At 47.7% G+C, this 284629-nt stretch overlaps 19 protein-coding genes, 3 long non-coding RNA genes and 1 pseudogene across 28 annotated transcripts; 13 read left to right on the forward strand and 10 right to left on the reverse strand.

The window, feature by feature from the left end:
* Positions 1-11599: 11599 nt before the first annotated feature.
* On the forward strand, positions 11600-42712 carry LOC6597739 (sex peptide receptor). The gene is made up of 5 exons (XM_002022923.2): positions 11600-11668; positions 30929-31656; positions 33644-33774; positions 36618-36679; positions 40807-42712. Exons 2-5 carry the CDS (start codon positions 31065-31067, stop codon positions 41534-41536), a joined length of 1515 nt encoding a protein of 504 aa, XP_002022959.2. The 5' UTR covers positions 11600-11668; positions 30929-31064; the 3' UTR covers positions 41537-42712.
* Positions 42713-43310: 598 nt separating this feature from the next.
* LOC6597737 (endothelin-converting enzyme-like 1) lies at positions 43311-45399 on the reverse strand. Its single transcript, XM_026991185.1, has one exon. The coding sequence runs from the start codon at positions 45382-45384 to the stop codon at positions 43534-43536; it is 1851 nt and encodes a 616-aa protein (XP_026846986.1). The 5' UTR covers positions 45385-45399; the 3' UTR covers positions 43311-43533.
* A 6085-nt stretch (positions 45400-51484) lies between these two features.
* On the reverse strand, positions 51485-52257 carry LOC6597736. Its single transcript, XM_026991245.1, has 3 exons — positions 52227-52257; positions 51704-52159; positions 51485-51624 (listed from the first exon to the last, which is right to left on the reverse strand). The coding sequence occupies exons 1-3, from the start codon at positions 52255-52257 to the stop codon at positions 51485-51487; spliced, it is 627 nt and encodes a 208-aa protein (XP_026847046.1).
* A 662-nt stretch (positions 52258-52919) lies between these two features.
* On the forward strand, positions 52920-53673 carry LOC6597823. Its single transcript, XM_002022919.2, has one exon. The coding sequence runs from the start codon at positions 52920-52922 to the stop codon at positions 53475-53477; it is 558 nt and encodes a 185-aa protein (XP_002022955.1). The 3' UTR covers positions 53478-53673.
* Positions 53674-70605: 16932 nt separating this feature from the next.
* LOC6597822 lies at positions 70606-72256 on the forward strand. The gene is made up of 3 exons (XM_002022918.2): positions 70606-70783; positions 70867-71139; positions 71293-72256. Exons 1-3 carry the CDS (start codon positions 70703-70705, stop codon positions 71386-71388), a joined length of 450 nt encoding a protein of 149 aa, XP_002022954.1. The 5' UTR covers positions 70606-70702; the 3' UTR covers positions 71389-72256.
* Positions 72257-88350: 16094 nt separating this feature from the next.
* LOC113566273 lies at positions 88351-89069 on the forward strand. Its single transcript, XR_003409033.1, has 5 exons — positions 88351-88379; positions 88432-88569; positions 88631-88677; positions 88740-88786; positions 88855-89069. It is a non-coding gene; the product is annotated as an uncharacterized LOC113566273 (long non-coding RNA).
* A 388-nt stretch (positions 89070-89457) lies between these two features.
* Positions 89458-90274, forward strand: LOC113566272. The gene is made up of 6 exons (XR_003409032.1): positions 89458-89477; positions 89530-89667; positions 89727-89773; positions 89836-89882; positions 89945-89991; positions 90060-90274. It is a non-coding gene; the product is annotated as an uncharacterized LOC113566272 (long non-coding RNA).
* Positions 90275-113402: 23128 nt separating this feature from the next.
* Positions 113403-134839, forward strand: LOC6597820 (dorsal-ventral patterning protein Sog). The gene is made up of 6 exons (XM_026991183.1): positions 113403-113619; positions 123839-123948; positions 125366-125498; positions 131281-131340; positions 131482-133877; positions 134007-134839. Exons 1-6 carry the CDS (start codon positions 113475-113477, stop codon positions 134217-134219), a joined length of 3057 nt encoding a protein of 1018 aa, XP_026846984.1. The 5' UTR covers positions 113403-113474; the 3' UTR covers positions 134220-134839.
* Positions 134840-146996: 12157 nt separating this feature from the next.
* LOC6597818 (chondroitin sulfate synthase 1) lies at positions 146997-155170 on the forward strand. Of its 3 annotated transcripts, none has more exons than XM_002022914.2 (6): positions 146997-147649; positions 149694-150537; positions 150607-150747; positions 150813-150978; positions 153268-153681; positions 153742-155170. In XM_002022914.2, the coding sequence occupies exons 2-6, from the start codon at positions 149773-149775 to the stop codon at positions 154749-154751; spliced, it is 2496 nt and encodes an 831-aa protein (XP_002022950.1). In that variant the 5' UTR covers positions 146997-147649; positions 149694-149772; the 3' UTR covers positions 154752-155170. The 3 variants fall into 3 exon arrangements, with proteins under 3 accessions (XP_002022950.1, XP_026846976.1, XP_026846975.1); XM_026991175.1 differs by lacking the exon at positions 146997-147649 and adding an exon at positions 148129-148628; XM_026991174.1 differs by lacking the exon at positions 146997-147649 and adding an exon at positions 149240-149317.
* On the reverse strand, positions 151390-153241 carry LOC6597819 (alkaline phosphatase, tissue-nonspecific isozyme). Its single transcript, XM_002022915.2, has 2 exons — positions 151724-153241; positions 151390-151651 (listed from the first exon to the last, which is right to left on the reverse strand). Exons 1-2 carry the CDS (start codon positions 152994-152996, stop codon positions 151449-151451), a joined length of 1476 nt encoding a protein of 491 aa, XP_002022951.1. The 5' UTR covers positions 152997-153241; the 3' UTR covers positions 151390-151448.
* A 179-nt stretch (positions 155171-155349) lies between the features above and the next one.
* LOC6597817 lies at positions 155350-157162 on the reverse strand. Its single transcript, XM_002022913.2, has 4 exons — positions 157149-157162; positions 156316-157074; positions 155929-156247; positions 155350-155855 (listed from the first exon to the last, which is right to left on the reverse strand). Exons 2-4 carry the CDS (start codon positions 157050-157052, stop codon positions 155568-155570), a joined length of 1344 nt encoding a protein of 447 aa, XP_002022949.1. The 5' UTR covers positions 157053-157074; positions 157149-157162; the 3' UTR covers positions 155350-155567.
* Positions 157163-159863: 2701 nt separating this feature from the next.
* Positions 159864-161674, reverse strand: LOC6597815. The gene is made up of 4 exons (XM_002022911.2): positions 161661-161674; positions 160828-161586; positions 160441-160759; positions 159864-160367 (listed from the first exon to the last, which is right to left on the reverse strand). Exons 2-4 carry the CDS (start codon positions 161562-161564, stop codon positions 160080-160082), a joined length of 1344 nt encoding a protein of 447 aa, XP_002022947.1. The 5' UTR covers positions 161565-161586; positions 161661-161674; the 3' UTR covers positions 159864-160079.
* Positions 161675-162688: 1014 nt separating this feature from the next.
* Positions 162689-164838, forward strand: LOC6597814 (neurotrophin receptor-interacting factor homolog). Its single transcript, XM_026991246.1, has one exon. It carries the CDS (start codon positions 162756-162758, stop codon positions 164574-164576), a length of 1821 nt encoding a protein of 606 aa, XP_026847047.1. The 5' UTR covers positions 162689-162755; the 3' UTR covers positions 164577-164838.
* A 65-nt stretch (positions 164839-164903) lies between these two features.
* LOC6597813 (dnaJ homolog subfamily C member 25 homolog) lies at positions 164904-166741 on the reverse strand. Its single transcript, XM_002022909.2, has one exon. The coding sequence runs from the start codon at positions 166483-166485 to the stop codon at positions 165484-165486; it is 1002 nt and encodes a 333-aa protein (XP_002022945.1). The 5' UTR covers positions 166486-166741; the 3' UTR covers positions 164904-165483.
* A 963-nt stretch (positions 166742-167704) lies between these two features.
* Positions 167705-169167, forward strand: LOC6597812 (UPF0454 protein C12orf49 homolog). Of its 2 annotated transcripts, none has more exons than XM_026991131.1 (2): positions 167705-168073; positions 168131-169167. In XM_026991131.1, the coding sequence occupies exons 1-2, from the start codon at positions 167969-167971 to the stop codon at positions 168677-168679; spliced, it is 654 nt and encodes a 217-aa protein (XP_026846932.1). In that variant the 5' UTR covers positions 167705-167968; the 3' UTR covers positions 168680-169167. The 2 variants fall into 2 exon arrangements, with proteins under 2 accessions (XP_026846932.1, XP_002022944.1); XM_002022908.2 differs by having other exon boundaries at positions 168134-169167.
* LOC6597811 (probable isoaspartyl peptidase/L-asparaginase GA20639) lies at positions 169004-170718 on the reverse strand. The gene has a single exon (XM_002022907.2). It carries the CDS (start codon positions 170139-170141, stop codon positions 169164-169166), a length of 978 nt encoding a protein of 325 aa, XP_002022943.1. The 5' UTR covers positions 170142-170718; the 3' UTR covers positions 169004-169163.
* A 553-nt stretch (positions 170719-171271) lies between these two features.
* Positions 171272-172008, reverse strand: LOC6597810. Its single transcript, XM_002022906.2, has 2 exons — positions 171948-172008; positions 171272-171884 (listed from the first exon to the last, which is right to left on the reverse strand). The coding sequence occupies exon 2, from the start codon at positions 171877-171879 to the stop codon at positions 171304-171306; it is 576 nt and encodes a 191-aa protein (XP_002022942.1). The 5' UTR covers positions 171880-171884; positions 171948-172008; the 3' UTR covers positions 171272-171303.
* An 11372-nt stretch (positions 172009-183380) lies between these two features.
* Positions 183381-226635, reverse strand: LOC6597808. Its single transcript, XM_026991247.1, has 8 exons — positions 226578-226635; positions 216279-216370; positions 216088-216199; positions 209554-209681; positions 203534-203676; positions 188154-188373; positions 186738-187123; positions 183381-184029 (listed from the first exon to the last, which is right to left on the reverse strand). The coding sequence occupies exons 1-8, from the start codon at positions 226633-226635 to the stop codon at positions 183699-183701; spliced, it is 1470 nt and encodes a 489-aa protein (XP_026847048.1). The 3' UTR covers positions 183381-183698.
* On the forward strand, positions 223008-225113 carry LOC6597807. Of its 4 annotated transcripts, none has more exons than XM_026991129.1 (3): positions 223008-223067; positions 223877-224031; positions 224092-225113. In XM_026991129.1, the coding sequence occupies exons 2-3, from the start codon at positions 223887-223889 to the stop codon at positions 224961-224963; spliced, it is 1017 nt and encodes a 338-aa protein (XP_026846930.1). In that variant the 5' UTR covers positions 223008-223067; positions 223877-223886; the 3' UTR covers positions 224964-225113. The 4 variants fall into 4 exon arrangements, with proteins under 4 accessions (XP_026846930.1, XP_026846928.1, XP_026846929.1 ...); XM_026991127.1 differs by having other exon boundaries at positions 223015-223145; XM_026991128.1 differs by lacking the exon at positions 223008-223067 and adding an exon at positions 223501-223806.
* Positions 226636-226884: 249 nt separating the features above from the next.
* On the forward strand, positions 226885-228351 carry LOC113566269. The gene is made up of 3 exons (XR_003409030.1): positions 226885-227042; positions 227121-227517; positions 227576-228351. It is a non-coding gene; the product is annotated as an uncharacterized LOC113566269 (long non-coding RNA).
* Positions 228352-229387: 1036 nt separating this feature from the next.
* On the forward strand, positions 229388-232108 carry LOC6597806. Its single transcript, XM_026991186.1, has 2 exons — positions 229388-230134; positions 230194-232108. The coding sequence occupies exon 2, from the start codon at positions 230299-230301 to the stop codon at positions 231967-231969; it is 1671 nt and encodes a 556-aa protein (XP_026846987.1). The 5' UTR covers positions 229388-230134; positions 230194-230298; the 3' UTR covers positions 231970-232108.
* A 7612-nt stretch (positions 232109-239720) lies between these two features.
* On the forward strand, positions 239721-240632 carry LOC6597803 (annotated as a pseudogene).
* A 2742-nt stretch (positions 240633-243374) lies between these two features.
* LOC6597802 lies at positions 243375-243952 on the reverse strand. The gene is made up of 3 exons (XM_026991248.1): positions 243834-243952; positions 243776-243788; positions 243375-243709 (listed from the first exon to the last, which is right to left on the reverse strand). The coding sequence occupies exons 1-3, from the start codon at positions 243939-243941 to the stop codon at positions 243375-243377; spliced, it is 456 nt and encodes a 151-aa protein (XP_026847049.1). The 5' UTR covers positions 243942-243952.
* Between the last annotated feature and the right edge of the window lie 40677 nt (positions 243953-284629).

Here is a 284629-nt window from a genome sequence, read left to right on the forward strand (position 1 = left end):
GCTGGTTGCTCTCTGGCTCTGGTCTGGAGTCTTGTATTTTGATGGTTGATGCACTGTAATTTTCAACAAATTTAAATTGAAAGCAATCTATATACTATATACGATTCGCATAAACAATCGACAATCGCCAATCTCCGTTCCCCTAGACAGCGTATCGGGTATAGCCACCTGATTTATGGGCATAAACATACGAGTATATATACATATGTCTATTTTTATGCATTTATTCAGACCATATTTCATATTTGTTGGAGGGCGTCTAATTAGCACATCGTTAGACTCTGAAACGCCTTTTGTATCTCCTTTTGTCTCCCCCCGTTAATTGTGCAAATTTATTTGTGGCGAAAATTCCATTTTAAGAGGTACAGAGAGAGAAGAGAACCAGGCACTGAGACAGCATTCGATTTTTGGTGGGTATATAAGCGCATTACGCATACGCACTGTGTCCATGACGGACAAATTAATTGAATCAACAATCGAATTAATCAATGTGCACCGCAACATACGCACACACACGAAACAAAATCTGCAAAAGAAATTAATGACAGAAAAAATGCAGGAGGAGGAGAAAAAAAGGTGCTTGCGGCTCGGCTGGTTCTGTGTGGGTCAATCAATCAATTTTATTTAATCATTTATTTAATCAAATTTACTGATTATACAACCGGCCACAGAAACGGTGTACGTATCCTCCAGATCCATTTATAGGCAGCACAGGCACCACTGGCAGGCGACGGCAAGTCAGCCTGACACGAACACAAATCAAATATAATAAAGTGCTTCGGTTTGGCTTTCTCCTGCCTTCTGCCTTCTGCCACCTTCCAATTTCGCAGTATTCTATGCTTCTTCCCTATCTGGTCCAACCCACCAACATTACCCGCTCCTCCTCCATCTGGTTAGCCCTATCCCTATCCCTATCCCTATCCCGGCCCCCGTTCAGGGCTGTGTTTTGTTTTATCGACAAGCTTGTCGTTTCGTCACCTAAAAATTGTCAATATTTCGCATTGGGGTTTCTCCCCCAAGCATTTGGCTGTTTTTGTGGGTTTACTGTGTGCCTTTGGCATATCAACTGTCCAGGGTATCTAAAAACAGAGGAAAGGGTTCAAGTTTACAGGGCCTTAAAATGATCTTTGATTTTACCAAGAAAGCAACGGGATGGAGCAATCGAAAAGGGAAGCAGATATATATTGAAATCAATAAACGAAAGCGAAGCTTTTCTGAAAAATCCCGGGGTATTCCTAACCTCTAGTGCATCAGCCTGCTGTTTCATTTCCCTTATTTATTTTCTTGTCACTCTTCCACTCTGATGATGATGTCTTTGGCTTGTAATATGAGTATTTATGTGGTGAAGGGGAAACAGATGTGCAACATATGTGGGTTGAAGCATCGTGAAGCGAAGTGTGAGCTGGAATTTCAATCGAACGCATTTTCGTTTCTTGTTTGTTGTCTTGCAAATAAATTTTCCTTGCTGTAAAATGGGAATTAATTGGCATTGTTTATGGCCTAGTCTCTACGCCGTTTTGTCGCCCGCCCTTTTCCCCCGGGCGATGGGAAACTAAATTACACAATTTGACATGACTGCAGGCAGCTCTGTCCAGTTGGCCCCAACGCAAGCATTCAGAGATTCATTCCGGTAGTTCGTGACTCGCGGGACTCGCATGTCCTGATGGCTTGTCAGCAGTTTTAGATTTATTGATATTGGGGTTTGATTCATGCGCTCGTGTGGTGTTTGCTCATAAATTGTATGGCGCTTTCCATCGAGTTTATCAAGCCCTCAAGTGTGTGTCCTCTGGCCAACGATTTGATCAGCTCGGAACATTCGGATTCCTGAGACGGAGCTCACACACAAGTATAATCGCTTCATTTCTCGAATTGCGATGACACAAATCTTATCATCAACGCAATTAAAACACCCAGTATCTGAGCATTTCTCTTCCTAAAATCCTTGAACCTTAAACATACTTTTCCTGGTCCCCTGTAAAAAAAGAGAGGAAGAAAGTAGAAAGAAAATGCAGTAAAGCTGTTAACATAAACAATATCCAGTTGAGATTGCTGACTGTGCGACAAAAAGCGACAACTATCAAACGGCGCTCCGCTCGCCCTGTTTATCCACCTCCCCTTCCCTTTGGGTCCAGGCCCTGGAACTGGCACACATGGCGTATGTGTAACATTTTGCGCTTCGCTTGCTGGTTTTTTCTAACAAGCTGCTGTTTACGGAATCTTCTTACTGCCTCGACCAGGCCATACCCTTTGCTTTGCATATTGGCGGGAAGACTGGGGAGCTTGAGCCATCCAGAATCGTTTAACTGCTGATGGAATCACGTAAGGATTTATGTGAACCTATCCTTTTGGGTGTCACACAGCTTTCGGCGGTATCAAATATGCCTTGAGGTTGCGGAGGGCAGGGCATATTTGTCTGGGAGCGTCGCATAATAGATGCTCATTAAAAATTGTCAGCCATCAGCCTCCCACTCAGCCCCAAGCCCCCCACTGCACAGGGACGCTAAATGAGAACGCCTTGGTGACCTTCCCGGGTGTTGATGATGTTGATGATGATGATGACGATGATGACGATGGTGTTGATGATGGTGCTGCTCTGTCAAGGTGTTAAGGTGGGCGTGTCCAGGCAACGGCATTGATTTTTTGCTGCTGCTGCTGCTGTTCCTCTGTCGGCTGCTGGTCCACAGGTGTCTTGACACTAATGTGATAATGCCATCTAGATAAACTGTGGGTAAACGGGACAAGATACAGATGTAAGCTGCGGTGTGTTCTTGTTTCGGTTAGGTCAGGGACAGGGTTTAGTGTGGCACTTTAATTCGCTTCAATTGAATCCAGGCATTGCGGTGGAAGTGCATTACCTGCCGCCTGCCTTCCTTCCGCCTCCTGCTCCTCATATCTGGCCGTAGCCAGAGACCGGGCACCCACTGACTGTTACTGAAATGCAGCAGAACATAAACATAACTTTGGCCAGGCCACGCTGAGTAGACAAGCAGACAAGTTTCGCTGCCAGATTCAGCTCCAGCTCCAGCTCCAGCTCCAGACCATCTCTTGGCTATTTCAAACAATGAACGCAAACTTTTCGGCTTGATTAAGGCTCAGTTGCTTCACTAATCATCATGCTGCAATCGACAAACTACGGATGCCATTTGGGCAAATAAGGAAAAAAGTTGCTGACGCTTTAAAGGAAACAAAACATCCAAGAAATTGCTTGAAAGTTTTCTATCTAAAGGGTATCGACAATCCGGAATAAGCATACAGAATTAACCTCGTTTTGGGGAACTATTATTGTACTTCCGATTATGCTTAAGGAGCTGATGGGATGTTATTGATTTAGTGATCTAATTTATGCGACACCAAGTTTGTTTGCTGAAAGACCTAACCTGAGCTAAGAAAACATTGACATGCCCTACGGTTCCCAAGAGCTGCCTACCCTCTCATACCTCTCATACCCCTCATACGACGATGTGGAAACAAATTTAGCTTTGAGATATAGACCGTCTGTCATTAAAAACCAACGAAACCACATCTAATAAAAAATTTCCACACGCTGGCGTACAAAATAGAGATGTGTCCGTATAGATATGAGCGAATAGTAGTTGCTGCGGTGCAAAGATTGGTGTATCCCGGACAGGGCACAGGGCACAGGACCACAGGAACTAAATTATGATTGTGGAGCAGTTTGGGGCCCAGGCGCACATAAACCGAGCATAAAATGTAACTCGAGTAAACAGAGATATACGCATGTACACACCACCAGAACCGCCAGAACCACCAGAACCTCAGCCACTCAGACAATGTATTAATTTGTGTACTGCGGAGGGCGTGGAGGGAGTGGCAAGTGCGGGAAAAGTGCCAAGTTTTATAGGGGGAACGCTTCAATTATTTTTTGAGGTTTGCCCAGGAAACACCATCCAAGAATGATGTAGAAGAACTTCCGACTATAAAGTACCGGCTACTGGGAGGTATCTAAGAGTTCGTCGAAGTAAAGCTTAAACATATCTGAAACTATATAAACTTTTTCGATATGTAGCTCAAGCTCTTGCAGCTTCAAAGATACAGATACTGTCGAAAGAATACAGATCAGGATACTCTTTATAGGTATAAGAACGTTTTGTTCTGTCTTCGAAATACACCAAAACACCCTTCAGCTCTACGAGTACGGGGTAGAAGTAGTTGGAGTCGCACCCCCCGACAATTATGTACGCCAATTAGTTGCCCCAAAAAGATATGTGTGTCTGTGTGTGTGTCTGTGTGTGGGTGTATGAAAATATATAGACTTGCCACAATTATTTAAGCTGAAGCATGTATAGGCCATGGGATAAGAATAACGTTCAATTGGGGCACAACTAAAGGCAGTCGGAGGCGAGGGCGTGGCGATGGCGATGGCAGGGTAGGCAATTGATTGCCATTGTTGCTGCTCTGCTTGTGGCTATGGCTGTGGCTGCGGCTGTGGCTGCTGGTGATGTTACGACCTCTTCATTGGCATATGCAGGCATTATAAAAAAGTTTATGTGCGGGTTTTATGAAAAGTAAAACTGAATTTGCATATGAGCTTGGCCTGAATGGTCCTGGTACTGGTACTGGTACTGGTGCTGCTGCTGGTTCTGCTGCTGGTGCTGCTGCTGGTACTGCTGCTGGTGCTGCTGGGCTTTCTGGCAAACAGCAAAATGAAGGCTGAAATGAATGGCAGCCTCGCCGTATGACATAACATGCCATTGTCGCAGACATCCATGCAAGCACACAAATATGTGTGCATACATATGTACATACACATGTATGAGAGTGCGGGTTACACGGGCCCACACGGCCGACAAACGTCAAACGACAGACGACGGACGACGGATAGACAGCTGGCCAGACAGACAGCCTTGGCTGTGATTTGGTTTTGTTAACGTTAACGTTGTGCCAGCCTCAATTTGGCCAGAGGCTGTTACTGTTACACTTACTGCTACCCGACGCCTCTATCTCTCGTGTCTAGCTGGTGTCACATGTTCATTATTGTTGCTTTCATTGTAATTGAACGACATTTGCTTCTCGGCTGTGACAGGTACCGAAACTACTAGGCACACACACAGTCTCCAGTTGGAGCCTCGGAGCCGGAGTTGGCCTTGGCAAAAAGTTGGCAGCGGAATCGAGCCATACTCCTTGGCATGGCTGGTGCCTAGTGCACTGGAATCGCAACTGGAATGAATCCAACTGCTTGTCAGTTGAATGTGATTGAGTGGCGATATTTTACGGCGACTGTTTATCGCTAGGGTAGGGATCGTTTCGATCGAGTTTTTTCTGCACAATCATTCTCTGCCCCTCTCGTCTGCATGACACCTTTTTCTGGGGTCGAATGGCACACATTGCGTATACGCGACGTGGCCGCGCTGGGGTACTGGCACTGACAAGGGCTGCCTGCCCAGCCGGCAACGTATATTTCTTATAATTTATTGCGCTTTGCAACAATTCCATGTCCGCCCTGCTTTACATTCCCATTTCAGCGGGCATTATGTATATGGCTGCAACAATTTTGAAGTGGCAACACGCGCCACAAGATTTTTCTTTTGCCCAGACTGAAGCAGGACCCAGAACCAGACTCAGAGATAGATCAAGTGCGGCGGGATGTAGTGGAATTGGAGGTGGAAGAGGCCACCGGCCATAAATATGAAAATTCTTTGAAATTATACTTTTTATTATCGCTCAAAATAACAAAAGCGACCTGAGATTTGCATTCGAGTGAGCATTCCCAACGCAAGTTTCATCCACTTGAATGCCAAGTTGTGGCATAAAAATTAATGAACTTCAAAAAGATTGCCCAGCGCCCCCGGGGAGGGAGCGACCCGACCCCGGTGCGATATGCGGGCCCGAGTGCCAGGGACAGCAATCACAGTTCGCCAGCCAGATGAGCACTGGAATTACGCTAATACCAGTCAACATCAGCCCCTCAGACAGAGCGCGGGAGGGGTGGGGATGCTACAGCACAATAAAACATTTACAAGGCGCCCAGTGGGGACGGGGGCGAGAGCTCATGAAAAACAATTGAAAAGAAACACTTGGGAGGGAAACACTCCGGAGAAAGCCAGCGACAGCCGGCAGCAGCGGAAGACGTGGCAAACCAGCTGAAAAATTACGCACATCGCCAAGTGGAAGGGCTGCTAAATGAGCGTGTGGCCCGCAGCAGAAGCAGCATCGTTGTTGCAACTGGCTGCACGCCGCATACTGCGTGCCGCATCCTCCAACTGGCAGCAGCCACTTAAGTGGCTACAAAAGCAATTCCGGCTGATTGCCAGCAGAGATAAGATACCGAAAATGAAAAAGCATCGCAACGAGCACAGAGCTCAAGGCAACGCATTGCAACGTGCCCGGCCACGGCTACCCAGCGCTCAAAGGTATGCTATAGTTTACAGCGGAATCTGTAAACTTCTCGGAAACGGAGTCCTGATTGCAAAGGAAAATGAGCTCACCAAGTCGGGTCATTTATTCTGCACCTACTCGAACAGATCCAAAGATATATTCCGGGAAAGAAAACCAATACCAAAACGGGGACCCTGGAACATCCAGACTGATGTCTCCTTCTGCATTATTCTTTGCTCTTGAATCATGCGCAAATAAAGTGGAACAGTTTCTCAAACAAAAGAAAAACAATAAGCTGATTTCCACAGAAAACCATTTCGTTTAGAAAGCGACTGCCGGCAGACGGGGGGGCGGGGAAGAGCAGCAAAATCAACAGCATAGCTGGTCGCCCATCCCCGACATGGTCTGTCCTTGTCTCCTCTAGGTGTAGGAGTATCTGTATCTTTGCGTTCCCTTACATGTGCCAGTATTATGGACAAATTTCAGCTGAATTGAACAACATAAATATGTAAATTTGTCTTTGCCTCTAACAAAAACACCAAAGAAAGGGAGAAGGCGGTGGAGGGGAGGTCCTGGGAACGAGGTAGAGAAACAAGTGGTGCGTAAAACTGATGACGAGACACGTTGACAATCGAGTATGGCTACAAAGACAACTTGGGGCCATTAAAATGTACTCAGAAAAGGAAGAAACATCCATAAGAAGAATATATGAATATATGGTCAAGGCCCGACTGTAGCATACCCGGTGCTGCATTTTGGTAGATATGCGATAGAGAAATACAATATACCCTCTGCATTCTCAACGAATACAGAGTGAGATCCAAGACACTGCCAGGCCACCGTCTGTCTGGGAATAAATTTTATACGAGTATGCGACTGTTTGGAGGAGTGAGATGATTTTTATGATTTTATCTTAACGATGCGCTTATTAAATGAACAGATTATTCTCGCATCTGCAGTGTGGATCGATTGAGGGAGAAAGGTGGGAAGTGGATCCTTGGCCCCCCATCACGCAGCTGAAAAAAGCCTGGAAAAAAGCCAAGTAGTGCGTCCCAGCAGATCCTCTGAAATACGAGGCGTTCCCTAGGCTCTCTCTCATAACATAATTCACATTTTGGTTGTCTCCTTGATAATTTCGGCGTCCGGCCCCCTTCTGGATGGTTTCGACCCATTGACAAATACAAAACTAGTACGGCCACGCCCTTGCATTGGCCGAGCAGCTGCTGGCCGAGAAACACGCCCCAAGACTTAATCAAAAGCAAGAATTGAACAGAACCGACAGCCAAGAGAAGGGAAGGGGAAAGGGAGGAAGAATGAAATGCCCAAGCGGCCATGACAGTAAGCACCTTCGGGGGCCAAGAACCCATTCCATTACAGTGGCCTCTTGCCTCTTGCCTCTTCCTACCCTTCAGCCCTTGTGGCACACTTGGCCATCTCATTTATCAAGTAGCAAGCAAACAAACACGCGCCCATTGTTATTATTGGCATTATTGCAAAACAAACGATGCCTCATCGGGCACTGGGCACTGGGGCACTGGGGCACCGGGGGACTGCGGCACCGGGGGACTGCGGCACTCGGGGACTAGCCAGATACAAATTGCTCAATTCAAAAATGTGTAATTTGGGGCTGTCACATTTGCCACACCTCGTCAGGCCACCCATTCGTTGTATCACCTCCGATTGCGTGACCAAAAACAAACGAAAGCCAAAAGAAGAAGCAAGGAAGAGTTAACAAAAGGATTCAGCGGAATCACGACTCTCGAATACCCCTGCCAGAAGTGATCCCTAGATGCTTCTGTTCCACACAATCGGACTGTACTCTACTGAAGATCCCGAGAAGGAAAAATAACTACAATACCCCCACAAATACCGAGTGTGTTAGAGCAGGACCTCAGTACAGGAATGAGCCACAAATGAGCTGGAAAGCGGGATCGAGTAAAAGGAGACACGTTCCGTGTATTCCGTTCTTGTACGCCACCTACTGCCCGGGCATGTATAGTTTTTTTTTGGTTGGTATTTCTTGCGGTTGAGAGAAGGCTCAGAGACATCATTAATAATGCCGGAGACAGGTCAAGTGGGCATCGGGGGGCCGTCTTAATATGAATAAATTAAATGTATTATTTGTGCCACTTGTTTTCGGCCCCCATCCCCATTCCCGTCTGTTCTGCATAAAACATTAAGCACATTAAGCACCAAACGAGTTCTCAACCTCATCCTTATCGCAGCACCAACGCCCCCAACCAGGGGCATACGGATCTGGCCCCCACTTTTGCATCAATTGAGACGTTTAACAAAAGGTCCAGCGCCGCCGTTTACCTTTTTCAGTGTGCCTGAGTATGTGTAATGAATGTATAACACGCTATGCATCTCCTCGACAGCTCCAAGCAGGCACAGTGGGCCACTCCCATTGGAAATGTCCAAGGAAATTGAGTTGCCTCTCTTTTCTTTTACTTGACGTTTCTGTTCGATCTTCTTGTCGATCGCTGAATGAGTCTTATGTCGGTGAAGGGTTGATATCGCAGTTGATTACAGCAGTTGAATCATAGAGCAAATATCACTAGCCTGCAGCCCTGATCAGTTATCGATACGGTGGTAACGTTTCTCACCCGCAAAAGCCTTTGAGCCACTGTGCTCGTATTTGCTGGGTCTCCCTTGTTTTTTATCTCCATCTGGTGCCGGGGAAAAGGTTTAGTTTGCGTTTTAGTACTCAATTTTGTCTATGCCATCGAGAGATGGTCGCTCATACACGGCACACACGCAGATATATACTGTGTGTGTATGTGTTTTAAGCACTGACCAGAGGAAGTAAGGCCCACTCCACTTCCGTGCGACCCTTCCACCCCTTTCCCGGGATACCCCATCTGCCCCCTCGTTGCGCCACCTTTTCTAACCCTGGCAGCGGAATTCGCCAGCTGTGCCTCTCTTTGAATGAAATTTTGTTTGATTTTTTTCTTCTAACGTTTTATTATATGTTTTTTGTAAATATATGCGAGTATTATTATTTTTGTACGAGCATTTCTTCGGCTCGTTCAGGGCTCGTTTAGACATCGTTTTGTCATTTTGTGTGCGTGTCTGCGTGTGTGCGTGTGTGTGTGTGGGTGGCCCTTAAATGTCAAACCCTTTTCAAAAATAGTCTGAAAAAGGCCACAGAATTTCGCTCGCCCGTTGCCCAGGACATTGGGGCAGTGGTGGCAACACGCATCGTAAATTTTCCGCTCATTTTTCCCTTGCGTCTTTGTGTGGGGAGAATACCGGTGGGTGGGTATGGCCGGAGCATTGGTCAGACGAACAACAAATAAAATTGTATTATTAACACATTTGAAATGCCAAAGTAATGTTTGGTCAAACGTTGCTAATATGCCTAGCTCCCCCTCCCTGTTCCCCCCTTTGTCCAAGACCCAAGAACCAAGAACCTAGAACCTTTCATGCAAATTGTTTACCTTACTCCAGCTTTTGATCCTCCGTTCTGTGACGGCCAGCCATGTCTGCACATTAGTCTCTCAGACACGCACAGATTTCTGGACAGCCATGGACAAGGACCCTCCTCCGGCCGCACAGCATTCCGGCTGACTGGCAACAGTCATTCGTTGTGTCTCTCGGCTTGTGTCAGTCCGGCTGCCACTTTCAATCCGAAACAATGTCACCCTTTGGCCAAGAAAGTGCAATTACTTTCGTGTTGGGGAATCGCTTAGCAAAATCAAACAAAGACGGCGGACGGCGGACGGCGGACGGCAGTCAGAAGACGGCAGACAATTGTCTTCTCGAGTCTCTGATTTCAGACAGCAATTAAAGGGGAGGCTGGGTTCTGGGTTCTGGGCTCTGGATTCTGGTGTCTTCTGTCTGCCATCTGAAAGGCAGAGTAATAGTTCTTAAAATGAAAAGTTGTCCGACAAATGAATGTCTAGAAGCTGCACAAAGGAACGAAAACATTCGTAACTTTACAGGAAAATTGTTTTCCTCCTCTCAGAATGGGGAATGCAGCATGGAATGTGCAGTGAAAGTTTTAAATTCATTACAAAGATTACTCTGTGAGAGCTGTGAGGTCCGATTTTCCATGGAGCTTACTATTATGCAAGGATTGGTTATGCATGGCGTGCGGGTAATCTGCTCTCAGGCAAATCTCCTTCCCTGGCTGTCAGACATGGCGTATGAGCAACTTGTTTTCAAGGCCTGTCACATCTCTGACAGCACATAAATAGCCATAAGTCCAACGTGTGTGCCTGTGTCCAACGGAAGGGCTAACCAAAATTTGTCTGACAATCTGACAAGAATTTTGAGCACTCTGCTCTGCTTTTACGAGTATATACCAGAGTGTATACATTTTTTGTGATTTTTCTTTGGATAGTTCGATTAACACTTTCGGCAACTGGCTTTTTGGCCAGCTCTGGCCATGTCGTTGCGTGCGACAGGCCACATGACAGCGGCCACAAAAAGACACAGAGCATTGCACTGCCACTCCGCAGCAAAGAGCCGAACAAAGAAGCAGCACTTACGGACCCAGCCAGATCCTTCTCCCCCTTCTCTTGGGCTACTCTTTGGCTGCTTGTTTTGCATGTTCACACATTGACCCGCATTTTCCGAAAAGGGATGCAGAATTGATGGCCATTTGAGTGGAGCCGGGCCGAGGTCTGAAGGTTGAGCACGCAGCTTGTGGCAATTAGCAGTACACCCCAACAGCAGCAACAGCAGCAACAGCAAAATAAAATATTATGTTGACCTTATTTAAAATTTAATGACTTGCCTGGGAATGGGGAGGAGGAGAAGGAACCGAGGTTTCAGCAATTTATTTGCTCTTGGCGAACCCGAAAATAAATTAGAAATTAACCCCTTGCAGCCCATTAGTCATCGACCCCGAGTTCTCGAATTCATCAAGCGGAGGAGAGACTGGCTGAGGTCCAGACGGAAAGTGAATCCGAATTTATGCACAAATTATTGGTGGGTGACGCCTGACAGGAGATCCCAGAGGTCGTTGCTGTTCCACTGGTTTCCAGCTGTCTCTAAACAGGACAGTGGCGAGAGGCTCTTATCAGCCGGCAAACAGACCGACCCGGACTGGCCACTGGACAACACCATACTCGTGGTGCTCGTCGAGGACAGAGTACCCACCGGGCGTATGAGTGATGTTTGAGCCCTCCAGTCCGCTGTCCAGTTAATTGCAGATCCCCCGTTTACTTCCCGCTTACTCTACTCTCAAATGCAGAAACAAGAAATGCGGAATCACAATTTTAATGCTTGTCCTCATCTCTCTCTCTCTCTCTTGATTGCAGCTCTAATTTTGTGGCAGCCAAAAAGGAAAAAACGCCAACAACTACAACAGAAAAAGCGGAAAGCGGTAAGCAGACGAAGGAACTAGACTAAAATTAAAAATTCAAGCTGAGTGGTTCAACGACTGCGAGCGAATTCACGTCCCTTTGCAAACTATCTGCATAAAATGGTTTCCATGTCGAAAGGAGATGGGGGGAAATGCATTTGGCAAGTACTTTCGGCAATCTACGAGTGGTTTATAGACAGAAAGAAAGTGTACAGAGAAACCTAATGGAAGCAGAAATTCGCATAAGAGTAATTATAAAAGGGAATGGGGCAATATGTGATGTGAGGAATGTCCGATTGATTGGAGTCAACCATGACATCAAATTGAACTTTTGTTAAACGCTTAAATATAATAAGTACTCAAAGAGTGATAGTTTTCTGTAAGAGTTTGCCCTGCTTCCAATGCAGGTCTCTTTAATTTCAACGTATCAAACGAATCGTTATGCCCAAACTCCACCATTGGCCGCCCACTCACTGAGTTCCAGCGAAAACTTGCGATGAAAGACAGATTAGTCCCCAATCGAAATTGAATCCAATTTTCATTCAATGGTTCATTCATTACTGAATAACAGATCCCGAGAGCTCTGCTGTGGCACGGGGGCAAATCAATTCAATCGAAACGATGCTCGCAATTCGTTTGCAACATTTGTGCGCCGCATAAAAGAAACGAAATATATTAAATATTAATGTGTATATATTCCAGAGTACATACACTTATGTAAAGTATGTTCTCACACATACACACACACATATACATACATATATAATAACAATAAAATGAGCAGATTAAAAAAATGTTTCAGTGCAGTCACTCCAGAGGTTGCCGGTTGCTGGTTTTGCTGGTTTTGCTGGTTCTGCTCAGCTCTGCTGGGTTCTGCTGGGTTCTGGTCAATCGTAAATCTTGGGGTCTCCCATCTTGATTGGCGTTTTGAATGCCAGCTCGCCTGTCTTCAACAATAGGCGACAGATGTGGGCGTTGCCTGGCAGTGGTACAGTGGGGGAGTGTAAGTGCGGCATGTGGCTGAACGATGGCAACAGTGTTGGACAATGAACGACCCGGCAGCGTCATGACCTCTGTTTGCTCGTCTGTCTGCTGACGAGCGGCGAGGCGAGTCTTTCTCGATTTTAAAATGCTCCACAAGCAAGTGGCAAGTGCTGCTCTCGCAGGCATCGAGAAATTTATTTGCAACACGCGCCAGTCTGGCCCAGATAGTCCATGCCCACAGATAATCCCGCAAAAAGGCATTTAGTTGACTCTAAATGCCAAATGGTCTAAACTTATATGGGATTCCCTCCCGCCTCAAACAGCTCCTCTCGCACATCGCACATCGCTCATCGCACATCCCCTCTGTGGATCTGCCATTAAAAAAGTTGCAAAACTGGGGACAAATCCCGAGCGAGTGCCAGTGCCACTGCGAGTGCCAGTGCGAGCGGCTGGGGGGGGGGGGGGGTGCTCTTAGCAATTAGCAAACGGTTTTACGAGTCCCACTAAAATTGTTCGGCATTTCGCACTGGTCATATGCTGGGTCCCCAAATCATTTCGGATTCATTCACGGAGAGTTTTCTGAAAGTTTTTGGAGTTGTTGTTGGAGCTGTCGGAGTATATGTTTGTCCTACAAAAATGAATCCATTCATTCCGTTGTCCTGTACATATAATAGATGGAGTGCAGACACAAATTTGCTTTTGTGGCTTGTAACATTAAATGCAACGTTGAAATTCGTGGAAGCCATATTATACTCGTATCCGGATTGAATGCCACACTGCACATATCTAGGAATTGTGGCGTAAACTCCCAGAGAAAAAAACACCCGAGTTTCGAGTTACATGTGATTTAAATATTTATGCCATTACATCCGAGACTCGAGAGTGGAAATATTAAAAAATAGTTTCACTTAAATATTTTGATATTCAAATTAAATATTTTCCCCACAAATTTGCAACAAATTACATTTTTTTTTTTAAATTTAATGCATATAATCTAGATACCCGTAGATTTTTTTTATATAGGATTATAGGAATATTTATTTAAAACATTTTCAATTTTAATCTCTCAGTGTACATACGCACAACATAATAACAAGCGCTTGGCTGGGTCATATTTGGATTAGTTCTTATGCTACTTACGCACAACTGATGTGGGTTCCCTCTATTAGCCAATTCTCCATTCGTTCCTAATCTCTGCGCTTCCTCTCGGCTCCCACTGGCCTGCACACACACAAAAGTTTACAACAATTATCAGAGTTTTGCCACAATGAAGCCATAAAGCATGGGGCCACGCCAGGCCGAAACATTGTTTCAGCCAGATGAAGGCGTTGATGTTTGCCATTTGATGAATTCCCAGCACGTGCCGCAGCGAGCTGTGGCATGGGAGGGGAGGGTCGTACCGTGCCCGTGCCCGTGCCCGTACCCGCACCCGCACCCGTCCCAGTATGCAGAGGATAGTGGGGCTCTGGTTCGGGTGGGCCAACCCAACCCCAAGGGCTGACGTGGCAGGACAGACTGGCAACAGACTATTAGGTGAACTTTTTAATGCGCAACTTTTGTGTGCTGTCAATTTGGGCCACGAACTGCGAGGGCATCTAGATGATTGCCAGCAGGCCGCGGAACAATGAAACTGCACCACTACCCGACGAAGCTGGTGCGGTGGTGCGGCGGTGCGGCGGTGCGGTGCGGTGGTGCAAGGCGTGGCTGTGCGCTATGCGGTAATTATACCCAGTTCTCCTGGCATATTGTGCTTGTGCAGCAACCCCTTTCGACCCAAAATATCATGAGGTTGAGGACGTACGTGGTATCTCATTGTCGAGGCTCAACTCTGGCACGTTGGAACTGAGCGCCAGTAACGAATGGGATAAAATTTCTTCCTCCTCGGGCTCCCTCTCATACATGCTCATACAATAGTGTCTATGTGTCATTAATAAGGAGAGAGGAGGTGAGTGGCTGGCTGACTGGGTGGCTGGGTGGCTGGGTGGCTACGGTTTGCCCTACCATTCTATTATTTATAGCCGTAATTAAAATCTATGCCGATGCCTCGGGGGCTGCTGCATGTGTCTCAAATAAGCCGCCAAGGCTTTTGTCAAAAGATACAAAGGCACTCGCTGCGGCTTTGGCAGGGATAGTGGTGCAGGGACAGCTTAAAGCCAGCTGGCCAAAAGGCAAATCCTTTTATGCCGGAATTTAATTAAGGCAAATCTCACTAAACACACTTCCACGTCCACATCCGCATCCGCATCCGCCGCACACACAGATCCGTTCGGGGAACACTGAAAGCGGCCACTGACAACACCGGGAGCGGGAGCGAGGAGGCTTGGGCGAGGCCTTATTGTTCTTGGCCTTTGGACAAACATCCAAGCCAGTCCCCCGCCTCCTACTGTGCTCCTGGGTCCTGGCTCCCGGGTCCTGGGCTGCTGCTATCTTTCGTGTACAGCCTGCATATTTGTTGAGTTGTTGAGTGCTCGGACCGGACACGGCAAAAAATAGCCCCAACACTAACAAATAAGATCAAGCCAATGGGTCGGGCAGTCGACCAGGGAATGCTCTGGCCTGGACTCTCCATCGATGGCCCACGTTACATGGGAAGTCATCGAGGAGCAGGACCAGGCTACCCGCACGGTGATGCCGTGCCACAGAAACAGTTTCCCAGTTAACAGCCATACACATTCACCCACCCAAGCACAAAGACACACACACTATGCGGACTGTTATATGGCCCAATAATAGAGAAATCTGTGCATATCATCGACAATAAATTGCTTGAAACTGACTGCTTTACTGCCTTTTAATATACTCCTGAAAGGGCTGCCCACACTAGTACTCTCTGCTGTTATTCCACTCTCCAGTTGGGGCCCACTCGGCGTATGGGTGATATTTATTGTCAAAGTGGAAGTCAAAAAGTGGAAGGTGTGGAGTTGCTCGAAATAAATGCGTACACTGATGACGGCTCCAGGCGACACTCGGGAAAAAGGTGATGATTAAATGGGGGACTTCTCCTTCTTCCTTTTATGGCCGTCATTTCATTAGGCAATGTCCAAAAAGGATGCACCTCAAAGGGAGATTTGTTCCGTGACTAACTAGAATGAGGGAAAATGAGAGTCGGAAGACTCCATGGACTCGATTCGATGGAGTCATTTTGAATGCAAATGGATCTGGACCCACTTGGGGGTCCCGCCCTGCAACGTCTGTCTGGCCTGACAACTGGGCTGCTTGCCAGTCAAGTTCCTAAATAGTTAATTACTTTGGCTTTTCAAACAACTTTTCAACAATAAGAACAACAACAACAACAACAACGACAGCAACAACAATATGAAGAATGTTGGCCAAGAAATGCTTTTGCGGCTGAGGCCTCTTGCGCCTTGGCATCTGTCAACGAACCCCGTCTCCGTCTCCGAACCGCCACTCAGGGTCAGAAACGGGGACTACTTGAAACTTCCAAAAAAGGTTTCTGGGGAGAACGACTCTGACTCTTACACTGGCCACGGCCTCGGCCTCAGCCTCGGCTTCTGCCCCGGCGCCGTAAATTACTTTTAGCTTTGTGGCGACATAAAAAATTAATAAATTTCATTTAATTGCCGCAAAAGTAACTAAAAAATCCATAGCACAGCATTGGGGAGGGGATGCACTGGTTCCAGTCGAGAGCGATAGCGATAGCGATAGCGAGAGACATCTAATTCAATTACCGTTAGCCCGGCTATGCCCCATGCCACAATCCCCAGCTTCTCAATATAAAAACTCAATTTAATGGGTGTCAAGTTTTCGCTATGTGTGAGTTTCGGTGTCTGTGTATTAGTGCGGGTGAGAGTGTTACGTTCGAGGTCCTCCCGAGTCCCCTGAAAGCCTGTCAACAGCATTCAACGATGCGGAGCGCGTGGCAGCAGGAAGAGGGGGAGCTGGATGACCACGAACAAGAAGGAGAAAACGGTGGCAGGAATCACAAAAACAATAAACGAGAAACAAGAACTTGAAGCTTGAAGGGGAACAAGGACATTTCCTTTTCAACAAGCGAGAAAAGCGCATTCCACAGCCATCGAGGAAGATCGGTGGGAGCTTGCACCACGAATCAGCCCGATCGAAGGTCGAACTAACAAAGTAACGAGCTCCCTCTACATGGAGCCAGTCCAGTGTTGCTCAGTTGGAACAGGCTCCAAATTAGTCAAGTGAACTCGAGAGGCAGGATTCAAAGTCAAGCGAAGAGGCGGCGACGAAGAAACAAAGGACCGAATGGCATTTCTATAGAAATTAACAGTTCATGGACCCACATAACGTATACGTATACGTATACGTGTACGTACGTCGTATAATTATACCCACTTGGCGACAATGGCGATGGCTATGGCTATGGCGATGGCGATGGCGATGACGACGGCGGCGCTTCAATGAAGTGGAAGTGGAATCTCTGTGCAGGAGATGTGTGCGCATCATTCAACGAAATTTGTCACGATTACCAAACTCGATATACATTTCAGGCGGTGCGACGACCTTCCTCAGGGAAGGCGAGAGACACTGAGACGAGAAGTGAAGGAGAAGGCCAAAGAGAGAGGGCGTAAGATGAGCAAGCCAAGAGAGCATTCAGTGCGGTGAATGGGAACGTGGGGGACGCAGGGAGGAGACACTGCCAAATGGCGTAATTGATTCACTTCGATTGATTTTGGTCAGCAGCTGCGTCTGCTGGTTAGTGACTTTTCCCACTTTCCTCCTCACTTCTGGCCATCGCACACAGCTTGCCACGTACTTCTGCGGCCTGCGACAAATGCTCATTATGAGGCATCAAACTAGTTAGGTAGTGAGGGCAACTCTGATGATGTGTCCGGCACAGGCGTGCACAGGGCGCCGCAAAAGGAGCAAAATGTTATGGAGAACGGATGGATGCCAGAACTGTCAGAACATAGACGTGCCAGAGCCAGTTCGTGTCTGACTGAAATGATTATCAGTGTGTGCAGTCTTGACATAGAAAGTCTTTGCTAATTGTGGAAAATTTAGAAGAAATCAAAAGCTAGAATGTATTCTCATCGCAGGGGGGCCATATCTACATCTCGTATATATTCCGAATCATGAAAGATAGAGTGTCCAGCGCTCAACTAAATGCCCCTGTTAGGCTGTGTGTGTGTGCTGGTACAGTAAACACTCCCATAGGAGGAATAAGCCAAGATTGTGGGCCAAATGATTGTCCAGCTGAGGCAGGTGTCCGTCCGTGCGACGTGTCCACCAATTTCGAGCTCCGATACGAGGCCCGTATTCATGAGAAGCAACAATTGACGCAGTCCAGGGCCACCTTTACATCGGGGTAGACCGACTTGAGCATAGAGTCTGCCTACACTAGATTCTCATTCGATTGAAAGAATCGAAAAGTTAGAGTGCTTTTCCTTGGGAAGATTATCTTCATTCCTCGCACATTTCTGTAAGGGAAACAAAGAATCGGAATTTCGGAAAATTCCTTCCATTTCTATTGAAGAGTATTTGGTAATCAGCAGAGGTTTTCTTTGGTTGGCTTGATGATTATTATTTTAGCTGGTTTCGCTGGCCGCCTTCGGTTTCCAGTTCATATTTATGTGGCCACTGGGAGCTGTTTACCGAGACCTAAGTGATTTCATTCGCCATAAGAAAGTGGCGGCTGCCAGACCCAGTCCCAGTGCCAGTCGTAGGTCCTTTTCCCTTCCCGTTCCCGTTCCAGATCCTGGATCGGTTCATGGTTGGTCAGTTGTTGGTCGGCTGCCATGATGTGGCTGTTCAATGGATTGTTTTTTGTTTTTTGTTGTGTTTTTTTTTTTGATTATCGTTATTATTATTCTCGTCAGTTTCACAGTTGATACTCTGCCACTCTCTCCCACCCGAATCTCCCTCTCTCCGTTTCTCTGTTCCGTTTTTTTTCTGTTTTTTTCTGTTTTGCTCTGTTCGTTGGCCAGGTATTTATGAACTGGGCCCAGAGCTGGAGACGAGACTGAAACAACATTTAGTTCATTGCTCGGTGCCTGCCATTTTGATTCGTTTCTACTTCGCTGACATCTTTTTCATGTTTACTTTTGACTTAATTAGGGAGCAGCCTCCTCCTTCTCCTTCTCCCACTCCCAATCTCTGTGTGCCCCCTGACTCGCCACTCCGACTGCCACGTGCCTCGTCTATGCCCAGGCCCTCTGGTTCATTTCGACCCACAATTCGTGACAATATTTAAGGGTCTTCCATCTTCTGGCTCTTTGTTCAGCCGCTGATGCTGTCTCTGTTCTGTTCTGTTGTGTTCTGTTCTGTTCTGTTCTGTTGTGCTCTGTTCTGCTGAAAACTTCCACGACTTATGAACTGTACCAGGAATAATAAATGAAGCGAGATATGAGAGTGTTCGACTGTGAAATACGCTTTAAACAATCCAAAAGAGCAAAGGAATAGGAACTGAAGAGTGAGAGGTAGAGGGAGAATATAATCGATGAGGAGAGGCCTGCTTTGAGGATTAATTGTTAATATTTTCATCTAGTTAGAGCATGTGTTGAAGCACATTTTCAGTCTTCTTGGTATGATAGACTCCGTCGTATGTGTCTGTCATATGTGTACAACTGTTTTTCCTGTACTTAACTAATTCGATACAAATGAAAAGTTCTTTGTTTTCTAAACTTTCCCGTTGAACTATTAAAGGCAATTTGGAGAAGTAATATCCAGCCAAAGTTTCCACTGGACTTGTGCCAGTATCTTAAAGATATCTTTCACTTCCATTCTCCTTTTTTCATTTCACACTGCCTGGGGCCAAGCGGGACACGAACAGCTACAGCTACAGCTACAGATAGATACATATCTTTGCATAATTAAATCCAATTGGGCACACAACTCGAAGCTGTTGTCCGTTGGCCGTTGTGGCAGAAGAAGGAGGAGGAGGAGCAACAGAGCCGCGATGAAGTCAATCAAAAGTTGGCCAAGAGGCAGAAAAAACGGGAAATATACGGCCGAAGGCAGACAGCAGACAGCAGAGAACAGAAAGAAGAGAGAGTCCAAAAGCGAATGAAGCGCCAACGAAGGAAGACTAATTGGAAGCCGGTGCGCCAGGCATAAACTAATTAAATCAAATTATATAGATCTGTTCTCCCCCTTCCTCCGACCCATCCTCCTCCTCCTCCTCTGCCTCCTCCGCCTCCTCCGCCTCTTAAATGAGCTCCATTTCGACTCGCATTCGAGTCCCAGTCGCAGTCGCATACCATATATCATTGACAAGATCGTAAATCGCTTGGCACTGCGGGCCCGCCTGCTGCTGCTCGATGCCAGCATATCTCTTCGATATACATAGGAATATATGTACATATGTATGTACATGTATGTGCACCGTCTCAGAGGTGGAGGTCGAGGTGGAGCATGTCTTTGTTTATCCAATTCCGATTCCAATTCGGTTGCCATTCGTATTAAAATTGATTTAGTAAACCCATTGACGCAATTCAATTAGGAGAAACACTTGGACTGTTGCCACACACATGCATGCCACACATATGCATATATGTATGCAGTGTAGAAGAGAGGGTGCCACAGTTGTCGCTCACCAGGGTCAGCATCGTCATCATCATCATCATCATCATCATCATCATCATCATCAGAATCCTTGAAAGCATCTCTCAAAATGCTGCAAGCTTTATATTCATATTTCGCAAAATGTTCATTCATTTTGCATATGCGTCGGATGGCGGGTTAGCGGTTACTTAAGGGCATGGCAGGGCAGGGCCAGAGGTTGGCAAGACAAACACCCCAATGGCAAGCGATTGTTTATAGTGCAGGAAACTAAAACATTTTGCTTTAAGCAAGCTTGCGGAATGTGCCAGTGGAAATCGGATAAGAAAATGGGAGCTAGCGAGCTATGAAAGTGTACAAAAGAAATAAATTAAAGCTTAGAGCCTGGCAAAGGAGAGGAATGAGCAAGGAATGCTGGGAAGGTAAATGTTATGATGATTAAAGGTCAGCAATGGACAATAGAATGGGAATTATGAGCAATCTTTGGAATGGAATGGACGGGGCACTAGGGCCCTTGGGCTTTGAAGGAGAATGCCGAGCTGCTGTTCAAAGAAACACATTTTACTCCCGTTCACAGAGGTAAATATGAAGTCCAATTAAATACTCGGAACTGCAATGTGTTGGCAGAGCCATAACTCCGGCCGTACAACGGCAGTGATTCACAGAACACCGGGCCCCCACTCACCCAAAGGGAGGGGACAATTTGAATAGTTGCAGGAGAAAAGAGTAAATAGCCATGAGGGCTCCAATTATTTTCCAGTTGAAAATTTGGAAATTAAATATTTTTGTCGGGGGAAAAAGGTGGTACTCGTTCGTTTTTTTTCCAGTGATTTTTGCCTCCAGTTATGCATCCGATTTCATATACTCAATTTCAATAAAACATTTTTTGCGGCTAAATTCAGGAATCACAAACCCCAAAAAGTCCCAAAAAACTTCCATTTTGAGTTATTTATTGCTTTTGCGGCTTTCCTTTTAAGTGCCTGCAGCACTTTCAGAGCGGAATGAGGAATGGAATGTTTTAATTGAGAGAAAAAAGATGCCGGGTATGAAAAAATATCGAAATATATTCAACAATTTGCTCGCCCATAAATCGGATCCATTCCACCGAAAAAGAGACCACCAGAGACCTCTCGCATAAAATGCCTGTCAAATTTGAGTGACGGACGGAGACGGACGGAGTGGGGGAAGGTGCCCTGCCCGTAATCTTTGCTGCTGTCTGCTGCTGATGGACACTATTTGTTATTAGATTTTGTGGCACGTTTGTACACACTCCTAATGACGTCATCAGTGCTAATCAGGCCACAGTGAGACATGTACAGATAGACAGATGGACAGATGGACAGATAGACAGATAGGGGGACAGATCCAGAGGAACGGCCAGAGCCAGGTGTACTCGTACTGGTAGTGTGATAAATGTCGGACAATCACATTTGATGGCTGGAGATCAGTTTTTCAATTTGGTTCGGCGGTAGCCCAGGAATGTTGGCAGATCATTAAACCAATTTCTGGCGCTTCTGCTCCTCCTTGGGGCTCATCCTTGTCTCCATCTGTCCACTGTCTACCGTCTACCGTCTACCGTCCACTGTCATTGTTTAATTTTGCGTAAAATCGAACAGGTAAACAACAAGGACCTGCAAGATGACCAGCGACCGCGACAGCAACGGCGACAGCGCCGCAGTCCTGTCATGCTGGAAACTATTTCAATTTGGTAGCCAAGTGGCTTTCCAGCACATTAAACCTGGTCCAGAGACGAGACGAGACGAGACTAGACCTGGCCCCCTCCCCAAGTGGCTGCAACAAAAGCGAACGAAATTTGTGTAACATTAGCGGATTTTTCGTTGGCGCAATTTTCGTGTTTTATTTTTTGTATCTTTTGACCGGCTTATAGTGCAAGCGAGAGGGGGCCCAAAGAGCGACAGAGGGAGTGGGGGAAAGGGATACATAAGCCCCGACCGGGGAAGGGCTGGGTGGGTTGGTGGCCTGCCTCTGGTCTAGGGCTTATCGCACAAGCTCCATAACAAGACCAGGGCCAAAAGTTTTCGGTACAAGTTTTCGGGGATTAGTTCGAGTTTGGTTATGTCCGCAGGCTTTGCCAACCTTCGAGATGTTTTCTGAAGATTAATTATGCGATCCTGCCATCAGTTTAAGCCCATGGCCCATGGCTCAATCGAAGCTCTTTCCCAAGATAATCAACGATCAAAGAGGGTCCTGGAGCAAGGGCGATCTCTCTACAGACGATGCCGCATCGCTTGGATAAAACTGAAACGAAATTTAATAAAAATTATTTGTGTTTTCTGCTCTCAACTTCGTTATGGCTTAAATTTGTATCTAACTTTTTCTCGTTTATTTGTGGTTTGTGGTCTGTGTATCTGTGTGTGTGTGTGTGTGTGTGTGTGTGTGTGTGGGGAAATGTGGAAAATATACTACATTCATTTTTCCTTACGCTTGTTTGCTGTTCGGCTCTGCACTCAGAGGGCCGAACACTTTAGCCACTTTTGAATGGAGGCGGCCCAAAAGATTTAGCCTGGCTTCTATCTCTCTCTCTCTCTCTCTCTCTCTCTCTCTTTCTCTCTGTCTCTCTCTGGCTGCCTCGCTTTCACTATCAGTACGGGTGTACAGATGTCTGTGTAGGTGGAAAAAACTCGTACATTTTCTACAAACATTTGGCAAATTGTTATAGAAAAAGCTCGCACACGCATGGGAATACACATAAACGAGTGTGTGTGTGTGTGTGTGTGTGTGTGTGTGTGTGTCTAGTAGATGGGCATGCATGTATGTGTTTGCGAGGATAAGTTTGGTTACGAAACTCGACTACAACATATGTTAACGACGCATTTGCCTTTGGATGTCTACTGGATGTGTACTTCCTCAGCTTCTTCTTCGTCTACTCAAAATACTGGCATACTGTACTGGCATATGGGGCATGATAGGCATCTCGATTTTCAGATTCGGTGGGATATTAAAAGTCTCCGATATAGGTCATGGCATCGTTGGATCTCTTCTACTGAGTATCCCTGAGTCGATCCGTTGCCAGCACCCAAAATCGTTGTTGTTTCATGGCATACCCAGCACGTGCCGCCAGCGTCTGCACAGACACACAGTGCCACAGGAGCATATCGTACTACTGGGTTCCCATTACAAACATCAAGAAGCACCGTCCCGAACTCGACGAAATTGAAATGCTCTCGAAAGGGATAGATTCTTGAAAGAGGCTCTTGCAAACATCAGAGACTTTCGCGATGTATATTATTGTCGTACTTATATTGGGTATGTATGCAGATATTGCAGCACTTACTCGTGCTCCTCTTACGGAGTGCAGGATTGGGCGCACTTTGATGGCGAATTTGACGAGCTCTTTGTAATGCCCCGCCCGAGAGGGGCATCCCTCCGGGCTTGAAGTCAGAACATGCCCGCAGCGAAGTCCCTCGGGCTGCCACTGCTTGTTCCGAGTTGGTAAATAGATTTATAAACCCACCAAATTGCGTTTAGCCTGCATTGGCCCTGCACCTCCCGCCGTGTTTCCCTTTTTGTGGCATTTTATAATTTCATTTTGCGGCCGAGCGAAAAGCATTTGGACCCTGCGCCGCGTCGCGTTAAATATTACGAGTACGACGAGCTCCATTCGTCTTTCCTTCACTCCGGCAATGGGACTGAATCAGTCAGATCTCGTTGAATCCGAATGAATGGGATAATTATGCGATGAAGTGCATTCAAGTGCAAAAGGGACCTAATGAAGCTGAATTGAATAATAAGTATTGAATGAGGAAGTGAATTTAAATGGAAAGCACTGCGCGTAGAATACAAAAATGAACTTGAACTGAGCTCAGTTCTGTTCGCTGTGGAAAAGTATACGAGATGTGTTTAAGTGAAATTTCAAAGAAAATGTAATGGGATTGTGGTACGAGCTTAAAGGGAAATGGGCCACAGCCCACATGAATTCGAATGGGAATGGGAATGGACTGCAAATTGGCGACAAGCGCGAATTAAATTGGGAAAAGACGTATTGAATTTAATTGGAAATAGGGAAACAAATCTGTGGCTGCCAAAAGGGCACAAAAGGTTAATTTAGAATACAAATATTAACCCATATTTTGTCAGCCTTTTCATATGCTCGTTCCACTGTACAGGTCTCCGTCTTTCCCTCTCACTCTCTCTATCACCTGCTCTGTCCATCGCTCACTATGTCGCTGGCTCCGGTTCTGGCTCCGGTTCTGGTTGTGGTTCTGTCTCCGTCTCCGTCTCGGCCTCTCTGGGTGATAGCCTGTCAGCGTGGCCATTTGCATATTTTGCAGTTGCTAACTGTGAGCGTAACGGTAACTTTAGCTGTAATGGCAACACGGCGAATACTTAACCTGGCCCGAGCGCCCGGCTTTGCGATGTAAATGCGTGCCATTCGGAATAACGAACTGCATTCCACACGCACTCCCACACCCCGATAATATATATATATATATATCCATCTGTCCTTGGCGCCTCCTTCGAGCTTTCTTTCACGCCCTGCAGTTCGTTGAACCGTGGCTGTCGGGGGGCAATTTTTGGTTTACCCGTACCTTCGTGGCCATCGCATTTGAGCGTTGGGCGTTGGGTGTTGAGCGTGGAGCGAGCTTTTCCAACTTCATTTCCGGCGCAATGCTCCAAGAAGGGGCTGCCTTTTTATGGCTTACTCGGTGGCATTCAAATTGAATTGCCAATAAAACGAAAGAGCTGAAAGTACAGACAGAGCTGTGAGAAGAGCGTAAGGAGGGCTGCCACTGCAGCAGCTGTTTAAATATAACCATTCACTCGGCTCCCAGTCCGGGCTCCGCAGCTCCAGAGCCAATCCAAGCTGTGAATGATTCATTTTGGACAATTGGCCAAGGATGTGGCAGGAAGCATACAGCTTAAATGTTATATGATGGCCCAGTGGAAGGATTCATGGGCACTGATATGCGCACTTAATCAGACAATCGCAGGATCGATCAGCAGTGGTATTTCGGCTAACTTTATTTGCATTAAGTGGGCTTCGATACAATTCAGTTGATATTCTGGGAAAAACACTTCGAATCACTTTTCTCTTGCCAATCTGTTGGAGTCCCCTACTGGCTGTACTGTGCTCTTAGCCAAACAGCTTTTGCCTGATGGCAAAGTGAAATTCGGCCGTAAAGAGGAGTCTGATACGAGTAGAGCTGCCACCTTTGGAGTTGTATAAATTTTCGATTGGGATTCATTTGCCAAAGGACTGTCAGGTCGTGGCAGACATCTAATCCTTTTTATATGTTCGGTTCTGTTCGGTTCTGTTCGGTGCTTGGTGTTCAGGTGCCCCCGAAATCTAGCCGGGGTTTTTTCGGGGGATTGGGGCCAATTTGTGTGCGGCGGCTTATCACTTATCTAGGCGGCTTTCACGTGGCTCCCAGCCTCAGAGAATGGAGCGTGGACTGTGGGCCGTGGGTGGTTACGCTCTGGCATCGCCCATTAAATCCGAAGAGAGTGGCAGTGGCAGGCTTCCAGCTATAGCTTTGGCTCCAGCGATGCGTGCAGAGTGGCTACCAAAAGTTTTGGGCTCTAGGATTGCCCCAGGAGGAGGTTGTTGGAGTGGGAGAGGGAGAGGCAGGCATATCTTAGCCAGAGGGCAGTTAGCCATTGTTGTTGATGCCTTTTTATTTTAATTCCCAAATCGAAAAAGTTTCGCTTTGGCGATTACACGAAAGCAAACTCTAAACGCTTTAAGCGATGCTCCACTTATTGCGGGCCGTGTGGCAAGGGGATCTGCCCTGGAGGGGGGCGGCTGGAAGCGTATGTGTACTCCCAATTCCACATGTCTGGGAAGTTTCTTTCTGGGTGCCGTGCTCTTGGAGCTCATGTCGCATGCCCCACTGTAGGCCCTGGGCTGGGGGTTGGGCGTGCAACCCTTAAGCGATTACAAGCGATTAAGTCTACAAGTTGGCGGCAGATTTGTCAAGCACCGTGTTGCCACAACATCTGAACAAGCCCCGCCATAACTGAGAAGAGGTGACATTAAATGCAATGCGCTCCACTATATCTTAAGCCATGGACCTGGAGGCGGTGTGGAGTGAGTGTCCGCCTCCAACCCCAATCTCAGCCATCTTGAGGGTGTGTCTGTGTGTGCGGAATGAAAATGAGCCGCATTAGATTTCCCCCAGCGAGCCGGCTAAATTTTCCACATTTTCATTTATTATTTTGGGGAATTAATTATGTGCCTGGGCCAAGGCACTGTCCTGCGTCCGCGAAGCCCCATATTAGGGGTATGCATGCCTGATATGGCCGCTGGCTGTGAAATTTATTCATTGCACCACAAGAAAAGCAAAGAAAACCGAGCAAAGGCGAGGAAAAGCGACGAAAAACCAGCACAAACAGCAGCCAAGAAAAACAAACGGAAACCATTAAAAAAAATGGTCCTTCTTGACAGAGCAATATTTAGTGGGGGCTGCAGGAAGAGAGAGTCACCAAAATGGAAAATTACTTAAGCCATTCGAAGGCACACACCACACACACACACACATAGACAGAGACAGAGCCAGAGCCAGGGCCGGAGCCGGAGGGCCTCCTACTGCTCATCATACCCTTCCAAAGGGGATCATGGTTTTAGAAGAAGGAACGATCGTGCTTGAATATTCCACGTATTAAACATAATTCCACCAAGTGTTTATCATAGCAAAGATGGATCTGCTTGCCTTATTTTCCTCTGCGTCTAGCCCTGGGGCATGCAGCACAGCCCCTAGTTGAGCTCCGTGTGTGTGTATGTGTGTGTGTGTGGGAGGAGCGGCCTTTAACAGCATTTTTCATATTATTTTTTGTTTTTTTACGCTGGCGCTGGTAAAAAGTACAATTAAGTGCCAGCCCTCTTGCCCGACGACGCCCCGTCTCTGGTCGTGTCCTCGAGGACATCGTTTTATTTGATCGACTTTTTCGCTGTTGTTCCTGAATGCCTGAATGCCCGGATGGATGTTGGCTTCGCCTGCAATGAAAACAAGCGCTCCACACAGGGCGTCAGCGTGTGAAAACGGGCGTGGCGTGTCCCGTCCATAGAGAGCTGTGCGAAAATAAAATCAGAATTGATGAAGAGCGAACCACCGAAGCGTAGACCACCGTTTTGCACCAGCAAATGAACATCCAATTCCTGTTTATGAGCTTCGCTTTTGATTGCTGGAGAAGTACTGAAAGTTTTCGAGGCAAATTATTTTTGTGACAGCTCCGAGAAATGGTGCAGATGAAATTTATAGGTAAAATACTTTTGCAACTTTGTCCTGGGATTCTCACGATAATAACAGACTCGTATAAATGGGTTGATTTTCATGAATCATTTACGAGTATATCCATGTAGATACCTTTTATCCGCACTCCCGCTCGCTCATATGAGAGTAATATTTTCAACAGGTAACAATGAAGTTGCTCTTTAATAAACGTAAATATCTGCCATTGACCATGTGTACCGATTTATGTATGCATCACGGCAGGTAATGCCTCATTGCTGCCCATTGGGGGGCGTTGGAGGGGAGGCTTGTCCATTGTGTGGCCTTTGGGTGCCGGCGCACTAAGGGGTGTCAAAGGGAACCATACGAGCATAAATTGAAAATTCATTTGGGCAGAGATGTCCTTGAGGCGGGACCAACATCAAGAACCACTGATGAAAGGACTTGGCGGAAGGAGGAGGACTTGGAGGAGGCTGATGCGGAAGCAGAGACGGAGACGGAGACGGAGAGGGAGAGGGAGGCCGAGACAGAGACTGAGAGAGAGGCCGAGGCATTTTAATGACAGTTTTAGTTCCACTAATCGCTTTATGATGATGACTCGACTATGCAAAAGTGCGAGCGCGTGCAAGAGTGTGCACGCGTGTTCCTCTTTCCCGAACAGAGACAGTACGTGTGTGTGCGAGACTGTACGTCTCCCGAGGCTGCTGTTTTGCTGGTGCTACTGTGGAGAGCAGTTGTTTGCAAGTAAGATTCCCATCTGGTTGTCCTAGTTAAAGTTTTCCATCATCGTCTTGCCTGCACGTGGTAATGGATCAAAGATGGCGGCTAATGGGTGGTCCCGGGACGGGGACCGGGAAGGCAAGAGGCAGGAGGCACGAGGCACGAGACTGAAGGCTGAATGCTGAATGCTGGCCAGATACAAAATAGATCAGAGCGTGTCAAGAGCAAAAAGCTGAAGCTAACATAATTAGTGCGAGACGAGGCAATCGATATGCCAGACTTAATAAAGCGAGCTCCATCCGGCGGCAATCTGGCATTTCTTTAATGCGGCATCTGCATAAAACTTGCCACGTTCAATCAAAGTTGCAGATTAGTTCACAGATGGCGATGCAGCCATGGATTATGTGTACTAGATTGGGTATTGGGTGCACCATGGAACTTGTAATGAGTTCTGTCGTCTGTTTGGCTAATGAGGATATCGTATCAGATCTGTATGTCCCCGCTGCCAAAGCCTCTTTCTCGACATTTCTCAAAGCCAAAGGTTCAGTGTGTTTGTTCACCGCCCAATTCAATTTCAGAAATGGCTTCCCTCTTAAGGGAAAAAGCTGTCAGATTGTACCCAACGCGCCACCCATTGAATCCATCAAATATTCAGGACTCTCCAATGCACACACAATGGCCAATTGCACCGAATATCGAAGCAAGAACGAAGAGAAAATACAGACATTGACTGGGATTTCCCTTCTCGAGAGAGGGGCCCCAAATGCTAATTGCGGCCCGGACTCTCAGACTGAAGAATATTAAAAAACCAAAAGATTTCCGCTTTGAAATGTTTCCGTTGTGGTCGTGTTGCGGCATTTGATGGATGGCGCACTGTTGCAGGCTACTGTGTTCGATTCCATACCATTCCGTTCCAGCCTTCAGTCCGCTTTGCAATCTTGACTGCACGTTGCATATTCGCTTCGTGGCATTTCACTCATAACTTGATTATACCGTTCCCACAATACCGTTTTTATTGGGCAATCGAATGCAAGTTGACGTTGAATCGGTTGCAGATAATTCGATAATTTATTCCATTGCTTCACCGTGCCTTTTTGCCTTTACCCTCTCACTCGCACAATCTATAATGAATGGAATGGAAATTTGTTATTTAAAGTGCAAAGTTCTCCATTTGCTACGTACTTCTCGCAATCGTTTCGATAAAATGTTGTTTATTTGCTTGATTATTTCACTTTTCAGTGAATCGGAATCACCTCCATCTGGTGTTCATCTGCGTTCAGCTGTGTTCATCATTTTCCGTTTTCGTTTCGATTCTTAATTCAAAATCACAATTATACTTCGATAATGGACCATTTCTCTCTGGCTTTCAGTCCCTTTTTTGTCTCCGTCGAGGCCCAAACTTTAATCGCATTAGGCATGTCGAACATGCTGCCACCATGAAATATGCCAATGAATGAGTTTTTCGGTCTCTGCCATATTCAATTTTATTTCCGACCACGAACCATGACCCAAACCCCAACCCCAGCCCCGGCGCCCCATTTTCTCGCTTTTCTATGTGGGTCAATGTGACCCAGAAGCACAGCAAAAAAAGCACAGCCCGAAGAAATGAAAATAGAAAATAGAAAAGAGAGGAGAGAGATCTAAAAAGTTGCCTGATTCCTTGCAAGATACTTATTCGTATGTGCGGTTGTGTGTCAGCTGTCGGTCTGCGAATGCGAATGCGAAAAATAAAACCATTAAAAAGGCAGCATAAACATGACATAAACATGCGAAATGCTCTGTTATTAGTTTGGCTCTGAGATCATGGTCGAAAGGGCCCTGTCCGACACAATGTTTACGGCCAAAGTTGCGGTCTCTTTGCGCAAAGGATGATGGCTCCCAGATAACTGGCAAATCGGTTACTAAAATAACACAATCATAATGATAACATAACGAGCATAGTTGATTCGAATGCTGCAAACGCAACGCAAATTAGCCAATTATTTAGAGACTAATATCTGAACTAATATTTGATGATGATTAGGGGAATCTCTGGGCCACTTTGCATACTAATTTGTAGGAGTATGCAGGAGGCATTGCTGCTTTGATGGAGGCACTTTGATGGTGGGAACCCAACATCCGCGTTTGTATGCGGTTTAAATGACAAATGCTTAAGAATTTATCAACTTTATCAACGATTATATATACTCGTATGTATTAGAAATATTCCTCATTTTCGACTTATGGCTTGGTTAATGGTAGAAGACTTAGCTTGGAACTGGAAAGATGCATCGGTAGCAGCTGCCTCCAATTCCAGAGCCTTCCAGTAAGTCATCAGAACCGTGGGGTAATATTTGGTTTGAGTTTCGACGCTTTTATCACTGAACGTTATGGCTCGCTTTTCTGTGTTTTGTGTGTTTGATTGAAGTGACAATTCTAGGATAGATTATATGGAAGGGATGTCCACTGCACTTTAATGCAGACAAAAAAGAAGCAATCGAAGCGGAGCGGATCAGCTATCGGAATAATCAAAATCACATAAACGATTCAAATTGTTTTGTTGTTAAGCCCAGACCTGACTTTGATTGCATTGCAATAAATTACTTACTTGGACTGTTCCGAACCTTTTAGCAAATCGAAATCGAAATCGAAATCGATGAAACAAATTGCAGCAGGACTGGCTCTCTATTTTCGGCTTGTCGTACTCGATGGCTCCTCGTTTGCCAAGTGGAAACGATTTTGGGCATATTTTTATAATGCCAAAGTTTGACCATTAAGCAAGTTGGCCGCCCCACCCCCACCCAACGCGGGGCAAGCAGGTCAATGGGAATACTTATCCGTAATACAGTCCATCCCCCAAGACGAAACTTTCCCGATGAACTTTTATTTGTGTGCAAAACTAAAAAATGTATTTCTCTTTCAGGCAAGCACAACGAATCGGGAGTGGAGCCCAACTCCGGCCGAGTGGGGGGCAGGACAAGTCCAGGAAGAGCCAATAACATAGCCATCCTCTAGCTCCGGCTCCACTGTCGCTCCATCAGAGTCATGTCCGAGTGGGCATGGGCGGCGATCAAGGGGTGCTAATTGAATTGCAGGAAATGTCAACGGCAGTCACGAAAACCGTCGCCGCCGCCGCTGCGGCCATGCTGGGGTCCAGCATGGACAATAACTCTGCCTATTCGTACGATATATCCGCAACGGACGTGCTCTATCAGTGGAGTGCCAATGCGGCGGCAGCCGCCGCCGGCGGGGCACGTATCGCCCACACCATGCCGCCCTCAGTGGCGACCCTGCCCCCAGCCACGAATCACGGCTCCATGCATCAGTCCATGCCGCTTCCCGGAATCGGACAACGCCTCGCTCCCAACGAGTCGCAGTTCGGACTGCTCGACTACGGGATGAGCAGCATGAACGACAGCCTGGACTACGCCTCCTACCAGCAGCAGATGGGCGAGGACGGGCAGTGCCGGCAGATGGACGCCAACGTGAGCTACTGGAACCTCACCTGCGACTCGCCCCTGGACTACGCCCTGCCCCTATACGGCTACTGCATGCCCTTCCTGCTGATAATCACCATCATATCGAACACCCTGATCGTCCTAGTCCTCAGCAAGAAGAGCATGGCCACGCCGACAAACTTTGTGCTCATGGGTAAGTAGGGGATCTGGAGATCCGGAGTGCTTAAAATGTAGTACAATTCCCTGTTCTCTTCGCATTGCAATCGTAGTTCAATCGTTCTACATGCAATCTGCATCTGCAACCAGCAATGCAACTTGGGCTTGGGCTCCCTTCAAGGCCACTTCGGTGAGATGTGGTGGGGCCTTGGCCTCTGCCTTGGCACTCGTTCCCTTACCATTGTCTTGGTGCTCCTCCTTCCCCTTCCCCTTCCGTTTGTTTCGCTTTCGCTTTTATGATTATTATTTATTTTTATTCCATGTCATTTCATGCCCACAGAGTCCCGGCACGTCGCCGCCCCCTTTTGGCGCTTAATGTGCCACAATGTTAAATCAGGCAGAAGTTTTGTGAGATTTCAAAATAGCTGGCAGTGTGCGTGCCTCGCCATCGGTTCCCCAAGCCCCCATTCGACACAGTCCCATTCCCAGTCCCAGTTCCAGTCCCACTCCCGACCCACATCGCGTAATGCTGAGATATTCTAATAGCGTGTGTAATGCTAATGGCTGCTGGCTGGCTGCTGGCTGGCTGGCTGTCTGGTATGGGTGGTGCTCTCTGTGTGTGGTATTTGCCACTGATTTATGAAAATTCGCTACTGGGGCGGCGCTACTCAAAGGCGGGAGGCGGGATGCGGGAAGCCGGGAAGCCTGGAAAGAGGCCTGCGAATGAGTGACTGTAAGTGGCTTACACGAGTACTCGAGAGTAAATCCCATCGAAACATTCGATCCGATTTGAGCCTGCAGAGTGTCAGGGCTGTCGGGAGTCTACATTTTAAATTATTCGTGCACCGGCAATGGGTTAGGCACGTTTAAGTGACACCAACACCAGCTTCCCCTGCTCCTCCTGCTCCTCCTACTGCTACTCGTTCCGGACTCGTGTCAGGAGCAGGCCAAGGCTAATCGCATTCGCTTGGGGTTCGTTCGGGTTCGTTCGGGTTCGACGTCAAATGACAGCAGTCCGAACATGAAATGAACTCTGCGCGTTCCAGCACTAAGAAGCGGTAGCCTCGAAGCCTTGGACACCCTAGAATATCCCTACTATATATGTACATATATGATAAAGTCCGACTATGGATCGAAATTCGATCCAGTTTAATGTGCTTCCTCCATAAAAGCTATGAGAGCTATTGTATGCTATAGTGACGAGTGGCCAATCCACAATAAATGTCAACTTTTATTCGCTGGGGAATATCCTTTTAAAGAGTAAATCACTGGCCTGGCTGCTTCTGGCTGTAACCAAAATGGAAACACAAATGAGCACAGACACTGTGACACAGAGAACACGACACAGTTCGTCCGTCTGGCAGTCGGTCCGTCCCGCCCCGTCCCTTCCCGTCAGTCCAGTCAGTGCACAAAGGTCAGGTCATCGGTGTGAAGTCAGTTAAATACTCCGGTTCAAATGTCACTGGGCCAGCATCCTGGCTAGGGCTACAGCAGCAGAACTGCCAGTACAGGCAGAACAGCCATGGCTGCCGATAGATCCAATGGATATTAAGACCGAGGCAGTTCTGTGGATGGATTGGGCCTACTCTGAGTGGAAGGAACGTACCTGAAAGTTCAATGAATTATCTTATTGGATTATTTATAAATATTTAATTGGAAAACCATTCTACCAGTCAACCAGTCAAATAATCAAAGCAAGTCGGCTTAAAAGTTGTAATTTCCAAATGAAAAATAATTATTTGCAAATTCAAATAGAACTCAAAATCATAGGCTGGGAGGTGCAGTACACAATAAATAATTGATTGACCTATCATGGCCAGCGGATCGATTAGGGGTCCCGAATGTCGGACTGCAGATGCGACCGGCATTTGCACAGACAAAATCAACATCAACATCAAAATCAAAAAATCAACATAAACATCAACGATGCTGTAATGACCAATCGCCGACAATCTGAAATGATTTGCATAGCCATTACCATAATTTCTAATTCCGATTTGAACTTTATTTCTCGCCCTGTTTAGGCATGGCTATATGCGATATGCTGACGGTTATATTCCCGGCACCGGGACTCTGGTATATGTACACATTTGGCAATCATTATAAGCCTCTGCATCCGGTCTCCATGTGTCTGGCCTACAGCATTTTCAACGAGGTGAGTAAACAATGTAGCTATCCTTCTCTCTCTATCTATCTTGGTCTCTGTCTGTTGCTTGGGTAGCATCTCCTTCTTTTTGTTTGCCAGAAACTAATTGCCAAGGCTGGCCACAGTGGAATGAGCGGAAACTGTTTGTTTTGGCTTCTGGCCACGTTTCATCCCACTCCATGCCACTTCTCACCACTCCATACCACTCTACTCTGCTCTGGTCTACTCTACTCTCTCTCTCTCCGATCCACTCCACTACACTCTGCAGCACACTTCATTCCAATGTTCCCCTGGCTTGGAGGCGACGCTCATTGACCTAAATAAAATGCTTCGCTGAAGCTTTTTGTGTCTCCATCTCGCTACACCTTGGTCTCGGTCTCCCTCCTGGTCCTTTGTCTCTGGCTGATGTATGAGGCAATGTTTTGTGCTTTGTAGTTCTGCTACCCCGCCCCATTCTGTTCCCGTTATCGTTATCGTTATCGTTATCACATTTGATGCTACGTTACTTTCGCAGCTCTCTCCCTTCTGTGTGCTTGTGTCATTTCTGTCAGCATAATGAAAGAATGAAAAACGCTGCTAGTGCCACTTGCCATTTGCCACCTGCTGCCCCCTTATCCGAACAGTCCATCTAGCCCCTTCCACCACCATCCCGCTGGCTCATTCATTCAGCCATTCACAACACTTATTCATTCGTGAGCTTTTTTCCACCATTACCATGCAGACTTCTGCCCCTTGCACGTTTTCCTTGATTAATCAACATTTTCAATTTATGGCACTCGCTGAGGGGGGTGCCGAGGGTTGGCAAAGGGGGGGTGGGGCAGCTGATGGGCTGAGGCGGGGTAGGAGAAAAGCAAAACTGTTTACTCACTTCAATGGAGTAGTGTCAAGCTGATAAAATGCCCTTACTTTCGCCCTTACCCCTAAGCCCCTCCCACCACACCCTAAGCCGCGTACCCTTGATCGCACTCTGCGGCACAGTGGGTCAATGGAGCCAGGAAGATGGTAAGAAAATAGTTGTATTTTTGAGCAGATTCAGAACAGAATGATAAATGTATGATTTCCTCGGGATCTGCCAGTAGCAGCTCCGTTTCTGATATGCCTTTATCTGGAAATATTCTGCAATTGCTTGCAACATTTTGTGGATCATTGCGAACCACTGTACCGGTCTGTTGTTGTTGCTGTAGTTGCTACGTGCTGTTGGTGGACTCTCAGGGGATTTGTAGCAGCTAAATTCCATGCTGTGCCCCTGCCATGCTCCAGAATGCTCTAGATGGATGGCTGAATGGGTGGATGATGGTGGTTGGGGTGGGCTGGTAGCTCATACGATTGTTGGGGATGAGATGGGGGGGAGCGTAAACGGGTAGAACAAAGTCGTTTGGCATTGCGACTAGGACTATCTCTGCGTATGACTGCCATAAAATTCAACTCACATCCAACGAAGCTCCACTCCTCGTTCGGTAATAACCGCCAGGCGGCCATTGCAGGCTGAGAGTTGAAGATTTCATTTCGTTTCTTCGGAAATTTATATGCTCCAGCTATCTCTCTTTCTCCATCGTTCTCTCTCTGTCCCTCTCTGTCCCTCTCTGGCTCTCTCTGTCTCCCTTTCGCTCGTCTCCGTTTGAGTGGCGCGCATAATGGCCATGTTAATGTAACGAGGCAGGACGGCGGATGGGGCTAAACCATTTCATTGTAAAATACTCGTACAACGCACACACACCCATAAAGAAAGAGAGGACCGCAGTCCGGAGTTTATCTGTCCGTGTCCGTGTCCGTGTCCGTGTGTGTCTGTGTATGTGTCTGTGTCCGTGTAATTGCAGTACAGTCAGACACATAAACCGGATTAGGCCACAGATTGTGCATTATATGGCTAAGCTCAATGTCAAACACACACACAGACACACACTCAGTGGCAGAGCACTGAATGCGGTTGAGGCAGATGGAATGTGGCAAAACACCTGACTGAGCGCCCGTCTGCCGCAGAGCCCCACTCATTATGGTCCATAAATGGAGCAGACACCTGTCCAAGTGGAGGCCGTGGCTGCCGAAATGGCCATCCAATGGTGGGGCAGGGATGCCAGGTGCCGGCTAATGCAACCAAATGCCACACGCAGAGATGCTCTCCTGGCAACTGGAAGTATCTGCTTGTGCAGAAAACGGTCTTTGGCCACACTCGAGACGAGAGCAGAGCTCCTCTGGCCAGGGAAAATTCGCGGTCAAGGCAATCGCTTCTGCTGTTTTTGTGTGCCCAAGAACAATCCTGTTGCCACCCTTTCCGGATCCTATGTGAACATACATACATACCTTGTGCATGCTCGTAAATCTGTTACATTATGTACAAGTTATCATTTAATAGGAAACCCATTTTATATTCCTCTGCCAAGCGATCTGTAAGGAGCAGAGAGTGAGATATAAGCCCCACCTCTTATGCAAGTTTTCTTCGATTCCGCTCCTGAAAGTATGCCATGAAAATGATCATATTTGGAACCTGAACTGATAATATCTTTAAAGGATATATCCCATGATTGATGAGGAAATTATTTGCGGCATCTACTTCAGTACAACCTCCCCCACTTTTCTTGTTCATCCTGTTCTAAATATGCATCTGTATTCAAAAAGCACTGACATGTTGATGGAAGAATGGGCTTTCTGCCTGTCTGGAAAAGTATCTCGTATCTTAAGTGCTGTATGCTCCCAAAAGTATGTTAATAAAATTACTGCTCCAACTAAATCCTAAATATTAACACATACCCACCTTAATGGATAGCCATATATTATATTGTATATTGATCTGATCCATGGAGCTTTCACCATTGACTAACGATTCGGTTTTTGTTCTTTTTGTGTGCTTACAGATTATGCCAGCCATGTGCCACACCATCTCCGTGTGGCTAACCCTGGCCCTGGCCGTGCAAAGGTAAATATGCAATTAGGCTAATAAAAGTGAAGCGACACGCCCACACCCCTACCGGATCATGGACATGGTTGTCCTGAATAACTGTAACTGAATAAATGCCTACTGACTGACTCACTGACTGCCTTCCTGACTGCCTTCCTGACTGCCTTCCAGACTGACTGACTGACTCGTTGACTTGTCAATGGTGGCAATAAATCAGTTTTTGTGTCGTCGTCGTCGTCGCATTCTGGGGAAAAATAAAATGTCAATGCCTCGTCGCCTTGGGCATACAAATTATGCCGAGTGGAAGTGAGTGCGCGGGAGAGCAGGCAAACAAACAAATGGCTTCACCTTGGCCTGGTCCTGCTCCCGCTCCTTATGTCGCAGGCTGATGCTTCCACAGGCAACGCTGCGTATGAGTAATGCGAGTTATACATTGAGCCGGCAGCTGACAGCCAAGACATCACACAGACATCCCGGACAGCTCGGAGAACAGACAATCAATCGATTGATGGGAAATTCCCTGCTCCCGCTGGCTCTGATACCAACTGTCACACAGAAGGAGGGTGGGGCTGCCGTATACCATATTGAAAGGGTCTTTAAAATCAAATTGGCCCGCTACTCAGGCTGACCCATTGGGCCATAAATAAGCCAACTAATGCACAAACAGACGACCGTCGCACAAGAGCCTCTAAATATTTTATGGAACAAAACAATATAGCCACCGAAAAAGAGATCCCATTCAACAGTGGGACAGCGCAGAAAAAAAAACAGTGAAGGGGAAACAATAAACTAATTTCAAATAGGCAACATAAATTTCAAGTCATCTCCAGGACCCGTCCCCCTTTTGTCCCCGCCAGTGTGTGTGTGTGTGTGTAAGAGTATAAAATATTCCTTTCAAGAGCCCGTCTCCCACACCAATAAAAGAAGGACAAAAATCCAACTTTCATTCGAGAACCGAAGCTTCGAATACCCTTTGAATACACATTTTGCATAAAATGCACATAAATTTAAGGTCAAGACGAACAACAGATCGTTCATTTGGATATAGTACTATTTGATATAGTACTCAAATTTCGATGTGGAGAATCCTCTAAGCACACTGCAAGGTCTCCCACGCTTCAATAGCTGTGAAACATAGCGATAGGATCGCAGAAAATATAACTTATGAGCTGTCTGCGCCAAAAAAGAGCTGTCAAAGTTTTTAGATATCCCACTTTTTAATGAAAGATGTCATGGGAGACTCGCTTACTATATGGGGAATTAATCCTCTAGCTCGCGACAGATGCTTTAAGGAAGGGTATGGCAAGGGGGCGAAACTGTGACACACAGGAAAGTCGGCCAACGCATTGTTCTATTAACTCATGTGTAGGATCATAAATTTTACAGCCTGGCAAATAAATTTGCCAACGGCAGGCCAACATTGTGGAGTGGAGCGCTGAAAAAATTCTATGAGAATAGTCATAAATATTTGCGCCATTATGCGACTTTGGGCCGCTTTCAAGTGGTCGCCAGTGAAGAGGGAACTATGGGTCGCCAAATAGCTAAATAATATACGAGTAGATCTCAAAGCGGTACGGGAGGTACAGCCATGGGTGTGGTTGTGAGCGGGGGGTGGGGGGGGACAGCATCGTCTCTCGCCAGGACGCTCTCTAAAATGCGTTGAAAATTGCCGGAGGACAAATATCGCGATGAAAACATTCAACATTTATTGTTATTACTGTTTTTGTTGTTGTCAACTTATTGTATTTCAAGTGTTTTTATGGCCTTTGTCGTGGGTATAGTAGGACAATGGGAGAGGCGATGGGTGCGAGTGTGGGTGAGTGTGGGTGAGTGTGTGGTGGGAACCGGGTACCGGGTACCGAGTACCCGAGTACCGGGTACCCGGTTGGATAATGCTTTCAAGTGCCTCGAATGAACTGACTGAGTGAGTGAGTGACGCTCTCCATAAAAATTTCATATTGCACACATTTTTATTATACACAAATTTTTTCCCTTCCCTTCCCTTCGTTTTGTTTTATTTTATTTTTGTTTTTGTTTTTTGTTTGTTGTACATAAACTCTCAGCATTGGCATACTTTTTGAGTGGTGGTGCTGGAAAATCCATTGAAGCAACTGTGCACTGGGGAAGGTCCTTCTCCTTCCCATCGATTGAACCCATTCAAGGGTTCAAGCATATACAATTTTAGCTATGAAACACGAGAATGCTGGAATGCGTTTGATAAGCCTAACGGGATAAATCAATCAACATTTCTAGTGGATTTGATTGAATCTGCTGTCTGATGAGGGAAGGGGTTTCATTGAAGAGGAACCAACCCTCAAGGAAGAAGTCATTATACCGTTTCCACAGATAGTTTTCCCAAATGCACCTTGTTGTTTCCTTAAGCCACTTTCCAATCGGAATTCCAACTTGATTTCACATCTCATTTAATCGCTCTCGAAGGCCCATTGAGGCTTCAACGGAAATTCCTCCACTTAGCATATCTTGTCCAACCCGGGGATCCCGGAAAGCGGATCCTGGACTCCGGATGCCGGATGCCGGATGCCGGATGCCGGATGCCGGACATTGACTGTCTAGAAAGATGTTCGCCTTGATTGATTTATTGTCTCGTTAATAGGAGGTGTAAGGGTTGAGAGAAGGGATTGCTTCGGCTCGGCTCGGTTTGGTTGGGGCAGCCTTTTTGGCCAAATTAACTAAATTGTTAAGAGAGAGAGCAACAACAAGGAAGAGCGGCAGAAAGAATAACATAAGCCGGCTCAATGTTATTCATTTATTAATATCAATTCCATTTAGGGCTAAACGCCTGGCAATCGTTTCGTCCTGCGTCCTTTGTTCGGATTTCCATTGCCGTTGCCGTTGTCGATGCCGTTGCCATTGCCATTGCTTTCAACTTTAATGAAATCCCCGCTTGACAAAGGTTCAATGAAAGATTGATTGAAAAACATTTTCAAGTGCCGGCGCAATGGGCGTGGCCATAATTATGCGCATAAATTAGGCCAAAGCCGAGGACCTTGAGCATCCTCCTTCTGCCCCCTCTGCCCCCATCTCTGAGCATCAAAGTTCGTTCGCTTCTCTGAGACTCTGATTCTGTAGTTGGGTGGAAGACGTGGGGCTAAGTATTCTGGCCTAGAGGGCTCGGTTCTGGCCAACTATAAAACGGCATAAAAGTCGCCAAGAAACTTTTCGCCGAATCTCCCACAGGGAACGACTTCAGGCTCTGCCGGAGATGGCTGCGAAATTGACACTGAGCGATGCGAAGCGATTGGGATGGAGACGGTGATGGTGATGGCGATGGCGATGGTGATGGGGGCCCTTGACAAATTACTCAAATTATGAAATTATAGGGCACCAACTTGATTAGCTTTTCAGATTGCCTTTGATTGCTTCTTTCCCCAATCGTAAATGGCTCTCCTCCTCCTCCTCGTCCTCATACTCCTCCACCCTGCCCCCTCCCGTCTAAAGGCTGTCGAGAATTTGACTAATTCGTTGTCACCACATTGCGATCGTAAATTCGCACCTGGGAAATTGGTTTATCCTCGGTTGACGTTGCCCTGGCTATAAAATTACATTAGGAAAATGCGCTCAGACGCACAGGCTCGTGCCCGTTGTCAGGCCTTAATGTCGCAATATGGCCAAAAGATGGAGCCCGATTGGAGGCTCGGATTGTATTGTATCTTTAAACAAGAGCGACAGTTAGGGCCTGCCAGATTAAGTCCAATGAATGGCGTTTGATGCTCGTATATTTCCGCTTTTGCAGCAATTCCATTTCGCAGATATCCAGTGGAGCACTCGACGCTTGGTCTCTGATTTGTGTTGGGTTTTTAATGGGTTTTCCAATGATTCGCCATTAAACACTCAAGGGAATCCATCATAGAGTCTGATGGCGGCTTAAACATGGTTGGTCACCCCGCAAAGTGCTTTGAAATGTTTGATGAAGTGCCTGCTCAAAGAGATGGAAGCCAACACTGCACTGTTGAATAAATGAAAACAATTTCGCAGAAAAACAGACTCTATGGAAACGTTTTTCAAAATGAAATATTAATGGACAGACACACACCCGACTGCACAGTACAATAAAATGCCTACGACCAAAGACTTCTCTGACACCTGCCCCTCTCTCTGTCTCCCTCTCTTTACCTATTTCGCAGATATATCTACGTGTGCCACGCCCCCATGGCCCGCACCTGGTGCACTATGCCGCGGGTGAAGCGCTGCACGGTGTACATCGCACTGCTGGCGTTCCTGCACCAGCTGCCACGATTCTTCGACCGCACCTTTCTGCCCCTTCAGATCGAGTGGAACGGAAACGAGACGGAGGTGTGTCACCTGGAGACGTCGATGTGGGTGCACGAGTACATCGGCATGGACCTGTACTACACGAGCTACTACCTGTTCCGGGTGCTGTTCGTGCACCTGCTGCCGTGCATCATCCTGGTGACGCTCAACATCCTGCTGTTCGCGGCGATGCGGCAGGCCCAGGAGAGGCGGAAGCTGCTGTTCCGCGAGAACCGCAAGAAGGAGTGCAAGAAGCTGCGCGAGTCCAACTGCACCACGCTGATGCTGATCGTGGTGGTGACCGTGTTCCTCATCGCCGAGATACCCATTGCCGTGGTCACGGCCATGCACATCGTGAGCTCGCTGATCATCGAGTTCCTCGACTACGGCATCGCCAACATCTTCATCATGCTGACCAACTTCTTTCTGGTGGTGAGCTACCCGATCAACTTTGGCATCTACTGCGGCATGTCGCGCCAGTTCCGCGAGACCTTCAAGGAGATATTCCTCGGCCGCATCATCGCCAAGAAGGACAGCTCCTCGAAGTACTCGATCGTCAATGGACCCCGCACCTGCACCAATACCAACGAGACGGTCCTATAGTAATTGGTGATGTTGGTGCCGCGGCGTGGCAGCAGCGATCAGCATCGCACCACCGCCGTCCGCACCGCCGGCCATGCCACAGACCGCCACAGTGGGCACTGTGGCGCGGGCGGGACGCCGCAGCACCAACATCTGCTCCAGCATTACCAGCAGCGACGAGTGAGCACAATGGACATCATAACCGAGGAGCGCAATGTCTAAACAGATGGCCATCGCATCCAAAGCCCTCGGCTTCACGACGAGAACGTATTACACACACATATGTAGTGGCCCTTCCAATAGTCTGGGAGATCTGGGTCTAGACGAGCCCGACGACACCGAACACTCACAAATCTCAAAGGCTAATCGAAAGAAAAGAACATTTTGTGGATCTTCAGATTTGCCGATTCACACCAAGACCCAATTACCCGAATACCCGAAAAAATATACAATGCATATAAAAATAATCGAATAGTCGAATAGGCGAATAGTCGATGTTATAACTCCAATTGCAGTTCCCCCAAATAGAGCCCCAATAGAGTCTCTCGACTTCAGATCTGTGTGTGTTTATTGTGTGTTGATGTTAATGTTGATCTTAATGTTGATGTCTCATACTCGTACTCTGCATTGATGTTCAGGTTAAGTCAATATATCGTTCTGTGCACGCGTTAGCGTTAACCAACCCAGTGTCTAGGTTTAAGGAGGAAGAGAAGGAAGGGACTACCGTACCGTATGGGAGATGGGAGGTGGTAGATGGAAGGGACTTGAGAGGTGATAGCTGAGATAGCCCAGAGCAGGCGTAACGTAATGATTACAATAAACTTAAGATCAAATAATTAGGCTACGTTCAGAATTATCTACAGGAAACCCACAGAGAACCCCAGAACTATCAGAAAACTGAAGAAAATCAAATAATCAGATTAACAAATAAAATCTAATTTAAGTGTCTACTGAATATTGAAACGAGGCTTAAGCGAAGTGAACCCTTTATTTTTGGCGCAACTTTTTGTGCGACATTTGTGTAACATAAGTATTTTTGTAATTTCGGATCATCCTTAGGTGAGAAGGCTAATCATAAGGACATGGACACAAATGGCACTCGTTTAAATCCGTAAACCTTTGAGCCCCAGAGTTTACCGATTTGAATGAAACCCAGAACATAACACTACACAACAAAACACAGAGCAGAACAGAACACAGAACACGGAACACAGAGCACGCGGAGCAAAGCAGAGCAGAGCAGAGCAGAGCCCCATCAGTCATAACGAATTTCCAGTTGGTCTACTCGTATATATTGCAGTAGGATCTAAGTTTTTTTTGCTAGGCTTAGGGAACCAGAATAAACCATAACGATTCAATGTTGATATGTGTACAAGTATTTTACAATTACAATTACAATTACAATTACAATTACGATTACAATTGCAGTTTCCAGTTTAAAAGTTTTTAGGTGTATGTTGAAAACTAGATGATTAAGCCAGCAGCAAAGCAAACCAACTAAAATTAAAAATTAAAACACAGAAGCATAAACAAACACTACGAGTTCTCGTGTAACCATAACTAAAAATCGTCTGTCTGAATGGAATGTGTTAACTACTTATACTACATAAATACATACTATATATTCTGTATAGGTACATCCTATATATATACTTTGTGACAGCAGCTGCGCTCGGGTTTCATTTCATCTGATTACTCGTACAGTTCTCGGACTCTTTTTTGTACATACACACGGGTACATGCATAATTTGTATATTTATTTTGATGGTGCATCCAATATTGAATGAATAAACGATTTAAATGTCACACAACCTCTATTGCTTTTCGGTTTTATTCCAGTTCTACGCCCAGTTACATTGAAACTTAAATACTCGCATCCCATACTCCAGAACCGTGTCTCATGGGCGGATTTAGGAACTAAAAGGGCATACTAAAAGGTATATTTTCACTATCAGTAGTGCTAGCAACAGGCTGGGAATCCCCAAATTACTTGGCTTTGCATTAGCACCGAATCGGGGTTAATACAACTGGCAGCGCGTCCTTGAACCACGCCGTACCGACTTACAGCCATAGGCCTGACGGAAGGGATCGAAGCTGGCCATGGCGTCGTTGACGCGCCTCCTGTCGCTGCCGTGCTCCTCGCTGTCCTCCAGGTTCCTGTCGTCCGAGCAGAAGAACTGGGCAAAGTTGAAGAAGAAGAGCTGCTTCTGGGCTGGAGTGCACCGGCCAGGCCCGCCCCCCGCCTCGAAGTAGGCACCGTAGGCCAGATCGAGGCCATTCAGATCTGCGAACTTCTCGTCGGCGATGAACATGCCGTGACGTCGATGCAGGCACAATACCTGCGACAAGAACCGCCGACTCGTGAGCATTGATAAGCTTTTCGACCTGTTGGGCTGACCGAAGGCATCGAAGTGTACATCGACGGGCGCAAAGCCGTGGGAGAGCTCGTGCCCCAGGATGAAGCCCAGGGAGCTGTAGGTGAGTACCTGGCGCTGCTCAGGCCGGTAGAGCGGCGCCTCCAACAATGAGAGCGGCACGAGCAGCGCATTTCCCATGGGCATAAAAAAGGGCGAGGCATAGCTCCCGTAGCCGTGCACTTTGACCGGGTGCAGGTCGTACTTGGTGGCTGGATTCTCCGCCTGCCCCCGGGAGTGCTCCATCACGGCCAGCAGGTTGCCAAAGTAGTCGGTGGCGTTGATCCGGAGCTGCTTGTAGTGCTGCTCCACGCGCTCCTCCACAGACTCCACGGCCTCCGTGCTTGGAAGGATACTCAGCCGCAGGCTCATCCTCTCCAGCTTCTCGAGCAAGAAGCGCTGTGTGGCCGCCGAGAACTTGTTGCGATTGGCCTTCAGCTTCAGGCCAAATCGCTGCTTCAGCTCTCCGAACAGGCCCTGCAGCGTGCCATTGGCCTGCAGGCGGGGGTGGTGCTGCTCCACCAGCCAGACGGCGGCGTGGGTAATGAACAGGCGGCCCTGGGCAGCGCACTCCAGGCGGGTGAAGCTCCACGGCACCCGCTCGCCATCGCGGTGCAGCGAACGAAGCAGCAGGTAGTGAAGGAGGAAGCGAGGGGGCTGGCTGGCCAGGTATTGGGACAGATGTGCAACGTAGGACAGGCCCGTCTCGAAGGTGGGCCACGGCAGCATCCAGTATGCCGGAACCGGAAACAGCGTACCCGCATTGTCGGTCGTCGTATCCGGTAGCCAACCCAGAGCGTCTTTTTCGACCTTGGCGGTGATCGCCTCCTCCAGTTCCTTCACCTTTGGCCACACCTCATCTGGGGTCTCCTCGGGGGCGGGAAGCCTGCGCCAGAGCTGGTCGAACTGCTCCCGGCTCAAGGGCTGGTGCAAGCTCGCGTTTCGGTCGCCCTCCGCCGAGGGCCGTAATATAAGCTGCGCCCAAACGGCGGCCAGATTGCTGTCGGCTATCTCTAGAAGGACGTCGGTCTGGAATAGAGCCGTCAGAGCGACGGCCAGCTCGTTGCCATCCACTTCGGCCATCCCGCAAAGCTTCAGCACAAACTCCGCCGAGGGCGTCGCCTCGAGTGGGGTCCGGCAGGCGGTGTAGTAGTCCCGCAGCATTCGCACAAAGCGGGGCTCCTTGGCTGCCTGGGGCGGTGGCTGGTCCAGAAGCTTGGCCAGCTTCCCGTGGTACACATGGTCCAGCTGTTCGAGGAGACTGCGGTACGGCCGACCCTGGTGCGTCCACATCCAGTTGCCGCAGGCATACTCATAGAAATCTTTACATGGATCGGCCAGACGGTTCATGTGTCGCCTCATAGAGCTGGGCAGCTGGGCCCGCCGGCACAAGCACGGGCTCGGGAAGGAGAGGATTGCCGTTGTCATCAGCAGCAGCTGCACATCGACTCGCATCTTGACCGAGACTCGCTCTCAAACTGAGCCGATTGTTTGCGCTACACTTTCGAGAGCCACTCCACGGAGAGGTCATGTTCGGGGTTATCTGTAGATCAAACAAACGTGCTGGGTCTGTGGGCCCGGGGAAGCCCTGCCCACATGGGAGAGACTGCTGTTTTGGCGAAATCAAGATCACTGATCGACCGAGTGGTCATCGTCAGAGAGGAATCTGATTATTGCCAGCTTCCAGCTCTTTCGAAGCATTTTTGAACACCAGACCAGACTGATTATGAATCGGGTAAAAATAATAACAACATTTATTACGCGTCGTATGAAGGTGATTCTTTAAGGTAAGGTACCCTAAGAATAGGGTACAGGTGTCGGGAATCGATATCGAAAGTGGGGAGAGGTACAAATAGAGATCCATCTAACCAGTAGATTTGGTTACAAAACGGTCAAGAGCTGTAATACTTCAAGAATTGATTAATTAGTATGTGTCTATATAAGTCATAAGTCATATAAGGCTGCAAATATTCTCCCCACAATAATTGGCAAACAGTTATGAATCGGCATGACTGGTATCAAAGCGTTGGCCTCGTATGTCGTACAGTTGTACAGACAGATGTACAAGGACTTGTATTTCCCGCCATGGTTCGAAAACTTTGAGCGGAACTACTTCTAAGCCGAGCTATGTGTACGAACATGAACAAAACAATCATGGCCGGTTCTTTTCCGCTTATTTTCGCATAGCCGTTTTGGAAAAGTTAGCTGCAGAAATTTGCAGCTGCAAAGTGGAAAAACACTTTGAATGCATTCTGCATTTGATAACTCGAAACTTTTCAGCGACACCAACATGTGGAATATGAAACTTTAGCTCTCAGGAAAAGTGTTGAAAATGGCCGGAGACGGCCGGAGATGTCTGGGGGGATGGCTGGGGCTGACTGCAATGGGAAATGTGGCGCAAATAAGGCTGCGACACTTTCTCATTTATTTTTAATGCATTTTGCCAAAATTGTTGCAGCTCCACTCCCATCCTCATCCCAGAAGAATAGAGGGGGGAATAGCGGGGTGACTGCACTTGAAAGTTTTCATCAAAGTTTCATCAAAAAACTCTCGCCATACGTGTGTGGCTTTTTGCCACAAATCTGGTACAGTTTTGGAGGCTGTTGAGTCTGGAGCACGGGACCCCGAGGGAGCCAGGTTTCTTGGCCTTGGCTTGGATGAGATGGCAGCAATTTATAATGCCTGCAGGAGAAAATGGCTGAGGGGAGGGGCGGGTCAAAATGAGTGTAATATGTGGGAGAAACAACACCAAAGAATGTACAATTTTAAGCCTTTTTTTGGGGGGGACAGGCTGTAGGCAGAAGAAAAGGCTGCACAAGCCTCATTTATTTCACTCAAAATTGATTGACGCCCTCCAACGCACTCACACACGCACACACACACACACACACACATACACGCATGAATAGATACACACACACACACTCGGAGGAGAAGAGGAGACAATGAGAGGGCAACAGATAATCAATCAGAATGCTGCTTATTGGCTTTTCAAAATGCGTCTAACAAAATAAATAAAAGTCAAAGCGACAATGTGGCATGTTATGCTATGCCCCAGTCCATCTCCCCGTCCCTGCCCCTGCCCCTGCCCCTGCCTCTGCCCTGGGCCCACATCAACCACGAATCATTCACTGGAATCCCCTCCCCAGCTGTTGTCTGGTCCAGGGCCCAGGGAGCAAGAACAACAACCAGTCAACTTCAATCCGATTGGGGGCCGATACCCACTTGGTCTGCTGGTCTCTTGGTCTCTTGGTCTCTTGGTCTGTTGGTCCACTGCCCGGCCCGTCCTAATGCCAATTTAATACTGTGTGTGGCTTATGCCTGTCTATATCTCTTGCTCCCCATCGTCGACCCCATTCTTCCCCCCGTGTGGATCCGTGCGTGCGGGTATGTGTTTGGGTTTGTGCTAAGCCCTCTCATAAGACCCAAATATCGGCAGATGGCAGATGTACTCGTATATCGCACTCGTAATCAAAGGAAATTAGGTATATCAGTTCCTTGGCTTTTGGCCGTCTTGATGTCGGCTGTTTTCAGCATTAGCTAATTTAATTTACATCCCATCGAAGAATTCAAAAGTGGCTTGAAGTCGATTCACCGACAAGGGAAAACCAAGCCACCCTTCACATTTCAACAAAGCAGTGCTGAATCATTGGCTTGTGAAGGGAGCCTTAGATTCCTGTCCATGAATCGAATATGCGATCATATGACTGAGGACCTGACCTGGTCGTTGACTGGAAGGGAGGCTCCACCTTTTCCGTTTATTCCGGGAAAAAGTTCTGTACCTGAACATTCCACAGATTCAGAGTCCTCCCCTCTGTCCCTCTGGAAACCACATCTGCTCTGCGGTCTCCTGATCGTCTGTTGATTTACAATTAATTGTCGCCATTCTTGCGTTGGCCTCACATTAAATATTTCACACGCTATGCAGAACTTAATTTGTTATAAATACAAACCGCATAACTGCGAAACACGGACCACTGGAACTAATGCCAAAACATTATAGCCAACACTTGTGCAAGCGAGTATATTTTTGTGAAAATTAAAAGCGAATCTGCCAAATAAAACTGTTCGAAATGGATCTTTGCAAAGTTTTTAAACGGAGCTTGAACGTGTTCAAAATACCATGTGGATCCGACCAAGATTCAGACGAGTTACGGGAGAGGCACCGACCAAGGGGCATGCTCCCCATTCCGGAATTGTTCATTTTTCATTTTTAATTTAAATAAATGCGGCCGGCTACTATTGCTGGTGTTGGTTCTACTGTGGGTGCCTTTATTAAGGCTCCACGTTCATTTGTCAGCGGTTTGTCTGAGCATTTTTGCGGGTAGTCGGTTGTCGGTGTCGGGTTTTATGTTTAATTGCGAAAGAAATGTGCCATTTGCCCGTCGTTTTAGGCATTCCGTTTTAGTTTATGTTTATGTTTATGGTTTGCCCATTTTGTAATTTAGTAATTTTCACCGAGGGCCAGCCAGGGCCAGCCAGGGCCGAACTAGCAAAATGGGGAATGTTTTCAAGGGCCAAAGTAGAGTGATGAGGATTGTCTGGTAGATTACGAGTAAGTCTCTTATTTTTTTCGCAATTAAGTTTTAAAAGTCTTTTCTACCAAAAAGCTACCAATCCCCCTCTGTCACCCATGCCGCTTATTGTGCTCCAGACTCGAATCAATTTTCCGCTTTTATTGTTAATGATTAATTTCGATTGGGGGAAAAGTGCAATCATGGTGGCGATAACTGCCCGTCATCCATCATTCTTAAATAGTCCAGCCATGACAATCGAGTATTCTGGCCGGGTGTCGGGCCGTGCAGTGACTATGCAGATTGCACCTCCCCTCCCTGTAACGGGTACGTGTACCACTCCAGAGCCACCCAACAACCACCTCTGTTGCCAAGTGGCAAATTATGAACTTGGGGCTTGAGGTTGGGGCTTGGGGTTTGGGCTTGGGGTTTGGGGTTTCATTTGTTCATAAATTAAGGACTCCATTCGCATGCATGGAGCTCGCGAGGGTGCGGACACCACCACCCCACCCAACCGCAGGGTTCCGACGCGGCGGCCATTAGCCTTAGCCTGGCCTGCCCCTTAACTGTAGCTGTAGCTGTAGCTGTAGCTGTCCCTATATGGCATACCGCACGCAACTCAGGAATGTCCAGCTGTCGAAATGGACACTCACGGACGGACACTCACACTGCCGGACATCTGTCACGAGCCCACAATCAAAGGTGTTCCTAATTTATGAATCAACGCAATTAGCTTTAATAACGTGCTGCTGCCGCTGCTGCTGTGCCTCGCCGCAGTCCAAAATTAGCTAAACATATGCGAATAGGGGCGTGGGAGTGGGAGTGGGAGGGGACGGTTGACTCAACATTTTGCCTTTATTCGCATTCATTAAGTTGGACCGAAATGACAAACGGTTTCGGGCAAGTGTCCAACAGTTGGAGATGATTGCCATACATTTGGAACCGCACGAAATCAAATCGAAGTGGTATCGGAATTGGGTTGCACTGAACCCCCCATACAAAAATGGTGGAGCGATGGGGAAGGGCACGGAAAATAAAGAAGAAAACAAAGGAGGAAAAAAAACATACATACATACATACATATGTACATAAATTAACAAACAAATCGGAACATACACATTTCTATGTAGAAACTAGGGATATTCCGGATCCTAATCTTATTCTCAGTGTATTCTGAGCTGCCCACTACGAGATTGTTCGCAGTGTTGGCTTCCGTTGCATTCCTTACGATTTACCGTTCGTTATTGTCCACTGCCCGTCCTATTGCTGTGCAGGTGTGAGGGAGGCAGACTACCCGTTCAGAGAGAATCAAAAGAGAGAAGAAGAAGAGAGCGCGCGCTGAGAGTGTTCCTCTGCGGCAATGTGTGTGTGCTAGAAAGAGAAGGATGAGGGATGGCTTGACAACGCTAGCTAGCTGATAGTAGTTCAGTGATTCGAGTTGTCGTACAGTTGCCTTGCGGAGTAACTCGCTGTTTGACGTGCTGCAATGGAAAAAGATCGGAATTCTAATAAAAACCAAACCAACCAAAGTGGTAGGAGTTAGACAACAATTAACAGCAATAAATCAATGGGAAACATAACCCACCTTCATACGTATGTGTGCAAAAGTGGAAGACATCTTGCGGTGAGACGACTACATAATTTGATGAGAACCCAGAAATAGCTTGGATACCCCTAACCACTTTCATACATTTCTTTGGCCCTGAAGACGCACCCCACACCGGAATGCCACTAGGGCGCTAGGGAGGAGCTACCGCCTGAGCACTTGGGTGTGAAGCTACCTTTAGCTGGCAAGTAATTGCAGTGTCTCGACCACAACCGGATTTGTTTGATTCGTATTTGGTTTGATTAAGAGGCCGGAGCGTTTTAATTAACGCAGCCATGGCAATGGCAAGTACAACAGAAACAAGAAGTTTCAGCATTTTCCGGCGACTTGTACAAGTTGCCAGGAAAGTTATTTGAGCCCGACCCCCTGCCACAGCCATGGCCACAGCTCCTCGCGACAAGTTCGTGCTGATGATGATTGTTGTTTCCAGTGTTCCAAAGATGTTGCAAGTAATTTGCAAAACTTTTGCCTGTTGCCCGGACACCGTGGCGTATGTGTAATGTGTTTAATTCAATAACTTTCTGCTCGAAATGAAAACCAAAACACAATGCCTCGAGGCTCGAGTGCTGTCTTAGGAGCAAACAATAAACATATACAAATACATTTTGCCCAGCGACTTGAATATGCAATTTCAGTCAATTTGCCCTGCCATCTATCAATTAGATTAGTGCTTCATGAAAAGTTAGGTCCGCTTTCCACGATTCAAGCATCTTGGCCAAATAGAAACGAACTCCCATCGACTGCGAGCTCCCACACAATTGTAATTTGAGTTGTTTTTACTTTCTGGGGCTCCATCTCCTACCACAGCCCCACAGTTCCACCCGTTGTCTGGGGCGATGCAAAGACCGGTGCAAACAAAAAAGCAACGGCGGTCATTAGTGGGGATTTCCATGGGGGCTCTCCGCATCTTGTCAGTCGGGACGGCGGGGACATTGTACAGTTAATGATACCTGGAACTCGACAGAAATAGAAACAGGGAATCGAGACAAATGTCCCACAGCCCCACAGTATCTATCGCCTGAAGAACATGAAGGAGAGCTTTAGACTCCCACCAGGTTCGTCGAACCGAGCAGCACTGAGTACCCACAAACGGCACTTGTGGCACACGGAGATGTGTAAACACAGAGATTGTTGTATTCAACAGTAGCACTCGAATAAGATCCGCAAGCCGGGACCTTTCAATCGAGGCTATTAGCGTTCGATTCGAGCAAGCTCTGAAGCTATTAACTAAGGGTATCGATCTAGTACGAGTATCGACTAGGGAACGAGACACTTGGAGACGTTTTTGTACAATTTGTCTTTCGGTTCAAGTTTGAAATGATTTCAGTTTATTACTCAAATTAAGGATATACCAAAAGATGTTTGGTGGTATGGATACACAAGGATATATATTGTCTGCATGGACCAGAGCTTATCAGGACCTGCGTGCGCGCCCTTAGGCGGCCAAGGTGGGGGGGCGGGGGCGAGGAGTGGTTATTCTGGGGCGTCTGGTGGTGGTCGGCAGGTTAATGCAGGGCCGCTGCTTGTCGCCCACCTGCATGTCTCCGCAGCGACGCTTCGCCGTGCGCAGCCAGTCTGAAAGGATAGTTCGTTCCTTTCGTTGTTTAATGGACTCTTAAGGATATAATAATATTGGGGGGCGTGGTGTACTCACTGTTGCGGGGCTGGCTGTGGCAGTTCTGGTTGCGGAGCTGACAGTTGTTGGCCAGGATCTTGCAGTCCCTATTGTTGCGACTCCGGACGCAGATCTCCTGCCTGGGCGGGGTCCTCCTGCAGACCACGGGGCGTGCGGGGCAGGGCGCCCAGCAGGGCCGCCTGTTGGCCTCGCCGACGGCGCGCACGGTCCTGCAGTCAATGTCGCGTGTGTGCCTGATATCGGCAGGCTTGGCCTCGCGATTCGCCTGGATCAATTCGCAGATGTTGTTGAAGCGCTGGCAGTCGCCCCGCGGTGTCCTGCCGCAGACCCTGGGGCTGGCGCGGGAGCAGACCGCAGGCGGGGAGCAGGGCCATGGACGACCGATGATCGGAGGAAGGGTGCTGATGGATCGTCTTGTGGTCGTCCTTGGTGTGACGCTAGTAAGGCCGCTAGCCAGGCAGACGAGGGCCACTCCTGTGAGGGGAGGAAAAGAGACTGTTAAATCATCCTGTGGTGGATCCTTGAGGCACTCTATCCTTACCAAAGATCAGAGTCAGTTGTTGGCTGTGCATTTTGCTTGTCTCTCGCGGATGGCTTGGCTGTGCTGAAGGAGCTGCTGGTTCTGATACTCTTTGGCCCAACCGCCCTGCCTATTTATACCAGCAGTAAGGGCAATGCCAACAATTACCTGGAAGAGAACTCCCAACAATTCTCTGCGGCACGCGGCAGCTCTTCTTTTGTTCAGCGTTCCAGCTCGTCAAGGCATTGACCCGATCGAAATGGCCAGAGAGACAGCTGTTGCATAACTGGAGCATCAGCATTCGGTCAGCGATACAGGGAAAAGTTCTGTTCCATGAGAGTCTAGAATGGTTGAAAAATGTATGATCCAGACAGCTCTTGGGAAAGAAATACTCCCGCTCTCCATTCGATTATGCTCCAGAGCTGTTTCCACTGGCACAAAAATGTAGGAGCTGCCACGAGAAACCCCCACCGAATCGTGTGATTGGGTGTCAGATTTCGCACGTTATAGGAATCTTATTTAACGCGTGCAACAACAGCCGGGGTGCAAACAACAAAACAGATGCCAGATGGCAGGTGACAGGTGGCAGGTGGCAGCAACGGGAGCAGGCGATCGATGGGGGGGCTATAAATAAGCAACTTCGCCAGCAAATAGGCATCAATCAGCATTTAGCAGTTGATTAAACAGAAGATCCGCTCATCAGTCAATCGCATCATGTCCAAGCTCAGCATTTGCCTCCTGCTCGTCGTCCTGGTGGTGGCCATTGAGGCCGATGGCGACGGTCGCCGCCCCTGCGAAGGCCGCTGCACCATCAGGGACCTGAGCAGCCCCAGGCTCCTCTGCGTACGGGATCGCCGCACCAACACCTGCACCAAGCTCCGGCCCTGCCGCCTTCGCGAGCTGAACTGCCGCCGCCGCGACTCTGGCCTGGCACCGCTCAAGGAGTCCTGCACGACCCGATGCCGCAATATCCTGGGCGGCAGCGGCGTCAGCGGCCAGTGCGCCAAGCGGCTCCGCACCCAGTCCGGCTCCACGGACTCCAAGAGGGTGCGCGATTGTCGCCAACGTCGTTGCATCGATGACAAGATCGCCGGCTGCTGGAAGGATGGTCAGGGAGCCTGCATCGTGCAGACCCGCTGCGAGGCAAGCCGCAAGAACTGCGTCAACCCGTCCAACCAATGGAGCCGCACTAGTCAGTGGCGTTGCCGTGGCAATGTCCAGGGTGGCGGAGCACGCAGGTGCCGCTCACGGCCCATCGTCATCAAGGATTAGACACTCACTCCAATCCAAAATGCAACTGGAACCGCAAGACCAACGAAAATCTCGAAAATCTCGAAAATAACTTATATTTCCCACTCCCTTCCCACTAATTGTCTTTGAATCTGAAAATACCCACAAATTTCGTCGAAAATCCATCAACTTTCCCGAACTATTCCAATTAGTTTTTGTTCGACGATGCCGAATCCTATTAGTGCAGTGATTAAAACTTTTTGAAATCTATAGGTGTCATTCGTTATTCTTAGCTATTCCAATTATAAATGCCCAAGCAGGCTCCTGTGTTGGTGCAGCTGGGCCTTTGGATGCTTAAAATTCTGTACAATACCCAAAACTGAACCCTGAATTCAATGGGGAATGTTTAATATTTGCATGCCATATCGCTGGAGGGGCCTGGTGCTGGCCTCTCTGACTAGTAAGTGCAACTACATATGTGCTAATCATAACCACCAATCTGCTGCTGTAGCTAAGACCTTTCGCCACTGCCGATGCTAAGTGGCTCCACGTCCCCATCCCCATCCTCCCACTGGATTACTCGCGACCTTTGCTCTGGCCTTTTCCAAATGCAGTTGTAAATATTTAAATGGAATTAGACATTTGCTGGATTGGCTGTGTCTGCAGTGGCCATGTGTGCCAGTGTGTGTGTGGCTGGCGTTATTTAATTTCACGCTCGGCGGGCACAACCCCCAACCCGTCGCCGCCACGGACCACCGCCTGGTGAGGGTGAGGGTGAGGGTGAGGGTGAAGGTTAGGTTGAGTGGCATGCGGCACTGCAGCATTTTGCAGTAATTCAGTTAGAGTCCAGTTAGCTGCTAATGTTTTCTAATTTGATTAAGCCCTCCACATACACGTGTACGGGCTGGCATAGCACTCTGTCTGTGGCAGCCACCGTGGCAGAATATAGCACAAAATTTGCATTTCAGCATAAAGTGGCAAGTGCAATTTTCATACTAACACCGGTGGCAGGACGAGGTGGCTCGTGCTGGAAGGGCTGGCAGGCTGGCAGGCTAATGGAACGGGTTGGGGCCGGGACAGTTGACAGCCCCAGACCGGGACTGAGGTTGCATCTCGCTGCCTGCTTCACAGCCGGCTGTCCTTCTTTATGGCCATTCCGCGGCCAGAGCAGCAGCAGGTGACACGACAACAAAGCTGCAGCAAAGCAAACTCCCACGGCAGCCAGCCGCCCCAGACACAAAGAATAACAATGTGTGGGTGTGGGTGTGGGTCTGTGCATCTGTGGATCTGTGGGCAACGCGTGGCGCTTGTACTTGAGCGAGGATAAGAGCCGGATCCGGGGCAACCACTGTGCCCTCCCCCGCCCTTGAGTGGTTAGCACAAAGCGGGACTTCTCGTGTTTCACGTAGCGTAAGCCGGCCAAATGTCGCTGCGGCACTTGCAACACAGTAGTGAGAAAAATAGGCAAAGCTGGGGCTGGGGCTGGGGCTGGGAACCGTGAAAGTGCCTGACACATTATGATGGCGATGGCGATGTGAGTCAAGTGGCAGTGTCAGGCGAGTCGCGTTTCCCATGGCTATACTCAGACGATACCCCGGTATCGGTGGGTAGCATTTAAGTTTGACTTTTTCGCACGCATAGGAGCCATGTAAACGCTTCGTTACTTGTAAATAAAATCCTTATCAGTGCCTTTAGTCACACAACATTTACTCGAAGCGCGAGTGTTGGATAAACCCAATATTTATTTTGAAAATCGATGGTATGTTCGCCATGGGATAAGAACCTGTAGAAGCTCGTAAAACTGTGCTATCCGTGGCCATTTATGGTGCACCTGTACTACGCCTTCGACACGCACTATGCGCAAATAACTCAATTAAAATGCTCTTTTCATGCCAGAGACCGACCTCCCATGACCTATAGCTGTCGGGGGAATCCCAAGCCCCATGCCTAAGGAAGGCTTTGGCATACATTTAACCCCATCGCCGGAGCAACTGCAAATTTGTTCACACAAAGCTGAAACGATGGCCAGAGGGCGCACATTACTGGGGGCCGGGGGCCGGGGGGCGTAGGGAAGACATCAGTGGAAAAGGGACACAGGAAGGACCCAGGCTAGAACTGCATACCAATGCCAGATAGCGACAGAAAGTGTCCCTCCGCATGTCTAGACGCCCCAGATGGAGGATATACGATACGATGCGATGCGATACAGTGTATCCCTCAGACATGCATGAACACACACTCGTACATGCACAATTATAAAGTGCTGCTGCGAACGGAAATTGGGGGCCCAACAAAGCAGTATCGTTGCCCAAAATGTGCCACCGAAGGAGAGGCAGGAGGCAGAGGAGAGATGGCGGCTCCGCTCCCGGATAGTGCTACAATTTAATTTCCTAGCGACAGAGACACTGCAAACGGACTGCAGGATGCTCGAAAACTACGTCCGCTGATTGCGCCACGGAAATGAAATTAGATGGGAGCGAAGAAGAAGGACCTGAGAAGTATGCCTAATCAGCAGGAGGATGCCGTTGCCGTCGCCGTCGCCGTCGCCGCTGCCCCTGCCCCTGCCGCTGTCGTTGTCCCTGCCAAGGCCACGTAATGAGTCGGTAATGAAAAGTTGTATGTGACCCGACTGGAGAAACTTGGCGCTGACAAATTGTTGTAAAATGTAATTACTTGCAAATGAGTTTTGGGGCAGCAGCCAAGATCATTAGGCAAATTAAGGACCTTCCCAATGGAGTCCCAACTATGCAATGCTGTCCCATGCATACATACATACATATATCAGGCAGTCAGAGACTGGCAACTTGCAGACACTTTTGATTCTGGCATCAGCCTGGCATTCAATCGAACTTAAACATTCCAATGCTGCACAAAAATCTGTAATAGTATATGGCGTGAATGAATCGAAGGTCGCAAGGTATTTGTATTTACGCATTGACTTAATCAGGCTCATCGAACTGGAAACTCTGGCGAAGTTGATCCGAGAGACCCTGAATAGTGAAAATCATTTGCATTAAATTCCAGTCCAGGATTAATTCAAGCGGCAATCAGCGCCCCCACAGTATCGGCCACACGTGGCACTGATGGCCCTTCGGCCATGGTTTCAGCCTCAAATGGCGGTGATCCGATCCATGGAATATACCCTAAATTACAACAGCAATTAGACCATTCAAGGGTACGCTGAGAGAGCTGTTCCCTACAATCGTGCAATCACTTGCGTTTTGTCAAGCAGTAGGGAAACTCCTTCCAGTCTGGTAACCAAATAACAGGATAGAAAGAGATAGTCTGCTAACCCTTTCAAATAGCTGCAGAACTCGCTTTGCATACAGGGTATCTGCAGTGCGATAGGCTTAGTATTCCTCTATATGTCGTAATTTTTTATTCAGGTGCCCGCCGCCTATCAAAATGTCAAATGTGGGCCGTAATACTCTCCGATAGTTCTCCCATTTGGTTCTCTTAATTGGATTTATTACGAATATTGGAGCATTCGCAGGCAACGGGAATGAAAATTGATGATGAAAAAACGTCGAGCTGTGTTGTGAAAACAAACAAAACTCATTTTCATATGCAAAGAGTGTCCCTTTCCCTTTCCATCTCCATCTCTATCTCCATCTCGATTTCCATTTCCCTGGGCGTCCGTACCCCTTCCCCGGCCCTTGGGCGTGCGTGCATCCGCATATATTTAAAACTTTTTTACACAATTCTTTGTTTATTTATTTAGTTGTGTTCGTGTTTGTCTTCTCTCTTTCTGCCTCAGAAAACCAAAACAAAGCAAAATAAAAAAAACAAAATCAAAAGACAAAAGACAAAACAAAGCAAAACAAAACGCCACGAAAACAGAAGAACAACACAATATTTTGCATAATTTTTTAATATACTTTTCGGGCTAAAAATAGCGTGTTAACAAAAAGAGACGACCTCAGAAATGCGGATCGGGATTGTTTTTATGCTTTTGAAATCGATGCTTAAATGGAAAGAGGGCAAGGCAGGGTGGGGCAAGGGAGGGGGTCTACGAAAACGAAGGAGGCCACTCCGTACACCGGGGGAAAAAAAGGAACCGAACACTTCAAGAACATGGAAGGTAGGAGAACCGAGCAGCACAGATCTCAAGTTCAGGATGTCATTGAATTTTTATGTGTAAGGATGCCTCTATGGCTCCTGTCCCTGGGATCCTTAGAAAGTAACGCATTTTCCAAGCATGTTCCGTTGTTCGAGTTTTGTTCATTGTAATACTACTACCTCTCTGGAATCTTTTACCATATATTTTCTATTACTCATCTACGGAGGCTTTCGTTTTCTTCCGTGTTCCGACTCCACCTCATTTCCCTGTCGTTTTTGGGCCAGGCTTTTTGTAAGCAAGACAAATGGTTGCCACTGCAGCAGAAAGGAACTGCAACCGGGCCAAAGACACAAATTGACATTAGCCCAGGAGCAGGAAGAACCCGTACAGCCCGAAGCGTGACTCAAAGCCAGAGCAGGGACGAGACCCGGAGCTGGAGATGGAAGCGAAGACGAAATAGGGGCAGACTAACAGATGGAGAGTGCTGGAGCTGGGGACGGGTACGGGGACGGGGCGATCCCTTAGTGGCAAGTCATAAATGTCAGGGGCTCCTTAGGCGTGGCCAGGACCCGGACCCGGACCCGGACCGATTCGGGTTCGGGTTCCCCAAGACATACGCACGGGTAAGGGTACGGCTACGGCTACGGCTACGAGTATATTCAGCTGACAAATAACTGAAAATGTGATTGATGACGGCCCTGACACGCTGACACATATAAATGCCCGCAAATGGAGCACGAGACGCTGCCGCTGACGTGTCGCACAGTCTCTCCCATATACTACTCGCAGGGCTACGGGATAGATCCGGATTCCGGAGCACATATCCTCCAGCCATCACTTTTGTTTTTGCACTGGGAGTGCGTGATTTTTGTGCCCGCATCATTACTCAACATTCTAAGTGCTTTTGGGAATAGGACTGGGGATTGGGGACTATGGACTATGGACTATGGACTACGGACTGGGACCTGCGATTCGTCCTGGGGCTGGGGCTCTCAGTTTAACCTACGATTATTGCCATTCATTGCCGAGACTAAAGTATGTCAACAATCTTCTTATCCACATCCCCGTCCACATCATCATCTCCATTCCCATTCCCATTCCCATTGCTGGTTAAACTGCTCCTTAGTGGAGTGGGGAGAATGGAGAGTGGAGAGTGGAGAGAGAGACAACTTTGTTGGATACCTTCGCTAAATGAATGCAATTTGTAGTCCAAGAACGTTGGGCCCCGGGCTTTCATTTACATTAAGTAATTACCTGGAAAGAGCGGGCGCTTTCAGTGGGGAAATGCGGCTGCCACTTTTTAACCCTGGTTGCGGCTCCGGCTCCGGCTCCGGCTCAGGCTCAGGCTCTGGCCCCATACCGCAGGCTGTTTCAACAGCTTGATGGGAGTTTGTAAAGATAATGTGAAGTGATTCAAGTGTCTATGCTTTAAAGGCAAATCTAGTTCACTTCTGAAGCTTGAAGCGGGCTCCCTCTAGAGGTCCCTCTATACAGCTCTTTTGCCATTTTGCCATCGGGTCATGGCTATAATTAGATACGTACAGATGTCGGTTGGAAGTCGAATTAGCTTGGAAGAAGTATGTAGTACGTGTGTGTATGTGTGATAGGTATTTCCCATTAAACTAAGTTGACTTATGTGTGTCATGGCATGGGCTTAAGGGGCTCTTTATCTCCCTCCCTCCTCGCGGCTCATCTTCATTCAGCTCAAGTAGTCCTCCCACCACCACCGTTTCGAAGCACTCCCAAAAAAACAACGTGTACAAATTGCCAGCAATTTTTGAAACATGACCGTACCAGCCCCCGCACCCGAGCCTCAACCCGAGCCCCACCCTCACTCACACATATCAACCCCTCTTGTAGTCCATCACCCCCTGGACCCCTCTCTCATCCATTCCGTGCCCCAGCCCTCCTACCAGACATCCCCAGAGCGATAGAAACACTTCAAAACTGATGACACTGTCAATTTAGATGGCAGCGGTCTTCTATGGCACATATGTGGCACGAGTATACTATCCCATCGTGATCACAGCGCTCCGCTTCCCACTCCCAGACAGATGATGAACCTCTCACTCTCGTAGGGCGCCTCCGCCTCCGAGCGCACCGCCCACTATGGCCCATCTACGCCCCCAAAGATGGTTGCTCTGTGATGCATTGCAATGACATTTTCATGCTTTATCTGCGGCATAAATTGATGTTTCCCCCGCCACGCCTGCTGTCGGCCAACCACCCACTTGGTGGGGTCTCCCCTACCCCATTCTTGCCATCCTCTGGCCACAGTGTTGTTGTTCGACATAAAAATGCAGTCAATTCTCTTGACAAATTTTACTTTTATTACACGCTTTGTTGATGGGACTTTGTGTACATGACATTTGCACATCATCGATGTCCGTGAATATATGTGTGTGTGTGTGTGTGTGTGTGTGAGTGTGTGAGTGAGTGTCAGTGAGTGGTGACAACATTGGGAAACAAGAGCCAAATCATGAAGACTTTCTGCATCGACATCCAAACTTTGCACATGACTTGGCCAGAGCTTGTTCATTCATTGAAATTGGTGAATTTTAGTGCTAGAAAAATGTTATTTAAGGAAACCATCACGGACTTTATGGCCATTCATGGGCTGTTGCCAAGCCCACAATGTGAGATAGCTCAAGTTACAAAATAGGGGATCGTAAAAGGATTTCCTCCTGTAAATAATTTGAATAGCTACTATAATTACAGATATCTTTGCAGATGATGCCTCTTAATTTTCAGATTAATAATTATAATAAGCTTCAACTATATACTCGTAGGAAAGCTCTCGGATTTCTATGTCATACTTTTATGCGCTGAAGATAATGATTTGAGACGAGACGTTCTGTTCGTTCGCTTTTGAATTCAATTCCATTTGCCGTGCGCTTTCCATTCGTCTCCGGCTGAAAGGCAATCGATTACGGCGTAGACGCGGCTCATTGTTGCTCGCTCGCTCGCGCCCACCCGCCCAATCGCCCAGTCGCCCAGTCGCCCAGTCGCTCAGTCGTCACCTGATTAGCATAATTTGATGTGTGAGCCAAGGACAGGAGTGCCAACAGCAGGCCCAAGGAACTGCTGGAGCGGGGGAGTGACTAGGGGGGGCCGCGTTTTCAATCTTGCCAGAAAATTGTTCGATTTTCAACACGAGAACATTTTTGAATCAGCGCCATTTCCATTGCCATTGCCATCGTCGTCGTCGTCGTCGTCGTCGTCGTCGTCGACGACATGTCATCATCAGCACAAGCGCCACGCGACAACTTCATTTTGTGGGGCCTCGGGCCTTCCTCCCGCCTCCCGCCCCACGCCTCACGCCTCCGGGAATAACGGCAAAGACAGCCCCGGGATCGACATCGACGTTGGCAAGTGACAGTTGAGAAGCCGCGCAGGAATAACTTTAAAACTGAAAAGATGTGCTATTGAACTCAGAGTTAAACAAAGACCTTCCCGGAGCAATTTCAGCAGAGATTCTCCATTGCAAGATACATATTTTAGCTTTTAAAATATTAAGTCCACAATGTAAATCTCTATCAACTCTTTTTTGGAATGCCCCCCTGCCGGGGACTCGATGCAATGTCCAATGAGTTTCTTAGCAATTGGAGGTGTCAATGTGAATGTTGATTGATGAACAGGCTCCAGCCCCACAGCCCCAATCGTGTTTTACCTAGCACCTCCAGCACCGCGACTCTGAACGACATATGGGCGCTGTCGTCTGCCCTGTCAACGCAATGCCAACGACCATCTTCCCAGTAAGAAAGCGTGACTGGATGAGGTCTGTGGATGACCCTTTAAACACACATTTAAGACATGCGAGCGCCATTAAAGCCGCTCAGGAAGTTGTCGGCGAGCAGAACCATTAAATTTGATATACGACAATAAGCGTGGATAATGCGTTAAAGGAGCTCAAGCAGAAGCCAGAAGGGGAGTCAGACACAGTCCCGCACGAAAGAAAATGAAGATGAAACCGGGCCAAGCAGCGTCGTACAGTCAAAGCCATAAATTAAGGGGCCCCACCAGCGACAGCAAACTAAATAGAATGAGCCAAGTCGGACAGTCAGACAAGATGGGCGGACCCGGTCTCAAAGTGAAATGAAGTGCAGGTAAAGTGCATTTCCAGCCAACGTGTAGGTCAGCGGTAATACCCCCTGCCGTGCACCGATAGCACAGTGGGGCAAAGCCATGTGAAACCAAGTAGATCTGCCAATGCCTGATGGTGAGAGAATCATGAGAATATACCTTGAATTGACTCCCTTCAGAATGGGTCCTTGTAGGACGAAACTCAAATCCCTCTCATTAGGAGTTGTTCTCAATCCTCTGCCGAGTAGCTCCCAAGTATCACCCAAAGAGCTTCCACTGTTCCACTGTTGCCTGATTATTCTGGTTCTTCTTGGCCTCCTCGTCCAACCCTCACTTAAGCTCCTTTCCGACTGCACTGCTTTAAGCCAGGAGCTGGAGCCAAAGCGAAAGCCAAACGGAATCGGGCAGTTCAATAATAGAAATAGCCACGGCTTAAGCCTTTAAGTTGCCAATTACAATGAAAATTGATTTTATTTCGCTCTTTCTCGCTGTTGGTATTTGGCATTTCTTTTCTCCCTCTGAATCTCTTCCACTTCTTTTTTATTTGGGCATTGTTTTGGTTCAGTCTGGCCCCCAGTCCCAGTCCTCTCTTGAGCCACTCCTGGACCTCCAACTCCCCCGTTACTGGGCTTTTATGAAAGACACAGATGGCTGGGCATCGTTCCAGGGCTCCCCCCGAGTGATGTTCTCGCTGCTGCTGATGCTTCTGCTGCTTCTACTGCTTCTGCTGCTGCTTTTGTTTCGATGTCTGCTGCTGCTGCTGTTGCTGCTGCTGGGTTGTCTGCTGGCAAAGTGCCGAATGTACATAATGCCAGTGGATTAGGGCTTAGTTTATCAGCGTTTCCACTGCCAATGTCAAGGTCAAGCTCGTAAGCGCGTATGACAACAGCATTAAGCTTTGCTCTGTTTGCGTGTCCCCGTCGGTGTCTGTATGCGTGTTCACTGTATAGTGTACACAGTACAGTGTCCGCGTCTGTGTGTGTGTGCCTGCTTTAGCATTGGAAATAAATTTGATATTAGCCACTTTAGTGGGCCGCTTGCAGTCGCCAGCTGTTGAGCTATTAACATACAATTATGCCAAAATGCCAATCAAGTGCAGACAGCACCGGACAGAGCCGAACGTGTTGCCAGCAGCCCCCGCAACGGCCCCCGGGGACTATCTGAGGACTACTACTGGCTGGCCTTGTCCTTGGCCCTGGCCATTTATCATGGTAATAGGCAAACGCGTGCTGGAATCGTTGTTTTGATTTAACGATCCCGTTTTGCTGCAATCAAAGTATCTCAGACGCACACTCAACCCCGCGTGAGGACACTGGACACTAGACTCTAGACAGTGGGCAGTGGACAGTGGACAGTGAATGGACTGCTCACTTGTCTGAGCAGCCAATAAAAAAGTAAAGATGCCCCAGACGGGAAAGAAATTGAAATGTTCTCATCGGCTAGCCGAAGCCTGCATATGCTTCAAGGATCTCCATCCTTAAGTGGGTGTTTTCCTGAGCTGGAATACTGGCTGTATACCCACGTAGCTTATTAGCAAAAGCTCGAACTTCATTGAGATTTGATCTAACTTTGCGAATCTATGGTTTATTCGCTTGTTGGAATATTACCCATAAAAGAAATCATTTTTATCCTTACCGTTACATCTTTAACCACATACAGATCTTCGGATCATTAGGGATTACCCAATTCGATGGCCAGCCACGCAGACTCTTTGGACTTTGAAAGGGTACACCCGCGTCGAGAGGCCGAAATCTTCTTATTTACTTAATGTGCAAGTGGCAATAAAACTTTCGCTTGCCGCGTGCAGGGTAGGGTCTGTGCCAGTGCCTGTGTCGGCCACAACGGCAGCGTCTGCGCCAGCGTCTGCGCCAGCGTCGCTGCAGATGCGGCAAATAAAGTGCTAAGCAGTTTTTTATGATTATGACGAAAGGCTTTTTGGGGGTAGCCGTGGCCGTAGTCGTAGCACGTGTCTGTGGGCTTGAATCTGTGCGCCAGTGTTTGTCCTCGCCTCTGAATGGCTGTTTGGGTTGCGGCTGTGGCTGCTGCTGCCGCTGCTGTTGCCGCTGCTGTTGCCGCTGCTGTTGCGGCGCCCTGAAGTATGCCACAATATGATGTGCCATGCGAGACACTTCGCCGACATTGTGTGTGGCTCAAAGCGCAGCATCGATTCATGGCTCATTCCGCGGTGACTGCACTTAATCGTAATGCCTTCTGGAGAATCCACAGCAGCAGCTTACTCGAGTTGATAGATGCAAGATAGATGCAGTTCTCACTACAGTGTGTCCCTTTGTAGCGACTTAAGGCAAAGTCCATTATAATGCAAACATTCAATGGCTTGGAAGGCGTGTGGGTGGGGGTGTGGCTGTGGCTGTGGCTATGGAGTGAGATATGGCGAAGGCCCAACATTAACTAATTGTGTGATTCGCGCTGTGGCTTTCCTGTTTGCACTCCGATGTGATGGAATTCCCTCAAAGATTGAGTTAATAGGGCTGGTGTTTTCCGAAGGAATTTGTTTAAAAGGAAAACTAATTACTTGAAAAATCTCAATTACAAATATCGAAGTCTGCTTTTTAACAGGGTTTTTCCCCTGGCGAAAGGCTTTAGCTCTTTAGCTTTTATTATCCAGAAATGTCAAGTAATTTGGAGAATTTAATCGTCCATCGACTGTAAAACGTAGCGCAAAATAAGAATAAAATCGCTCCGCAAGTGGGTAAAAACGAGCTATTAGGTAGCTCTGGGTAGGTTAGGTTTCACGCTATCCAGCATTGCATGGGGGGAGTGCAAATCCCCCCAAATTGAGAGAGTCTCCAGGACATCCCATACGCATCCAATCCGTTGGAATATCTGATTGCTTATCTGTGATGTGCTCTGGCAAATTGAAAACTCTTAATATAATTTGTAATTGGATCACAAAACATCGTTTGCCGGGTTGGTCGTGCAGAGACGGGGAGCAGGGAGCAGGGAGCAGGGGACAGGGACAGGGAGCAGGGGAAAACTGCCAGTTGGCATAACTGATAATTTGATTACTATATGCAGCAGGATGCTGCTGCAGTTTGTGCCTGGGGCAGGGGTGGGGCTTCTGTGTGGGTCTGAGTGGGAGGGCGAGGGTCGAATCATGAGCTTGGGTTTCCTCTGCTGCTTCCAACTTGTCTGCCTTGGGTGCCGTACTCGCAGATACTCGTATCTCGCTGCCAATTTTCCCCCGTCTGTGCATGTGTGCATCCATGTGATAACAGCCTTGTATGTATGCGAGTTTTGTACTTACTCTGTGACGAAAATTGTTACTCAAGTCATTTTTGCTCTTCTTATTTAGGAAATTGTGTAATTGCATTGCGAAAAGGGAGACAGATGCAGAGACAGAGAGAGAGAGAGAGAGAGAGAGAGAGAGAGAGAGAGAGAGAGAGAGTGACAGTTGCCAGCATGTTATGCGGGAGGTCTGAAGGATAGTTGGATTGATGATTCCGCCTCTTGTTGCATTATTCATTGAATTCATTAAGCAGCGGACTCCCCGCCAGCAAATCACACTCAAATCAAATTAATGACTCTGATGAAGCGCCTTTGACTGGATCTGCATTTGCGAATGCGAATCGCAACCCACTTCCCCTACCTTTTCCATTCCCATTCCCATTCGATTACCGCCAGCTCCACTTATCCATTCACATTCACATGCACTGCATATCCCCACATCCACTCCCACTTCAGCCCCCAGCCATTTTCGCAGAGAAAAGCGATCCAAGAGAACACCTGCCGAACAGACGGCAACGCCATCAAAATGGGAGCTCACTTTGCGGATTATCATTATAAATGGATGGTCATGTCGGCCCCAATAACGTTTAGTCATCAAAAAACTATCAAACTTCGCCGCCGATTCGTGACTGCGGATGGGGGGTATACGTTTTTATGGTAAAGACGTTCTGTAAGCTGCAAAATTCAAATTTGATAGCCTGACAAAGGGAACAAAGGGACCATCTTTAATGTGAAATGTGAAGTGTGAAGGAAAATCTGTGCGAGTTATTGCCAGTCGTTGGCTGCCAGATCGGATTCCGGAGAGCAGCGCACACATCTCTGCATCTCTGCATGTCGCATGGATATTACTTTTGCAATCCAATCCCAAAGCTGCCGCAGCTGGACCTGGCCGCCAAGAAGGATCCTTGCTGCAGCCAGTCAGAGCCGGAGGGTGCGACACCCTCGATCAATCGCAGCGCGTGACTTTCATTATCCCTCTTCAGCCAAACTCAAGGGGGGCGCCATCAGTCAGCCGGCTCTCCATTTAGCCTGAATAACATTTATCACCAGCACATATGACTCGTTTAATAACTGAAAATCCCCAAAACCAAAAAATCACAACGCAATCAAGGACATGCAAGCTGCATAGCAAGCAGGACAGATGTCTGCTGGGTCTCCGTTACTACATCATGCACTGAGAGAAAGCACACACTTCCACTGGAAGGCGCTTAAAATGCTTCCATCTGTCTAAGACCCCGTTTTCATTCGTTTATTAAAATCTATCATTTATTGGGAAATCGAGTTCTGATTCTTGGTGGCGTTTCCCCGAGTGCATCCCGAATAGATTCCGCATCTCACATGCAAACGTGAATTCCCCCTGGCTTTTTTGACTACGTGGCAGCGGTCTACGTGACCGTCCACTCCGCCACTCCGCCACTCCTCCTCCGACTTCCACTGTCAGATGGACTTGGCGTTGGACTTGGACGCAATCTATGCTGGCACGCTCTCAATTGAAAATATATTTTCTCGCTCGTTACCTGGCCCCTGGAGGAGCGCCCCGGGGGAGGGCATAACACTTCCTGGGCTCATGGCAGACAACTTTTCAGAGCAGGGCCAACTACAAGCTCACAGAGCACTTACATAAGTGCCAAATATCGCCTTGGAGTAACAACAGTCGTAAATCCTGGCGATGCAGCTTGCACCGGACGGCGGACGTGGCAGTTCCCAGTCAGTTCCCAGGCAGTTCATCAAAAATCACGCTGAGAAAATTGCTTGCTGCAAAATGTGCGAACGCAGCCGAATCAGCGAGGAAGAAGATACAGATTACAGAACCTGGAGGAGCAGTAGATAGAAGATAGCATGAGCGAAAGCGGAAGTACAGGAAGATGCCAGCAGTAGATACAAAAGGGAGAGGACGCTCGGAGTCAGTGGGTTGGGTGGACAGGGCCAATAAAATGCCAATTAAATTGATTTGAAACTCAACATTTTTGAAATTGATTGAGACAGGAGAGACCTATGTACCTATAGACGAGTACTGCATCGATCTATCGCGCCAATGCCATTAATGAGCTGTGCCCCCCCCTTGCAGCTCTCGACCTGGTGGGCCAGCAATTGATTGATTGATTGATTGATAGATTGATTGGCGGCGAAAGTAATCGGACAAAACGGGGAGCAATTCATTAGCATAAATAACACGAAGGCGGCGCAAGAGGAACCGAAGTTCGAATGCCCTTTCCTCAGACTTTCGATACGGGAAGACAATTATGAAACATTGCAACGAAAGGCATCTTCATATTTAAAAGATTTGAAAGTAATTTTTGTTATTCTCTGCTTTTCTCTATAAGAAATCATTTCAAAAGAGCGCAACCTCCTACTGCATGAAAATAATGACACTATGTATTTTATGTCACTATCAATGTGCTGAAGTACATTCTCGTTCATTGATGGAAGGAAGACGGATTTAACGAGAGTTATTATTCAGTTTTCATGCAATACTCGTATCCTTAAGAGATGCAAACAAGACCAGAGACAGATAGTCGTGCAAATACTCGTCGGGGATGGAAATGGAATGGCATCCTGTTGCAGTTGGTCCATTTGATTGATGACGATGGCACTTGAGTACACACGATAATCATTTATAAGGCGCATAAATGTTTGCTGCGACTTTGTTGTCATTCGTTCTTGATGGGGGTTTTCTGGGTCTGGGGTCTGGGGTCTGGGGTCTGGGGTCTGAGTTCTGGGCGGGACAGCCCTGGGCAGATGGCGGCTGTCGGCCACACCATGCGCACAATTCACAGAGGAATGAAAAAAATCACATAAAAAACAACATTAAGATGGAGCAGCCGAGGGAGAGGAAAAACTCAGATTCAAATTCACTTGGCAGATATGCTGAGGTCGTTGGAATTATGCTGAGAACTGTCTTACAGGGGTTTCTTCGAGGGCTGCTGTCTTACGGGGGTTTCTTCGGGGGCTGCTGGTCGTGTCAGCTGCAGAGTCTGGCCACTGGATCGTCCTGACTGTCAGTGCACGAAATTTGCATTCGAATGGAGTTTGGGGCGCGGTGCAGAATGGAGTGTGAAGTGCGTGTATTTGACAGATACCAAGCTGCCAGTTGCTTTGTTGTTTTATGTCTTCGATGCCCGTCTCTGGCAAAACTGACTCTCTCGTACTCTTCCTATCGCCTTGAGAAATGACTTCCACAGCTGGTCGAATAGTATAATTAATTATGTCCTCAGAGAAGGAGCCAGAGCCAGCGAAAGATCCCCAACTTTCTACTTTCTTTCGACACTATCTATCCACTAATTGGGCAAGCCAGAACCAGAGTTTATCCATTCTGCGGCAATGAGGAAGTTTGTCATCGCTTAAGCGCAGGGAAAACCCCATCATCATGGTCCTGGCCACGTCTCCTGGTTCCTGCCAAAGCAAACAAAAACACGCTGATGCAGCAGTTGCCAATTACTGCGACTGCTTTTCTGATTAGATGCACTCCCCCAGATCCCACCCACACCCCTACTGCGATGCGTGGCATGCGTGGAAAACGATAGTAGGGGCGGGGCATCACACTCAGGGTATTTCGAGTTGCATGCCAGCGAGAGCTCAGTCATGTGCATGAATCATGGACTGGAAAAAACTTCCATACATTATTCGAATTAGCAAAATCAAATTTCGGTTGTGTTTGGTTCGATTTTGAAAAAGACCCACCACTTGGCTCTCAAGATGGGATCGAAGGTTAATTGGGTCATGTTCCGAATGGTCCACGGTGATGTCCGCTTGAGGGACTGAAAGGAGAGCGCTCTCCCGGCTCTCACAATGGTACAGTCGATGTAATCAACATTGTTTCCATTCCAATTCCATTCCCTCTCCGATTCCCTCGCCCAATCCCAGTCACACGATTCCCTGGAGTGGACACCATTCGCATCAGCCCCACTGCGCATTCACGTTCTCGATTATGATTTCTTGTTTATCGCTGAGTGAATCGCGTTCCACTCCAAAAGCAATAAGAGGACTCACATCTATTTTTAGAATTCGCTTCGTTCAAACAAGCTTTTCATGGATTTCCATGCCGTTTTTTCTTTCATGTTCGTATTACCCGCGAGAGGCCGCTCTTCTCTGTGCAGTTCTCTGATAAATTGCTCAAGTGCATTTTGTTTGAGTCGGCATTAGACAATAATTCGCTTTGAGTCCGGCTCCAGCTCAATTTTCGCTGTGATTATGTTTTATGTTCACACTTTGCTTTCTGTCATTTCCTGTCTGTTGTTGTGCCTAGTTCCATTTCCGCCCAGAAGACCTCTGGTTACAGTGCAAATCTCTGGATTGGACCGGGTGTGGGTATGCCTCTCCTTCTCTAAGTATTTCTGACGTTTCTCTTCCCATTTGTCTCCTGCCATGCCGCATCTGAATTTGACGGCAAGCAATTGTCCCTGCGGCCTTGGGCGGAATGAGTGGACCACCCAGCCACCCAGCCACCCACCTCTCAACCCGTAATCTTTCCATTGAACCATCACGAACCGGGCACCCATTCCCCCCTCCCCATTCACCCATATGAATCAATTAATATAACTTGATTTTCTGTCACGTAGGAATGTGTTTCGATCTGCCCTACTTTCCTCGGGGTTATCAACGAACTGCGAGGAAGTTGAACATGTGCCAGAGACAGAAAAAGATGTACAGCTGCGGTCAAAGTAGTGGAACCCACCAGCAACTCTATAGATATATCTATATCTCTGCTGTGGTCAAACTACCCACGATATCAGAAGAATTGATTGCGGAATAAAATCATGTCTACGTATGTATCGTCGGGGAATGGAAATCTATTATGCATATGTGCTGTTTTCAGCCACAATGTACCCCATTAAATTGGTCAAGATTGAAGAAGGGTATGCACTGTTCGCTGCTTGCAACTCACATCTTCGGGGCCTGCCTCTCTGTTTGTGCTTTTGTGTGACGTGTGGCATGAATCACGCTGCAAGTGCATTTCATTTTGATTCTCTCATTTGCTTAAGCACTGTGGCCTCACATCACCAGATCCACCAACAGCGTTGCGGGGGATTACGTACTTGGTTTCTCAATCAATTAACGAACAGATACGATAACACTAAGCGATCGGACAGCGGCTCTCCCACCCACCCGCTCTCTCCCTCTTCTACTCACTCTCTCTCTACTTTAATGATAAGGTCGAACCCGCATATGAATCGAATTGGGTTGAAGAGATAGAGTTGAGTTCAGATATTATCGCTCAACAGAGCGAAACCGTCATTGCACAGTGGGACGATTATGCTTGGTGAGAGGGAGGCCTCCTCCAGTGAGTGAGTCACGCCCTTGCTGCTTACATCACCCAGAGGGAGACCAGCCAAGGAGTCGCAAAAACAGTAGCCATGCATTAAAAATTAATTAAATAATTACCCCACCCTATTATAATAAATTTCCTTTTTGATTGTAAAATGCATTGTACACAACTCTTAATACACAAACACAATGAGCGTCCGTTGATGGGGATCCAGTGGCAGAGCCACCAGTTGATTTTCGGTACCATTTCAGCTGAGATTGGCCCACTGTGCCATATGGTTTGGCTCTCAGTTGGGCTGGAGAGCGCTCTCCCGCCCGCTCAAGACCTTCATGGTGCTCTGCCTCTGGGCTCTCTCACTCAACGCTCTCCCTCTAGGCTCCCCCACTCGGGGCGCTCACTCTCTCTCGCTCTCGCTCACAATTGTAGTTTTTGTTATGGCCTTTTTTCCGACGTCGCGTCGTCCAGCACACAAAATCGTTCTGAGTGGCGTTCAGTGGCGTTCTGTGCGTGCCCGTGAGCGCGCAATGTGAAAATATTTTCGCCGGGCTGTCGTCGTTGAAACCTTATCGAGTTGCTATTTCGTTTCGTTGTCGATTTTGTGCCTTTGCTGGAATGTCCATTATGTCCGCCAGCCAGGACTACGATCGGAAGTATGTGCGCAGCATGGGGGGCATCTGCAAGATCGCCTGCATGGTAAGTTCCGTTCCACTTCCATCCAACAGATTGGCCCCACTCTAAAGCTCTCTCTCTCTGTGTCTCTCTCTCTCTCCCTCCAGCTGAGCAGCTTCATCGGCTTCCTGTTCATTCTGTGCGGCCCGGTGCGAGTGAGCAACTTTCGGGGCAGCTTCTACTTGGTCGTGGCGGCGCTGGGATTCACGGCCACTCTGGCGCTGCTGCTTGCCCGCTACCTGCGTCTGTGGCAACGTTATTTCAGTCGATGCGACTCAACGGTCTGGTCTCTCGGTGTCCACTCCACGCTGGCGGTGTCGTACTTTGTGGCCTCGGGGCTGGTGCTCTCTCTGGACATTGGGGCCTATACGGCAGCAGCGGTAAGCCCCCAGCACCCCAGTGCAAGGTGTATTTACAGTCTCTGTATGGGACTGCGGCTAGAGTGCCTCATCTGGCTCAAATACTCTTTGCCTTTGGCTTGATTTTCAAAGCCTATTCCGACGCTAAAGTCCACCTCCTTCTCTCTGTTGCAGTTCTTTGGATTGACGGCCTTCAGCATCAACGGCCTGGAGGCTTATGCCCACTATCTACGCAGCCGTCAACGGGATGTGGCCACCCAAACAGTATAGCCCCCCCGCTACCAAAAGCTTTGATCGCTCTTAGTACTTTAAGCCGCGAAAAAAAAAAATTAGAAAAAGCGCAAGGTGTGTTAGTGCAAGGTGGGGTTTTGGCAGTCTGCCTCCTCGAGACGTGCGCCACTCTCTCGTGCTGTCTGCAGGTGTGAGCACGCTCTGCGAATGCCTCACCTTATGCTCACACACTGTGAGAGCAAGAGTCAGTGCTAATTTGAGTGCCACACTGCTCTTTTGTTTGCATTCAAGTCTGTTAGTTAAGTGTACAAAAGTGAAGATACATGCTGTTGCCCGAACAGTTATTCGATTATGTTATCTAATAGTCGTTAGAATGTAGGTCAAGCATAGAAGATTAAGAAGAAAGAGGAGAAGAAAGAGAACGGAGCCAGAGTCGCAGCCAAAGTCTAACTTAAGCTTCAGATAAACGGACAAAGTGGAAAGAAAAGCAAAAGAATCAAAGAGAGGATGGAAGTACACGGTTAGAGAGCAGAGGTTAAGCGGATGATAGAGAGAGAGAGAGAGAGCAAATGCCAAAGAGATAAATCTTGTCATACCCTTGCAGAGGTTCCATTGATTTTGAAGAAATTCTTTCAATACCGGTATATTCGATATATTCTTGATCAGAATTAACAGCCAAATTGTTTCCGTCGGTTAACTGCCCCGAAGAGAGCCTTATTTTATTCTAGACGCTAAGATCGGAGCGCCCAACCATGTGTTTATCCAATATCATTCAACACTTCGCGTTGTTTTACATAATTCAACCCAATAACATACAATCTGATTAGTATTTCAAGTAGCCCCTATTGTAACCAACGAACTGAAAGGCTTCGGGCCCGAAGATTAAATTTTGTATTTATTTTTTGGCTTTGTGTCTGCATCTTGTCATCCTATACTTGTCCTCTTTCTTCTGATAACTGGTTCGCAAGGCAGAATAATATTTAATTTTTTTTTTATAATTCTAGACGTTGTTTGTAGCTAGTTCTTGTTTAAGTCAGTCACAAATACCGCTTACAGTACAAGCGAGTAGCACTACTTTTATCTCACAAAATAGCAAAGTATTTCTACCACGAAATATGTTCTTTTGTATATACTTATGTCTGACGCACCAAAACTCTTTATATTTTTATACAAATTTCACAAAACAAGCTTAAGATTTGTGAAAGAAATCCATACATATGTCTGTGAATAACTATATACAATAAACGCAATGACTTCTTCGAGTATGAATGTAATTTAAAGAATATTCCTTTTTAACGGTTCGCTAGTAGTGTAAGAACTTTATATACTTTGTGGCTTCAGACGGTAGACAGTAATGATCTAGCGACCGATTTGGCCATCTATACTATAATGACTGATTGGTGAGTAATTTACATAAACGGCATTTCCATCTCTCCCCTGCAGCGTGGGACCTATTTTATTATGGAAACTATTAATATTGTGTACATATGTATCTTATAGAAGATCAGAAGAAGCAAAGAAACCAAACAATTCTCTGTCTTTATTTATTTTCTATTTATTACTTCCTTTATTGCTAACAGTCTCAGATATATGTCTAGCCGTCATTGTACTTTAAAAGGGTATACCTACAAATAGAGAGTCCTATGATTAGCTCAACAGAATACGAGTATTGCCATCTGCCATTCACTCTCTATCACATCACACCTTGGTGGAACCTTTCTGGGGCATGCTGGGCGGGTGGGTAGTGTCCTGTCGCTGGGGCTGGCACTTCACTCGAGCGCGACTCTTATCTATTTCTGTTTTTGTTCGGTAAGCTGTTGCCATTGTTGGCTTTTAAAATCTTTCTGTGTGCTCTCGTGGCCCCGCCGACTCTCACCCAAAACCCACTCTGAAAACATAAATTCACCTTGGTGTTTTCTTTTGCAGCGGTGTTTTCTTTGTTAGTGTTATTATTATTGTTTACTCTGCGGCTGTGGCTGTGGCAGTGGTTGTGGCAGTGGTTGTGGTTGTGGTTGTGGTTGTGGCTGTGGCTGCCGGCACATTATTATTACTTTTGTTGCCAGTTTGATGAAGTTTTCGCCCCGATTCTTGTCTATTTTCGGGGCGATTTATTCATAAATTGCTGGTGCTCGCGCTGTTCGCTTTTGCTGATGGCCCTGGTGGAACATAAGCAAATTTTCGGCACTCTGCTGAGTATATTTAACAATCTAATGAAGTGCGCAATGTATTCATGAATCTGACACCCCAAGCTCATTCCAAAACTGGCAGCTTGCAAATCAAATTAGGACCAACGAATGCCAGCAACTTCGCACACGCCGGGCGGAGGCCCTGCGAATGGGGCCCACATGTCGTATGATTAATTTCAATCGATTTAACGCCAGAGTTGAGGCACGAACCCGTTTACTCATCGTACGTACTGAAACTGCATTAGGCAGCCCGGCAGTGCAGTGCAGTGCAGTGCATGGCCGTGGTCTGGCTGTAGGCCCTGTGTTGCCACGGCACTAACGGACTACTCCACATCTCGGACGCCCATCCGTCAGTCTTTGAGCTAAATGGTCATTTAATTATTTCTTTGCTGGAAGCTCTTAGCACTTCCAATACTCCGACATAATGTGCCATAATTCCATGGTACTCCTCCCCTCGGATCCCTGGCAGGGACTCCTTGGCCATGCAAGTCACGTAAAGTGAAATTAATTAGTCTTGTTTGCCGGCTAGTCGGCCTCCTCATGACGGAGTGGCAGTCCGCAGTCGACAGCTGGTAGTCGGCAGTCGGTAGTCGGTAGCCGGCTCCCGCAATGATTGAAGTGCAATCATGTGGGATAAGTAGGTATTGAATTGGCGGCAGTTCTGTGGCCTCTACTTTTGAAGCCTCTTCCTTGGAGATTCGTGCGCGCAGACTGGAGTTCCTGTTGTGGAATGATTTATGTAATTGGAAAAGGGTCTAGTCTGCCATCTACCATCATCAGCGCTTCTGAGTGTTGCTTAATATTAAGAAATGGAAACGTTTTCGATTCGTTAGCTCCCACCTGGCGGCAATTCATCTTCTGCTCAGATACCCAATGAATTCATTATCATTGGACCAAACATCTTAAAATTTAATCGACTTTCCGTTTATCTTCCCTCGATTTCGCCCATGGCTGCTTACTTTATTCGCTCAAGAGTTCGCTTAGGATTGCTTTCCACGGACATCTTTGCTTATTTATATTATTCTTATATCATTCCTATTTTGCCCCCGGCTTAATTAGCTGTCGACAGATCTGAGATACAACTTCAATGGAGACATGACAAAGCGGAAAACGAATAAAGTCCTCAAAGTCGGCGGCCATAATGGCGAAACGAGGTCAAATAGCTTTTAGCCAAAAATAATTTATAATTATGTGAGCCGCTGGCAGTGGGTGCTGCTGAAAGCTAAAATCGGAAAAGGTGGCGGCGCCTTTAATTAATGAAATCATTTTCAGATCGAACACGCATTTAATCAAAGTCAGTCCCAAAGAGAAGGGCAGCAGTGCCAAGGGTATATCGGAGCAAGCCGGTTGCCTATGCAATTTGTCTAGCCGTGCCCCCATCTCATTCCAGTCATCCTAACCCATCCCATTTCCTTCGATTTCATTCTGTTCCGGAGCAGATCCCTCGTGTTGCGGCTCCTGAAGTGACGCCCTGAAGTGTGGGTGGGGAAAACCCTGGCCACAGGAATGCAAATGCTTGGGAAACGAAGGAATCCTGGCTGTCTTTTTCTCTTCAGCATTCGGCATTTAATCTTGAGGAGCGGAGCCCGTAATTGTCGCATATCCCTTGGCCGTGCCCCTACTCTCGGATCCTCGTTCCCGGCTCCAGTCCGCCCTCGGGCCACTCTGCGCTAATTTGAAATGGAAAATTAATGGCACAAATTGCTTGCAATTTATATTTTTGCCACACAAAAGGTCCCCGCGCACTGCCCGCGACTCAGTTTTTGACGCTTTCGCTTATTATTGCTTAAATGGCCAATTGATGTTCCTAATTAGGGCAACGGCCCGAAAGCGAAGAGCAAAGAACGAATTGGGAACGAAAGAAAATCCCCGGAAAAACAATGAAGAGGAAGACCGCAGGCCCGAAGACACAGGGGAATATTTGTAAAGAGCTCTGGGAATCCTCGTAATGGCAGCTCCCCTCGAAATGGGTCTCGTTATGAATTGCTATCCCTGGCAATCATTTAAAGATACTCGTACAAGATGTTCCGCCAACAATAATGAACAACCTTAAACGGAGAAAATTTACATTGTGAATATACTCACTATAGATACAATTTCTTACCCTGATTTGAATGTGCTCTTATACTATATCAATTTGATTCTCATCAAGGTATCAATATATTCATTCCGAATCATTGATACACAGTCCAAGGATGGAAGGATGGTTCCAATCTGTTATAGTAAACACAGTAAAGTTCGGAACATTGGAAAACCTTTCTATCAATCATGTAACAAAATTGACTTCTTCATATTCATTTTTTTTCTTCATGCTTCATTTCGAGACCTGGAATGACGCTGCGAAAATATCCTAATGAAATAATTTTTTTCTTTGAAATCATTTCAGAACCAGAAACGATTTTGGAAGCTATGTATGTATGTTGGACGCTTTATAAATTTCAATTGAATAAAGGAATCTACTTGGAAAATTTTAAATTTGCGCAGTTCCTTTGAGCTTTAATAGTTTTAAATAGTTGTGCCACAAACCGAATCGTACCCGATTCCCCCCCGCCAGATGGAGTCCTGACCAAGAATTACTGAGGCAAATTCCAGACAGACCGAGACCTTTCTCAGAAGACAGAAGCGGTCCCCTTGCAAGATCCGAACCTAACCAGCCATCGTCTTCCTTCGACCTGGCCATTGAAAACAAGAACTTTGACTATGGCAGACCAGAGAAAGGCTACGCGGGCTTCAGATTAAAGATAGATATAGTTGTTGTTAGGCTTAAGATAGATACAAATGTTTTCCACTTATTTATTCATTAATACTAATCTAAGTTTTGATGAATAAAATGATGGAAAAATTATCCTTGCAAAGACTCTGGAAAATATGACTGGGTGGGGTGGTTTGAATCCATACCAAAGGATTTGTCCAATTACAGGAACATATGGAACGGCCAGATATATGACTTCAGAAAATATCCTTGATCTTTGGTGCAAGATAATGACTCCATCAGATCATGGATGTTATTCCAATCGCAGGTAGCCATCGCACGTTCCGATCGGACAAGAAATGGCGGATTTATGCCATAACAAACATATTACAACAACCACATCCGGTTATTACAACAACAACCACTTTCTATTTGGTGGCACTCGAAACCGATATTTTCAGATCTTCAGATTTTCTGGTACCAGGCCACTGTTTCTTTTTCATTTTTAAAGTTTTAACGCCCCTAAAAGTATGCAACGATTTTTAGCAGTCGCTAAAGTTGCTTGCTGTTGAATTCTCGTTTTTGACCATTTGACGTCAGATCTCTTTTGCATTATTTCGTTGGATATATTTATGGGCCGATCGGGGCGGGGCAAGTCTTTTCGTGATCTTCGCGATCGGGAGAGTCCTACAAATCGACCATAAAGAAGACAGAGATAAAGCGTACAGAAAAAAACAGTATTATAATGAAATGCAAATCCGAATCTTCGGGTGGCTATATCTCTGACATATAGGGCCAGATCGGTGAAGGACCTACTTTCCCAGGATCGCGAGGATCCAGACTGTCGATCGGCATCAAAATCTCGACTTTGAAAATGAGGCCGATTTTTTGAAAATTTAATGATGTAACCATCATGATTTTTTGCGAAAATCGTGAAAAAATGAATGTCCTTTTTTCTGAGGGCAGTCGATTGGCAGGACTCTGCCGATCACGAAACGGCATACCAAGCCCCGATCGGCTGCCGTATTGCAGAAATATAGCGTACAGAAAAACCCAGTATCTTAAAGATATGAATATCCGAGTCTTCGGAAGGCTATATCTCTGACAAATTGGGCCAGATCGGTGAAGGACAAACTCTCCCAGGACCGTGGGGATCCATACTGTCGATCGGCATCAAAATCTCGACTTCTAAAATGAGGCCGATTTTTTGAAAATTTAATGATGTAACCATCATGATTTTTTGCGAAAATCGTGAAAAAGTGAATGTCCTTTTTTCTGATGGCAGTCGATTGGCAGGACTCTGCCGATCACGAAACGGCATGCCACGCCCCGATCGGCTGCCGTATTGCAGAGATATAGCGTACAGAAAAACCCAGTATCTTAAAGATATGAATATCCGAGTCTTCGGAAGGCTATATCTCTGACAAATTGGGCCAGATCGGTGAAGGACAAACTCTCCCAGGACCGTGGGGATCCATACTGTCGATCGGCATCAAAATCTCGACTTCTAAAATGAGGCCGATTTTTTGAAAATTTAATGATGTAACCATCATGATTTTTTGCGAAAATCGTGAAAAAGTGAATGTCCTTTTTTCTGATGGCAGTCGATTGGCAGGACTCTGCCGATCACGAAACGGCATGCCACGCCCCGATCGGCTGCCGTATTGCACAGATATGGCGTACAGAAAAACCCAGTATCTTAAAGATATGAATATCCGAATCTTCGGAAGGCTATATCTCTGACAAATTGGGCCAGATCGGTGAGGGACCTACATTCCCAGGATCGCGAGGATCCATACTGTCGATCGGCATCAAAATCAGTCGATTGGCAGGACTCTGCCGATCACGAAACGGCATGCCACGCCCCGATCGGCTGCCGTATTGCAGAGATATAGCTTACAGAAAAACCCAGTATCTTAAAGATATGAATATCCGAATCTTCGGAAGGCTATATCTCTGACAAATTGGGCCAGATCGGTGAGGGACCTACATTCCCAGGATCGTGGGGATCCAGACTGTCGATCGGCATCAAAATCTCGACTTTGAAAATGAGTCCGATTTTTTGAAAATTTAATGATGTAACCATCATGATTTTTTGCGAAAATCGTGAAAAAATGAATGTCCTTTTTTCTGAGGGCAGTCGATTGGCAGGACTCTGCCGATCACGAAACGGCATACCAAGCCCCGATCGGCTGCCGTATTGCAGAAATATAGCGTACAGAAAAACCCAGTATCTTAAAGATATGAATATCCGAGTCTTCGGAAGGCTATATCTCTGACAAATTGGGCCAGATCGGTGAAGGACAAACTCTCCCAGGACCGTGGGGATCCAGACTGTCGATCGGCATCAAAATCTCGACTTTGAAAATGAGGCCGATTTTTTGAAAATTTAATGATGTAACCATCATGATTTTTTGCGAAAATCGTGAAAAAATGAATGTCCTTTTTTCTGAGGGCAGTCGATTGGCAGGACTCTGCCGATCACGAAACGGCATACCAAGCCCCGATCGGCTGCCGTATTGCAGAAATATAGCGTACAGAAAAACCCAGTATCTTAAAGATATGAATATCCGAGTCTTCGGAAGGCTATATCTCTGACAAATTGGGCCAGATCGGTGAAGGACAAACTCTCCCAGGACCGTGGGGATCCATACTGTCGATCGGCATCAAAATCTCGACTTCTAAAATGAGGCCGATTTTTTGAAAATTTAATGATGTAACCATCATGATTTTTTGCGAAAATCGTGAAAAAGTGAATGTCCTTTTTTCTGATGGCAGTCGATTGGCAGGACTCTGCCGATCACGAAACGGCATGCCACGCCCCGATCGGCTGCCGTATTGCAGAGATATAGCGTACAGAAAAACCCAGTATCTTAAAGATATGAATATCCGAGTCTTCGGAAGGCTATATCTCTGACAAATTGGGCCAGATCGGTGAAGGACAAACTCTCCCAGGACCGTGGGGATCCATACTGTCGATCGGCATCAAAATCTCGACTTCTAAAATGAGGCCGATTTTTTGAAAATTTAATGATGTAACCATCATGATTTTTTGCGAAAATCGTGAAAAAGTGAATGTCCTTTTTTCTGATGGCAGTCGATTGGCAGGACTCTGCCGATCACGAAACGGCATGCCACGCCCCGATCGGCTGCCGTATTGCACAGATATGGCGTACAGAAAAACCCAGTATCTTAAAGATATGAATATCCGAATCTTCGGAAGGCTATATCTCTGACAAATTGGGCCAGATCGGTGAGGGACCTACATTCCCAGGATCGCGAGGATCCATACTGTCGATCGGCATCAAAATCAGTCGATTGGCAGGACTCTGCCGATCACGAAACGGCATGCCACGCCCCGATCGGCTGCCGTATTGCAGAGATATAGCTTACAGAAAAACCCAGTATCTTAAAGATATGAATATCCGAATCTTCGGAAGGCTATATCTCTGACAAATTGGGCCAGATCGGTGAGGGACCTACATTCCCAGGATCGCGAGGATCCATACTGTCGATCGGCATCAAAATCAGTCGATTGGCAGGACTCTGCCGATCACGAAACGGCATGCCACGCCCCGATCGGCTGCCGTATTGCACAGATATGGCGTACAGAAAAACCCAGTATCTTAAAGATATGAATATCCGAATCTTCGGAAGGCTATATCTCTGACAAATTGGGCCAGATCGGTGAGGGACCTACATTCCCAGGATCGCGAGGATCCATACTGTCGATCGGCATCAAAATCAGTCGATTGGCAGGACTCTGCCGATCACGAAACGGCATGCCACGCCCCGATCGGCTGCCGTATTGCAGAGATATAGCTTACAGAAAAACCCAGTATCTTAAAGATATGAATATCCGAATCTTCGGAAGGCTATATCTCTGACAAATTGGGCCAGATCGGTGAGGGACCTACATTCCCAGGATCGTGGGGATCCAGACTGTCGATCGGCATCAAAATCTCGACTTTGAAAATGAGTCCGATTTTTTGAAAATTTAATGATGTAACCATCATGATTTTTTGCGAAAATCGTGAAAAAATGAATGTCCTTTTTTCTGAGGGCAGTCGATTGGCAGGACTCTGCCGATCACGAAACGGCATACCAAGCCCCGATCGGCTGCCGTATTGCAGAAATATAGCGTACAGAAAAACCCAGTATCTTAAAGATATGAATATCCGAGTCTTCGGAAGGCTATATCTCTGACAAATTGGGCCAGATCGGTGAAGGACAAACTCTCCCAGGACCGTGGGGATCCATACTGTCGATCGGCATCAAAATCTCGACTTCTAAAATGAGGCCGATTTTTTGAAAATTTAATGATGTAACCATCATGATTTTTTGCGAAAATCGTGAAAAAGTGAATGTCCTTTTTTCTGATGGCAGTCGATTGGCAGGACTCTGCCGATCACGAAACGGCATGCCACGCCCCGATCGGCTGCCGTATTGCAGAGATATAGCGTACAGAAAAACCCAGTATCTTAAAGATATGAATATCCGAGTCTTCGGAAGGCTATATCTCTGACAAATTGGGCCAGATCGGTGAAGGACAAACTCTCCCAGGACCGTGGGGATCCATACTGTCGATCGGCATCAAAATCTCGACTTCTAAAATGAGGCCGATTTTTTGAAAATTTAATGAGGTAACCATCATGATTTTTTGCGAAAATCGTGAAAAAGTGAATGTCCTTTTTTCTGATGGCAGTCGATTGGCAGGACTCTGCCGATCACGAAACGGCATGCCACGCCCCGATCGGCTGCCGTATTGCACAGATATGGCGTACAGAAAAACCCAGTATCTTAAAGATATGAATATCCGAATCTTCGGAAGGCTATATCTCTGACAAATTGGGCCAGATCGGTGAAGGACAAACTGGCCCAGGATCGCGAGGATCCATACTGTCGATCGGCATCAAAATCTCGACTTTGAAAATGAGGCCGATTTTTTGAAAATTTAATGATGGTTACATCATGATTTTTTGCGAAAATCGTGAAAAAATGAATGTCCTTTTTTCTGATGGCAGTCGATTGGCAGGACTCTGCCGATCACGAAAAGACGTGCCACGTCCCGATCGGCTGCCGCATTGCAGAGATATAGTGTACAGAAAAAACCAGTATTACAAAGAAATGCAAATCCGAATCTTCGGAAGGCTAGGGGCTCATACAATTTTTTAAAAAAACAGCGCCCTTCTTCTGCTTTCTGTTCGCCTGGTATCAGAAAATCTGAAGACCGAAAAATCTCGGATTCGAGTGCCACCAAATGGAAAGTGGTTGTTGTTGTAATAACCGGATTTGGTTGTTGTAATATGTTTGTTATGGCATAAATCCGCCATTTCTTGTCCGATCGGAACGTGCGATTGGATTGGCTACCTGCGATTGGAATAACATCCATGATGTGATGGAGTCCTTATCTTGCACCAATGACAAGGATATTTTCTCCAGTCATATATCTGGCCGTTCCATATGTTCCTGTAATTGCCAAAATATCCTATATCCTTTGGTATGGATTCAGGTGGGGGTGGGGAAAGGTTGCTTCGAGGGACTCCGTCCTGCGGGACCAATCGGACACGACTCCGTTTGTTGCAAAGCGTAAGGTACATAACTCCTCTGCGAAGGAAGATATCTTTTAAAATATGTATGTCCACAATTATATACTGATTCATTTACGCATCTCGAATGGGGGGGGTTGCCGACATTAGTTCAGGTGGGCGTCTATCACTGGTCCCTGCTGCAGTGGAAGGGACACAGCAGCGGCATCATGGCTATGGCCCGCAGCAGGACAGCCAGCGGCTGGCACAGTCCAGTCCTCCCGAGCGGCCATGGCAGTGGCTGGACCGAAAGGTCGACCAGGCCAAAGGCCACAGCCTCGCGCGACTGGAATCACGGACATCCTGGCTCCGAGTTTAGGAGCCGACGGGGAGTTTGCGATGTCAGCCGGTCAAGCGCCTGGAGTGAACAGCCGGCTTCGAGCACACACTCGCTCATATGAACCGGAAGACCAGAAGGGTGAAGCCGCGGTGTCCGCTGGCACGCAAGAGGTATTCCTGGCCTCCTGACGAGGCGACCTGCGAAAATGAAAGGATGAGTTAAATAAAGTAAATGAATAAATAATAACTTAATAACTTTTCCTGGCGGGGTAGCAGGAGGATATCGCGGCATAGCAGTTTGTAGCCTGAGAGGGTCTCGGCCAATCGAGCTGGAGGGAATAAAGGAAAACTTACCCTGTAAAAGCCGATGAGGTAAAGCGTGCTACAGGAGGGAAGACGATGCACCTGTGAGGCACGTACTTCGCTGAAGTGAATGCTTTGGAGAATCTGCGAATGGCCGAAGAAGATATACCCGTTGACATTCTTGATATTCCTGAGCCTTAAAGTTGTTTATGTACCTTCTGATAATAAGTGTTATTAACTGCCTCGTTGGCCTTAGTTCTAGCATAGTTATAGACAGTGCCATTTCCTATCAGAAACAGTTCGTTTGCTCCTGACCTGACCTCGGGTCGAGCGGTTTCTGTATCTGGTATAAAACTAACCAAATGAATTCTCCTGCAGTGCAGAATCAATTGATGTTGCAGGCACCCGGAGGCGCGGAGATAATTAAATCGAAACAACCAGTAAAATGTGGAATTTTATTATGCCCCAAACAAGTGCGCTTAAAGCACGTCCAGGTTGTGCGTGGGGTGGGGCAGTGCATATACGTAGCAGAGCAGACTTCTGTTGCATCCATAGCCCACGCGAGGACGGGCATACAGAAAAGTTTAATTCCATTTTCCCTTCGGTTTGTCCCTGGTCCATAACCAGCGGCTTTTGCGGGATTTTGACTGGCAAATACCCTGAATGGGTGGAGGTGGCGCCAGGCAAGCATCAAGGCCGACCACCTGTCATAGGCAACACAGGCTTTTATGGAGCCTATACCTAGAACAGTGAGTGAGAATAACGGTTCACCGGTTCACAAACTGAAATCGCCAGATGTTCGGTAAGCAAAGACTGTTTTCACATAATTAAATACTGTTAATATACATATTTTTCATATTGTTGGCTATTTTTTATGTATTTCTTTTGTACCTTGACTCTCAATAAATATATATTTGGTAATATATTTATTTTTCTGGCTTTGTGACTGCTTACAGGTCTTACAGGTCCAAAAAAAAACCAGGATGCCTTCATATGACTGCCGCGACAAAGACCACGTCGTTCGGAAAGACCTATTCCGGACTGAGAGTCAAGAACAGGGCCTTCCTCATGCAGGTGTGTGCCCCTTTGGAGCATCTTATCTCTGTTGATAGTATAGTAACCATAACTAGTGAACAATCTGTTCACTATGAAAGGTCACACATGACTCACTAACAGACGGCGAGGTAAGACTCGAGCAGCGCCATCTAGCCATCGTGCTTACTTTTTGCTGGTTGAAAAACTTGCTACTTGCACATGAAAGGTTCTTGTATAGACTATAAATACAAGTAAATTGCATGTAGAATACGCAGCAGAATGTAGAATTCATGTAAAGTTATTTCATTACCTATCGATAGATGCGTCGATAATTTAATTAAAATTGCATTGCCGTGTCGGAGAACTGCCACCACTAACGATCTGTTATCGCGCAGTGTATCGAAGAACATTCATCTCAATTTCGGAACAAAACACAAAAGCTGTGGAACCTAATCCTGAACCTTTCAGGACCTCTAGCTGCTGCTGAGTGCCTCCAACGGTGCCCCGTACATGTGGTTGGTGCTCCCCATCAAAGCCACTTCTCGTTGGGCCGCCAGGAAAGTCCGCCCAACAGGACCTCTCATTAAAAATAGCTGAGTTATGTTACCGAATTAAGAGCTGGGGCTCCTCGTAGCTTTTGCCCGCCCATTTAAAATAGCTGAATTATCTTACTAAATTAAGTAGTATACTAAATACAGAAAATCTGTACCTATCTTAATTATATTTCACTTTTATAGCCCCAACCACGAGGGAGAAAAAACGGATCGGCGCTGGTGTACGCATTGGTTAACTAGATAAACTGCAAGATGTCGGCCACATTTGGGGAAAGGAGCACTCCACGAAACTCGAAATACGAGTGGGGTTGAAGATTGGGCCAAATTCAACGCCAATAGCTTTCTCAGATGAAGGACTTCATTGTTATAGAACTCCCCCTGTTCTTTGGGACGCGTGCCCGTCGTTATCTGCGAAATATGGTGCTTCCATGTGTCCCTGTCGAAAGTGGTCTCGTACATTTTGGCCCATCTATTCGCCGAGTCCCTGTACATGGTGACCATGTTGTTTCGCATGTGGGCTACGTCCCACAGGACTGGGAAGTAGTTGGATACCTACTACAGGGGCCGCTAATTGGCCCTGCCCTGCGTGACGCCCACCACGTTCCGGGCTAAGCCGAAGTTGAGAATCGAAGTACGAGTAACACGAACGAGATTCAATTATTTCTGATACTAGAGCTTTTTATTTTCCATATTCTTCTTCGATTCATTTCAGCTGTTCAGTCAGCCATTGGTAACATTCGTCCAGCATCCACTTCCTCATATCTAAGAAAGCGATCATCCTTTACTTTATTTTACAGCATACTATTTATGGCATGGTATGCTGGTATGCTGGTATGCTCTCTACACCGTAGAGAGTTTTGAACCCCCTTAGATACAGTCTTCGATCAAGAGAACGGCTCCTAAGGGGTGCACGCTTTGGTGAAAATTATCACCACTCTTTTTTGTGCTCTGTATTTTCCAGCAAGGAAGCATCCTCGTACTTCTGGTGCTTATACTCAGAAGAAACAAAAGAGGAAAACCAACTTAATATTCTAGCAACATTCAATTACTTCCCTCCACGATCTCCACGCGGCAACCCAATCCAAGCCAATTCCATGGAAACTTGAAAGACGCAAGAAATGATAATGAGTAATTACGACTAAAGTGATTCATAATTCCCCAGTTTATGTTCATCAATCGCAGGTTGATGCTCTTTCCGGTCGATTTGCTACATTTTATGAGCTCCGACCATTCACACCCATTCATTTCAGACATACTGCTCGTTAGGTCTGCAATCAGCTCGTTTCGCCAGTGTTTGGATGCGATATTGATTGATTTTATGGTTTATGGGGTACTCAATGGTCCCTCAAACGGAGTGGGATGGCGAGCGGCTATCGGCTTTCGGGCCAACAAATTTGTGGAAAAACTATTGCTCATCTTATTTGAACGGATCCAGAGATTGGGAGATGGATCGGCATCGCCATCGGCATCGGCATCGGAATGACATCATCTTCCACGTCGGCATTGTGAATGAAATCAATCGCATGAATGACCTAATAAAATACAGCAATAAATTCCATGAATCAACTACAGTGGAAAATTGCAGTCTATAAAATTCCCAATGCACGGGCCCCCCGCTGCATAGCCCGCACCACATCACATGAGTGTCGCCGGGTGAAAGGGTGAGAGCACGGACTCGGACGCGGACTCGGACTCGGACTGGGGCACATGGCAACGCTGCATTTCATCAGAAACAGACGCGGTGTCGCCAGCCGCCAGCCTCCAGCGGAGGCACAATCGCCAACATCATCACCCCCAATCAAACCCTATCCGCAACCCAATCCCTATACCCATTCTCATCCCCATACTCCACACATTCTCAATTAGACGCTTAGCATCGGCAACGGCATCGGCATCGGCATCGAGTGACGTTGACGCTATGTTAATTAATCAATGGAAAATGCCGTTTCTCTCTTAATCACTCTTAAATGGTTTGACACCCACCCAACCCAACCACATAGACAAACACTCGCCCACCCAACACCCACCACCTAGCCAACAGCCAAACCATCGCTGATTGTCTGTGAGTTACGCATATTCGGAAATTGAAATTTGTTTAAATCATAAGACCCATGTGATCTTTGATCCGATCCGATCCGCAGCAAAAAAAACAGGTTCAATAATTATACTCTTCATTTTCAGACCAAGGACACAGAATGCAGAATGCTTCTGCATATTTGAAAACCACATTGCAGGAAATACTTACGTTGAACTCTCTTCATTGAATCAATCACCTCAGCCGTAGTGGATACGGTGGGTGGCCCCACCAATCCATCGATTACGCATCGGTTCCTGCGGTTTTAGTAGTTTTATTTTTGGCTTAATTCGCCAATGTTTGTTTGTTAATTGCCCGCGGCGTTGGCTTCCTCGGCAACGACGCTCTCGGCGGATAATTGGGGGGAATATAACAATTTCGGGCAGATTACTCATACGCCCGGTTGTCCACTTTGCTGTTACAAGCTTGTAAAGCGCCAGGGGCCAAACGAGTTTGGGTCTGGCTCACTACTTTTACGTACTCATACTCGTACCCTCCGACTCGATCGTTTCCTCCTGCCCATGCTTTTTTATGCGTTTTTGATGATGTGTGATATATGGACACGCAATGAAATGGCAAACGGCAGCAGAGCCACAATTATTATGCAAATGCGACGTTTTATTTTACGAGCCATAAAAAAAAGAGACATGGCAGAAACATTGTGTGTAGGCAAATAGAAATGGCAGGCAAATTAATTGAAGCTAATTACAAGACAGCATCCAGGAGGTAGAGGTGGAGGTGGAGGAGGAGGAGGGGGAGGCGGAGGCCAAGATTACGACCACTTGGACCACACGTGCTGCTGGAACTGATGACGGAGATGGAGATGGAGACGGAGATGAAGCCAAAGCTGTAGCTCGGTCTCTGGCTGGGGCTGTGGGCACCCGGAAGATGATGCGGCAGATTTGCTGCTGCCGACAGATAGTTGGCCCTGCGTTGATTAAAGCAAGTTGCAACAATAAATGCAGTTTCATTGAAGTTAATCAGCCAAGGCAGTCGCTGAACTCGCCTCCAGCCACCAGCCTCCAGTCGAACAAAAAAACTACACAAATTAAGACGAAGTGAAGGCTATCTGCGCAGCTTGAAGATACAGATACCCTTGCGGATCGATTGCTCAAAATATCGCCCAATATCATATGATTCAATTCTATATTAGGCTATAACTTTAAGGAGGAGAAGCTATATTCTCATTTTCCATACTTCAGAGTAATGCTATCTTTACAGGCAATAAATAGAAAGATCTTTCAGATATATTGAGATATGAGAAACTAATTTTTAACGAAAAATCATTATACTCTTTGAGAGGGTATTACAAATTGAATGAGGCGTGCGAATGAGATGCTTTGCGGGGCGAAGGGGGTTTGAAAGAGGGAAAGTAGGGGTACTCTTGCAGGGTCAATCTTTAGCATATCTTTTGTTCGAACTGTGAGCGGTTGTTTTTCATTTGATTGGAATTTATCGCTCGCCGCTTGCATATTTATGCTCTTGTCAAGCAAACCACATCTGCCTGGCCCCCACCGAACCACCAGCCAGCACCACCCAGCACCAGGCAGCACCACCCGAGGGAACTGCGACTGCATTAAGATGAGACAGACCGATAATGACATTTGTACCCGTCCTCCTCGCTGTGTTGTCTGCCATTTGAATTGGAATTGAAATGACTTTGCTGCAATGTCGTTGAACAGTCGAGCCCCGGATCGAGGGCCAATAAATAAAGTCACATTTGCAACTGGGCGCCGTCAAAGAGCAGAAGAAGATGATGGTGAGCAATGGGATCGATGGGGGCAAAAATCGATGGTGACAGCGAAAGAAGCTTTCCATAAATTCGCAGTAAGATCCAAACGGATCGTCTAGCTTGCAGCCTATGCCTATGAGAGGCCTTCTTCAGGTTTCCTGGAAAACCGAAACACCCAATTTGGCTGATGGCTGATGGGAAACCCATTGTTTTCCGAATGAATCAAGCTGAATAAAAATAACATAGTTAGCGAGCAGGCGAGAAAGGGAAAGCCCAGAGAAAGTCTAGAGGCTTTGAGTAGAATAGAGCCAATAGAGCCAAATCTTAGCTCAATTACAAGTGCAATGGATGGCTTAACTTTATTTTATATTCCAATAAGGCAATGCCTACTCTTTGCGTATGATTTGTAGCCGAAAAGGCGACAATTAGCAGGCTGTGGAATCGCTTAAAAGCAGACTTTTGAGCACCAAAAATGTGCTACAAAAATATTGTGTAAAATATTCAGTTCACATTTATTTTTCAGTGGGTCGAAAAGCAAATGAAAAATACACAAAATACAATTTTTTTTGTTTGACATTTTAAAATGGGTAAGTTTAAATATTCCAATGATATAAGTCCAATAATAATGTTTGCAAAAAGCTTCCCAGTTTGCTCACCTGGGAATGCCACTACCACCACAGTTAAATGATTTATAATAACGTTGGGTTTCCATAATGGAAAACCCTACCCTACACTCCTACTCATGGCCACATTTGTTTAATCGTTTCTTTAACATGGGTAAGTGAAAATATATTCCAATGAAATAAATATAATGATAATTATTGAAAAATTTCCTCAGCATCCCCTACTTATGGCGGAATTTGTTAAATCGTTTCTTAAACATGGGTAAGCGAAAATATATCCCGATGAAATAAATATAATGATAATTATAGCAAAAATTTTCTCAGCATCCCCTACTTATGGCGGAATTTGTTTAATCGTTTCTTAAACATGCGTAAGTGAAAATATATTCCAGTGAAATAAATATATGATATAATGATAATCATTGCAAAATTTCCTCAGAATACTCGCTTCCAATAGCCCGCTACCAAATGCTACACGGTATGGACACCTACTAAACTACCGCACCTATTGCGGTACCAGGTCTGGGATATTCGATGTCTTCCACAGAGACGACTACATCTTCATTTGCGGCTGGACCGCAATGATAGAGGATACAATACAACTTTTATGAAATTTTCCTGCGTTCTTGTTATTAATAAATAAAATAGCATTTACTTTGAAGTATTTCTCTATGGGTTTGAGGGATGAGATGTTCCGAAACTAAATGTCCTATGTCGATGACATATGTATGTTTCCATAGCTACTGAATCTAAGGCTATTCGTTATCCAACAGACATCGTTCTCAAGAAGCTTTCTCTGCGTTTGTGTTGTTGCTTGCGAGGGGTTCCCTCAGTGCTCGAGGGTTCATCGAAACACATAAAATTCTCACCCATCCGGTGGGACAAGCCGAAAAGGCGACAATTAGTAGGCTGTGGAATCGTTTAAAAGCAGATTTTTGAGCACCAAAAATGTGCTACAAAAATATTGTGTGAAATATTCAGTTCACATTTATTTTTCAGTGGGTCGAAAAGCAAATGAAAAATACACAAAATACAATTTTTTTGTTTGACATTTTAAAATGGGTAAGTGTAAATATTCCAATGATATAAGTCCAATAATAATGTTTGCAAAAAGCTTCCCAGTTTGCTCACCTGGGAATGCCACTACCACCACAGTTAAATGATTTATAATAACGTTGGGTTTCCATAATGGAAAACCCTACCCTACACTCCTACTCATGGCCACATTTGTTTAATCGTTTCTTAAACATGGGTAAGTGAAAATATATCCCAATGAAATAAATATGATAATTATTGCAAAAATTTCCTCAGCATCCCCTACTTATGGCGGAATTTGTTAAATCGTTTCTTAAACATGGGTAAGTGAAAATATATCCCGATGAAATAAATATAATGATAATTATTGCAAAAATTTCCTCAGCATCCCCTACTTATGGCGGAATTTGTTAAATCGTTTCTTAAACATGGGTAAGTGAAAATATATCCCGATGAAATAAATATAATGATAATTATTGCAAAAATTTCCTCAGCATCCCCTACTTATGGCGGAATTTGTTTAATCGATTCTTAAACATGCGTAAGTGAAAATATATTCCAGTGAAATAAATATATGATATAATGATAATCATTGCAAAATTTCCTCAGAATACTCGCTTCCAATAGCCCGCTACCAAATGCTACACGGTATGGACACCTACTAAACTACCGCACCTATTGCGGTACCAGGTCTGGGATATTCGATGTCTTCCACAGAGACGACTACATCTTCATTTGCGGCTGGACCGCAATGATAGAGGATACAATACAACTTTTATGAAATGTTCCTGCGTTCTTGTTATTAATAAATAAAATAGCATTTACTTTGAAGTATTTCTCTATGGGTTTGAGGGATGAGATGTTCCGAAACTAAATGTCCTATGTCGATGACATATGTATGTTTCCATAGCTACTGAATCTAAGGCTATTCGTTATCCAACAGACATCGTTCTCAAGAAGCTTTCTCTGCGTTTGTGTTGTTGTTAGCGAGGGGTTCGGTTCAGTGCTCGAGGGTTCATCGTAACTCATAGAATCCTCACCCATTCGGTGGGACATGCCTTTCTTGCACTTTTTGAACTTGTCCGATGGCATGAATGGAATTTCTTTGAGCCCCGTACAACCCATTAATGTTTTGTTGACCCCCAAAGTGGCAAAATGCATTCTAAAAATATGAAAATATGCAGAAGGAAAACGGTGCTAATGGCCTTAAGTGCACCACGATCTGTGGCCGATCGATCTTTGGCTTTCCGCACCGCCACATTTCCACTCTGCCACTTTTCCACCGGTGCAGCGCGCTCGCTGACGGCGACTGGCGGCGTACGTGCGCTCGTGCTTGGACAGAGCTGTCCCACTTGAGGCCACTGTACTTTGCTTTTTCCCATTGTGTCAATTAGAAAACTATCAGCGGCAAATCGGTGATTGGTGATCGGTGATCGTTGATCGGTGGTCCGTGGTCGGTGGGAGCCGGTGGGACGGCTGACAGCAGCATTTGGCCAAGTGCCGATTGGTCATAATTTATGCAGCGATGCAAATATTTTCACTAGGGGACGATCAATCCACTCCAAGCCGATCCGATCCGATCCGATCCATCCGTCCATCTATCTATCCATCCATCCCAGTCGGACTATCGATCACCCGGCCACAGGCGACCGAGGCGGACCAACCCCGAGAAATGTCAAATAAATAACCCAAACAGGCAATAAAAATACAAGACGGAGCGGAGCAGGAGGCCAAGGAGGAGCCCTCGAGTGGAGGTGCAAATGTGGGCACTTTAATGAAAACAATAAATCTTCATCACATCACATCTCAGCGAATCGATTCGAATCGAATTGAAACGGAGAACGGAGACGCAGAGCAATCAAGTGCCCAGAGGCGTGGGAGCGTGGGGGATTTTTGACTGACTCCATTTTCAAAATGAGAATATATGACAAGAAGCAAAGGGTAGAGGACATCACTGGTACACTCTTTGAGCGATTCTGTTTAGATCAGACTGTCTGATCGGTGGATAAATGATATGGATATATATATATATACACAGGGATTCGTACAGAAGAAGCGTGACTGAATCCGACACGACCTGAACTCCCCTCTGGTCCCTCATCCATTGCATTTTCTTTACACTACGCATCTGCAACAGTTGATTATTTATTGAGATAGAAGTGCACTTGTAAACTTACACAAAACGAAGCTCGTCAATTTATGGAGCTCTCGACACCCCGGATACCTACCCCACTCCCCCACTCCGCCGCTCCACCTTCACCGCCCCTCTGTCACCAGAGGGCAGGAAAATTGAAACGGAAGCACAAATTTTGATTAATTGAAATGGAAATACAAAACAAAAAAGAAAGAGATACAAAAAAAAAACAAAAGTAAAATCCAGAGAGCCAGAGGTGTGGGCGTTGGAGGGGCAGGCACTCACGTAATTGGTCCCAGGGTGGGTGTGTCCATCTCCGCCAGCGGAGCAGATCAGCAGAAGCTGCCAGAGGGGCAGCATTGGCGTCATCGCCCCGCCACTGACGCCAAAATAGCCGAGGGGGAGGGGGAGGGGGAGGAGGAGTAGGAGGAGGCTGTTGTCTGTGCGGCCGCTTCTGTTCGATTTTTGAGTTGTCAGCCAACGATTATGCAATTTATTTTCATAAGTACGGGGCCCCATTCCCATTCACATCCCCCATCCCCATCTCCCATCCGCATCCACCATCAATCCCCAGCGCCATCCCCAGAGCGATGAATGTGCCCGCCAAGGTCGCACAGTCGAATGCAAATCCATCGATATTCATTCCGGCATTCATCGCTGGGTCGTTTGTCAGTCGAGGGGCAGTAGAGAGTCTCTCTCTAATTGAAGAGACCTGAGTTATGTACCGACCATTATCGTCGCTTATCGATGAGATCACTTCCCTTCCCAATAGTGGCGGAGATAGCGATCTCCGCTGCGGACTTGCATCGGGGGCCTTATCGATACAAACCGATAGCCGCTAAGCGATCACACCTCACACCTCATGCAGGGTTTCGGGGTATCCAGTATCCACCACACACGTGATTTTCATGTTTTCGCTGACTTATTTATTGTTTGTTGATGGAAATGCGGGTGTGGTCACAGTCACAGTCACGGTCCCAGTCCCAGTCCCAGTCCCGCCCTAACCCCCCGGGCACGCGCCCACACATCCCAGATGGGAGGCGGTGGAGAGAGTGGGGAGGGGAACGGCGAGATGGCGACAATTGGCATTCACCGTCGCAATTAATCATCATCACCGTCCGATTGACAAACAAACCAGAAATAAATCAAAATCAAAATCAAGACCATAAACGACAAAGGCAGCAAATTGCATCGGCCGAGCCGCCATATACCCATATACCCGTACTCGTACTCGTACTCGCACTTAGAACCCATGCCACAACATCGAAACAATTCATCAAATATGCACACTGACATAAGTAAATCAATCAATGGTTATGGCTATGGCTATGGCTATGGCTATGGCTATGGTCCCCTCGGCCCTGGCTCTGGCTCTGGCTCTGGCTCCGGTCCCTGGCCGCTCTGGTATTCCACTTCCAGAGAACGTGGCTGGCCCGTCGTAATCCTGGACGGGGTGCAACGGGGCAAGCAAGTGCAAGAAGTCCTGACACCACCAGATGACGCACGTTTCACGGCACCGAGGAAAAACCCGACCCGGGTATGATTCCCGAAAAATAAGAAAAAGAGAGACCAACACAATAACCGATTGTTGTCCATTATTGTTGGAACATGATGATCTAGAAACGAGAGGTTCTCCTCGTATTATTCTCACGCATCCGCTGCGACCATATGGGTTGAATCTGGCGGAAATTCCCAGTGACAGGTAGAGCAGGTCGATGTCGATCCAGGTCCAGGTCCTGGTCCAGGTCCCGGCCTCGGATCCGAGCACGGACTCGGATTTGGCTATCGCGGCGGCTCGCAACGCCCGCCAAGAAGCCAATTTAAATAAGCAGCATAAACAAAAGCGACAACGTTTTATGACCACCTCACTCGTGGTCCTTTTTCGGTCCCTGGTTCGGGTCTATGTCCGTGGCCGTGTCCTTGCACAAGATCCCGATGTTGCGCCAAGCCAACCGCACAGGTTCGCCCGCCTGCCAGTGGCTGGGCTTTTCCCACGCCGACCGACGACTGACGACCGACATTGCCCATCGCTTATCTGCGCCCCTTTTATGAGGCTGCATCTGTTTTCGCACTTTCTGTTTCGCCTGATTCGGTTTTATGTGGTGGGAATTTCCGTATTCCCATCCTACCTGTTCGACTGTCTGTCTGTCTGTCCGTGTGTCTGTCCGTGTGTCCTGAACTCTGAACTCCCACCGAGCTTCAGAGAAGGTTTCCATATAACTGATTGAATACTTGATATAATAAGAATTCCAACGATCTGCGCGGAGATCATCTAGGTTTTTCTTGGTATGGATACAAAGCCACAAAATTCAACGGGTTCAATTCAATTCTTCCACAAGGGTTTGTTGCGGGATCAATTGGGATCTACGGTTAGAGATCATAAGAAATCAAGATCCCTTGGATTTGAATTGTATTTTGGGATGACTTCAACGCCTTTCTGTGCACAATGCACGGATCTCCTTATGATAGGAATAAACAAGGCATAAAAAAGTACATCTTATAGGTATATTACCACCGATCGATGCAATTCCATCAGCTCTCTCTATTTTGGGGATCACTTTATCCCACAACAAGGGACAATCTTTTCAAACACATGCTATTTGGCTTGGCTTTGCCTCTGATCCCCCAAACAGACGCAGATCTTGTCAAGTTTTTCGTTACCTGAACTATGGAAAATTCGATCTGGAATGCGTAGATGATTTGGCTGATCTACCGATTGATATAATCTCTTTTGTCTATAAAACAGCCCACACCAAGATTCAATCGAAATCCCCTTGTGAGAGACCGATCGGACTTTTATGATCGATACCAAGTCCATGTCCATGTCGATGTCAGTCATCCATTTGTGTTGTGTGTTGGCTTCTAATGCCTTAAACCCAAATCCATTTCAGCCTTTGACCATATAATCCAACAGCTACATCATACATATATGGCACTTGAAAGCACCCCGTCTGCATGCCAATCCCCATCCCCATCCCCATCCCCACCTCTGCGATCGCACTTGTCGCTGGCGCTGGCGCTGGCGCTGCCGATGGCGCCGGCGCCGTCAGGGTCGTCAATTTTGAGCGACATCTCGTATTGGTAGCGAAATACGAATACTCGTACGATACAGGCACACAAATGTACACATAGTATACAAAGCCCGAAAATCAAACAAGGGAATTATTTTGGTGGGGGGAGGGTCGAAACTATAGGCGCCAGACGGGCATTAAAAAAGAAACAAAACCGAAACGAAACGAAACGAAACCAAAGAAATAAGAGGAAGGAAGCCAGGGACAGAGACAGGAATTGGCAGAGGGAAGCGGGATCTGGAATGGGGATGGGAATGGGGATTGGTATGGGGAAAGGCGCATTTCCACATTTGTTTATTGTTGAGAACGATTCGGCTCCGGGTTCTTCGGGATTTAATGGTTTTTTTTTTGGCCAAAAGCAACAACAGCCACTGCCACTGTCTGGCAGCCTTAATGGCCGAGATATCCAATTAATGCGATTTACTGGATCCGTTTTTGCATTTCGCACTGACTTTACGACTGCGGATATTAATTAATTTGTCTATGCGGCTCTCCGAGATGGGAATGGGAATGGGAATGAGGATGGGAAATATCTGAGCAGAGCGATCGTGTTCTCCACCCAATCCACCGGGCAGTCCAATCCCAGTCAATGCCATTAATGTGGCCATAAACCAAATGCTTTAACGTCTATAATTTGTCTGCGCTTCGCTCCTGCCCACGCTCCCATGCGATCCCATCTCACCCACTCTGATCCACCTCCGTTCCGCTCCCCTTGCTGTTCGCCTTGCTGTTCCCCTTTCTTTTCCCCACTCGCAGCACGGCATGATTCATGAAAGTCTAAAGAGCTAACTAATAGTCGAAAATTTCATTAAATTTGCGCTTCTTTTTTTATACACACCCGTCTATTATTTATAAATGTTTGTTTCCAAATGCTGTTTATAAAGCAGAACAGAAATTTCTTCTTTGTCTTATCCGCTTAGCCGTTTTCAAGGAGAACAAGGGAGATCTGTTGGAGGGAGAGGACTACGACTAGGCGATACCCTATACCTATACCCTTCAGGCACTAGAACAGCTGGCACCCTATTAGGAAAGAGCGAGTAACGGAAAAGGCGAGCCATACCCTTCTCAAAAGAGCTTCTACGGGTCTCATGCTTGAGGCTTTGGATAAAAGGATGTACATACAATGTATTTCAGCGTTGATTGGGCGTACGAGTCGATCAACATTTTATACCCAATTGATGCTTTGATGTGGATCATTCCTCCCCAACGATATACCCCTTCTCCATTGAGAGAGAGCAACACTTGGTGGATCCCCGTTTCGGAGATGATTTTCTTCGCGCAGGCGGTTCCATGACACCCATTCTGAACCCTAATTGGTAATGGGTACTAAAAAAAGAGTTAAACACAAGCGAAATTGAAATGAATTGAAATTTCCTCCCATACCCAGACCCCGAGTGAGTGTGTGTTTGTTTATGGGTGTACGCTTACGAGTATGGATGGATGGATGGGTGGATGGGTGTGCGGGTGTCCGAGTGTGTTTGGATGTCGTTTCGCTTTCTTTGTGGGCTGATGCCTTTTGATTTCGCTAATCGTCTCTACAACAACCAACAGAGAGATGATCTAATTATTGACGCACGAATCCGCAATGGCCCCACAACAACAGCGGCCCCAGCAATCAGGGGGAAAATTGAAAACTGAAATATTGAAAAGGCTGAGTAGGACAGGCGGACAGCCAGCCCACAAAGAAAGCAATAATATTGCCCGCGAAACGAGCGAAATCAAAATCATTATCCCAGTCATTAGCTCTTTAGCGAGTTGTTGTTTGTCGCCTTGTTCTTTTTTTTATTGTTCGACGGCTATAAATCCGCTAATGTACTTATGCTCCGCACATCTGAACGGGCAGCAGCGCCAGCGGCAGCGGGGGCCACTGTGCGCGTTTTCCCAGCGCTTAAAAACGCCTCCAACTCGCGGCAACCTTCAACTGCTGAACTTGACGACCTCACACAACATAAACAGTCATCTCCAGATAGAACCACACCGCACACAGATACAGATACTCGTGCGAGTATGCCTGTTAACATATGTATCTACATATTTACGGGTATACACGCCATATGCATATACATATGTACCTAATATATTGTATCTATCGCCCGGAATTGGTTCATGGCCGAGGGTTGGCCTTGCCAGCCAGACAGACAGACAGATTCGACAGACTCGATCGATTATTTTGTGGCTCCGCCAAAGATTTGTGGTAAACAGTAAGGGGAAATAATGGGGAACAATGGGGAAGCTACAGCCATTTGAGGTTTGAAGGGGATAAGACATGAGGAAAATGCTTTCTTTCTGCTTTATCATCTTCTGAAGTACTCTTAAAAAGACTCACATCTCATCATTGCAGATTCGCAATAATACATATAGAATCAATCCCCATCCCATGATCGGCATTTATTAATTTCTCCCTCATATCCGAGATGTTTATATGTTTATTCGGCTATATAAAAGTGAGTCAAATTTTCAATAACTAGAAAACCTCTTAAATTGATTGGAACTCATTAATAGATTAATGTATCATTATTCCTAGAACGACACTCGCATCTTCAAAGGTATATTATTCCCATCGGGCTTGAGGTTCCGACCATCCACTCACAGACACGAAGATATAGTCACAATTTGGGATCGAACAGAATTAGGCATAACGGGAAATAAAGGGAAAATAAAGTCGCCATTGGGCGACGACCCAAAACCTTGAGAGGGATCAAGCAAGCGTTTTGTGGGTTTCAGGATAAATATTAAGGGTTATTAAAGACCGATGGTTATAAGCCAGTCTTAGACCACTGTCTCCTCCCAATTCACCTATATCCATCTATAAAATGGTATTTTTTAAATAATTAGAAATTAGAAACTATGGATGAATATTTGATCATTACCATTGCCATTGCCTTTCTCATTCCTGATCCCCGGTCGTGGAGTGCAGTTACATTTGCTGCCTATTTGTCTCTCCCACCTGGCTGGCTCCACCTCCATTCCCATTCCTATTCCCATTCCCAATCCCATCCCTCTCTTATCCACTCCCCCTTCTTAGCCCCACCCCCTCGTATTGGCCTTCTTTCACCTTGGCTACGTGATGCCATGGCGTGATCGTGTAACAATGCGAGTGATTAGTACGCGCCGGCGTTCAACATGCGCAATCCGCCGATGGCAGCGAACTTTACCTTTTTTTCGTACCTGGTACTCTTCCATAGAGTATATTTCGTTTGTGCAGAAGCTGAAGGATACGTTTCGGAACTTTTAAAGTGTCCAAATTGTTGGATACCTGAACTTTTGATGGGTATACTCTTACAATTTTGGAAATATGAAGACGATCGTCACAGACACAGAATGGGGAATATTATTTGTATTCAGTATTAAGGATGGTTCCCGGGTATCTGATAGTCGGCAGCTTATGTCGATTATTTCATTTCGATTCGTTGTTGTAGCTGCAGTTTTTTCAGATATTCTTTCCTTTTTTTGCAGCTTTTGCAGTGGCCTTTGTTATTGCTGTCTGACTGAATGTCTGTGGCTGGATGGTCGTTGGTCTGTTGCATTGCAGCATGCGCCGTGTACTGGAGGCAGAGTGAAATGATTTAGTGTGATTTATCTGCGAATTCCTTCTTTCAATCTCTTCTCACGCCACACCACGCCATGCCACGCCACGCCACGGCACCGCACGGCACGGCACAGCCCCGGCTCACAGGGGCCCAGCCAGGAAGGGCCTTTGGGCTCTGCTCTGCTCTGCTCTGCTCTGCTCAGCTCTGCTCTGCTCTGAAGAGGTTCAAAAGATCTGAAGCTGAGCCTGAGTCTGAAGTGGAGTCGGGGAACGGAAAGGGGAACGGGAACTGAGACAGAGGCAGAGGCAAAATGCCACGCCCCTTATGTCGACTCTTTGTTGGGGAAGGTGTTATAAAACTGATAATAAAAATTATAAGCTATGCCCCATAAATTGGCATTTAATAGTTGAAATTTACACTGAATTGACAGTGCCTCACAACAGTATGGAAATGGGAACTGGGAACCGGGAATGGGAATGGTAGAAATACTAAATTATCGTTCGTTCGTCCGTTCGGCTGTGGGGTACTCGTATGAAATATGCCTGGTCAGGTAGGTCTTGGTCTCGGTCTCGGTCTCCGTCTCCGTCTCGATCTCGATCTCAGCCATTCTCGATCCTTAATGCAGGAACCACCCGCTCCCGATGATCAGAGGAGGATCAGAGCCCAACCTCGATGCCGATGCCGAAGGCACTCGCCGCGATTTATGATGCATCATTATACGAATTTTTATTATGGTTATATTTTGATACGCACTTCAGACGAATCTCCTACATTAATATATGCACGTACAGTGCGTGTCGCAGCTGTAAGACTGGAAGAGATAATCCAGAAAATGATAAGAAATTAATGGTTGTTAATAGATAATTCTTATGGATAAAATGGAGATTCTACATAGCGGCTCCCTGGTCATCATTTTCAGGGCCAATCCATTTAATTCCAACCTTCCAAAGGGAAGCCTTAAAGTGCCACTCTGCACTGTGCTCTCTGAGTGGGGGAGATCTTATTAGCTGTTTCCGACTCTGAGGACGAGGACTCCATGCCGGTGCCTCGCTTTTGGCAATTTATGTAACCTGGCAGTGCAAGTGCCAGCCAGCCATTGCCCCCCTCACTCGTGTGGAGACTGCCAGTAACTAACTGCTGCCCCTGATCATCATAATCATCCTCATTACAACTGATAATGCCAACAACAACTTTATCTGATTCGTGTTGCAATTCCTGACCTCGTCGCTCGTCCCTCGTAGCACGTCGCTGTCTTCTCCATCTCCTACTCCTACTCCTCCCCTACTCCATCTTGGGTTCATTTTGGGTTGGCTCTCCTTCTCCGTTATCGAGACTGTTTCGTTTCGTTTCGTTTCTGTGGCTGTTTATCTTGTTTATGGCTGACCATCAAAGTCTTAACACATTTTCGGCTCTGTTTGTACTTGATTTGCTTTATTTGGGTTGGCTTGGCTTGGCTTGGCTTGGCTTGGTGTTGCTGTTGGTTTACTCTTGTTCTGGGTCTTTTCGTCGGGAGACCGTAAACGTAACCGTAACTGTTTCTGGTGGTATCTTTTTTTTGGGGGGGGGGGGGGGGGGGGGGACCGTAACTGTTTCTGGGAGCAAGTGTCAATTAGCAAGGCATCCGCTAATAGAGTACTTAGACTCAAGGGCCATCCAACGAAAATTGCAATTGGGCAAGCGCCTGGAGTTGGATCTGGACGTGGATGTGGACCTGGGTCTCCAGTTAATCGCAGTGGGGCTCAGTGACATGGCAGTCCCCTCCCAGATTCACTGTCAGACAGGCAGGCACACACGGAGTGGCGCAGAGCGGCGCAGAGTGGCGCAGAGTGGCTGTTGTTGGATGTATTAAAATTCCAACAATTAGGGAACATTTCACATGCCTTTCTAATAGCCAACAACGTGCTCGTCAGAGCCCCAGCCAGAGCCAGAGCCAGAGCAGCAGTAGCAGCAGCAGCTACAAGAGATGCAACAAGTTGATAGCCAAAGCTAGTCAAACCGCTTTGCTGGGCACTCACTATGCAATTTCATATGAGTTGTGCCGCAGAAAAGGAGCAACTTCTGCCACATCAGGAACAACAAAGGAACGGCAACAACAGCAACAGCATGTTGGCATGTCAATAATCTTGTACTAGTCAAGTTGAAGAAGTTGGAGCTGGGGCTGGAGCTGGAGCTGGGACTGGGACTAGAGCTATGGATGTTGATGTTGATGTGGATGCGGATGGAGCTGGTGCAAATGCAAAAGCAAAAGCAAAAGTGGCAACAGAAGCAGAACAAGTTGACAGTCAACGCAGATGTTGGGGTAGGGAGCGGCACAATCCGTGAGCCCTGACACTGGACAGATCTCACGGATCTGTAGGACTCATCCGACCCGGTTTCGGTCACTTGCCATCGGAGTTGAGCCTCATGCTCGGACGTGACTTTCCACTTCCGTTTCCAGAACGCAGAACGCATCGCCTTGAATCGAATCGAATCGAAAACGAAATCCGATTTGCGATAGTCCCATAAATTATTTTTGCACTCTCGCACAATCGGCTGCCAGTCAGCTGCTCCTACTTTCCCTCTCCTTGTTGTGTCACGAATTGGGCATCGGAGTCGGACCCCACCCACACACACACTGTACGCATGTACGTGCCGAGTACAGTGCGCACGCATTGCAGCGACAAAGACATGAGCAAATGGTAGATGCGTAAACTACAGCCGAGAGTTTTCCCTGGAAGGTAAACGAATCAGGAATGCGGCTTGCCTTGGCCACAGGGTGCTTAGAGCGCTGTCACAAGGTGCCCTGATCGGAAGGATGATTTATTTTTGTTTTCTTTATTCTTAATGAGGAATGGTTTAAGGTTTGCACTACATTCTTTTGGGAAGCTCTCTAGGAAGGACGATGACAATACCAGTACCTTTTAAAGTAGTATTTTGATGTCTCGCATTTCTTCGTGAAGTTCGTGCTGGCCCCCAAACGCGATCATGGATCTCATCCCTAGCACGAGACGGTCCGACAGCCGTCGCCGTCTCCGGGCTTCCATTCCGACAGCGAGACATTTTGGGACGCGGCCAGCGAAGTGACGTGAAGGTGGCAAAAGCCCGAGCACTGTGCCAACGGCCCTCGCACGTTCCACGCTCCATTGACAGAAAACAAATTTGCATTTGCCAGGAAAAAAGGCAGCGACATCAGGCCCGCATAGACTACAGATAGAGGCACATAACACCCATATAGTATACATACATATACATATGTATATATATGGTAAGTCACGGCTAAAGTTGGACCAGAGACTATTAAACAAGAAGGAAGATCGAGAGGGACTGGGTACTGGGGACTGCCGCTAGTGTGCGTAACATTTCCTGATTATTCATTCATGGAATTGTATACAGAAGTCACGATTCATGGGAAACACTTATGTTCGATTGATTGAACGTCAATTGCAGAGGCCAAGGAAGTGGAAAACAGGGGGGTAGAATATAGAATAGATAAAATAGCCCCCCCCCCCCCTCCAGAATCACGAATATCCCAAGTGATCTCAGCATTGCACTTATTTGCACTCAAATTCGACATTACATTACGTATACGGCACCGACACCGCTGACACAGTCAAACATTACGCATACGCCGCGTATGTCACCCAACACAGAACAGAGTGGGAGTGGGAGTGGGAGGGGGAAGGGGTCAGCGAAGAACTAGAATTTAGAAAACACATAAATAATTGCCCAACAATTTGCGCTGTCTGCGCACAGATTTTCACTGATTGGGCCTTCTCCCCGTGGCCAGTGCCAACAGCAGCCGTCCTTCCGCTCTCCCCTGGTCGTGTCTCGCTGTTATCTCAGCGATGTATCTGCGGTTTGGTATCTCGCAGATACCCCGAGGTGCTCCTCTGTCTGCCTGTCTGCCTCACTGCCGCACTGCCTGCCTGGCAGTGCTCGTGCTCGGGCATTGTCTTAATTATCTGCGGATTTCGTGCTCATGCCGTGACTATCTATCGCCGCCGTCGCCGACGCCGCCGTGGCTTGACTCGACTCGAGTCGACTACTCGATTTGATTTGACTTGACTCATCGCCATCATCACCTCGATTCGCATCTAGCTTTTTGGCTCTCCTCGTCCTCAGTTGGGTCCTCGTCCCTAGCATTCCTATTCCTCGTTCGCATTGCCATTCCCAGTCCCAGTCCCATCATCATCATCATCGGCACAATCAGCGTCAGCGTCGCTTCTATTTTTCTCTCGCAAGATCACGCGCCTCTACGCGATCGCTGATAAAATTCAATGTGCATGCCCTTTCAAAAGGTATTTGGGGATTTGCACTAGACACGCAGAAATATATTCAATATGTTCCTCTTTTTGGTGCAAGATCGGACTAGGACTGACTAAAGAGATCATTGCGAAATGATCGATCTGCAAGGGTATTAAAAGCTCCGTCCACCGAAGCTGACAATGGATCTGCAGTGTGTGTGGTGTTTGGTTTTTCGGGTCGGGTCTTTGGCTATAGTTATAAACATTTTCATTTGTTTAGATTGCAATAATTTATAGAATTTGCATTAGGCATCGGGGCCCTCGTGCGGTCTCTCGCTATTGCTCCCCGATTTATGGCGATCACGGGAGACGTTCACATCGATCGCTCCGCTTCGGATTCGGATTCGGATTCATATTCCGATTCCCCGCCCTGTCTCACGTGCCGGTATATTTATGATCGCGTGCTGTTTGTTTGCTCCCCCCAGCGGGCCCCTTCCCCCGTCCCACCATCCCCTCGATGTTTGTTTCCTTTTATTGGCGTGTGTTTTGCTTACGAGTACCTCGGGCATGCCTCTTGGCCAGGTCTCACCCACCCAAAGGCGATAATTGATTGGATTCCCTGCTGAAATCGCAGCTGAAATTGGCGCTAAGCGAACCCGTATCCGTATACGACTGCGAGCAGCTAAACAAATATTTATGGGGTCATTCACGTTTCTAGCGAGGCGCCCAAGAGAAAGAAGTCTGTTGCGATAATTAGTTCAACTAGCCTGGCAGAGGATATAATGCAATGATTGCTCATAAATGCTTAAAAAGAGCTCTTCAAATATCGATACCCTATCGCTATCTCAGCGTAATTCTCAATTCCAATCAAAGTTTATTTTGCAGCTCTTAGCCTAGCTTCTCCTTCTCTGGAATCACGTCGAACCCCGTCAAATTTTCCTCATTTGTTAAGCTCAAAAGTCGAGACTGGGACTGGGACTGGGACTGGGCCTGGGCCTGCCCTGGGCCTGGGACTGAGACAGCACCAACAACGACGTCGGATCGTGACAGAATATGAATTGAAAGGGAAACCAGATTGTTTGTATGCCGCAACGAGTGTGTCTGTGTACATTCCGGGCTGGGAAAATGTTCTACAACTTAAGCGGGAATTGCTATTTTTAGACCGCAGCACTTACAAAGTAACTCGAAATATATGTAAACAAAAAATACAAAATAAAGTAGCTTGGCCAACAGTTAAATGCCCCACACTCTCCTGCTCTCTCCGCCTTGATGGATCGATCATCGCTGGTTTGACTCTGACGTCAGCAATGGCTGCATCGATGGCAGAACCGATATCGAAATATGCCAAATATTTGTACGATTTCACGCACATGGAAAGCTCGAATTTCATCTATGAAACATCGAACATCGCACATCGAACACCGATCACCCAAGATGGCCCGGCCTGTCCTAGGTTAGTGCCTGCCCGGCGGCGAGTGGGTGAGGCCTCACGCCTCACTAAGCATATCAGCACATCGGATCGGATCTGGCACTGGAACTGGCACTGGGCACGGCTCTGGAGCCGATCTGGATGGGGTTCCACTGTCAAAGGTAGAAAAGAGCAACCAAAAATGGTAAGAGGCAACCTGTGGGGAGTCGAGTCTGAACATACCCTTGGAAGTTTATCAGCTAACGTATCACAAGCTCACAAGGTAAGAGGCTTTCCAAAGATAATTCCACTAGATGTGACATCAGGTGAGATAAGACCTCCGAGAGAAATAAAACCCACAGCAATGTGGCGGGATACCAGATTCCACTGGAGAGCTTACAGCAAGTGTTGTGCTTCTTCCTTCACCACATATGTACTTATTCACGCGTTTCTCGATTCAATGCTGTTGGAGGCTTTTTATGGATATATCGATATGTTTTTCTGGCAACACTGTCACCGCCGCAACAGCACAGCCTCCCTGCTTTCCGCTGACAGATCAGCTGTCCGCCGTCTATTTTGTGACACGATAGGGAGAGAGTGAGAGAGAGAAAGAGCGGTTGCGGGAGAGATCTGCTACTGTTGCTAACTGTCGCTGCCGCGGTCGCAGCCTCTGCCTCTGTCTCTGCCTCTGCCGTTGTCTAAGTCTATGCTCTAGCAGCGCGGGCCAAACTTCAGTTCGACCGAACGAACGCCGCTAGAGAGACGCGCGCGCGCTTCTCACACCCGACGCCGACGCCCGAACCGAGTCGAACCGAATCAACCCGAACCGAAACGGAACGGAAGTCGAGACCGAAACGAACCCGAACCGCAACGAAAACGAAAGGCCGAAGCGGAGCCGAAACCGCCATATTGTGTCCTGATCAGAAAATGCAATAGAACCGTAAAGAAATCGCTATCGATATCGATCGATAACGACAGAAACGCGCGCGTTCAGCGACGCAGCAGAGATCCCAAAACCGAGCGCACATTTTTAGAACATTTTCGAAAAAAACACTCTTCTCGTTTTTCCCATGTGACATAGTCGTGCCATTTGTGTATGTACCTGTATCTGTTTTTGTTTGTGTTTGTGTTTCTGTTCGTGTGTATGAGCAGTGTTTTTTCCGGCACTTACATCAACATTTATGGCTTTAATTCACTTCAAATTGCTCTTAAACGATATGTTAAGTGCCAGAAAAATATGACATACTCGTATGCCTATGATTATTAGATATGGAAATGGCAGAACATACGAGCATACGAACATACATGTGGGGTGCGGGCTTTCGCTCTTATTACTCAGCGCACACACTGCGTTTCGTAATATTGATTCCGACAAAAATTTAAACAAAGCTGAGCGATTGGGAATATCGTATAAGTAGGGCTCATTCATTAATGTATGCAATCTGGTAAATTATCAAAAAGGACAGATCTGTTTCATCATGAGAGATACAATTTCGTATCGCACTTTACTGCACCTCCCCCGTCCCCGTCCTCGCCCTCTCCCAACCCGCTTTGTTGGCACTGCCGCCACTTTCGGTTTTAATGATCGCATCGGAATGGAATGCCGCCAAGAGGCCAATTCCAGGCCAATTCCAATCCAATTCGAAACCGATCTTATCCGATCCGATCCCGTATCAGTTCAGTTCTGTTCAGTTCAGTTCGGTTCAGTTTGGAAAGAGCCCGAAGACACTTGCATGGGACACACACCCAAAACGGGACAATTACCCAGGAATGGGGCTTGATTTCTTCCCTCATTACTATGTTTAGACCCGACTCTGATGCTAAAAAGGGCGGACCACAAACAAAAAAAAAAAAACAAAAAACGAAACAAAAGCAAAAAAAAACAAAGAAAAAAAGATTGAAAAAAGAAAAATCAATCGGACGACGATCGATTCGGACCAGTTCCAGCGGGCGGTGAGGTGCTGAGGTGCTGAGGTGCTGAGGTGGTGAGGGGCCAAGGTATTGGTGGGGATAGATCGGTCTACTGTATGATGAAATTTCTGAGCGTTTGAAAAGCAACAACAGCAACCATTTACAATTCCAATCGAATGGCAATTGTTGGTGACTTGCAGCATGATTCAAATTGAGGGGAGGGCGTGGTAGGGCGTCAGGGGGTACTGGGGGTGGCAGTGGAGTAGGAGGTGGAGGTGGAGGTGGTGGCGGTGGAGTAAGTACATAAATTGTTAAAGCCGATGACGAGCCATCGGTATTTGCTATAAGCATTCTCTTGATCGATTGAAACTCGTAGACAGAAAGACAGAAAGAGAGAGAGAGAGAGAGAGAGAGAGAGGAAGAGACAAATACACACAGAGCTGACAGAGATCCGAGACAGACGAAGAGACGGAAAAAGACACTGAGAATAGTAAGAAAATGCAAGAAGGTGAGGAAGTGTATAGCAAATCATTCCAACAGAAAATATATCTCCTGATAAAACACTACAGAGACTTGACACCAAGAGAGTAAAGAAACACAGAGAGAAATGCACGGGAAGAAGAGGAAAGGAGAGTCAGAGAGATAGAGAGATCACTCCACACGTGTGGCTTAAAACAAAACAAAAAACCTCCCAAGCTGACGTCCAATCAATTGATCAAACAATCGAACTCGCTTTAAGCTGCCGGTCGGTCGGTGGGTCGATCGGTCGATCGATCGATCGATCGCTTGATCATGAAATGGAGACAACTAACAGCTAGTTGTGTAGCTATTAACTGCTTTGCGACTCTTGGCCAGTTAGTCCCCTGTCGCCGGCATTGCTACTTACTCGCACTACCGGCTCAACGGCCACTGACGCTTTTTATGGCACCAGACGACGCACACATGACGTATACGCGATATTTTTGGCCTACAGCAAAAGAGAGAGGAAACAACAGACAAACAGCAGTGAGAGACAGCGAAAGAGAGAGAGAGAGAGAGAGAGAGAGAGAGAGAGAGAGAGAGTGGTAGAGGGGTAGAGACAAAGACAGAGAGAGGAACTCTCTGTTGCTATGGAGGTTGAGAACCATTATGGGGTTACCATGTCTATAAATAATATACACTCGTGCTTATGCAGGGCTCTACAGGGAATAACAATGTGAACTTTCAATTCCAAGGCTTTCTTTCCAGAAGTATCATGGGATATTATAGGGGACAATATGTAACAGAATCCCAAATAAAGTACCGAACTGATCCAGATCCATTTCTAGCTCTAAGCCAGGCTCTCAAGTAGTCACCTTTAATCGTTCGCATACTCGTTCTATACCGTTCAATCATCTCTCTTTGTATCCTTCCACCTCTCCGTACGACCATCATCATTCATAATTGGACCTTTTGGCTTGGATGACCATCAACTCAATTGGAAATGCAATTCTAATACAACCAATGTGCTGTCTCTATGTGATGGACACTATGTTCTCTATCTATCTACATGCATATGTGTTGTATGTGTTGTGTGTGGTGTGTGTGTGTATTTTCTGTTTCACTTCGCCTCTTGGTGATATCTTTCTGTGTGCGTTTTACGTTTGCCATTGCCATTGCCTTTGCCATTTTCCGTTTTCCATTTTCCATTTGCCATTTAAATGGATGTGAGCAATTTGGTGCCGAGCTGATGTTTTTGTGATTCGCTTTGATTGGCATCTAATTTATGATTGACAGTTACAAACGTCTCGCAATGAGCCTACCGCAAAGCAGAGATGCTGGTACGGCGGAGACCAGCAGCCAGCAGCCATCAGGCATCAGGCAGACCTTATGGCTAGATATCGACTTAGCTTAGCCCGGGGCTTGTCAATCAAGCCATTAACTAAGGCCCCAAGCATCTTGATTTACGTAGTGGGACTCAGTGCTGGGTACTTCGCTGCTGCTGCTTCTGCTGCTGCTGCTGCTGAATGCGGTTTGGAAGCTCTGACACCTTGACGTTGCATTGTCAAAGAGTTTCACACTTGCTAGCACATATCCACCTACACATACAAATCCACATCCACGGACGTTACCTGGCTACTGTTCTATCGGATTACGCGGCGTATGCGCAATGCGTTTACATTATCTATCGAGTAGTGCACTCAATCGAAGCAACCCATGGCCTAACTGGTGAAGTGGGCTCTAAATAGAGCAATGACATGTACATACGGGTACGGTTACGGGTACGGAAACGGGTACGGATACTGGTACTCCAATACTATTTATGTAACCCACCAGAGTGTACGACTGAATCTGATAAGCGAGTCTATGCCATCCTCTCCCTTAACATTTGCTTGCCAATGACACTCGTTTGGGGGACAGAAGAGTAACGCATATAGCAGGGGCTGGGGGTAGGGGTGACTTCTAAAACGAGGTACTCCCAATCCTATATCATCTCAAGTCCCCCTGCCGATCTGTCCGTTCTGTCGGAGATCACAAAGGCCTTGCATATTCGTACTTTTCTCCGACATGGAAATCATATTTTCATTAACTATATGCTCGCACAGATCGTTCAAATATACATATCTACTATAGTACATACATATATACTATGTTGTGTGTGTCATGCTGCTGCTATGTTGGACGGCGTCGGCGTTGACGTCGGTGCTGGCAGTGCAGCCGCAGCCGCAGCCGCAGCTGCAGCAGCATCACCGTCAACGTCGACGGCACTCGCTAAAACTACATAAATCAAAGGAAAAGCAATTCTCTGTTTTCTGTTCGTCTAGAAAAGCGTTGCTTTTTTGGCTTTTTCCCTGCTTTCCCGCTGCTTTGCCGCTGCTTTTGTTGGTGATTGTTGATTGGTGTCGTTGGTGTTTTCTGCCTTGGCTTTTGCAATGGCATTTTGTACGCATGTTTCAGACATTTAACATTTATTTTTTTTTTTTTTTATGTAGAGACAAGCGACAGATATTGTTCATATACGAGATATACATACAATATATGTACATATGTGTATGCATACAATATTGTATTTTCTTGGTAGCACATCTGTGAATGGCGGGGGGAGTGGGCTGGGGTGGCGAGGGGAATATATATTTATTTGTTTGCGGCGGGGCCGTGAGGCCAAAACATTTATAGGAATATTTCGAATTGCAGACGACGACGATGACGACGACGTCGCTGGTGGCTGCTCTGCCAGCAGCGCATTAAATGAGGCTGAAGAAAAAAAGGAGCATTAAATAGGGAACACCTCATTCGGGGAACAGCATTGATGCAGGGTATACCCTGAAAATGATTTCTAAATATCAATTTAAGGGAATATTTTGTATTATGTTTTGATATTGGTATTTCTTCCAACAAAAACTCCACTCTGCTCTGTTCTGGACGATACTGATCGACTTCCACCTTGAATGACATATTAGCTGATACGAATATTGAGGCAGAATATACATAAAGCAGGTACAAGAAAAACTGTACCAGCAGATGGTTAAGTTTGGCAACAAAATGAAAAAAGTCTCCGAATCCATTTCCATCATCGAAAGTCTTTTGATGTCAGAAGTGCCCCAACAGAATTGCATTATTGTTGTTATATTATATATTATGTGATGCATAGAAAACCCCGTCAAAAGGGTGATCTAGATGGAAGCCAGTGAGTAGGGTATACAGAGCCCGATGGATTACTTTTGGGCCTGCTCGTAATTCCACAAACATTTGCACGAGTCGATGGGAAAATCAAATATGAAATATTCAGATGGAAATGGAAATGGAAATGGAAATGCGGCTGAAAGCCAAGGCATAATGTTGTCGCTGAGTTTGTTGTTTGTTTGCTGATGTTGTTGGGTGGCTCTCTAATGCTTTCGGTATTTCTGCACTCAGAGAAAATGCGAGCCATTGGATACAACGAAAGGTCCACGTGAATCCAAGCAGGCCATGGCAAAAGTGTCTCCTCCTTTCTCTTGGTGTATTGTGTGCTGCTCTTCTTGCTGCTGGTGGCATCTGTCTATTTTCATGCATATTATTTCATACGGGGCTTACATTTTGTTCGTATTTTATGCTTTTAATAAACCAGAAACTATTTTAATTTGTTTTATTTTTATTTCGAATGTGACAGAAATTATTGTTAACGATATCGCGCGATTGTTGTTGTCTACATATGGGATCGACTGGCGCTTCTTGTTGTTGTTGTTGTTGTTGCTGCTGCTGCCTTCGTGTTGATAATGAAATCGAAAACGAAAGCAAACAAATTAATTAACTAAACGCCCCTCCGCTCCCTGCCCCTGCCCCTGCCCCTCCGCCAAAGACCTCTCACAAAAAACCGCAAAAATTTGGTCATTTTGTTGGTTTTCTACAGGAGGGGGGGGGGGATTGAGTCCGCAGACATTCGCATTCGCATTTCCAATTCATATTTCGTATTTTTCAGCTTGTCATATTTTCTCACATTATTTATTAGCAATACTTAATATATAGTTCATTCTTTGTTGCTGTTGCTGTTGCTGTGGCTGTTGTCTGTTTGGTGCCTGTTCTGGTTTTTAATTGCGCTCACACGTGCCCCGACTCATCGCGAAGAACACGACTGTAGTATGCATACCATATATAATGATGTATGTACATATAGTGTGTATCGGCCATAAAGGGACTGACTGTCTTGTGTCTTGTGGCACTTGTGTCTCCGGCCAGCGGCCTCGAAGGCAAATACTCGTAAACTCTTTAAAATGGTCGGGAATGCCAAATACTCTTACCAATGGCCAAAACATCCACACACACACACACACACACACACAGACGATTTCCATCGTTTGATCAATCTTTGAGGGACCATGGAATGCAGTCGGTCAGTCGTTGGTTGGTTTTTTTTTTTTTTTTTTTTTTTTGGTCGGAATTCCAAGATCGATTCATGGGTCTCCTATGAATACTTCTATGAGAATTCCTGACCATCATCATCACATGCGTGTGCGGAATGCGTGTGCTCATGAGCGATGGGGATGGAGATGGTGATGATGGTGTATACTGGTAGCCGTATCCATGAGGAAAATGAGTCCCTAGTTTCTGAAATCTGATGGAATCTGACCGATTTTATTGCACTTTATTCGAATATGTCCCAGAATCTGGCGTATGGGCGCGAAAAGGATACGCGAGAGTAATGGATGGTTAAAAATGGAAATATCCACCAGATTTGTGTCCTTTTCTTGCTCCTCTGCTATAGAATGCACCCTTGATGCATGAGCACCCCTTGAAGGAAAAACCTTCTAGTGTTCAGATTTTTTCCCATTTCAACCATTTGCAATATCCTCCTTCCGTCTCATTGGACCTGAGCGTACGATTGGCGCAGACCCTGGCCCACACAAACAGTGAAAGAAAGAGAGAGGCAGAGACGAGAGACTGCGGGTAAAGGACGCCCAGGTGAGAAATTCACGCCCACGCCGCTGTCAGCAGAGAAATTTGCACAACCATCCGTGATTGGAGAGGGGTTGAAAGGGGACAGCGGCGAAGGTAGACGTTGAGGCAGCAGCAGGAGCTGCAGCAGCAACAGGGCGGGCAGAGGCAGAGGCAGAAGCAGAGGGCCAAGTGTGCCCAGCAACATTTAGCCTGGTATTGCAACATGTTGCGTGCGCCCCAAAAGTATGCGCAGCAGCGGCACGGCACGCATGCGCAGTGGGCAGCGCTGCGCTCATTCAACTTTGCATTCGACCGCACGGCGACGTCGGACCGTTCGTCATCGCCGAAGCATCTCTTCGACACGCGACTCATCCACGTAGAGAAACACACACACACACACACATACACACCGATAACGCAAAAAGTTTTAAGCCAACATTTTGTTATTTTGCGAAAACTGCAAACAATAGCAGCGACAGAGCAGCAACAGCAGCAGTATCAGCCATCAGAGTCCGACAACAGCGACGCTGACAGCAGCAGAGGAAAATTGCAAACAGCCGAAGGCAGGCGGCCCGAACGCCCGATCGGGCCCGAAACTTTGTTGCGCTCGCGCGCTCTCTGCAACATTTTTTGCCTGTTTTGGCTCTCGCGCTCTGGCCATCTATCCTGCTATCTCCCTCACACTCAGTTGAGTGCTGCCCGCTGCCTGCTGTCTGCTGCTCTGCCGGCGGCCTGCTGCTGCTCTGTCTCTGCTGCTGCTGCTGCTGCTGCTGCTGTCATCGTCGTGCGCGCTTGTTGGATTTTTAGTTTATTTATTCCAACGTCCGATACGTGTGGACATTATTTTACCAAACGTTCGCAACCGCACAACACACATACACAAGCACACAGACAGGCACACACGCGACAACAATCGTGAACAAACGCACCTCACACACATACAGACACACAGAGAGATAGATAGAGAGAGAGAGCGAGAGAGTGAGCTTGTAGCGAGCGCCGCCGCGCAGCAGCCGCCGCTCTGCCAGCAATATACACGGCAGTGCACACCGCGAGCTATCTAGTAGATAAAAAGTCGCCGACTTGCCGACAACTGAAACTGAAATAACGCCAGGCCCAAGCCAAAGCGCAAGCCAAAAGCGACGAAAAGCGATCCGCATCGTGCCAAAAACAGCACTTGGGGTAAACCACTCCAACCGCCAGCAACAGCAACAGTACCAGTAACACACAAAAGAGCTACCACCCAACCGATCCGATCCGATTTATTCGGATCTGATCCGCGCTTAGCTTTGGTACGTTCCGTTCCGTTTCGCTTACACTGTATAGAACTTGTACGTAGGGTACCCCTCAGATCTGAAATCTTCCATGGTCTGAAAAGTGAATGAAAGAGTATCTGAAGAAGTCTCGAAAGTATCTAACTTGAAACACACTGTGGAAAAAGTCTCGAATTATTGAAGACACAAAATCGAAGGAAAGAAAGAAAGAAACAACAACAAAAAAAACAACCAAAATTTATACAACAAATATAAAAAACAAAAAATCAAATAAATCCAAATCGGCGCGCGAAACTCGCATGTGTTATCTAATCGGCCAGAGAAATATATAGTAGGACAAAAACAAAAGCAAAAGCCAAACAACACAACAAAAAGCAGAAGGCAGAAAGTAAAGTAAAAGAAAAGAAGCGAAGGCAAAGAAAAAGAGAAAAGAAAATCGAGTAGAAGCGATCGATCGCGCTACGCAAAAAGTCTATATCAATACAGTTGTCGACTCACTCTCCGCGCCACACCGAACCGCAACGCAACGCACCGCACCGCACCGCACCGCACTATACCGTGCCGCAAGACGGCAACCCACACCGCAGAAAGCCCACCGCAAGGCCTCCTCCCATCGACCAATCCACCAATCTATCCCCCCCCTGAGAGCAGTACTCTCTGCTGTGTGTGTGTGCTCTGACCTTTGGTTTATTTATTTTTTTACTGTGTGTGGTTTTTATTAAAAAACGTGCTTAAATAACAACTGTATCCGAAAGAATACATACTAAGTAATACAAATACAAAACGATACACTATCCGCGAATAATCAACGAACGAATCCCAGCAAACGACAGACGACAGGAGAAATGGCCAACAAGCAGAGGCCAAGTGTTAGTGGCAGTGGCAGCATCAGTGGAGGCGTGGCCTGGGCCACAGCGACGGGCACAGTGCCGAATCTGGAAAGCAGCAACAGCCGGAAAAGCTGCACAGACTCCACCTCCACCTCCGCCTCCGCCTCCACATCCACCTCTCGCAACAGCAGCAACTCCAGCACCAGCACCAGCACCAGCAGCAGCACTACATCCGCATCTGCATCTGCATCCGCATCACAGAGCTGGCCCATGGGCCGGCTGAGCCATCAGTTGCGCCACCTGCTCATCGTGGGACTGTTGCTGTGCCTAACCGGCGGCCTGGTGGAGGGGCGACGTCATGCCCCGCTCATGTTCGAGGAGTCCGACACGGGCAGGCGATCCAATCGACCAGCGGGTAAGTCCACAGATCTATTTATTTATCCATGTACACATGAACATTGTAGAATCCCATCCCATCCCATCACCTTCCCCCGTTCGCCCTCCCCTCCCCCGCACCATACATATCACATTCCCACAACAGTCGTTGCATAAGTCTCTGCCTCCGCGTGCAGCCGCATTGCGCATACGCCGTGTCGCAAGCGGAAAGCGGGAAAGCGGGGCAGAGCCCGCGGTGTCAGGTAGAATTAGGTGTCTACGCCTAGGCGGGACCTGCTCGCACCCTAATCCCACCCTATGACCTGCCTCTTCCCTGCCATAGAGAGAGATTCCCTTTTTTTTATTATTATTTTATTTTATTGTTTTGTGTGTGTTTTCTGCTTGTCTGCTAATCCGGAAAACGGGAATTCCCTTCCGCTCGATGCTCGATGCTTGTTGCGCTGCCTGCGCAGACGCATAGGCGTCGGCGTTGGCGTCGGCGTCGCTATCGTGGTCGTTGTTTTTGCCGAACCGTAAGCTGCTTACAACACCGGCAACAAACCGTAGCAAGAGTCCAGGCAGCATAGGCACAGGCACAGATATCTGTGGCAGGCAGGCACCCAGGCCGTCAGGCAGCCAGGGACCCAATTGCAATTTGTTGCAACTCACACGCTTGATTAGCTGCATTTCCTGTTTGGAAGGCCCCGCATACTATACCTATACCTATACTACATATGTGTACATATATACATATCTCACTATTATATTCCCCAGTTACCATTTTACCATTTTCCGCCTGCTTGCCTCACTTTTATCTGGCCCTGTCTTTGCCCCTGCCTCTTCCTGAACCCCGTACACACATCTCGCTCTCTCTCTCTCTCTCTCCTCTCTCTGGTTGTTGGGCTCTGTGGTGCCTTTGTTGTTGCATTTTCAATTAAAAACAGATTGCGGTTTACGTTGCAACGACTTTGAAACGTTTCTCGTCTTACACACAGAAACTGCTGCTGCTGCTCCCTGCTGCTCCCTGCTGATCCCCCCCATCTGATGATTATAATGATGATGTACAGGTTCTGTTAGGCCATGCGCAAGTTCAACTTGGGCTTAGACCTATATACATACGAGTATAGTAAATCAAAATCCTTTCCCTTTCCCTTTCCCTTGGATTGCATCCTTTTGCCATCCTCTGCATGGCCATCGCCAGAACAGATTGCGGCCTGTAATTGGCTCGGGCCATGATCGGTAACCGGTAAATGGGCTAGCAGCTCTCATACAAGCTCATTGATGGCCCAGTCGGCGCAGTCATGGCACACTTTGGCGCCCACTCACATACTCGTATTGTACTGTGTCCGTATAGCCAGCCGTATGGGCCGTATGGGCCGTATGTAGGGGCCGGCTACAACCTATCTACCTACCCGAATCGGGCACCCACTTCTCGGGTTGTTTTTTCTGTTTATACAAAGTCTTAGCATAATTTAGTCGTTATATGGTTCCCCCACCGCACCGCACTTCTACCACTCCACCACTCTTCCCCTCTCTAGCAGACAGACACACTTCTGCGGTGGTTTGCGTTTTTTGTCTCTTCTTTTTGATGATTTTTTTTTGTTAATGAATGAAAAGCCAACGTAGCAGCAACGGCAGCAACGGCAGCAACAGCAGCCACAACAACCGTTCTCTTTGGCCACTTTGAGGGGTGGGCCAGAGGGGAGGAGTAGAGTCCCCAATCAAACGCCACAGACCACGCAGACCCAGAGACCAGGCCAGAGGCAAAGACGACGACTGGACGATCAAAACTAGCAACCAATTCGTTTTGTTCATTTCGCATTTAATTTAACTGATTAACAAGCAGGCCAATAGACCCCCCCCCCCCCCACACACACCACTTCCCCCACCCCTCTTACCATCTCTCAATCTCCGACAACCTACGTTGCCGCCATTCGTCAGCATAATTCATTTATTCAACTGTCTGCCGCCCAGTTAGGTGTTAAAAAGTTGTTAACTTATTTTTAATGAATGCGTGTAAAAAGACAACGACAAACAGCAGACACACAGCGCACAGCACACAGATACACATCCATACATCCATACATCCATACAGATGGAGAAACAAGCGGCGGCAGGCAGTGGGGCAGAGAGACCCAGAGAGCGGACGACCCATTCAATGAGCCGGCGGCAATTTCGTTTCGTTTCGTTTTTGTTTTTTGTTTCTTTTTTTTTTGGATCTCTGGGATCTCGCGGCAAACATATCATGATCTTTGGGGCCCGAAAACGAAAAGCGAAAAACGAGACAAACGAAGAAGATGGAAAACAAAGTAGGAGACGGGAGGGGTGGGGGGAGAACACGTTAAGTCGGTGAGAGAGTCAGACAGACAGAAAGACATTTGCTGTGGGGCCGTCGCGACAGCCTCCCAAAATGAGCCACCAACCGCCGCAGCAGCAGCAGCAGCAGCAGCAGCAGCAGCCACAGTCGCAGCCGCAGCCACAAACCGACGTCGGTTGTCAGTTGCATGTCAGCCAAGAAGTCGAAAGGGGGGTAGGGGGCAGGTGGACGGGGCAGACCAGAGCTATATAATACGAAATGCAACCAATTTGTTGCATTTGCCACACGAGACGAGGAGGAGACGAGGCGTCGCCATCCTCCAGCCTCCAGAGCCTCCTCCGAGAGCTGCGCACAGTACCAGGCCCCAGGCCCCAGTCCCCAGTCCCCAGTCCCCGCCGCACAGCGTGTGGGCAGAGGAAGCACTTAATGCCCACAAGGTGTCAAATTGCAGAAAACTCCGCTTCGCCCACCCCACAACCGAAACTGAGACAACATTTTCTCTGTCTCTCAGTCTCTGTGTCTGCATCCGTGTGTGTGAGTGTGTGTGTGTGTGTGTGTGTGTAAATTAATTTGGCCAAGAGCGTAGGCAAAATAAATGCGATACGATACGATCCCATTGACTCGAACTCCAATCGTTATCCGTAGGCTGTGTGTTCCCGCCGTTTCCGTTCGAATGAATGGGAAAACGGAAACGAGAGAGTGAGTGCTTTTGGGCCAGCTCTCGCCACAGCTGATAGTTGACAGCTAATAGCAGATCTCCCTCTCTCTCTCACTGTCTTTCGATGGATCCACCGATGATGGCGCCATCCATTGGCCAGCTCTCTCTCCTGGTTCTGGCCCGGTCCTGTCCTGGTCGTGTCCCGTGCTCTGTGGCATTCGCCATGCCTTTCATTAGCACATGCCGCATTCCTGCCATGCATTAATTATCAGGCCGCAATCAGCGCCCTCTGCCACCGCTTCTTGCCACAAATGAGCGATGCATTTGTACGCATCATCTAAATTGTAGATCGCTGATAGCCGGGGCGGCCTGTGCCTGGCTATGGCGGCAAAAGATAGATCTCGGATCCATCTGGGCATCAATTTGCAATGTTTATACAGATACAGAAACAGATACAGATACAGATACAGTGCACTTTTGCAATAGAAGCGAATATTCAGAGAGCATCGTCTTCAGCTCATGTTTCCAGCCTGGGGCGTGAGGCCTTAAGCTTCCTTGGCCGATCTTTGGCTCTTGCCATCATCAAAATCTGCTGAAATATATTCAAAAAATATTCGCAAATTGCTAAGAAAATTTCAAAGCAATGCCAATTTTCGGTCTCAGCAAACCATCTGCAATTGGGCATGGCATTTGCATAGCTTAACAATTAAATCTACCCTTTAATAGTCGCACATTGGGCAGATCTTTTTCCCACACCCACCAGCCACCATCCACCACCCACCACCCACCAGAGACAGAGACAGAGGCAGAAACCGAAAATCCCCGACAAATGCGCTTGCAAATCGCGTGTCGCGTGACGCGTTTTGCCGGCTGCTGCCCTGCCCATTCATTGCATCGATCCATCCCCATCGCATCCCCAAAAAAAGATACAGAATAAAAAGAAAGATACATCCCCAACATATTTGTGCAACTTATCAGCGCATTTAAAATTAGCAAAAATAAAAAATCAACAACAACAGCAACAAAAGTGAACAGCAAACGTATGAGGCATGAGGGATGAGTGGTTGTTGTTGTTCTCGTTATTGTCTGCTGTTTGTCGACATCTGTGTGGATGTGGCTGTGGCTGCGACTGTGGCTGCGACTGTGGCTGCGACTGTGGCGGTGGCAAGTGTGGGGCAAGTCGCAGTCACAGTCGCAGTCGGTCGCGTGATTTGCTTTTTACTCGCAAAACGGAACGGAAGGGGAGCAAAACAGAACCGAACGGAACGAAACGGAACGAAACGGGAACGGTTGGCAATGGAACGGCAAGGAAGAAACTAAAAGCTAAAAACCAACAAAATAAAAATAGTCATTGAAAATGTTTACGGCCAGGCCGGGACTCGGGTCCTCCTTCAGATCTTGTTGCCGCTGTGGCCGCTGTGGCCGCTGTTGCTCCAAAATCAGACAGAAGCAAAAGATACATACAGTGTGTGTGTGTGTGTATATGTATGTGCGAGATGCAGTACTGCATCCATAGATACATTCATGTTATAGCTTGTGGTTTCTGGGCATAGATCCTTGGCGAATCTTAAGCCGCTTTTTGGGCCAAGATTAATTCTCTGTAACATTTCTTGGCTGTCCGTCCTGCCCTGACGAAACGCACTGTACTTGCTCCACCTGCTCTTATTCAACAATAGAATTGTTTCGGTCTTTTTACATAAGCCAAATGCAGGCGTAAGCGAATTTTGCTTTCGTGGCGATTTTTCTTGGCTGCAGATCAGGCGGCGTGGCGAAAACCGCGAGGAACGAGCCCCCCTTTTTTGGGTTCTGCTGCTGCTGCTGCTGCTGCTGCTCGATTTGGGGGCGTTTCGCTGGCGACTTTCCACGCGTGGTGGTGCGGCTTTTTCACTTTTGAACTTTATTTATTTTTTATTTTTGTTAGGGGAGGGTAAGGGTAAGGGGTCCTGAGGCGTCCCAAGGGGTCCCAACGGGTATTGCTGCGAGTAGTATTTGTCCATCAGTTTTTGTTTGCTCTGTTGCCGCTTTGCACCGCCTTCGATCGGGTGGTGTTTGCTCTCCTCCTCAGCTGTCATAAATTATCACCGCCCTGGCGACCACAAGCGACGATGTGTGGTGCCCCATAGCCCCCTTGGCTGCCCTCTGTATGGGTGGGGCGGAGGGGAGAACGCACTTAATCAGCCATTAGAAATCTTCATTAGAACTGGCGTGTCCCCAAAAATGAAAGAAAACGCTGGCCGCAAACACATTTCTGGCTTTGTTTGCTTTGCACTTAAATAATTTAATTGCTTATAAAACAAATAACTGGCGGACCGAACTGGTTCGCAGTTCGTGAACCATTTGTACAAACACACAGATACAGAGATACCCAGATACACCTACATATGTATGTATGTATATCTGTTGGGTTTTTATCGGAGTTTGATTCGGTTTCGTTTTGTTTTGTTCTCTGTTGTGTGCCGCTGTGTTTTCATTTGAGGGCAGATTCGATTGATTGATGGACTGATTGACAGGCCAACACTCGTAGCTGTCAAATTTGAAGCAACTCACACCGAAAGGAGCAACGGAATCGGACCGAGTCATTCAAAGAGAGAAAGAAATCAGTCCACCCATTCCTCAAAGTAGTACCACAGATACAGATACAGATACAGATACAGATACAGATACAGATAGATACAGATAGATACATACTGTTCTTTGATTATATTCATATGTGTCTGTGTATCTGCAGGTTTTCTTTTCTTTTCATTGAATTTTATGATATCCCATGTTGAGCTTTAACATTTGCGCTAATTATTTTGCCACAATTAATTAAGGCGCAAAATAAAAATAACATTAAACAAGATCCAACCCACAAAAAGGCCAGATAAATAAATATGCACATATATATCTTATAGATACATCCAATATATATGCTATATATTGCATGATATACATACGTGTGTGTGTGTGTATAAATAAATAAAAACAGTTTCGGCCTGCCGGCCTGCCTGCCTGCCTGCCTGCCTGGCCTGCTCTATATACGATATATCCACTGATCTCCGCTGATCTTTTAACTCAATTAAAAGCGCGTACGAGCGCCAAAATTTTCAAAGGCACTCTGTCTGTCCCCCCGTCTCGCTGTCTCTCTCCATAGCCATAGTCTACCCTACCTATCTCATTCGGCGGCTGCTGCTGCTGCTGCTACAAAAAATAGCCGACAACTCGACGCTGTCGCTGGCGTTTTGGTTCTGGTTCTGCGTCATGTGAGTCACTGCAACAACAGCAACAACCACAGCAGTACAGTACTATAGAGTGTGGCAGCAGCATCAGCATCAGCATCAGCAGCACCAGCAGCAACGCATTTGGCAACAATCACAATTGCCAGGCGAAAATATCTGTGGTACGTTTTCCTTTTGGCCACAGCAACAGCCACAGCAACAACAACAGCCACAGCCTGGTGGCCACAGCAGCAGCAGAACCACCGATGACACATGTAGTACGAGTATCTGTATCTGCCCCTCTTCTGTCTTCTGTCTTCTGTCTTCCGTCCCACGTGTGTGTGGTTTGGTGTGGTGTGGTGGTGTGGCTGTTCTTTTGACTGTAATTAGCACATTGTAAAGCACAAAAAAGAGATACATATGTATATTTTGCTGTCTTTATGCAGAGCATACCGCACCACAATGGCACACCACACCAAAAAGTCCATGGTCCAAATTGACACGCTTCTCCTTTCAGCAAAGGAGTGTCCTTTCTCTTTTCCTCTTCCTTTAGTTTCGGCAACGAATGATCTCATCTTTGAAAACTTTTGTCGCCTGCCCAAAACTGCATGCGAGGGGGGCAGGGGGCCAGCGGGGGCCAGCGGGGGCATTATTATTTTTAACATTTGTTTGCTAATGATTCGTAGGCTGCAAATGTTTGCCCAGACACTTTCAAGTTGCGGTGGCTGCTGCTGCTGCAGTCCGTAAATTGTTGCAATTTTTGCTCCACTCTCACTCTCGCTCTCGCTCTCTCTGCCCCCACTGGCTGCCTCTCTGTCTCTCTCCTTTTTGCGTGCTTGAGTCCAATGCACTGCCAACAACAGCAACAACAGCAACAACAGAAAAAGATACAATTTATTTCTAGACATTTCGTCTTAAATTAAACTTAAAAATAAGCCCAAATACATGTGCAGATGCATCTGTGTGTGCGTGTGTGTGTGTGTGTGGAATGCACTTGTGTGTGGCAGGCTGTCCGCCCACGCTGCAGCCTCCTTCCCAGCCCCCTGCCCCCCGCCCCCTCCGCGTCCGCATCCGCATCCAGCCTTGTGGCAGATCAAAATGTGTGTAATTTATTTACAGGCATATTTCCCATTTCATTTCGTTGTTTCGTTGTTTCGTTGCTCCGCCGTTTCGTTCCGTCGTTCGTTGCACGTTCGGGTCTTTTTTCAATGAATGGGAATGCTGCGAATCGCAACAAAACGGCCATAAATCACAAATGGCCTGGAACGACAGCACCAACAGTGCAATCCGTCAAAAATGTTACTCTATTAAGAGCATAAACAAACAACAATTGAACTATTTTTCCAACAAATCAGCAAAAGCAAAAGCAGAAACAGAACCAGAAACAGAATTTTCCGGATTCCATGAGTATTTTCTGGCTATTGTTGTTTTTTTCGGCTAGACAAATTTTAGAAATGAAAACAGGAAGTGGATTCCGAAGGGTGAGAAAGAATTTAGTTTCCATTCCGATTTCTTATTAAGTTCTACGTGAAAACAAAGTCCTTCTCTTGTGGAATCGATATTTAATCGATAAGCTTCCACCAGAACATCGATCTTCAAGTGATTGCTTGGATCTTAGATCCTTAATGGGAGACCATTGTCTGCGCTGCTACCTTTTCCCCTGCCAAAATGCCACTTCTTCAGAAATCCTCTGGGGAGTGCACCGATCCGATCCGTGTACTATATGCGATCCATGCTGCAGATCGCGGGTCTCTTGGAATGCGATTAACGGACATTGCTGGGAGATTATCGCCTCCCACTGGAGCTGCTGCCTTGCACACAGACAAAAAAGTACTATACTATATGGGTTTTTTTCTGTTGCTGTTGTTGTTTTTGTTTTACTTATAAATCTATTGCGCGGGGATTATTCTCTCATTGTTTTGCTGCTTCTGCTGCTGCTGCTTCTGCTGCTGCTGCTGCTGATGTTGTTTTTGTAGTCGTATTTAAATTGTTTCGCACGCAAATAAAACTGGCGCCAATGACAAGAGCAGCAACAAAAACAGCTACAACAAAATTGATAAACGTCGCGCGTCGTTAGCGCCACTTATCACGTATACGCCACGGCGCCCCGACAGAGTGTCCGTCAGGGGTTCTGCTGCGGCTGCTGCTACTGCTGCTGCTGCTTCTGCCGCTTCTGCCGCTGGGTGGGTGGTTCGATTGCATCAAAATTTCTGGTTCAGCAAGGTAGCCCGCTATCGCAATCACGTGTATTTAGTTAATTAGGTTATTGTCAGCCCAGCCCTGCCTGCCCTTCATCTCCTCTTTTGCCGTTTCTCTGTTCCTTTTGGCGAGCACATGTGAAAACGCCAAAGAGATATGGAATTGTGAATGATGTGGAGTAATGGGCGCCGGTGATAAGCGGCTACGGGCTACGAGGGACAGACAGCACAGGTGTTTCATATCTTTGCTTGTACTCGCTTGTTTATGGATAGTGGGTTCTTCTCCAGGGTTCTTCTTTCAACATCATTCTCGGCTGAGATTTTCCTACAAATTTGTGCAAATTTCTGGGACTTGGACGCGTTTTCCTTGCGGCTTCCCAGCGCGCGTTTTCCCTGCGTTTCGAGCGCGCTTTTAGACGCTTCCGCTGGGCTTTTCGCATACTGTAATTAAATGAGTTTTCCTACCATTTCCTAATTGTTTTCCCCGTCGCCGCCGGCAGTCCCAAAAACCATTTCATTGCCAAAGCAACAGCACAAAATTGCCCAATTTTGGTCTTTTTGGCTGTGTCTAGTTTCGGCTTTCGGGTTTCGGGCTGGGGTTTGGGGGCTCTTTTGGGCTGCTTTTCGGTTTGTTTCATTTCGATGACTCGATTCGTTTACATTTTTTATGAGTGGCGCCAAGAGTTTTAGCATAATTTCGATGCGATGCGATGGGATGCCGCGAGTGTGTTGGTAATTAAAATATATTAATAATTTAACGCGTCTCGTCTCGCCGCTTCAGTCTTCGATTTGCATACGATTTGTGGCATTTTGTGCAAAGCTGTGCCTGTGACCGTGCCCGTGCCCGTGACTATGCCGCGCGCGCAGCCAATTAACGATCTGAAAAATCACAAAAATCACACACAGAAAAAAAAGAAGAGGCTGCTAATGAAATTGAGACTATCGAATCGGTTGCTGCTGCTGCTGCTGCTGCTTCTGTTGTTGATGTCCCCATGCCCCAGCCCCAGCCCCAGCCCCAGCCCCAGCCCCAGCCCCAGCCCCATTCCGCAGCTAATCCCGCCATTTGACACTTGTTGGCGCCCAGCAGAGCGTCCCAGTTGGTGGCGCTTCTTCATCGCCTTTGCCATCGCCTTTGGGTTTTTGCATTTGTAATTGAAAACGCTGCCGGAAGCGCTGCCTCAACGCCTCTCAACGAATGTGGCGCCACAGAATGCTGGTGCCGCAGCCGTCTCTGGCATGTGGCTGCTGCTGATGTTGCAGCTTTTGGCTGAAAACGTTCTCATGGCTGCAACGAGATGGCAATTTCGATTGCTGCCCACCCGAAACCGCATCGGAGTCTGGATATGAATCTGAATCAGAGTCCAGTCTCCTGTCTCCTGTCTCCTGTCTCCTGTCCCTCCTGTTTCTCCTGTCTCCATCTCTGTGATGTGGATCACTGGCCTGGGACCCCAATCAATTGAGAGTTGTTCGATTGAAGTTAATTAGTTGTTGATCGACTGACAATACTCTCGACTGGCCCCCTTCTGGCGCACTCGTTGTGGGCGTCTGTCGTTTGGTTTATGGATTTTCATTATTATTACATACTATATACGAGTATATTGTAAATACGAGTGCGAGTGCGAGTGCGAGTGCGAGTACTAGCCTCGCTTTGCATCATCATCAGTCCCCCAGTCGCGCCAGTCGGTGATATATAGGCATCGGCTGTTCCGTATATAAGCAATTGCAATCGACTGGCGCCAGAGCAACCTGAACACACACACACACACACACACACACCCATACACATATACATATACCATATATAGTACCATATAGTATACCATATACAGAGATCCGTACATGGCAATTGAGGAAATTAATTTTGGTTTTTATCTTTTTTGTTTTTTCAGTTACCGAATGTCAGTTTGGCAAAGTTCTCCGTGAGTTGGGCTCGACCTGGTATGCGGATCTGGGACCGCCCTTCGGGGTGATGTACTGCATCAAATGCGAATGCGTGGCGGTAAGTAAACGATCAGTTCGATAAGACTCTATAGAAGTACTAGTACTAGGACACAAAAGCAGAACTGGGCATCCCATGGCCCCGGCCGATATGCCTTTAGAGCCGATTGACTAATGACCGTCGACATTCGGTACAAGCCAAATGCCAAAAAAGAAATGACAGAGGAAAACAGCAAACAGAAAACAGCAAACAGCAAACCGAACAGCAAACTGCGAATGAAAATGATTGTGTTTTCATTTCGGTTTCGGGACGCGCCTAATTTATGGCATTTCCACGCATGATTAATATCGATTTGAAAGCCCGTTCTGGCGATATATTACGGATCAGAGCCAAATATTCTTTTGCCTGCAAATCGGCGAAAAACAATTTCTGGCATTTTGGCATTCTGGCATTCCTATGGCCGAATTCGATCGAGTTACGCAAAAAAATACGCAACCGCAAAGATGAATACTATAATGTTGCACCCTCTCTCTCTCTCGCTGTTGCCACACTCGTGTGTGGTGTCCTCGAGTGGGGATGGGATGGGACGGGATGGATAGAAGCTATAGGGACGTCGTCGGGAGACAGAAAAATTAATTGACGCCATCAGGTCTTCAGGCTGTTTGGCGTCGTGTTGTTGCTGTTGTTGTCTGCGAAAGGCCAGACAGGGGCCAGATATACATATGTACATACCGTATACCCGTATACGCACATATACACTATTCAAAGATACTATATCGGACTTACTTACATATATAGAAGTCTGTTTCTCTGCTTCCCTGCTTTTCTGTTTGTTTGTCTGTCTGTCTGGATGGATGGATACATGCGAGTTTGAGAATGAGTACGAGTATATTCAGGTATATATTTTTCGTTAATTTTTAATGTGCATTGCATAAAAGTCAGCTTGGAAATTAATTAATGATAATTTATGTTGGCTGCAAGCGTCGCAAATGAGCACATCATAAAATTATTTAAAACATGTTGCTGCCGCGGCCGCCGCTTGAACTTTAAGGCACAGCAAGCGGCAAGGCAGCGGCAGCAACAACCAATAAAAATTAATAATAAAAAGCCACCGAGAGGAACATCAAAAAGACAAACAGCAGCCACCAGAAAGCTACCAGCAAATTCATAAAAATATACAATAATTATAAAAAACGTGCATATACTCGTACGAGTATTCGTAGATTTCTATATTTATATAAACTTTATATTAAGCAGCGGCCGCCGCCTGACTTAGTTTAGATTTAGATTTAGATTTAGTTGCTGTTTCTGTTGCTAACAAGTGGCATAAATCACAGACAGGTGACAGGTGACAGGCCTGGGAATCTGCATTACGACCGGACTGGACCGAACCGAACCGAACCGAACACTAATTCCAATTAGCTGGTGGTTTCTTTATTTTAATCTCTCTCCCGGCTCTGCTTGCACCATCTTCCAGATACCCAAGAAGCGCCGCATCGTTGCACGCGTCCAGTGTCGCAACATTAAGAACGAGTGCCCGCCGGCCAAGTGCGACGATCCCATCTCGCTGCCCGGCAAGTGCTGCAAGACCTGTCCGGGGGATCGCAATGGTAAGTACATCATAGTTCGGGGGAAATACTACTGCCAATCAAATCAATCAATCCACCCTCATTACCACTGCTCTATTGAGATGTGATGGTAAATCATCGCATCGCAAAGCAACGCAACGCAACGCAACGCAACCTTTTTCCAAAAACTGATTCATGGCCATAAATTTCGGGGATATGTTTCAATATTTTGACACTTGCAATTGCCCCGTCGGAATGGCTGCTGCCCAGAGATCTGTTTGATCGTATAAATCTGGATTAGATGGAATCTGCCCACAGATCAGACATCTCTCGCTCTCTGTCTCTCTGTCTGTCTCGATATACATACGAGTATAGCCAATTCCATGCGTACATATGTATATCTGGGGGGATCTTCTTCTATATAGCCATGAATAATTAAGCGTAGCATCCACGGCAGCTGCCTGTGTGTGGACAGACGACGAGTGGGACACCACACAAACAAGATGATGCTATGATGCTCATCGGCGGTGTCCATCTCATCTCCCCCCCGCCCCATCTTTTCTCTCTCTCTGTCTGATACATGGCCGAGTTGGTGGCCGAAACGCGTAAATTGTTTATGAAAAATTACTTGGCCCGAAATGAAGGTCAACGCTACGCAATTTATATTTCGTTTTTATGTCTCAGTCAGCGTCTGTCCGAGTGTCTCCCGTCCCCCGTCGCCACCGTGTGTCCCCCTCCATTTGGTGGATGATGATGATTCCTCTTCCTTGGGTCCCCACTACTTAGCATACCATTATAGAGAGCATGGCATACATGCCATGCCATCGGCGCCCATCTTCAGCCCTCAGTTCCCCCACCCTCCTGCTTCTTTTTTTTTTTGTTTTTGCTTTTTGTTGGGGTTTTTTTTTTGGCGACTTTTGCATTTATTTATTTTGTATTCTCTTTGTTTTATTCTCAATTTATTTTATATCGCCCGAACGAACGGCGCCCCAACGTTGTTGCTGTATTATCGGAATACAGGCAATACCAGCGGCATATAGCCCCGAAAAGTATTTCAAGTATTCCATTTGGAAAGGGGTCCCAATGGGGGCGCACGTGCCGCATTTCGAGAGGCTTTAATAGATCAATTACTGTACTCTCCAATAACAGAGGGATACAAAGTCTGGACTACCTCTCTCTCTCTATATATATACATATGTATCTATATGTATATCTATATGTATCGGCTCTCTGAATTTAAAGCTAAACACTGGCCTACCCATCGCAGGGGGTGATGTGGAACGGGGCGGGGTGGGGCTCTTTTTTAGCAAAATATCGCACTCAGGCAGCTGTCAGACCTCTCTATATACTATATACAGATATATGTACATGTACATATATATAATTTATGATTGGGTATATGGAGGAGCATAGCCAGGCACTGAATCACTTTTGGCTTTGGCTAATTTTCTGCCTGAATTGAATTCACAATTAGAACGGCTTTTGGCCAGAGATCTCTGACTCTGTCTCTCTCTGCACTCTGCTCTCCGCTCTCTGCTCTGCTCTTCTCTCTTTCTCTTTCTCTACTCTTCTCTCTCTCCCTCTCTTTGTGACATTTTTCACATAATCAGGCACAAGTGCTGCCTGAATTCCAGTCCCCGTCCCCAAAGCTTCAGCCTGCGGTGGTTGCCTGTGTGGCATGGGGCAAACTGGTTGCCTGCCACCGAACGGGAATGGAAGTGGGTATGGGTATGGCTGTTGGACAGTGGTCGGTGGTCGGTGGTCGGTGGACAGTGGTCGGTGGTCAGGGGGACTGCCGGGTGGATCGGCTGGTGGCATCACATCATTAGTTTCCGTTTTGTGGCAATTTTTCATTTGCTTATGCAAAGAGCCGTTGACCCCGTCGGGGACCTTCTACTGCGATCACCCTTGCACCCTCCCCACCCCCACCCCCCACCGATCGCACAATTTCACTTTTCTTGAGTTATTTTGTAGCTTTTCTCTTCTCTTTTTGGCCAAAAGCCAGAGCCATAGCCAGAGCCATAGCCAGAGCCACGTCAAGAGGCAGCCACTGAAAAAGACTCGACTCCCAACTCCCCGAACTTGCAACTCGTTTGCCATAAATAGTTAGAAGGCACGGGCGCGGCTCCAGCTCCAGCTCCAGAGGAGACTCTTTGGCTCTCACGCAGTCAGCCAGTCAGCCAGTCAGCCAGTTGGCCATCCGATGGACATCCATTGGCCATCCATTGGCCATCCCATCCCATCCCATCCCATCCCAATCCCCTCCCCGGGTGCTAGCTATTGTACAAATATTTCGCAGCATCATCAGCAGCAGCAGTCGCAACCACTTGCAGCGATCGTTTTCCAAAGTTATTTTGTGCCTAACTTGGCTTTTTCTGCCTCATAGTTGACTTACAGTCAGGCCTCGCGAGTGGTGCAGCCCGGCGAGGGGCTCTAAGCAGCGGCCGTTGCTCTTAGTGCGACACCACTGTGGTTGTCAGGCCCTGGCCCGGAGCCGAAGTCGAAGCCGAAGCCGAGGCCAGAGCCGGAGCCGGAGCAGGGGCTGCTGCTTGAAGCCTGAAGCTCATGACATGGCCATATAATCAACATCAGCAATTGCCTTCCTTCGTTAAATGTCCATTTTGGGATCGAATCTTTTGGCTCTTCTCCCTCCCTCTCCCTCTCCCTCTCTCTCTTTCTTTTCCAGGCGATCCAATCCATCTGCTCCATCTCCGCTCTGTGGAGCATTAATTTATGCCAGGGCTCTGTGGTTTTTTTCGTTCTTCATTCGTTCATTTTTATAATGACATAACTCGAGCATTTTAACGCTTATTAAATTATCTCATTTGCCGCCACAAACGGCGGGCGGTCCCAAACGGACACAGGGGATGGAGTGGCAGGGGGGCAGGGGGCAGAGTAGCGGGGTATATCCCCAGGTAGACAATAAAAGTTAATGTTTTTCGATTCCAATCGATTCCAATCGCTGCTGCTGCTGCCGCTGCTGCCATTAAGCGAACCGAACTTGATGACATCTTTTGTGGTGAGGCTCTTGGCTCTTGGTTGGTGTCCCCACCCTTCCATTCCCTTCCCGCTGCCCTATGTACCATGTAGCACATTCCCTTCCAAGTTGGGATATGACGGTCGTCGGAGGATCGTCTTTCCCAGCAACTTTGTAGCAGGGTTCGGGATGGGCCACTCTCTCTCTCTCCGTCTGCCTGCCACCACAAAAGGATCGACTGAACCAAATTCATTTTTATGGCCGGGCGTGAGGTGCGCCATCGAACAATAAAATCTTCAACTTTATCTTTATCTTTATCGGTTCTGCATCGGCAACGGAACCGTCTATTATGTTGAGCACGTCTCTCCGCCGCACACCGCACCCCGCACCCCGCACTCTTCCTACCTCTTCAGAGCAGCGAGGCAGCGGGTAAAAACCTTCTTTCGGTCTCTTGTTTTTTTGTAGAGTGGAGATTTTCGGTTCGGTTCTGCGATAAGCCTCGAGAAATAGAGCTAACAAGGGGCTGGGGGTTCTATCTAAATCAAATGATCTACCAGATAGGGAAGAGAGTTAGAGAGAGCAGATTAGTGCAGATCGGGAGTGGGGGGGATCTCGGGCATCGAACTGCGGCAACGGTAAAAGAAAGAAAGAGTTGAATAACTATGGGATGAAATGCTCACTATTTCTAGCACTGCCAGGACTCTTAAACACTTTGGGCAGATTTCCAGGCCAAAGAATCCCAAGGAGCATGCCCATCCGCTCTTCTTGGCCATGGCCCTCACGTGCTTTTGGCCGTTCTTTCGAAACTCGAACTCGTTCCCTTGTCTCTGTCCATCTCTGTCCGAGTGGGTATGTGTATGTGTAACACACACACATTCTGCCCCCCATTTGAAGAGAAACACTTTCAAACGATTTTTGTTAATGAGCTGCCGCCGCCTGAGATTCTTTTGGGGCAGATGCAGGGACTGCGGAGGGGAGGTGGGGGGGCACCACATACCAAAGCGTTGAGTCAATGCCGAGGTGTCGTTTGTCTTTCGGTCTTGGCTTTGTCGGCTTCGCTGTCCGCTGTCCGCCGTCCGCTTACCCCTCCACTCCACTCCACTGCACTCCTCACCGTCCCCTTCGCCATCGCCATCGCCATCGCGTTCCCTTTACCATTTTACCTGTGTCATGGATGGGCAACGTGTCGTCGTCTTTGTGCCCGAACGAAACTCATTTATCTTGGCTTACAGCGGAGAAGAGACCACAAAAACGAAACTAAAAATTTCATTCATCTGCAAGCGCGATTCAAGGGCAGATGCCACTGTCCGTCCGACCACGGCCTGCGACCACTGGACCACTGGCCTGGCCCGGACCAATAAGCCCCAAGAATGTAGAGCCACAAATTGAAAAAGAAATAAAGAAAAGGCCAAAACCGACACCAAGAAGACCCAAACGCGGCTCCCCCAGTCAAGTCCAGGCCAGTAAAGCCCAGTACAGCCCAGTACAGCCCAGTCCAGAAGTGGCTCGTATTAAGATCAGGCGATAAGATCGGACAGCAGCCGCCGCCACCGTAGTCCAGGGCTAGGGTCCAGAGACAGAGACAGAGCCCACAGAGCCCACAGAGCCCACATAGCCAGGGCCTCGTCCGGGGCTCAATAAAATGCTATACAAGGTGTCAGATTTGTCGCCCTTCATTATGCGATGGCGGCAAGAAGTTCCCTTCCCGTCTGCTGTTCGAGTATTCTTTTTCACATTTTTTGCGGCTTACGAGCTGAGAGCTGAACGCTGAACGCTGAACGCTGAACGTTGGGTTCGGGCGAGGACGGGATTGAGCTTGGTCTTGGTGTTGGGGTTGGGGTTGTGGGTCTTCGAGAAGGAGCGAAGCAGCATAAAATAATCGAAATGCCAATGCAGCATCATCGACAGCAGCTAACGAAGGAGAGGATCGGATCGGTAAGGTACGGTTCGGATGGGATGGCATGGGATGGGATCGAATGGAATGGCACTGTTCGAATGCTAAATGATGTTGTATGAGAGACTGATAGAGAGAGAGAGAGAGAGAGAGAGAGGGAGAGACTGCTCCTCAAAGGGCATCCCAGGTTCGCTTTAATCAGCTTTTGTCGGAACCGTCAGCCGTCTGCCAGGCTGCTGCCACTTCTAACGAACTCAGAGACCTCGTCGAACCACCGAGATCCGAGACCCGAATGCCGAGTGCCGAATACTGAGTGCCGAATGCCGACTGCCGAATGCCGAATGCCGAGAGCCGCTGATGGCGATGGTTTTGAAGGTGATTTATGTGGCCTCTGGCTCTGGCTCTCGCTCTGGCCTGGGCCTCAGACCTCGCTGGGCTGGTGTCAATCAAGTCCCCTGCCGAGTGCCCCGGAAATGTGTCCACCTACTTTCACGCCAAGCAGCAAATGAGCGTGTCATGTGGATTCCAGGAATCTGGAAGCCAGGAATTCTCTGGCATTCTCTGGCATTCACTGGCCATACGAATATAGGGCTTCTACCTGGCCTCAATTTATGCACGATTAATGAATGCCACCTGGGTAGAGAGGCGACCCGACCCGACCTGGCCGCCTCTCTCTACCTGTGATCCCCGCCATTCATTGAGGATTGAGGATCTATGTGGCATCCGCTTTGCAGCCAGCCAGCCATTCACTCACCATTCACTCAGCCATTCACTCATTCATTCATTCGGATCGAGAGAGCAGTTGAGCAGCAGAGCAGCAGGAGGAGGAATTCCTAGGGGGCGGTGCATTGCTTTGAAGCATTTGTTTCCATCTAAATTCCATTTAAGGTCGTGTCGCTTATGGCTTATCTTGTATCTGACAGAATCTCGTTTTCTCTTCCTTCCATTTGCAGATACGGATGTGGCCTTGGATGTGCCAGTGCCCAACGAGGAGGAGGAGCGCAACATGAAACGTAAGTAGAGATTAAACAAACACCCAAACATACCATCCACCCTTCCACCCATCCTCCCATCCACCCTTCCACCCATCATCGTCTCCAAAAGCTAACCTCCGCATCTCGAAACCATCTCTCTCATCCCGTTCCTGCCTTTAGATTACGCTGCGCTACTGACGGGCCGGACATCGTACTTCCTCAAGGGAGAGGAAATGAAGTCCATGTACACCACCTACAATCCGCACAACATTGTGGCCACCGCCCGGTTCCTGTTCCACAAGAAGAACCTCTACTACTCGTTCTACACATCGTCGCGCATTGGGCGTCCGCGGGCCATCCAGTTCGTGGACGATGCCGGCGTCATACTCGAGGAGCACCAGCTGGAGACGACCCTCACGGGCACCCTCAGCGTCTACCAGAATGCCACTGGCAAGATCTGCGGCGTGTGGCGCCGCGTGCCCAGGGATTACAAGCGCATCCTGCGCGACGACCGCCTCCACGTGGTCCTGTTGTGGGGCAACAAGCACCAGTCGGAACTGGCCCTGGCCGGAAAGATAGCCAAGTACACGGCCCTGCAGACGGAGCTGTTCAGCTCGCTGCTGGAGCCGCCCCAGAGCCAGCCCGGCGGCAAGTTCGATCCGATGCTGACCGGAGCCGGTGGCACGGCCATCGTCTCGACCAGCAGTGGAGCTGCCTCCTCCATGCACCTGACCCTCGTGTTCAACGGCATCTTCGGGGCGGAGGAGTACGCGGACGCCGCTCTCAGCGTGAAGATCGAGCTGCCGGAGCGCAAGGAGATCATCTTCGATGAGGTGCCGCGCGTGCGCAAGCCCTCGGCCGAGATCAATGTCCTGGAGCTCTCCTCGCCCATCTCCATTCAGAACCTGCGGCTCATGTCCCGTGGCAAGCTGCTGCTCACCGTCGAGTCGAAGAAGTATCCCCAGCTGCGCATCCAGGGGCACATCGTGACCCGGGCCAGCTGCGAGATCTTCCAGACCCTGCTGGCGCCGCACAACGGCGAGTCGGCTACGCGCAGCAGCGGCCTGGCCTGGGTCTACCTCAACACGGACGGGTCGCTGGCCTACAACATCGAGACGGACCACGTCAACACCCGCGACCGGCCGAACATCAGCCTCGTGGAGGAACAGGGCAAACGCAAGGCCAAGCTGGAGGACCTGACGCCCAGCTTCAACTTCAACCAGGCCATCGGCAGCGTGGAGAAGCTCGGCCCCAAGGTGCTCGAGTCTCTCTACGCCGGGGAGTTGGGCGTCAACGTGGGCACCGAGCACGAGACGAGCCTCATCCGGGGCCGCCTGGTGCCGCGGCCCGTGGCCGATGCCCGCGACTCCGCCGAGCCCATTCTGCTGAAGCGGCAGGAGCACCTGGCAGCAAGTGGCAGCAACCAGTCCGGACATGCCATGGGCATGGCCTGGATGTCCATCGACAACGAGTGCAATCTCCACTACGAGCTGACGCTGAGCGGAGTGCCGCCGCAGGACCTGCAGCTGTATCTGGAGGAAAAGCCGATCGAGGCCATCGGCGCACCGGTGACCCGCAAGCTGCTCGAGGAGTTCAACGGCTCCTACCTCGAGGGCTTCTTCCTGAGCATGCCCTCCGCGGAGCTGATCAAGCTGGAGATGAGCGTCTGCTACCTGGAGCTGCACTCCAAGCACTCCAAGCAGCTGCTCCTGCGCGGCAAGCTCAAGAGCACCAAGGTGCCCGCCCACTGCTTCCCCGTCTACACCGACAACAATGTGCCCGTGCCCGGAGACCACAACGACAACCACCTGATCAACGCGGAGACCAAGTGCTTCCACTCCGGCCGCTTCTACAACGAGTCCGAGCAGTGGCGCAGCGCCCAGGATGCCTGCCAGATGTGCGCCTGCCTGCGGGGCCAGTCCAACTGTGAGGTGATCAAGTGTCCGCCCCTCAAGTGCCGCCTCTCGGAGCAGTTGCTGCAGCGCGACGGCGAATGCTGTCCGAGCTGCGTGCCCAAGCGAGAGGCGACCGCCGTCTCGGACTGGACACAGCCCCAGGGATCATCCGTTTCCGCATCCGCATCCGCATCCGCATCCTCATCCTTGCCGGCTGTTAATGGCAGCGACCTGCTCCTGCAACAGCAGCGACGGGGCTGCCGGCTGGGCGACCAGTTCCATGCCGCCGGCGCCAGCTGGCATCCGTTCCTGCCGCCCAATGGCTTCGATACCTGCACCACCTGCAGCTGCGACCCCCTGACGCTGGAGATCCGCTGCCCGCGGCTCGTGTGCCCGCCGCTGCAGTGCAGCGAGAAGCTGGCCTACCGACCGGACAAGAAGGCCTGCTGCAAGGTCTGTCCCGAGGGCAAGCAGAGCAGCCCGGCCGGCGGCAAGGCGGCCCCGAACAATCCCAACGTGCTGCAGGACCAGGCCATGCAGCGCTCCCCGCAGCACAGTGCCGAGGATGTCCTGGCCGCAGGTGGCTGCAAGGTGGTCAATAAGGTCTACGAGAACGGACAGGAGTGGCATCCCATTCTGATGTCGCACGGCGAACAGAAGTGCATCAAGTGCCGCTGCAAGGTAAGTTTCGATCCGAGGATACATACATATGTGCATATAGTCCCATAGTATGTCCCATGCCTCACCGCCTCATGCCTTATATTTGACAATGACTAATCCTTGACCATCGTTTTTATCTGATTCTTGTAGGACTCGAAGGTGAACTGCGATCGGAAGCGCTGCTCACGATCCACATGCCAGCAGCAGACAAGAGTTTCCAGCAAGCGGCGGATCTTCGAGAAGCCCGACTCAGCGCCGACTCTGGACGAGTGCTGTTCGACGCAGTGCCGCCGCTCGAGACGCCACCACAAGCGCCAGCCGCACCACCAGCAGCGCTCCAATGCCGCCGCCTCCAGCAGTTGAGCGCCGATTGAGCCGGGAAAGCAGCCGGGAAAGCAGAGGGAAGGCAGCGGGAAAGCAGCCGGGAAAGCGCCGGGAAAGCGAAGGATTCTTGGGCCACACAAGCACACACACACACTCAGTGCGGTGTGGGCCGAGCCAGAGGCACCTACATACACACATCACATATACCCTGATACACACCCCACACACACGTATACACACACACACACACACACACATACACACACTTATGCGGTGTTGCATAGATCGTTGTTGTTTTGTGGCAACAATGGAAACTTGTATTATATAAACGAATGAGAGCGGAAGAGCAGGAAAGAGCGAGATCGACCCCAGAGAGCTCCTCCAGAGATTAGCAGAGAGAGTAGAGAGAAAGAGGGAAACCCTTGGAGGAAAGCTCCCCAGAGGGGGCAGAGAATCCTCTCACCCACAAGGAGAGCTTGCAAGAGAGCGAGAGATTGAGAGATTGAGAGAGAGAGAGTAAGAAAAACCAGTGCAGTTTTGCTTTAAAATTCGCCAGAGCAGAATTTTTCTTTGAAAAGCATTTTCCGAATTTCTTTTACCAAATCCCACCCAGCCCACCTTTTCCCCCTCCCAAAAAATCAAACAAAAAAAAAACACAAAAAAAAAAACGATTAAAATACAATTTTAATTTTAATTTATTACCAAAACGATTCAAAAAAAAAGAGAGTTCGATCGAAAATTAAACTGTACTGAGTTTTAAAAAAACAAACAATTTGTTGAATGGAAAACCAAAAGGAAAACGGATAGTAGGAGAGCAGAATTTTCAATATTTCGATTGATTTAAATACAAATTTAAATTGCAATTTGAAATGCAGAAAGAGTAAAAAATACAACAGTTTGTGGGAATATTTAATGAAAACTAATTATTCTGATTATACATACACATATATATATATATATATATATATATACAATATTTTTTTATATATACAAAATAAATATATCGAAAAATATATACATATATTTATAACTTATGAGAAACAAAACACAGTGGGAAACGCATTTGGCGCATTATTTTAGAGCAACCCAAAAGTTTCAACTGATTGACTGAATGGCAAAAATAAAACTAGCTCTTAAGAATGTTTTTTTTTTATTTTACGAAAAACAAAAAAAAATTGAAAAAACGAACATTATTTGTTACTAATTGTTACTCACACCCACACACACACACACACATACATTTAGAAACATGCACACATACATTTTATGGAAATTCTTTCAAAAATTAATTTGTTAAAACAAAAACAAAGCGAAAATTATTCTACAAAATGCCATGTACACATATTTATACACACATACACATAAAAGAACACAAACACATAAAACACACACTTGAAAAATATAAGAAAAAAAATGAAAGATGAAAGATGTACCGCATACCGCAGAAAAAGAAAGAAATTGTATTAATTTTTATTCTATTAAATTATTCTTATTATTATTATTATTTTATGTTTATTATTATTATTATTAGTATGATCTTTTTTTTGTAGCTTGTATAGACATATACTCGTATATACAAATATTTTACATATAATAATAATTGATTGATTAATTTTAATTAATTAATTGCCAGCAAAAAACATATTTAAAACGAAAAACTTTTACTAATAACGTAAATTTAGTGTTGACAAAATGAAACAAAAATTGAAAATCAACAACAACAAAAAACACACACACACACAGAATAAAACAAAAAAACAAATTTATAAAAAAAGATTTCGTTGCGTTTTTTTCTGACGGGAATTAAATTGGGGAAAGTATTGGGATACACAGACCAGAATCCAGATCCACTCATCCACTCTGTCCTTTCATAGACTTGACCTTCTGAACGTTACCAAGAACTGTCCAAATGAATAGCACCCCATGGAAGGGTAAAATATCACTGATCTTCCTATTAGGCAACTCAATTTCAAAAGAGCAATTTAGCGCCAACATTTACAGACAGACGGAAAGACGGACGGACGGACGAACGGACGGACGGACGAACGGACGGACGGACGGATGGCTGGATGGATACTCGGCAGTATAGAGCAATTATCTCTCGGCTTTTATAACCGACACACATCAAATTATCCAAATGGCTTTTATGGCCCAGAATATGATGATTGCTAAATGCCTTATTTTGGTCTGTCCGACCGTTTCATTAGGCGAAGGCGAAGAAGATCTTCGCCATTTCGATGGCATTGTGGCATTCTGTTTGTACTCTCCAACTGCTGTACAACTGAGACTCTAGGATTCATTACACGCACTTCTTGCATAAGTAATTCACAATGATATACATACACTTATAATAGAGAATGGGTAAGAAAAGATTTGTGAGTATCATTTCTCATGTTTAACCAATAAATAGGCATTCGCTTGACTTTGGTTCTTGAGTTGAGTTCCCATTGATTCGGCATAGATCGGGAGTCAGTTTTTTCGAGACTTTTAGAAGCCTATTCAAATATCATCGTGCCGACCACAGCAGTCGGTGGCTGCTGTCGCTGCTGTCCCTGCTGTCCCTGCTGTCCCTGCTGTCCCTGCTGTCCGTGCTGTACGGGTACGAGTACTTGTAGTCGTATTCGAATGAAATCGAATAATTAAATATTGGCATAGTCACACCTTGTTGACAATTATTGACAGGCTGATTGGCAAACAAATGAATACTTTGGCATTGCCGTTCGGAGCTGTCTGTGGAGGGGCGCGGCCCCGTGGGCGCGTCCATGCTGCGGCACGACAATTCTCCAGGTGAGTGTATAGGACTGTGTGTGTATGTGTGTGTGTGTGTGTGTGTGGGTGGTAGGAGGTTGAAAGGTAGTTGGTGGGTGGGTGTGGCAGCTACCGAAAGCGTGCGCCACAGCCATATAGCCGCATAGCCGCAGCGGAGAAGAGATCCCAATCTCACATCATCCATCATGGGATACCCATCTGGCTAGGGTATCCAAGCACTCGGCGTCATTAGCGTTGGTGTGGCGTCGACAGTATCTCCGGGACAGTATCGCATGCCATCAGCATCAGCCATCAGCAATCACCCATCATCTTATAAGCAGAGTCTATTGCCATTTGCATTCGGATTCTCATTTGCAGTGAGTGCCATCAATTAATTGAGTTGGCCAAACCTTTGGCGAGGGGGCACCGGCACCCACATTCGACTCTAAGCCCACAAACCCCCACTATGAACTACCAACAACCAACTACCAACTGGGGCTATCAGCCAGATGATATCTATAGTGGCTTATTTATGTGTCACACCGAACACGCTCACGACATTTAAGCGGAGATGGAGATGGCGATGCAGACAGGGGCAGAGACAGAGACAGAGGCAGAGCCGCAGTCCCAGTCACAGTCATAGTCACAGTTCCAGTCAGCCAGCCACACTCATAATCATCAATTATCCGGAGCTGTCTTTGCTGCCTCCGGAGTCTAAGTCTGAGTCCCAGTCTAAGTCCGAGTCTAGCTCTGGGGCTAGGTCTGAAACTGAATCCAAGTCCAAGTTTAGCTCTGAGTCTGGCTCACTCTCTCTGGTAATTGCAGCAAATATGCAAAGCATGTGTAAACTTTATTGATATACAATGTGAATAAACGTTTGCCTAACTTTGTTGTGATTGCTGCTGTCACTGCAAGGCACTCACCGACATCAATTCCACTCCGAGTGCCAGACACGCGACTACGTGATACACTCTCAAAGCCCCAGCAACATTGATCTTAACATTGCTCAAGCACTTGGCTTAAATTAGATCATGAAATACCAATCGATTGGGCACCATTCGATTTACAGATTTACAGACCCAAGTCGGGGGATCACGCAAAGCTGAACTTCAGAACATGTATCTTGTAGATACTCAATACTTCTCAACTGTTTGACAGCGTCTGAGCTTGAACACAACTGTACGAGCAATAGAGCAACAGAGCAACAGAGCAACAGGGAAATGTAACAGAAAATGTACTTGCACATTAATTGTAATTCGTACCAGGTTGGGCGATGATTTCATCTTTCAACACTCGAATCGCTTAACAGCATGATCCATTTATCAGCTATAACCAAGTTGTGGGAACGGATTGAAACGAGCTCAGCGTTAAATGAACTAGGCCTTATCGACGGAATATCCCTCAAAGGGATGGCACATAACATATGTACCATCCTCGGAGAAGAGCCTTTCAAAGAGTAACAACTTCTTCTTCTTCTCAAGAAAACTCTGAGTAAAAATCTACAGATCCTGCCCTTGAGCGCACAATCTGCTGACTGTTTCGCCCACATGGAGGGTCTGCTTCACTTTGTATTTGTGTCACCCCCACTCCACTCCACTCCCCTCTTGGCTCCGTTGGGCTCTTCGCTGATTGTTAACTGATTGCATACAAATATGCCTGTGAAGGGGTCAAATCATGTTGACACTCGTGTCGCCGGCTAATTGCCACAACAAGTTCTCTACTGAATGGAGCACAGCGGTATCGCATTCGCCAATTGTTGATGATCAGCGCCCACAGAGGGATACTCGTACGGATACTCTGAAATGCTAAGGATTGGAGTCGGAGTCGGAGTTTATAACTTTCAAGTGGGTTTGAATATAAAAACATTATCCAGCACCGTTTCATATGGGTAAAACATGAACCTTAACCACAATATCTCAAAGGAGAAAAGTTCGGTTCTCGTCTTGATTTACACATCCAATCCGTTTACCCGCTAGAGGCCATTGAATACATCATTGATTGTGGAACTGAATCGTTTAGCATCCCACAGACTTCTACATAAAATTAACACAAAAACCCAAATACTCGATATTCCACGCTCCAATTTTATTATTATTTTTATTTATTTTTTTTTTTGTGGCTTTTTATTATGGGGCCACGCGATCTGACATAATAATACTCGTACTGTACTCGTAATCCAAGTAAGACAAAAGCAAAAGTAAACCAAAAACAATTTTGAAAAACCAGACCAAATTTCAGTTTTATGAATTAAAATCGAATATGGTGCTTGAATCTAGAGCTGGAATCCGGCGGGAGGGGAGGTGGGAGTTGGCAGGGGGAATGTCCAACCTGGACATGGACCGGGACCGGGACCTGGACCTGGTCCTAACCATATACTCGTGGCGTCGACAAATTTGGAACTAATTATAAATGCAGGCGGCACAGTCCAAAAGTGGAAACCGTCCGTTCCAGTTTCAGTTTCGGTTTCACTCCCAACTTGACTTCGGTGGGACTCAAGGGAGGCGGGGGAGTTACTGGTGGGCGGACAGTTCCAAATGCCGAACGAAGCGGAATAAAATGAACCGAACTGAACCGAACCGGCATGGAGTGGTCATGAATGAAATCTCAACAGACTGGAGGCTGGAGGCTGGATGCTGGATGGATGTCTAGTCGGTTTGGTTTTTTGTGGGACGGATGGTTGTTTGGATGGATGAATGGGTGAGTGGGTGTCTCTGGCTTCAGCTACAGCTTCAGCTTTAGCTTTGGTTTTGGGGCGTTGGCGTTGCCGGCAAAGTGTGAAACTAATTTGTCAGCATGACAATAACAGCCAAAAGCCATAAACATCATAATAATATTCAATAAACATCAGCAAAATGCGCCAATTAACATTAACCGCCACCGATTTGGCCATGGAACGCAGCATTCATAGAATGGCACGAAATGGAGTGAAACGGTGAAGAGGGTGTTTGTGTACCATTGGAGTACCATTGAAACGGAAGGGTGAAATGGAACGATGACGAATGGGAGGTGTATAATTTACTTTTATTGAATGGAAATTAAACGATACCTATTGATATTTATTCAGGGAACTTCATGAATTGGAAGAACGAGGGAATCGAGTAGATTAACCAGGAACAAACCGAATGGAATCAAAGGGTAAATCCGTTTAGGAGGAAGCATACATACAAGCATGGAATGGTTTGGATTGGAACGGAAATTGGTTTAAGCGCATAAGGTTGTTGGGCTGATCGGAACAAAAATATTCTCTCTTGAAGTGGAATGGAACCGCTCGGAGGAAGCGAAAGAAGTTATCGGACATATGTAAGTATGAAATGGCACTGAATGGAAGGAATATAATAGATTAGAATGGCGACAGAGGCCTGGAAATTGTATATTTTACTTAATTGAATTATAAACGTTGCGGGCTAATAAAATCGATGATGTAAATTACACTCACTTGCATTTAACACCTTCAACGATGGAATTTCATCTATTTCTATGCCCTCTCCAGCCATCCATCCATCAATTCATCATGCGGGAGTACATATATACATTTATAAGGGTATTGTGGGCTTCCGGAAAAGTAATATAATTACATACGTGATGGTCAATACTCGTAGATAATAATAATCATATCCATCAGAACTATTCAATCAGAGCATCACATCGTTCATATCCTACTGACTCCTCCTCCAGCATGGTACGATTTATAGACCTAATGATCCATATAACCATAGGCACTTCCATCCATCCATCGACAGAATATATAAGCCCATTTCTGAAGTCAAATCCAGGCTTTTTTAAGTGTATGTCTAGCTTCGGCTATTGGGTATATCAGCCAGACATCGATTCTTGATTTATTTATGATACCAGGGAAACATGTTTCACTGCCAATTGCATGCAAATCGTATGCGATTTAAGCCAATCCAAAGCACAAAGCCCCTGAACGGGGATCGAGTCCGATCCGATCTGGTCTGGCTGGGTCTCCATATGTCTCTGCTTCCATCTCTATTCCACAGCCGCTCTCCATCTCTATCTATCACTGTGTATCCGCCGCTGTCTCTGTCTCTGCCTGTGCCTCTGTGCCTCTGTGCCTCTGTTTCTGTGTCTGAACGATAGCCGCGGGGCTGTGTAATTGTAACGCAACAATCAAAATCAATTGCTATGTAAATAAAATTGCAAATTAAATTACAAATTGATTACCTCACTGAGTCATTAATTAAAAACTGAACAAAAAAAGATAGCAGCCGAAGGAGATGGAAATGTAATGCCATCTAATGTACCTACAAATGTGCATGTTCAAATGTACATATTCCAAAGTGAGGATCGATTCGTGGGTGGGTATTTTCTATTAAAATCGATTCATAGAAATTAAACTAAACTTATTAGAGATCTCGTCGTACCAGTCGTTCCAGAATCTTGTTGAGAAAACAACCTTCTTAAACGGAATGTTCGAGCGCCCTCAAAGGCTTTCCCATCCCCATCCCAAGCCTCTGCTCGGATATACTCGTATACTCGTAGCATAAAATGCCAATAAAGAAACAAAATGATTGGAACAGTTATTGGAAGAACTGCATTCGCAAGGGAACGGCGCGCCGGCTATTAGAAATGATAAAATATCAAGAAAAATGCTGCCAGTGGTCAGTGGTCACTGGCCAGTGGCCAGTGGCAATGGGCAAGCCAATCAATGGTAAAAAAATCCATTTAACAAATGCTCCAATTAGCATTGTGGGCGGCTATGAGGCTATAAGGTGGGGCCGGAGGGCAGGTGACCGGGTAGGGCAGGGCGGGTTGGTGTGGTGTGGTGTGGTGTTTGGCTCTGGGTAATGGATAATGGGTAATGGATTTCAGGGGCCACAGTGGACCAAGCCGAGAAAACAAATGTCGGGCGGGGCCCGGCCGCAGCAATATCAGGAAGGAAACTCTGATCTTTGGCCCAACGAAGTGTGGATTCTCTGAAATATAATACCTTCACATGTATGGAACATCTTAAATTATCTATACCTCCTACATCTTCCTTAAACAGAATGAAAACGCACACGTTGTATCCATTTCTTTTATGTTCATGTTTTATGGTGGATTTTCATTAAAACTTTCTAAGTTTCATGATTTTTTTCTCTCCGTAGTGCCTCTCACACAACCAATTGGCACTTGTGCCAAAGCTTATCCAGATCCATTCAGATCTAAAGGAACAATTCCGGAACAATCTTCAACGGCAGATGGGTGATGCCCTGCCTGCAAGGGTATCACTGATCGAAACGAAACAAGAGCGTGATCAGTTGACTGGCAATGTCGACGTCATTGTCGTTGGCACGACATTTGGTTAAATTATGGCCAGCGCCGGGTGACCAAACGGGGACAGTTGCTGGCTCTGTATCTGGCTCTGGCTCTGGCTCTGACTGTTGCTCTGGCTCTGGCTCCGACTTCGCTGGCTTTAGATCTGGGGCTGACTTTGGGGTCCAGATTGAAGCGGCTTCGATTGTGTTGTGGCCGTGCCCAGGCGCTCTGTCAATCACCAGATGTGGGGGCGGTCTCTCCCTCTCTTTCTCTCTCTATCTCTCTCTATCTCTCTCTCTCTCTCCATCTATCTCTCTCTATCTCTATCTCTCCCTCTCTGTACGTATGAGAAGGCGTGGTCGACCCCAAAAGCCATGCCGCATTTAGCTACTTGACGTTGTTGCTGTGGTTGTCTTTCATTAGTCGTGATTAGTTTTGAAAAGGAGCACAAAATGCACAAAAATTGGCAATTTGAGTCTGATGTTTGTTTTTCCAGTATCTACCCTGGACGGCTCGTTGCCCAAGGGGTGTATATGGATATGGAACCTTCATTACAGGATATAAGTTGTTAAGTTGTATCTGTTGTGGCGTCTGATCGATTCTACGTTGGGTGTGCGGTATTTGATGAAAAACATTATTTCGATCTTTTAAAGTCCAAGTCGATGCGAGCCACAATGATAGCTTGGAGCATTTTCTTAGCTTTTGGTTGGGTTTCGAATTGAAATATTTTTTAAAACTTGCCTAAAATCTGATGAAGATCTGACGATTTGAAGTTGGCCACCATTTTAAGCCAGCAGCCACTCAGTATCACATAGCCGAACCCCTTTGGCTTCTGCATTCTTGCATTTTTTTTTTTTTAATTCGAAGTCGCGCCACGCGCCACAAGCAACAACTGCAACACAAACACGCCACTTGGACTTGACAAATTGCGAGCAACGTTTACAATTGAAACAATTTAATCAAACAACAAGCCAGAGGAGCGGACAACGGTGGCAAATCAACTGAAATGCGACGCTGAGTTGCACATTTTGTTGCCCCATTGTACGGGTACGGATACGGAGTGGCAGCAGAGTGGAAAAGAGTGGAAAATGCTGACAAATGATGTGGATCGAAAAATATTTACCCAACTAAAGCAGCCACAATCTCTGCGTTAAGGCCAAGTACGAGTATATAAGATCTTCTGGACAGTCTGTAGGTTAGAGACATTGGAATCGGGCCAGAATAATGCATGCTGAAGAGCCACGAACCACGAAATATCATAAAATATGTAGGGGGGAAAAGAGAAAGATGCGGTTGGAAATGAAAAGCTGCGACTTGAGCAACGAACAGTGGATGTATATATACGTACATATATATCAGAGATAAGATAAATAACTCAAGAAGACAATGAAGATCTATGTACTTTCGAATAGCAAGAGTGGTCGATAGGCACGTGAATACAAACTTTAAACAAAGCCCACAGCTAAAGGGAAGAAACGGATCATTCTGCTAGATATTAGCAGATTCTGATAATTAGTTAAGTAGATAATTAAGCCATCAAGCGAACTAGTTCATGATAGAACTAGGAACTGGTTCGAGCGATAGAATTAATAGTGGGAAATGTTTATCCGACACCTGATGCTGTCTTGATCTCTGCTTCCATCTATTAGCATGTATTGCAAGCCCTTTACTACTCGTATTTCAGATCGTGAAATCATGACGCATGTCACTTGGATTGTCATCGTGTAAATGGAACTGCAGATAAGCTGTGGCTGTGGCCAGCCGATTGATCGAGGCACCTTCGCGGGGGGATCGGAGTACGATGGAGGGCATATTTGAAATGCCGATGGGCAAACACATGTCCACAGCCAGCTCCTGCCACAGGGAGAGGCAAAGAGCAGCTGAGCAGGTAAATGATTAATGTGCATTTAATTGGCGGTTCAACGAATGAGCTCAAGCGCGAGGGCGAGGGCGATGGCGAGAGGGAAGAGGCAAGAGGCAAGAGGTTGGCGCGATAAATTCGATAAACTAAACTGTGGGCTGCTAAATGTTCCCATTTATTAAAGATTAAATATATAATCAACCGCAGAGGCGACAACGGAATCGCAATGGAGCAAACCAGAAAGAAATGCCAGCCTCAAGGGCCGAAGCCTTAGATACCCTTGCAGATATGATAGTCGTACCATGTCTTAGGAAAAGTTCCTTTACAATCCTTCCTTTCTGTACAATAAATGTATCCAAATTTCATCAGCATTTTTGATTTAACTGTCCTTTCGAGCAGATAAAGGCAATCTCACATTCAACGATCTGTATGTGATGATCCCACTGTCTGTGATTCGGAATTTCATCGTTTCTGTGTTATAAAACTATTCTTTCCATGGTTGTAACCCTCTGAAAGGGTAGAACTAGCAAAACGACAGCAAAATAGATAGATAAATAAATAAATAATAAATAAAGTAAACAGCATCGCAGAGATCGCGGCTCATTTGCATATCAACTTTTCACATTAAATTCAATTGAAAGCTTTTCTCACTTTAGCATCATTTTGAAATTCAATGAGCCCCTGCCACCGTCACCGCCCCCAACCGAACCGAAACGCGAACCTCGAACCGCGAACCGGGGGCTAATGTATCTATTGCCATTCGATTCGAGCACAAAATTTATGATGGCATTAAGCTAATGTTATATGCAAAAATCGCTTAAATGTAAAATGCAAAAATATATAGTGTTAGTCGTAATTTACACGAAGCACAACATAACCCTGCCCCCAGTCCTTCCTTCCGTACGGCCATAATAGAATCCATGCATATTCCACCAGACATTTGCATGGATAATCGTATGGTATCGTATCGTATTTACTACGAAAACGATGTGCCACCGTCCGTTGAGGAGATGGTTGATTGAATTTCATGATTTTGTTTCAAGCTTAGAACAAAATAAGATTCGATAATTATAGTTTTAATATTTCGGGATAACTCTACTAAAACTTTCTCTTCTTTTTAACTAAGGGCCATACTGGCCTATGCGAGGCCCAGGTTAACCGAACCTAACCTTAATGCAGATTCTGGAATTTGAATTTCCGCACACTGTGACCTGTTCACGCTCACCATACTAACGATAAGACTGTGAAATAAAAAATACTTATTGATATCGAAATATTGCTACATAATTACTACGTTCTTTCTACATAGCGACACATCCATGTTACTTTTCTCAGTGGCGACCCCTGTCAGATGGGGCTTTGAATAGTCAACGATAGATGGCGGCTCTCTAAATCCAACGGCAGATTTCCAACTCAAATTTAAATTTTCCAACTAGCGATTTTTAATATCAAATAAAACTTAAATTTAGTTTCGGCTTAGTAATAATTTTCCTCGAATTTTAGTCTAACATCTATCTTTTCTGCATGTATGAGACCGGATCAGACAGGACGAAAATCTGTGGCATACATAGTTTTGAACGGACAAGAAAACCGAAAACGCAGAATCATAGAGAATGACTGCATATCTGCACCTGGATGGGATCATTTTTACAGCCAGAAGGAACAAATAAAACGCAGTGTTTACTCTCTTTTTCTCTCTCTCACACAGAAATTGGTCGTAAGGTGAAAATCAGATAAACGAAGTACAAGATTGAACATTAGAACATTGCTACTGGTCGTCCTTATTGCGAACATCCATACCAAAAGACCCAGAGAGAGAGTATGATGTATAGGTTACATTAATCATCAGACTATATATGTACATACATATATGCGGACCTGAGCCGTTTGACCTATTGTCTTCATCTCTAACTTTCATATTATCCAAAGCGCTTATAATATTCTTTGACTTTGAAGCACTAATTTGAAGGAAAAAAGAGACAGGTGGGCAGACTTGGCAATCGAATGCATTTTCCATAGAGTCGATCATTTTTTCTGCTGTGCTGAAAATTTGAAAATTAATATTTACTTATGCTGATGTTACCGAAACGGAGGCAGTCTTGGTGGTCTTGGCTAGTCGGATGCTGCCATAACTTTATTGGTTTTTTGCGAATTCCGCGAACTATCAACGGAGAGCAGAGAAACACACATTTTGGTGGAGACGACTCATCCAGCCGCAGACACATGTTGCCATGACCACGCCACCAGATGGGGCCACGCACATCTCTCTGGCACACACACAGACAGATACTCGCTGATAGTTCGGTAAACAGAAGACGAAACTGTGACTTCCATCTATAATACTCGTAATCATAATACAAAGATTCGCCGTTAAGTTACATTTGGAAGGATCATCGAGGGATTTAATTTTGATTTTGACGGTGCCTGGGCCAGGTCTTCCCCCTGGACTGTTACGGATTCCTTATTGTGTTCTCAAGATCTTTTGTGATTGTAATAGAGTGTAAAAACAAATACTCTTCTGGCTTCTAAGGAACCAATTTGTTTCCATATTTTCCTTGATGACTGAGATCCTTTAAATTTCCTATACTTGTCTATTTTTCCGTTCCCCTACTCAATCGATAGGTCTAGGTAGAAATTCTCTTGCCGCTTTACCAAAAATATCCCAATCGCTTGATGAAAATACTCACTGCGATCGTGAGTGGCGAAGAGATCACGTTTTGGCGTGTCATGGACGCATCTCTGACGCAAACAGAGCAGCTGGCTGCCAGCGACAGAAGAGAGCCGACGTGCGCGTGTATCTGAGAGCTACTTTCGCAGGCAAAGGCAAAGGTGGTCGTCGGCCGGCCCGGCTGGCTTGCTTCTCGCTCTCGCTCCGGCTCCACTCTCACTCTCTCGTGCTCTCTGCAGCAACAAGTTGAAGCGACTCTGGCCCATTCTTAATATTTTTTAAATTTATTTTTTGTCCGGCCGAGGTTTGTTCTTGTACTGTTTTTCCTGCGGTAAAAAGTGAAAAGTGAAATTGCAGAAGAGATGGAAATTGTTTAATAACAACTTGGCCTCTTTCTTGTCTGTTTTTGTTTGTTTATTTGTTGGCGAGTGTATGCTCTTTTATTATCTTTTTGTTTCGTAAATTGTGGTATTGCGTGAATCGTGGAATCGACCTTTGCGAACTTATCGTCGTAACAGCAGCAGCAGCAGCAGCAACAAAACCTAATAATAATTAAACCGCGTGTGCTCATTCGCCTACCAATGTATGCGTAATCGTATCTGTGTGCTTGTCTCTCTGTCGGTCTGAGTGCCTCTGTGTGTGTGTGTGTGTGTGTGTGTGTGTGTGTTTGTGTGTGCGGCGGGGCATTGCAAAGCCCCAGACGCCAAACGCCGAGACAGATACACGCAGCGCCGTCCAAGTGTCAACAGTCGAGTGCCTTGTGCCCAAGAGCAACCCTCTCCAACAAGTCTCCGATCCGATCCACCAGACAACCAAGAACCCAAGAACCACCCATCAACCAGGCCATCAGGCTTCACCCGATCCATGCATGACCATTGCATGAGGCAGAAGAAAGTGCAAACTGAGCAATCGGCGGAAACGTGATCGGTGGAACAGGTGAGCCGAAAAGAGCTTCCTCAGTTAATATCAGGGCCACTTGCAACCCATACTAGTCTCAATGTTGAGCTATGAGTGGACGGCCTACCATCATTAGTGTTTTGCTCCTAGGATAGGAACATTCGAAAGATGAAGTCTTTCAGTAGCCTTCATAGAGCCACTAACGCTGTCCCCTCATGGGATCTAGCGATCCCAAATGCCATGGCACAAAAATGTTAATGTGATACTCGACAGATGGATAAATGAAGAGATAAATTTGCATTATTTGCAACTCAATTATGGATGGAGCATTGAACTAGATTGAAATATGGGTACGCCTTTTGGGGGGCTCCTTCATTAATTCGGGTCCAAGTTAAAGCTGAAAATTCATGATTTTAATTTGAAGAGAGATCAATGAACGCAAGCTCAGATTAAAAGCAGAACCATAAAGAACGACCCATTATTGACGTCTCGAGCTGCTGTCAAGGTCCGTACAGGGACCCAAAATCGTACTTGTACAATCAAAAAATCTACGAGCTACTATTAAGCGACATCAGTGTCCAGTCGAGTCTGTCCGTCCAGTTCTCATAGCACGAGTGCGAATAGTACCCTTCCACGGGCAGCAGCAGCAGCGCAGATTAGTAATTCCCCAGAGATAAGCCTTAAACAAAAAAAAATTGCAATAAATCACAGTATTGCCCAGAACCTCTCCACGCGGCGGGAGACCTTATCTCTGGCAGAGACAAAGAGAGAGAGTGCGAGTGCGAGTGCGAGAATGACAGATATTGGGGGGAAACAGTGCGATAATCAAAATAGATATTGAGTAACTATCGAAGTATAAACAGTCCATCGAACTCGATCGATTGCATAATTGAGATACGCACGGCAGAGTCGTCCGAGTGGGAGAGAGAGGACTGGGTGGGTGCCTCTAACTAGCTGTTAAGGTCGAACACGCACACCCTCACAGACAAGAGCAGAGCAGAGCAGAGCACCTGGACAGGTGAGTCAGCCACTGAGAGCGGGAGAGGATCTCAGGTGAGGGACAGCGTCGGAGAGTAATGCAAAATGCTTGTGCGTCAAGACCCATCCAATCCGATCCGATCCGATCCCATCCAATCCAATCCAATATACGAAGAACCGATTCGATTCTAATGGCACATTCTGAGGCGTGTGTGTGTCTGCTCCAGTTTACGTTTTGCCGGCCTTTGATTTGTAAACCAAATAGTTTTCCGCGCTGTTTGTTTATTTAATTAGCATTTGGCTGTAGTCCGACCGTAAGACAACACCAGATCCACGATCCACATCCACAACCGAGACTCTAGCCGTAAGGTGGCTCTCAATTGCCCGCACGATCCAATTGTGCGATGTCCAATTTACAGCCGCAGCAACGCGATGCGATCGTCCAAATATACCCGTAATCGTACTCGTACTCGTACTCGTACTCGTACTCGTACTCGTATTCGTACTTATATAAGCAGACACCCAGCTCCCGCGCGCCGCTGAGTGCCGGACCCAGCGTTTATTTTAAGTCTCGACTCAAGTGTCCGAGGGTCTTGGAAGATCTGTGCGCCTCAGAAAACAATTCCAAGGAAATGCAAATATTTCCCAGTGTGTCTGTGTGTCCCAGAGTGTATGTGCACTCAACACTTGTTGGAATAAATCGGAGTTCGTGTTGACCTACGCATATATGTATGTACACATATGTATGTATATAGTAGAGTACAGGGGGGGAAATGGAAGCGAAATTATTAGAGTTGGCAAATGATTCTATTCCCAAAGATGATCCGTGGATTGCGGACCCTCTAATGATCCATCTGATCGATCTATTAGTAGGTACTTCAAGCGATTGTACGCCCACATGATAGCCTTTCTATGAAGTACAAGTCTTAAGTGATGCATTTTCCAGAAAAGCGCTCAGGGGAGAGCATTGTTGGGGGGAACACTGTACAGAGGCTGTCGGATGTTGGCATTAACGTCGGGGCACGCGCCACGGCGGCCACGAGCCATCAATTTGCCCTTCCATCCAAACGATCAAAATCAACGTTCTCCTCTTTCTCTGGCACAGAATCAGAATCCCATGTGCGTCGCTTGCTGAGGGTCCGAGGCTTGCCGAGTACACCCACACCGAAACCAGCGCCGCCACCATGCTGCAGCACACAATGACCAAGCGCAAAACGCTGATCATTGCCTGCTTTGGGATTGCGCTGGGCCTCTGCATCGGCACCGTGCTGAAGAACTACCGGGCCCTGGAGATCGTGAAGCGGTGCAACCTGCGGCCAACGAACTTGAAGACGCCCAACGAGATAATTGGTCTCGAGGACGAGGACACCATACAGAACTCGCAGCGGAATCTCGTGTTCGTGGGTGTGATGACGGCCAAGAGCTTTCTGGAGGGACGGGCGAGAGCCGTGTACGATACATGGGGCAAAGAGGTGCCCGGCCGCATTGCATTTTTCAGCTCGGAGGGCAGCTACTCGGAGGAGCTGCCGGTGGTGGGGCTCAAGAACGTCGACGACCGATACCCGCCGCAGAAGAAGTCCTTCATGATGCTGTACTATATGTACGAACACTACATCGACCGCTTCGAGTGGTTTATCCGTGCCGACGACGATGTGTACATGGAGCCGAACAAGCTGGAGCGCTTCCTGCGTTCCATCGACAGCTCGAAACCGCAGTTCATTGGACAGGCGGGCAAGGGCAACAGTGAGGAGTTCGGCCTGCTCTCCTTGGAGTTCGACGAGAACTTCTGCATGGGCGGGCCGGGCGTGATCCTCAGCAGCGAGACGCTGAGACGCGTGGCACCGCACATACCCACCTGCCTCAAGAATCTCTACAGCACGCACGAGGACGTGGAGGTGGGCCGCTGTGTCCAGAAGTTTGCCGGCATCCCGTGCACTTGGAACTATGAGGTAGCCGATCACAACCGTCTCTGTTTCCGTCACCTTCTCTTTCCCTGCTAAGCTTCACTCCTCCCTCAGATGCAGTACATCCTGCGGCACAACTCCAGCGGTCGCAACGCGTACACGGGCAAACTGAAGCGCAAGGAGATCCACAACGCTATCACTCTGCATCCCATCAAGCAGGCACCACTCATGTATCGCCTCCACTCCTACATACAGGTGCGTACGACACATTTTCACACTTCAGATTGCAGTTTCGATTCCGCTCTTTACCCACCAAGCAGGGCCTGAAAGCGGAGGAGATGCGCCAGGAGTCTCTGCTTCTGCATCGGGACATCAAGCGCATGGCCAAGTATCTGGATGTGCCCGACGAAAGCACTTACATGCTACCCAGCGTTTCGCCGGATAGCGATTCCGGGAAGAGACACTTTCAGGATCACAATATACTAGGTACGTCCCATACTTACGCACAATCGAATACATCGTTTTAGTCTTGGATTTCGCATGAAGTCAGTCAATATTCAATATTGATAGTAGCACAAATTATCATATAAACTGCAAGTCTGGTGGTCGCAACTATTTGAATTCTTTTGGCGCTCAATATCGAAATCACGAGGTATATCGATATGGAAGAGAAATACTGCAATACTGGTCGTATGACACTACATTTCAATTGAAAAGTGAGACCAGCAATAAGAACGCTATATTGAATTTGCGGTATATAAGATTTCATGCATCAGATGAAGCGTAAAAGTATATATAACCATATATGAAAATATCATGAAATTCGATATCGATAGCGTTCCAAATGCAGCCCTAAGCACAGCAACCGCGCAACAGGTGTTTGAAATACAAATCAAATTTTCTTCATTACAACATTTTATTTGAAAGAACGCTAAAACCAAAAGGTAAAACAAAACTTAGGATGTGTCGACTTTTCGCTGGACCTCGTATGCAGTGTCGCCGGAGTCCAGACCAGCCGCATAGCCCATAAGGTGGGGCAGGAGATTCTGCTCCATAATTCCGCCAAAAAGATGCGACTGCGGACCTATGGCAAAGATGGGCACATCCTCGCCTGAGTGGACTCCCTTACGTCCGTTGATGTAGCTGGGCGTGAAGGAAGCTGCAAGAGAGCGAAGAAGGAGAGCTCAGTTATGGGAATAACGTACTCAAGGAGGATTCAGGAGCTACGCACTTTGACTGAGGGTCTTGCCGGGACTTTCGCGCTGGCCGTTTTTTCCTTGACTCTGCCACTTGCCAATGGCGTAATTGAGGGTGCTGTACTGGATCCCGTTCACGTCCCGCTGGAGATCGTCCATGCCCAGGATGGGGGTGCCGCGCTTTGCATAGCCCGACATGGTAAGGGTGTGCGAGTGGTCGGCGGTGACCACGATGAGCGTCTCTTTGGGATCAGTCAGGCGGAGGGCCATCTCGATGGCCGCATCAAACTCGAGCATCTCGTCCAGGGCATACCCGACGCGCGTCTCATGGTGGCCGTGGTCGATGCGGCCGCCCTCGATGAACACAAAATAGCCGTCGGGATGCTCCGACAGGCGCTCAATGGCCACCGCTGTCATCTCGCTGAGCCTTGGCTGCTCCTTGTGTGCGGCCAGGTGATAGGCCATGTGGCTGTCGCTGAACAGCCCCAGCATGCTCCCATTGGAGCTGACGCAGCCGCGCAGCTCGCTGAGCGAGCGGGCGAGACAACTTTCCGGATGGGCAGACTGCCAATTCTGCACCAGATCCCGGCCATCGCGTCGCTCGAGACCGAACTTTCCGAATCCGCCGCCCAGGATCACCTTAAAGTGGCGGCCCGGCTCCTCGTCCACCAGCTGGCGGGCAATCTCCAGCTCGTCGCTGCGCCTGGCCACGTGAGCATATGCCGCCGCCGGGCTGGCATCGGTCACACGCGTCGTCGTCACCAGCCCCGTGGCCTTGCCCGAACGGTGGGCCCACATACTGAGGGAATCCACCTTCTCGCCGGCGGCGCTCTGGCCAACGGTGCCGCTGCTAGTCTTCACCCCGCCCAAGTAAGCGGTGGCCGTGCAGGCCGAGTCCGGGGCCTGCTCGTTGGTACAGTAGGTCTTGCACAAGCCGGAGTACGGGAACTCCTCGACAGCCAGCTTGGTCTCCTCGCCGCTGCGTCCCTGGCGCTGGCCCTTGAGTATGCGCGCCGCCGTCAGTGTGGTGATGGACAGGCCATCGCCCAGCATCATGATGATGTTCTTAGCCCTACGCCCGTCCGTGACCGTGTCCTGGGTGCGGTCCAGTCGAGCCGCCACCTGATCGCGCGCCTGCTTCAGCCAATAGCTGGCTGTCAGCTCCTCCACGGCTGAGCCTCCCGTCGACCTCGGCGTTGGCCCCTCCCTCCCGTGCTTCAACAGCGGAGGGACATTGGCACAGAAGGCCATGGGCAGTCCCAGGATCACCAGTAGCGACAGCAGCTGGCCCAACGTTTGTGGTGGCATCTTCCAATAATTTGACTCGTGTACTACACTGGGAATTCCGTTCTGACTGCCTTCCAAATATGCCAGTCAATCAATCATTCAATTTAAAGGCAGCCCCAAACACGCAAAGCCTACCTGCTGATTGCTGATTGCTGACTGCTGACTGCTGACCTCCTGGTATCCAGCGGAGACATGGAATACGGCGGCTAATTAGCATTCACCCAGTTCCCACCCGCCGCCACGAGCTATCATCGACTCGATCACTTAAGTGCGCTTTCGTTTCTCTCTGCAGGAATTAGCCCGGAACTGAACAAATTTGTACCCGGGAGCACGGAGGATCTGCTGGACTGGTCCTTCATAGCACGGAGCCTTTATTCGGCCAGCTCGGCGAATCCCAAGCAGAAGATAGACTCGTCGATGCGCGAGGGACTCGAGGATGTGATCACCGAAGTGATGGAGAACATCAATAACTATTCACGGCAGCGCGGCAGGGTGATTGAGTTCCGGGAGCTGCTGTATGGCTACCATCGACTGGATGCCCTCCATGGGCAGGACCTCATACTGGACCTGCTGCTCATCTACAAGAAGTATCGGGGCAAGAAGATGACAGTTCCCGTCCGCAGACACCTCTACGTGCAGCGTGCCTTCACGGGCATCTTTGTGAAGGAATTCGATGAGGACTTCTACAATGTCACCCTGCAGCAGAGTGAGTCCGCATCCGCATCCGCCAAGCAAATCACACTTACTTCCGCACCGTTCCTTTCAGGTCTGCTGGGCAGCATCCTACACAGTGGAATGGCGCGTTTGAGTAGCCACTTTACGATGGCCAGCGGCCTGCTACCTCAGGCAGAGGACAAGATTGTGTTGGTACTGCCGATCTCCGGACGACTGGGTACCTTTGAGCGCTTCCTGCGCATCTACGAGCACATATGCATCAAGGCGGAGCAGCACTGCGACCTGCTGGTGGTTATATTCGGAGCCCCAGATGAGCTGGGCGATCACCTGCATCTCTTGAGCGATTTGCGGGGCCGTCACGTCTACCAGCAGGTGAACTGGATCCAGCGCAGTGGATCCTTCTCCCGGGGTGTGGCCTTGGATGTGGCCGCCCGCTCCTCCTACATCCAGCCCGCGGACATCATCCTGTTCATCGATGTGGACATGGTCTTCGAGGTGGCCACGTTGCAGCGGGTGCGCATGCACACGCAGCGGGGGCGGCAGGTCTATCTGCCCATAGTGTTCAGCCAGTACGATCCGCAGCGTCGCTCGGATGGCGCCACAACCACAGCCGGAGGGGACTCTCCGCCGCCCATCGACGATGAGAACGGATACTTCCGGCAGTTCGGGTTCGGCATCTGCGCCATCTACAAATCGGACATACTGGACGAGGACATCAATGGCTTCGATAAGGATATCACCGGCTGGGGCCTCGAGGATGTCAAGTTCCTAGAGAAGATTGTGCGCGTGGGCACACGCCAGCAAGGGTTCCTTTCAAACACCGCCGAGCTGCCCCTGGACTACAACGAGGCCGCCGAGCAGTGGCGTCGCCTCAGCGTATTCCGTGCCCCGGATCCCACCCTCGTCCACGTCTACCACGACATCAGCTGTGACATCCAGCTGGAGGCCGCCCAGTACAACATGTGTCTGGGCACAAAGGCCAACTCACTCGGCAGCACCCGGCTGATGGAGAAGCTATTCTACAACAGCCGCGACAATTTCCGCTTCATAGAGGCCTTCAACAGGCAGAAGCAGCAGCAGCAGCAGCAGCAGGCCAGATGATGGATGATGGACACCCATCCATCCATATTCCTGCTGCCATATATAGTATTATGTTACGTTTTAATCTTAATCGCAATCAGTTTATGTTTCCCCATCTGTCTGTGTGTGTGAATGTCCCATCGTATCCTTGTAAGCGTTTGTCCTAGTGTGTGCGTGTGTGAGCCCCCCATTGGCTACCAGTCCTTAGTCCCTAATGCAAGAGCAAGAGATAAATTCCTAGAAAGAGGGAAGGGTCTGTACAGCTGGAGGAGAGGACCAGAGGACGGGCATCCACTGAAATATATGTATGTATGTTTGGTCCTGATTCCAGCCGTTGATTCCGATTTAATTTTGGAAGCAACGATTTGATATTAAGAATCTAGATTTATAAGAGAAATATCTGCATAATTGAAGAACACACTATAAATTATTTGAAAACATCTTTTCGACTTCGTTTTTATCTCGAGATACACTCAGACAAAGCACCATCGGATTCCATAACTGAATGAGCTCCACAGTCTATTGTATTTGGGGATGACTTGACTCTATATAACCCTTATAGCGATACAGTTGGCCCCCTATTCCCCTATTCACAGAAGAAGAGAGACCACTGTTTTACTTCATCAAGAGCAGTCGACTCTAAGCCTCGACTTCAGTCTTATTCTTAAATCATTGTTCAACAATTAATGCACAATTTGATACACAGATACATAGGTGCGTATACCAGAAGAGTTATACATCAATACATCAATACATGGGTCAGTGGGGGGTAGTGGCAGTAGTGTAGTGGCTGGTCATTGGACCAATGGGTAAAACTATGAATAATATGTACTATATCTATATGTAGGTGACGGGCTCTATGCCGAGAAGCGAGAGGGCCACATTGAGCACCTGACGCACCGCCTTAATCAGGTAGACGCGGGCATAGAGGACTGGCATCAGCTGGTCTCGCATCTGAACGAGAATCTTCTTCTGGCGGTAGTAGCGGCTGAAGACTGCGGCCAGGCTACTGATGTAGCGCACCAACAGGTGCACGTCACACTGACCCTGCTGCAGCAGATTCAGCGTGGACTCGACCACCTCTGGGAAGGGCAGTAGGTAGCCGTAGATCAGTTTCCAGTCGAGCTGCAGGAAAACAACCGAAAAACAACGTTACGTTTTAGTTACGGTCTCCCGTTGGAGATTCAACTCAACTCACATCGTCCTCCAAGAGGCTGAGATCGATGTCGTCCAGCGGCGGCAGTGGCTGATAGACACCTGCCTCCACCTGTGCATTGAAGGTACGCAGCAGCGTCTCCAGGCGGGCCGAATTGTATAGAATGTACGAGGCCCCCTTGGAGCCGCCCGATCCATTGCGCACCACACTGGCCGCCGAGGCATGGCGCACCTCAAACAGATCCACAATCACGGCAGCAGCGCCCAGGCGCTGGATAAGGCCATCGAAGTCGCCGTGCGAGCTACTCATGCGGACGCCATTGCGATGCATGGCCATAAGTATCATGTCCTTTGAGCGCAATCTGTCCATGGAATAGAAAGAGATAGAAAGTAATGCATGGCATGGAGGGGGTAAGCGAGTAAGACTCACGCAACGTAGCTGTCTCTGTTCATTGTGGTGGCTGTCTTCCCGACGGGCTCCAGTACGGGTCCACAGACCAGACAAACGTGGTCTGTCGGCTGGTTTGGGCAACGTTGAGCCTCTACGGTCACGCGGAGAGTGTCATCAGACTGCTGATCTGGATCCACCAGGCGCCAGGCGGAGTAAGCCATTAGGCGGCGGGTAATCACGCGGAGCTGACTGAGACGATAATGACCGAGCTGCTCGGTCCCATCGTCGAGAGTCGTGTTCGGGCTCTGACCAAGGCACAGAGTTGGGGCTTTGTCCGACTTCGAGATGTGACCATACCGATCCCCCTGCTGGAGCACTACGTTCAGAACGTAAGCAATAACCGGACGACGGTGAAAGCTGAACGCGCAGCGATCCTTGTAGAGGGGCGTGATCCCCTGCAGGGGGAACACCCAGTCTTTGGCCTTCTCAATTAGACCCTGCATTGCCGCCTCATTGGGCAGCATTAGGTCCATTTCCTTGTATGTGTCCTGGCGCATCTTGCGTCCCTGCTTACGACAGTAGGCTTCCCAATACTTACTGATGTTAGCGATGCTGATGTCTCCACGGTCGGGAATCTCCTCGATGTGAAAGCGAATGAGCACGCCGCATCGCTGGAACAGTACCGGAGCAGAAGACTCCTCCTTATCCACAACAACCGTGAAGAAGTTCATCAGCTCCTGGGCTAGCTTGTTCATGGGATATTGATAGGACACCATTGGAACGACAATCTAGCGAAATCTAGAAAAATTTAAATTTAAATTCAAATGAGTGCGTGACCTGCGATAAAACTATTTTTCGGAACTCTATCAGACTGTCAAGAAGAATACAATAATAAACCGCCGACTCTGTTGCGGGTTTCTTTTGTGGATTTTCATCGATTTTTTTAAATTATCGATGTTTTTCATAGCGGCCTATCGCAATGGGAGAAGAGCTAAAATAACTAAAAATCTAAGTAAATACACTGCGTTTAAATTGTCAGAGTCCGTTTTGTGTGCCACCATCTTGAATCGCAGCCGCATTTCTAGAACAATTGTGTGAGGAAATAAAACTAAAATAGAATAGTCTCCACAAAAAGCGTTGAGACACACACACGTATCACAGTTCAAAAAACAGCGACTCCTTTGAGCCTTTGCTGTAGGTGTGTGGTTGGAGCAGACTCTTTTGGTTGAAATGTCGTTTAAGATTGCTGTTGCTGATTTGCAGGATCAACCTGGAGGATGTGAACTCGGACTTGGCCTTTTTTCTCAGCAAGAACGAGGAGCCCGCCGCTCCAATTACAACCATTACGTGTTGCCGCATCCCATCTGGATTGTGGATAAGATTCGCTTTGTCTCCAGAGAATCCAGAGCGGCACAAGTAATCTAGATGCCTACGGAATTTGGGAATTAAAAAAATTAAGCTTGTTTGACTCATGTGCCGACTATCACGGTCTTAATACTGCGAGTGTACTCTAAATTTTTGTTTCCATTTTTAAGTTTTTTGCGCAAAGGTTAAATCGACTATCAACATTATCATATAAAGGCATTTCATAAGCTGATCTGATCATCTTTGCCATCGTTTTAATAATTTTGTTCTCATCGGCGAAGCTGAAGCGGGCTAGACGCGTGGCTTATGCATGCTGCTGACCTTGTATTGATTCACCAGATCCCACAATGCATTATCCATGTCCTTACCTATGTTTATAAATAAATAAAAATATCTAAAATGTCGCACCGAAGTGCTTTGGCTGATGCGATACCCACTTATCGATGTATCGCATCTGCAAAAGACCATCGAGCAGCAGGTACATGCAAATCGCAAACGCTCATCGCTATATGAGAAAAAAAGCAACAGCAGAGGTGTTTGGATTGGAATTGCGTTTTTGTGTAAAATTGCGTTTAGCAATTAATTGTTGCTATAATAAGCTAATGGCGAACAGTATGGAGTCACGTGTCGTGGACCTGGACTTGGCCTGTCTGATCTGCCTGAACGAGGAGCCCGGCCACAGCTCCATTTATAGCCATGACTTGGAGCCTCCGCACACCCTGATTGCGGACAAGATCCGCTGTTGCACCAGCCTGAAACTGGAGAGTTTACAAATGCAGCGATGGCCGGACAAAATCTGTGAACAGTGCCACAGTGAACTGGTTGTCGCCTACCGCTTCTATGAGAAGTGCGTTGTGATCGAGAAGCTATTCCTGACTGCGACAAACAGCTCGCACTCCGTCGATGCCGACGAGTTGGCCAGAAACCAGCAGCTGAAGCTGTATCTGGAACAGCACCACGTCAAGCTGCCCCCCAGTTTAAAAATCAAGCGCGTCGACGTGGATGCTGAAACTCCTGTGGCGAGTCGTGCGATGTGTCCAGCAACAAGAGGAAGTGCAGGTGCAAGCGCCAGTTCCAGTGCGAAATCCACAACACCGTATGGCCCAACAGCGAATATGCCCGTGATCAAGGTGGAGTATTGTCAGGAGAGCGAGGAGAACACAGACTCCCTGCCCCAGATACCAGAGGCATCTAGGTCAGTGGTCATGTCCCTGGACACCCTTATCGAGACGGTTCCCATGAAGGAGCAGTCGGTGGATATTTCAGATCAGGAGAGTGGAAAAATGATCATTCCAAGTCCTTGGCACTACGACCCTGCCCCAGAACATTTCTATCAAATTAGAATGGAGGAGACAGTGGTGGAACAGCCACCAGTTTCGCCTCCTCCTCCACCTCCACCAGCACTATCGTCAGCACAAGCACCGCCACCGCTATCACGGGTTCCTAACACCACCCAACGACCCAATATAAGCAAAGCCAGAAGGCGCACAGCCAACCGGAGCGTGCGCCAAAGGTCTGCACCCACAGGTTCTATCAGCTCGCCCTCAACCCGCACATGAAGCCCAACAAGAACGGAAAGGCCAACCTGCGGGTAGGCAGCACGCCAAGCCAATGCATCTCCGCCCATTAAGCAGTAGCCGAGTCCCAAAAAGCGGAAGCAGCCGGCCTGAATGGATGCTGGATGATGGTGGGGCCTCTCACTCCCAGTCCGCCACGCCATCTCCCACATAGTATTATAAATTTATATGTATACGTATGTTAAATGTATTGTATGTTTGTGTAAGTATTTATACATGTATGTCTGAATGTACTCAATTTATTGCCAATCGATTAGCCAAATGAAGAAAAAGTAAGCCAGGATCGTGGATTGAAGGATGTTTTCGGTGCGAGAGCTGAATGCCCGATTATTTTGAATATTCGAATAGCTGGCTAAATAGGAACCTGTACATATATACTATGTAGATTGAGATTTGACAAATAACTTCATATTGAAGAATAAACGTATCAATTATTGGAAAACACACGCCCACTGCTCCACAGGTGGCCGCATCCGATCTTTTCATATCACTCAGGCACTCAGACAAAGCACCATCGGGTTCCATAACTGAATGAGCTCCACAGTCTATTGTATTTGGGGATGACTTGACTCTATATAACCCTTATAGCGATACAGTTGGCCCCCTATTCCCCTATTCACAGAAGAAGAGAGACCACTGTTTTACTTCATCAAGAGCAGTCGACTCTAAGCCTCGACTTCAGTCTTATTCTTAAATCATTGTTCAACAATTAATGCACAATTAGATACACAGATACATAGGTGCGTATACCAGAAGAGTTATACACTCAATACATCAGCTGGGTCAGTGGGGGGTAGTGGCAGTAGTGTAGTGGCTGGTCATTGGGCCAATGGGTAAAACTATGAATAATATGTACTATATCTATATGTAGGTGACGGGCTCTATGCCGAGCAGCGAGAGGGCCACATTGAGCACCTGACGCACCGCCTTAATTAGGTAGACGCGGGCATAGAGGACTGGCATCAGCTGGTCTCGCATCTGAACGAGAATCTTCTTCTGGCGGTAGTAGCGGCTGAAGACTGCGGCCAGGCTACTGATGTAGCGCACCAACAGGTGCACGTCACACTGACCCTGCTGCAGCAGATTCAGCGTGGACTCGACCACCTCTGGGAAGGGCAGTAGGTAGCCGTAGATCAGTTTCCAGTCGAGCTGCAGGAAAACAACCGAAAAACAACGTTACGTTTTAGTTACGGTCTCCCGTTGGAGATTCAACTCAACTCACATCGTCCTCCAAGAGGCTGAGATCGATGTCGTCCAGCGGCGGCAGTGGCTGGTAGACACCTGCCTCCACCTGGGCATTGAAGGTACGCAGCAGCCTCTCTAGGCGGGCCGAATTGTATAGAATGTACGAGGCCCCCTTGGAGCCGCCCGATCCATTGCGCACCACACTGGCCGCCGAGGCATGGCGCACCTCAAACAGATCCACAATCACGGCAGCAGCACCCAGGCGCTGGATAAGGCCATCGAAGTCGCCGTGCGAGCTACTCATGCGGACGCCATTGCGATGCATGGCCATAAGTATCATGTCCTTTGAGCGCAATCTGTCCATGGAATAGAAAGAGATAGAAAGTAATGCATGGCATGGAGGGGGTAAGCGAGTAAGACTCACGCAAGGTAGCTGTCTCTGTTCATTGTGGTGGCTGTCTTCCCGACGGGCTCCAGTACGGGTCCACAGACCAGACAAACGTGGTCTGTCGGCTGGTTTGGGCAACGTTGAGCCTCTACGGTCACGCGGAGAGTGTCATCAGACTGCTGATCTGGATCCACCAGGCGCCAGGCGGAGTAAGCCATTAGGCGGCGGGTAATCACGCGGAGCTGACTGAGACGATAATGACCGAGCTGCTCGGTCCCATCGTCGAGAGTCGTGTTCGGGCTCTGACCAAGGCACAGAGTTGGGGCTTTGTCCGACTTCGAGATGTGACCATACCGATCCCCCTGCTGGAGCACTACGTTCAGAACGTAAGCAATAACCGGACGACGGTGAAAGCTGAACGCGCAGCGATCCTTGTAGAGGGGCGTGATCCCCTGCAGGGGGAACACCCAGTCTTTGGCCTTCTCAATTAGACCCTGCATTGCCGCCTCATTGGGCAGCATTAGGTCCATTTCCTTGTATGTGTCCTGGCGCATCTTGCGTCCCTGCTTACGACAGTAGGCTTCCCAATACTTACTGATGTTAGCGATGCTGATGTCTCCACGGTCGGGAATCTCCTCGATGTGAAAGCGAATGAGCACGCCGCATCGCTGGAACAGTACCGGAGCAGAAGACTCCTCCTTATCCACAACAACCGTGAAGAAGTTCATCAGCTCCTGGGCTAGCTTGTTCATGGGATATTGATAGGACACCATTGGAACGACAATCTAGCGAAATCTAGAAAAATTTAAATTTAAATTCAAATGAGTGCGTGACCTGCGATAAAACTATTTTTCGGAACTCTATCAGACTGTCAAGAAGAATACAATAATAAACCGCCGACTCTGTTGCGGGTTTCTTTTGTGGATTTTCATCGATTTTTTTAAATTATCGATGTTTTTCATAGCGGCCTATCGCAATGGGAGAAGAGCTAAAATAACTAAAAATCTAAGTAAATACACTGCGTTTAAATTGTCAGAGTCCGTTTTGTGTGCCACCATCTTGAATCGCAGCCGCATTTCTAGAACAATTGTGTGAGGAAATAAAACTAAAATAGAATAGTCTCCACAAAAAGCGTTGAGACACACACACGTATCACAGTTCAAAAAACAGCGACTCCTTTGAGCCTTTGCTGTAGGTGTGTGGTTGGAGCAGACTCTTTTGGTTGAAATGTCGTTTAAGATTGCTGTTGCTGATTTGCAGGATCAACCTGGAGGATGTGAACTCGGACTTGGCCTTTTTTCTCAGCAAGAACGAGGAGCCCGCCGCTCCAATTACAACCATTACGTGTTGCCGCATCCCATCTGGATTGTGGATAAGATTCGCTTTGTCTCCAGAGAATCCAGAGCGGCACAAGTAATCTAGATGCCTACGGAATTTGGGAATTAAAAAAATTAAGCTTGTTTGACTCATGTGCCGACTATCACGGTCTTAATACTGCGAGTGTACTCTAAATTTTTGTTTCCATTTTTAAGTTTTTTGCGCAAAGGTTAAATCGACTATCAACATTATCATATAAAGGCATTTCATAAGCTGATCTGATCATCTTTGCCATCGTTTTAATCATTTTGTTCTCATCGGCGAAGCTGAAGCGGGCTAGACGCGTGGCTTATGCATGCTGCTGACCTTGTATTGATTCACCAGATCCCACAATGCATTATCCATGTCCTTACCTATGTTTATAAATAAATAAAAATATCTAAAATGTCGCACCGAAGTGCTTTGGCTGATGCGATACCCACTTATCGATGTATCGCATCTGCAAAAGACCATCGAGCAGCAGGTACATGCAAATCGCAAACGCTCATCGCTATATGAGAAAAAAAGCAACAGCAGAGGTGTTTGGATTGGAATTGCGTTTTTGTGTAAAATTGCGTTTAGCAATTAATTGTTGCTATAATAAGCTAATGGCGAACAGTATGGAGTCACGTGTCGTGGACCTGGACTTGGCCTGTCTGATCTGCCTGAACGAGGAGCCCGGCCACAGCTCCATTTATAGCCATGACTTGGAGCCTCCGCACACCCTGATTGCGGACAAGATCCGGTGTTGCACCACCCTGCAACTGGAGAGTTTACAAATACAGCGATGGCCGGACAAAATCTGTGAGCAGTGCCACAGTGAACTGGGCGTCGCCTATCGCTTCTATGAGAAGTGCGTGCTGATCGAGAAGCTATTCCTGACTGCGACAAGCAGCGCGCTTCTCGTCGACGTCGACGAATTGGCCAAGAACCAGCAGCTGAAACTGGATTTAGAACAGCACCACGTCAAGCTGCCATCCAGCTTGAAAATCAAACGCATCGAAGTGGATGCAGACATTCCTCTGGCAAGTCGAACGGTGGTGGGTTCAGTGTCAGCAGCGTCCAGGGCAAGTACTACACCAACCACAGTGTCTGGGTCAACATTGACCACAGCAGCGACAGGTGCAGGTGGAGCTGCAGCTGCCACAACAGCTGCTGAAAATCTTCCTGTCACTAAGGTTGAGTACTTTGAGGAAGACGAGGACGAGGACACAGACTCACTTGGCCTGATGCCGGATGCCTCCGATTCACTGGTCATGTCGCTGGACACCCTCATAGAGACGGTGCCCATAAAGGAACAGCCAGCCGAGGAAATGTCGTCTGATGAGGAAGACAAGAAGATGGTAGTCCCCCAACCCTGGGACGACGACCCCCCGACCCCAGAGCATGCCTATGAGATCGAAACGCCACTAGCTAAGGAGAGTGAGGGGGAGCCACAGGAGGAGTTGCCACCACCGCCTCCGCCCCCACCGATGCGGACGGCGAATGCACGCGCCCTCAACACGATCCAACGATGCAATATAAGCAAACGGACTTACAAACGCGTCACACCCATCTTTAAGAGGGAGATCGACGACGACGGCTACGTGCTTTTCGATAGCCAACAGATAGCCATTCCGGAGACGCGTCGTCACGCAGAGCGTGCGCGCAAGATCTGCCATGTGTGCGGGAACACCTACAAGTATCAGCATGCCCTCAATGCGCACATGCGTCGCCATAACAACGAGCGTCCCTATCCGTGCGAGGTCTGCCAGAAGGCTTTCATATCGAACGTGGAGCTGCGCCGACATATGCGTGTCCATACCGGGCAAAAGCCCTATGGGTGTCGCTACTGCGACCGCCGATTCTCCGACTTTGGCAGCAGCAAAAAGCACGAGCGTATCCACACAGGCGAGCGTCCGTATGTGTGCGAGGTGTGCCACAAGGGCTTCGCCTACGCCCACGTGCTGTCCGTGCACCGGCGCACCCACACCGGCAAGAAGCAGTTCCAGTGCACGCAGTGCGACAAGGGATTCACCAAGAAGAGCTACCTGGCCGCCCACATGGATCAGCACAACGGCGTCACTGCGGCCGCCCCAGCGGTCAAGCGGCCCGCGGCCACACGCAAGGTGCAAAAGAGACATGCCGTCCCGGAGACATTGTCCATCGGCCATTTGATGCTTGGGGAGCCGGCTCCCAAGGTGCTGGAGGAATGCATTGTCACCCATGATTTCATGTTCAACGAGGAGGACGAGTGCGACGCCGACGATCACGATATGGAGGCGGCGGAGGAAGAGGACCTGGAGCTGGACGATCCAGATCAAGACCCAGAGCACGATGACTTCGACGATGTCTATCACCAGGGTGTGCGCTCCGTCCCCTACGCGCTCGTCGGGAATCTTCTGGACTCTGAGGAGTTCGCTGACGATTCCAAATATCTTATTGACTAGTATTAGTATACGGCCTCGGCCCCGCCCCGCCCACTCTCGCCCACCCTGCTACCACCCGCACACGCACCCGCACCCGCACCCTAGTCGTTTTGTGGTAGAGAATGCGAATGAGATGGAGATTGCTCTATCAGCTGTATAAACACACACTTTTATGGCTGAAGCGAAGCAAAAAGAGAAGCTGGCCCTGAATATGTGCTACAAGAAGAATAACATGTGCCGTGCCACGGCATCCAATTCGGTGGCCGCGTCAGCATTAGCATCGCAGAAGAACAACTGTGCAAATCCACAAGAGTTCCGTTGGACATGTGTGTTGGACACAGACAGTAATCTCTATCTATTGTAGTTTTATTACATTCTCACATTCACATTTAACATTCAGCGTAGATTTGCTATAACTATAAGAGAAGAACCTGAACGGGTGCAGGGGCAGGGGCAGGGGCCAGGGGTCTCCGTGCCGGAGAAGGGTTAATTGTTCTAAAAATATTATCGTGCTCATCGTAGCCGCTATCCACTGTACCGCTATACCACTGTACCGCTGTACCGTGCTGAGATGGCACAAAACTGAAGTTTTTGGCCACGTTCTTGAACCGGTTTGACTGTGTGTTTCTGCGGCTGCGGCTACGGCAGCGGCTCTGCTGTGTGGCCTGTGGCGGGGTCAACGCCACAAATTATGGAACGATACATTATTAAGTTATTTGTTAGGCTAATGCAAAATCTAACTTCTCTTCGCCCTAGACATTGAAAATGTTCGTAAAAAAATATATATATGTATATGTATGTATGTAAAAACGAGTGTTGGTTGCTTGGGGGGAAGGGGGGAAATTCTGGGGGTCGGTCGGGTTACAGATGGAACAATAAAACTTGAACATCGGTGTGGCGTGTGTGTGGGGGATCTGGGCTATGCTGGCTAATCCTCGAAGGTGATGCGTCCGGGGCCATGGTTCTTCATGTAGCGCCTGTAGGCCTTGTAGCGTGGATTCTCCGCCAGCTTCTTCTTCATCTCCTCGTCCTGTTCGGCCTTCCACGCCTCGAAGTTGTCGCGCTTCCACAGCTCCAAATGCAGATACTCCTCGATCTGTTTGTCGTCCTGCGCATTGAACTGATGCTGCCCCATCTTCAGGTAGCGCCGCACCAGATACAGCTTCTGATCGCGTCCGTACGGCTGCTTGAGGATCGTGTAGCGCCAAAACCACTGGCCATGCCACACGATGAACGAGAGAATCGTGTAGGGGCAGATGAGCAGCTGCACCCAGAGGACGTCCCACAGCGTGGGCTTTGCGTAGCCGCCCTGCACGTCCATCTTCTCCTCGATGACCTTGCGTATGATGCGCTCCAGCTCCTCCTTCTGGTCGGTCTTGGACATGCGGTTCTTGCCCTTTTTCTGGATGCGTTCCTGGATCTCGTCGCGGGCAATGTCCAGCGCCTGGTTGCGGTACTTGGGCACCGTGGCAAAGTACTTGATGGCCGAGTCGTAGCGCTGCCAGCCGGAATAGTACTGTATCACTGAAATAATTGTCAGCACCACCACGATCACAATGCGCACATCCACCTTAGGCGCCACGCGGCGGCGGTAGTAGCGATAGTAATGCGCATAGTACGCATCCGGGTTGTCCAGCATATAGTCGTAGTCATTGCGCGACTCCTCGTCGCGCAGGATCTCGTATGCAGTGGCTATTAGCTTGAACTGCTCCTCCGCGAGGGCCTTGGCCTCGACGCCGCGATGCAGATCCGGATGATACTTGCGCGCCAGCAAGCGGTAGGCCTTGCCAATCTCCGACTTGGACGACTCACGTGTCACGCCGAGCACATCGTAGCAGTCCTCCTTGCCGCAGTACAGACCCTCGAGCAGGCCCAGACACAGCGTTGGCAGCGCCACCAGGGCCAACAGACAGGCAGCTTGGATACGCATCTTGGCAGGTTATGCCGCTGCTGTGAGGTGCGGTGGGTGTGGGTTGCAGCGGTGGCAGCAAATACACGGCAACAGCTGTTTGCGGCTGTGGTGAGTGTAGAGCGGAGCGGCAACGTCTCGTCGCCGACTGGGGAGCAACTAGTGAGCCCGCTCGTTTTGGTGGGCACGTTGGCGCTGGCCGTTGTTTGTGCCGCTTGCAGGTTAGAACTTTCCCTCCTACGGCTTTAAGCCCGCTCAAGTTGAGACCAAAACGAAAACGTATAAATTTTGCTAGGGATGGGTATCGATATAGTGTGCTATTTAAGCTCAATTGAGCTAGTTCAGGATTAGGTTCCCGTTCTTTAAAAGAGTATGCCTTAACTAAATTATTTCTTTACCTCTGCCGCATAATTGACTAATGTAAAAGCAGACAATTTTTTTGTCGACAAGCAAACACACATCTGAAACTTCAAATGAGGTGAGTGAATTTTCTGTTCAATTCAACTAGTTCACCGATAAGTTAGTCAATTACTAACGCTCAGTTTGAGGGACTTCGACTAAAATGCTGGAATTCTGTGTAGCATTATAGAATTAAAATCTGGTAATGAAAACCAGAATAATAATAGCCTATTTAATAATCACACAATAAGTTTCTGCAGACTGCGAACAGAGCGTCGTATGAATGAAAGTCCAAGAAGAAACCGCCAAAAAGCAGTGTATGGTTCGGCCCGTCTTGCGTGCTAAGCGTAGACTATACTACCGAAAAGGATAACACGAAGAAACTCAAGATGTCCAAACACAGTTTTATTAGAATTCATGCCCTTATAGAGTTCCCAAAGACTAAAGAAAATTTTGCCGATTTTTCATTTTGATTTTTGTACCTTGCTGCTGGCAACATTGATAGCATGCAAAGTAAATATCGATACTATCGGTAGCCCAGCACCTCAATTGTGTGCAGCTTTCTAGACTTTGTAGATTTATTAATTGGATAAAATGATGTGGGCAGGGCTAGTATCTAGGTCTTGAATCCAGTCATATTCCACGGAATAAAAAAATCATGGAATATATAACTTGAATTCGTCAGTATATTTACGGTATATTTTTAAAATGAGACGGTATATTTTGGTATATTTCTGAGGGTCTGACGGTATATTTTAACGATAAGTCCGCGGCCGCACTGGTCACACTGGTCTGCAGCAAAACAAAAGAGAAAGAACAAAAATTCTGTAAAATTTAAATTATTTAATCTGTAAATAAAGTTGGAAGTTGCAACAGTGGGCTAATTGTTTTGGCCACAGGACGAATACCACGTGTCACAGCAGCATAAACATCGGAATAGCGGAGCAGCTGAACCCAATGCGCATGCAGGGTGCGGGCCAGTGGAGAGCTGTCGCAGTGCAGCAGCAAGCGGAGGAAGCCGAACAGGCGGCGTCACAGTGGGCCCTCCCACTCTGGTAGCGGGGCTGGGCTGGCTATGCTGCTGGGATGCGGTCACTAGCATACGATGTGGCCAGCCGCACTTACACGCCTGCTGAGAAGACGCATCATCTACATAATTCTTGTGCTGCTGCTGCTTATGTGCATTATCTGGGGCAACCTTTTGGATCGAGTAAGTAGCACGAGAACAGTCTGGACAGTGGAAAACTAATCTCGTAAAGTTCCGTAGCAGGGCGCCTTTAGTGGTCTGCACTATGACGACTTTGAGGTGCAGCGCACGCGCCCGCTCCTCTGGACGCAGCAGCTTTTGGCGCCAGAACAGCACATCAATCGTACTCGGGACACGGAACTGCGGTGCCGCAACTCGGTGCAGGGCCGCCAGCTGCTCACCGACGAGCGCGGCTTTGTGTGCCTGCGAGAGCAGGCCCTCCCCAGCGGCTGCTGCAACCTGGAGATGCCCGGAATCGGCTACTACAGCTGTCGCACCTGCAACGCCACCACCAACTGCTGCCGCCTGTACGAGTACTGCGTGTCCTGTTGCCTGCATCCCGACAAGCAGCCACTCCTCGAACTGGTGCTGCAGTCAGCCTACACACCCAAATACATCTATGCCAGTGTGGCAGATCACTTCGAGCTGTGTCTCGTCAAGTGCCGCACCAACTCGCACTCTGTGGAGCACGAGAACAAGTACCGCGACGGTAAAGCCAAGCACTGCTACGGCATCACCGAGGCTCACGAGTCGCAGCGTGACGTGGCCCCCCCGGCTGTCCACAGCTAGCTAACACAACGATTATAGCACGTCCGAAGGTGCTCTTTCTTTCTCCTGCCCCTAAGCTAAGTCAGACATAGCTTCACGTTGAGATTTCTTGTACTCCGCATCCGCCCCAAAGGACTTTGACGGAGTGGACACAGATAAATGAGCTTTACCTCCAACTAGAAATATAACTAGAACTAGACAACAGGCTTGCAGTATTGGTAATGGACCTGGGACTGCAACAAAGCACAACTACCTGTCCGGACCTGACTGTGGGATCTGGGGACCTGCCCTCTTCGCCCGCATATAGAACAAACAAAAAGCAACAAAATGTAATGCAATCATGGATAGCATTTACGTACGTACGAGTTATATTATAGCATAACTTTGTATGCTGCTTTCTTGTAACTTAGATCCTAGATTCGTAACTTAAGTAATTTATTCACGTGTAGTTCTGCTTTCTTTTTAGAAGAATGTGTGAGCCATTAAATGAGAACCATTCAAGTGCCTAAGAGAGCGGCTCCTGGTGTACCACCTGGCCCTCGATGCCGTAGAAGATGGTGTCGTCCTGTATGTAGCCCCAGGCCATGCGTTGCGATGTAAAGCTGATGCCCAGATCCCCGGCATGGCCCACAACGATGGCGCCGCCCGTGCCACCGATGCGTCTGGTCATCTCGCGACACTCCTGGTCTGCCGCCGCTTGGGCGGACATGCCCTTGTGCTCGATGGCGGCCAGGATGCGCTGGGCCAGATTGTATCGCATGATTGTCTCGCCATGGCCGGTGGTGGAAACGCCGCCCCTGGCGTTGTCCGCATAGGTGCCGCTGCCCAGGATGGGCGTGTCGCCAATGCGACCGGGCCACTTGCCTGTGATGCCGCCGGTTGAGGTGCCGACAACAATTTGGCCATCCTGGTCCATGGCCACAGCGCCCACCGTCTCTCCGCTGGGGTCGGTCTTCTGCTCAGCGGCCAGCTCTGTGCGGGCGAAGAAGGGATCCTTGCCCTGGGTTAGCTGCTCCTTGAATTGTTGCAGCGTGAAGCGGGCCCCCTCCGTGACCAAGGCGTTCGCTGGCAGCCGCTCGCTGCCCGTGGACAGGGCCAGCTCCTGGGCCGCCTCGCCGCCGATGAACGTGTGCCGCTGTTTCTCCATGAGACGACGCGCCACCGTGATCGGGTGCATCACGTCCCGCAGCAGAGTGACGCAGCCGGCGCGCAGATCCCGCCCTTCCATTAGACTGGCCTCCATCTCCACCTGCCCGTCGGTGTTCAAGCAGGAGCCGTAGCCGGCATTGAAGTTCTCGTCCAGCTCCATGCTGCGCACCGCCGTCTCGACGGCGTCCAGGGCGCTGCCCTTCGCACCACTGGCCGGCACCAGGCTGCCCCAAGCACAGCGCAGCGCCTCCTTGATGCCCTTGAACTTGCCAGCGATGCGCGAGTCCGGAATGTCCCCGGCTCCTCCGTGTATCAGCAGCACTGGGCGTGGCATTTTCTCAGCTCTTTGTTCTCGTCGGTGTTGCTGCTATCTCGAGCAATTGAAGAGTGAGGCTCCGCTTGCTGGGGTAGCACTGCGCTCTGTTTTTATGGCTGCTTCTTTGTTATTCTCTCACCAGAGGGACGCGACGACAGAGCGACTATCAGTTGCTCTCACTCTCGCCCTCACTATGCGGACGTGCACGAAGTGGTGGTTAGTCCGATCCATGGCCTAGGGTCCGCGTAAGGGCATACAGAAATCGACTCGTCGAGAACCTGTTTTTCTTTCCTTGTTGATCTGCTGCCTGCCTGCACTCCGATAAGGCGCATAATAATCATCTTTGGACTGTGTGCGTGCCGTGTGTGTGTGCGTGTTTTATGGCACATGTTGATATGGATATACTACTCGTTCTCCCACTTGTACTTGTACTCGTACTTTGTTGTGTGGATGGATGTGTGTCTGTATGAGGGACGGACAGGCCTAGTCTTACCCCCATTGGGCAGGTTTTCCTTTAGAAGAATAGCCTTCGTTCTCGTTCTCGTAAAATATGATGAGCACGTACTACACGGATGTGCGTACATATATATATCATGTAACAGCGTTTACAATATACATATGTACGTTACCCCTTATAATAAGTTAAGATATATACATATATAATGATTATATGCACTCCAAACACTCTATTTCTGATGAGCATGTTTATAATTAAAGCGATTGGTAGCTCCTCTTGCCGAAGATCAGCTTTGGCCGTGATCAAAGATGGATAAGGCTGTGGGAAAAGCCCGATTGGTAACTTGGGCCGGAGCATCACCTCAGGAAGGTAGTAACATTCTTTACTATATCAAACAGTACGAGGATGTGGACTAAAGTGCAACGATACTCCAAACGTGGACTGGGAATGCATGCTGCAAGGTCAGAACTAGTTCTCTCATAAGTGAGAACTAGGTCTCTACAATTAGGAACTAGTTCGCAGTACGGCTTTAATAAATCAACGACAGCAAATCTGAATCTGAATGTGATTGTGATTTTGTTTTAGTGTATGTTCAGTTGCCTGTTGCAGGTACATTGGGACGATTGTTGCAGACGATTTGTGCAAACGATTAGCGCAATCGACTCTTTCGTGTGTGAAGTGTGACTTGTTAGTGTACTTTTTGTGCTTTTGTGCTTTTGTGCTTTACTTTTGTGCTGTGTTTGCCGATTCTTGTTTCTGATACGCGTCGATACGATCCTCCAGGAAATCAATCTCCCGCCACATGTCTGAGGCCAAGCTCCAGTTTGGTGGCTTATCGGCGTTCACAATTTCCATCAGGTACTTCAAGCGCTTCACCTCCTTGTTATGGGCGCTCTCGTTGCGCGTTTCCTCCATCGGTACCGGGGGAATCTGCCGTGGCCTGAACGAAGCCACGGCCTTTGGCTGCCTGATCTTCAATTCCTTGCCGACCGGTGTTGCTTGGCAGGCCTTCTCGTTGGCCAAAGGCGGGGGAATAGCCCCTGCGACCAATGCGCGAGCAGTGATGGAACGTTCTTTGGGTACAAAAAGGAAGTTCTTCGGCTGGCTGGCCCGCTTCACGCCACGGCGTATCATGCTCAGCTGGTCCTTGCCGGTGATAATTTTGGGACGCGTTGGCACCCGACTCGGAGCCACGCAGATCTGAATCCCGGTCTGGGTGCCTACCGACAGCTTCCCATCGGACAACCGACCGGCCGCGACTGCAGCGGGCACCCTTGAAATGCGAATCTTTGGTGCCATCTTTTCTGTGGCAGATCTCTTAGGTCTCTAAACATCACGTCACTCCAATTGCAAGATTACTTACGTACTTACTTACAGAGATCGAATCAGAGGACGGCCTTGATCGGTTCGGGAACGGAACTTTGGCCAAGAAGAAAAATCCAGCAATAAGCAAAAATGTTTTGTTTTCGAAACTCGGGTCAATGCTCAATTCGATTTAAAGGCACGACTCAATAATCATAAACTAATGGTAATGTCAACGCCTGCCTTTGGCTTCGGTTTATAGAGAAATCAAATATTTAACTTGTAGGGCTACCTCGTAGGGTTGTCAACTGCGGCTTACGTCCGATTTAATTGCCAGATTTATGCAAGCGGCAGATCAGAGCAGCCTTCAACTTTTAATTGCAGTTCAAGTGGCGGGAATCGCCTGTTACCATATGAATGCCTTTGCTCACGGCTATGACACGGTAGTGGGTAGTGGGTAGTGGTTCCTGGGTGGGTCCAGAGTCCAGGGTCCCGGCTGCGCTTGTCTTGCCTTGTGTCTTGCTTAATCAGTTGATACGCAATCTCCGTCCTCCAACACAACCTCCCCCTCCACTCGGTTCCATTCCCATGCGCATCCACATGGCCAAGCACTTCTCTTTCGAGCCTTTGGCCATGCGTTGGTGGGGGGGCGGGGTTGGGGGGTCTTTGTGCATATTTAAGCAAGGAGCATCAGGAGCAGGCTGGAGGGTGGGGGGTGTGTTTTCGGCCAAGTCTCTTCTGTCAGTTGGCCTGCATTTGACGAATTTTCACGCGTCACGCATTTGCAGTGACCTCAAGGCTTCAGCAGCTGCCTGCCTGCCTGCTGTGCCACAATGTTCACACGAGACGAGTTCTCACGAACCATTCATGATTGTTAAAGCAAAGCTTGGTAAATGTTGAACAGCACACATTTTGGCCCATGTAAAACCCTTGATCGTGTGCAGGCTGAACGCATAAACGCCGCTGGGGCTAGACTTGTCTTGTTGCTGCTGCTGCTGCTGCTGCTGCTGGCCCCATTCTGATGGAGCCTGCTGTTTAATCAGCGAGTTGGAGAGGCAGAGGCAGAGGCAGAGGCAGAGGCAGGGCATGGTAACAGGACTGGGCGACGAATGAAGGCATCTTAGTTGGTTCTATCAATTCCATTGGCCTCCTCATTTGGTGGCCGGCGCGGGCATGCATGTACTTATGTCGACATGTGCATATACATATTTGCAAATGTCCGACTGCTCCTTCCATGCGACAGGCACAGCGCCTGCTGCAGCCCCTGCTACAGCCGTGGCTGGGTGGGGCTGGGTGTGTGTTCCGTATGCCAACGATTTCCATGCTCCACTTGCAATGCGCTAAACTTCCGTTGATGTTCCCGCTCCGTGTCCGTGTCAGTGCCCTCGTCCCTCGTCCCTCGTAGCCCCAGTCGTGGCCCCAGTCGTAGCCAATCTAAATCAAACTACAAACAGGCATGGAGTCACGCACGCTGGGCACTGGCGGCACTGAGGGACGGGACCTACTTGTGAGCAGGAACCCATGTGGTGCAACGACAAACAGCGCCAGGTACCGTTACCAGCCACAGCTGTAACCACAGGGCACACGTTTGTTTGGTTCACGGAACGGAACCCAAGACAATGGAAGGACGAGTAAAACACCGAAATTAACCACCAGAACTTGACCCATAAAGTGTCTGCATTTCTCATTTCTCATTTCTCATTTGTAGAATTTATTGATTAAGTGCTGGTTAACTTAAGTGTTGCTAAATACTGCTTTGTGCAGTCTGTAAATTTCAATGATGGACGTATTTACATATGTATGTACATATGTATGTACATATGTATGTCGTATGTGCTCGGCTTATGGCATAATTATTATTGTGTTCAGGTCTTCTTTTCGATGATCCTGTGGCCTGAGTACCTTTTAGTGCAGTTTGAATGGCATTTGGTTTGTGTTTTGGGGTTGGGATTGGGGCGGTCTCCGCAAAAGCCCTGTCATTAACAGGCTATTATTATTGTTGGATCAGGGTTATATGGGTGTATTTGTACTCGTATTTGGGTGTAATTCATTACCATGCAATTTTGTGGTGCCTGATGCTGTTCGGCAATGTTTTTGTCAAATCAATTCTGCATAAATATATTGCGTTGACATTTGGAAAGCTGTTTTATTTGGCTTTTCACTGGATGCGGATTCGAGTGACGGAATACCCTGAAAATAGTGGTGTGTATGCTTCTAGCTTCTAGCAGTGGAAAGCGGAAATAGTTGTATGTACAATACGATGAATGCAGTGCAGTTTCAAGCATGGGATAGGGAAATATCAGCAGGGAAAGCAGTTCAGTGCAGTTAGGAAGAACAGTTCTGGGGAGCTGGTGGATGATGAGTGGGGCAAGCAGTTCAAATCAACAAGTTACCCGTTTCACAGCGTTAAACTTTTTGCAAACCAGCGTTAAGCAGTCAGATGATTAATGCAAAAATGGTTGATATACACTGCTTAACCATTTTTGAAATTTAAATTTGAATTTGAATTCGTGGCTCTTTTGGGCACAACACAGGGTACTCCCCAGTTCGATTGCCGATTGTTGCACACTCCATTTAAATGTCGAGTGCGTGCATACCAAATGTTTGCATCCGTAATGAATTATATAGCCGCTGACCAGCCCCTGCCGTCGGGCGCCACAATGCCAATTTGTCAAAAAGCAAGGCCTAAACGGAACCAAAACCAGAACTACGGATATACATACATACGGGGCCATATGCATATGCATGTGCATGTGCATATGGAAATGTGGTAGAGGCATTGTTTTGGATTATTACGATTGAATATTCTGATATGTTTTGAGCGGCTTTATAGGACTTTATAGGTCGAGGCTAGCGCGATAGCTATTATCTACTACGTTACATACTTGATTTCTAAGAAATGAAATTCCTTTTTCCTGTGGAAAGAGGTGCATCTGTTTAACAGAGAGTGTGGAACCCCCGGAACCCCCGGAACCCCTCGAACCCCTGCTTTTGTTGGTTGTATTTTAAAGAATTCCATTCCCGTAACTGCTGAAACAATAATTCAATAAGCTACGCAATCGATAGTGTTTCCTGTATTTGATTTGCATTTCTGTTGTTGTTTGGTTTTCTTTGCAATACTCTTGCCAATCAGAGTATAGATCATTTCGGAAGTATCGGGATCGGATCAACACAGCTTTGGGCTGGCTGGGATACGTACAATCCGAGGCGAGGGCTCGAAGAGTAGTTGCTAAGGAAACACTCCATGAGGGCCTGAGAGCACGAGAGCAAAGGGTATTCGAAGCCTCGGCTATCCAGTGTGGAAATCCTTTCTTGTTTTATAATTACGAGTATTTTCGTGTTCGAATGTAATTTGCATTTTCAATTAGAGCTGTTCGGGGGTGCATACACACACACACACACACACACACACACACACACGCACACCTGAATGCGGAAAATGTGGGAAAATTTGATTTACAAATATTATTGTTGCTGGGGTTTTTCTTTCTTTTTTCAGCTGGATTTTCAGGGTATAGGACTCCGCAGATTACACTCCACACCCCACCCCCCTGTCCAGCCCCTCATTTGGGGCTGAATATGAAATCTTTATTGATGAATTTGATAGAGTGTTTCGGGGGCTTGTCGCTGGCAGTCGCAGAGTAGGAGAGGTAGGGAGAGGGCTGCTTTTGGGTCTATTGCCAAATTCGAATTCGAGAGTGGTTTTCAGTGTTCGGGTTCAATTAAATTGCATTTAGCGGACACGGCAGATGCCAGATGCCACAGCGATTCCAAGTCAATTACAATTGTCCTCTGCACTCTGACCTTCGCCCCCACCCACCATCCCCTTCCCCTTGGAACGCATCAATATGTCATTCGGGTGGCGCTCTTTAAGGCCAACTTTAAAACGAAATCAGGTTCGAGGCTCAGTCTTGAATCTGTCACAATTAATACCCCCCCCAAACGACGTACCCGGGACCCCACCCCCCGCGATGTTGTCTCATTTACACCGGAAATGGGGATGGGGGTGGATTTGCCTCTGAAGCGTGTAAAAGTTTGCAGCGCCCCTCTACAGCCCCCTCTCATTGTCAACATCATGTTGGGGCGAGGAGACAAGACAGACATAGAGAGAGAGAGAGAGAGAGAGAGAGAGAGAGAGAGAGAGAGAGAGAGGAAGGCAGAGGATGGCTGCCATTAAAGCCATGTTAATCGATTTTCTGTTGCCTTACACGCGCCGTGCCATGCTACGCCGCGGCTGAGCTGTTGCTGACACAGGCACATGCCGCACGGAGTCCGACCCCACTTGCCCCCACACCCAGAGCACGCTTTAAACGTCGCAAAGTAGAAAATAATCAGCATGGCCCCAAGTGTTTCAGGTGACGCCCCGAGCTCCCCTCGGATGGGTGTGGCCCAATAGGCCCCCATGCTAATCGGCGGGAGGTGGAGGGTGGAATGTATCTTCGGGTGGGGATAGTAAATGAGTGGAAGAGATTTCGTTTGTCAACTATAAAATTCGTTGGGCCCAAGGCTGATGATTTATTGCTGCCAATTTGGGGACAAAGTATCGGCCCAAACCCTCCCCCCCCCCCCCCCCCCCCCCCCCCCCCCAAAAAAGATGCGTTAACTATTACTTTTACTCCCAGGCACCTGAAAAATAATTTCAAGCCAAGTTCCCAAGTATTTCCCCAAGAAATCCTCGGCAGATACATGGCCATCACGGGGCCTGCGGGGTATGCTGGAAAATCTGTGCTGAATATCCAACTGGTGGCAATCCATTAAATGTTTCATGTTCATGAGTGAAACTATAAACCGCTGACAGGAACAATCTTTCAGTACGTTACTCCGTTCCCTTCCGCTTTCCCATTTCCCTCTTCCCTCCCCCTGCCCCCTGCCACCTGCCACCTGCCCCTTCGTGTGAGTCATTTCCCTGTGCCGGCCTCATTTCCATGACTCCGCACCAGAAGCGGTAGGGAAGTGTATTTCAGCAACTTTTCTGATCATATGTTTCGCCAAGTGTTTGATTTAATGTAGAGTCAACTTTAGAGCCCAACTAACTTCAGCTCGAGTCTGCCTGCCTCCCCAATGGATGTGTGTGCCTGGTGTCTGGTTCTTTCTACACGTACGCACATTTTGCAAACTGCACTAAATTAAGGTAACTCTCCATGTGGTGCACCCTCGCCATGCACCACCACAACTCTGGGTCTGGGTCTGGGTCTGGGACTGGGTCTGCCTCTGCCCTTGCCCCTGCCTCTCAGCATGCCTTCATGCCTCACGCCTTCCGGCCACGTTCTGGCTCTCTCTGTTTAAAGTGTTTGCAGCATTACTGCTGGGTGTTGGCTGCCGGTTGCCGGTTGCCCGGCTAAGCCAAAAAACTAACTTACACCTAACTAAATGACAAAGTTTTCCGAGTGAGGAGCGAGGAGTGAGATCCTCCCCCTACAACATGGCAGTGCTGGCAGAGCGGTAATATAAGGTAAACATTTCTTTCCATGCTCTATGCATATGCAAGGCGAGGCGAGGCGGGGCGAGGCGAGGCGAGGAGCAGCCTGGATGAGTTCCGTGCCCCAGTCCGAGTGTACAAGTGCTACCTGTGTGTGAGTGTGTGTGCAACAGCTACCACAGGAACGCCAAAAGGCACGCGCTACACACATGGAAGGGGGGGGGGGGGCATGCTGAAATGTTGAATGCTGTTTGGTGGGTGGCTTTCCATTCACGGTACTCCTACAGGACACGGGAATAAACATTCTGTATTGGCTTGGCAGATGCTAGACCTTTTCTAGCATGAGGTCCCTAAAATCACCATCAGGGACACAATTAAGCGGCGCGGATCAGCTCAGGGTTCTACGAGGGTGCCTCAGCGAGGTGTGCCCCTCTAGCGGGTATCAACCATGTCTCAACGATCCCCCAACAGTCCCCCTTTTACTTGTGTGCTTTTTGTTCCTTTTCTTTTCTATTCCCTTTTTTTTGTTATGCTTTTTGTCGGTGGCTACTACTTTTGCCACTACTTTAACCGCATAAACGAATGCCCGTAGCAGGTGCATTTGCAGGGGGCAGGGGGCAGGGGGCAGGTGGCAGGGGGATAGGAGGCCGTACAGGTGTGTGTGTGTGTGTGAGTGTGTGTGAGTGTGTGGACGTGCCAGTTACCGTGTTACCACTGTACGAGTAGCCCTCTGCCCTCACTCTCCGTTTTTGGCACGGCGTTGGTGTCAGGCAACAGAGGATGGCCATGTTTTGGTTTTTTGTTATGTGCGCCACACACACGACACGACACACCACACACACACACACACACACACACACACACACAGAAATGTATTAACCCCTTGGTGCAACAGCCATTTTTACACATTTACAAGTTGCCACTTTATGTTGCATAATATGACCAGATGGCACCTGACTTTCTTTTTTTCGTATCTCTTCTCGCCCTTTGAATGGTTGAGTCGGGGGTCGGGGGTCGAGTAATTCAATAATTACGCTCTTGACATCATATTCGTGTGACACTTTTTGTATTTTTATGCATGCACGTGTGTATCTGTGTGTGCCTTTGCTGCTGTATGTGTTTGTGTGTGTGTGTGTGTGTGTGTGTGTGTGTGTGTATGGGATGTGGTAACGAGCGGCTTGAGAGTTGTGGCTGGAAAAGTCACACGCCGCTTAACAATAAACCCAACCCACTGCCTTTTGTCCCTCTCCCACATTGCAAATACATCTAAAGGCAAACACACACATACATATACAAGTCACACACAGATACAGGCAAGTGACATTGCGGTTGATACCAAAGAGAAAGCGGCTCCATGTAGAAAGAATGATAGAAATGGAGGGTAACAAAAGGAAAAGGCATAACCTTCGGAAGATACTCTCGAAGATCCATCCAGAAAGGCAGATTCAAAATTAATGGACTTGGATCACGAATAATATATGTGGGCATTTCTCCAATTTCTCCAATTAAAAGTCAATGAAAACGTTTTTCCATATAAGTCTGTAACGATATTATTTTCTACATTTATTGAAAGTTTACTTATTAAACCAATTGACATATAATTTGATAAATTTTGAACTGAAATCATATTAAAATAAGTAAATTTGCCTCTTTATAGTATTGCTTATTTCCTATCGGAAAGATGATTCTTCCACAAAGTCTGTCTGATTTATTGAACTATTAAACTGGGAAAAATGCAAAAAAACTGTCGAAATTTCGAAATGTACTTGTAACAGGGTGATATCACTGAAGTGTGGATACGAAATTGGGTTACTCTAGCTCTTATAGCCTCTAAGATCTAGGCGCTCATCGGGACGGACAGACAGACATGGCTGTATCGACTCGGCTATCGATGCTGATCAAGAATATATGCTCTTTATGAGGTCGGAAAAGGTTCCTTCTGGGTGTCATACACCAGAATGAAGTATATCTTCACCTTAAGGGTTCGATAACTCCTAACTGGCTTTGATGGCTGAAGGGTTCTTTATTTAACGTTACAAGCTAAAATATTATTTGAAAATCACTGAAAGGTGCTGTATATAGTGTGGAAGCTAGGCTCCTGGCTTATGCTCCTGGTCCTCCTTAAAGGTCGCTTCATGACTAGCCGGCAAAGGCTCCTGTTTGTCGTTTTCTTGCTCTTTTTCTCCGTCTGCATGTTTGAGAGCCGTGGGCTCTATGCAGTGGTTCAGCGTGTAAGAGCGAACTTGTTTTAGGTCCTGATCGGTCAGAAAGGAATTCACACCGCGGTACGAGACGCACTCGCGCCAGACGACCGAGACGGTGAGCCATATAAAGATGATGTCAAGAAGAGCCAGGACTATGACGACTATGGAGCTTCCGTTGGAGGAATCCCACCATAGCATGTTGGCGAACGAGACAATCGGCAGCAGGAAGCCCCAAAGCATAGCGGGCCCCACGACACCCGAGGCGCTTCGCAAGGCCGCACTTGCCATCGAGATGATCGAGAGTGCGGTAATGTTGACGCAGGATATCCCGAAGATGGCATTGTAGGAGCTGACCGCGGTGTAGTCGGCCAAGACAATCTTCAAGTAGGGACAAAAGGCGTCGATGGCGATCGCAGCTGCCAGCACGAGGAAGACTATGCCCACCTTTGGGCCCATCACACGGCCCAGGATGGCGAGGAAAATGGACCAGCAGAGCAGCGACAGCAGCAGGCAGCTAGACAGCAGCAGCGCAGTGTTCTCCCAAAGGTAGGCGCAGGCGAGCAGAGCGATGGTCAGCAGCACCAGCCCCAAGTCGATAATCGCCGCTTGGTGGCGGAACAGGCGCATCTGACAAACCACCTTTTCCACCAGCTCGAGGACCTGCTCCTCTCTCTGGCTCTCCTCGGACAGAGACAGGCTGGAGGATGTCGGTATGACCTCCTCTAGACTGACCTCCCCGTGAGCAATGGCAGCGTAGCTGTTGGCCAACAGTTTCTCAAGATTCTCCTCCTGCAGCTTGAGCACCGTCTCGGCCTTCAGCAGTTTGGCTTTCCAGTAATCGCTAGTCCTCTTGTGACCTCTCTGGGTAGAGCGTGCGATCGGACGCACAGTCTGGGGCTCCAACTTGTTCATGTCTTTAAGGCGTAAACAAATGATAGATGTATTCGAAATAATTTGAAGTCCTAGGATTCTGTGAACAGTGGCTCCTTGGGTCGAATAACTGCTACGATGTGTATGACAAATGTGTTGAAATTTCATTTCAAAAACAATTCAATCCAAGCGATGCCTTGAAGCAAGTGCCATCGATGCGATGTGGATACTTGATGACCGCAGGGTCTTCCCGGGCGCCAGGAGGGTGCTCGTTCTGGGCCCCAAGCAGAGGCAGGCAATCCCCCAAAGTGCCATAAACTGCGCTAACTGGCAATCGATGACTGGAGAACATAAATTACAATAGCATCGGGCGTCTAGCGTTCGGCGTACGGCGTACGGCGTACGGCTGTACGGGTGTCCAGCTGTCCGGCGGTCGGCTGGCGCCATATGTGGCTCGCTAGAGACCCCCAAAAGTGTGACCGGGTTCACCGTAACACACCGTAAAGGACACGACCACACTCGATTCAACTTGCAAATTGCATTTATGCATTATTCAGAGCAGTTAGCGTGCCAGTGGATGGAGGAGCAGCAGCCAAAAGCACAATTTGCAACTTTTGCCAACGATATCAACTATGTATTTAAAACAGAAATTAGACACGGCACCAACAGAAGCAGGAGGCGGAGCAGCAGCAGGAGCAGCAGCAGGAGCAACAGCCAGTGTGCAGGAGCAGGAGCAGAATCAGAATCAGGAGCGGAGTGAAGCGGCGGCAGTAAGAGCCAAACAATGCTGACAATGCGCGCCCAAAGGGCGGCGAAAAAAATCACAAAACTTTTACAATTTCAAGCGGGGTAAAAAACGTGCAACGCGTCAAAGGGAACACGCGAGCTGGCTGCTGCTCCTGCTGTGTGTCTGCATGGGGGCTGGGGCGAGGGCGTAGGTGTGCCCTGGCCATGCCCACGGAATATACGCACACCACATAGACACTCGTGAGAGCGGAGCGGGGGGGGGGTCAGAGGACAGGGGACAGCAGGCGAATTGCTTAAAGCGCGACAAACAACATCCGCCACCATTGTCGCCACTCGTATGTGCTCGACTCGCGCCAGGGTTGAGCAATTCCACGTGGAACCAGTTCGGTATGAACAAATAGTAAATAGCCGTGAACTTGTTCAGACGCCGTTAAAGATACAGATACAGATACAGATACATATAGTCCTGTGCCTTTTCCAGATCACTTTAAGCTAAGCCATAGAAACAGGAAATGAACCTATGGCATTTTACTCTCGAATACAACCATGAGAGCCATGAGACAGATATCTGGAGTGCCCAAGAAGATCCATACTGCTATCTTTTATCACTTTTTCTTTCTTTCTTTGGGTCTTCATCGATTCTCGGAACCTCTTGGAGTTGCCCAACACTGGCCGGCCGAGAGCTACGCTACCGAAAGGAAAAGGAGTCAGGGAGAAAGGGGGACAGATGAGTGTTTGTTACCTCTGTCCGTTGTGCGTCGTCGTTCTGTTCGTTTTGCAAAAGTTTTGTTTTTCGGAACAAAACTACAAACACAAGCAAACAGGCGCTTTCACACACACACATAGGGGGAGCAGTAGAAGGAAGCAGGACATGCATTGCTGTTGTTTGCTTAGAACAAGTGTGCGTGTGTGTGTGTTTGCAGGAGTATCTGTGTGCGAGAGTATCTGTGTGTGCTTGCAGCAACTTCTAGCCCCCAAAATGAATGAATAAAGTTAGTCAGACAAATTGCATTTCCCGAAAATATTATCCCAAACAAGTAATTGAAAATTTGTTGGTCGTATTTATGCTTCTACCCGTGGATGGTGGTTGCTGCAGCACAGTGAATGCGAATGCGAACGCGAGTGTGAATGTGAATGCGAATGCGAGTGGCTGCCATGTTTGATGCCGAAGACCGTAGATCGCAAGTTCGAATTGGGTACAGGCCAATGAAGCAGCACAAATGTGGATTGGATGAGTAGTGGCTCCCCCAGAGAAGTGCCAATTGCTACTGCAGATGGGTATATTTGCGGTTCGGATTTTGTATAGCACTTTCAGAACTAAAAGACAGATCTCATGACCAGCCGTTGCAAGTCCCAAACGGTGATCGAAGCTAGTGATAGAATGAAGGAATGTATGTGTCTGTACATATGGATATATGATATTTTATAAGACAGGTATACTTTTAGACGGAAAGTGGCTTGGATTCCAGGTACTTATCCGGAGGTAAAGGGGTCCTCTAAAAAGGACTCTCCCACAAGGCAGCATGATGAAAGGGAGCTCAAGTACTTCCTTCCTCAAGAAAATGCAAAGACGGAGACTGGCACTTGCGGTCATGTACATTAATACCCGCATACATATGTAATACTCTGTTATATATATGTACATATAAACTCATATACAAGCTCGTATATAAACGCAGTGACATAAACAACTATTGTTGGCTGCCCAAACTGCCGATCAAGCATGTCCCCAAAACACAGGCAGAACCCAAACGCACTCGTACTGAGGCTAAGGGTCTCTTCCAATAAGCCTCTTAATGCTGATCATGCATTTCCTTAGACCCAGGCAGAGACCACTCGCATTAATACTAATGCAGCGGTACTCTCTTCGTAAGATGCATGGGAGAACTCTCGCTCTCCGATAAACATAAGAACAATTGTACCCTGGGCTGAGATTCAAAAAGATTCCAATAAACACTCTTGAATAAGAACTCAAATCCGCTGATCCGTCTCAGGAAAAGCAGAATACCTTGGCAAAAAGTCTCAAAATTGGGAAGATGGGGATCCCACATTGTCCACAATGGACCAGGACAAGGATCAAGAACGGGACCAGGAGGAGGATGGTTCTGGAGTTTAGCTTTCTTATTCAGACTCTACAATTTATTTTGCATCGAAAGTGTATCGCTATAATGCATTTACCTTTTCGAAACGTTCGCTGCGGGGAGTTCTATTTATTTATTTTTGTTCTTTTGGAAATAATCATTTTATTCATACTCGTACAAAAAAATTTCTTTTACATACATTTTTCGCTTAAAAACTAAGAACAATCTGACAGAATTTCGCTTAAAAACTATTGGAAAGGGGGAAGAAGCGGAAGAAGGGGAAATGAATGAGCTCAGGAGCTCATTTGTGGATCATCATGACTGGCATGTGTGTGGTGTGTGAGTGTGTGAGAAATTACTGTGGAGAGCACAGGGCAAACCGATACAAAAAAAAAACAAAGAGGAAAGCTATAGGGAGTGAGGGGAAGGGGAGAGAGAAAGAAGAGCTTGGATTGGGTTTGGGTTGGGGTGGGGGGTAGCACCTTCTAGGCAGTTCTAGGCAGTGCTGTCCTCTTCGGGCTCATCGCCGCTGGCACCCGAGAAGATGTAGTTGTCGCGACCCTGGATGCCGGTGCCGCCGGCATCGCCCAGCCAGGGATAAACATTGGGGCACTCGCGACAGGTCTCCATGTAGCGGGTGTCCGTCAGATTCTGTTCGGGTATCTTGAAGGGCAGGGCGCACGTCTGCCAGATGTTGCAGGGCTTGGGGGCCACGGCAATGCTCTTGTCACACTTCCACGACTCGATCTGGTTCACGTCGCGCAGCTCCTTGGGATCGGTCATGTACTGCAGCATCTGGGTAACCGTCAGGATGTAGACGTCGGGTCTGTGGGGTAAACAAAGCAAAACGGAATGAAGCTGGTGCCACATACGTGAATGTCTCTTATATTGCCACGAGTACCTTCAAGGATCAGAAAAGGCTCATAATGCTACTTCGGAGATACTTAAGAGAATGACAGGGCACACAGGTGTCCGCCAAAAAGAAAGGCCACCGAACCGTGCAGCCGGTTACTGGGAATGGATGATGCTGCAACCGCTGCAAAGTGGACACTGGCCAATGATGATGATGCTGTTGATGAGGAACAGTGGCTGCAAAGAGGCTCTGGCAGTGGCAGTGGCAGTGGCAGTGGCTAGTTGATGCAAAGGAAAACCTTGCGGCATTCTTTTGCCCCTCTAATGGGAGTGGTGTGGTACGCACTTTCAGGCATTTCATTCAAACGCTACAACACCTCTATCCTCCTTTCGCCTGCCCAGCCACGAGAGCCTGCAACAGCTTCAGCACCAGCACCAGCACCAGCACCAGCCTCCGAACACAAACGCAATGTTGAAAGTCATTCACACTAATTAAAAACTTCGCACAATTGTGCGAGAAATAGTTTTGCAGCTGCTGCTGCTGTTCCATGCCCCCCCATCACTTTTCGTGAGAGCTCCTCGTCATTCCCCATTTAAGGGGAGTCCTCGTCCTCCCACAGAGCTGGCTGGGTCAGATCTTTTTCGTTCTTAACTTCTCTCTGCCGTAAACTAATGCATGAGGTGCGAATCGGGAGGGGGGGGGCGAGTGCAGATATTTACGAGCACGGTTAGGAGTGTGTGTTGCCATTTTGGGGAAAATGAAGTTAACATTTCTTGGGTTTCGAAATGGAAACAGTAAAAAGTTGAGTTTTGTTACCCATACAAAGGGCATTTTAATCTGTCTGATTTCTTTGGCTTCCACTTTACTCGCCGAGTACCCTCTCGTACATAATGCGAAGACCAGCGGCTCCAGAAAGATACTAGTCCTTTTTCAGGGATGGGTCTGGAATGCAATCATACCGAAACTGGATCATAGCCAACCGAACCTCCTTTACACTTATCGTATACCATCGAACCACCCTCAACCGATCCCATACCCAACTGTATCATGCCCAACCAAACTTTAGCCCTAATCTCTTCCCATCGTACGCCATTCTAGTAAGTATACCTTTATCTCAGGCAATTCAGCATATTAAATGTTTCCATCAGGAAGCACACACAAACAGATACTCCCTGCTCCTACTCCTGCTCCCTATGTAGGTCCTTGGAGTGACGTCGATGACGCGGGGCGCTGACAAAGTGCGATTCTATCAGCATAACTTCATTAAGCAAGTTTTTGGTGTACGCTGTATGCCACTTTCGCTTGCTTTTCCCTCTTCCTTGGTTCCTCTGTCTCTTTGTTTCCCCTCCTCTCTCTCTCTCTGGCTGTCTCTGTCGGCTCTGACTTATGTTGTTTTTGTGCGTTTTAACATGGCTTTTTAGTTAGCCCCGACCTCTAATGCTCTGCCTTGTTGGCCTTTCTGTTTTCCTTGGCCTGCTCCTGCTCTAGCTCTTCTCCGTCGTACCCTCGTCGTGTCCCGTGCTCCTCGACTCTCCTTTCCGGCTCCTGCTCCTGCTCTGCTCTGCTCGGCTCTGCTCTTGGTTCAGGACCTGGCCTGGGCCTGGGCCTCCACCGATATTTTTCAAAATGAAACTTTAACAAAATTAAACTTTTCTCATTAAAACGTGCGATTTTTTCGCTCCTTATCCTCAAACCCCGGGTCGGGTCAGGGCATCGGTCCGGGCGTCTGCTGTTGCTGATGATTTTTTTAAACGCTGACCGCAGCGTCGCCACTGTCGGCCGGAGAGAAAGTCAAAGTGAGAAGGAGAAGGAGGGTGAGAGAGGTAGGGGTAGAGGTAGAGTGTGGCAGAGAGAGAGCCGGACTGAGATTCCGGCGAGAGCTGTGCATATGGTTGAGTGACTGCCCGTTGGATCGGGGTCTCGTGTACGGGGACTCCGTCCGGGGCTCAACCTGTCGACGGGCAACATGTGCCGCCGCCTCTACAAGCAATTTTTATAGCAATTGCCAATTTTGCTGCTGCCGCTGCTGTCCCTCCACCTCTCTACCCCTCTTCCCTTCCTCCGGATCCTCGTTTCTCCATCTCTCTTGGCTTTTTTTTTTTAATTGAATATAAAACTTGCCAGCGGCAATCGGAAGTGCACTGCAGGAAACGCCAGCTGCCCATGTGTGTATGTGCATGTGTATGTGTATGTGTGCGTGTATGTGTGCGTGTGTGCGCGCCAGAGAAAGATGGAGAGACCCAGAGAAAAAGACAGAGCCAGAGATAGAGAGAGAGAGAGAGAGAGTGTGTTCCAAAGTTGGCTTTCAATTAAGAAAACACCAGAAAAAAAAAAAAAAAAAAACAGTACTGAACTGAAAAACGCAGCATTGAAACGAAAAACGAAAAAACTGCCCCAAAAGGAGATATAAATTTATGAAATATTAAGAGCCGTCTGCATATAACCAAATTGGTTCAAAGCCCGCTCAAAAATGTTGAAATAGTATATGGATACGTTTCAGCATTTTACTGGGAGATTTCGAAGCCATTTTCTTGATCCTTTCCGATGGAAATCTTTCCTAGACTTTGCATAAGGATATGCATATACGTAGGCAGATACTAGATCTGCTGATGATTCTTTAGGAATAGGATATACATATGTTCTGCCATCATAAGAGACTGAAAGACTAGAGTGATACTCACAATTCAAGAGCCCAATCGAGGAACTTGTGCAGGCCGTTCTCCAGGGGCTTGGTCTGGAACCAGTTCGTGTGGAAGGGCATCATATAGGGGGCCTTGTTCTGTTCGTAGTACCGCGAGAAGTCCTCCTGGAGCCAGGCCAGCACCTCCTCCTCGTCCAGATTGTGGAGCACACACTGGTCCATATAGGGACAGTGGCCGCCCTCGAATCCCTCCACGTAGTGGGTGTTCAGTGGCACCTCCCAGACGCCGGGGAAGGTGCGCGACGGGCATGTGCCGCTCTTGCACTCGTGCGAGATCTTGTAGTCCAGGGTGTAGGGCCACACGGGCACGGCTACTGGTGGCACAGTGATCGAACTGTCGTAGATGTAGCCGAAGTCCTCCAGAACCTTTACGGGGAGGGGGAGAAAGCACAAGGATCAGTCGATGGCGGAAACAATGACAACAATGACGGTGGAGGAAAATCCATTATACACTGAGGACACACAAAATCTTCATCTGCAGGCACATGGATGGGCGCGTGTATCAATCTCAGTATATTCTATTATATGCATAAGGAGATCTGTTTACGATATGCCTTCGACTGCCTCCAGCTGTCAACATGCGAACCGCAGTGGCAGGGACAGGGGCTGAGAGGCAGAGAGGCAGAGAGGCAGAGCTTGCCACATAATGGGCCACTTGAAGCGTTATACATATATGTGTTGTGACATTGATGTCATGTCATGTCACGTCAAGCAGAAACTTTCGCTTCAGTCAAAGCCTTTGCACGTGCGGCTACGGCTACGGCTGCCACTGGCATGGCGCTGGCACTGCCTCGAAGTGAAGTTCACTTTAAAGCCAAATCAATGCATAGCCGCTGCTCAAAATTCGACTTGAATAAGAATACGATTCTCAGATCGTCTCAGTTAGGATTCCAGTATCTTTTCCATAGAATAACAATCTGTTTTGTCCAAATATCTTCGCCTCTTGCCGCATGCTTAATGCTGCATAGATTCATTTGAAAATCATTAAAATTTAACGTTCCTCGAATTACGTTCGGCTTTAAGTTCAATTATTGCATTTAAATTGGTGTTGCAGCCGAAAAAGTGAACTGAAATTGGAATTGCTTTTTGACGGAGCCAACAATTGAATAAATTCTCAATTCCGTCTGGATGTTGTGGAAGTGAAAGGGGAATTGGCATTGGCATTAACATTGGTGTGAGCCGCAGACCGATTTAAGTGAATCACTTTTCGATTCTGTTTTCAGATCAGATCTTCTGTGGTCTTCTGATTTCAAGAAAATGCAATCGAAAATTGCATGTCAATTGATGTTCTCATTGTTTTCATTTCTTTTGTGCACATCCACCTGCAGCCGACCTCAAGGAGACCGGGGACATCGGATGTCGGTCTGCGGACGTCGGACGTCGGACTTCGACTCACCTTGTATTGGGTGTTGCGACCGGGCTTGAGGAATGGGGCGCGCATGCCGACCACATCGTTGACGGACACGTTGGCAAAGTGTCGCAGAATTTCACGCATGCCAATCATCTCGCCCACCCACTCCTCGTAGCCCTTGTCCTGGAGGCCCTGCTGCTGCGAGATGCTCTCGGTAGCCACCTCGTGTCCGGCATAGCCCAAATGCTGGATCTGTTGATAGTTGCTGCAATCGAAGGTAAACGAATTCGTTGTCAGAAATTATTTAACATTAAGGGTAGATCTAGATGAAGCATGGTACTGATTTAAGGGAAATCAGGGAAAGTATCAGCATTAATAGATATACAGATACACACTGTAAGCATTACAAGTCTTTTAAGAACTGTCCTAAGCAGTCCACGCAGTCTACGTCTTAAGCAGTCGCTGCAATACCTCATGCAGTAAAAAGACTACGCATGCACTGTCTCACTGTAAAGCAGTTTCACTAAGCAGTTTCCGACCAAAAAACCGACAAAACCCCAAGCTCTGTGAAGTTTTACACACGATCCGTAATTGGAGAGCACCGTATATTACGGCATATGAAAATCCCTATCTAAAAGAAAAAGCCAACAACAAAAATGAATTCTAATTTGTAATATAATGTTTTCCACTTGCTCCACTGTTTGCTCGAACAATGCGGGAGGAATGTGTGCTAGTTGCCTTTTGCTCAAATGTTAGCAAATCATTTTCACACTTGATGGCTTAACACAAAGGAGGACACACACACACACACACACACACATGAGGACTGCAGGACGCGTAGACAAGCATAGTTTTTGGTAAAATTCGAAACTAACTGAGGACCATGGACACGGCACCGGCACCGGCACTTGCACTCTCCTCACACACTTCAGGTTTTTGCCAATTAGAAGAATTGTACAGAAACCAAACAAAAATGCAAAAATGGTGTGAGAGGTAGCCTGGGGAGGGCCTTGGGTGTGGCTGTGGGTATGGCGAAACTGCTTAAAAAATAGACACAACCTCAGTCGTTTGTGTAGCGGAAACAACGAGGTGTAGACATCCCAAGACACACGTATAGAAATCATTTGGAGACCCATCAAGTCTGGAATAGGATTAAATTTCTAAGATGGTTTCAAAAGAGTACAAAGCATAAGAAGCATTCCAATTCCCTGGGGATGCTTAAAGTAGTTTAGATTTGATGCCAATTACAACTGTTATCTTTTCTCGGAATGTGTGGGTATTCTTTCATATCTACTGCGATTCGCTTTGCTCTGCTCAATTCGACAAATTTCTCGCCTTTTAAATGGACAAAAGGTTGCGCACAAAAGTATGCAACGCAAAAGGCAAAGTACAAGCCAAACACGTTTGTGAGTATGTGTGTCTGTGCATATTCAGAGCAATGCATAGTTTTGAGAAGAGAGCGATGATCCACAAAAAAAAAAAAAAAATGCAAAATAAAATTATGAATGTTTTGTCTATATATTTTTTTTTCTCTTTCCTGTCCCCCTACGTTAACTCTTGCAACAATAAGGAACATTTTGCATGAATGTATATAGTATTTATTAAGGATTCACTCGCCTCTCACTGCCTCTCTCTCTTTCTCTCTGTCTCTGCCCCTGTGTGTGTGGCTCTGTGTTTGTGCAAATATTTTGCAATGAAATTACGCCCTAAAGTCAAACTTTTCACCCGAATTCTACCCTCCGCCCACCTCCCGAAATCTCCCACAAGCTCCCGTTCCTGGGGGCCCATGGCACGCCCCTTGTGCCCATTGAGAAACGAAACGAATACGAAAAGTAAAAATCATAATGAATGCGATGAGTTCTCGTTCTGGTTCGCGCTGTAGTTGTTGTAGTTGTAGTTGTAGTTGTAGTTGTAGTTGTTCTGGATGTTGATGGCAGTAGTGGTGCTGGTGGTGGTGCTGCTGACGCACTTGATGCTGATGCACCGTAGGCGTTGCAGCCACGCCCGTTGCATAGAGGCCTGCCCCCTCTCGGTGTGCAGCAGCAGCAGCAGCACTCTCAAACAATGGCGCACGGGCACAAAACTATCTGACATCGTCAAAAAGTTCATGCAAAAATGTGGAAATGTGAAAAGTTGTTGAAAAGCCTGGGTCGGGCCTCAGGATGGGGACCCAGCTTTCGCTCTCTTTCCTCCTTCATGTGGGGGGGGGGGATATCCGTATGCGTATGCGTAGGTGAGTGTGTGTGTGTGGTGTAGATTTATTGCATGACATTTCAATTGTTAGACAAACAGCTGGACGAAGGAGATGCAGAAGAGAACAGAAGCCGACGCCGACGCCAAACCCGAAGCAGAAGCAGAATCGAAAATAGAAGAACAGAAAGATGAGCCACCAGGAAGCAGAAGGACCACCACTGAGCACTGCACTTGAAGCCAAGCCAACTCAAGGCAAGGCAAGGCAAGCCAAGGCCAAATGGAGGAAAACTGTACGGGAAATACACACATGAGTAAAAGCCAGAGGGCTGGGGGGCGAAAGAGCATCCAACAAACAAGAAAGTCATGCAAACACACTGTTGCCAACAATGTGACAGACAGGCAGACAGACAGACAGACAGACAGACAGACAGAGGGGGTTGCCAATGCGGCCAATGCTGTGACGGATGGTGTGACTAAACAGTGTGGCCAAAAAGTGTGACAAAAGCTTACCAACACGACTGCAAGTACAAGTACGAGTGCGAGTACAAGTACGAGTCCCAACAGTCATATGTCATGGCATAACATTTGTCAGAACAGAAATATTATACCAAAGTGAGGGTGGAATCATAGGGGGGGGGGTCTAGGAGCCACAATCAACATCGTAAGGATTAGTGTGACCAACTGTTTTCGCTCGTGTGTGATAGGTGAGGAGAGGCTGAGGCCTTGGCCCAGCACGAATGTCAGCATCAATTAACAGAGCAACAAAAGACATGAACAACTGTCAAGACATATTGTAGATATAAAAAAAAAAATGATGAAGGGCGGTGATGATGGATAGGGCCAAGTTTCGGGCCTAGAGCTTGTGGTAGAAGTGCGTCACACTCAGAGTCACATTTGATGAGTTTCCCCTTGGCCTTGCAGCTAGACTAGAGTGGCTAAGGACAAAGTGCAGTGCACTATCCGAAGAACCAGCCATCTGCACCACTGACTGAGGCACAATGCCACTTCTGCACCAGCCCCCCATTTATGCCGGGAAAGCCGGACATACCATTTGCACACCCTTGGGGATCGATCTTACTATAGTAATACAGATAGAGATGTATTTTACCTTCTAAGAAAACTCCATAAAAAACAAGTTCTCGGGCAGGAGATGTCTTTGTCTCGGTTTTGTTGCTCTTCAATTTTCTGACACGACACACTGAATTTTTTCCCTTAATGGCTTCCACATTCATGCAAGCATAGGGATGTGTATCTATGTGTGTGCCTTTGTGTGGTATGTGGGTGTGTGTGTGGTGAGTGGTTTGGCCTCTGCTCTGTGTTGCGGTTGCTAACAAGTTCAATTTGCATTTAAAAAGGCAGAAACACATGTAATCTGAACGATTAGAAATTGTAAGATTACACACACCCGCACACACCCGCACACACACACACACACACACACACACACAGGAGGAAGGGTGGAGCAAGTCTTAAAGGAAACCAAAAATAACCAAAGCCGATTTGGTTGCCTCTTCTTCTGGCTGTGTGGCATCAGGAGCAGGTGCAGGTGGGGACATGTGGGGCGAGGGCAGGAGCTTACAGGATCAATGTCTCGACGGGAAATTACGACAAATGATGAACATAGTTGACCAAAACGTTTTGAATGGAAATAAAACCAATGAAACGTGGATAACGGAGGAAAGGCCCCAATAGAGTCGTGTCTGACTATATCCACAGATATATGTTTCCAAATCGTATTTATCTTCCAAAGATGCGCGTTCTCTCACAAAGAGTCTGCTGCAAGTGTATCTGTAACTTCGGTCCGAGAATCGCAGTGTTTCTTATCTGTTTTTCTTCAATTTGTTCCCAGAGAAGGCAGTGCAATTCCTTGTAATGTGCTTTTAAAAGCCAAATCTACAGGTTCTGCTGACTGCCTGACTTCCTTTGCTCCTGTTTCTGGCCTGCCTTACGAATCCTCTGGCTCTTGCTCTGGCTTACGGGTGAGGGGTCTGTGGGTATTGGGGTCTGGGGTCTGGGGTCTGGAGTCTGGGGCACGGGGTCCGGGACACGCATCGCTAGCTCGATGGCTGCCTGCAAATGTGTTCATAGCAATGAGCTTTTTGTTGTTTTTCCTGTGCCTTGCACCAAAAACTAACTTCATTTGCATGGCGAGAGCATATTGTGCGTGTGTGTGTGTGTGTGTCATGACCATGCCTAACGAGCTTGCCTGACTTTAGCGAAGGCATAAAAACAATAACCTCCTCGGTGCCGCACCCCCTGCATCCTGGTGTATCCTTGCACCGCCTTCACTGCTCCTTTGTCCCGTTTTCAATAAAGCTCTTCGACAGCTCCTACACACTCATAAAGAAATATGCAAAAGAAAAAAACAGATGGGGTAGATGGGGCTAAAAAAAACATCTAAAAACAGACAAAAAACACACACAAAAACAGAAGAAAACCAACCCCAGCAGAGAGTCGAAGGTTTCACATAGATACTCTTAGAGAATGGATCTGAAAAGGACATAGACCCATGTCTACTATATGTTCAAGAATGTTCAAACAGAAACAGAATCAGAGTGCTCCTAACTGAAGATCCAATAATATATATACTATGGTATTTCCTCTAATATACCCCCCGAAAAGAGTATAACAAAAAGCAAGACTTGGCACAGAACGAGTGTTCGAAGGAAAGGCCACAGCAAGTGCATCCTCAAAAGAAGGATTTAGCGCGGAGCATGGGGCAGAGGGGGAAAGGGGATGGGTGTAGACTCGTGTACAGAGACTGTTCACATGGAAAAATTATGGCTGCTGCCTGTTTCTTGTTTCTTGTTTCTTTCGGTTCTTTCGGTTCTTTCGGTTCTTTCGGTTCTTTCGGTTCTTTCGCTTCCCGTTTGCAATCCCATTCCGAATCCAATTCCCTCTCCCGCTCCCTCCATGATCATCGTTATTATCAACACCAGTTAAGCAATAACCGTGGGGTGATGGTGGGGGCTGTGATACAGGGCTAGCTACATAAAGAGCGTGGGAGAGTGGATGTGGATGGGTGCAATCCAGAGCAAGTTGTGGATTGCGTTAGTGATTACAAGAACGAACTAATAAAAGTAGACAACGGGAAAGACAGAAGAAAGAATGCAAAGCACACACACCACACAGAGCGGCGGCAGACGGCGAATGATTCAATACCCTTACGGATTACTTGTCCTAATGGAAGATATGGGATATGATCGTTAGACCTTGATATATATTTATGTTGATTTCAAATGTTGTATCTTCAGTTAAAGCCAATGCTCACGGAGATGGCAAGAAAACTTCATGGGTTCCGAGTCACAAGCTGGAAATATCATCTGGCCAAAATATCATTTCAATTCTGACTAAATCTGTTTCCTCTTCCCCATCTGATGGACCTTTCAGTGTCAGTATCCTGTTGTATCCCTTAATACCGCTGTAGTTTCCATCATCTGTTCCCTCCCGTACTCCTTCTGTGGTTTCACTCTTTGTTCCATCTGTAGCTTAATCCTAGGTTTCCTGCTTGTGCAAAAATCTCTTGTTTTTAATCCCAAGTTCATTCCGAAAGGTAATGGACCCAAGCGGATTGAAGCCAGCCAAAGGATACTCGTGGACATGCACTTGAAGGGACAGAAGGCACCTGCAAGAGCTGTTAAAGTGTCATTGGGTTGTTGTCATAGTCATTGTCAACGTTGTCGTTATCTTTATTTCGCATCAACGGCATTCTCATCATCATCATCATCATCATCATCATCATACTCGTAGTCGTAGTCGTAGCTGTTGTCTTCGTCCTCGTCGTCATCCGCAACATCGTCATTCTCGTTGTCGTCATTCTCTGGTCGTCGTTGCTGGTAAGAATATCCTTTGCATGCAGTCCACGGCTGTGTCCAGGCTGCAGGACCCAAACACCCAAACACGGACACGGGCATTCGACCCAGACGCAGACACAGACACAGGACCCAGGACCCAGGACCTAGGACCGGGGCCAGGGACCAAGACTCATCATCATTGTCGACAACAGCTATAGCTTTGCCGGCAACAACAAACAACAAAGGCAAGAACAAAAACAAAAACGAGAACAACAATCCAGCCTTCATCAACAATTTGCAGTAAGAAAAACACGAAAAGCGACCAAAACTGAGGGGGAAGGGGGGGTCGAGCAAAGCACCCACACCTCCAGCCGCACAGCCACCCACTCTAACAACCACACACACACACACCCACACCCACACCCACCCCCACACCCCCACCCACACCCACTCGGATAGGCCAAGGTTGCTTCCTGTGCAATGGACAGACACACACAGACACCCACACAACCATTAGCCCATGCGGCATCTACATACGAGGTACGAGTATTAACGTTACGGATATTTTCCTACCAAATTGCAAACAGAGAGAGCGAACGTTGCACAGCTCACTGATCTAAACCAATTGCCAAAGAGGGGGCAAAGGGAGCCCAAAGAGTCCGGGATACTCCCCGTGTAGAGAGTGTTGGGGGGTTGGGGGGTTGGGGGATACGAAAAGATGTGCAGAGACAGGAGGTACGTACATACATATATGGGCACACATGTATATAGAAAATAGTGAAGCCGCCTCCTTTAAACTTGTGCCGAGAAATTTCACAGGGAAATTCGACTGAACTTCAATTAAGTTGAAATGAACCTGATAACGATATATTATCGAGGGAGAAAGCTATCGTTTTGGATTGAAATCGATTTATTAGCAACGCATGAATCTGCTTTTGCCTAATTTTCGCAAAAAGTACTATTCAAACGATATTTAAGGGGATTAAAGTATTCGAAACATCATTGGTGGATTGATCTTTTTGTCATGGATGGAAATAAGGAATGCACCTTCACATTTTCAAAGGGCAAACTATTTTCGCAAGTGCCGAGAAGGGACGGAATCACCAAAGAATACAAAGTTGACTTCCAAGTTGTAAGTTTTGCAAAGCCCAGACTGACAAAACTGACGAAACTTGGGGCTTTAAGTCGTAAGACGTAATATTAAGCAGGAGGAGCTGCCGTCAAACGGTATGTCCTAATGGTCCCATTACACCCCGCACCGAGTGGCACAGCCAGCAGTGGCAAAAATTCTGAAACAGAAACGGATCCTGGCAATTACAGGAGCTCGACGGGACAAAGCAACAATGCGTATACGCAATGTCGGCCAAGTGCAGGCAGCGCCAGGAGCCAGAAGCACGGCGAGCCACACGGCCAGACGACGGCAAACGAAATACAGACCCCCAACAATGTCGCCGACAGTTGGAGCAAATTAAAGTGGAATTCGCATGCATGAAACTTCCGTGCCCCCCAATCTCTTCGGCTCTATTAAGCTCTAGTCTTTTCTCTCTAGCTCTCTCTCTCGCTCTCTCTCCGTATTGCAGCCTCTGTTGTTGCGCCCCTAGTCATGACGAATGGGGGCTGGCTGGTCCTAGTGGCAAGTCCTAGCCCTAGTAGAATTAAAACACAAGAATCTCCGAAGAACTTATTCAATATCCTCATGATGAAACTAAATGTGGACGATGGTATTCCTTTAATTTTAAGAGAGAGAGTTTGTTCCCTCAAAAACGGTGTATTATAGTCCGATTTCTCGACCGTATCATTCCCACTTATTTATTTTGCCTTTTTGATGGCAACTTAAAACTTGCAAACCCTGACAGACAGCTGCTCAAAAGTTGTTCAGGTCATTTAGAAAGTTTAAAGCTAAAGATGTCGGCATCGTTGTCCCTATTGTTGCTGTTGTTGTTTCCCCCCTGTAGTGTCAGTGGCATTACGTTGGGCGTTGGGGGCGTTCGGGGCGTTCGGGGCATGGCCACGTCAACATTAGCATCAACATCAGGCGCGCGACCACCGCGCGACGTTAACGCTGCGGCAGCCGCTTCTAGGCATAGAAAATTTCCAGCATCTGGACGGCAGCATCAGCATCAGCGTCAGCATCAAGGTGGAAGTTACAACAAAAGCGAGAGTTGAGAACGAGGAAGGAGATGGAGCTGGAGCTGGAGCTGGAGATGTAGAGCGGAGTACAGTGGGTGCCATACGTTGATTATATTTATATAAATATTCACTCGATTATCTTTTCCAAGCGAGCATTATCTTCCGTTCCGTAAAATGGCCATCCTTCTGTGGAAGAGGTACCATCCATAAGTCCATAATCCATCCATAAGTATCGAGTACCAGCAACATCTCTCCTGTTGTGTTTATTCCACGATAGTTCTCAGATACTATGTGCTCCTGTCCACATTGCATCATCGTTTGGAAACGATAAGTGGGCGCGGCAGCTGGGGCCAGTGGGGTCTGGCGGCTGGGGGCTGGGGGCTGGGGGCTGGGGTGCTAGTGCCAGTATTGTGGTGACTGGCTTGCGGCTACCCTGGCCGGCTGGTTAGCCAGCGTCTCAGGAGCCGCCGTGCCGCTCCACGTTATTAATATTAAGCCAACGAAACGGGACCGGAAAGGAAAATGAAAAGCGAACTTTTTGTTGAAGCCAGAGCCCCCCCCCGAGCTGTGCTCTCCGTTTTCCGCTCCCCCATGCCATACATATGTGGAGGCGCGTGTGTTGTGCCTGCAGCGAAATGGGGCGGCAGGAAACCGGAACATCAAAGTTGTTTAGTCGAGCAGGACGGGGGAGGAGGAGCACAACAAAGTACCAGACCCAGGCACAGTCTGTGGCAGAGAGAGCGAGAGGGCTGCTAAACAGATTTCGGTTCTTTTGGGCTGCTGCTTCCTGGGAATTGCAAAATGTCAAGGTGTTGATTACGCGTGTCAAAGTTCACCTTTTGGTAATTGCTGAGGGCTCTCCCACTCTCTCTATCTCTCTCTCTCTCTCTCTCTCTCTCTCTCTCTCTCTCTCTCTCTCTCTCTGTTTGTCTCCTTTGTATCTGTCCTCTGTGCGGCTTATGAGGTCAAGCGATGGCAAACAGCAACACGGGAGATGCAATATCAAACGACACACACACACACACACACACACACTGGTAATTACCCCTACAATGCACGAGTGTGAGTACAAGTACAAGTGTATGCATTTTGAGAATCCTGTGTAACTGGAATCTGGGACAATGTCTTGGTCGCAGTTTGGGCCTGCTGCTGCGGTTGCAGCTTGTGTTTCATTAAATCCATAATAAATGTCCCTTAATCGATATGTGTGTGTGTGTGTGTGTGCGTGTGTGTCTGGCATCGGTATTAAGCAGATTGCCCCATGAAATATGCAGCAACAAAGGCAAATTCGAACGGGAATGGCTTTGAAAGACAGCTAATGGACTTGGATGCTAATGAATCTCGTGGCTAATAGATTGTTTAGCCAGCCGTACAAGCCGTTTAAGCCTCGCATACTCCCAAGACGATTATCAAATATGTACAAAAAAAAGGCATACGAATCAAATTTCGGGTAGATATCGATAAACGATTGCCAAGGCGCAACATTTATCGATACACTTATCAAGCGTTTACTTTGCTTTGCACTTCTGATGCGAATATTTGCGTGCCGCCCCAGTCGGAAACCGTTTAAGTGTAACTAATAGCCACGCCCATTCAACCATCCACCCATCGCCCTCTATACAGCCACTCTCTACCACCCACTCCTGCTCCTCCTGCGGCGCCTGCCCTTACGCTTGACGGCAGAAAGATGAGAGCGGAGCGAAAAACGATTTAAAATAAATAATTACATAGTTAAAGCAGCTGCTGCCGCAAGTTGTGCGGTCTTCAGGTGACCCCCCACAGTCCTCAGTCCAGTCTCCCACCAAAGTGGGCGTGGCCAGTTTGCCAGCAATAAAAGTTTATCCCCCACAACCCCACCAGGCAGCCAGGCAGCCAGGCAGGCAGCTCCTGAGCATAACGCGACTCGATTTCAATCTCGTTTTGTCCGTAGCAGACCACAAAAGTCGCTCATGTTTATTCAGTGAGTGCTCTCTCTGCCTCACACACACACACACGCACACACGCACACATGTTTCCTCGTCCTCTCCTCTCTTTCTCGTTCTTTGACTGTCTTGCTGCCTCCCACTCTTTTGAGTGGACTTCTGAAGCGGAAGGTGCTGCGGTGCGGATTGCGGATTGCGGATTGCAGAGTGCGGAGTGCGGACTGCAGAGTGGTTCGCATATTGTTAACAAGTAAAATTAAAACGTAAATGTTTGAAAATTAGATTTTGGCCCCACAAGTCGCTTTTGTTTAGTTGGCTCTCGCATTGCCACCAAACTCCATTTTTTGTTCTATCTCCTCTTCTGGTATACCCTTTTCCAGACGAAAAGGAGTTTAGGGGAGTTTCAGATGGTAGAGGGACATAGATGGATGGATGGGTAAACCTTCCAAGGCATAGTAAAAATAAATACTAAGAAGAAATCGAATTTATTTTCATGTATAGATGTAATTATAACTTCTTTCAAGTATGGCCCATATTGAAGCTAATCATAAAACAGAAATTTTCTATTTAATTTCTAGGAAATATATTTAGTTTGGGTATTTTAAATGTGAAATATATTTAGATCAAATATTTTGAATGGATCATATTTCACGAAACAATTGAATATTTATTTTTTCTTCGAATTTGAAGTCTCGTCTGTTTCTGAAGACATTTCTGTATTTCTGTATAATATTATTTTGAAATATAAACAATAATAAGGAATAAATCGGATAAAAGCGAGAGATTTTGAACGGACCTCGAGGGTATCTAAGGCTTGGTATATCTTTTACTTTTGCCTTTTATTGGTGTGTAGACTAGTCTGTGTGCCTTCGTGTCTGTATGTGTTTCTGTGTGTGTGTGTGTGTGTGTTCAGTGAGGTGTTGCCTAGTTTTCGGCTTGTTAGTTAGTTAAAAGTTTTTGCGTGCAATTAAAATGCTGCGCAAAAAGTTTTCCCTCAACATTGTTCTTAATTTTTTTCTTGGGTTTTTGCAGTTTGCCAAAGCCAAATACAAATGAACTGGCATTGTCTCAGAGCCATAAGAGTGTGTGTGTGTGTGTGTGTGTGTGTGTGTGTGTGTGTGTATCTGTGCGTAAGTCCTGTTAGCCTGCAGTCAGCAAAGTGTACAAAGTCCTGTGGCAATTGTCTGATTGTTTTCTTAGCCGCAGTAGCACCAGAACCCGAACCAGAACCAGAAGGAGCAGCAGGAGGACCAAGCAGCATCCCCAAGTAGAAGGAAGCACCATTCAATGGCAGGAAAGTTCGTTATCAGTGACATTTTGGCGTATAAATAGCAAACAGCTCGCACCCTACACCCGACAGCCTTCAACCCCTAGAAGCCCTACAAGCCCTACACGCCCTACAGGATTCAGGAGCAACTTCCACCAGTTAGCAGCTCCTTCGTTCCGAGCTGCTCCCAGTTGCCGTGTCGAACGTGCTGGCAATGACAATTGAAATGAATATTCTAAGCAGCTGGGCCACCGAATCTTTCTTAGAAGCCTCGGCTGGAACCTGGAACCTGGAGCGGTACCTCTTCTGTTTGCAGTTCGTCGAATGTCGAGCAATTAGGGAATGAATCACACAGCCACCGAAAACGTCTGTCTGCCAGGCATTTTAGGCAAATAGAAAGAATGCAAATAAAATAATGGGGCCTTTTCCGCAGGCCAAGCAATAAATATTGTACATTGAAGTCTCGCCCAATGCCCAATGCCCAATGCCCAATGCCCATCCCTCACTGATGCATCTTTCCGATGAAAAGGTGGTGAGACATTTATTCACTACTGAAAATGGAGAGATCCTGTCTTACAGATGAAACATTTATGGTGTTGCAGGCCACACAACAATTGAAATCTTTTGCCCAGAGGCTGGGCAGTAAATATTGTGTACATTGCAGTGGGGTGTTTCCTAAGCCCTGTTTCCCTGTCTCAAGCTGAGTTCTATGTCTTTTTTGTGGGAAAACCCTGACTTGCAATAATTATCGATGAACCCTTAACACACCAAATACAGAACTGTTTTGTTTTTCCCATTGGTAAATACTCGCCGTTCTCGTATCCCCCGTTCTCTCACTTTCTCTGAATGGTACCCCATTTCTGTTCCTGTTAAAAATTAAATCAATTGCTGACCACAAAAACCGCACGAAAAAAAGGGCATGATGCATGCATGATGCATGTTGCATGACGTCTGTGAGTGTGTGTGTGTGTACATGGGAGAGTGCCAAAAGCAACCGCAGCACCCACCGACATTCACGAATGACAGAGAATATACATTTTTCTCTTTAGCCGCTGCACTTCAACCCGTCGTCTCTCATCCTTTTTTTTTTTTTTGTTCTTGTTTTCTCATCGTGCAGAGAACTGACAAAACTAATTGCCTCAGCGGCCGTAAACAAAAAAGAGAATATTCGCTGCATACTTTGCGGCCACTCGGGGAGAAGCGCGGAGTGGCAGCGGCAACAGGATCTCTGCATGCCAAATCAGAAATCATCAGGCCCCAGGCAAAAGTGGCAGGAGCAGCAGCGGCAGCAGCAACAGCTAGAGAGACAGAGACAGAGAAAAAGACAGAAAAACAGCAACAAAAGCCAACAACAAATTGAGAATAAAAATCTTAACAAAATAAGCTAAAAGCTGAAGAGTTGCCGAGCGCATTAAATCATTTCCGCACTGGAGAGCAGGCAGATGATTCTTTTGCCACATTTTCTTGCCACCAGCCTTGCGCTTTTGCTGTGCCCCCCCTACTCTCTCTTTCTCTCTGCTTGTTCCTGTGGTTGCAAGTTGCAAGTTTACCACTATTTATGGGGCTGCAGACTAAAGGGGTTGCCTGAGAGTGGGACGAAAAAAAAAAACAGAAAAAAATGAAAAGTGAGTCTCCGTTTCTCTATTTCTCCGAGGCAGAAGCATAAAAATGATTCGCCCGAAAAAAGCAAAAGTATATAAACATATACATACGTACTCGTACATATACGGACAGGGAGGTGTTCCAATTTGCTCCGTCGCTGGTTTCTCTAGAAAAGGAATCTCCTTTCAATGAAAGGAAAAGATACTTTGGGCTGCCAAAAGATTTGCAGATCCTTGGGGCCTGGCGCATGTCCTGCCCTATACTTGTCAAGACTTCTTTGGCAGAATCGAAGCGATAATTCTCGAAGTCCCATGGAATCTGCCATACTATGACAGCATGCTATGATGTTAGGGGCTTAATGGAAAAATGGCGCGAACAATACAGAAGAGCTTGAAAAAAACACATGACAGAGCGAATGGAAGTCCTACAAAAGTAGTAGCCTAAAAGACTAGGGTTTTCCTGTTGTTGTTTTTGGTAGGTTTTCTAGAATTTGTCTGGAATTTTAATATTTTTTGTTTTATTTTTCTGTATTTTTGCGGTTTTTCAGTCTTTTCCTGTTAGCTTGATTTATTTTTCTTGTTTGTTTATTTTTCTAGTATATTTCTTTTTTTTTTTAATATTTTTATTAGCATTTTTCTGGTATTTTACAGTCTCTTTCTGCTATTATTTATTTTCTGTTTATTTTTATAATATTCTGGTATTTTTCCGGGTATTTTTATTGGTATTTTTCTTGATTTTATTCATGCATACAGATGAATGATCTTTGGGATCACAGGAGATCGCAGGAGATGTGCGGGAACCTTCAGCTTAACTAAATGCGAATTGCCATGAAAAAGTAAGAGTAAGTGAAATGGGGAACACGGTGACAGTCCGATTAGTGCACTCATGTGTGTGCATGTGTAACATATTCAGGCAATTACTGCCATTCAGCGCATTTCAATTCAACTTCAAAACTGGTTCCCATCCTGCATCCCCATCCCATCCCATCCCCATCCCATCCCGGCTGTCACTCCACAAGTTGTGGTGCAGAAGTAGAAAAAAGCTTTTAAACTTCACTCAAGATTTTTGCCGTTCACGCTCGGCTCGCAAATTTTTTGACTGTTGCCGCTCACTTAGTTTTGCCACTCCTCCCCCTCCGACGTCCTGGGCTCCCATGCCATACTTTTGGGGCATGCCATTGCCATCCGCATCTGCACCATGGCAAAATGTGGCAAGATCTCTGATGTAAAGATCTGCATTTGGAGGGATGGAAATGATATTGAAATAGAGTAGACTACCGAAAGGATGTCTTGGATTTTATGCAATGAATTATTGGATTAATCCCCCATTAATTACACATCGATAACTTACTCAATAACGTCTTCAATACAGTACATCAATATATATATATTGGTGTACCGGGGATCATTGATCGAAATATTCAAACCAAAAATTGTTACATTGGTTTTCGTTGCCTTTTTCCCCACTGTTGTAGCAGAATTCACATCATTTTTGGGCAATGCATGCTGACTGCTTCTACAACTACAACTACATACTGCCTCTATCTTTAGATACTGCTGCTGCTGCCACCGCTCTAGTATCTTTAGCTACTCCCCGCACTGCCCCACACTGCCGTAGACACCCACATACATACGTACTGTCTTTATCCAGGACTCTGCCGAGTCTTTATATACTCGCACTCGCATTGGCACTCGCACTCGCACTCGTACCCGTACGTTCTGCAACTGTTGGCGTTGTATTGTAGCTGCTTTTCCTTCATCATATTCTTTCTTTCCTTTCCTTCATTTTGTTGTTGGGCTTTTACTTTGTTGAGTGTTGCCTGTGTGCCTGTGTATGTGTGTGTGTGTCTGTCTCCTTTATAAGTCTGTCAAAATGTAGTTCATATATTTTGGCGAAAATTCATTTTGCAGTTGACATAACTTTGTCAGCCCCAATTTATCAACAACAATTAGTAGAGCAGAGCAGGGCAGGCCAGGGCAGGGCAGGGCAGGGCAGGGCATGCCAGGGCAGGACTTGACTAACATACTCGCATGAGGCTGAAAAGTGGGGGGCCGTGGGTGTGGGTGCCTGGGTGTATGGGTATGCGGGGCCTGGCAAGTATGTGACAAGTATTTTGAACAAAAACTTTGTCTGCCAAACAGAGCCCGACTACACAGCACACTTGACTTTCTGTGCCCCCGAACTTTCGAGAGAGACAGAGAGAGAGAATGAGAGCTGTAGCTGTAGCTGTCGCTGTCGCTGCAGCAGAAGCAGCAGCAGCAGCAGCATCCCTTGCGTATGCGTAATATTATAATGCCAAAATAATGTGCATTTGGAAAATTGCTGTCACCCCCAAGGAAACGAAGAGCAACAGCAGCAATGGGAGACAGAGACAACAGAGAGTTGCTGGGGCAACACATCAATTGTCAAGTGTCAGCTCGGCTGTGCCACACCGACTTGCCACCCAGCTAGCTGGCTTATTAAACTTCAATTTGCAACCCGAGCAGAACTGAAAGAGCAAAACAGAATAGAACTCACCTGTACTCGTGCGACAGGAAGAAGGTGCCACGAATGAGGCAGCCGTTGGGATTCTGTCGCTTGCCATTGAAGATTTTTGTATAGTGATCGTAGTTGTTCAGATTGACAGCTCCATCAAAGGTCAGCATGATGATTTGTGGGATCTGCAGCAAAAAAGGAAAAAACATAAATATACATATACATATATACAACAAATGGTACACACTATGTCTGTATGCATCTGGATTTCCTCTCCAGCAAAGTCATCTAAACTTTTGGCACCCTGTCATTCGATTGGGCTAAGAGGAAAATCTCTTAATTACATTGCCTCTATCTCAATATACTCGTTTGTACATAAGTAGAAGCTTCGGCACATACACTTATGACCGTGTGTGTCGTGCGTGTGGGGAATTGGGAATGGGGAAGGGGGAAGGGGGAATGGGGGTCCCAATTAGAGGATTGCCAACCTCAAAATCAGCCGGGCATGGGATGGCATTGGAACCGCAGCAACAGCTCTAATTGAAGGTTTTGCATTTTGCGTTTGTTTTTCCTGTCTACGTTGCCGCCTGGTTGCGCTTTTGCACTTTTCCGCACCGCACCCCGCACCCCGCACCCCGTACTCCCACTCCCACTCCCACTGTGCCTATTGCCTACTTTTGACTCTGCTGCGAAACTCTTGCAACTTGAGCATTAAACATAATTAGTGGGGCATGTGGCCAGCCAGCGCCAGCCATCCAGCCATCGGAGGCAGAATCGCGAAGCCAAATTAATTTCGAATAATACTCAACTATCAATAGAACGAAGGCAACATCCAACAGAGCAACAGCAGCAGCAACAGCAGCAGCAACAAACAGAAAATTCCATTACGAAAATTGGCACCCAAAAACCCGAATTGAGATTTGGGGGGAAAACTCAGAGCCAGAAGAAGTTGCTGCCGCTTCTGTTGCAACACTTTAAGTGCAATTCCATAATCAAAGACCTCTGAGAAAAGCGGTAAAGGGAAACGAAAAATAAAATAATAAAGCCAACGAAATGAAGATCCATAAAAACAGGGGAAAATCAGAAGCCAGGAACCACAGGGCAAGCCCGAAATTCACATACTCTAGGCCAAGGTGGGCCCTCTAGAATATTCGGTGCTAAAGGGTGCGAAAAGTCCCTTAACTTATTCAACCTTCAGCTTCCAGCAGAGTCATTCGATTGAGATGCCACCCCAGACACGTATTAGAGTATATCGAATATCCTGATGACCCAGGGTCAAGCTGCTTTTATGCATGGGGGGGAATAGTGCAGGTCGGGGTCGGGGTCGGGGTCGGGGTTGGTGTTGAGCGCAAATCCAAAATGCATTTCGACCGAGAGCTGGCCATAAAGGCGTAAGGCACGGCCCGGCACCGTACGGCACCGTACGGCAAGAACCCACTTAACGCTCATTGCAGGACACATAAAAATGATTATTGTACAAATTCAATATTAATGTGGAGATGGTGCCTAACCCCAGACGCCAGACCAGACGCTGGCCAGAGCTGGCAAAATTATGCAGAGGCGTGAAACACTCGAGGCATCGGCATCGGCATCGGCAGCGGTCCGGCTTAAGTGCGGCTTAGATGACGAAGGAGTCGTCTCCGCCAGCCAGCAGCAGCGGCAGCGGCAGTTGCAGCCACAGTGCCTGGGATGAGGTTCTGGTGCGGAGCGGTATGGTGCGGTTCTCGACAGCCATTGAAATTGAAATTTTCGCTTCGATTTGACAGCATTTCCTTTGCTTTCGTTTCCCATCCGTTGGTTGGTTTTTCATTTGGAAGCCATCGCAGCATCGCAGCCGACCCCCTGCCACTGCCACTCGCACTTCCAGATGAATCTTCTTATTGCCTTTGGTGGTCGTTCGGTCGGTCGGTCGGTCGGTCGGTCGGTCTGTCGAGTGCTTTATTGAAAGGCATATTTCAAAGGCGCGTTTCCGCAAAATGAGTGCAAATCAACTGCAAAACTTTTTTCGCTCTCGCTAAATTATGAAGTAAAAATATTATTGCAAATATAATGAATGTCAGAAGAGGGACCAGAAGAGAGAGAGGGAGGGAGACCAATAGAGTGGGATAGAAAGAGAGGGCTAAAACAAATCATAAATTTGCCAGCCTTGGACCAAGTTTTTGGTGGGTCCAAGGAGGAAAGTGAGGAAAACCATTGTGCGGCTGCTTGAACTTTATGCGATTGCCATATTGCTGAATCGTCTATCGTCTATTACCTATTGCCACGACCCTAATCGTACCCCAAGGCTCTCCAAACATACACAAATTCGTGGTTCAACACATATTCCTCAAGCTCAAAAGTTGGCGACCAATTCAATGGTTTGGAAGGCCATTCAGAGCCGATTTGTGGCGTTTGGAATGTTGGAAATAGCACAGAGCAGAGGGCTGTAATCGAAAGAAACTATGGAACTGAAACGTGGAATATTTTAAGGAGAATAGGCTGATTTGTGGCAGGTCAGGCATCGTCTACAATGGAAAAATATCAGAAAAAAGATCCCCACCCAAGCGGGAGAGAGAGAGGAATGGAATTCCGTTGCAACTTTGAGATCAAAATAGGAATAATGCAATAAAGGAATCCATCCAAAGTGGGTTATTCTTTGTTATTCGAAGATGGAAAACAATGGGCAACATTGCTTGAGAAATGATTGTCAATCAGCTGATTCTTAGAGGATGATATGTGGAAACTTTGGTACCCGAAAGACCAAGTAAAAGCCTTTTTAACCGCTAGTTAGGCTGATTAAGTGAAAACCTTGAGCTAGTCGATGTTTGAAATTGAGTAACTGACGAGTATATGGCCAAATCAAATAGAGCATAAAAGTGCTGGGAATACAGATACTCAGGTCCCCCGCAGTCGTCCCAGTACCCTGCCTGCTGCACTTCTCTGTGTGCGTTGATAATTTTCGCCTAATGCGACTCAAGTTTGCACTTTAGTCTTTCAGCAAATATGGCAGCCACCCCACCAGCCCGCCATGGAGGTGGCAAGACAGAAGTTTGCCCTGCCCCATCGTTTGCCAGCCACTGGGGAGGGATAGTGCTGGTGGATTGGGGATTGGGGATTGGGGGAATATTTGCATAGCTCAGTTGCTCAATCGCAGCGACAATTGAGCGGCTCATTGATTGCAACACCCATCCAGCAATCCAGCAATCTACCCATCCACCCATCCAGCACTCACTAGGCACCTCTTGAAGCACTCCACCTCCACCTCCACCACCACTTCCAGTCCGCCATCCACCATCCACCATTCACAAACTTTTTTGTTGACACTGTGCCATCTTTTCATTTCATTTTCTCAAATCAAATTCGATTCGAATTCAAATTGAGCAAAAGCGGTTTGCTAGCCGCAATTTCAGCTCTTCCTTAGAGGCCAGGCCCCCCCGCCCACATATATACTTTAACCCAGATGGAGTCGTTTGTATCGCTATATCTTCCTGATTGATCGCTCAATGAATCTCTCCTTTGACTGTATTTAGACTCCGAATGAGTGTCTGTTTCGCAGCTACAGTGTTGCCGCATATTCCTGGCCTTCTATGGCCCAAAAAGAGTATATAAATGTCTTTACTTTTTGGCGGGTAGATATCCGTTTGCATTTGCGGAAATTGGCCGCACATTGTGAAATGGAGCGAAACGATAATCGAAATGCCAAGGCGGGCAAAAAAAAAAGAGTGAAAAAAGTGGTTAAAAAAGGCAGAAAAGACTCCCCGGGAAGAAGGGGTAGAGGGGGCACTAGGGCACGGAGCTGAAAAGCCGTGGCGGCATCGGCATACACTGCGGATGCGTGATGTGTGGAGCGCGACGCCAAATCAAAGGAAGTTTTTGGCATGCACAAATTAACCGCTTGTTTGCGGTTAATTGAGATGATATTAATTATAATTATGTGCGCACACACAAACACAAACACAAACATAGAGACACACACAAAACAAATCACAGATACTCACAGGACATAGATGGCAAGATTCAGTCAGCAAATGGAATTGTTTTGGGGCCTGCCGCTGCCGCTGCCGCTCCCGGTTGCCGGTTGCCGGTTGCTGGTTGCTGGTGCGAACACATGTAAGCGCTAATAACACTTAAACAAGCACCCATACACATACAGACGAACCCTGTTACACACACACACAGCCACGGCGCGATGGGGGGGACAGAACTGCATGGAATGGCAGCGGACAGACACACATTTCAATTTCGAAAATTAAGTGGCTCCGCTTGCCTTGTTTGGCTTTGTGTGTGTGTGTGTGTGTGTGTGTGTGTGTGTGTGCCTATATCTCCCATGTATCCCTGTGTGCGTGTGTGTGTATCTATACATATATATAGTATTTGTTTGTTTGCCTGCGATTTGCGTTTATGCTGCCGTCACTGCCGCCCCCGCAGCCTGCCACATAAACATCCGCTTTGCTTTCAACTTATATTTGTTTGTGCCGCCTTTTTTTGTGTCGCCCCAAACGATATCCTGCACGTGAAAGGGTTGATCAGTTCGGGGAGCAGTGCTGGCTCCTGGAACTCCTCTCACAGAAGACAGAGCATTCAATTGGTCGTTGACGCAGGATACAGGCATCCCGCAGGGACACGGCTGGTGCATTGCCTTTACGAGTAGTCGTGTTATTATGCAAGTGAAACCACAACTAATGTGCACTACAAACTGTCTGTCAATCGCCCAGCACAGGCACAGACACAGGCACAAGGCAGAGCAGGGCAGAGCAGAGCAGAAGGAGGCAGGCGCCTACCCGCAGATTGATGCACTACTGATTTTCCGCGCTTCCGAATGCGGATGTTTTTAATGCGGGAAAAGCGGGAAATATTTTCAAATAATTTAAAAGGCAAAAGCGGTGACGGTGACAAATAACTTTATTAAAAACCACAAATATGTGCGTTCTTTTTGCCAGAAAATTGATAAAAATTATGAAAATATGTGGATGAATCAAAGCATCTTTGAAGTAATCCCATTACGTATACGCAACGTTGGAGTCTTTTATGACTACTTGCTCGTATTCCAAGAACGATTCTAGTGCCAATCAATAAGTAATAATTGTCTGAATATCTAAAAAGCAGGTAAGAGGATTCCTTTCGCATTGAGCTGAGATTGAACCGCAATCAAACACAAGCCAGAGGCCAGGTGTGGCGGGGCTCAGGGGCTCCGACTACTGACTGCTGACTACTGTCTGGCTTGCCCCTCGGGGCAGCGCATAACTCTTGGCCAAATAAACAAAGCGTGTTCTCGTAGTTATTAAACAGGATATTCGAATCAACAGGAGCAACAGCAGCAGCAGCAGCAACAGTGGCTACAATATGGCCAAGGACACACACGGCAGCGGACAACAAGAGCGAGAGAGAGCTCTGGACAAAAAGTACGAGTACAAGAGCACAATTTCCTTATGCAAAGCGACGATAAGAGCAAACCGAATGCAAATACATAGATTTATGACCATGGCCCAAACAGGCAGGAGGCAACACAGGCAGCAACCCAGAGAACTGAGTCGCTGAGAACTCTGAACGCCATAGAGAGAGAGAGAGCTGTAGCTGTAGCTGTAGCTGTATATTCCAATCCAAAGCGATTCGTTTCGTTTCGATTCGATTCGATTCGATTCGATCCACAGCTGCCATAGCCCCAGTTCTGTGTCGTAAAAATAAAAGCTGTCAATGCACTGGAAATTTATCGCCTTGCAAATTAACACTTAAATGCAAATGGGCAAAATGGCAGAGCCAACAAGTAGCAGCAGAGCCAATGGCTCTCAACGGAGGTTCGACTTATGGATGGTCTCTAGATGAAACATAATGGGAGTGTGGTTGGAATCCAAGCTCCGATGAGAAGGGGATTCTTTACACTCATACTCTGGGCAGAGTTGCCAAGATAGAACCCTTCAATTCATCTGCTAATCGAGTACTTGGAACGCCTTGTGATACCCTAGACACACCTCAATGGCCACGAATCCAATGAAACCGTACCCGTGCTTGGTACAAGATATATATATACTTATACTTCCACTCCCACTCCCACTCCCACCTATACTGCGAGTATCTTTAGTTACCTTTTCGGCCTCGAGGTCGCCAGGTATCTGGGTGCCATCCTTCGAGCAGAAACAGTAGGGCAGGGCACAGTCCTCGGTGCTGCAGCGCTGGGCGGTGTCTGCCGGTGCATCCGTGGCAGGGGCAGGAGCTAGACAAAGAGAGAGAGAGAAAGAAAGAGAGAGGGAGGGAGTCACAAATCAGTTTGAAAATTATTTAAAATCTATTTTGTTATGCAAGATCCAATCCGGATGGTAATCGAACTGAAGTGCAGCGAGAGGCTTGTCCAAAGTTAAAAGTCAACAAGTAACAATACAATGCCAAGCAAATATCAATAAGGAGGCCCACAGCCAGGCCGGAATCCCGGCCAGAACGAAGACAAGGACCGAGGACCGAGGAGCGAGGAGCGAGGAACGAGGAAATGTGCAAGAAACAAGTTAAAAGAAAGTTAACCTCTCAGTCGCACAGAGATACTCCCACTCTCAGCGTGTGTGTGTGTGTGTGTGTGTGGGGCAGAGAGACCGAAAGTCAAATAGCCTTAAGCTAAATCCTGAGCGCTCTCCCTCTCTCTCTCGCTCTTTCTGGATGGATGCAGAGGGAGGATGGGGTCAAAAGCTGTTTGCATATGTGGGTGGCGTTGGGCGTGTGTGCACAGGCCATCGGTGTACGAGTATGTGATTGCCAGTCCCAAAACTCAATAGAATTCAATTGGTTTTTTTTCGTTGGCATCTTCCTTGCAGGCGCTTCTTGCTCCTTGCTCCTTGCTCCTTGCTCCTCTTTCATCCTTCATCCTGGGCGTCCCGGGAGTCCTGCCTTGTTTTGCCTTGTTCTGTGATGGAGTCAACAAATTCGCTTAAAGTTCACAAAAACAAAAGGTAAAGCGAAGCCAATACCATCGATGGAGTCGATATGGAGGCAAATATTAAATGCATTTCTGGTGCCCCAATCACTGGCGGATGGGGGTGGATGGTGGGTGCTGCCACATTGGCGGGGGGCGGCGGTTGTGGCGGTGGGCGTGGGCGTGGAAGGCACGTTGGAGTCGTCGTCGTCGTCGTCGTCCTATATCAGGAGTTGCACTAACTGCATTAGCACCCGCCATGGATACGCTATCGATTCAGTGCCGCTGTAGGCGTTGATTTGATTTGATTTTGACGCAGAGGCCAAGGAAATTTCTAAATCACTGCCACACGGGGTGCCTGGTGCCTGGTGCTTGGTGCTTGGTGCATGCACATCGTGGAATGTGGTGTCATTCTGTGTGCGGCTGCCGCGACTGCCATTGGGCCAGGTGAAAGCAAATTGATACAATATTCCATAAATTATTGGGCATTAAATTGTAATCAGCTCGATTCATTAGCGGGAATGATGGCAGGGGCCAATTGTCTATTCCCATTTGGGATTTTCCATGACTTTCACTCAAGAAAGAGGGAATGTCTATGGTAATTTGTTGTGTACGTGTGAGCCCTAACCCGCTGCCAGGCTCGGCTTTTCTTCTGCTCTCTCGGTCATCAATCAATGGAATGCCGAATGCAAAGATAAACTAATGATGGCGTAGAGACTCCCATTTCAATTTTCAGTTTTGCTTTGGCAGCAACTAAGTAAGGCCTGTCCGGAGAGTGCCAGAATGGTTATGCCACCGACGGCGCCTCCCTTTTGGATCGAGCGGGATTTAATTACACACAGCTCCAAAGTTATGCAAATGAAAATGCAATCCTCAATCCTAATACCCAGCCCAGGGCCCAGAACCCAGGACATAAGCAGAAGCAGAAACAAAGGGCACAAAAAGCACACGGGAGTACACTCCACACAAAGGTTGTCCTGCGCAACGGAACAGGGACAGGATACGAAGGGACAGGACAGGACAGGACGGGACAGGACGGGACAGGACGGGACAGGATCCGTATACTCTCTCTTTCTGCAGTTGGCATTGATTCGGCTTTAGCTTTCTGCTGCTCTGCTCCGCTCTCCACCGCTCTCTTCTTTGTGGCCGAAATCCCCATCAGCCCCACCCGCGGACGCGGCACCACCTTTGGCCTTTATGTAATGCCAGACAAAAAAATAGTTTACACAAAATCAAATAAAATAAAAATAAAAACACAATAAATATGAATGAGCCTGGCCGTGGAGCGGGTTTTTAATATTAACATAAAATATCTGATCTGATTTCTACACAAAAAAGGACAACAAAAAACGTGGGGAAGCCGGATGGGCAAAAAAATAAACGAAAATAAAATCCCTCCTGTGGCATATCAATGCCTTTTTGAAAAATATTTGTGGTCACATCATAAATAACGGCAATGAAAATGAAATGCTGGGCAATTAATTGGCCAGGACACAGGATACACACACACACACAGGCACAGGCACAGGAAAGGAGACAGGAGAGTGCAGGACTGGAATGGACAGGGCAGGACAGAACAGGACAGTTTGGACCAGGACAGGACTGCAATCAACATAAATTCTCTTGGGGGCTGGAAAGCAAGAAGCCCCCCACACAAAAAGTAAATGCATAAAATTTTATTATTTCAAAAAGTAACTTCAAGAATCCTTCCCCCACTCCCCCCACTCCCCCCACTCCCCCCCACTCGCTCGCTCGATCCTCTGCTCTAGGACTGTGTTGGCCTGGAACTTGTGCTGAGTTATTGAATAAAATGTAATAAACACTTTTAGTAACTTTGTCTTATGCATTTTGTCCTGCCAGAGACCATGCTCGCAGAGCCGGGCAGGAGCGGAGGGAGGGACTGGCGTATAGAACGACTCGCATCATCGCATACAATGCGTATACGTTATATTTGGCTACTGCTGTCCATAGTTGTTACGAGTGTCTGTAGCCAGGACAAAGCCAGAGGGGTATACTGGGCAGACCGGACATGGAAGCTCATCCGCAATTATATAGTCCTTTGACTACAGCAGTCCCTATCATCCTCATCAGCGGACAGCGATCATAATAATAGAATAATACGAGCTTCTCAGAGCAGTGGCCTAGCCGCTAAGCTTGGCCTGGAGGTTCCGCCAGGGTATCTCAATCTTCGATCAACCTACGATTGCCTTTCCACCAAGTTGGTGTTTTTGTTGCTGCTTCTGCTGCTGCTCCTGCTGCTGCTGCTGCTGTTGTTGTTGTGTAAGCAATATTGAAATGCTGTCATTGAGCGTGCTCACTGAATTATGAAATTGAAAACTATTCAGTGCAAAACATTTTTCTTTGAATTTTATCAGCTCAGCTTCGCTTCTGCATACGAGTGCGAGTGCGAGTGCGTGTGTGTGTGTGCGGATTGGGTGGATTTGGTTGTCAGCTGCTGATGCTGCTGCCATTCCAAAGGACTCGCCTTAGACCTCTTGAAATGTTGTTAAATTTCAAGTGCAAAAAATTGGCTTAAATATTTTAATTTGTGTCTGCCGCCTTGCCAGCCGAATAGCATCCAATCGGAATGAAATGAATTCGCATTTATATGCGCATTGTACGGGCATTGCATACATATATTGTATGAATGAATGCATGAATACACTCATACTATTACACATCGAATCTATGTGGAGACATGTCTATATACGAGCGTGTCTGTATGTACATATAATGAAAATCTCAACAACTTTTTGCTTATTTATTTCGGGGCGACAAGTTGCTGTCACAATTTCAAATGCTGCAGAGACCTCCGTTGCGTATACGCAATTCGTCAGCCGAGATTTGGCCAAAGTCATGAATCTGTTGGTCGATGCTAACGCTGGGGGTGGGCCGTGGGCCGTGGGCTGTGGGCTGTGGGCTGTGGGCTGTGCTGAAAAACGGATGCTGCAGAGGAAGTCTTTCGGCTGGCAAGAGCTCTTAATCCCCCCGTCTGGCTTAGGCAGTTGGCAGATGGCTGGCTAAATTAAAGTGCCAGACGATTATGGGGCAATCAGTTAGTTTGCTTCTTTACTCGTTTTGGATTTTGCTTGAAATGCCTTGAAATCACACACACACACTCGTGCTAGGTATCCTTGTATCTGCAGGGGTTTTTATGCAAACTTCAAATGGAAGCTTGAATGCTTTTCCGCGTGTCTTTGGTGTCTTTGAAAGTGTCATTTGAGCGCTAAAGACAGACGAATGAATGAGGCACTAAAAGAAAGTGAACTAATTGGATTTCTTCAGCTATCTTTCCGCTATTTTCAAGTAGTACTCTAGCCCCCCAAGATAGTTTGTCCATGGTCTTGGCTTGGCACTTGCTAGGGCCCTGTTTGATGAGGGGCCCTGCATTTGGCTAGGCCTCCCTAAACAAAGGAGAACACGCCCCCACCTCCATTCAGGCACCCCGTTTAACCCCGTTTATCTTCTGGCGAAAATGCTGCGAATGGCAAACGGAGTTCGAGCTGGAGTGAGGCAAAAATTGTCATATTGGTTTAGCCATTTCCTGTGGCAGCAGACGACAGACGGCAAAAAAAAAAAGAAACAAAAATTGTGAATTGTGAATCAGATATACATATGTACATATATGGACGGACATGTAGAACTACATACCTATCGCCTTTATGTATCTGGCGTCAGCAGAAAGGCAGCGAGAAAAAAAAATATTCCAAATTTGTATATGCACAGAGAGCTTTGACCTAATCTCTGCTGCAATATTTCTCTCCTCGTGCTGCCCTTCCCCCAGACACCACCCCCCACACCCTGCCCCAGAGTGTGTGTTTGTGTGCGTCATTTATGTTATTACTTTTCTTCAGCACACACACACACACGACTATATGTGTGAGAGAGAGAGAGGGGTAGCTATTTATATGAGAACAACATTCCAGTTGGTATTACGCAAATCCCCAAAACGCTTTAGCTGTCGCAGCTTTCTTCCAAGCGGGTGCCTTCCGACCAACGACCAACGACCAACGACCAGGACCCGTTCGCCCCTGCCCGCCCCCTTTGGCTGTGGCACCACACAGAACACCACCCGCACCCGCACCCCCACCCCCACCCACACCCGTAAACGTAGCAGGTCCTAGAACCGGAACCGGAATGGCGACTACTGCAAAAGTGCGTGCTTGCATGTGAGCGATATGTCACTCTGCATATGCCTGTGTCTCAGTGTCTCTGTGTCCGTGTGTCCGTGTGTCCCTGTATGTGTGCGTCCCTCTTTCTGTGGCTGTGGCTGTGTCTGTGTCTGTGCATTTAATTCTATGCTCGTTTCTGTTGAATTTTTGGCCTTTTCATGAGGCTACACTTGCAAAAAAAAAAACCAAGAGAGCAGGATCTTCAATGAATATAGGAACTATTTTTCGCAGTGTCCTCACAGAACTCTCACCCTTTCTCTTTCTATTGCTGCTCTTAATTATAACCTCATATCGTCTTGGCCATCGTGAAATTTGTCAAGTGTATCCATATGTATGCAAAGGAAAAAAAAAAATAAAATGGAAAGAAAGGAAGGACGGAAGGACGGAAGGAAGGAAAATGGCTGCCAGTTGTGTAGGTGCATGGAGACTGAAGCTAAGAACTGCCGTAAAACTGAAAACTAAATCTTAAATGTAAGCTTTAATGGCCTTCACCTCCCCTCCCACCCACACTCTCCACACACACACATGCACCGAAAAAGAGAGGGAAAATAGAGCAGCGAAATAGATAGATAGATGGAGTTGGTTATTCTTAAGCGGTCGCGTTTGTGCCCCATTTGAAGTGCACTCAATGTTGTGGGATGACAGAGAGAGACAGAGCCAGAGCCAGAGCCAGAGTCAGAGACAGAGACAGACAGTGGTGAGAAGCACTTGGCATTCATCTTGGGGCACCCCTTGCCCCCGCAACCCTCTCCCGGGGCATCGTCTCGTTAGGCAAGTCAATAGAGCAGACAATGTTTGGGGGATTCGGTGTGTGGTCGCCACCATTTTGCTCATTGCATTGTCATCGAAGAGGACTCGATTTTTGGCCCACACACAGGCCATTCAGGACTCTCTGGAATCCTTGGATGTGTGGATGTGTGGATTTGTGGATGTGGAACTTTGTAACCATAAATGAATTATGCGACATTTACTCAAAATTGCTTCCTAATGCACAACATCCGGCCCAGACAAATGTCTCTATCTCTCTCCCTCACTCCCTCACTCTCTTTCTCTGTCTCTTTATCTCTCTGTACGTCTCTGTGTGTCCTTGTGCGAATTGTAATAGAATGCCCGATTCTATGTTGAGCTTCTAATAAATTTGGGGGTCTCCTCCTTCTCCCCTCAGCCTTCTCGCTAAGCCACAGGCGATTGTTTCGGCTCGAAGCTCGCTTTTATATTTCTAGTTTTTCCAATGGAAATCGTTTAGCAAACCGCTTGGCATTTGCAACACACACACACACACGCACCCAGAGTGAGAGAGAGAGAGAGAGAAAAACCTGCCTCCATAGACACAGATCCAGATCTGGAGAGACAGAGACAGAGACTGAGACGGAGCCCGTCTGGTGGTGCCATCTCTTTCTCGGTGGCAACACTTAGAGTGCACTTAAAGTTTTTACTTTATTTGCTGTGCTCCCTCTCTCTGATTTATGTTGCACTTTCAATTGTCTCTCCGGAGAGAGAGAGAGAGAGCAGGCCTCTCTTGCATTGGGATTTTTGGAGGGACTTACTTGTTGGCAGTGGGCCGCACTTGGCCTCATCCTTGAATGTGCAGTACTTCTGCAAATCGTCGAAGTAGAGGCCGGACGGGCAGCGGTTCAAGTACGGATAGCCGTCCACGCACTAAATTGGCGAAAAACCAAAGAGAAGAGTTTCGATTCAAATGGAAGTCCATCCATGGGGCGTGTGGCGGGGCACTCACCTGATAGAACCGACGACAAGTGGCAGGATCCGCATAGTTGCCATTGGCAATGTGTGAGGGGCACTGGAACTCCTCCTTCTCCTTATTTTGGCCTAGGAAACAAATCGACGAAATGTTACGATTAGATATTGCAAATTGACAGATGATGATGGGATGATACTGTACACAGATATGTACATATACGTATCTGTAGATCCCAACGATAGTCTACCATCCTTTCTGTGCAATCGATACGACACTCCATGCGAGGGGCCTTCGCAAAAAAGATTAATCGATTCCATTTGCATGTAATCCCGAGAATCCATCAACCTTTTTTGCATTAACTTATTTGAATATCCGGCAATTAATTGCATAATAGACACACCGCACATCGTACATACATGCATGTACATATATGTGTGTGTATAGCCCGACCCACGGGGGGATTATATAGAGGGGAGAGGGGGGACTGGGGCATGCAGATATGTAGTACATAAATACAAATTATAATCGCGTAATGTATATTTATGATGATTTTGTGTTGCACATACATACATACATACATACATATGTCTCTCGTTTTATTTTTGTTTATTTTTTATGGTTTTATGAAAAGCCAAATCTAAGCTTAAAAGGCTTGGCGGCTTGACATTTACACAAAAGCCGCAAATCTAAGGGGGTCCGAGGGGCACGTAAATAAATAAATGGCAGATAAGATATAATTAAATGTCGATTTACATTCGATTAACTAGCGGCAACAGCAACAACAAGCCAGAGAGAGAGAAAAACATTCGAGAGTATTAAGTGCAGATCCGCAAAAAAGCAAAAGCACAAATAATGAGTACTTTGGGGGGTCGCAAGCTTGGATATCCTGGAAATAGATCTCTACTAAAGCTTTGTACATAGTCCTTCACACATTTGGCCATCTACTAGCCCAGAGATCGGCTGCAGAGGCTCTTCTGGGGGTCAAGAGGAGACCGAAAAAGTGTCAGAATGCGAATTGTGTCTAATTAGAGCTCTAATTTGAATATCTCTTTGCTGAGAAGAGAGAATAGCCTTGTACTCGGCCCAAAATCAGCGAAAATAAACGCTTAAAAGCCATCGAAATATATAGAACGGGGGGATACTTTAAACGATTTATGTATACCCCAAATTGTACAAAATATTTCCCACTCACTGCCTTTGACCGCACAAATCTGATCATAATCGTAATCCCCTGGCCAAGGGTATTGCATAAATGAAACCAAATTAATGAAAATATTTCAAAAATCGAAATCCGAATCCAGCAAATCCCCCGCAGTCCCCCGCACGGGACGGCAAGGTGGGCGAGGGGAGGTATCGTTCTGTCGCGGTCTTGGACAAGTTTCAACTATAATGAATATAAATTGACTAACGGCATTAGATTAACACGCGCCTAAAACGCAAACAGCAAAAATCCACAGCAAAACGTCGCGAGGTCGGCGGCCATATTCCCGTTTCCCGTTTCCCATTTCCCATTTCCAATTTCGTCGCTAAATCGATGCGAACGCGTTTTCATGGGGGGTAAGTGCGGAGATTTTGGTGGATTTTGGTGGATTTTGGGATGAAATCAATTGACAGAACCACGCCCCCACGGCTGGGGCTGGGGCTGGGGCTGGGGCTGGCTGTCGCGGCAATTGTTCATAAAGCATTCATTCCATTTTGGGCTCTAAATGTTAATCAAATGAAAACTATTATTGGACACAATTGCATTGCGTGTACGCAGCACGAGCCACAATAATTATAATTATAATAAATATTTGTCAGTTTTCTATGATTTTTCACTGTTGCCAGGGCATGAAAATGGCAATTAATTGATAGCCAAAGCCGCCCCCCCCCCCCACCCCCCACAGAAACTGCAGCTGGAATGCTCCCTGAACATTTTTGGGGATTATGGGAATCAAAGAAGGGGTCGCTTTAAACAGATACTCCTCGCATGGGAATCGATCCGCAGACAATACTCGTGCTCGTGGTTTTTCTCTCACTGGAGTTCACCTCTGCCCTCGCGCCTGTACACAGCATATCTTGATTCAATGATGTATTCGGTGGGCATTTGGTAACCTGTCCTCGTCGCCATTACCATTACCAGTCGATGGCAGGCACTCCATCGACTCACTTAACCGGGGTCAAAGTGCATTTTGGCCGGCGATGGCTGGCAAAAAATAGCTCCCATAGCCCCCCTGTTTTATTTCGCCACATTCCGAATTGGTTTTACTTCCTTTATTTGCAGGTTATTTATTTATTTTCCGCAATCCCACACACACACACTCTTTAGTTCCTTTTGCTTTGCTCTCGGTATGGAAATATGGTTTATTATGCAGGACGTAGCCCCAGCACCGATGCCTCTCGAACTGATATTTTTGATACCGATTAGTGCTAAGTGAATGGCTTTAAAAGTAAAGGCTTTAATGCTCATCGAACAAACACATAAATAAATATATAGAAAATTGCTGAGGCCTGTAGTGTGTGGATGGATGGATGCCATCTCGATCGGCCGGGCCGGGCTTGAGCACACGAAAAAAGGAAGGAATCATTACGTTCTGCCAGCCCCCAACCTGAAAGGAACATCCGCTAATAGCACAGATTTTTAGCAAAATATACATATATACAATATGTATGTGGACCGCAGAATGGCAACAAAATTCCAGTTAATTTAAATGGAATGTGTGTGTAAAATAAACAATAACCAACCAGCAAAAACAGCCAATAGCAAATAAATTAAATCAAATGAAAATGCTGTACCACAAAACAGAAAAAAAAATCCGCGATAAATAGCAAAACCAAAGAGAGAGAGAGAGAGAGAGAGAGACAGGCGGAGAGAGAGAGGGGGAGGGAAAAGGAGAGCTGAGAGTGAGCAAAAACATTTTCATATAATTATTATGGCTAATTAATATTTATTAACCAGACCATCTAGCATCTACCATCTACCATCTACCAACCACCATCTGGCCATGTCCGCGTCACGTGTCCATGTCAATGTCCTAGCCCTGGGCCACTTCAAAGCAGGGGCCATATTACCAGAAACTGTTACAAGAAGTCACAGTTAATGAGGCGACTTCCTCTAAGCGGCTTACACCACCACCGTTGCAGCCCCCCATTGTCGAGAGACAGAGAGGGAAGTCTGTGTCTTTGCAGTGATTCAACTCTTGAGGGAGTGCCACTTTAAAGTTCAGAAAAATAATAATGAGGGAGGGCAATTGATTGAGGAGGAGGATTGAGCGGTAACCCGGCCTTCGAAGGAGTTGCTGCTGTGGCCACAAGGAGCACTCGGTGCTAACCTCCAGTTAAACGAGTTAGTCAAAGACTTGGCTGATTAGGCAAATGCCAGCAGACGCAAATAAGCATAGAAAGTGTGTGTTAAGAATATCGTATACCAATCATGCAGTCTGCAAGGCTTAACTAATAGTTTTAGGGTTATTTGGGGCACTCTGCACATCCTGCTGTTATTTCTGTGTTAGCTAGGATCTTAGAGATCTCTTTTGAAGGACTACAGTTCTTCTGCTTCGTTCTACAACTGTTACACTCCCGCTGTTAGTGTCATGAGGGGCAACTGTACTACTGTTACTGTCGTGCCGCACTGTTAGCCTCCTGTTATCGTCATACCTGCTGCTGCTGCTGCGGGGACGATGACTGCACGGCAATGAAAAGACGGAAAAATAATGATAATAATTAATTTATTGTACATTTATTTAAAAAGTCATAAGGCCAATTACATGGAAACTGCTTCTCTTTTTTGCTTCTTGTTGCTTTTTGCTTTTTGCTTGTTGCTTTTTTTTTTGTTCATTTGTTCGATTCCCTTAATTGAGAAATTGCGGAAATGCGGAAAATAATAATTAAAAATAAGCCCAAAAACGGTGGGCCGTTCAAAGGGATCGGAAAACGCTGTCCTGGGCCGCTCCAAGGAACAAATTAAAGTGTCCGCGAGCCGAACCGAACCGAACCGTGCAGCAAAATGGGGAAGTACCTTGGAACTCTCGAGCCAAAGGCCGGAAACAGTTTTATTTTATGCACATCGTGCAATAATTTTTCTTTTTCTTGTTTCATTTTTCCCCCAGCCCCATCCGCAGACCCCCTCCCTGCCATCGCCCCTCACCGTTTTCCCGCCACGCGTTTTTCTTCTTCGCCTTTTTTTAATTGTTGATGTTTTCCCTCGGCATTGCATTGTTGTTGCAGTGGCGATTTTTCTTTTCGCATGGCTATAATTTATTTAACATTTTTGCGGCAGTTTAAAGCGAGAACCATGGCAGCGACACGGAGAAACAGAGACCCACGTGTCCGTCCGCAGCGCCACGCAGAGAAAGAGACAGCGACAGCGACAGCGAGTGAATCGAGTGCCGACTGCAGTTTGCAAATTTAATTCAATTTTTTTGAATGATTTTCAATCAATCACAAATCGGCAGAACCGCAGTACAAGCACGGAATCATTATGAGGATAATAATTGTGAGAGGTGGCCAAAGAGCCATCATTCCCCTAATGGGGGTCATTCACCCTAAAAGTTCGGGGAATACTACCAATAAGCAAGATTGCCTCAAAGCGATGAATGTTGCAAGGAAACACTTTGCGGATAAATGGGAGTGCTTCTTCAGAGCGAAAGGGGGGAAATACAGTTCCACCACCGATCGGCATCAACAGAGAGCGTGAAATTATATGGTGGAAAGGGCAACAAACATATGGAAGGAACACCCAGAGAATCATTCCTACGATTCTAGGTCTCGGGAACCAGCAGGCCATCGGGCTCTAACACTTGAATCAATGAATATCCTGCACACACGAAGCATGGGAAGCATCGATTGATGGCCCTTACTCATCGATACTCATAGGAAAAGGTCACTTAAGAAACCACTTGAGATCACAGACAGAGCGAAGGTCATAAACTAGTCGATTTTTCACTTCAAAATGAATTAAATACGATGATATGATCCTCCCTTCGGCCTCCTACCCTCATGATAGGAGGTCCATGTTATGGATAGTCCTAGCTGAATGCAAAAATATCCCGGGAAAACTCCTGTAGTGGGCGCCTGGCCAGTGAATCAGTCGCGTCTGCTCGCTGTTTCTGTTTTCTGTGAATCATTAAAATATATATGCATATTTTTCTCTGGGTCTGGGCTTCGGCAGCTCTTTGTTTTCGTGCATTTTCAGTACCGTTTTTTCCCCATTTTCCCCGAAAGGGGCAAAAGAGGAAAAGGCAAAAGAAAACGGGGAAAAAGGCAGGGGCAAGGCAAGGGAATGCGCAATCATTTGCCTCCATCTGATACTCATGAGTGCATATGAATGCAGGGTACATATCACTCACTTCGAAGTGCTCTCAAATCTATAATTTGTATCTCTCCAAGTATCTTTTTGAATGGCGAGAACCCTCTTCCCCATATTGTAAATCGAATGTCTTGGAAGCGCTTGTTACCCTGTGATTATTATTTCTCCAAGGATACGCTTGAGGATATGTACCTTTTCGAATGAATGCGAGGTGTGTTCTTTGGGTTTTCAGAAAGAAAAGCTTAAATTGCATTTCCCTCACGGCAGCTTTTGCTCCTTCCCTTCCATTCCCTTTCCTGAATTTCCTTACCTCCTCTCTTACCTCCATTTCCTTTCGCCTCGCCTCGCCTCGCTTCGTTTTTTATTTCATTTTCTTTCACTTAAAACATTTCCCATTCAGCGGCTATCTCTGTCTGGCCATTGTCTGTACACCTTTCGCTCTGTCTCTGGCCATCTCCTTCGCACACAATCTCTCTCTCTCTCTCTCTCTGTCTCTCTCTGTCTCTCTCTGTGTCTTTCTGCTTTTGATGCCAGTGTATTTGTATTTGTTTTTGGTTAAACGGTTTTCGGCTGTGCCTTTGCTGTTGTTGTTGTTGTTTCTTTTTATCCGTTGTAGCATTTTCAAGTAATTTTTCACGCATTTCTGTGGCTGCTTTGCGCCTCATTTTTCACGCCTGTCCATGTGTGCCTGTCTCTCTCTCTCTCTCTCTCTTTCACTCACTCGCTGTGTCTCTCTCTCGCGCGCTCTGCCTCTCTGTGCGAGAGTGTGTGTTAAGCTGCTTAAATGTTTTTGTCGCTTCCCTTAGCAACATTGCTATTTTTTAATACCCATTACCCGCCGCGTCCAAGAGGGGATATTATCATTTTCCAAACGAGATATTCTTCGAAAGAAATCGTGTATGACTCACTTTACGGCTAGAGCATTGGAATCGTATGTTACCATGCTTCTGGCTGCACTCCCCCCTCCACCCTCCCCCCTGCCCCCTGCCCCCTGCCCATTCCCATTCTATAAACATCGGCAGCCACGTAAACAAAGCCACAACAAGCAACGGGTCTGCCTGCCTGCTGATCGCGCCCCTCTTTGCAAATCAGCAGAAAATTTCACTCACATTTCACTCGACGATCAATTACGTACTCGCACTCGTGCATGCTCTGACGATGGAGGCTCCAATTACCTCTCAGTCTCTTTCAGGGCTCTCTCTCTCACTCGCTCTCTCTCTCTCTCTCTCTCACAAGAGCACCAAGAGTCGGTTGCTCTGTGCTCATTCTCGCAGCAGGAAACAGCAGACACCGAGTGCTGGAGAGGCAAGCAGTGCACTGCCCCTCTCTCTCTCTCTCTCCCTCTCGTTATTAAATACAGATTAAATTTGGTCGCCTTCTGAGTTGCTTGGCGATAAGTTCGATTCAGTTGCCATATGATATTTCTGACATGACGGCCGTCCAGCGCGGGATCTTATCATAATTCATGATTAAATGAATAAATACTCGCGTTTGAAGTTGTACTAGTTCGAAGTGAAATTGAAGTATTTTAATTTGTGGTATTAATTTTGTGATTCCCCGAAAAGACCCATCCACCCGGGGGTATTCGCACAGTCGCTCCCTTTCTGTGGCTCTCTGTGAGTGTTTCTGTTGCTGCTTTTCTGCATTTACAACACTTAAATTGTAAATAATGCCGATTTGGTTAGCCCCAAAGAGAGACAGCATGGGGGCAGAGAGTGCGGGTAGGGGGGGGTGAGGTAAAACCTCGGCATTCACTTTTCGAGTGTGTAATGGCCAAAGCCACTTGCCTTTGTCAACAAATTTGCGTTTAAATGGCTCATGTGACTGCCAGGCACACAGCCTGCCCCGCCCATCCAGCGAGTGGTGGTATCCATCCTTTCTTTTGTTCTTTGCGATTCGGATTTAATGTATTTTTAAATTATGTTGATTTCTTTCGCTCTGGCCTGCGCGCACAGCAGCGGAGTAAAGGAGGATAATCTTCTCCTTTCTCCTCTCTCCCTCCCCGGCAGGAAACGGCCGAAACAGAGGACTAGAACTGGAGACAGGCTGAACTGAGTGTGTGTGTGTGTGTGTGTGTGGCGCTCTTTCTCTTAATTGGCTTTTCATTTTGCGGAGAATGAGATTTGGCCTTGGTATGTGTCGCAGCATGAGGCATTAATCAACACTGGCTTAAGCCACACGAATGACTGATGGAAGCAGTTCTGCCAGAATTTGCTCAGAACAAAATTGCTAAGCTGGCAGCACTGGATGGAAGGCCACCTTAGTTCCTTAGTTAAAGTTAAAGTTCCTTACTTTTGACACAACAACATAACCTAAAACTTGTTCCAATATTTACATGAATGTATAGAGGAATCACCATGAATCTGCAAAATTGTATGGTAGCCTTTTTGAATGAGTTCTGCGCGAAATTCAAATGGCCGTTGGCCACGTACGAAGTGCTTCCGAAGCGCAATGGCTTTTTTTGTATGCTGAAGCTGAAAGATGTGTCTGCCACTGGCGAGGGTAACGTAGCAACATGGTTGCAAGAATGCTGTTGCACGCTTATCACTTGCTTTCTTTCAGGCGCCTCGAAGAATATGGCCAAACAGGTGGCGGCTCTGTGCGTGTGGAAGAAGATACTCAAGATACCGGTGATCAGTGCCATCCTGAACCAGTCCGATGCCTCGCCGATGATGGCCACCAGCGCCCTTGCCTTGTTCGGGGAGGACCATTTGCTGAGCCTCAAGCAGCGCAAGAAGCTGCGCGACCTCCTGGTCCTCGTGGCGACCAACATCGAAGGCGAGCCACTTCCCATCGCAGAGCCCATCGCAGAACACATCGTAGAACCCATCGCAGAGTCCATCCCCATCCCGAAGAAGACTCCAGCGAGCCTTGGAATCTACGAACTGCCGTATCCGGATGTCGGTCCTGTTGTGAAGAATCAGCAGACTTTGAAGTGTACGGCTGAGGCAAAGGTACCTCCTCTTATGCACGTCAAGCCCAACCCATCCACCATCCGAAAGAAAGCTCCAGAGAGCCTGGGAAACAACAGGAGTCCGTATCCGTATGAGGAGGCTGCTGAGAAGACAGTCAGCGGAAATTCCCTCAAGCTGGAGCCTCGTTATGGGCGAAATATACCCGACCCCGGCCCCACCTCATACGGCGTGCGCACCCACCTCTTGCAAGATGATTATTTTTTTAAATTTCCCAAAGATCTCAAAGAGGCTGCATTTAAGGTCATCAACTCCAAGGACTTTGAGACCAAGAAGGAACAGGCCGAGGCCCTGCTGGCCGCCCTGCAGCTGAACTACACCATGGCCCCGGTGCCGTGCAAGAACACCAAAGATCCGCTCGTCTCAGTGACGCTCCACTGTGATTATAATGGGCTGTTTATAGACCAAAAGAGCAACATATATAACTTTATCATCGAGTACCTCAACGATATGCTTCGCTAAAAGCAAAAGACAGCAAAAAAGAAGTGTATCCAAGACAAGGAGACCCCTAAGAAGGATGTACTTTTATTACTGTAACATTTAGAAGGATCTCAGGGATACAAATTTCAAATAAATCTTACTATAGCCATTCTCCGGCTATAATAGTGATTATTTCCTTGTGATATGAGACTGAGAAACAGACGGAAATTAGCTCAATAATATATACGTATAGAGTGTACTCTTCTGGCTACTGGCTTCTGGCACATGCCCCTCTTTGATTGTAGGGTACAAGAAGTCAATTATGCAATGCTTTCGATGCTGGCTTTTCGGTTGAGGAGATGCGATGCGATGCGATGCGACTCGATTCGATGGCAAAATAATATTTAAATGAAAACCAAAAGGCAAAATCAATGTCACAATCAAAAGTTGCATAAATGAAGCTCTCTCTCTCTCTCTATGTGTCTCTCTCTCGCTCTGGCCCGTGCCCCCTGCTCCGTGCTTCTTGCCTCTTCTGTGCTGCTTCTGTTATACATAGATTGGCATTCCCGTCTGGCCTGTCCGCAATACCCACTGTCTGTTACGGTGTCAGCAGCCATTTACAATTTACATTTTACATTTTTTCAGAGTTTTTACGTTAACGTTTACATAATTCAGGCAATAAGCGCCGCTCGAAACAAGTTTTGTAAGCCAGAAAGGCAGGCAGGTAGGCAGGCAGGCAGGCAGGCAGTCGGCAGCCCCGCTGAGGCGGCACAAAAGAAAGTGAAATCGAAAGAAGAAATTTAACACATATACTCGTATTTAGTAGGTACATACATATATTGAACGGTACACATGAGTATAGGATGGATTGATTACGAGGGGAGTTCGATGCAAATAAAAGTAGGCGGATAGGCAAATAAACGAAAGCAAAAGTTGACCATGAAAATCTCTGTGTGTGTGTGTGTGTGTGTGTGTGTGTGTACTGCTCTGACAGACAGACAGACAGACAGAGAGACAGATCAGATTTGCATATTCATGAAGTTCATGAATCTGGCAGATACATATTTCCGATATCCGTGTGTATCCGCGAGGTATGTAAATGTGTGCCGCTGTCGCTGCCGCTGTCGCTGGCGCTGCCGCTGGCGCTGCCTCTGGCTGAATCGTTAATTAGTATGAGCAACTATCTGCAAAAGCTGCCGCTAATCAAGTTGGAGGTCAGTCCGGCAGTTGCCGATTACGTAAAAGGAAGAGCGATGCGGCCTGGCTGGAGATGAGAGTCCAAGTGCCCCCCGGCCAGCTACGAGCTGGCCAGGACAGCGCTGACCTTGCACAGCGGCTGGGTGGGGGGTAAAACCAGTTGGACAGACTGCCAGACGAGATGCCATCATCTTCCATGTTACCTAATTCGATGTCGTACAGGAAGCAGGCCCCGCAGGCACTCCACTCAGAGAGAGAGACGGGTGTGGGGGGGGGGGCTTTCTTTTGGCTTTATTTCGCTTGCAATCGAAACACGAACACACAGTAACAAAAAACTGACCACAAAACAAAAAAATAATGATATAGGGGTATATGTATGTACTCGTATATGGATGCAACGAATGCGGAAACGCTAGCCAGATGGTGTGTGGCGACTCCTTCTGCTCCCAGGACACTTACCGTTCACACTAGCCACAACGAGCAGCGTTGCAGCGACTAGACAATGCTGCAGTTGCATCTTGAAGCTTCCACACACCGATTCGATTCTGTCTTGGGCGACTGTCTTGTCTTTGCAACGTGGTATCGATTCAACAGCGGTCTCGATTCGATTCGATCTCGATTCGAGCGAAACAGCGGGAGAGCGAGACAGGACGAGAGGGCGAGCGAGGGAGAGAGAGACGTCCGCCGCGAGCAAATGCAAACCGCCAACTGATCGAAGACTTGGGCCAACAAATTGCAAGAAGCCAACACTTGAGTGGCCAGCCACTTGGCCAAGTTAGAGCCTCAGAGCACTCGGCCGATGAGTGGCTTCGAGAGAAGCCAGAGATGCTCTCTGGGAACACAGCTGGAAAAAAGGCTAGAAAAGAGCTTTGGAAAATAGCTAGAAGACAGAAAAAAGTGCCCGCAAAATGGGGTAAGGAGAAGGTAAGCATTGAACACCTTCCAGGATTGTCTTCTTAGTACCTTTTGCTGCCACTTAATCCAGAATTTTGTACCTTTCAGGCATACAGTAATCGAAACGCTTCCAGCCAAAACCCACAGCTCTGATCGGCGTTCGATGGATCGTTCGAGTGCGGAGCTCGGCAAACAAACTCAATTCACTTTCAACTGGAACTGGTATTGGGCTGGGGGCTCTGTCTCTGCTCCGTCTCCGTCTCCGTCTCTATCTGGGCAATATGGCTGGATTCGATCGCGTTTCAGTCTGCAGCCGGTTTGAGCCGAGTCGGAGCTGGGCTGTGCTGGGCTGTGCTGGGCGCATGCGTACGCATTTCAATGAGGGGCTCCGCCATGTGGGCTCCAAGCGATACCCAGCATAATGGCCTGCCCATCCATATGCATGACAGCCTATCGTACCATCTGCCTTGGATCTATCTATCTATCTATCTATCTGTCTATCTGTGTATGTATATATGGCTTATAGCTTCTGGTGATTGGAACAAGTTCTTGGCTCATTTCAGATGCCAGATGCGGACATATCGGACCCTCGGGGTGTACCCACAGTGTTTGCATATCAATCAAGTGTTAATTGAATAATACAGTTATCGGCAACTGCAGACACAAGAGAGACAGGCACCCACAACGTAGATTGCATCATCAACAAGCCCATTCGCTGGAGAACCCATCGAGAGAACTTCAGCCCGTGGATAACTTTATTGGCTTCGTGTCGTGACTGAGTGAACCACAACAACCACATTTCTGGGAACACTCTCACACACACACACACACACACACAAACCAGTTGGCCGAAAACTTTAACGTTTCGTGTCTAGAACTTGCAGGAACCAAACCCAGCCCGCCAGCCAAAAACAAAAAAAAAACAATCCAATAATTAAATTTCAAATTCAATTCCAGAAGAAATATTCATCGAAACCTATGCAAGCCACAGACTTGATGGAGAATCAGTTGAAAGAGGCTTTGCTGCCAACGATCTGGCTTGCAGCCATGGGATGGTAGGAGTATCTGAGTGCGAGGATGATATCTGTACAGCAGAAGAGGTCAGTAGCTGTGCCCGATCTTCTGACACCCCGCCCGCCGATGGACAGATGGAATCCGAGTGCGAATCAGCAAAACTGGTCACCAACCATATATATATATGTATATATATATATGTACATGTATTTAGCCGCCTCTGCACCTGTACGGGCATTCGATGCACAAAAACTTTCGATTTTAGTTTGAAATGTCAATAGAACTTGAATTCATTTAGGGTTTCTGCTGCTGTTGCTGTCGCTTTATCCGGATTTCATTTGATTTGACTTTGGCTTTTGTTTGTGCCTGCAGCGTACCCCCACACACACACACACACACACACACACACACACACACGCGCGCAAACAATTTAATTTTGAAACAATGGGAATTTATAAATCGAGAAACGGATAACCAGAGATAAGTCCGTCAATGAACAGTCCGTCCGTCCCTTTGATGGAAATTTGAAATTTCAAATTTGAAACTGAAGAGCAATCGGCTGAGCGCGGACTTAGTCTTAATACCCTTGCTTTAGCTAGTATATGTATTAAATGTGATTGGATGGAGACTCTTTTTGGCTCTGAAAGTGAAAGTATTTCAGATTGTGAGACCCGGAGAGAGAAGCTCCTCCTCTCGAGTCGGGCAATCAAGATCTGTGTCTCTCTGTGTGGACAAGTGGACAAGTGGACAAGTGGACAAGTTTTTGGGCTCTGTGAATAGCCAATGAGTACTACTCACAACTCACTTTGGACCCGTCGTTGGGCCTCCCATTGCCCTTCCTGTAAAATTATTTGCATTTCCAAAAAACTATTTCCCCTCCAAGTGGGGCACACACACGAGATTTTGTTTTGTTTTGTTTTTTTTTTTTTCATGAATATTCAGCATGCACTCAGTGCGGTTCATGGCTATAAGGCTGAAACTGAGAACACAATCGTCCTCGAATGGCAGGCAGGGCAATCCTCAAAACGTTTTCTCGGGCTTCCCGCAAAAAAAAACCAACAAAAATAACAGGAATTTGTCAGCTCATAGAATTTCGTTACGCACTGTATTCCGTGCGTATGTGGCAGTGGGAAAAATTGTTGGCCATTTAAACCAATAAATATGTAAATTTTTCATAAATTTAATTAAATTCACTCACAAAAGGGTCCCCAATGCCCCCCCCCCCCCCCTCCCCCCCTTCCCTCCTTTACTGCAACGAAAGTTGTGGCCCTAAAGCCTCCCCCCCCCCCCACGGCCCTTTCCAGCACCCATTAAGAGGGAAAAAGTGTTGGAGAAATGAAGAAGTTTTCCTCTCTCTCTCTCTCTGTCGCTCGCTCGTATTTTGCGGAGATCCATGGCTGAGTTGTTTCAGTGAATGAGTGAGAATAAAAGTTGGAGAATTGTATGCAAATATCTATCGCTGGCGGAGGCATTGAGCGGATCCATCCAGCTCCAGCTCCAGCTCCAGCTGCAGGTGCCAGATGCCAGATGCTGGAAAGAGTGAATGCCTGGCTGACTGACTGACTGACAGACAGACAGATGGACAGATGGACAGATGGAGTGACTGACGGAATGGCGGCTCCTTGGCGAGTCCTGAGACCGAGGCAAAAGTTATGAAAGTTTTTTGATGATAAATGGAGCTCCCCCCCTCCCCCATAACAATTTTATAGTTTTGTTTATAACAAAACAATAAAATACAACAATAGAAAGGCAAAGGAAAAGGAAAATGTATGCCTCAGCAGGAAGCAGCATCCGATGGGGTGACCTACTCCTCCGGCACCCTCTCCTTGGTCTCTTTCAATTGGAATTTACTTAATTTACCAGCGATTTTGGCTCAAGGAAATGCACGAATTGACAATGCAAAGGAAGAGCCCCTTCATAAGACCCCGCATGATACAAGTGAATATTTTCTTCTTTCAATTCAAATTAATGTCGTATCATAGCTGGATATCCAAGGAAGGGTCGGAGTCTCGAGTCAGGCGCCTGGAGGGGCCCCTCCAAAGGTCCCATAGAAATCTGACGAAACACAAAGATATGCCGTACGCCGATCGTCGGGGACGAGCCTCTCTGTAAGGAATAATCGGATAGTTTTGATTTGATTTACTTACGATATAAATATTCATTCCAGACCCCTTTGTAGGCACTTTTTGTACACTACAATTTCCAGGCATCACTGAAAACACGCTCAAACAACAAACGCTCACACAGATACACACATACAGAGCGATAAACCATGCCAAGGAGTGCGCGGGCGGAGCAGGAGCAGGAGCAGAGGTCCTCCAACCACTATTCGGACCGGCCTGGACCAAAGCTAAAGATCCCCGCCTCGGTGACGCAGGCGACCTGGCACCGGCACCGCAAGAGCTGCACCAGGCGGGCCTTGGCGGCGACCCTGGACCGCCTGCGGGTGATGGAGAAGAAGGTGCGGCTGCAGACTGAGCGGCACGAACGACTGCTGAGCAGCCTCCAGGAGTGCGGGGGACAGGGGGCCACCGGCACAGGCACAGGCACCGCCCCCGCCACAGGCACTGCCACAGGCACTGCCACAGGCACTGCCACTGGCACTGGCAGTGTGGAGACGCTGATCCGTGGCTCGGAGGAGGAGGAGGCGGACGAGCAGACGAGCGGCCAGGGCTGGCAGACGTTCATGGACTCGGTGAGGTGCCGCCTGAACGTCAACCAGGTGGTGCGACAGGTGCGCAACGATGCCGCCCTCACGCTGGACTTTGTGGTGCTGCTGGTGGCCGCCGCGCTGATCTCGTGCGTGGGTCTGGTGGGGAACAGCTACCTGCTGCTGTCCAGCAGCATGCTCATCTCGCCGCTGATGGGGCCGATCATTGCCGGCACCTTCGGGTCGGTGATCGGCGACCGGGGCCTCTGGTGGCTGGGCTTCAAGAACGAGCTGATCGGCATCGCCGTCTCGGCGGGAATCGGGTTCATCTTCGGCGTGCTCGTGTTCCGCTTGGGCCCCTTCTTCGCCATCGGCTCGGGCCTCACCGAGGAGATCGTCTCGCGCTGCACCATCCATGCCCTGGCCATTGGCATCATGACGGCCCTGGTCTCGGGCGCCGCGGGAGCCATCGCCGTTTTGGGCGGCAACACGGGCTCCCTGGCGGGCGTCGCCATCTCGGCCTCCCTGCTGCCGCCGGCGGTGAACGCGGGCCTGCTGTTCGCCCTGGCCCTGGGCGCTCGGGTCCTGCACCGCGACCACGAGCTCATCCAGAGCCTCGGCAAGCACCACGAGTACTCGAACAACCTGGAGACCGAGCTGCTGGTCTGCGCTCTGGTCAGCATGGCCCTGGCCCTCGTGAATGTCGTCTGCATTTGGGTGACGGGCGTGATCGTGCTGCTCATCAAGGAGGTGACGCCGGCGGTGCAGCGGAACCAGCAGTTCTGGCGCCACGACATCCGTACCGCCCGCCGGGCGGCGCACCGGGATCCGGCCCTCCAGGAGGCCATCAATCGGTGGGACGAGCGGAGCCAGAGCCAGCTGGACTTCGGTGCGGACATCGACCTGGAGGCGCCGCAGTACCAGAACACCTGGTCGCCCGGCATGGACCGAATGCCCATCAGGGAGCATCTGCAGAGCAACTACCACACGGTCCACGGCTTCCAGGAGCTCTGCTTCACCCTGCAGAAGCTCAAGCAGAACCAGACCCTGGGCGGCCAGAGGGGGACCTCTACGGGGCCCACTGTAATGGAGCTGTTCGCCAGCATCAAGCAGGACAAGAGGGAGAAAGAAGTCAGCAAGGCAAAGGCCTCCTGCTCCGAGACAGCCCTGACCGGCAGGAGCGGTACCAGCCGTGGGCATGGGGCCTCGATCTGCCCTCCAGACCGTCCGCTGCGCCTGCTGCCCATCGGCAGGGCACCCATCGAGAAGGAGGAGGACGAATCGGAAGCTTAGCTCTGGTTGGCTCTGGTTGGCTCTGGAAATTGCAGCTAAACATGGGACGGGAGCCGAGTCCTGCAAAGCAACTTCTTTCTGTCGCGTTTTCTTGTTCGAAATGCTCCCTCTAAAGGCCATCTTCCATGTGAAAGTTGAATCTCTAGTCTCGTTCTACTTCCTGCCTCTTGGGGGAGACTGAACGGGGGAGAAGGGAAGAATTGCAGACTCTGGAAGAGCCCTCTATCCCCTGGATCTCTCTCAAAAGAGAGACCCTGTTCCTTGTGGGTCCATGCCCAACCCTTGGATCGCCTGGGCTATTGGATATTTGTATCCAGATATGATTCATGGCTGCTACTCTCATTAGGAATTTGTATATATGGCATAAACAAAGCGGTTATCGCTCTCTCTGCCCTGTGCATACGAGTATCCAATCCCTAATGCCATGGAAAATGGAAAATGGAAAATTTAATGTGCAAAAACTGGCCTAGGCATCGCATATGAATTGTGTTTGCACATTCTTATCGCTAACTAATTTCGCAAATCAACTGCACTGATTTCTGTTTACTTAATTGAAACTGAAAGATCAACAAAAAACAAAAACAAGACCCAAAAAAAAGGGGGAAAAACAACAAAATTGGAAACAGGAGGTCACGGTTTCACGGCAATGATTGCGACTTGGGGGATACCCCGTTTGGCAGGCATGTATTCGAGGGGAAGGCTTAGCACAGAACGGCTTATCACAGTGGATATATGGATAGACAGGTATTATCTTTCTGGTTCAAGCTCGAAAGCAAAACCCCCCATCGAGGCTGCAGGTACAGGGTGGACACATTCTTTGTGAGTGATTGAAGTGGATCGTGATTAGCAGGGCGCAGTGGGCAGGGCGCAGTGGGCAGGGCGCAGGGCGGGCGTTGAAATTGCATTTCCCCGGATGGAGGCAGAGGGGGGCTGCTGCAGGGAGCAGTGGCGCAGAGCAAACAATTCCGAGTTTATTGCGAATTAGAATAAAGCGAGAGCTCCGCAATCCGAAACAAATCGAAATCAAATTGAAGCGCAATCTCCCATCCGTGAAGCGTTGGCTCAGCCAGTCAGCCAGGCAGGCAGTCAGCCAGGCAGGCAGTCAGGAAGCCAGGTCATGTGCCTCTGCAAATCAGGCACATTAATTATGACGAATTGGAGCATCGCTGCAGGGCCCACGCTGCACGGTGCACCCCTAGAGGGGCTCTGCAGAGCGTTTCGTGTGTTGTAAAATGGGAAATTGGATTGGAAATATTTGCACGAAATTCCAATTCTCATTTTCAATTGACGCGCCAGCGATTATGCTGGACAATTTGTTCATTACGAGGCCCCACGGTAGCTGGACGTCCTGCCTCCTGCCGTTTGGTGGGGCGTTGCCAGTCGCAAATTTGAGGCACTGCCGCTGCTGCTCCACTCAATTACAGGCCTTTTGTGTTCCATCTGCGACTCCTGGCTACTGGCTCCTGGCTACTGGCTCCTGTGTTTGGAGCCGTAACCGTAACCGAAACCGAAACCATTCCCGTAACCGAATCATCCGTCAGGTGCGTTTGTTGTTTTCTGTGTGTGTGTGTGTGTGTGCTTCGCTTGCCTCTGACCCCATGGGGTCAAACTGGCTCTGGAGTGGAGGCCACTGGCAACAATAACTGCAACGGCCGCAACGGAACGTCATGGCGATGGACGACGAACCAAAGCAGTGGAAAAGGCAGCTAAACCATAGAACAAAGCAGTGGAAAAGCCACATAACCAAGCTGTGGATGAGCAGTCCAAAGCAGTTGAACTCCAACCAAAAGATAGGAACAAGCAGGGGAAGCATACCCAAAATGAGGCAACCAAGCAGTGGAAGAGCGAGTCCCAGGAGAGAAAAGGAGTTCTGCGCTTATATTGGATAGAGCGGAAAAAGTGTCCCACCCCACAACAAACTTCGGATAAGATCCATGCGATCCGGCCCTACGAAAGGGTAATCCAGCTGAGATTCAAAGGCCATCATTTTGATTTGACAGATTTATGATTAAGAAGAGTCTAATTTCGGAATTTACGAACGAAGTACGCCGTCATGCACGGTTTCATTCATGAATGCCGCGTGCCCCATGCCCCATGCGCCGCACCTGCTGTGGCGGTGGGTCCTGAACAAGACATTGATGCCGATGCCGATGCCGATGCTGATGGAATGTGAATGAGTTATTTGCAGGAGCGGGCCTGATTGATGGGTCCCAGTGCCTATCGAATGAATAGGAGATGTGGGATTCTATCAGTACGAGTAACAGGATAATCGCTGTTAATCGCTGATAATCCAGAGGTATCCTGAGGGCAACTACTGCTCTCTCTCCCTCTCTCTCTCTCTCTCTCTCTCTCTCTCTTTTGATCCAGATACTGTCACCGACTCCATAAATCCCACATATCCATATCCATATACTCGCAGGACTTTGTGAATTTATAAAGTATACTTATTTAAATACAAATAAAAGCCAAAACAAAACAAAATAAAGGAAAAATAAGAGGAAACAAAAAATTGAGGAAAATGAAATCGAAAATAAATTATTTAATAGAAATGAAAAGTTTTTCGATTTATTCTGGTGTTTTGTTGGAACTTTGTGCACGGCCACATAATTCACTTTGGCTGCCCCTCAGAGCCGCCTCAGGGGTCATCAGCCATGGGCATGGGGCAGCAGGTGCAGCGGCATAAATTTACGTTGAACGCGTAAATTTCGGGCAAATCCAGATGGGGGCAGCAACGAAATGAGATACAGATCCGCAGAGAGAGGGGAGTGCTGATGCCTGCTGCGGGTGCCTCGTGCCTTAGAGGCAGGCCTTGGATGGGAGGTGACAATGATTGGGGGGCCCCTTTGCCTCGCCCCTGCCACGCCCCGCCTAGCCCTGTGGGCCCCAGCGTTTGTTTGTCCCAACCAAATAAACTCGAATAAAATGAAAATTTGCCGCTTGCCATTTCGTTTATCGAATGCCACTTCAGCCTTGGGTGCTGGTGACGCCTCTGCCGCTCCTGTTGCCGCTCCCCTTGCCGCTGCTGCTGCTGGGGACCAGATGCCAGGGTTCTCTGACCAGTCTCGTAAATGACTTGAAGCGTTTTACACCTGAAAATGATTTCATTTTGCCCAGCGCCGGCACCCTACCCCTCCTCCACTCCTCCACTCCCCTCCCCCCGTACTGCTCACGATACACAGTGAGAAAAAAACGTGCCAACAACTCACTGAATGGTGAATCTATATCCCAAAACCCACTTTAACGTAGAATTTGTGCGGTCGAACCGAGGGGCGCTGCCGCATAACACGTTTTTCAAGTCCATGCGATTGTTAGCTTCCCTCTGAGCTGGATATTTTCCCTCAGTGTAGCCACCCCTCGTCGGCCAATGCCTCTGGTTTGTTTGCTCGCGCACTTTCAGTGCGTCGCCCAGACATCCCCACTACCCACTATCCACTGCCCTCCTCGTCCTCCCTGTTGCTGGTGTCCCCAAAAAGTGTATTAAATAAAAAAGTGACAACAAATATTGTTACGCTCCTGCACTCGGCGGCCACTGGCGGCCTCCTCCAGCGGCTAATGCGCAGAAAATTGGCCGAAATTTCATTTTGCAGCCAAGGCCCAGGACCCAGGACCCAGCAGCCGGCAGCCGGCAGCCAGCAGCCAGCACCCCGTCTGAACGGAGGAGACACAGGGAGACACAGGGAGACCCAGGACCCTGGTGGTAACTAATGGAAGCGAAGCTTACTTTACTTGTAAGCAAATATTTGCAGGTGAAACAAAGTTACTCGCCCCACTGCCTCACTGTCTCTCCGTCCGTCTGTCAGTCAGACCATTCCGGGCACCTGCACTCCGCCGGTGTGGGCGGGCTGCCGCGGGATTGAGATGGTCGAACATCAGCGCCACGAGCAGCTCCACCATCGCGTCGCGTCGCGTCGTGTCGCGTCCTGTCGCATCTAAGCTGTGTGCGGATTATCAAAGCAAACAAGCAAACTTACTGTGGATGCAGCAGCAGCGCCAGCGGCAGCGGGGCCTATGGCTTCGGGGGAACCAGGAACGGCACGGGCAGCCCTCTCGCACCCTTTGACAGTTGACATTTTGTGATCGAATTTTTGCTGGAATTTTCACCCAAAATTCAATTAAAAAGAAGTATGGACCGAAAAGCAGCTGGGGCAGGGGGAGCTGCCAGAATAGACAAGAAGCGGATTGAATCATTGCTTTAATAAACCGAAAACGGGGCCACAGACGGGGTTTCTTCTTGGGATTTGAACACGTACCTACCGAGGTCTCTCGCTCTCTCTCGCAGTGTGCCTTAGCCGAGAATCTATTTTGTGTCCCCAAAAAGAGTTAAGTCATGACATTGCTTTGGCATGGCCCCATATCGTTTGATGATGTCAACATTCTGCGCTCTTGGACCCATAGATAAAGATACAAAAGTTGATTGTTTGTTGATGGCCAGCAGTGGCCTGTCTAATGGCTAGGCGAGAACGGATGCCGCTAATGCGGCCAATAAATCAATGCGAAAACGAAAACGAATCATCGGCGACCTACATCAATCAGGAGCAATCAGCTTTGCTCATAACATAACAGGTTGACAGGACATTGAATCAGCAGCAGCAGCAGCAGCAGCGGCAGCGGCAGCAGCGAACGTTAAGCGGACACTTTTCCAGCTGATGGGCACAGAGACCCAGAAGCAGTAGAAGAAGCAGTAGAAGCAGTGGCGAAAGCACCAAAGCAGTGACTGATGGGAGTCGCCGCTCCACGATGTGTGTGCAAGTGTGTGTGTGTGTGTGTGTGTGGGGGAGTACCGTACTAAAGTCTAATTAAGTTTTCATGGCTCTCTGCTTATGTACGTTTTGCCGTTCTGCCGTTCTGCGAGTGTGTCTGGACAGGGGCTTTGAATGAATGAATGGTCAACTTGATTAATTTGCGGCAGCTAGACAAGCATTAATAATCCGGTTAAAGTGTGTGCCACACACACACACACACATAGACAAATGCAAACACACTTAAGTACCGCTTGTGGCAACACACCAGCAAATAAATATAACGAGCACAGCAGCAGTAAACACAAACTTAGTATAAAAGTCAAAACAAAGCCACAAACTGTTGCCACTGCCACTGCCAAAGACAGAGAGAGAGAGAGGCGACTCTAAGATACCCTAAAAGCCTTGAACCAAGCCATGGGAATGGTTTGGCAGGAGTTACCTTCATTTCTCACACAGAAATTCATCTACCCTGGATGATGATCTGGCCATATCTGGTACTGTATATTCGAAAGGCTCGAAGACCCACCCCGAATCACAGGCAATCCCACAGACACGACATACCTTTGCAATCGCAGGGCATCAATAGATGGAGACATCTTATGCCTTATCGCCTCCGCAGCCCGGCAAAGTATGAAACATTCTGCTCCACTCGAAATGGAATAGGGAATGGAAACAATATCAAAAGAAGGACGGGCGGAACGGGGCGGGATGGTCTGGCTATGAAAACGCAATTGGTTTCTGGTCTTCCATGTATCACGAGCGCCATTTGCGTGGTGTCCGCGTGATGTACGAGCGATAACACCACACCCTATGGCCCACTGATTGTCTAGGACCAATCCACTGCTTGGGCAATTGTTGGCCAAAGCAGAGCAGTAGCAGAGCAGTGGGTGAGGTCAGGTTCATAAGTAAGTCAATAAGTCACTTGGTTAATGACAACGACAGCAGCAGCAGCGGCTGCCAAAAGGAAATTATCTCTCCGCTCTCTCTCCGCTCTCTCTCTCTCTCTCTTTCTCACAGATGTCAGCAGCTTCTCTCACTGCTTGCGTAGGAACATTTGGGCTGTTGGCAACATGCTGCGGGGAACATTTTGGCTGGACAACATGCTGCGGGCTACAAATCTAGAATTTTCCAAAGCCCGATTTGGTGTTGTTTTATGCCAATGCCATTGTAGAAACAGCAGATGTTATAGAATGTCTATCCCAAGGGGAGGGGGGATTATGGATTCCTTTCTGCTCCAGCTATAGAGATGAAGATCCTTTGATGTGCCATAATCTATGGGACTCCCACACTCAAGTGAAGTCGGTGTCCAAAGTAGAGACGTCTTTGTCCTCGCCATGCATGCACGAGGTCGTTAGTCCTGCGAGGGATAGGTAGGTAGGTAGGGCTTTCTCCGGTCCCCTGTCCGGCTGAAAAGCTGCCATTAGGGATATTCCGCTTTCAGTTCACGGAAACGCGATTTGGTGGGTGGGCCTTGCCCCAGGAGGTGCGCCAGTGGCCCTTGCGCAGGATAGCCTGGGTCGAATGAAGGCCTCTTACTGGATCTCAAGCAGCAGAAGCCACGGTACGTGGGGTGCAGATGTGCTTCCATTAGGAACTTGCGGCCCTCCACTGTAGGCGCCCTGTAAGATCTTGGCCTCGGGCTCGTTCCTGTAATTAAAGGGCGTTTAAAGAGTATACATATGAGTTTGGAGAGACACTTACGGCTTGATAAAAGGGTCTCCCACCCCACCAGATCCCTGCAAAAAACCCCTTTAGAATAGTGCATCGAATGCCATTTGAAAAGACTGAAGTTGAGAATCTATATCCCTCTGAGTGGTCTTTATTTTAAGAGGTAGCTAATTAACTGGCTAGATTTTAAAAAAGGTGCTGTAGAGGACGATCACCAGTAGGACCACAAGCACAATAACCATCACGGATGGCTGGTTCCAGCCATTGGTCCGTCGACGAAAGACCCCGGAGACAGGGGCGTGGCCCTTAGCATCGATTGCGGCTGCGGCCTCGGACTCGTCGTCGCCGTCCTCGTTCCCGCCCTCGCCTATGATGAACTCGTACTTCCTGATCCGTGCATGCTGTGCGGCCAAATTGCGTGCAAGCTCGCGCGAGTACTGCCTGATCTTACTCGCCCCGTTGTTGTTGTTGCCCAGCTCTTCGGAAAATGACTCGGAGATGGAGGACTCACGCCGTTCTGCATGCCAGGACATACGACGCGCAATAGCTGAGCAAAAGACCTTAGCCCCCATCACGTTAGCGGTGTCGACGGAGCGAGCTCTGGTGGTACTTGAGCGGCGAGCGCTGAGCACGCCCGGGGCCGGCGTGTTCACCAGATAGAGAACAGCCGCCAGGGCCGCACGGCTTACGGGTTTCTTGGGACTGCCGGCGACAAGTTCCTCCGGCACCTTAGGGCAGACGCACAGAACGGTTGAATCAAGCTCGTCGTTGCTGCTCGTACCTGACCCGTCGGAATCGTTTTCGTCGGACATTTTTTTGACTTTTGACAAGAGAAAAAAGAAAGACCAAGCGCACAATCGATAGCCTAAAAAGCTTACCGATAGCTGCGATAGCCGTATTTGTATCGATATTGGTTCTCAGGCATCGATGTTTTCAATTGGTATTTTTCATATTCCGAATGTCCTTTATGGGGAATACAAAGTGGTTTCTTAGTTGTCTATCTGTTTATTATAGCCGAAAAATGTTGCTTCTTCGGCCGATATATTTCTCGTATCGGCGTGCACACCATAACAGCATGGCTGACAAGCATCTAGCTCAGTTCAAGTCAAGTCTGGTGATCTAGGGATCGATCTCAGAGTCTATCCAGCCCAGGTAAATGTGCTTTCAGAGGCTGTAAGGCAATCCATAAATATTGTTTGCCTGGCCGCCATTTAAATCTAGGGCCTGCGAAAACATCGTTGCGTAAGAGAAAATATCGATTACATCGGCAAGTTGACGTCTCTAATCTTTTCCGTTTCTGCCTTCTTCCTTCTTTTCTCGTTTCGCTTTTGCCAGACGCGCTGCTTCGACCCGAAAAGTGTGGTATTTGCCCAGCGATTGAGCTCAAAGTGCGGTTAAAAGTATAAATTAGACCAATAAACAATATTACCAAGTGCATTGACGCATTTTTCGAGCACTGCGCTGGTGCCTCATACATTTTCGCTGTAAGTGTTTGCCGGGGCGTCGGTGGGGTCCGCCATTTGCATTTTCATTTTCATTTCGCATTCTCTCTCTTCTCTGCCTCTGCCTACCGACTTTTCTCCAGGGTCTCGGGCGGCTCTTACGAAAATGTCTAGTGAAATGAACGACGAGGCTGAGATATACAAGCTGTGGCACATTCGGAAGACTGTGTTCGAAATGAGCCACGATCGCGGCTATTTGGTGACGCAGGGCGAGCTGGACCAGACGGTGGAGCAGTTCACGGAGCTGTTCGGCGACAAGCCGAGCGAGCAGAGGCCGATGCGGTCCGACCTCACTATGGTGCTGACCCACGCCGATGATCCGAAGAACCGGATGTTGGTGTTCTTTCCCGAGGAGCCGAAGGTCGCCGTCAGGACCATCAAAGCGTTCGCCAACCGTATGGAGGCCGAGGACATTCATCGGGCCATCGTTGTGGTCCGGGACTGCTTGACGCCCCCGGCCAAGCAATCGGTCCAGGCCATGGCCCCCCTGTACATTGTGGAACAGTTTCTGGAGTCCGAATTGACCATCAACGTCACGAAGCACGAACTGGTGCCGCAGCATGTGATACTGTCGGAGATGGAGAAGAAGCAGCTCTTCCGTCGCTACCGGCTGAAGGAGAGCCAGATGATGCGGATGTTGTCCAGCGATCCAGTGGCCCGTTACTACGGCCTCAAGCCGGGCCAAGTGGTGAAGATCGTCCGTGCCTCGGAGACAGCCGGTAAATACATCTCCTACCGCATCGTCTGCTGAATGACGGATCATCAAATTGCCGGGCCGTTGTAATTTCAATAAATATATTCAATAAAAGGCGTTTCAAGAGTACTTTAAAATGTCTTAAATGTCTAGGAGAGCAGTGGCGTTGATTCCGCAATGGCCTTGTTGACGCTCCCCAACAAAGCAGTGCCTCCCCGAAAGGCCTGCAGCGTTTCCGGGTCTACATCACGGCATTACTGTGGGCTTCAGTTTGAGGGACAGTCTGTGGACAGACCTATGCAGCGAGAGCTGGAGCCTCCGGCAGAACGTGCGGCTTGATGAGACCTGCTTTCTGATGGAACAAGCTCTCTCCAATCGATCCGTCTGTGCACTCGGCCAAGGTCCAACGAGGCGCTGCCTCCAGCTCCAGTTCCGGACACTTGAAGCCCTGGTTTCTGGCGTTTCCCAATACCTGGGTATTGGCCCTTTCAGGCCTATTGCCCTGTGGAGGAATGACCATCTGATCAGGCATTTGGGCGGCTCCGGTTTCAACATTCAAATATTTTTTTTTTGCCTTCGACTTTGGTACGCACTTTGGATCTTCTACGACGAATTCGGCTCTATTTTAATGGATAATTGGTAATATTCTACAACAAACTGTCATTTTCCAATCCTCAGAGGAAAATAAAATCATAAATAAAGAGAAATACACCCAGTTTTCGCTTAAACCGAACTCGGATTCAATAAAAAAAATCGCTGAAAGCCTTTTAAATTGAATTTTTCGATTAAGGTTTGCCTGGGAGTTGTTGTATCTTCAAAGGAGCTCAAGGACTCTTCGGAGAGCATGTAGAAGAAGATTTGTATTGTACTTTGCAATCAATTTGCGTAACAATCAGAGGACCGCGGAAGGAAATTTCTAAAATTTTGATAAATAAATATATTTAAACATATTACTTTTGTTTTATTTTTCCCCTGCTTTCCTGACTTCCTTCTCTTTATTTGGTTCTCTTTTCAGTGGAATTTCCAAACATTCTTCCGAAGTTTGCGGTGCCATGCCATGCGCTTTTGTGACGTCAGCGTTTGCCAGCATACCAGAGTGTCAGCGGAGGACGGGACGGCAACAGGTCCTTGGTAGTTTCAAAGAGGGCTCTCCCAAGGATGTCATCACCAGGCTGTGGCTCATCCATGGATGCCACTTAATGGATACAAAATATTAAGTCCCAATCGAATCTTTTAGTTCAATTAATTTCCATTTGTCTTTCATTTTCATTTTCATTTCCTGCCTGAACTTTCAAATTTCATGAGAGATTCAGCTGCTGGGAATTTCTCTCTTCGTGGCTGAATCTGCCTTTGGGGCACAAGGGAAATTATCCCCGTTGGATTTTCATGTGAGGGGAAAAGTGTGGGAGGATTGTCCTTAGATAGCATGTGTTTCATGGGGATGACAATTCGGATATTTTCAGTTTCTCAAGACAGTTGGCCTCATCCCCATGGATCCCTGTCGATGATCAAATCCTCGATGAGAAAATCCCCTCTTTCCCCCTGTCCATTGCTTTTCCATCGTACCATTTTCCTGCGCTTTTCAATGAGCAGTCGATTTGATGAATTTTTCACAAATTTCCATCTTAACATTTTCTTGTTGTTTGTTTTTTCTATTCTGCATTTCTTTTCTTTCTTTTGGCGAAAAGCGCAGCTGACTCTGACGCTGCCCCAAACTGTCTGCCACTCGCCTTGCCCCTCTCCCATTGGCTCTCCGGCCCGTGATTGATGCATTGCGCTTGTAAATTTGATGGCGGCTTGTGGGCAAAAGAGGGGGGGTGCACCCACTATGGAAACTCAAAACAGCCTGCCAGAGCGGCAGTGGGGAGTGGTGGCATGCGGCATGGGGCAGGGGCATGCAAAGTGCGCGAAATTGACTTTGCTTCTGCGGGTCCCGCTGACAGTGGCACTGCGGCTGCTGGAAGGAGCAGAGTGGGTGGCTGGGTGCTGGGGAGGGGGGGGGGGGATGATGAATGGAAAATGTGTGGAAAATTGTTAAAGCGAAACACCAAAAAGGGGGTGGCAGAGGTGGGCAAGGGAAAATTGTGGAAATCTTAGTTGAAATTATTATAAATTAATGGGTATCCTTGTGACCCACATTTCCACGAATATTTCGGCAGAAGGGGACCGCAGAGGGGGTGGCAGATGGGCAGATTGACCAAAGAGGGGGGGTTGGGGGGCGGTAGGAACGGAGAAACGGAGGAACGGATGATGCAACGGATGCAGGCAGTCTGTGGTCTTCCTTCTGCCGCCATTGTGCGAATGAGAATAATGGAAGTTTTTCCAAAGGCTTCACACACACACACACACACACACACACACACACACACACACACACAAAGGACATCCCCTAAGCAGGGATGATCGCTCCGCTCTAGTTTGACAGTTGCATTTTTAATGCTGGACATAATTAAGTTTGGTTTGCACTACCCCTACCCCTACCCCTACCCCTCCCAGGTGTGTGTGCTTAGCCACAAGGATCCCATGTCCATCCTCCGGGGAGACGATGGTGTGGCGGGTGGAGGGGGTGGGCGGGTACGCTTGGCCAACTCAAACACAGGACAATGTCGGGTGTCCTTGATTGCCTAGTTATCAATGCAGCAGCTTTAGCACAGCAGCCGCCACCCCCCACCACCACAAGTCAGTTTTTGAGTATTATTCCAATTATCCAAAATGAACTCCGTTATGGTCTCGTTTCTTTATTTAATTCGAATCACAGAGTATCGCCAGGAGGAGGGATCGGTTGGGCAAATGTGGAGTTCAGCGGAGGCTACTTAGCCGTAACTGCCGCATAAAGCGGCGCTCCGGCTTTTCCAATCGACGCTGGCGCTGCCCTTGACAACGCTCCCACTCGGATACTCTTGCCCGCATCAGGAGTAGCCTGTAGAGGACCGCCGAAGTGAACCACATGAGTCCCGTGTACAAAGGCCAAGCAGATCCCGATAGGGCCGGCCCTGGCGGCCTAATGGACGCCGCAAGGTACTGGAGGTAGTCCTTGTGCCAGAAGCGGACCAGGAACAGCAGCGCCACTGTGGCCAGCAGGAGAAGGTCCCACCCATCCGAATCGCCTGCCGGCGGCAGCTCCTCTTCTTCCTCTGCAGAATTGTGGCCAGCTTGAGTATCCACCAAATTACAGGCAATTGGCAATTCACTTCTCTCACCTGAGTCGCTCCCCTCGCTCCACTCGCTCCGCACGCTCTCCATGCTCTCCATGCTCCCCTCGCTCCACTCGCTCCGCACGCTCTCCATGCTCCCCTCGCTATCCGTAGTCGGGCTGTCATCTTCCTCATCACCGTATCTATATACATGTATGTTGCGGATCGACATATTGAAATTTTGTTTCGATTTGTTCCAACAGTTGGAAGAATTTTAAAACTTAGGTCGACCCGGTCAAATGGATTTATGATATTCGTAAGGGTATATGAAATGATTTCAATTATTCTGACAGCTTTCTCGCAGTGTTCTCAGTTTTTCAGTTTTGTGTTCGCCTAGAGCAATACAAAGAGAGAGAGAGAGAGAGAGAGAGAGAGAGAGAGAGATATACCTTCCCTCTTCTGCCTATATGTTTTGATACCCCTTAATCGTGGCAGTAATAGAAATATTCTTACCACAAGAATGCTCCGCAGTAGAGTAGATGTCTAGCAAATGTCTCTGTATTAGTGCCCAAAATAAGCACACAGTCGAACACACGAACCCTCGTAAGGCCATTCTCTCTATCTCTGTCTAATATGTTCCGTTAAAGCTAGAGCCAGAGCATGATACACACAAATGCACGCTCTCTTTTCGGCTCACAACAAAACAGCAAACTTCGTTCTTCTCCCTCTCATCCTACATGACGTCAAAGCGTGCTCATTAATGCGGAGCGTAAGACCCGAAAGCGAGTTAGTAGCTGCTCACGCACCTCTCACTCCCACTTGCAGCTCTCCTTCGATCACCCTCGGCATGCGAAGAGGGAGAACAGAATAAGAATGCAAAATTCCGCCACCGACGCTTCTGTCGCGCTCTCCCTCTCGCATATTCAGTTTCTCGTCCGGTCCGAGCGCGCGTTTTCGAGTCGGCTCTGCGTTGCGGTCACTGAAAAGCCGAAAAAGAGTGCAAAATCCTACAGAAAAACTGCCGCGCTGCTGTGTAGAAGCGAATAAACAGTAAATTTGTCGCAAAGGTCCAGTAAGAGCAATGGCAGCAATCATATATTGTTATTGCGCGTTAAATAATTTTTTTCATGTGCGAAATGTGGTTGTTGGCAATATAGCCAAGACCTTCCGTTGTGTTGTTGTGTGCGTGCGTGAAAATGAAGCAAAAAAGAGCAAAGTTTTTTCTCTTTCCCACCAAAGGCGCAAGGAAGCAGAATAAAGCAACGAACGCTCAATAGTAGAAGGTAAAAGGAATTCCGAATCTCTCTCTCTCTCTAGCTGGCTTTGTGCATTCATACATAGGTAATTGATCAAAATGTAATTGCGTTGTTTTGTTTCTGTGTTTTTGGAGAATAAAAAGAGCAACAACACGGCCAGATGCGTCAAATTATTTACATGCATGCATACATACATACATATGTATGTATGTGTGCATACACGGGACATGTCCAGACTTGTCCATCGTTGAGTGTGGTTTTTGTTTTTGGAGTTGGAATTGCAAACGCCGATTGCTGATTTGGACTCTCGTTTTGGCTATCCTCTTCTTCCCTTCCGAAATGTTGTTTCTGCCTCGCAGGGGCGATCCTCCACCGTATGCACCGGGCACTTAAACCGCTTTCGCAGAATCGCACTTCCCCCCCCGACCCACACCCCTGCGCACTCGATGCGATGTTGTACTCCCCGCTTCCTATTGCCGTTTGGGGAAAGTGCTCATGTGAGAGTTGTTCAAATTCCAGCCACAGTTCCGAGTGCATATGCGTGCGTGTGCCGGGTTAAGAGCCCAGCGCATGTACAGTGGAGCCTCACGTTCCAGAGACGCGCTGTAAGAGGGAGACAGAGGGATAGTAACGGAACCTGCCTCACGTTGAACGGCACAGATCTAGGCAGAGCAACGCGAGGCAGAGAAGCGTCACTGACCTAACACACACGTGAGGCAGGCACAGGCCGCAGCGGCGGCGGCGGCAGCAGCAGCGGCAGCGCCGTCACAAAAATAGCACGAAAAGGAGCCCCCGCAGCGGAAATTTCCCTCTCGGCAGAAACGACGCCAAGAGTGAGACGATGACAGCGACGACGAAGACGTCGACAACGAAGACAAGGAAGACGAAGGCGCGCCGCTGGAGCCGACCAGCCGAATGGATGATGTTGCGGCAACAAGCACCCAGCAGCCAGCCATTCGTGGCCCGAGCGGAGCACTCGTATGGCCTCGTGCACGATGCACGAGATGCGTCCCAGTGCCGACTGCCGCGGCGGGCATCCAGCTTCCAGCGACTGCTTCTGGTTCTGGTTCTAGTTCTGGTTCTGGTTCAGTCTTTTCGCGACTTTCATCTGCTCCGGTCCGGTCCACAGGCGACAGCGAGGCGACGGCCGAACGCAACGCGCCAAAAGGGCGAGAACTTTGTCGAGATTTTTTCGCGGAGAGAGTGCCAATAAATAATATTTCCCCAAAAATCCCATCCATTTCTAGTTTTGGTTTTTTTTTTGCGTAAAATAATCGTGAAAGCGTGTACCACCCGTGTGGGTCTGTTGTTTTATAATCGCGATTTGCGTGTGAAAAACAGTGGAAAACCTCGAGATTTTGGAGGTGCCTGAAACTAGGGAAATTGTAGAAGGAACTTGGCGAAAAGAAGAGACAAATCGTAGGAGAAGGGGGAGAAGAAGACGCCACAAATTAGTGAAATGCTGAGAGGAACAGACTGCTGAAAGCAGTACGAATCCAAGAAGAATCAAACTTAACCCCAGAGCTTAAAGCAGTGCAAACAACTCGTAGATAAGATCACAGCAAAAAGCAGTGCGAACCGTAGATCAAAACATAAACGCAAGCAGTGCACAGCATAGATCCAAACTGAGCTGTAAGCAGTGTAAATCGTTGATAGCAGACATTGCAGAAAGCAGTGCAAAAGTAAACATCATAAATCCGTGAGAATCAGAAGAAAATCGCCAGACGCCCAGAGGGAAAACCCCCAAAAATCAGTGCACGCGAGGCAGCCTCCAAAACACGTGCCTCGCCGCCCGCCACACGTTCTTCTCTCGGGTGAGTGTGCCACAGAAACCGCAGAAATACGGAGGAGGCCCTGTCCCTGTCCCTGTCCCCAAGCCCAAAAACCAAAATCCGAAAACCAAAAACCAAAACCCGCTCACGGGAAAAGGGGTATCCTTTTTCCTGGGACCCCTTCCTGGGGAGCCTTTGCAAACTTTAGCGCCAACGAATAGTTCGGTGTGACAGCCGCAAAATTGACTGATTGATTGATTGATTGATGATGACTTTTCACAAAAAAAACTTTCAACAAAAACCACATAGAGCTTAAACCAAAATTAAAACAACAACAACAAAAAAACAAAGAAAAATATGAAATTTCTTTGGAATTAGCATTGGGAGGGGGGCGACGACCGACGACCGACGACCCTTGCAAATGAGTGATACCCTATACTTGCGGGGAGGGGGGGGCGGTTTCCTCCTGTTGCTGCCCCCCTTCCCCGGGGGCGTTGATGGGCCTCTGGCGCAGGGCGTTTTCCCCTTCGCTCTTTTCTTGTGTGTTGTTTGTGTGGAAAAGCTAATATTTTCAATATTTTCAATCGAAAATTCATTGGATCTGTGGCAGGCAGTAGATCGTTGGCTGTGGCCGTGGCCGTGGCTGTTTCCCAGCATTTTCCGCCGTCCTTTGTCGCTGTTTGCTGAAAACTTTCAATAATAAAAATGCATTTAATTATAAATAAATATTCAATAAAAAAAAGGCAACGGCGACTGCCGTTTGTTTGACACCACTGTTCCCCTCCCCGCCCCCCGCTTTGCTCCGCCTTCTGTGGAAAATGATGTGTGTTTTCTTGGGGGATTTGGGAAATTCTTTTGGATATTCTTAAGTCGATTTTGAAAAGTGTTTTTGGCGGAAGATATCTGGTAGATTATGGGAGAGCGGAAGCCACTGCTGCAGACCGTGCTCCGTGCCCCCGACGGTTGTGGCAAACGGAATGGATTTCGGGGCTTGGCTTCGCGCATCCTGCGTCATGCAAGAAGTGAGGAAAACTCTGGCAAAATTCAGGTAAACAAAGCTTAAATAAATAAGCACACTCCGACACTCGACTCTTGCACCAAAAAAGAAAAAGAGAAAGAAAAAGAAAAAGGAAACAGAAGGACTTCGAGTACAAATGGAAATGGTGCAGCGTCTGCCTCTGCCACACTGCCACACTGCCACACTGGCACCCCTGCAAATGCATTTGCAACACAGAATCCACGTAGAAGGCCCTCCCCTCCGCACCCCCAATCAAAACCCAAAGCGGAAATGGACAGTAAATAAGTGTTTACAATTTTTTGTTGTTGTTGCCGCCTGCCGCCTTCTGTTGCATCTTCGGCTGCTGCTGCTGCTGCTGGTGCGGCTTTTGGGGCACATAAATTTTGGCGGAAATTGCGCTGTGCCTGAAGCATGCCCCCCTCCCCCCCGCCCATCGCTCACTTTTCTAAAGAAATCTCAGTGGCAGGCGGAGGCGGCGGCGGCGGCAAAGGGGGGCACTACCAGAGGGTACTCTCTCGTAGAGGGAGTACCCTGTGAAATGGACCATTCCCGGAAACCCCCTGCGTATCGCAGTATCTGAAAGATACACCCATCCATCCGTCTGCGGCAGGGCTTCTCGCAAGCAAAATTATGATCAAAACTGATGAAACATGCTGTAAACATCACAATATTTGAGCCTCTCTGCCCCGCCCCACCCCCCTTGAAGGAAGCGTGTGGGGCGTGGGGCGTGTGGCGTGAGAGATTGTCTTAAAGCCACTTCTGAAGGATGTTGAAGGATGGCAGGGACTGCCACTGCTGCATTCTGAAATATATTCTTGTGCTTTTCATTAGCGAAACAGAATGCGGCACTCGAACGGAAGGCAGCAGTGGCACAGTGGCAGTGGCAGTGGCAGTGGCACAGTGGCTGCAGGACAAGTACTGCAATTACTGCATAAAGTACTTGCAACGGAGAGGCCCAGCCAGTCTCTGTCTCTGGATGAGCGCTAATTTAAGGCAATTATTCGTGCCTCACCCGGCCGTGTCTCATTGCACAGTGGGGCAGATCCAGGCGGGGAAGGAGGAAGAGGAGGAGGAGGAGGAGCAGGAGCCTTCGACGTCTTCTGCGATTAGCTACGGATACGGCTATCCTTTTACGCCCCCCACGGGGTGGCCCCTAAGGGGTAGGGATTGACAGGAGTCCTGTCATCCCCCTCCCCTCCCCCTTGTGCTCCTGCCACTTCCCATGCTGGAGTTCTTGCTTTCTCCAAATGCGAAAAACAATAAACGATAGATTCAGGCCAGCAGCCCATCGATTGGGCGGGGCATTTACTCACGATTTCCTTTATCATTCTTTGACCTCTCCTTGCCCTCCCTTTTCCTGGGATTTCTCCTTGGATTTCCTTGCAAACGAGTGATCATACGATCCCCGATCGTAGCCATTGTACGGAGGGGCCGTGCCCCTCCCTTGTCCCCCTTCCTTTGCCACTTTACTCTCCGTATTCCTCTGCTGGGGGCACCCCTTCAGTTCTGTTCATCGTGCGGCTAGCCTCTGCCACTGCCTGCGGCTCCTGCCACTCCTCCTGCCCCTTCAACTCCCCCTGCATCTGCCATCTTATACGCTCTCCCGAAGGGTTTCTCTCTTTTGAGACACGGTAGAGATTCGGGAGAATGTTAATGCTTCTATGCTGTGGATTCTGCCACAAAAATAGACAAAAACAGCGCCGACAGAGGGCTATATCTATGGCTGACTTCTCTCCAGTTAAATTTGTAATGTACAGCGAAGATACATGTGTATCTGCCACAGGAGCAATCAGTGGAAGGGGCAGCATTGTGGGTCCGCCCAGGAAAAGTCCCAAAAAGAAAATGCCCCTTGGATCGTTTGAGTGTATCTTTGAATGAATCAGTGAATAATCAGTGAGTCAATGTTCAAGGCTGAGGCATTCGTTCGTTCAGTCCCTCGCTGTATCCGTTTACGGGGGCCCCCGTCCGGGCCGCGCCCCCTATGTCCAGCTCCCCTCGTGGCCATTTAATGCACTTATTCATTAAAAAGTGAAGGAGAGAAACGAAAAAAAGCAGAGACAGCGGGCAGCGAAGAGAGAGTGGCAGCGAGAGGCATGTGGCACGTTGCAGGGGTGGAGGAGGAGGAGGAGGAGGCGGAAGCGGAGGCAAGCACAAGAATGGCCTGGGAATGAATGGAATAAAAAATGTAAACATGCACAAGTGCAATGCAAATTAAAGCAGACAGCAAAGTGGCTGCCTGCCGCATGCCGCATGCAACAGCAGCAGCAGCAGCGGCAGCAGCAAAGTTAGATGATGCCACCGTAAGGGGCTGTGGCAGGGGCAGGGGCAGGGGCAGGGGCAGGCGCTGGAGTAGTCTCCTCCGCCACAGCCGCCACTGGGCGAAGAGAGGCAATTCATTAGCTTTAATTTAGGTAAATGTCCTTGGTCCTTGTGGCATTGCCTCTTGTGGTTTGAACGTCGCAAATGCAACTAAAATGTTGCGGTTACCATCGTTTTCCATTCCGCATGCCCCACCCTCGCACGCATCTGTGGCTCCTCTGTGTGTGTGTGTGTGCGCGCGGCATGGGGCATGCCTCCACTTCGCTAAATATTTAAGGCTCTTCTGCTGCACAGGCCCTTTCCTTTGCAGGCTGTCTCACAAAATTGGGTTCTGCGGTGGAATTTTGATGAGTGTGTGTCCTGTGTCCTGTGTCCCGTGTCCCGTGTCCTGTGTCTGGGGCATAATCGATTCACTTCCTGCCACACTTCCACACTGCCTCACTGCCGCACTCTGTGGCGGAACGGGGAGAGCTTATCCAAACGATCAAACGATAACTAATCGATTGCGCTGCCGACTTCTAAACGATGTGCGGCATTCGTGAGTGAATTTTGAAGGGAATGGGTATTCCAGGGCTGCATATACTCGATACACAATCGACAAATGGCGATAAATGAACAAAGAAAGCGATTAATATCGATTACCAAGACGATTCGATTATTTTCCTGATTATTTCGACTAATATCCCTGATATCAGCCCCAATCTCGGTTCCTGCTACCAAAAAGCCCCGCATCCCTCAAATCCCGTCCGTTTCGGTTGCTTTTTTGATCGATAATTATCGATTTATAATCGATTTCCGTGATGGAATCTGAATCGCATTTCAATAGAAGGGTAATCCCTTCTTTAAGGCCCAAATTGCTTTTGGATTTTCAAGCAATTTTCATTGGAAGAAGAAACAATCAACTTTTCACTCAAGAGCAACGCCAGACACACACTCGCTGCAGCATCCGCAATGGGGCAACATCAGCCAGTCTGTGTCTGTGTCCGTGTCGCCCTGACATTGGCATTCGGTTCTGTCATCAGTGCTGGGGGGGCATCAATGGTGCTGTTGCTGAAAGGCGGTGGCGGAGGCGGAGGCGGAGGAGGGAGGAAATAAATCATTTCGAGTGCAACAACAGAGCAGGCCAGAGCGGAGCAGGGCAGATCTGTCCATCTGCTGCTGTGCTGGGCCGCCTTCTTCTGCCTAATTAGATAATGTCAGATGCATGAGGCACACACACACACACACACACACAGACACGACACAGGGGTGTGTTTGGGGGCACTCTTGACCCCAATTAAATTTAAATTATTCGAGTGCTCCTTAAGTAAAACTAATTGTATTGGTCGCCAGCCAGGAAGAGGCAGAGCCCACAACAGGACGAGCCGAGGAGGCACTTGACTTCATTCGCAGATCTTTGGAAATCCCGCAACCATTCCCCGATTGTCTCAAGTGTGATACAAACACACACACGCACACACGCACGTATACAGCGTGTATGTATGTATGTGCCATGTCTCCAATAACAAATTAATGCTAGACGATATTTTCGGGAGACGCGAGAAGCGACGTAGCAAAAAGTTCCGCTCCCAATTCCGACTTGAGCTCTTCGTGGAGGGAGGTTCGGCTGCGCCCGTCGACCGAGCGGGGTTCGGCCAGAGCGCAAGAGCTGCAGTGGAATGGGCGAATGGGCGAGAGAGCGTGCCTTGCACAGCGTCGTGCGGGAGGGGGAGGGGGAGGGGGGCGAGTGCAGATCAACAGATAAGACTCTGGCGACGACGCCCTGCACTGCGACGCTCTCGAGACGACAGCAAAAAACAAAACAGATCAGCAGCCATCTCTCTCACACACACACACACACACACACTCGCCATCTTCCACGACTCCGCACTCGTCTGCAGAGAAATCATTTCATTTCATTTGCGTTTTTGTTGGGTTTTCTTCGAGTTGAGTTGCGTTTTGATTCAATTTGTCAAATAGATAGCTTAGCCTCGCTCCCGCTTTGGTGTCGGGTCGAGTCTGGTCTGGTCGGGTCTGGTCGCGTCGCGTCGCGTCTGGGATATTAATGCCTCTCTGGATGCTCATTAATGCACTGGATAATGGACAGACACACACGCACGCACGCACGCAACAGGAGGATGGGGGGTGGGGGAAGGGGGCAGGGGGCAGGGGGCAGGAGAGTGAGCGACGTGTTCGTGCATGCATTTTGAAAATGAAATGCGAGCCCCACAGTGTCCAAAAACGATTTCAATGCCAGACATGGACGGAAGTGGAGGCAGGCAGCAGGCAGCATTTTGGAGAATTTTGTTTTGCTTCCAATTGGAGGATGTGGCATGGGAGGGGGTGTGGCAGTGCGGAAAGTAGCTTAAACAAAAGCCAAAAAGGCTTTAAGAGGCACTAAGGAGTGGACTAAGGGGAAGATATTTGTGCAGAAAATCGACGGATGAAAGTCTTAAATATTTTATTATTTTATTAGAATTGATGCCAAGAGATTTCCCAAAGACCATCATAAAAAAAATTTGAAACATTCTGTCGGTTTTTCGTGTTTTTCCCATTTCCCATCTCTCTCTTTCTCTCTCTCTCTCTCTCTGTCGCTGAAGAATCCTATTGTGTTCGTTCATGGCCCAAAAAACGAGTCGACAGCAAATCTGAATGGCTCTGACCTTGGCCTAGGCCCCCCGCCCCCCGCTTTTCGTGCGGGGGGGGACGCGGAGGTGGCTCTGGGGGGGCTGGGCAGAAACAAATTGCGGCAACTGTTGTGGCCATTCAAGGCCATCAAATTAGTGCTGCTAATTAATTATAAATGCCGTTCGAGTAACATATTTGTGTGGGGCCGTGTCCCTTGTCCCGTGTCCCGTGTCCCTTTTCGGGAGTGTCTTTAATAAATTTATAGTGGATGATGCCCCAGCAATTAGTGGCACGATGCCCGAAAGATGGCGATGCATGGAAGCGGAAAGGCAACGAAACGAAAGTTTTGAGCCTTGAGGGTAGTCCCGTAACATTTGTTGCTTGATTACTTTTAAATTATTTTGTGGCATCATTTCAGACTCTGTTTTCCCCAGAAAGCCCCTCTGTGTGGACACACACTATCCCCCCGGCCCCCACCCCCACCCGAAAAAGGGACTGGCTGCGGAGGCAGGAGGCAGGAGCCACGAGGCACGAGGCATGTCGCATTATGATATGCTTAAACAGCACAAAACTGTTTCATAATTTATGGCTAAGCCACACTGGGAAAATGGGGGAAGGGCGGAAGGGGGGAAAGGGGGGAGGCGGCCGTGGCACATGCCACTAATGGATAATGGGGTCTGGTCGGGGGGCGGGGGGAGTGTCCATCAGATGAAGAGATACATGCATCTCTTATGCGAGTATATTTGAATGGAACGAATACGGATATGAATTATTAAAGAAAGCCGCTTTCCAGAGAGATCAATCTTTGCCCAAGGACAGATCCAACAGATGAAAGACGTTGCCTCACATTCTGTACTCCATTTAGAAACACATGTATCCACATTCCACACTTCCCCCCGGGCCCCGTGCCCCCTGCCCCTGCCCCTCCTGTGTGTCCTCCGTGTCCTGTTTATGTGTGGAAATTAATGAGCTCTTTGTGGGGCTTAAAATAATATAATAGCTACAAATATAACAAACAACAAACTTCACATAAAAAAATATAAAATGTACACAGAAAAAAAGGGAAAGGAAAAGGGAAAACGGAAAAACAACGGACAGACGGCCCCAAAAAAAGTGTTTTTCATTTGGCCAACAAAATAAGGGACACGAGACAAAGCCACACAGAGACAGAGGGACAGCGACAGAGAAAGGGAAAGGGACATGTGGCAGAGGCAGGGGCAGGGGCAGGGGCAAGGGTCCCAAAGAAAACAAAAAAAAAAAAGGGACACGGACACATGTCGTATACGTCATATGCGCTAATCAGCGACCCGGACCCGGGTTCCCGGGCATCTCAGACGCAAACCTGGAAACAGAATTCTCGCATCCTTCATTGATGTTGCCGCCGCCCACTGCTGCCCGCCTGCCTGCAACATGCCTTTGGACAAGACCTAAAGCCGTCCTTTTTGGCTAGTTTTCCATATCGGGGGACAGTGGGCCAGTGGGACAGTGGGACAGTGCGCCCCATTGGACTGAAGGGGCACAAGAAATGCAAAATGAAAATGAAAAATGCAAACATTTCTTATCGATTAATCATTGGTTTATGCTATCGGTTTGCCATCTCTCAAGGCATTACTTGGATATTTAATCGATTTTTTGTTATCGATTTTGTATAAAAATGTTGTCGATTTGTTATCGATATGAAATCAGTCATGGGATAAGTTTAAAAATAATTATGTGATCGATTTTTTATGAAAATGTTATCGATATCGATATTGCACCTTGCTTGCTGGATTTTTTCTATCGATTTTGTGTGCAACTGTTATCGGTTTGTTATCGATATCATTCAAAAAATTAATTTCAGCTTACTCGATTTTTCGTTATCGGTTTTGCATGCTATCATCATGTTATCGATTGGTTATCTCCCGAAGCACACGTCTATCGTACCCGCAGCCCTGCCTAGACCTCGTCCCTCTTTCACTAATGGTTTATTCTCCTGGAGATCCCCCGCCCACTGCAGTCCCTGAGACCTTTTGGCCCTGAGACCTCATTTTCTGTAGATGTCACCCACTGTAGCCCCAGTGTGCGTGTGTGCGTGTGTGTGTGTGTGTGTGCCCCTTGCTGCCAAGGGCCAATCCCGATTCGGGATTCTCGTCTCAACTCGTTCACGCGCTGAGCCGTCCGTCCGCCGCTCCTCTGTCATTCCTCTGTCGCCATTGAGGCTGGGGCTCTGCTCTCTCCCGCCGTGTCCTCGTGTGTGTGTGTGTGTCCTTTTTGTGCCTTCCCTTTTTGTTCTATTTTATGGGAAACCCACATAAGAAGGATGTCAACATAATTTAAACATCAAAAAAGTTTCTTTTTGTTTTGCTCGCATATGATATTTTTTTCTTTTTTTCCCTCATTCTTTTTTTTATGTTTTGCTGCGTTTACTTCTTTTGGGTTACGTGGACTTCATCATGTACCTTTCTTCCTCTCTCTCTCTTCGTCTCTCCTTCTCTCTTTGCCGCAAAATTCGGTGCTTCCCCCTCGTACGTGTGTGTGTGTGTGTGTGTGTGTGTGTGTCTGGAAGAATGCGTCCCAGACACGTAAGCCCCGAAGATGGAAGCCTCCTCTGCTCCATCGAAATGATGTATGACCGGAAGCGGAAGTGCGCGCACACGGCCACACCCGCCTACTTTCACGCCCACTTACGCAATTTCACAGTTGGCATACACGCATTTGCATGTGTGTGTGTGTGTGTGTGTGTGTGTGTCTGATGAGATTATTTACTTTTTGATAATGCGCCTCGCCGTGCCCCTGGCAGTGTGGCACGGAAAGCCGCAGCACAGCCATTGTCCGAGAGGTCACAAAGCGGGGCGGGGGGGAATGGAAGCGGAGTCCCCGAGGGACGGGGAGATTTTATTATTTTTAATTTTATTACATTGCTCTATTATTTCATTATTATACGACTGTAATTATGTGTGCAATCTGGCACTGTCCATGGCCCGGGACCCGGGACCCGGGACTATCCCCCAAGCCCCCCCCCCCCCACACTCTCTAACACCCTTTCGCCCACTCGTGTGAGGATTCTCTGCTCTGGGCTCTGGGGTGGAATTGAATGCAATTTAATCGCTCGGCTTCCCATTCAGTTCTCCGCCAAAGGAAAATGTGGAAAATTCGATAGGTGTCCGATAAGCAGCAGGCGATATCCGATAGCTATACGATTAGTGGCATTTCCATTGGGAGAAGAGGGCGAAAGAGAGAGATAGAGAGCGCCTAATGATTATTCCTTTTTGTGTGATGTATCGAAATTATCGATAAACCTGTGCCAATTTAAAGTTTTATTTTCGATAAAAAAGCGATTAAATTCCGATAACATACTATAGTAAAACGATGGTATAGAAATAATACCATTTCTGCTTAAATTGTGGACTACTTTGCAATATTGTATCGATTGAATTTCGATAGCATTTCGATAACAGAGATAGATCTCTCCCTTCTCTTCCTGTTTTAAATGATCGCTTTAATAATCGCTTAACCTCCAAAAATTAAATGCTCATTTTTGTGGCAACCAACAAAAAAATGTCAATCGCAGCCACAAAGCCCCTTTCCCCTCTCTCCTCTCCCCTCCCCCCACTTGCTTACATATGCTTGTATGTGGGACGGGGGAGGGGGTGGGGGAGGTGGCAAACTGTAAATAATTAGCCGATAACGGTTTATAAACAAACAATGGCACAATGCAACAATAACAATAACAACAGAAGGAGGAGGAGCAACAGAGAGCGGAGGACATGTCTATTACGGGTGTGTGTGTGTGTGTGTGTGTGTACGTGTGTGTTATCGAAATGCAGCACTGCCCCAGGCTAGAGCGACCGCCCACTCCGCCCACTCCGCCCACCGCTCATCAACATTGAAAAAGCGGCTTTAATTCGAGGGAACCCTGCCCTCTGCTCCCTGCCCCCCGGCCTCCCCGTCCAGCCAATATGCTGCTCGCATTTGTACAGCAAATTATTGCAAAATTGATTCACGAATGCGATGGAATGAAAGGGAGTGCATTTTGCGACTCTACCAAAAAACGACAGAATCATTACATAAGTGGCGTTTATTTACCATTTAAATAGACATTTAAGCATCGTTCAGCGCCATGTCGATGATCATCTAAGCGGCAAAGGGAAGTTGGGCCACAAATTGGGGCCTCGACATTGCGAGGCCCATCGCTGCAGAGCATTGGACCCCTTTGGATCGGATAATATGATAGAACACGGATGGGAATGTTGTGTACAAAATTCAAGGAAGCTTGAAAGAGTTCCCAAAAAATTCATCGATAGGTTTTGGTCGAAATGTCGTCGATGCATCGCGATGGATTGGCAATAATTAATAGTTGTCACCTGCTATCGATATGTATCGATTATTGATGTATAGAGCAGTGGAGAACATCTATTATAAATATATTGATTATTTATCGATTTTTATTGTGCATTTTGATGGTTTCATCGACTTGTTATCGAACGATTACAAAACATTCTCCCATTTCCGATGGTAAAATATTTAATTTTTTTTCTTCGATGGACGATTTTTCTGAAATATTTAGATGGACTTCCCCCGAGCCCAATACACCCCCTTAGCCCCTGTAATCGCAGCATCGCAGCGAAAATTATGAAATATTTATGGCGCTCGGCACACAGAAAAAGCCTGCGAAATCGGCGTACGATAATGCCATATAATTGACAGGCAATTTATGGGGACATTCGTAAATAGGCAAAGGCAACATTTGTTTATTGCCGATTTTCGTAGTCGTTTTCGCATTGTTTCAATTATTAATTTTCCATTTGGCGGCCATTTGTTTGGGCCTTGCTGTGATTTCTATAAAGATCCGCAAATACTGTAATTACTTCATTTGCGAGTGTGTGTGTGTGTGTGTGGAACGAGTCGGCATTCATTCGCCAGTGAATGCGAATGAATGAATGCGAAATTCATTCGCTGCGAGTCCTTTGAATGGAGTCATTTGTGCGGCAGGTGCAACGAAATTTAATCACCGAATGGATTCGCAGCGCAGCGCAAATCAAATCGAAGTTTTAGCACTTCCCATCGCCCCCTCCTCCCATCCGTCCGGGGGCAAAACACTCAGCCATGGAGTGGCGGCGCTTCGTGGCACTTTCTTAGATTATTTTTTGTTAAAAGCGAAGGCTTAGAGAGACAGTGCAGACTGTGGAGACGAGGCCACAGATACCCTATAAAGAAGAACAAATGTCGAATTTTGGGGGAATGGGAAATCCTCTTCGAGCAGCAGCGGCAGCAATCAAAGTGATTAAATTATTGAATGGCCTAAGCATAGAGCGAGTGGGAGAGCGAGTGGGAGAGCGAGAGGGAGAGCGAGAGGGAGAGCGATAGGGAGAGCGAGAGGGAGAGGGCGAGGGCGAGCAGAGTCCTGCCGAGGAGTGAGTGTCTGGATGAGTGTCCTCGGAATGTGTATCGATGATGCAACAACATTTCCGTCGCAAAACGCTGAAATGACACGTTGAAATGATGCTTTGGAGGAGGGCCTGTCATGCCTGTCCCCAGACGACCTGCCAGGACTGCCGGGGCGGCCGGGAGGTGGGTGGCGTGGCTGCTTGGGATGAATGGGATGAATGGTTTGCCGTGTCATTGACTCGCATGCCGCCGCCTAGTGGCATGCAACGGCAAATATGTGTGTCAACTGGCAGTCGTAGAACTGCACTTTCCTTTTGCCTTTTTGCCATTGTCTTCCCAACAGACACCACACGATATACATATACATATACATACATACATATATGTACATATGTATTGTTTTTTTTTTGTGTGAAATTCTTGCATAATTTCAAAGAGGGAGAGAGAGACAGAGAGCGAGAGAGCCCATCGAAGCACCCATCGAATAAGCAACTTGAAAATGTATGTGTCTCGCAGTTTAAAGGCGAAAACGAGCGTGCCCCCCCCCGCCCCACCAGTCCCTGCCCTGCCACTGCCACGGCAGACAGGAAGCACATCGCTCGCTCGTTGCTCCACGTTGGTGCCACTTTGCGACTGACTTCGAGTGGTGCTCTCTGCCACAACAATTTTCACCAATAAGTATGCCACACACACACGCACACGCACACATGCAGGCTGGCAGAGGCACGCACACATGTGGCAAACGACAAGAGCAGGAGCTTGGGGCTTGCTTTTTTCTTTTTCTTCTCCCGAATTTCAATACACTTTCCGATGGAAACTGATGATCATTGATGTTGAATGTAGATGTAGAAAATATTTGCCAAATTTATTCAAATTAAAATTCTTGGTAGAAGTTAAAGGTTCAAAAAGCTACCAGAGGAAGATCTCAATATTTAATTTAATTTTTTAAATTTTATATTAACCCCAACAATTGAGTTTTGATCCACAATCCACAAAATTCCACAATTATTTACTCGCAAATGTTACACGCATACATGCTATGTGTGGATGTATGCGTGTATGTTATTGCAATTCCCAAGAAAGGCAACAACATTTCGATCTTGCCGACACACACAAAAACAACCCAAAGCGGGAGCGAGCCTAAGCTGTCTATTTGACAAATTGGATCAAAACGCAACTCAACTCGAAGAAAACCCAACAAAAACGCAAATGAAATGAAATGATTTCTCTGCAGACGAGTGCGGAGTCGTGGGAGATGGCGAGTGTGTGTGTGTGTGAGAGAGATGGCTGCTGATCTGTTTTGTTTTTTGCTGTCGTCTCGAGAGCGTCGCAGTGCAGGGCATCGTCGCCAGAGTCTTATCTGTTGATCTGCACTCGCCCCCCTCCCCCTCCCCCTCCCGCACGACGCTGTGCAAGGCACGCTCTCTCGCCCATTCGCCCATTCCACTGCAGCTCTTGCGCTCTGGCCGAACCCCGCTCGGTCGACGGGCGCAGCCGAACCTCCCTCCACGAAGTTTGAAGAGCACCAAACGGGACTAGGGACTCGTGTCTGGCACTTGCACGCCTTTTGTTTTGTCCCACTGGAAAGGGTATACAAAAGTGGTTCTATTCTTTAATTCAAATTTCTAGGGGGGTGTTTTTTTTTTGTTCATATTTTGTGTGTGGTTATTGCCGCTGCCGCCGCTGCCGCTGCTGCCGCCTTTGCTGTTTTTGGTGTTGCTGGGCGTCTGTTTGGCGCCTTGGCAAATGACAGTAAGTGGTTCCAAATGTCTTCTTGGGCCCGAAAAATTCTAACAAGAAAACTATTATCCCCCCCCTGGTCCGCTGGTCCCCTGGTTCCCTGACTCTCCGCTCTTCAACGCTGCTCTTCACTCGTCCTCTTTTCTTCATTTCAGGAAGTGATTTTGCAGGTCCTTGCACGTTTCTTAGATGCGGGAATCTTTTTAAAAATTTAAATGTTTTTTTGACCCTTTCCGGGCTTTCGTTTTTGCTTTTCTTCTGCGGCTTTCTTTTCTCTCCTTTTCTCCTCTTCTCCTCTTCTCCGTTTTCTTTTTCTGGTGTTATTCCTTGTCGATTGTTTTATTTGTGTGTGCGAGGAGGCGCCTCCTTTTGCATCTTTGGCTCCTTAATGATGGGGTTCCGTGGTTGCACAGGGGGGGGGGGGGGGGGGGGGGGGGGGTGCCTGTTGGCGCCTGTTCTTTGCAGCTGTCGCTGCCACTTTTCAATGCATTTTCATTTATTATGCAAATTGACGCTTCTCCCTCTATCTCTCTCCCTCTCCCACTCTCTGATGGAAAAATGAAAATATTTGCCAAAGCAGTTTGTGTTTCCTCCCCTACCCCCCCCCACTCTTCTCTTCTCTTTTTTTTTTTTTTTGGCAAACTAATTTGACATTGAAATTATGTGTAAGTATATTTTTGTTCGCTTCTGTTTCTCCACTTTTCGAGACAGCAAATTATGATAAAAAGATCCATTCCAAGCGATAAAAACACACACACACACACACACACACAGGCACAGAAGAAAAGAAAAGGCAGAAAAACGTAGGAAAAGTTGAGGAAAGGCAAAAGAAAATTCAGGGCATTGCGCGAATCTGTCAATGGCCAGGCGGCGACTAAGATGAATTGCTGGATGATGGTCACGGCTTGCAGGGGGGAGGGAGCGGGCGGTGGTCCGGGGGGGGATGCACCAGCTCTGAACAGAGGAACCTCCTTTTGGGAGACGATTGAAACCGATTTGAGTTGGAATTTCGATACTCTTGTGGCGCCAAACCGGAAAGAATGAAGCCGCTTTGAGTGCAATGCAAAAAGGATATCCAGGGATGCATCGGATGCACTTCGAAGTCAAGGAGGGCCTGTGCCCTGCCTCTTTGCTGGAAACCCCAAAGAAAACAATCGGCAAACTGTTGAACAAATGACAGATACATTTCCCATCCATCTATCCATTTAACCATTTATCCCTGCTATCATTATGAGTGTACACGTGTGTGTGTGCGTGTGCGTGTGTGTGTGTGTCTGTTTCCCTTTAATCGAATGATAAATGAGTGCCATTTCCCGCAGTAATATTCGCAATAAACCCACACTTTCAGCCACGAATAATGAATAAACCCCGAAATGAATAACAATCCGAAATACACAGATTTGTACACTTCCAGGAAGGGTATACAAATTTCGAACAGGGTTTTGGCCAGGCGAAAGATCCACAATTCATCGATTATTTATGAAATATATTTAAATTATTTATTATTCTATATTATTATATAATTATGTAAAATATTTCAATATTTTTGTATTTTAATATATTTGATTTATTTAATTTAATTTGTATTTTCTTAAATTTTTGTAATTTAAATATTTTATCCTTGAAAACAAATCGGGTGTCCTTTAAGGGCATTCAAGGATTCGCCGTCGAGCCTCTGGATTCTGTTTCTATTTCCCGGTTTTAAATTTGAAATTTTCCACATCGACAGCCCCCCCGCCAACAGATGTGTCCTGCCCCTGCCAAAAAATCGACATTATGTCAAACAATATTTTGATTTATGGCCCTGGTCCCTCCCACCGCCCCGCGCCCCCCGCCCCCCGCCGCCAAGCTTTGGAATTTTCCCCCGTTTTTGGAAAATCAAAAATGTCCAATGATTTGCCTGCTGGTCACGTGAAACGTGAAAGGGGGCCCATGTTTATGATCTGCCATCCATTTAATGGTTCGCGAATCAATAAAAAACGACCCAAGATGCACGGCCCGCGGAGGGTGGGGCAGGGGCAAGTAAGGGCCAGTGCAAGCCCCCTGCCTGGGGCATCCAGCGCTCTGCAGAGCCGTCGTCATTAGATCTTGCCACAGTGCGGCTTCCATTTTTAGCAGGAGGGCTGGGGGGCGGCGGGTGCAATCTGGATGGGGATCCGTGGGTTAAGTCCGTGCTTAAATCGATGCAAATAACTACCCATCCATCCAATGCCCCGCACCGCACTTTCAGGCACTCATCGAATCATCGAATAGGACAATTCATTCGTCTGGGATAATCGAATGGCGGCAATCTCACTCTCTCTCTCTCTCTCTCTCTGTGTGTGCCCCCAAAGTTATTTACAGTTGTCTCCACCCCCCAGACATACGGGACAGACAGATTTCTATGCCAAAAACTTTCCAGAATAATGAACCCCCGCCTTGGAGTGGAAAACGACTACTCCAAGGAGGAGGCCGCTCGAACCGGTCGCGACTCTCGTGTGGAAGGTGGGGCAGGGCACACGACACCCACAAAACACCCAGAAGGAGCCGTTTCCGAGCCCCTTCCCGATCTGCAGCCACAGCCGCGTCGATTGAGGCATGTCTGTCCTTGTCCCCAGATCTGGGGGACCATAAAGCGAGACCAACCAGACGTCACACAAGAGGAGGTGAAGGAATCAGCTGTGAACCGGTTATGAAACGGTTCTAGAACCGGCAATCAATTGACAAAGAACCCAAACGAATCCACGGATCAAGCCACAAGGACAAGCAGCTGTGCCTCCCCTACCCGTGCCCCTACCCGTGCCCGTGCCCCTACCCGTGCTCGTGCTCGTCCTCGTAGATATTTTTGAGATGATGCCACGTCCCGAGTTACATTTACATTATGAATATGTTCATTACCATTTCATTGCTGACTGTTGACTCGCATTTCCATGGCAGCGTCACCATTTCCATTCCATGGATGGCCCCAGGGAGGCCACTCACTCACCCGATTCACCTTTCTGAGCCGCGCCCCTCCGCTTCGTTCCGCTTCGCTCCGCCTCGCACTCGGTGCCACTGTGCCCCACGCTGCCATTAAATGCAAATCTTGAAATTACATGTGTATTTATTTGCCACACGAGGGGGCGGCAGGGGGAGCAGCTCCATGGCGATGGGGGCAGGCAGTCGCTGTTGCAGTTGCAGTCGCAGTCGCAGAAAACGCAGACAGTCGTCGACATTTTGGAATGTAATTTTAGCCCCGGGAATAAACTGCAAAACTTTTCATATGCGACAAGTGTAAAAACGCAAAAAGAAAGCAAAAGAAAGCCAAAGGAAGACCAAAGAAACGCAAAGGCAGCGACCGCTGTATGCCCTACCCTTTGCCGAGGGGTGCTGCTGCATGATGCGGGACCCACACCCGACATTTGTGATACGTTTTTTGAGGCATATCATTTAACATGATTGCACTGAGGTTTTCATTCAAAATTGGTTCATAAATGTTTCACAAACGATTAAATTATTATTTGGAGCTACGATTCCAAGACCTTATTCACGTGCTTCGAATAGCAACATACATAGTTCTGAGGGAAACCCCTATAGATTCCATGGAACTCTATACCTCCAAAGAGGGCAGGCGAAGAAAGGAATAAGTATACTCTTCCCTTTGAAGGGTATTCCAAGAAAATAAAGAAACTTTTCGCATGGCAGACGCTTCTCGTTGGAAACACACATGGAATACATATCCAGAGACAGAGACAGAGACAGAGAGAGAGAGAGGGGCAGTGGCAGAGAGAGAGAGAGGGGCAGTGCAATGCAATGCAACAGTTTGCGGCACAGATGCCAAAAAGCACCCACATGCTGCACTCTCCATATTCTCCTTATGCATGTGGGAGGGGGGTGTGGGGGTGATGCATGGAGGAGCGTATCACTGGAATTCTAATTTGCAGGCGAAATTGAACGGAAATAGCAATTTTCAAAGTGAAATGCCAAACGATGTTGCAGCTCAAATTGCGACTTGTTGACACGCGATAAAGGCTAAAAACAGCGACTGCCGCAGGGGGGAAGGGGCACACTGATGGGGGTGTGGGGCGCGGCTAATAATCTGGAAGATCTGAAGGTGGGAAACACTCCCGATGGATAATGGCATTCCACAGGCAACTCAATCGAGAAGAAGACACCAAAGCCCAGTGCACGATACAGTGACTAACGGTGCCGCAGAATGTGGCATGGCCAGTGGCCGCAGGAAGTAGCTCTGCACTGCCGAGTGGCCATCAGGCATTTTTACAACTCATTTAACAAGGCGTTCGCCTCCCAAAGCATTAACCACAAGGACGACGATGGTGACGACAAGGAGCGAGCCTCCGTCCACCGTCCACCGACCACCGACCACCGACGGTGTACCCTGGAAAGTGTTCTGCCTCCGAGGGTGTGCCGAAACACCCTCGTGGACTCCGGCTTCGTCCTGGACTCTCCACTGAGCTGACTTTTCGGACTGTACTTTTGGAAGTAGTTCTGGGCAGACGAAGACCATTATTTTATTTATCGAGACGCGAACACCCCTTTAACTTTATCTTTTACGGCCCATGCGAAACTCCCATCGAAAGACCCAAACACTCGCACTTTCTCCCAGACATTCTCTGGGGATTTATGGAAAAGGCATCTGTTTCTTTTCCACCATTTTGGATTTGGTTTTATTTTTAGTATTTTCTTTAGTTGCATATCTAGTATTACTGGGACGTTTTCTGGTATTCTAACTAGAATATTTTAGCACTATTTCTTGTATTTTTCAGGCTTCCTTTTTCTGATATTATTTCTAGTGTTTTCTTTAGTATTATGATGATATTTTTCTGTTATCCTTACTAGTATATTTTGGTATTATTTGAAGTATTTTTCAGGTTTCGTTTCTAATATTATTTCTAGGTTATACTTTGGAATTATTATGGTATTTTTACTATTTTCCAGGTATATTTCCAATATTTCCAGTATTTTTCTGTTACTATTTATATTCTTCTAGTATTATTATGGTATTTTTTTGTTTGTAGTCCTTTTAGTATATTTGTGGTATTATTTACAGAATTTTGCAGGTGTTTTTTATTTGTTACAGTAATTTTCTAATTTTTTATTTATAGTATTTTCCCTGATATTTTTTATATGAGTTTTTATATACATTTTCTATGATTTTTTTTTATTTGATTACATACCTCCCATTTGTATGGTATTATTTCTAGTATTACTTTGGTATTTTTTCCCTGATCAAGAATATACATTATTTGCTTTTCCAGTATTAATCTTAAATGTTCTGGTATTTTTCTAGTATTTTTTTTCTAATACTTTTCGGGAATTATTTATAGTATTTTTCTTTATCTTTCCCAAAGGTACTACTATATATTCTTTCAACGACTCCTACTAGAGTACTGGAACAGTCTTCGCTCTCTGCGAAAGATATTTCTTTTATTTTTTGAACCCCCAAAGACCCCACGGGCACTGCCCCCTGCCACGATCCATTGTGATTATCCCATGAAATCGGTTGCCCTTGAAAAACTTTCGCCACTCCCCCCACGCCGTGTCCCGGCGAGGGTATCAGCCATCCCATTGGGACAATGCCCCGTTCAGCCGCTAAGAGAGTCATCTTGTCTCGAGCAATTTGCATATTCGACTTCATTAAGCTCTCGCTCTCGCTTTCGCCCCCCTCCTGCTCCCTGCCCCCAGTCCCCATTGCCAGTCCCTTATCATTCCACCGTCATTTTCATTTTTTCGGTTGCGTATCTTCTTAGCCACTTCACCGTGTTGGTCAGTGGCGGCGGCCATTTATCACGACGGAGACGGAGAGGGAGAGGGAGAGACGCCCCCAAGCCCCAGACCCCAAAATGAGCCGCAAACCGATGTCGTCGTGGGGGCTTGGGACCCTCCTTGCTCCTTGCTCCTTGCTGGATCTGCTGCCGTTCTAATCTGCGTCCTGTTGGCAACAGATTGAAATTTATTACGCATAAATCTAGGCATTCATTCGCACCTGCTCCTCGGCGTCTCCTCGGTGGCTCCTCGGCGGCTCCTCATGGAGGTTCCCGGGGAACGCGTCGCAATGCAAACTATTTCCACCGTCGCGCCCTTCGAGGAGGCTGAGGCAACAGGTTGAGGGGGCAGAGGCGGAGGCGTTGGTGCGTGCTGCTACGCACGCAGGTGACAATTGGAGGACCCCAAGGACGTGCCACAATGCGGCAGCGTGATTGCCCCGACACGGCCTGCCCCACATAGCGCCGCGTTGTCCACTTGAATGGCTTCTCCCAGTGCCCGGTGCTCCTTATGCTTTCCTCTATTGATTACTTCCCCCCCTCCCCCCCAAAGGGGTGGATGGATTTTCATTAAATTTCGCTTAGGTCGGAAGGTTCGCTTTAAGGAGGGCGGGGCCGCCGCCGCCTTTGATATCGGAGAACGTGCTGCAACTGCCTAAACATTCCCGTTTCCTGCTTCGCACACGGAAGGCCCGGAATTTTCAAGTTCTTTTTCCCGGCCCGGCAATATGAGCAGCAGCATGTCCTTTTGATAAACACAATCGATGGATGGTTGGAATCGGACTCGCATCCTTCAGCACATTCCACAGCGGCGGTCCTGAGTCAGCATTCAGGAGACGGCCAGAGAGGGGCAGGGAGGCGGCGTTCGGGGCAGACAGACAGTCGAACGGTTTCCCAAAGGACTTCTCGAATATTATAACAACATAAAATGCGAAATACAACAGAAAAGGGAGCAAATCGAAAAGGAAAAGCGTCCGCAAATCACATAAACACTTCGATTTGTATGCGAACACGAGCACGGGGACGAGCACGGGCACGAGCACGGGGACGAGCACGGGCACGGGCACGGGCACGAGAGGTGCCAGAAGCGTCGCACAGTCTCGGCCACAAGTCGATGGACGGCACAGAAGACTGTAATGGATAGCAGGCGGTCTATTATTATCGTTTTTAAAGGCCACAAACGGGTTGTCGGGGTACAGCTGTGTGAAAAACAACAGGCACAGCCGTAGGTCTCTCTTAAATGATTGTTTTCGGTCACTTTACAGGGATCTTCAAGCCTTAAAGTGGCTCCCCTCCGCCACTGGAAGCACACATTGCACGACGAAGAGTGTGTGTGTGAGAGAGCGGGAGAGGCAATGGGTAAGAGCGTGCCTGGTGATCCGATCTGATCCAGAATCGACAATATGCCAGAGGTGGCTGCTTGGAAGAGAAGTCCCGGCTCCAGGCATAGCGCCCATTGTGGCCCCGTACATGCATTTCTCTCTGTGTAGTACTCGCCTTTGCTCTTCTTGTTTGTCTTTTACGAGTCTTTGTTTGTTATTTGTGCCTTGTGCAGTCCTTTGTCCCTTGACTCCTTTGCATCACAGACGAATGGCAAAGGACACAGGCCCATGCGCCCACAAGGAAGACAGAGAGAGCGAGAGAGAGAGAGGGCACGCACACTGAAAGAACATCCTTCTGCCCAGACCTTCCGCGGGCCCCTGTGCACCTACTGATGATCGATTGGGCCACCCACGTCCCTTCGCGGTGGGCCTCAACCCAAGTGCAAGGCCTCGGCCATCTCTCGGCTGGATCTCGGCCTTCGCGTCCTGCTCCCAGGAGGGAGAGAGGACGCCTGGGGCAAGAGCAGGGCTTCAGGAGTGTAGCGAGAGGAGGTTCCTGTTGAGGCATCCACAGAGGAGGAGGAGGATCGAGGCTCCACAAAGAAAGCTTCTGTTCGCCCTCCCGGAGAGCGAGTGAAAAGCAGTGGAAAATAGCAATATCCTTCCATCGCGAAAGCAGGCGAAACATCCGAGAAGGACTCTCCATCCATCATTAAAGGACTCTCCCATGAAATGCCTGCACCTTTAAATTAATGTTTCAGAAGAGAAGAATGTGGGCTTCCATCCACAATCCGACTCTCGTCCATTTTCTCTCAGTGTGTGGCCTTTAAAGGCGATTGATATGTGTGTGTGTGCGTGTGTGTGTGTGTGTGTTTGTTCTTGTTGTTTCTGTTTCATTACGCTTTATTTCTCTCTCTGTTCTCCTCTGCTCTCCGCTCTCCGCTCTCTGTTTTCACCGCCTTTGTCTCTGTTTTTCCCTGCCTTTGTTTTCTGTTTTGCGCGCTCTCCTTACGGCTTTTCGGAGTACCCTGCAGCAAGGGTATACCGGCACTGGCCCAACGTCGGCCACCAATCGCCAGGGGACACTCCTTTGGCGGCTGCCCCAAAGGATATTCCTCCGGGAGTCTGTCCGTCTGTCCGTCTGTCCTTGAGGTGCCATCTCCTGCTGCCTCCTGCTGCCTCCTGCTGCCTCCTGCATCGAAAATCATCGATTCCCAGGGATTGCCGTCAAGTCGGGGGTATCCTGCAGTCGCATGCCTGTGGCCCTGATCCTTTTCGCTTGCTTCTGCTCTAATGGTGCTCAAGCATGTGCGGAGCATGTTTGCTGCTGTTGCTGTTGCAGGGGCACTGCCACTGCCACTGCCACTGCCACTGGCTGCTGCTGCTGTTTCTGTGACCTTCGTTACGTGTTTGGCAAGTTCATTTTTAGCGGGCGCAAAGTTAACGCACAGACAGGCGGACAGGCGGACAGGCGGATCCCGAGACCCAGCAGAGGCCAGAGAGCGAGAGGGGGGCGGCTGTGTTGCAAGTGATGTGCCACACCCCCTCACGGCTGCTCTGCGTGTGTGTGCCTGTTTCTGTGTGGCACACGCGTTCGCTGTTGCCCCATTATATGCTTTAGAATATGAACTTGGCTTACTCTTGGCTCTTGGCTCCCCCTGCCCCTCCTCCTCCCCTCCCTCCTCGTACGAACGAGTCCTCTTTTCCACTTTTCCACTTCGACACGAAACGGCATGTCCCTGTCTGCCTCAGTGGAAAAGTTGCTCCAAACAACACACAGAACATATCCCCCCCGCCCTGCCGCCCTGCCGCCCTCCCGCTCTGCTCTTACCTCGACTCCAGCTGTCTGTCTCACTGTCTTCTGTCTCACTGTCTTCTGTCTTCTGTCCTCCACGAAACAACCTAATTTGGGGCAGTGTCTTGCGCCCCGTTTCTTCATTTTTCATGCATGCTAATGTGTAATATTTTGACAGGCAGCAGTCGGCGTACAGCCCCGGAATACCCTTAACTTTTAACCCCACTGCGGCCCCTCCCCCCCCACCGCCCAGACGGGCTGTCTAGGCTGTCCCACTGTCCCATGACCCCCTCTCTCTACATCTCTATCCCTCTGCTTATGCAAATATATTGGGGGCTTATGTTCCGTACTTAAGTCAAATTTATGGAGGATAACTTTTCCGTAGTCCTATTTGACCAACAGAACAGCCGAACAGGCACGACAAATGTTTATTGATTCGGTCACTCGCTGGGGCAGGCACGGGGGGGGAGGGGGAAGCAGGGATTTAACGCTCGGCGGTTAGGCCTCAACCGGAACTCATCCCGAACCCAAGCCACAAGGGCAGCAGTGAGTTTCACGACGGGATAGCCATTTCGGGTGGCCAGGAATACAAATTAGGGAAAAAATTCGAATGAGAAACGAAGAATCGACTGAATTCGAGGCTTCTTCGGCTTCTTCGAACTTCCTCGAGCGTTTTCGGGCTTCGTTTGGGCTTCTTCGGGCTGCTTCGGGTTTCTTTGGGCTTCTTCGGGCTTATTCGGGCTTCTTCGGGATTCTTTGGGCTTCTTCGAGCATTGTCGAACACTGATTTCCCTGACATTCACTTCATTCCTGAACCATTCATTCTCCAAACAACTTTATTCCTTCCTCCTCCAAGCATTCACCCAACCACCAGATGCCAGAAAAAAGCCCAATGATTTTTGCTTAATTTTTAAATTTAAACATAATTTGAATAATTACAAATATTCGACTACAGTTTTATTTACCATTAATTGTGTTCCATCAGTAATCCATGGCCCCTTTCGACCATCCATTATTCCAAGCTTTATTGAAGATTTATTTTGGCTCAGATTCGTAACTTTTTAATGTCGCAGCAAGCAATCCTTTTTGGACTGTTTCGGTGTTTATTTGGCCACAATTAGCACACCATTAATCCATCCATTGGCCGAGGGATGGAAGATATTTCATCTTAAATTCGGGAAACACTTTAAACGGGCACCACCCGCGAGCACCCGCGAGCACCCGCGAGCAGCCGCGATGTGTGCCCCACTTTTTCCCCACTTTTCCGAGAGTAAAGTTTCTCGCAAGCTGTTGGGGCTGCTGCAGCAGGAAATTTCCATAGTTTTACAGTGAAATTTGCTTAATCCTGGGAGAGACAGAGGGCCCCGCAGGCGGCTGCAGGAGGAGTCTTCAGTCTCCAGACTTCAGACTTCAGACCTCAGACGGAATGCACTGCCGGAGTGTGACACGGACTGACTGACTGACAGAAATATGTCGCGTTGTGTAAGTCTTTGGCTTAAAGCACCGCCACCGCCACCGCCACCGCCACTCCCTCGCTCTCTGGCATTCGCCTGCGATTTGTCATCGAGGGTTCGACAAGGCCGCAGGAGAGAGAGAGAGACAGGGACCCAAATTCAATTGTATTGCCAGTATGTCTCCTCCTGTGTGTGTGCACGGCACTTCAGGCTTCTGTTTTTCCCCGAACGTGTTCGCATTTTCCATTTTCATTTTCATTTTCATTTGCAGTCGCCGAATGAACCTCCAGCGGCAACCGCAGCGCCACCGAAGTGGTGGAGGGAGTGGGAGTCGTGGGACGAATGGAAGCCTAAAGGGGTGTGGGGGGGGGGGGGGCTCTGTTCAGCCTCCTTTTGTGCATCGCTTGAAGTCCCGAATCTTCTCCAATGAAAACTCGAATAAAAGTCAGAGTTATTTGATAATCCTGTAATGGACGAGGGGACTTTCCGAACACTTGACAATCGATAAATCTGTGCAAAACAATCGTCGTGGATCAGCGATAAAAGATAAACTTCGATACATTTCGATAGAAAAGTCTTAAAAAGCTCATCGATACATTTCGAAAGCATTGATTTCCCTGGCACTTCGGTGACAAATGCGATAAATTATCGATTATCCATGAGCGTTTATCGACACAATGAGATGGTAACTGAATATTGTCTATCGGTCGCATAATTTCGATCATTTATCGGTAGTCGATAGTGCGATAGGCGATTCATTTCGATGACGAAACGATAAATGTACAACGAATCGATTAATTTGTGGGATAAATGGTGTTTGCGGCGTAATATATTCGGAACAGGGCCTCTACCTCTGGACCCATGAATTACTTTGATTATTCGAATCGAATCGAATCGATTCACGCCTCCAACATTCGCGAGACAAACAAATAAAAGGGGAAAAACATTAAGCCGGGACTATGCAAATCAAAGACGGCCTTGCTCGGTGGGACGGTGGGATGGTGGGATGGTGGGGTGGTGGGACGGTGGGTCCAGGCCCCGCTCCACGCCCCCATGCGAGCCGTCAACAACGACATTGACTTGCTCCCTCATGTATATGCATGCGTGCGTCCTCGCACTCGCACTGGTATTTGTTTTTATGCGCCGCTCTCCCGCCATCTTGTTTGATCAAACGCGAACACATCTGTATATTTATGAGTGGTACTCCTTGCCCATGCCCAAACCCAGTTGGATTAACCGCAGAATCCCTGCCAATGGATGCACCATGCCATGCCGCCTGCATCCATATGCATGGAATGGCAAGGAAGGGAAAGGAGTGGAAAGGAAAGGAGTGGAACGGAATGGAATGGACCTTCACGTGCAAACGCACACACACATAACTAAAGGAGCATAAATATGCATGCGATGCACTGAGAGAAATGATGCCTGGCCTGCAACGACTCACATTAGAGGACTAGACGGGGCACTGCCTCCTCCACACTGCGGGCAGACCTGTTCCTCCCAGTGCCTTCCGTTTTTCAGCCAAAATTTATGCGCAAGTGGAATGCGAATGCAATTTTATTGAATTTGATTAGAAACGCATCAGAGGTGCTGCTTCTGTGGATTTAGCTGCAAGTTCCACTGCCAGGAGATGACAGGAGGATCCTGTGAAGGTCGCCCGTTCCTTCATTATGCCGCTGCCGACTGCCAGGACTCGCCTTCGAGTAGCCTTCGGAGTCGCCCGTGCACTCGCATTGGATTGGGGTTAAGCTTTTGCGGGCTTGTTTGTCGCATTCCCACGAATCTGCTGCTGTTGCTGTCAAGCTGGTTGAGTGATTGAATGGAAATTGCACTTGCCCGAAAACCGTCAAGCCGTTTTCCACTTCATTTTCACTTTGAAGACACTTGAGGGCTGTACCTTATTCGATAACTGTCGTTGTGGGAGTGCGAGGACGAGCACTACTCTCAAGAAGCTAGTGAATGCTGAATCGATAAGTTTCGATATCCACAGACTCCGATGACCGATGATTTAACCGATAACTTTCGATAACAGCCTATCAATGAACTGGCATCAAACTTTGTGAATCAATTCCAATGACGAATTATCGATACACTTCGATGAAAATCTATCGTCACACTTCCATGATATCGATACATTCTATGACAATCTATCGATACACCTCGATGAGACTTGGATGACAACTGACCGACTTCCATACCCTTTCGATAATAGTTTGTTGATGAAAATTCATCGATTATTTTCGATAATAATATTTTGATACATTTCGATGAATGCTGATGCCTTCGGCTGTCAAATGGTCCTCGTAAATGTTTTCAAATAAGTGAATAAACACTCATTCATTCACGTATTCAAAGTATTCGCATTAGCATTCAAGGCAATGGTTTGATTGATTCGAATAAAGGCGAACCCACTAGCATTGAGCCCTTGAAAGCGACGCGCCATGGATGCAACATCCATTCAAATGAGACGCACAGCGCCCTGCCCCGCCCCACCCCGCCCCGCACTGCCCTAATGAGACCCTAATTGAGTATCGCCTTGTGTTCTGCTCTCTTGATCTGCTCTGTTGCTTTTCGTCTTGTGTTTCGTTCTGCTGATGCTGTGGCTGTTGCAACAAACCTATCTGCATGTTGCCACGTTCACGGGGGGAGGCGCCACCCCACCACTGTCCTGCTGTTGCTTTTGTTGCCGTGTGTTGTTTATGCAGAGCATATTGTTGCTCATTATCTGCGCAAGGATTAACATGTTATCCTTACTGCCTCCCCCTCGTGGTCCTTCTCTCTCTCTCTGCTTTCACCTCTGTCTTCACCTTCCCATTAATCCTGGAGGGTATGACGAATGTAATCACAGCTTGGCGCCAAAGAGAAAGGCAAGGAACGAAACCCCTGGGACACTCCGTCCTTCGAGGAGTTCGACTGCCAAGGCCCCGGAATATTCATTCGGCAAATGAATGCTTTCCCCCCCGTCATTGGGACTCTTCAAGGGTATCCTCTCGTTCGACCCCCAGTCCTTGGGGTCCTCCATTGTTTTCCATCGCTGCTGTGCTTTTGTTCCTGTTGATTTTTGCATGTTGTTTGCTTTGGTTTTGCTCTGTTCTTTATCCGTTCTTTACTCCCGTCTTTTTTCTGGCTTTTTTTGGCGGGATTTTTGTGTGTGCTAAGTACTCGGGGCATTCCATTCCCATTCCAATCCCGGCCATTCCAGGCGGCTTTCGGGCGCCTTTGCGACCAAATTCGTACGAAATATTACCGCACTTCGACTCTTCCGTGGCCCGTGCCCCGTGCCCAGTGCGGCCTGCGAGTCCTTCGGCCTGCGAGTCCTGTCTGTGTCCCGGCGTATTGCTTACAAATTGTGCGTGCATCGCTCATACGCCACGTTGCACACGGATAGACGCGGCATCCTCTGTGATGGTCTTCCTGTCGCTTCTAATGAGAGAAGACACCTCGAAAGCTTCTAGGAACACATTCTGGGTGTCATGCGGCAGTGCTGCTCGGTCGGTGCAGGAGCTGCAGGCAGAGGTTCGCCCCTTTTCCCTTGGCATCTGTGTGCCCCCCGCTCCCTGGGCATCCCCAAAGGGTATCCCTTTGGTCTAGACCACCGCCAGGGCGTATTATTGCCTGTTTTAAATTCTTTTTTTGTTTCGTTTCTTTGTTTGTTGCGGGGTTAAGCGGCCCTTGGCTCTTGGGCTCAATGTATTTACCTTTTGCAGGTGCCACAGGCGCCACCCCGTCCTGCCACCCCACGACGACCCTCCGCACTTCCTTTCACAGCGTGGCTTTGTATTTTGACTTGAAAATTCGTGTGGTTTTTCGCTTGTATTCTATTTTTTTTTTGCCTGCATGAAGCTTGACAAAGAAAGCGCTTTTCCGCGCTTCCCCCCCAACCTGCAAAGGCAAAAAGCAGAGAGTAGAAAGGGGGGCGTAGGACACGCCACAAAGCGTTCAGGGATTGATTGAATTCCGAATTTTTAAGCATTTTCGCCGCAGTCCAAAAACCTATAGAGGCAGAAGGAAAAACCCCTGGAAAAAGCAGGAAAAAATTAGAAACAGAAGAACGCCATCAATATTGCAGGGGACATGTGCCCTTCGAGTGGTTTTGCCTTTAAAAGAAAGGCGCTTTCCACTGGGAAATCTACTCCCCATTGAAGAGAGTTCCTCCAGAAAGGGATGGCGTAGATCTGCATAGAAGTACGTCCCCCGGGGATCGCATTGGACGTACAAATGTCCCATAAGCGAATGGACACAATCCTAACAGATGGCCAGAGGTAATACCCCACAAGAATATCCAATATCCGATTGAAAGATGTCGATGTTCGATGCACTGGAATTCGATGAGTCATTTCTCCACAGTAAGATCTGTAGGATCTTCCTCTGCTGCGCTCTGCCCTCCTTCTACGCCTTCTCTATCGTTGTATCCCCCCCTGGCACTGAATCCACTGAAAGGAGTCGCTACTTTGGCGCCACTTCCGGGTGACCCCGACATGTGTGGAGGTGGTGACCCCCACACAAACAAAAAGCGACCAAACAGAACGGGAAATAACTTCAACTTGTGGAGGAAGCTCCTTCGGAAAATGATGGCCATCCAATGGTTGTTTAGGGGGGGGGAAGGGGTCTAACTTTTCTAACCTCATGTTCAAGATTTTCTTCAGTTTGTCATTGTTTCGCTTTTCTTTTTTTGCAGAGTGTCCGAGCCAGAGGAAGAGCCCGAAACGAGTGTCTGAGGTAATTGAATAAACGATCCACAATCATGAGTCGAATGTGCGAGTGTAGGTGAGGGTACTCGAGCACTCGAACAGGGCACTCCTTTGCACACTTTACGAGTGCAGTGCACTGCCCTCCAGTGTTTCAGTGGCAGGCACTGGCCCTGGCACTGGCACCTATCAGTTTTCACAGTAAGAAAATGCCAAAGAAAACCTAGAAGAAAAGTGTCATCAAAAAGAGAAACAAAAGAGAGCGGGAGGCGGGGAGAGGGGAGCCAGGACTCTTGTGCATATTGAATTAAGCGACGAAGTGCAAGGAGCAAGGAGCAAGGAGCAAGGAGCAAGGAGCGAGGAGCGAAAGTTTTGCGGCTTTTTAAACTGTTTACCGTGTATCCCGTAGTGGAGTGTCTCTGTGTGTGTGGTTGTGGAGCTACAGCTATTAAAGAATAAGTGAATGAGTGAATGAGTGAATGAGTGCGCCAGTGAGTGTCTGAATGAGTGTGCGAGTGTATGCGTGAGGGCCATTATTTTGTTATAACAATGGCAAAAGTTTCGTGGCAATGCCCACAACCACAACGGAGCTCCTTGGAGTTGCTTTAAGTGCACCCCGAACCGAACACCGAACACCGAACACCTAACACAATCGATACACACGCACACACCCTGCCCTTGCCCCCGTCCCTGCCCCCGCCCCCGCCCCCGCCCCCGCTACACCCTGCAGAGCTTAAGGAAAATGAGTTAATGGAAATTCTTAGCAAGTATTGTGATTTGACAGCTGCGTGTAAACTTGTTCGCACAAAAGGCGACCGGCGACTGGCAACTGGCGACTGCCGAAGACGATGCCAAGGCGATGATGATGATCATGATGACGGCAGCAGGACAGCCATGAGGGGAAGTGTTAAAGCATCCACTAACTGCACAAAAGGCCTGGCCTGGCCTGGCCGGTCCCCAGCTCCCAGCTCCCAGTTCCCTGTCCCCCACCCACCGAAAAAAAAAAAAACTGACAGTTTAAAGGAGCATTCTGAAGCCGGAGAAAACTTCAAAACTCCACTTCAAACACGAAGACCAAGACTTCTTGCAAAAAAGGGAACAAAAAAAGAAGAGAACAGAAAAGCAACAGTGCAGATACCCTAACAGTTCGTACTACTCGTTGGAGGGTTGCAACCAACGAAATAGGGATCGCGATCTGTGCTACGAGAACTAATATACTCTCTCAGAAGAGAAGAACCCATAGATAAAGCCAAGAACTTAAGAAATAAATTACCAGAGAAAGTACCAGAAAAATACCAGAAAAATACTAGAGAAATACCAGAAAAAATACTCGAAATACTAGAAAAATATCTGAAAAATACAAGAATTTATACCAGACACATCGTTGATAATATGCCAGTAAAATTCTACAAAAAATACCAGAAATAAACTAGACTACTTTCAGAAAAATACTTAAAGGAAATACCAGAAAATACTTAAAAAACATTCCGGATAAAGTAAAAGGCAAAAGCTGGGAAATATACTAGATACAATACTTGTAAAAATACTAGAACAATTCCAATATAAATACTAGATTAAAAAAGACTCAACCAACATTAAAAAAAAATACCAAATTCACTTAAATACTGAATACGCTACTGATTGGGGCTCCCGGAAAGGGTAAGGGTGTATGCAACGTGTGGCAAGGAACATGTTTGCTTGAAGCTTCAAGGAGTGTCGAATCGATGAGTGTGTGAGTGTGAGTGTGTGTGTGCGTGTGCGTGATGCCTCTCTCCTTTGTAAGGACCTCTCTGTTTTCCAGGGGATGGTGGGTGCGTGTGGTACGAGGGCGATGTGTGTGTGTGTGTGTCGAGCCAAAAGAAAAATGAAAGAAAATCGCCAGAAATGTTGCGAGTAATCCCCAATGCACAAGCGAATCATTATCCATTTTCCATTTGCCAATTGTGTTTGCTGATGCACTGGGGATTCATTCATTCGTTCACTCGATCAGTCAGACACTCGGCTGTGCATTCACTTAACATAAAACACATTCCCTTTCGCCTTCTGCCTTTCGCCTTCCCTCTGCTGCCTGCCACTTCGTTGTGGCTCGTGGAATCCCATCCCTGAATCCATGAATCCATGGAGCTATTCATCAGCCACAACTGTTGAATGCCGCGAGTCTCTGTTCTGTTTACACATGAAGTGAATGCATTCACTTTTACCGCTTACTCACATTCAGAGTCACAGTCACTCGAGTGAGTGCATTCATTACGGATTCAGATTCAGATTCAGATTCATTCTCGTTTCCGCGAGTGACCCCAAACGATTTCCAGGACAATCCAGTTGAGGGGATCACTGAGCTGCCTCTTGCCTCTTGCCACTTGCCACTTGCCACTTGAGGCAGCATCTAGCTTCCATCTCTCCGACTCCTGTCTCCCTGACACTCCTCCTGCTTCGTGCTAAGAAGACGATGACAATGAAGTGCCACCACTGTCTTTGGTGGCGCACAGCGGGTGGGGCGGCGTGGCAGCGTGAGGTGCAACGACAGCAGCAGGGCGGAGGGGCGGAGGGGAGGAGGGGAGAGAAGAGAGCGTCTTTCATATTTAAACTGACAGTTTATTGTGCTTTTCATTACAATTTTTGTTTGTCTGTTGGTTTTATTTTTGCAAACACAAAACTCCATCGCCAAGAGCCAGCGCCAGAGCTAGTGGCATCCAAACAATGCTGCCACCCATTCCCCCACCAGGCGGGGGCAGTGGGTGGCTCGAGCGCACTCAAGCATGGAGTCAAGCTGCAGCAGCATTCGCGTCTCCCGTGCCACAGTCCATGGCCCCGTTGCGGCATTTTAGCCAAACGGAAGTCATAAAAGACGCGCCAGCTTCCGTCCTGCTCATCCTGAGGCTCCTTCTGTTGCTGCCTCTCCTCCTGCCGTCTGCCGCCTGCCGCCTGCCTCCGGCCCCTTGTCCTTGCTCCTGCTCTTCTGGTGACAAGGACAACGCCAACACCAATAGCAATAGCAATAGCAATAAGTATAAGTATAACAACAACCATAACAATCTACAACAATGCGACGGACGATAATTTCTCGTTAAAAAGCAAATGCCCAAAACGGAAGCAGACGCTGAAGCAAAAAGCGTGGGGATTGAAGGACAGAGCAGGACTGCGTTTTAATAACGCTCCAATAATTTAGATAAATTCATTTCGCACGCGTCTAATTGAGTGGCAGATGGGGCTCTGTTGGAGCTCTTCTGGGGCTCTGTTGGACGTCTTTGGGGACGCAACTGCATTCCGATTCTCCAGAACTATAATTTAGTTTCATTTCATTTATTTCGCTTTCGTTTTCGTTGACTTTTATGGCACATGGCCACCCGAGTGGCCATCCAACCATCCAACGAATCATTAATCAAAAGTCGAAAGCCTATGGAAGACAAGCTGCTGCTCAAAGGATGAATCGAATAAACGAATGACGAGCACGGAATGAGTGAGACTCCAGAGGCTCCAGAGGGTGTTGGGGGCTGTGGGCTGTGGGCTGTGGGCTGGAGGATGGTGATGGTGTGGTCTTTAATCAGAAATACTGCACTGCAAATTGGAATCGAATAAATATTGGGCATGGAAAAGCACTGGCATTCAATGAATGAGAGTCTGCCAGCGAATGCTGAGAGCATATTTAATTTTTGATCAAGAATTTCATATTCGTGTACTGCAATCTATTGGAAAAATACTAGATAATACTATAGGTAATCGAAAATCTATTAGATCTATCGATTAGACAAAAATTTCGGAAGAATACTTTAAAAAGTATTTTGGAAAAATTACAAATTACAAAATTACAAAAATACAAATTCTAGAAAATATCATTAAATACTAGATCAAAGGTCTAAAATACATGAAATATACGCTGCGACATACTACTAAAATAGTATGTACCAAAAAATAATACTAGAAAATATTATAAAATATTGTTTATTCCGAAAATTACGAGAATCCCAAGGTTTCAAAAAAATACTAGAATTGTGTTGAAAAGGGAAAACTTAAAGTAAAAATTATTTCTGAATAAGTAGAAATTACCAGAAAAATACTAAAAAACTATCGGACAAATACCAATACAAAATAGTACCTGACAATTAAGACAAAATAAGATACCAAAAAAAAAATAACAGAAAAATACTATAAATTTATACCAGACAAATTTTTGATAAGATTACAAGAAAATACCAGAAATATACTAGAAAAATACTTTAGGGAAATGCCACCAGTAAATACCAAATTAGTAGCATTCCCGGACGTATTTCGAAGATTTCTAAATATTTGCCTGCTGAACTTTTTCCCGCTAGAAGAGTCCATCCATGAGGACCCAATTCTTTGAAATATCCTTGAGGCATAGACCCCTCTGGATGCTCTCTCCTGAATCACACGAGCACTTGCTCAAAGTTCTTTTTGCCGGATTCACATTCCATAAAACTAAAGGAACTGAAACTGGAATTGGACTTCCTTGACAAATAAAAAGAGATTTCGAATGAATAAACCCAATTACCAGCCATTTGCTGTGTGGCACAAAACCCACAGAAATGTAACTCATTTTAAGTGCCACGAAGTGGCAAGGTCCTCCTTCTCGTTGGGGGAATAGGAGTGGGAATGGGATGCCACTCGTACCTGTTTGCGCAGCACCAGTATCGAATGGATTCCACGCAGAACTCATTTGCAACGTCCTCGTCCCACTGACACTCCTGCCACATATTCTGTGTTGCCTTGTTAGCAGGTCCTCCTCGGTCTAAGCCAGATGGAAGCCCTTGGGGAGGCGGGGAGGCGGGGAGGTGGCTGTGGCGCCTCCCGGTTGCATAGTTTGTAGTCATCAACGGACTGCTGCGGACCGGACAGTCTGTCGCACAGCGTTGCCCATAAAAGTTAAATAAAATGCAATATAATAACAATAACTGTAACAATAACAGTAATAACAAGGCACCGCCAGGATGTGGGATGGTGCCAGGGAATAGCGCAACGGGCGGACGGAGCGACGGAGGGACGGGGGGACGGGGGGACGGTGGAACGTGGCCGAGTCGAAATAATTAAATGGCATCCACAAACAACGGCAACACAATGGTGGCGCATACTACACAAAATAGAAAAACGAAACAGTGGAAAATAAAAGAAAAGGAACGAAATTGCTAAACAACATTCAGAAATGAAAAGTTATGAAGTTACGGACACAGCCGGCGACAATGCGACACGGAGAGTGCGAGAGAGAGGCAGAGAGAGTGAGGGAGAGAGAGAGGCCCGGAACCCGAACCCAAACCCGAACCCGGACCCGGACACGGCACATGGAGTCGGAGACGGGCCCATCGTACTCTCCAATTAGAGTCATTCAAATGATGGCCCGTTGTCAAAGACTGTACGGCTTCGGTGCGTTTAACAGGTCAAAGATCAATGAAGTGGCTGTAAGGAGACCTCCAGAGGGATAGCTATAGAATGGTAATAAAGTATATCTAAATATTTAAGGGGTGCGCAGAAGCGTAGAGCAGCCAAAACGAATGGTCTAAGGCTTAGCAGAAGCATAGAGCTACTAAATAAAATACCAGAAAAATACCAAACATGAAATCACAGAAAAATGTGCTGAATAACTAACAGAAAAGTTTTAGGAATCTAGAAATTCTAAAAAATACCCTATGTTTTTTGTCTAGATTAATACTAAAAAAATACTGCATAAAATACAAAAGCGCTTAAAATAATTACCACAAAAAAGGGATATAAATTTCCAGAAAATACTGAAAAAATACTCAAAGAAAAAGAGAAAATATACTAGAATATTAAGAAACATTCATAGATATTAATTATAGAAAAATACTGAAAAATACCAGAAATTACAAGGAAAAATACTCCAAATACTAGAATTACTACTTTTACTACATGAAAAATACCAAAGAAAATACCAGAAATCTTAGACAAGAAAAAGATTTACCCGAATAACACTAGACACAAACGGGACTGATCTTAGAATCATCCTGTCATCATCCCATTAAAAATACTGTCATAAAAATTCCCCTAAAAATACTAGAATAATACCAGATTCACTTAAATACTGAATGCTGAAAGATCGATTGAGAGATCTGAGAAAATCTTTCGCATATCCTTCGAATTTGCTTGTACTACAATTTTGTATGCAAGCAAAAGCATTAATTCATTCATTCATTTATGCATTCATTCATTCACTCGATGATTGCTTTTCACTCAAGTCGAGACCCCATTCAGCCCCACGGTGCGCTGTGTGTGTGTCTCACAGGAAATGCGACACTGCGCTGTGCAACACTGGCAGCCAGCGCCCGCCTCGCGTCTCGAGTGTTTGGGGTTTTAATGTCCTGCCATTTCTTTTCACTTCACTCTTGTGTTCCCGCACCACGCTGCAGTTTTAAGTGTCCAAATTGAAATGTATTAGTGCACTCGTATTCGTGGTCGTATTCCGAGGGAGAGGAGTGTGAGTGGGGGTGTCGTCGAGGACATTGTTGCCGGCAGTAAACTCCTGCGAAATACATCAATGGAGAACGGAGAGGGGAGTGGATGTGTGCTATAAATCTCAACGAACGAACGCCTTCGCTCATTCGAAGCAGTAAATGTTCGAAAAGCGACAGCAATTAAAAATGGCAAACACCGAAGTGGCATAAAAAATGGCACTCGCTCCACGCTCCACGCTCCACGCTCCACGCGCCACGCTGCACTCCCTGCGGCGTCTTCTAAGACCACTTAACAGTTCCTTAAGGAACGAGCTCCGGCAGCCGCCTGCAGCCGCCTGCAACTCTGTTGCCCCGAAATGCCAGTCGTAAAAGGAGATTTACGTGGCCCCTGGACTTAGATGATGACATAATGTCTGGCCGTCTGGTCGTCTGGTCGTCTGGCTGCCTGGAGTGTGGAGTGTGGAGTGGCATTCAAAGTGCAACAGGAGGAGCCGCCGCCGCGCCGTATGGCCAAATGAAAATGTGATCCGATAAACGAGGAAAATCCCACGACTAAAGCCGTGCTTCTCATTAGTGGAAAATGTTGCTGGTTTTGCTTTCGCTGCGGAAATGCGAGAGCCTTCCGAGGATGCAGACTCGCTCTTCCCACAGATTAGTCATCTCATCCGCAAATGAGAAAAGACTGCGATCTAGAGTGGAAAATTGCATTCGCTGCCAGAGGGTCGACCCTCCGACCCTCCGACCCTCCGCAATCCCTCGCCACTTGACCGCAGGAAAAGCGATTAAAACTCAGCACAGCATTTACTCAATTTATGGGGCAACATAACTTTCGGAGAAGACTCAATAAAAAAATGAGTCGGGGGGCCTTGGGGTACTTGGAGGTCAGAGGTCGCCAAACGAAGGGCTCTCTATAAAATCCCTCAAAATGATTCTATTAAAATGAGATTTGTGCCATTCCAAGCGTAAATCAATCTGCTATTTCATATCGAAGACAAAATCAGGCATCATCCCGCCCTCTCCGCCTCTCCGCCTCTCCGCCTCTCCGCCTCTCCCCCTCTCTGCCTCGTCCTGGAAGTGCCGCCCACAGGATAGGATAGGTATCGTGTTCGAAAGACAACAATAAAATATTCATTGCTTGTTTATTGAATGTAATTTAACAACAGTTAACCCTCGCCCCACCCCACTCTGCGAGGAGTGGTGGCCAATCACAGTGAAACCTCCCTAAAGGAGAACCGTAAGCCCCCAGAGAGTGGCAGGTCCCGGCCATCAATTGGGGCTGGGGGGAGGATCTATTACGTGGTATTTAATCAGATTTTTTACGACCGGACCGGAACAATAAAAATGTAAATGGACGCGAAAGGATTGGCCTAGGAGGCCAAGGACCTCCTCCCCCCGGCCACCGCTAAACTTTTCCGCCCCGTTTAACGTCTGGGCTGCTGCTGGGCGGCCCCTAAGCCCCAAGTCCTTTATTTGTCGGCCAAAACATTGACTTTTATGGCCATAAAAAAATATTGTTTTCTGCATATCGGACGGAAAATACAAAAAGGGAAAACTCTCGCTCTCCCTCTCGCGTCCCCCTCTGTGTGTGTCCATCGATTGGCGATTTCTGGCTCTTGACAGCAATTATGTCGAAAGATTTCATTATGCAAAGGGAGAGAACAGTGCCCGCCATCAGCCATCTGACAGGCAGACAGCCGCTGGACGGATGGACGGCTGCGGCTGACAATATTTCCTAGAAAAAGGTAAATTAATTTCCCTGGAAAAAGCGCGGGGCGGGGGGCGTGGGGGAAAAACTTTTATTAGCTTGTTGCGTTATTTGAAGCCTGTCATCTGCTCTGGACAGAGGAATCTTCTTCTACATGCCCCACCACACGCCTCCCTCCGCTATCATATTCCGTAGAATAATTAATTAATTTTCGCGAAACAGCTGAGCAGAGTATTTGACTGGCGAAAATTTTGCAATTAATATAATTGTATTTGCCCAGCAGCAGCGGCAGCGGCAGCGGCGAAAGTTGATTTTTTTAAAATTGTAATTACATTGTCAGTCGGCCGCTCGGGCGCTTCCACGGCTAATTTGCGCCTTCTCCAATCACTGATCTATTGTCTGTGGGGTCCAGCGGGCCCTGACGGGCTTAAAGGCGCGGCTCAAGGCCTAAAGGTTGTCCCCCCTTTGGGTGGGGGGACACCACACCATTTTGCAGCCACTGTCCTCCGAGTGTAGTCGCAGTCGCAGTGGATGCTCGGGTGTTTCGGCTGATGGAACACCGGGCTCCTGATTGCCTTTACCGTCCACAGGCTTTTGGCATTCCATTCCAATCGGATTCAACATAAGATCTATTCTGTGCTTGCCCTGTTTTTCGGGAAATGTAAAATCCATAAATATATCTGTAGCTGCGACTCCCATTCCCACTCCCACTCCCGCTCCCACTCCCACTTGCTGCCTTGTTGTTGCCTTGTTTTCACTTTGATTGTTACGTGTTGCCGTTGCCCATTCGGTGCCTGCCTTTGCATGCAGGCAAATTGGATTTTCATGCATACTTGGTCGCACGCGCCCCCAAAAGCCAGCAGTCCCAGTCCCAGTCCCGTCCCCGTCCCCAGCCCCAGCCCCAGCCTCCCCGCCAAGTAGATGGCGGAGATTGACGCCGGCGATGGCAATGGCGATGGCGATGAAGACATAAGCTCCAGCCACGCCCAGAGATGTCCCTGCCTCTTCTCGCCTTCTGCTAAACGTTGTTATCCGCCTCATTCTCTGTCGCCTCGTTGTCTCCCTTCGCCCAGCTCCCATCTCTTCTGCCTTTCTGTGGCTATGGCTGTGTCTGTGCCTGTGTCTGTTTCGTCCTTTGTCGCATTGTCCTTTTTATTCTTGTGTTTTATATCCTCGTTCCGTGCTCGTTTGTGCGTTCGATTCCCCCGTTCCCATTCCCGTTCCCCTTCCCGTTCCCATTCCCGTTCCCCTTTCCGTTTCCTGTCGCTTTTGGCATAAATTTATTATAAAATAATTTGCATAATTCGTTATTACTCAGCATAAACAAAGTGAAATTAAGACGATTTCTTTTCATGCCTCTCCACTCGACTCGTCGACTCCTCGACTCGACTCGACTCGACTCGAATCCAATCCAAACGAATCCTTGTCCTCCTTTGGCTCTGTTCTCTCTCTCTCTCTATCTCTGTCTCTTTACTCGGTCTATATTTTGTCAATGTCATTTGTTCAGTCCTTGCCCCATCCTTCGTGCCTTTTGTGGCACACCTTTGGCCTCTTCGGCCGGCTCTCAGCGCCGCAGCACAGCTGCACCTAAGCCCTGGGCCTTAAGCTGGCTTTATATTTATGATTATTGTAAATCTATTTACATGATTTCCCAAAAACCATCCAAAGACCATGTGCCAGGCTCCTACCACTGGAGGGACACGACACT

Source organism: Drosophila persimilis, unplaced genomic scaffold (genome assembly GCF_003286085.1).
Source record: "Drosophila persimilis strain 14011-0111.01,24,50 unplaced genomic scaffold, DperRS2 tig00000653-arrow-arrow-pilon, whole genome shotgun sequence".
Taxonomy (NCBI): Eukaryota; Metazoa; Arthropoda; class Insecta; order Diptera; family Drosophilidae; genus Drosophila; species Drosophila persimilis.

Excerpts from the sequence above, each read along its gene's own strand:
- LOC6597815 (XM_002022911.2), bottom strand. The coding sequence starts at position 161,564 with ATGGTGTCCTATCAATATCCCATGAACAAGCTAGCCCAGGAGCTGATG. Across the intron at positions 160,760-160,827 it reads AACAGAGACAGCTACCTTGC|ATTGCGCTCAAAGGACATGA; the intron begins GTGAGTCTTACT and ends TTCCATGGACAG. Across the intron at positions 160,368-160,440 it reads TCAGCCTCTTGGAGGACGAT|CTCGACTGGAAACTGATCTA; the intron begins GTGAGTTGAGTT and ends GTTTTCCTGCAG.
- LOC6597814 (XM_026991246.1), top strand. The coding sequence starts at position 162,756 with ATGGCGAACAGTATGGAGTCACGTGTCGTGGACCTGGACTTGGCCTGT.
- LOC6597822 (XM_002022918.2), top strand. The coding sequence starts at position 70,703 with ATGTCCATTATGTCCGCCAGCCAGGACTACGATCGGAAGTATGTGCGC. Across the intron at positions 70,784-70,866 it reads TCTGCAAGATCGCCTGCATG|CTGAGCAGCTTCATCGGCTT; the intron begins GTAAGTTCCGTT and ends CTCTCCCTCCAG. Across the intron at positions 71,140-71,292 it reads GGGCCTATACGGCAGCAGCG|TTCTTTGGATTGACGGCCTT; the intron begins GTAAGCCCCCAG and ends TCTCTGTTGCAG.
- LOC6597807 (XM_026991126.1), top strand. The coding sequence starts at position 223,869 with ATGTATAGAGGAATCACCATGAATCTGCAAAATTGTATGGTAGCCTTT. Across the intron at positions 224,032-224,091 it reads TGTGTCTGCCACTGGCGAGG|GCGCCTCGAAGAATATGGCC; the intron begins GTAACGTAGCAA and ends GCTTTCTTTCAG.
- LOC6597737 (XM_026991185.1), bottom strand. The coding sequence starts at position 45,384 with ATGCGAGTCGATGTGCAGCTGCTGCTGATGACAACGGCAATCCTCTCC.
- LOC6597812 (XM_026991131.1), top strand. The coding sequence starts at position 167,969 with ATGTGGCCAGCCGCACTTACACGCCTGCTGAGAAGACGCATCATCTAC. Across the intron at positions 168,074-168,130 it reads GGGGCAACCTTTTGGATCGA|CAGGGCGCCTTTAGTGGTCT; the intron begins GTAAGTAGCACG and ends AAAGTTCCGTAG.
- LOC6597817 (XM_002022913.2), bottom strand. The coding sequence starts at position 157,052 with ATGGTGTCCTATCAATATCCCATGAACAAGCTAGCCCAGGAGCTGATG. Across the intron at positions 156,248-156,315 it reads AACAGAGACAGCTACGTTGC|ATTGCGCTCAAAGGACATGA; the intron begins GTGAGTCTTACT and ends TTCCATGGACAG. Across the intron at positions 155,856-155,928 it reads TCAGCCTCTTGGAGGACGAT|CTCGACTGGAAACTGATCTA; the intron begins GTGAGTTGAGTT and ends GTTTTCCTGCAG.
- LOC6597739 (XM_002022923.2), top strand. The coding sequence starts at position 31,065 with ATGGGCGGCGATCAAGGGGTGCTAATTGAATTGCAGGAAATGTCAACG. Across the intron at positions 31,657-33,643 it reads GACAAACTTTGTGCTCATGG|GCATGGCTATATGCGATATG; the intron begins GTAAGTAGGGGA and ends CGCCCTGTTTAG. Across the intron at positions 36,680-40,806 it reads CTGGCCCTGGCCGTGCAAAG|ATATATCTACGTGTGCCACG; the intron begins GTAAATATGCAA and ends CCTATTTCGCAG.
- LOC6597818 (XM_002022914.2), top strand. The coding sequence starts at position 149,773 with ATGCTGCAGCACACAATGACCAAGCGCAAAACGCTGATCATTGCCTGC. Across the intron at positions 150,538-150,606 it reads CGTGCACTTGGAACTATGAG|ATGCAGTACATCCTGCGGCA; the intron begins GTAGCCGATCAC and ends CTCCTCCCTCAG. Across the intron at positions 150,979-153,267 it reads TCAGGATCACAATATACTAG|GAATTAGCCCGGAACTGAAC; the intron begins GTACGTCCCATA and ends TTCTCTCTGCAG.
- LOC6597802 (XM_026991248.1), bottom strand. The coding sequence starts at position 243,941 with ATGTCGATCCGCAACATACATGTATATAGATACGGTGATGAGGAAGAT.
- LOC6597820 (XM_026991183.1), top strand. The coding sequence starts at position 113,475 with ATGGGCCGGCTGAGCCATCAGTTGCGCCACCTGCTCATCGTGGGACTG. Across the intron at positions 123,949-125,365 it reads TCAAATGCGAATGCGTGGCG|ATACCCAAGAAGCGCCGCAT; the intron begins GTAAGTAAACGA and ends ACCATCTTCCAG. Across the intron at positions 125,499-131,280 it reads CTGTCCGGGGGATCGCAATG|ATACGGATGTGGCCTTGGAT; the intron begins GTAAGTACATCA and ends TTCCATTTGCAG.
- LOC6597808 (XM_026991247.1), bottom strand. The coding sequence starts at position 226,635 with ATGCAACTGCAGCATTGTCTAGTCGCTGCAACGCTGCTCGTTGTGGCT. Across the intron at positions 203,677-209,553 it reads GCGACCTCGAGGCCGAAAAG|ATCCCACAAATCATCATGCT; the intron begins GTAACTAAAGAT and ends TTTTTGCTGCAG. Across the intron at positions 184,030-186,737 it reads CTCGATTGGGCTCTTGAATT|ACCCGACGTCTACATCCTGA; the intron begins GTGAGTATCACT and ends TTTACCCCACAG.
- LOC6597810 (XM_002022906.2), bottom strand. The coding sequence starts at position 171,879 with ATGGCACCAAAGATTCGCATTTCAAGGGTGCCCGCTGCAGTCGCGGCC.
- LOC6597823 (XM_002022919.2), top strand. The coding sequence starts at position 52,920 with ATGTCCAAGCTCAGCATTTGCCTCCTGCTCGTCGTCCTGGTGGTGGCC.
- LOC6597736 (XM_026991245.1), bottom strand. The coding sequence starts at position 52,257 with ATGCACAGCCAACAACTGACTCTGATCTTTG. Across the intron at positions 52,160-52,226 it reads ACAACTGACTCTGATCTTTG|GAGTGGCCCTCGTCTGCCTG; the intron begins GTAAGGATAGAG and ends CTCCCCTCACAG. Across the intron at positions 51,625-51,703 it reads CCACAGCCAGCCCCGCAACA|ACTGGCTGCGCACGGCGAAG; the intron begins GTGAGTACACCA and ends CTATCCTTTCAG.
- LOC6597819 (XM_002022915.2), bottom strand. The coding sequence starts at position 152,996 with ATGCCACCACAAACGTTGGGCCAGCTGCTGTCGCTACTGGTGATCCTG. Across the intron at positions 151,652-151,723 it reads CGGCAAGACCCTCAGTCAAA|CTTCCTTCACGCCCAGCTAC; the intron begins GTGCGTAGCTCC and ends GCTCTCTTGCAG.
- LOC6597813 (XM_002022909.2), bottom strand. The coding sequence starts at position 166,485 with ATGCGTATCCAAGCTGCCTGTCTGTTGGCCCTGGTGGCGCTGCCAACG.
- LOC6597811 (XM_002022907.2), bottom strand. The coding sequence starts at position 170,141 with ATGCCACGCCCAGTGCTGCTGATACACGGAGGAGCCGGGGACATTCCG.
- LOC6597806 (XM_026991186.1), top strand. The coding sequence starts at position 230,299 with ATGCCAAGGAGTGCGCGGGCGGAGCAGGAGCAGGAGCAGAGGTCCTCC.